The 288,358-nt window shown below is 43.3% G+C and overlaps 2 protein-coding genes across 2 annotated transcripts; one reads left to right on the top strand and one right to left on the bottom strand.

Annotated features, from left to right (window-relative positions):
* The first annotated feature begins 52,297 nt into the window (after positions 1–52,297).
* BMP6 (bone morphogenetic protein 6) lies at positions 52,298–189,186 on the top strand. Its single transcript, XM_045551715.1, has 7 exons — positions 52,298–53,423; positions 160,784–160,976; positions 173,781–173,929; positions 174,642–174,839; positions 186,554–186,630; positions 187,434–187,544; positions 187,638–189,186. Exons 1-7 carry the CDS (start codon positions 52,781–52,783, stop codon positions 187,785–187,787), a joined length of 1,521 nt encoding a protein of 506 aa, XP_045407671.1. The 5' UTR covers positions 52,298–52,780; the 3' UTR covers positions 187,788–189,186.
* Positions 188,988–215,260, bottom strand: TXNDC5 (thioredoxin domain containing 5). Its single transcript, XM_045551716.1, has 10 exons — positions 214,989–215,260; positions 210,298–210,447; positions 206,297–206,402; positions 202,485–202,581; positions 199,729–199,844; positions 197,605–197,691; positions 196,695–196,841; positions 193,397–193,479; positions 191,796–191,925; positions 188,988–190,698 (listed from the first exon to the last, which is right to left on the bottom strand). Exons 1-10 carry the CDS (start codon positions 215,222–215,224, stop codon positions 190,576–190,578), a joined length of 1,275 nt encoding a protein of 424 aa, XP_045407672.1. The 5' UTR covers positions 215,225–215,260; the 3' UTR covers positions 188,988–190,575.
* Positions 215,261–288,358: the final 73,098 nt, after the last annotated feature.

Below are 288,358 nucleotides of genomic sequence, written 5' to 3'. Positions count from 1 at the left end.
TGGTCTGGAGTTTTCGTCTGCTATTATATTAAACAGGATTTTATCTGAACGTATGGAAACTTCATAAAAAAAAAAAAGAATTGGGATGTTTTTGTATTTGTCCATGCTCCAGAACATTTTAAGATTTGGGGGTTATTTAGTCTTTACAGATTTCGGTCTCTGTGAGGCCATCTGAGCTTTTTCAGGGTGTGTATGTGTGAGTGTGTGTTTGTGTGTACGTGCACTGGTGTGGTTGGCTCTTTGACAAATGTCTTAATTTCTTTTGTTATAATTAGTCTGTCACTTTTTTTCTCTTTTCTGGGGTTGGTTTAGCAACTTGCATTTTCTTAGAAAAATCATCTACTTAAGACTGAGCTGGGGACACACCAGACGTGTCGCACCAGCCGCAGGATGCCCTTTCCCTGGGGCTCCGACCGAGCTCGCCTCCTGTGAGAGTTTCACTGATTCAGTTGCTGTCTTGGACTGGGGCGATCTGTGCTTTCCTACCACGTCCTGTACTGGGGTCCCCACTGGCAGCTGGGCAGCAAGTGATCCAGCTCCAAATTCCCATCTCGGCATCAATGTTCTTTGGTTATCAGACTCCTCTCTAAATGAATAGGAGTCAGCACACCTGCAAAATAATACTGCTCGGTGCTCCTCCTCCTCTCCCCCTCGCTTGGCTCCAGGAGAGGAGGCAGGAGCAGAGAATGCGGACTGGCTCTGGTTTACTTGACTGGGCCTGTGTGAGCTGGCACTCGCTCTCCCTGGGTTTGCATTCAGGTGGTGGTGGTGGCCGTAGAGCTGACCCATGTCCACTTTGGACACATGTGGGAAGCGTGTGGGGAGGCAGAAATCCTGTTAAGACCAGAAGTCATGGCCATCCCACTCCCCTTGCAGGTGGCTGGTGCAAGGGAGGACACATACTCCAATTCTGAACAATGGGACTTGAGAAGATGTCCCTGGGGTGACTTTGGTGCAAAGATCAGTAGCTCCTGTCCTGTTTGTGGCATTTGTGCTTGCTGTAGTCATCTTACTGCCAGTCTGAGGATGAAGCCAACACACAAAGCCACGAGAATGAGTTGAAGCCCTAATGGGCCCAGAGCTGCCCTCCTTGGGCACCTCTTATGTGAAAAATTGAGTCCCTTATCATTTGTGTCAACGAGTGATAGGGTTTTCTATCACTTCTGGCTGAAGACATCCTAACAACTGTAGGTGTAATAGGATGTTAAGTGCAACTATTTCTGTTTCACATTCAGCTAAGTCCCCAAGGTAACAGATGCCACCTGCTCTGACACACCAAAGGAAGATTGCTTACACAGGAATGAATAAGAGATCTCTAAAAGTCAGTTTTGCAACCTTTGGCCATGCATTGAAACACATCTATCCAAGAGTTGAGGGAGGTGTCCAGGAAGTTTGAACTCACAGAAGGTGTTTGGAGAGAGTGCTTAGTGCTCCGTGACTTCCACTCCCACCTCGGGGGGAAGGGGTGGCGGTGCTTCCCCTCCTCCCCTCACTTCCAGCCCAAGGAGAGGGGGCTTTAATGAGGTCCCTCAAGGAGCTGGACATTTAATTCCTGGAGCTTAAGGGATGTGGTGGACTGATGTTTGATTCATCCCAAAAAATTCCACAGGGTGTGGGACCACGGTTGTAGAAGGTCTGGACTCCATGGGCGAAGAGTGGCACAGAGCAGGTGTGTACTTCACCTGGCTGTAGCTCCTGCGGGGTTGTCTTAGACATTGCCTCTTATGGGCTGAATTGTGTTCCCCCAAATTCATAAGCTGAAGCCCTAACCCTAGTACTTCAGAGTGTGACTGTTTGGAGATAGGATCTTTAAGATAAAATGGGGTAATTGAGTTTGGAGATAGGATCTTTAAAATAAAATGGGGTAATTACGTTCAAATGAGGTTATTAGGGTGAGCCCTAATCCAATATGACTGATGTCCTTCTAAGAAGAGGAGAGTGGGACACAGAATGTGCACGCACGGAGGAAGACGTGCTAGGATTTGGGAGAAGACGGCTGTCTACAAGCTAAGGTGCGTCAGCCAGCTTGTGCCGCCATAACGGGACACCACTGACTGCATGACTAAACATTTATTTTCTCATAGTTCTGGAGGCTGGAAGTCCAAGGTCAAGGTGCCAGCAGGGTTGGTTTCCGGCAAGGGGTCTCTTCCTGGCCTGTCGACACCAGCTTCTCGCTGTGTCCTCACGTGGCCTTTTCCTCTGCGCTGTGCGGGGAGAGAGAGAGCTCTGGTGTCCTCCTGCTTCTTATAAGGACACCAGTCCTATCGGATTAGGGCCCCACCTGTACGACCTCATTGAACCTTAATTACGTCCCCAAAGGCCCTCTCTCCAAATGCAGTCACGTTAGGGGTTAGAGCTTCCACATGTGAATTTTGAGGGGGCAAAATTCCATCCAGAACATCGGGAGACTTCAGAAGAAACCAACCCTTGATTTCAGGCTTCCAGCGTCCAGAACTGTGAGCAAATACGTCTCTGTTGTTTAAGCCCCTGTCTGCATGGTTCTCTGTTGCAACAGCCCTAGCGGACTCACAGCCTGTGCAAAAAGCCCACCTGGAGGGCTGGGGAGCCCCGGCGGGGAGAAGCTGGGGGCACACCAAGGGCTGAGGAAGGAGGTCTGAGACCAGTTGGAGGAGAACACGCAGTTATCTCAAAGACGGCTTGGGTGGGAATGTTCAGACACAGGACGGGGATGGGGTGCTCTCTGAAGAGCTAAGGAGAGAAGGAAAGAAGGAGTTTTCCACCTGCCTCACCCAGGCCAATCCTATGCCGGCTCTCAACCAGACTCGTGAGTAAGACCATTCCCGCCCTTACATTCTCCCCGCCCCCTGCCCCGTCCAGTCCCGAGAGAGCAGGAGAAGGCAAGAGGACACATGGCAGGGAAACGGTGACGAGCCATCAGGATGTCTGTTCCCAGTGCAAGTGACCAGCTGAGCTGGGGCGGGAAGATCCAGCTTCAGTGAAGTTTGGAGTTTTATATGGTGCAGGACATGGTAATTACCAAAATGAGTCTGTTCTGTGACTTGAAGTGATCAGAGGACATTTTAGTACCTGGGAGTGACAGCAACACTCATGAGGCCTCTCCCAGATTTCATCCAAGGGAGCAGAGAAGAACTAAACTCATAGAATGGTTAGTACCAGACAGAAAAAAAAAAAAAAAAAAGCTGTCTTATGAGTCCTGCTCACTCCACATAATGGTTATACGGGTAGCCCTCATACTTAGGTTAAAATGCAAAATTTTGAGCATGTCTGACCCCATTTCCTGGAATTCTTGCCCCTTACTAGGTTCCATCCACAATGGCCTTTTTCTGCAAGCTCCTGCCCCAGGGCCTTTGCATGTGCTGTTATTGGTCTAGAATGTTCTCCCTCCTTACCTCTTTGTCTCACACTTCTTCATCCTTCAAGTCACATCTCAGATGTTGCCTCCCCAGAGGGGCCTACCCTGACTCCTCCAACCGAAATTAGGTCTTTTTTGTTATTTTCTCATGAAACACTGCTCTTTTCCTTCCTATTTTTACATAGTACACTTTCACATGTTTGAGTGTGGACTGGTCAGTCTCCTACTCTGGGCTCTAAGCTCCATGAAGACAGGAACCACGTCTGGGTTTTGGTTTTTTTCTCATCACTGTGTTTCCAATACCTAGTGTAGTGCCTGGCACATAGTAAATGCTCAATGAATACTTTTTTTGCATGAATAAATGTGCCAGCAGCAGTAAACAGAGAAGGAAACAGCGCTGTAGGATTATGGAAGGCAGGCAAAGGGCACGTTTTTACGTCACTGCTGAGGCAGGGTTTCTCAGACTCAGCGTGATTAACCCTTGCAGCCAGATCACTCTTTGTGGTGGGGGCTGCCCTGTGCACCGTAGGATGTTTAGCAGCTTCCCTGGCTTCCACCCACTGGATGCCAGTGACATGCCCCACCCTGTCCAGTTGTAGCAACCAACAGTGTCTCCAGACAATGCTAAATGTCCCCCGGGGGGGCAAAATAGTCCCTGGTTGAGAGCCTCTGTTTTAGGGAGGTTGAGGCTGGGGAATGGAGACAGGGCTTTACTTTTCACTGCCTACACTTTTGTAGTGTGTAAATATTTCATGGAAAGCAAGTACTTCTTCTGTTAGAAAAATTAGGGAAAAAAGTAAGGGCTAATGACTTTGTCAAATACTGTGAGCATTTACAAGTGGCCCAGAGGTGCTGTTGGTGACCTGTGGGCACATTCAGGGCTGTGGTGGGAAGATGAAGCCGGTGACCAGGACTCCAAAGGGCCTGCCCAGAGAGGAAGTCCGGGCCCATGGAGGCCTAGCATTTGACAAGGAGAAAGGCAAGAAAAATAGAAATATAAAATTGGTGACTGTGGTCCTAAAAGCTTCTCAAATGCTATCACTGTTCCTAATTTTAAAATCCCAAAGAAAAGCTTTTCTCCATTTGCTTAATGTAAGAAAATTTTGAAAATATCTGAAGTGTGGCAGCGATTCCAGAAGAATTTGGCTTTACAAAATCCCAGTAGCTGGTTGTATTAGTTTGCTAGGGCCACAGACCGGGGGCCTTAAACAGCAGGAATTCATTTGCTCACAGTTCTGGAGGCTGGAAGTCTGAGATTAAGGGGTTGCGGGTTGATTTCTCCTGAGGTCTCTCTCTGGCTTATAGATGGCCGTCTTCTCCCTAAGTCTTCACACGGTCCTCCCTCTGTGTGTGTCTGTGTCCTCATCTCCTCTGGGACATTAGTGAGATTGGATTAGGTCCTACCCTACCAGCCTTACCTTAATTCAATCACCTCTTTAAAGGCTCTATCACCAAATACAGTCACACTCTGTATTTAGGGTTAGGATTTCAACATATAAATTTTGGGAGACACAGTTCAGCCCCGTCACACTAGTGACCATCTCCAGGGGGACTGTAGAGCCAGATGGGTCCCTACAATGAATCTGCCATCTCCATTGCCACAGTAGGCCCCTCATCAAGGTGGCTGCCACTGACACTGCCCCGAGCACCCTCCCTCCCATCTCTATCCTTTATGTCATCCCCACAGAGACACACGCATTACACCCCTGGGTCCTACATGTGAACTAACTGCTCCTCACTCATCCTGGGTGTACCCAACATGTTTGAATCATCTCAGGGCCACTCCTATTTCTTTCCTTGCTCATTGGGCACTTGAACTTAAAGAGGTCAAATAAACAGTTCAAAGCCACCGTGCATACAATAAACTTTGGGGTTTGGGACATAGACAGGGAACCTCCCTAAAGTGTTACAATTCTCTTGGTCCTATAGGTGCACTATAGCCCCGGGTTAGAAAATGCAGCCCAGAAGAAGTTGTCCCCTGGGGGAACTATGCCTCTAGAGACACGTCCTGTTTGCTATGAGTCACTTTTGAGAGTGTGACAGCTCGTATTTTTGGTAATTTGCTAATGAAATGGTATCTCTATTAAATACGTCTATAGAAAGGTAAAAATAGGCCGAGTGTTTCCTAAATAGCTCTGGCTCAAGGTGAAGTGGTGAAGGAGTTGTTAGTTCTTTCTGAGGCAGAAGAAAGGTGGTCTTTATCATCCTCAGCCGCCCTTAAACTCCATCCCAGGACAAACAAGAAATCCCCCGATGAAAGAAAATGAAAACGCTGTTGCTGACTGGATTGCTTCAGAAATATGCTTGGATTTGAGAGTTTCAACTTTTCTGGGACTCATTCTTACAGAGTCTAACCCTTGTGGTTTTTTGGTAGGAGGTAATTTCTGAGCTGGTTATGATTTGAAGGAGCTGGCCCACAGCTCAACCTTGCTTAAATTGGAACAAGATGTCACCAGTGGTCCTGCTCCCATAGTAGGTACTTGAAAATAGATTCCTGTCGGATAGATGAATTTTAGGCCATTCCTGGGGACTCTTGTTAGTTTCCATGGCTAGAAATGACACCACCATTCTGTCATTATGCCTTGTACCATGTAGGGAGTGTGAGTTGTTGTGGGTGGTTTTGTTTTTAATTTTTTTTTTATTTCAAGCAATGAAAGCAATGGCAAAGAATTTTTCATAAAAACAAGTGACAAATTTCACTCTAGTTACTGACACATAAAAGGAAAAAATTAGTTTTTGCTTTGAAGCTAACCAGAAACAAATGGGACTGTTTCTCCAAAGGAAAAGTTGGAGTTTAGTTATGATACATCCCCTCCCAGAAATCTAGGAAATTATACATACTGTACCCTCTGTTTATAAGAATATGAATAACATGATTGTGTGCACAGGGTCAATTGCAGTTCAGATGAGAATTTACTGCTGGTGAGCTGCAAAGGCAGAAAGGCAGAGCGAGCTGCTGTTAACCCCTTGTTAACACGGTCCGAATGCTTTCCTTTGAAGAAAGATTGAAAGCTCCCTGAAGCCAGGAAATATGTCTCTAATATCTTTAGATATCCTTCCCCCTACTGCCACCCCGACCCCAGCCCGCAGGGCGGGCCTCGGGCTGGCACACGGTAGTGTTCAAGTGGATGAGTGAATCACGTTTGAGCAAGCAGAGAAGTGTGTTTGTTTTTCACTTTGAGAAACGGGAGTGGTTTTACTGTAGCTGCCTGGTTCGAGTTCCCTCTGCGCTGTGCACCGTAACGGTGCTGTGAGTCCGCCCGGTAGCTCCGGGCAGTGCTCTCTCAGCAGCTGCCACGACACAGTCTCAATGACGGCAGCCATGGCGCACCCGGCTCTGTGCTAAGTGTTTTCGGGCCCTCTGTTTCATTTACCCACCCCAAGCACCCAAGGAGGGGGTGTTGTCTTCGTCTGGGGATGAGCACATGTGCCTAGGAGATGTGCGGCAGCTTGCCCGGGACCTCGCGGTACGTAGCACGACGGGGACTCGCCCCCGTGCTGCTCGGCGCGCAAGGACCACCTCGGCACGCTGCCTTCGTGGCCTGCCCACAGGGATCACGCTCGCGCACAAAGCCAATCAATGTGACAGACCACAGAGCCACAGTGGAAGAGCTCGGGAAGAACAGCAGGCCAGGCTGAGCAGTGTTGGGGGGCTCGGGTCAACCACCGCTTGGGGTCCACTCCCCGACTTTACAGGAGGGCTCGGTTAAAGCGTCGTGGTCCAGGGCAGCCTTCGGCGGTATGACCGCGACCGACTGCCAGGACGCCAGGGTTCGGAAAGGCGTGGGAGGGACGAAGAAGCTAAGGGCAAGGCCGGGGGCAGCCCCAGAGTGTGGCAGGAGCGAGGTGGCCTTTGGGAAAGCCAGCCCTGCCCCACCCGCCCTGCAGACCGACGCTGTGGGGGAGGGTGGGGCACGCAGGGAGGATTGTTTTGAGCACTCCGGCCTTTTCAGAGCACCAGCTGATGGCGCCACCTCCTTGGCTTCCAGTTTAAGGCCCCTCTAAGTCACAGTGCCATTCCAGCCACCTGCAGTCCCCAAAGCGGGGCTGGGGAGGAACGCAGTGCGCAGAGCAAGCTTGAGTTTTGGACGCCAGCTGTGATTTGGACCAGCTGTGGGCAGGTTAGTTAACAGCTGTGTCCTCCTTGGGGGTAATGATGCCCACCGGATACAATCCTTGTGCGACTCAAAATGAATCCAAGCCTGTGAAGTATATAGGATAATGCCTGGCACTTAAGACATATTCAGTGACAGTTTCTATCCCAAACTTGTCCATCCTCAGCCCCAATTAAGGTGGTTTTTCTCCACTGTGACCTTCTTGGGTCAGTTCTAGGTACACTCTAGGGTGCAACAGAGTTCAGACTTGGGCATGAGAGAGGATATGGGCATTTTTCCTGCCCCTTTTCACCTAGGTTTCTAAACAGGCTCCTCCTTTGGGGAGCAGTAGCAGGAAGTCACTGAAGGCCTGCGTGCCAAGGGCTCTGCTCCACGTTTACTAAAGACCTGCTACGTGCCACTGTGCTGGAGGTAGAAAAATGAGTACAACGTGGCCCCTGCCCTCAGGGACCTTACATTGCAGTAACGAGACAGACAGATATAAGCAGTTTAAATATTATATGTTAAATGTTGTGACAACAGCATGCGCAGAATGCTGAGCTCAGAGGAAGGACAGTGAGCATAATTCGGGAGCTGGAGACAACGTCAGGGGAAGGTGTTATCTTAGTTGAGTCTTGAAAGATCCATAGAAGTTAGCCAGGGGGGTGACAGTGGACTTGTCCGCTGAACTAGGCTGGAACTACATTTCCCCGGATTCCCTTCCCTGTATGATTCTGGGCTCAGACTGACACAAGATGGATGGGTGTGAGGTCTGGAAGGTGGAGGAGAAGCAGCAGCGGTGTTGGCGCTCATCGTGTCAAGGTGGGGCCAGACTGTGCTCACGCTTGTCGTTGCAGACCTCTGACTTCCCCTGTGGGCACGTGGCAGCTCCCACTGGACTTCCTCCTCCAGCATCTGGGTTTCCAGGCCAGGTGTGTGTTTAGCTCAGTGAGGAAAGGTGCCAACTTCCCCTGCAGCCTGCCTGGCGTTAGAGGCGTGAGGGACCCACAGGGGCCCCACTTCACCCTTCCAGGCTCCCGGCTCCCAGGCGCGTTCTCCTTCGCCCGGCCCCCTCTCTCCAGGGCCGCCTTCCTTCCCGCCTGCCTGCTGACTTGAGGCCGCTCCGGGCCCACGGACAGCAGGCCCGCGCTGACTGCTTCACCAGGCCCCCCGTCGCAGCGGGTCAGGTCCTGTAGTCAGGCCTTTCCTCGAGGTCCCGTGTAATGGTTCGACTTCTCTGGTCCGACCTCGACAGACCGACCAGGTAAAGACGGCCGGAGAAAAGAGGTCCAGCAGAGCCGCGGGCGGTGCGGTTCACATGGGGAACTGCAGGTGGCTCCACATGTCTCCAAAGTAAGTGAGAGGCAGGGAGAGGAAGCTGAGGCTAGAGAGGGAGGCACTGGCTGGGCCATGGAGGGACCGAACGCCGAGCTAAGGGCTGGCGAATGCAAGGCCCGGCCGAGCGAGGGACGCTTCTGTCCCTGCGGCGACGTTGCTGCGGACAGTTCATGGATCCGCTGTGCTGTTTGCTGTTTTCTGAATCACATCCCACATGACAAATCTTTAGACTACAGTACTCTCTTTAAAACAATTTGTTTCCTATGATCGGATAAGAATTAGGTAATACATTCTATGGGGACAGGATAGGTTATGCTGTCTAATAAATAAACTGGATTTCAGTGGCTTCACTCTACAAAAGGGTTTTCTTCCTCATGACATGCCGGTCAGATGTTTTTCTTTGGTGGCCGTTTATCAAGCAGCGTCTGGGGGATCCAGGGTCCCTTTATCTCATGACGCTGCAATCTTAAATATGTGGTCCTTGAGGTGGCCAAGAAAGGGAGATTTCAGATTGCGGACGATCCTGCCAGTCAGGGCAAGTGGGTTACCTTCTCTATATCTTCTGACAACTCCCCGTGAGGAGCACCGAGTCACCCATCCCTAACTGCTAGGAGACTGGAAATGTGGGCGTGGAAAACGAAATAAAATGGGATTTGGTAAATACATAGCACTGTGTCTGCTGCCCTTATCAGCTTGGAAGGTTTTATTTATGGCTCAATCCCAGTAACAGGTTAACTGTGTTCGTGTATAGTTGGGATGTGTAGACTTCCTTTTCTGTTACAGGATTTAGATCTTCTATTCTTATTTCCATGCTTTTAGATACTCAAAGACAAAGGGTGGGTGCGGTGACTCACGCCTATAATCCTTATACTTTGGGAGGCCGAGGCGAGATGATCATTTGAGCCCAGGAGTTTGACACCAGCCTGGGCCTTAGTGAGACCCTGTCTCTACAAAAAATACAAAAATTATCCAGGCGTGGTGGTGTGCACCTATAGTCTCAGCTATTCTGGAGGCTGAGGAATGTGGATTGCTTGAGCCCAGGAGTTTGAAGTTACAGTGAGCTACGATGATGTCACTGCATTCTGGCCTGGAAAACAGAACAAGACCCTCTCTCTCTCTCTCTCTCTCTCTCTCTCTCTCTCTCTCACACACACACACACACACACACAAAGGTATTCAAAGACAAAAGAATGAACTTTGATTTTCACATCACAACTGATGCTTCTATTCTAACATTTTAAATTTCTCTTCTACTTTTATCTAGATGGGCTGGCCCTGGCTTAATAAACAGCCTTTGTATGGAAACAGGTATAGTTGAAGGTTTTCTCTCTAGAACCCTTTTCCTTTGCACCCTGGGATGAATGCCTAGGTACAAGGATCATTTGGGTTAGAGAGTATCAGCTAATAAAAATGTAGAATGATTGCTTTTGATGATTATGCAAATGTAGAGAGCAAATAAATTACAGGCAACCAGGAGCGTAATCCCTCTTCCCATTTCTGTTCATCTTGAGTCTCTAGTCACAACTAGTTTATGAGGAGGCTGGCACAGGCAGGATATCACTGGTGTTTTGATTTATGGTTTAGAGTGTATTTCCCCATAGACACAGTGTTACAAACAATGATTAGGTGTACCTGAAAGAGAACCACGTGGCTTACACTTTTCAGGAATATAATGGATTAACCAGGTGAAATGGAGCCATTTATTACATTAACTGTCACAATTGTTGTATTACAAATTCCAGGCAAAGGACATAAACTTTTGAAAAGGGGCTTATTTTTTCCAATTTCTAAGAGGTTCCAATTGTATATTTTCATGCCATTATGTTTTAAAGGTCAATGGTCAAAATGATGATTTAAAGTATTTTGAATCTATAAGAGATTACACAAAAAATAATTCTGTTTTAATTTTCTTATAAAGGACCTCAGATTGAGCATATCATATTGTGGTGGTTAATTTTATGTGTCAACTTGGCCAGGCCGAGGTATCCAGGTATTTGGTCAAATACCGCTCCAGATGTTGTGAAGGTAATTTTTAGATGAGATTAACATTTAAATCAGTAGACTTTGAGGAAAGCAGATTACTGTCCATAATGTGGGTGGGCCTTGTCCAATCAATTGAAGGGCTTAAGGGAAAAGACTTAAGTGTGTTGAGGAAAAAGGAATTCTGCCTCCAGATGGCCTTCAGACTCAAGCTGCAACATCAACTCTTTCTGGGTCTCTAACCCTGCTAGCCTGCCCTGCACATTTCAGACTTGCCAGCCCCTATAATCACATGAGCCAATTCCTTAAAATCAATCAATCAATCAATCTACCTGTCTATCTATCTATCCATCCATCCATTCATCCATCTATCCGTTTATCCACCTACCTACCTCCTACTGGTTCTGTTTCTCTGGAGAATCCTGACTAATAGAGACATATTTTCTGGGCAAAAGAAAGCAGACAATATTTATCAATTTGCATCTAAAATATTTAGACTTCTGCACCTACAAAATGTTCTTTGAGAAGCATAGATCCAGTTGGTTAAGGAATCTGTTGTTTCCTATTTATTTATCTTTGGCCATCTTCAGCCTTCTTCTATTTGCTATAAATCCTGTACAACCTCTCCCCACTTCTGCATTCCCGGCCTGAGGGCAGAGCAGCAGAAAACTCTTAGGTGGGAGAACTCACACTCCAGTGATGAGTCCAGGGCTGTTTGCTTTTGAATGTTTGGAGAGAATTGTTCTTACTTCCTGCAAACTCTTATTTTGCCTCTGATAAGGAATGAAATTCATGTTGGAGACACATTAGATACCTTCCCAGAAACAAAGGAAATTGGCACTAACTAATATTAAATAGCATTTAGGATACATGCCAATGGAAGAAATAAAAATCTAAAACATGACTGAGACTATCTCGGACCTACCCCTCTCCACCCAGGCTTGGCTGGAGTTCTAGCACTCTGTGTGATGTCCCATGCTTGGGAGACAGTTGGATATTTAAACAAGAAGGGTTGCACAGAGAATAAAATGTCAGCTTTATGAAGGCGATTTGTATTGCATGAGATATTGCTGCCTAAATAAAGTATGTGCACCAAACTACGTCCTGTTAGGCAGTAATGCTGCTTATGTAGCTGTCCTTGTGGTGCGTCAAAAAACATTCATGTCTGTTGAAGAAGTTAAAATGAAACAAAAGCTAGAAGCAGTGAAGCATTATATATAACAGAGTTTGATTTACAGATGTCTAACCTAGGGTACATTTTAAGCAGTATCCTATTCTTTTCTTTATTGTGTTAGAAGACAGTAAGTTTGAAAAGGTTAAAAAGGAAGGGGGTGGGGAGAAAGGGCCAGAGTGGGAGTTGAAAGCACTTGTATGTACTCCTCTCTTCCTTCTTTTGGAAGCTAGGAAGATAGTGTATGTCTCCTAAATTGAAATGACCCATCATAAACCTCATGATGTCGATATTTGAGTGCTATTTATCATCCACATCAAAGACAGCAGCTATAGAGTGCGCAGCTGTCAGCAGGACCAGTATCAGAGCAGTTTTCAGAAAAGTGAAAGCGGATAGCAATACGGGCATTGAATTAAAACTAAGACTTCTGGCCGGGCGCGGTGGCTCACGCCTGTAATCCTAGCACTCTGGGAGGCCGAGGTGGGTGGATTGCTCGAGGTCAGGAGTTCGAGACCAGCAAGAGCGAGACCCCGTCTCTACTAAAAAAATAGAAAGAAATTATCTGGCCAACTAAAAATATATATAGAAAAAATTAGCCGGGCATGGTGGCGCATGCCTGTAGTCCCAGCCACTTGGGAGGCTGAGGCAGTAGGATCGCTTAAGCCCAGGAGTTTGAGGTTGCTGTGAGCTAGGCTGACGCCACGGCACTCACTCTAGCCTGGGAAACAGAGCGAGACTCTGTCTCAAAAAAAAAAACAAAAACAAAACAAAAACAAAACTAAGACTTCTATTTCAGAAGGCACAGAGGAGAACAAATGGAGGAAGAAAAATGAAATTTGCATGTACAGAGGAAATATGGTTAATTAAAAACACTGAGAAACAATTTGGGACTGAGGATCTACTTGGTCCCATGCAGCCTTTACGTGTGGGATCTTGGGGGAGTGGCAGTCCACCTTCTGCTTTCTAAGGACAATAATAACTATTTGAATTTATATTTGTAAGGCAGGAGATATCCAGGGCTCTCGGTGGTCCCTGTCCGTTGGACATTTAGTATAGTATGTGGGACCAGGTAGCCTTTCCATATATTGCTGAGAAATCAGACAATTCCTCAATAGATATTCTAAAATTAACATATCAGTTTTGTGCCCTAATATGCAATAGGATTGTCAGAATTAAGTCCTAGGGAACTTGTTCTCAGTCTCAAGTTTTTGTTTCTGATTGTGTGTCCTTGGGCAAGTCAATCATCTCCCCAGGCCTCAGTTTCCCCCTCAGTACAATGAAGAGGGTCAGCTAGGCTGTCTTTACATTCTCTCTGGCATAAGCATTCTGTGATTCTATGAGACCAGCTTCAGGGTACCTGAAGCTTAAACCACATAAACCCTACTTTATAATTCAATCTAGTTCAACCATAAGTATTTAAACAAATATTTATTAAGTACCTAGTATTTGCGAGACACTACATTGGCTGCCTGAGGTATGTGAGTATGACAGCTGGTGCCTGCCCTTGTCCTCAGGACGCTGGAAAGTGGGGCATGAAGTAAGTACCAGAAGGTTCCAGAAATCCTGAAGGGAGGCATGGTGTCCTTCATACTGGGACGGTGATGTTCTTAGGACTGGGGAGAGGCTGCCAGCTGAAAGAAGGAAAGCGGAAGGAGGTTCAAAGGGCAGTGAATTCAGACATGGCCAGAGCAGGAGGACAGCTTTACCACGGAGGGAAGGGCGGAGCGTGTTTGGGAAAGAGCAGGTGTTGCTCTCGAGCAGGGTTACCGGGCATGTGTAGAGGAACAGAGAGGAGAAGGTGGACATGGTAAGCGCAGGCAATTTGCAGAGGGCCTTAAATGCAGGACATAGGGACTGTACTTAACTGGCCGTAAACATTTCTGAGGAAGGGCATGGGATGATGGTATGTGACGGATCAGCCAGAGAACAGAGGGCACGCAGAGGCAGAGGGACACACCCATAACATAAGACAGACCTTACTCTTGAGCTGGTTCAGCCATGAGACCGTGCTGCAAAAGTGGCAAATAGTGGTGACTGTGGTGGTGGGAAGTCGCTGGGACCCAGACCCCATGCTTCTGAGGTGTGGGCTTGTTCTGCTGGGGTCTCCCCTGGAAGTAGTTTTCCAAGCTGATAATGATGCTGCCTGTGGAGGGGACTTCAGCTCTCCTCCTGCCTGGTCTCGCACCACGTGTTTCCAGCTGTCCAGCAGCGGTTTGGGACATGTCTGGGTGAATGGCTCTGCAGGGAGTGGCATTGATGATTGTCTTTCCCCCACCAGGGTGTATAAGGCAGTGCTGGAAATGGGGAGCCGGGACTGTCTCTGGCATTCATTGTTGACGTAATTGCTTTTTTTATTTTTGGCTAGCCTAGATTGTGAAGTAAATGGGGTCGAAATATATATTCTTTGCACTTCATCATAACGGTGATGATGAAGTGATCATTGCTTTTAGACCAGGCAGATAATGCTAAAAGGAATTCCATCTCTCTTCTTTTAACTTCTTTTTAGCCTGTCTGCCTAGGGATTTTTTGTTGTTTGCTTGTTTGTTTTAAGCAACTCCTAGCATTTTGTATGGCTCCTTGACGTGGCAGCCCCAGAAATTTCATAGAGCAAGCACATTTCCTACAGGGCCACGGGCCTGGATAAAGGGCCGTGGACTCGCATTGCATCGCACTGAACATTTGTTGGGAAGTGGCTCTGGTAGGAGACCCGGGGAGATCATGGACGGTTCAGTCCTCCTGTTCCGGCCCAGGGCTCCCTGCCGCCTCCTCTGTTGAACTGATCCCTCTTTCCTTCCTGTTTTTATTTCTGGGCAATTGACCCACTGAATGGCCTTCTCCTTTTGCTGCTTTCTTCCTCAGGATTTTTGTTCTCTCCTCTATCTTTGGCGATTCTCTGTGTATAAGTTTGAGTTTTTATTTGAAGCTTTCTTTTTTGTGCCTTTTTTTTTCCATAGTGTATTTTCATTTACATGAACTTGGCCTTTTGCAGATTAAACAATCGATCATTCATACTTCAGTTTTAGATGTTTGAGTATCTTGACACACATGTAAAAACAGATGTTTCTGTGAAAGTATGACTGTCAAAGTTAATTCAGCTTTGTTTGCAACTGCTGTTTTAATGAAATTTGGATTTTTTTTTCAACTCTCATTCTTTCCCACTTGTGGCATTTTACTTATTTGGAAATACAATATTCACTACATAGTAAAATTATGTGTTATCCTCTTGTGGTTGATATCTTTGCCTCTATAGCTGACTTTCTAAGTTTTCAACATGCTTGAATGTGATGCTTCTGCAGTGGGCAGGAAAGCTCAGTTTATGGTAGTTACATTTTTCCGAACAGTTGCCCTAGAAATGACATACCCAAAGTTTTCAGTAAGGTTAACACAGTGCTTTATCTCGTGGGACACACACACCTCCCTCCCCACAATGCAAACCTTATGCTCAAGGAAGAAAAACTTACAGTGCACAAGAAAACAAAAACAAAAAGATAAAAGGCAGAGCAAAAACCTCCTCAAAGTAGGATATTTGTTTCAAGTTGCTAAATTACACATTTTGGACCCTAAAGATGTTTGTGAAAAGTGCTCTGAAATTATCAGACCACAGTACTCCTTTTGAATTTGAAAAATGTTTTGAGATTGGGTGACACAGTGCCTGGGGTCTGGGCTGCAGTCAGGAGACAAGAGGGTGGTGGAGAATTGAAGGCCAGTCCCTGGAGGTTTACACACTGGGCACCGGGGAAGCAAGGGGGGCACAGAGCTGACAAGATGGGCACTAGGGTCAGAGACAGGAGACGCGGAAGCAAGGGGGACACAGAGCTGACAAGATGGGCACTAGGGTCAGAGACAGGAGATGCTGGCCATTTAACACTTCACAGGAATCCCCAGGCTCTGTTTGTGACCCAGGGGGCGCGGGTAGAGAATGAAGCGGAGGGGTAGGTTGCTGGAGCTGGGGTGATCCGGAACCAGTGAGGTGGTCCGGCTTTTAGGTGATCTACATGGACGTAATGTCTCCAGCAAGCCAGCAACTCAGGAGTGAGGGCAGAACTGCGAGCCAGAAGACTGCACCTCTTCCTGGTGCCTTCTGCAACCAAATGTCAGTCCAACATCGTTCAAAACTCATTCAAAGATTCATGTGCATTAAGTGATTAGAACAAGATTTAGTGCTTCACTATATAAGATTACCAGTTCCTAGGACATTTCTTTTCTCTCTCTCATAATTCCTAATCTCTCTTTGCTATATTTAACAGTGTATATTTTGTATGCTTTAAAGACATCTCAAATTTGTGTGTTTTAAGAAACCCTAAATGGTTTGTGGAAGCCAAGGAGGGTCTAAACCAGCACTGTCCGAGGGAGCTCTCTGCATGAGGGAAACGCTCTGGGCACTGTCCTGTATGGCGGCCACTAGCTGCCTGTGGCCTTGAGCATTTGAAATGTGGCTAGTACGACTGATAGACTGAATGCTTAATTTTAATTAGCTTAAATTTAATAGCCACCCGTGGCTGCTAGTAGCTGCCCTCTTGTACAGACCTACCCCATTTATAAATAAATGAATGGTTCTGAACACCTGGAAAGGGTTTCTTCGCAAGTTTAAATGTTCTTCTTTACAGGATGGATTTACATAGAAAAATCTGTTTGTATAACAAGAAATAACTATTGTATTGTATTTGTATGATAAAGAATAATAAGGAAGTTTAAACCATTTATTTATAAAAATGATAGAATTAACCAAGTACTTTATTACTTGCTGGAACTTTGGTAATTCTATTATCAATTTACATCCAAATTTTTCCTAATTGACTGAAAACAGTGTTGCCTAACAATCAGGACTAGATGGTAACTCTTATTTTAAGTAAGAAGTCTTAAAAATAATAAATTTTAGTTCTGTTTCTTGACCTGGGTGGTATTTACCCAGGTGTTCAACTTTATAACTATTTGTTTAAATGTTCTTACATATCTTATGCATGTTTTTCTGTATCTATGCTAATTTTCACAATAAAATATGAAAAATGATGGTTAGTCCATTTCAAATTTAAAAGTATGATGTGATGAAACTGTAAAAACATCTGTCATTGACTGATTAAGGAAAATCATGGAGAATCTAGAACTAAACCAAGAAAAAGGAGAACTTATATAATAAAGGTGGCATTTCAAGTCAGTGAGGGAAATATAAATTACTTAACAATGGATGATGGGAATATTCTTATCTGTTTAGAATAACACTATGCATTTGAATTTACATTTACTGGGATCAAACTATTGCCATTTGAATTTACATTTTTCCCAGATTTTTTTTTTTAAATAAGTGTCCTTAGGATACCATTTATTTAAGATCAAACTATGCCATTTAAATTTCTATTAGTGGGCAGTGGCATGTGCCTATAGTGCCAGCTACTCAGGGGGCTGAGGCAGGAGGATGGTTTGTGCCCAGGAGTTTGAGGTTGCTGTGAGCTATCATGGTGCCAGCCTGGGTGACAGAGCAAGACTCCATCTCAAAATAAATAAATGAACAAGTAAATAAATAAAAATAAAAAATAAATTTACATTTACATTCATATATTTAAGTTAGGAGCAGACATCGATATCACATTTTCCCTACAACATTCAGTATTTTATTTCTCTACTACATTCAGTATTTTAAAATTTACATTCAGTTTTAATTAAAGCTGAAAACAGTAGAAGACCTTAAAAGAGGATAAAGCTGCAGTGTGGCATCAAGTGAACGTGTTTAAGGAAACCTGCATTTAAAATATCACTTTTGGAAAAAAGTTTATTGATCTTAAAGAGTTTTTCCAGCTTTTACCTGCAAATTTTAATTTTTCTTACTTAATTTTAATCTCAGTTGGGTTGAGATCCTTACCTGAATTATGACACCCAATTTAATTTTAGGTAGATCAGTGTTTGCACAGAAGAAAGTGAAGTCATAAGAACAAAAGGAAACATTCGTGAAAACTTTTTTAGAATCTTTGAATAGAAAAGGGTTTTTTATTTTTATTTTTATTTATTTATTTATTTTTAATTTCAGCTCATCATGGGGGTACATAAGTTCAGGTTATATACATTGTCCATGTCCTGCCCATCCCCCCAGTCAGAGCCTCAAGCGTGTCCATTCACCAGACAGTGCGGCTGGCACTCACCATGTAGTCATACCTCCATCCCCTCCCCCCACCCCCCACCTCCCCGAGTCAGCACCCTCAAGCATGACCATTCCCCAGACGGTGCGCAACACACTCATCATGTAGGCATACACCCATCCCCTCCCCCCACCCCCTGTCTCAGTCTGATATCTAATTGGTACCCTTCCCAAATGTGCATTTAAGTGATGATCAGGGAAACCAATTTTCTGGTGAGTACATGTGATGCTTGTTTTTCCATTCTTTGGATACATCACTTAACAGAATGGGTTCCAACTCTCTCCAGGAGAACCAAAGAGATGTCGTATCACCGTTATTTCTTATAGCTGAGTAATACTCCATGGTATACATATACCACAGTTTACTAATCCATTCGTGGATTGATGGGCATTTGGGTTGTTTCCACATCTTTGCAATTGTGAATTGTGCTGCTATAAACATTCGGGTACAGGTGTCTTTGTTGTAGAATGACTTTTGTTCTTATGGGTAGATGCCCAATAATGGGATTGCTGGATCGAATGGTAGGTCTACCTGAATCTGTTTAAGGTATCTCCATATTGCTTTCCACAGGGGTTGCACTAGTCAAAAAGGGTTTTTTAATTATAATAATAAACTCAGGAACCATAAGGAAAATAATAATAAATTTGACTATAAACTTAAAAAATATCTCTTTATGTCAGGAACCTTCATAAAGTGAAAGCACAAAAAATTTTTTTACAACATAATGACAATCAACAGTCTGATACAAAGGGTTCTTTCAAATTAGTTTTTAAAATAATAATAGAGAAATGGACAAAATGTCCAAACAGGTAATTCCCATAGAAAGAAATATAAATGGCCAATGAGTAGAAGACACCGAATATCAATTATTGAAGAAATTCAGATTAAAACTTCATTTTTGAAAGTTAAGTTTGCTGTTTTTAAGGAAGCATAATACTTTCCATCAGGCTGCAGTATTATATTAATGTATATTATCTTTTTCTTAATTATAAACTTATCATGCACACCTTTAGCAGAAACTTGGACAAATTATTTTTGTGGAAATGACCTCTTCAATGATTAGAATGGTTTTAAAAAAGGAGGACATTATTTGCTGTCAAGGATGCGAAGCACCTGGGATCCTTGTCCGTTGCTGGGGAGACGCCAATGGTATATCCACTTTGGAAAGCACAGGCAATATTTTATAAAGTTAAACACACACTTACCATACAATCTGGCAGTTCCACTCCTAGGTATTTACCCAAGAGAACTGGAAACTTAAAAATCGTACATGAATATTTATAGTACATTTTATTCATAATTGCTCCAAACTGGAAACAACCCAAATGTCTTCAGCTGGTGAGTGGATAAACAAACCGTGGCATGTCCAAATAATGGAATACTGTTCAGGAATAAAAGAGAGAAAATTACTGATTCATGTAACAATATATATGAATTTCAAATGTATCATGCTAAGCGAAAGAAGCCAAACTCAAAAGACCACACTTTGTGCAATTCTGTTCATATGACATTCTGGAAAATGCAAAATTATAGCAACAGATCAGTGGTTGCCAGGGGTGGAAAGTGGGTGCCGGGGTGACTACAAAGGGGCAGTGTGAGGAAACTTCTGGGATTGATGGAACTGTTCTGTGTCTTGACAGTGGTGGTCTAACTGCATGTGTTTGTCAGACTCGTAGACGTATACGCTAAAGAAGTTAATTTTACTGTGCATAAATTAGGTGAAAAAAAGGCTAATGTCTTTCGAAATTAAATATTGGATTGGATTGAAAACCACATGGCATCTTATTTCTCTGGCTTTTGACTTAGATTTATCTATGTTTTTTTTTTTTCTGAAATAAACTCCTACTAAGTTGATGTATAGCATACACGTAAAAGTGCGCAAGTCATAAATGTAGAGCTTGATGAACTATCACAGCTATCGTGTGCTTAATTCACTGCCACTCGGATGTAGAGACAGAACATTTCCGGGAGCCCCCTCTCTTGTTTCCTTTCTCCTTCAGAACCAATTATTCTGACTTCCAACGCCACAGGTTAGTTATGTCTGTTTTTGAACTTCACGGAAATAAAACCATACAGTATTGAATGCTGCACTTTTCATAGGTTTAATTATAATTCAAATTGATTTTTTACATAACTAAGCATAGTTAGTGCTGAGGAACGATGAGGAGACCAGGCTGGATCATTACCCTGATTTCTTCTAAGGCTCAAATTTGGAGTCTGAGAGTTGAGAGAATTGTGTCATACTTATTGTTTGACATACATTTTTGGCCAACCAAACTAACCATCTTTTTCTTTTCTTTTTTAAAGCTAATCTAAAGGCATTTGGGAAATGTACGCCCTACTGTTTCTTTACGATCTCCAGAATTCTATTTTTCTCCACTATTATTTTCCCTAGTGTGGGTAGACATTAGTCTTAAAATTGGCCTGATAACACCACTCCTGTCATACAATACCTCCTTGGTACTCTACCAAATGACGATCTATGAACTTTTCCTGCTTTGTTCTTTTGAGATCATGCTTGACTTTTGCTCAGCTATATTTAAAGCTGTGGGAAGAAGAGACTTCTGGAAAGATATGGCACGGGAAAGATATGCTGTAAACTTGAATATTTGAAAACCTCCAGGAAAAGTAAATCCATATGGCAGATCTGGTCCCAGCTTGATTCCTGTGTGATTGAGTCCAAGCTCCTTTATGAATTTGTGTAAGTGTGTGCGCGTGTGTACACAATCTTGTATGTGTTCTTTGTGGTGGAAGTCAGTTATGCTGGTTTTTGTTTTTGTTATTCTTTCCAGTGAGAGAACCTGGAGTATCAGTTCTGAGTTTCAGGGTTGGGGCAGGTTTTATTTGCTTAGCAGTAACAAAGCCACAAAAAGGAAAAAGAAAACAATCTCTGACAATTAAAAAATGTCTTGAAAAATAATATCAATAACAAATACTAACTTTTAAGAGTTCAGTGTGTTCTCTAACTAATTCAAAGCCTAAATTAAATATTTATACCCTTGGATTCTTTTTACAAAGCCTGATGGACCAGAGTCTACCTCAACCACACAGCTCAAGTGAAGGATGTCCCCCAGCAGGGTGTGACCAGCAGGGCCACCAAACCTTGGATCCCTTGGTTATTATAACTCAAAAATGCTCAGAGGACTAGCCTTTGTGAACAGGGCTCAGCCAGAAGATTCTTCAATTGTATTCCCTCATTTCCTCTCTCCACCTTTCTTTGTTAGAACTCCAACTCGGGGTTTCTTGCCTCACAGTGAGAGTTCTAATGCAGCGAAAATGTTTTTGTTTTTGCTGTTATTGTTTTTATATTCTTAGTTGAGAACTTGCCATGATTCACAGAGGTACAAACTACCCCCATGGGATTCAATAGAAGTTGGCACTCAGGGTCTAAAAATAAAATCATAGAATGTTAGTGTTGGAAGTCTCATCCTTCTCATCCTGCAAATGTGTGACTGAGCTCCAGTAAGGTACATGCTTTGCCTAAGGTTCCATAGGTAATTAGTGGCAGGGGAGGACTGGTATCTTGGAAGCCTCCAATTTTCCAGCCAAGCAATCTTTTCCTGTTTTACTTTTCATTCTCCCAGAATATACTGAGGCATGTTGGGATTGTTGCAGTTGGAAGCATGTACATTGGAGTAGTGTCTCAGGGATTTTAGTTAAGATGTTTAGTTAAAGGGATTTATTGGATCCTGTAACTAGAGAGTCTGAGGGAGGGTGGACTCCAGGAATGGTTTGATTTGGCAGCTTAATGATACCTTCCATGACAAAGCATCTTCTTCATCTTTCCATGGTGTCGACTCTGTGGTTGTAATATGCTGTCAACAACCGCCTGGTCTGCGTACTTCCTCATCAGGACCCAGGAGTGAGTGAGGGGTCCTTCTGAAAGCTAACAGAGACCTCAGCAAGCCTCTACTCATGTCTCATTGGCTTCCATGGCTGATGGGATCATTTCTAAGCCTCCAGCTGTGGTCAGGGAATCGGGTTATACTGATTAACTTGAGCCTGAGTCAGACGTGTTGTTCTGAAATCACTTTCCCCTAAAGCATGTGAATGGCACTGAGGAAGTGTGGCTAACAGAATGAAAATCGAGGTTGTTGCTCAATGGCTATTATAATTGCAAAAATATCAGAAATCAAGGGTGGGTATTTATTACACAGATATAGGCATGTCTCATGGAACCTGAGGACAGGGAAGCTGCAGGGCATGGGGCAGGGAGTGGGAGTCAAGAACCAGGGAGCCATCAGGAACCAAGATCATTGCTCCTCCCTCCCCTCCCCTCCTCCCCCACTCCTCCCTCTCCCACTGACCAGCAGTCTCTGATTTCCAATTCCTCATTCCTGGGCGAGTCTGTTTGGCCAGCCTGGGTCAGGCATCCACCCTGGGATGGGCAGAATGCACTGACACAGATAAGGCTGCCGGCCCCACTGTGTGGTGGTGTGGGGTGAGGTGGGGTGCCCTGGTGGTTCCTAGAGAAGCAGACACCCACAAAGTCACCATGAGAAGAGGGATTTTAATCTCTGGGTAATGGTTGTGCTCCAAGGTGCTCCATGGCTCTGTGGTATAGTCGATGGAGGAAATGCCATGAGGGGGACATCTTTTGCCAGCTGCCCCCTGTACCCTCAATAGTCCTCAGGTCTGGAGTGTGGAGAAAAAGGTGTCAGGAGGGGAGAAGCAGGTGGCCAGAGTGGGAAGAGAATTCTTGCTTCTAAATAAGTTCAGTGGGAATTTGACAACATTCTCCTTTGCAGCCATAAACCCAAAAGGACCTCTTTGGTGCATCACTGGCAAACTTTTCTAGTGTTTGAAGCTAAACTTTGGCAATGAACGTTAACGAGAGCCAGTGCACAATGATCTCTTTCAACCCCAAATCTCTGTAGCGATGATCCCCACGGAGCCGGGGAGCCTCCTCCCCAAGATAGCACATTCCCAGGCTCCGAGACTCAGGTGTCCTGCTCTCTGTTGACTTTTGGCGGCCCCACCCTTTCCTCCAGGAGGGTGAGTCACAGCGTTGGGTGGCAACGTCTGAGGTCTGAGAGCCAGGTCAGAGATGACTCTTTTGGGGGCTTGGAACTGTCCATTGCAGCGAGGAGTCATTTCACCCTCACCTTTGAGGATGCATCTATCAGAGCTTTTATTGCTTTACTGTTTTACAACTTCCTCCTAAACCTAGAACAATAGCCTTATACAAGGGCAGGCAATCTCTGTGTGCACACAGCAGGGAAGGGCAGGACCTCTGGGGCTCTCTCACTTAATACAGACTGGGGTGGCCAGCTGGAGAAGTGGGAAATTTCAAGAGGGTCTCTCTCCCCCGAGTGACTTCAGACTCCCCGCAGGAGCAAGATCATTCCGAGAGACTAGCAAAGGGCATATAGGGGAAGGGGCACAGAGTGACCAAAATTTAAGGCTTGAAGAACATGAATAAACCCCAAGGTAGATCTCATTAAGGAATGAAGTTTTATTAAGGAATGTGGTTTTAATGCTAAAACCTAAAGGAGTTTGACAGAAGAGGAGGAAAATGATGGGATCAATGACTGATATTGTTAAACCTAAAAACCATGAATCTGTTGGCCGGATACCAAAAGCAACAGCTGAGCAGTAACTTTTTTATAGCACCTTGGACCCCACAAAGCTCTTTTTTTCACATTCACGGTAACACTTCATCCCCAAAGCCACATTCTGAGGTAGGCCTTGTCCCCATTTTGTCAGTGAGTAAAGTCAGGCTCCTCGATCAGGTAAATACTTTGTGTCAAGGCTCCTCCCTGGGAGGGTTTGGAGCTGGGACACAGATGTCGGTCTCAGGCATCACCCATCTTAATACTCTCCCATGACGTCTCCAGCCTTTGTTATCTCACTCTTTTTTCACAAGGACACAGTAACACAGGTATGTTTGTTTCTATCCAGGCTAAATGATAGTAATAGTTAGCATGTACTGATCCCTTATTACGTGTCAGGTTCTGTGCTAAGTTTTCCATATGTTTGACTCCTACCACAATTCCATGACCCTCCAGAAAACCGAGGCTGGGAGAGGCTAGGAAATTTGCCCAGAGCTGCGCAGCTGTGGAGTGTCACAGCCTGAGTTCTCACACGGGCAGGGCAACTCCAGACCTGTTGTTCTCCATCAGTCTGCCAAGTTAGTGCCCACACGGATGGTTGCTGGGCCTCGAGTCCAGGCTGACCAGTGTTCCCATCACAGCGAGTGTACCTGCATTTACCTTCTCAGTCAAGCCCTACATCCAGCTCATTGCATTGTACTCCTTTATCTATTTTATTTTTTCATTTTTTCTACAAACCGGATATTACTACATTGTCCTGGCCTCAAGCAATCCTCCTGCCTTGGCTTCCCAAAGTACTGGGATTACAGGCATGAGCCACCATGCCTGGCCAAATTATACTCATTTAACAAACATTTATTGAGTTCCTCTTAAGTGCTAGGAGATGAGGAAACCTTGCACAAAAGATGTTTCTGCACTCTGAGAGCTCACGGAGTAATGGGGAAGTGCCGCAGCAATAGTCACACTATGTGACATTGCCACTAAATGCCAGGACCGCAGTGTGTGTGGAGTCCTGAGTGCCCAGGGCCACCAGCACACTGATCACAAGAAACGTTGCTGTGGGTAGGTATGTTTCTGGTATGTTATAGTCAGAGCCTGTTTGGCCACTGGGTGCATGTTACTTTGAGGGGTCCATGAAAGTGTTTTCATATCTTTTAAAATCAGAAGAAAAAAATAAACATTTAGGTTGAAGAATTTGTCTTAATATTTCATATTCATACATTTGTCTTTATGCTAATGCAGATGTGAAGTATAATTTATATATGTATATATTATTTTCTGGTTTTGATGGAGGAAAGGGCCAGGAAGACAAAACTGCGTCAGAGGCCACAGGAGCCCTAACGTGGCCCTCATTGCAGCAATCTGTTATAAGGCAAAGCTCCTGCCCAGGTTCTGGACCTGGTTCCACTGTGTGCTATGTGACATGTGACCTGAGCTATATGCTCCTTCAGTCTAACTTCCAGGTTACTCAGGGGCTGTGCCTGTGGGCAGCCCGGAGGTAGCATGCAGAGAGAGGTATTTTTAACAGCAACAGTTATAATAATGATGGTAGCTCCCATACCAAGTGCTGGGCACTGTGCTAAGAGCGTTCTATCCGCACTCTCCGGAGCCTTGCTCAGTTCCAGCGCTTTTGTAATGTTTCACAGTGGCATTGGGTTCTTCTGCAGGGACGGGCTTTGTGCAAGGGGGTTGAGCTGTAGAGATTTGCATACCCATTGCCATTTAATCCTTCTCATTCTTGAAAACATTTTTTTTTTTTTTGAGACACAGTCTTACTCTGTTGCCATGGGTAGAGTGCAGTGTTGTCATCCATAGCTCACTGCAACCTCAATCTCCTGGGCTCAAGCCACCCTCCTGCCTCAGCCTCCCGAATAGCTGGAACTGCAGGTGTGTGCAACAATGCCAGACTAATTTTTCTATTTTTAGTAGAGATGGGGTCTTGCTCGTGCTCAGGTTGGTCTTGAACTCCTGAGCTCAAGCCATCCTCCTGCCTGCGCCTCCAGAGTGCTAGGATTACAGGCGTGAGCCACCATGCCTGGCTGGGTCTTTGAAACATTTTTTAAAAGTCTTAAAAAGCACCTTTTCCTTGTAAAAACTGTACTTAACAGTTTTTTTTTTCTCTTGGTGGCAAGATGTCTTGTGGGTGTGAGTCTGGGGAGGCTTTAGGTGGTAAAAGGCAAAGTGAAGCCAAATTCCAAGGTGTGGCTAATAATCAGGATAATGGCACCTGCCATAGGGTGATTGTGGAGGTTCCTAAGGAAGTCCACTTGGGAAGAAGAAAACTTAGAGGTCTACCATAGATAGCCTACTCTAACTCTAGAAAGTCTAAAGGCTCTTTCACACAAGACACAAACCAAAACACAAAAGACAAAAAAAACCCAAAACACCAAAATGCCTTTATCTTGATTAGCGTTGCTACTCTGAGCTCCTGGGCTTTGCCCTGGCCTTTGCATTTCCCAGCAGGGGCTCCATGTAGAGCTGCCCAAAGACCAGACAACTTGGGTTCATTGGCCTGTTGAGGGCATTGGGCCCATCTTGCCAGAGCACTTCCCCAGTGTTTTGGAAACAGGTGGTTGGGACTGACTAAGACTTACATGACTAATGGCAAAGGTTACCAGGGTTTGGGTCAACTTTCTCCGATCGTGAAGAGAAGAATCATTGTCTGTCCTTGCTCAGAGACCTGCATGTGCCAAGTTTATCTGTAGTATGTGTTGCTAGGGACATTCCTAGCAATAATTAGTAATTAAGCCAATAATTCGTTTTTGGGTGCCCTGGAGTTTGTTGGATTCTTTTTTCTCTTCTCTTCTCTTCTCTTCTCTTCTCTTCTCTTCTCTTCTCTTCTCTTCTCTTCTCTTCTCTTCTTTTTCCTTTCCTTTCCTTTTCTTTTTTCTCTTCTCTTCTTTTCTTTTCTTTCTTTCCTTTCCTTTTCTTTTCATTGACTCAGCCATTATCTTCTATGACAAATATAAAACTGAAATTTCATTGTCACTCACTACTTAAAACACATTTAATGGCTTTCTGCTTTTCTCAGAAGACTAAAATGTTGATTAGTGACTGCTGGTTCCTACACAGTCTTTGTCCTACCCAGCTCTCCAGCCTTGTCCCCCAACCCCGTTCTTCCTCTGGCCTCTGCCCTGCCCTTGGACTACCCAGACCTCCCTCTAGTTCTGCAAATGCACCACCACCCTCCCATGCAGGGTCCTTGCATCAGAAAAGAACAATCCTTGCCTAGATGGCTCTTCTGTCTTTACTCCCAGGTAACGCTGTCTCACCCCTTAGATCTGTGCTCAAATATTACTTGTTTAAAGATGCTTTTCTGGACCTCCTTGATTAGGTTCAACCCTCTTGACATTATGCTCTATTAAATGTGATGTCCCCCTACCTGTGCAGCTTTTATCTCAGTTATTTTGCCAAACTCATTTTGTGATTCTTTGATTCCTGTCAGTCTTTCCTACTAAATCTCCTGCCACAAGGGCTCCTCACTGCTGTCTCTCAAATGCCTGTAGGAGGATGAGTATGTAATCAATATTTGTCAAATAAACAACAAAATGAATAGATGACAAAAATAAATGAAAGATAGATCAGGGGAAAACAAACCCTTGTTGAGAGATTACAAAACAAAAATTACTTGAATATGGAAGTCATTTCTTTAGAGCATAATAGGTTTATTATTATACTACGGTGCCTCAATTACTCAGGTAACACACAGGGTTTTTCTGAGGGGGCAGAATCCCATCACTAAGCAAGCCTCACATACAAAATGATAGATGGCTATTATGTATTTTTTCCTTCTCTGTATTTTTCTTAATGGAAGCAAATGGAACTTTCCAAATATCACTGTATGATTGGAAAAAGTGAAGCAGTCTGTAGTGCCATTTTGGGGGAAGGAGGGGGTAGAAGGGGAAAAGATTCTGAAAAGGGTTTATGTTTTCTAATGGAAGTCAGATGTAACACTCATTTCATATTGCTTAAGTAACAGGCTTCATTTTCTCCATTAGTGGTCTTGTCAGCGTAGGATGTTTAGAGGAACTTCCTCTAAGATAAGTATGTCCTTTTAATTCTGTATCTTTTGTACCTCAGCTGCTGCTCACTCCAGCTTTCAGCAGAGCAGAAACAACGCTCAGGGCAGACTTAAGACAACTTTGAATAAGAACCTGCTTGAGAAAGATTTCCCTTAAAAGCTAAATGTTACATTTCCACTCAACAGAAAGGTACTGCTGTGTGGCCATAAAAAGCCGGCCAAAACCCTGTAACCTTTGCAGTTAGTCATGTTATTTTTGGTTCATGCCAACACGGATCGCAGCTGTGACTCAACAGAGCCACTGAAGCAAGAATTCAAAGAGTTGAAAGAACAGCAAACTCCGAAATGACTTTTTTTTTCTTATGGTGTCATTATGCAACATTTCTTGTAGTTTACCTTTTCCAATTTACCAACTCCATACAGATGAGTTCAGTTGTTGTTTGGCAGATGAAAATGGGAGTTGCGTCAGTGCGCTGCCCCAAACCCCGCTGCAGGCTGAGCATGATGAAGCTTTCCTTTCTGGGGTGTTTGTTTTACGTAAGTAGTGACTAACTTTTCAGAGGTAAAAAAAATGTGTGTTGATATATTTCTCCCTCAACTAAACCAAAAATAGGATGGGGGTTGATGTAAATATTTGCAATTTCCCACTTGAAGATGACAGAACGCCCGTATCAATTGGTTCTGTTTTTGTTTTTGCTTTCCCCCAATCTATATTAATAACATGAAGACATAAGCTTAGACCTCACCAAGTGGAAAACAGGCACAGCCTTAGCAGGCAATAGGCTAGCATATTTATTAACGCCCTTTATGGACTTTTGCTTTCATTTTATTAATTACTACTTAGACGTAAAGAACACCCCAGGTTTCCCATTTGAGGGAACATAGGAAAGGGAGATGCAAAAGAAAAAAAATGATGACATTTGTCCCTTATCAATGCAGACTATTTTTTAAGCTTTATGGTTGGACTTAAGAATTTTGAGGACTAAAGTATTGTTATTTTTTGTTGTTATTTGCTAGATTAGATCTTTAATCCTTTACAGAACAAAGGAAAAAGGCAACACATCCGATCAGTTTTCTCTTTGGGAAAATAGATGCAGCTTTTGCGTCCTACAGCTGTGCTCAGGGCTCAGGCTCGTGTGTAGAAAATACCACCACCAAGACCAGACTCGGCTCTTCTTTTCAGCACTTAACGGTAAGTTAAAAATGTGGAAACACCATTTTGGAGGCCTAAAAGAAAATATGTTTCTACGGTACCCTTTGGATGTGGCAGGGAGCTACCTCCACGAAGAAAGTGCATACAATTCTTGGGTCTGTCTTCAAACATCTACAGTACAGGGAAAATGGAAGGCGTTCTACTGAACGAGTGTCTCACCTTGGACTGGCCCACGAACCGGTTCAGCACGTGGTGGCAACTACTCCTCTTTAATTTAAACGGATGGAGCTTCTGCTTCCTTTCCGCTAGTTATTTTGTTTCTAATAAGTTCTTACTTGAAAAATTTTTGAACTCAGAGAGACTGCAGACACCGTCTTATTTATAGATGCAGAAAGTAGCATAGAGAGGTTAAGGAAACTGTCTAAAGTTAAACAGCTAATTTGTGATTCAAATCTGGGTTTAGCATGTCCTTTGAACCACACTGTGATCTGCTTTGGAGACACAAATCAGTCCAAAGAACTGACTGTGTCAAAGAATTCAGATTCATACATCTTAAAACAAATTATTTAGATCACAAAATGTCATGAGAGAAAACATTGAGAATAATAAGCAAACATTGAAATCATTAGTACAAGTAGAAGTTGTACCTATTTAAAGAAAATAAAATCTTGCCTATATCTTTATGTATATAATGGTTTTTAGATTATTTTTTAAATTGCTGAAATTTAGTTTGGTAAAGCAATTAACTTTGAAAGGCATGTTAGTAAACTAAAATTTTATTTACTGATTTTCTACAAACAAATGAACATTGAAATGTTATCTATAGAAATGAAGATTCATTTGTTTGTGGCACACACTGGGAGATCAACTAATATTTGTTGAATGATTGAATAAAAATTACAATGCTGGCTAGGTGCGATGGCTCATGCCTGTAATCCTAGCACTCTAGGAGGCTGAGGCAGGAGGATTGCTTGAACTCAGGAGTTTGAGAGCAGCCTGAGCAAGAGTGAGACCCTTTCTCTACTAAAAATATTTAATAGAAAAATTAGCTGGGCATTGTGGCTCATGCCTGTAGTCCCAGCTACTCAGGAGGCTGAGGCAGGAGGATTGCTTAAGCCCAGGATTTTGAGGTTGCAATGAGCTACGATGACACCATTGCACTCTAGCCTGGGGAATAGAGTGAGACTCTGTCTTAAAAAAAAAAAAATTACAGTGCTGTAGAGGTTAGCATTGTACTCTAGACGTATTAGTAAGGTGTATAAAATATAGTGTTGAGCAAAACAAGTCAGACACACATCAGCATACTGTATGGTTCCATTTATATGAAATACAAAAATGGGCAAAACTAATTTACACTGTTAGAAGTCAGGATAGTGGTTATTCTTGGATAGGTTGCTGAAAGTTGCTGGAAGTTGTGGGTCTGAGGGGCTGGTCATGTTTTTTCTTGATCTGGGTGCTGGTTATATACGTGTGTTTGGTTTGCAAAAATTCATCAAATTGTGCATTACTTTGTTGAACATATATGTCAATAAAAAGTTTTAAAAATGTGTATATCATTTCATCTTAGGAACAGAACAGGGTTATAAATGACTAGCTCTTGGAAGAAATGACTATAGCATAAATTTAAAAAAAAGATGTTGGGGTGGGGTTTTTACTTTCCATAATGCTGTAAAGTTTGCAACACTCATACTGTCATGGAATAAACAGAACTTTGACTTAGGTTTCAAAATTTATGCAGCTGCCTCCATAGATTTTTGACAGTTTTATCACATATTTGTCAGTTACAAAGCATGTTCTAGACATCAGGATGATACATGGAGATGTTGGTAGGGCTTATGTACCTTGTAAAACAGAAAAAAAAATTGTTAAAAATAAACCAAATACCATTTTTAGAAGGAATATAATGTTAGGCATGTTAATGTATATAGAATATAGTTTTTCAAACAAACAGCTGATACCCTTTAAAGTTTACATAAGACAAGAAATCACAGTCTGACTTACAAATTCCCTCCTCTTTGGTTGAAGCAGAAATATTCTGAGGTATTTCAGGGAAGGGAGGCAGGGATTGTGAGCAAAAAGGGTGTGGATGATTTCCTCAAGTGAAATTTGCTTGGGTCATCGGTGACTGAACTAAAACATTCACTGATTTAGACTTTTTACCAGTTTCATAACTAAGCTCTTCTCCAAGAGTGGCTGATATATATTTATGTAATTATCTTTCAGGGCTTAAGAAGTTTACAATTTGAAAAGACTCCTGCAAGGAAACAGGTCCTATCTCTCTCCCAAATACACTGCACTTTGGGGCTAGATATCTTCTCAGTCTAGCCATAACAAAGGAATCCTGCTGTTTAAGATCTTTACTCATCCAACTTTTGATGGCTGTGTTTCTAGCTTTTAACAACAAAAGTTAAATTGTAGGTGAATTCACATTCCAACGTGGTGGTCTCAATAAACCAATCCAATTATTGCATTAAAAAATGCTCCTTTTTTAAAAAAAAAAAAATAAAGAACTGATTTGATTTCTCCTCAACAGAATGTACAGACAAATTGAAAAAATTTGATGTGAACTAGAACCAGGTGGCTGCTACATATTTTTTGCAGTAAACAACTAATTGGCCTATTTCTTTTTGAGGAAAACTGATGAGAAAAGCCTTCTCTAAAGAATTAAACCTGGCGTCATCATCATATGAATAACTATGTTTACTGAGCATTTTACAGTTTACAAAGTATGATTCCTATTTATTTTTTTCCTTCTCCAATCCTCACAGTTCTATTAGTACTAGTTAGGTGTGATTGTAACTCCTGTTTCACAAATGAGAAAACTCTGACTCAGAGGCCAGAGCCGGGGCTGTCTGCCTGTGTCAACAGTCAGGTTACATCCTTTCCACAACATCATGCAGTCTTGTGACCCAAAGGGGAAGAATTTTTTTCTAACACTTTTTTTTCCTGGAAAAAAATTTTTTTGCAAATGATATGATAAAATATAATTGATATACTGAGAATATTACTATTTTCAAATTGGACAAAGTTTTTTTCAACATAATTTATTTTATTCAGCAGTTTAATTTTATTTCAAAATAATAATTGTGTCATTCTGCAAATATTTGTTGAGCACCTCCTAGGAGCCACAAATGATTCTGAGTTCCAGGGGGAAAATACACGTGGTGTGAGGGGTATAAAGTTATAAGCTGCCCTCTGAAAGGCAATGGCGTTGTTAGTTAGACATATATTAGACAATCCTACACAAATGGATAGATGCTTAGAACTATGATGCATACTACTGACAAACTCCAGACGGCTCTATGAGAGATTATTACCTGGGAACTTAATGTAGGCTGGGAAGGCCTCTTGGAGGAAGTGACATTTAAGCTCAAAGTAGGATTTAGCTAGGTGAGTGGGATTGGGGAAGGAAAGAACATTCCAAATAGAGGGATCAGAGTGCACCAAGTCCCTGAAGCAGAGATATCGGGACCTCTGGGAGATGCAAGAGCCCAGGTATGACAAGAGATTCGTGAACAATGAAGGAAATAGCATGATTTTGAGGCTGCAGAGGTCTTCAAGATTTCTGGAGGCCACTGAAACATTTTCAGCAGCAATACAGTTTACATTTCAAGACCATCCTGTCTGCTGCCAATCTGCTGCCAGGAGAATAGATTGGAAGGGGAGAAGGGAAGGATTGGAAGAATGGATAGGACAAAGCCAGGAGAGGAGGGTGTTCTAAAGACAAGCATTTTAAAAATGAGGTAAAGTATGTTAATTGCCATGAGAAGTTTCTAGAGCAGCTTTTGGACTTGTCAACATGGAGGCTAGTGACAACCCCACGTGGTAGGGGTGGAAGCCAGACTGGGGTGAGTTCTGGAGGCAGCATGTGTGGACCACACTCTGTAGGAACTTAGTTGTCAAGGGAAGGGAAAGATGAGGAGGGAGAGGGAGTAGGGTATGGCATGGTCTGAATATTTCTGTCCCCCCTGCCAAATTCATATGTTAAATCCTAACCCCCAAGGGGACGGTATTAAGAGGTAGGACCCTTAGGAAGCAAGCAGGTCTTCAGGGGGAGCCTCCCTGAATGGGATTAGAACCCTTATAAAAGAAGCCTGAGGGAACTTGTTTGTTCCTCCCAATATGTGAGGTCGCAGTGAGAAGATATTTAAGAACTAGACACTGAATCTGTTGGTGCCTTGAACTTGGACTTCACAGTCTCCAGAACTGTCAGAAATAAATTTCTGTTGTTTATAAGCCACCTGTCTATGGTATTTTGTTGTATCAACCTCAGAAGACTAAGACAGGGTGTGCATTGGGCAAGGAATTGAAGGCAAGAACTTGAACATACTAAAGCATTTGGGTGCAATAATGAAAGTCCTCTCTCAGTCAGGGAGAGATTGGTGATCATGATGGCAGTGGTGGTGGTGGCGTGTGTGTTTGACAATGTCAGACAGTCACACACTGTCAGCCAATAAAAGAAGTAAAGCCCCTGGGGAGTCACAAGGGGATGTGACCAGAGCACACATGGAACATTTTACACTATTTTACACTGTTCCTGGCATAGGAGGAGAGAAACTACCATTGCCGTGACAAGAGGGGAAGAAGGAGAAGATAGACTTATAGATTTAGTATGGGAGGATGAAGACATTTCCTTCCAATAGGTTGTTTTATTTCCCCCTTTATGAGGCACAAAAGAGGGTCACAGTGAGGGGCAGGAAGAGAGCGGGAGCTAGGGCAGACTGGGGGTGGATAGGTGCATGACACGGCCAACGTGTGGCAGGGGAGAGCAAGCCTACCAGGCAGTGTCCTTCGGAAGCTGGTGAGTATGATTTTCATACCAGTCTATACACTGGGTATTTTTCTCCAGCAGTGTTTAGTTGTGCAGCATTTGGAGTTTATCGGTTTTGGAAGACTGTTGGAAGAGGTGGTGGTTGATTCAGATGATTAATAATTGACAGTTAGGCATGCTTTCCCAGATGCTATGGTTTCTATCAAAATACTAGCTGTGAATATGATGCAGCAAGGAGAATCCAGTGCTACTGCCATAGCACTTACATAGTGTTCCTGGTTTCTGTATTTCTTTTTGGGAGCAAAGGCAGAGATTTAGGCAAGGAATTAGAATTTAGACATTGGAAATTTAGTTTCTGGCTACTAAATTCCACTACAGTGTTACATACTCCACAAGGCTGATACATAAGGTATAGTAAGTCCTGTGATTAGTTTAGTAAGTATACATCTCTGGAATTCATGGTCATCTGAGGTTGCAGAACTGAAGGAAGTTTTTGAAGCCACTCTCAGGTCTCTACTCTACATTGAAGTGGATTCACTGGGCCACCCTCTAGCCAACCCCCCCCCCACCATCCTTCCTTGACCCTGCATCCCCTCCAGTTTCATTGACTCTTTCTTCACAGTAGACCTTCTACTTCTACCTTTCTACTTCTTCCGTTCCCACTAACTCTTCAGTCACCTCACACACCGGCTTCCGCCCCTCTGCAGCCTCACTCGCCAAGGTCGCCTGTGGAAATGGTACTATTCTCTTCTAGTTGCCCAACATCTCAATGACAAATTCTTCTTAGGCTTTTCTTGTGGTTTCCTCTTCCTCCTCCCACTCCTAAAATACCTGGGGTCCCTAGAACTCAGTCCTGAGTCCTCTTATGACTCTATACTTATCCCACCCACTCTCATGGCTTCAACTTCCGAATGGTTGTCTCCAGCCAGGCTGACACTGAGGGATATTCCTGCATGTCTAACTCCATGTGGATGTCCTATGAGGGCCTCAAACTCAATGTGCCCAAAGCTGAACTCATCACCTTCTGCTGAACTCCCTGTCTTTGCAAATGTCATTGCTCTCCACCAGGTTCCTCAAGTCAGAAACCAATGGATTAATGTCAATTTCTCCTCTCCCCGTTCCTTTACATCTAATTAATCACAAAGTCCCGTCTGGTCTGTATCCGAATATCTCTTACCTCTGTTCACTTCCCACACAACAGCTGCCAGGGCTCTTGTTTAGATGCTTCTTCCCTCTTGCCTGAACGTAGCCACAACCTCCTTGCCTTTTCTCGTGTTTCTAAATGCATCTCCAAAATCTACCTGCCACACTGCCAGCACAGTTACCTTTCTAATATGCAAATTAAGACTTTTCATTCCTTTGCAAGAAATTTTTCCATGACTCTATATCACCTATGACATATAAATTTTAGCCTTTAGAAGGGCATGGATGTCTCTTCACAATGGGCCTCCACTTTGGACTCAGGTCTCAGAGCACTTGTTAATCAAGCATATGGATGTACTTATCAGTAACCATGATCTTTCCTGCCTCTTGGTTTTGCATGTGCTGTTCCTTTTCCCTGGAATATCCTCCAATGTTTGTTTGCAACACTAGGTGAAAACATTTACTGTTTTTCTGGCTCAGTACCCGAAAGTCCAAAATGGAGGTTAGAGAAGCAATAAGTATCAGGAATTGTGAACATTAGGGCCAGATGCTTCATTAAAGATTATTAAAGAGACTGCAGAACCTTCCAACAACCCTCAGCTGTGACTATTACCCTTCCCCATGTTCCCTGGGAGAGAAGAGTGAGGGAATCATTGGAGTTGGGGGTCACTGGTCTGGTGGGCAAATACATGGCTTTTCCACTTCCTCACCCTAGGGAGGAGAGGGCTGTTTCCCACAATGCCAAGGGTGTATGGGTAGCATCAAGAGAATCACTCACAGAGATGAGCAAATCACAAGAAGGGAAGGCTGGTGTCTTAATCCTTGGCTGCATGCCCATGAAGCATATTGGCCCACTCTCATGGCACCATGACAGCAGAGAGGAGGCTGGGGAAAGGATTCCTGGGTGATCCTGCCATGTGTTCCTGGAATTTAGGAGCACACATGTACATAGAAACCGGTGCCTCCTCTGCCTGGAACTTCTAAGGTGAGAGGCTTTCTGGAATAGCCCTAGCCAGGAGAGAGTAAGGACCACAGTTTACTATGCTTTGGATGAAGAGGATGGATGTTGGGGAGGTGGTCTCATTGCAGTTTTCTCTGGTCTTCAAGGCACATGAGAAAGGACTTCAGAGGCTTCCATGGCTCAGTCTAAAGGAGCACAGAAGTTAGATGAGAGTCAGGAAAGAGGGTGATCAGGAGGCATCTGGGGCAGAGGAGGTCCAATTTGAAGAGGAGACTGAGTGGCGTCATGAGCCACTGTCAGAACTAGAGACACATAGTTGCACCTTTCTGAAGGAGTCCTCAATGATGGAGAAGGCAGGGGTGAACCTGAACTCAACCCCTCAAACCACACACATGCATATCTGGAAGCTACCTTATCAGCAGAGGGCACTAGCATCCAATTGAACCAGAGTGGACCAAAGACACTTTCTATCATTGCCCACCAGTAGGACATCAGGTGCTCAGGATAACCTTAGCTTTCCTGTTTGTTTCTCCCATTCCTCATCCCTGCTGGAGGTAGACCCAGGAGAGGGAGGAGAAGGGTGTTCCAGAGCCAGAGCACATCCAATTCAAGGTGCTGGCATGGAAGGATGTTGAGCAGAAGAGCTTTAAATTTCTTGCATGCACACACACACAACACAGTTTTAGTAGTCAAGAAAACATATTTGGAAGAAAAAATAAAATAATTCTGGTACTTGAGCATTTCTATAGACCAGGATATCTCATGCTTTCTTAAATATAGAGTACACTGAGATGATGAAATGGACATGACACTAGCAAGGACACATGAGATAGTTTGCAAACTTGGACTAATGTAATGAAATATTGTCTCACTGATTAGTTAATTCCTCCAAGAAATCATTCCAAATGTATTCGTATCTGTCTTAGTTCTTTTGGGCTGCCACAACAGAATACCATAAACTGGGTGGCTTATAAACAACAGAAATTCATTTCTCATAGTTTTGGGGGCTGGGAAGTCCAAGATCGAGGCACTAAGCAGATTCATGTCTAATGAGGCCTTGCTTTCTGGCTCATACATAGTGTCTTCTAGCTGTGTTCTCACTTGGTACAATGAGTGAATGAGCTCCCCTCTGGCCTATTTTGTAAGGGCATTGATCCCATTCATGAGGACTCTGCCCTCATGACCCAGTCACCGTCCAAAAGGCTCCACCTGTTAATACCATTACCTTTGGGGTTAGGATTTCAACATATGAACTTTGGGGGACACAAACATTCAGCCAATAGCAGTGTCCATGTAAACATTAAAGACATAAAAGGAAAAAAGAACAAAATATAAAAGAAGTTGAAATTTTAAACAAGATATCTAAAATAAATCAATGATCATCAAGTCAAGATGTACATTGAGGCAATAATAAATTAAGAAACACTCATACCCATCAGGCAGCAGATTGAAGTCATGAACTCATGCATAAGCCAATTACACTCCCAGGATTTTCTGATCTGACACACCAGTTTTTAAAGGCAGATTATCAAGAATTAAGCAACATGCAACTTTATAATGTACTTAAATATTATTCTTATAGTTGTACTTTAAATGCCTTCTGGAGAAGATATAAATAGCGTAAGCTTTTCATTTTGTTTTGGCAGAATTTTGAAGAATATGCTAAGGAGCTGTAGTGTTCTGTAGGATACCCTTTACAACACATAGTAAGGTTTAGAGCACTGGTTACCCAAGCTGTGGACCAAAGAATGGGTTTGGGTGCTTCTTTGAAATCTTATGTTTTAATGAAAATGTTGGAGGGTTAAATAGTATGAGCTTTTAAACTGAAAATGAGAGGTATACATAAATAAAATCTTAGTGTGTTAAAGGATGGGAAATAGGGATTTGAGAGAGCACAGCAGAATGCATAGATTGGAGAAAAATATAGAATCGTTTACATTTTGACCCTACTGAGTTGAGACTTCTAAATAAACTGGTTATTTAATACTGTTTGCCAATCCTAACCACACTTCTCTTGTTAACTTTATTTCTTGTTGTTTAAGACTTCTGTTCCTTGCTTTCTTCTCTATATTAGTTTTCTATTTCTGTGTAACATATTGCCCCCAAATTGGGCAGCTTAAACAACAGACTTTTATTATCTCACAGTTTCTGTGAGCCAGGAATTTGGAGGCAGCTCCGCCAGGTCCCTCATGAGTTTGCAGTGAAACTGCTAGCTCAGACTGCAGTCTCATCTGAAGACTCATCTGAAGGAGAATCTCTTCCAAGTTCCCTCATGTGGTCGTTGGCAGGATTCTGTTCCTCATGGGCTGTTGGGCTGGGGCCTCTGTTCCATCCTGGCTGTTGGAAAGAGGCCTTGCTCTGTTCCTTGGTGGGTGGACTTCTCCATAGGGCAGCTCACAACATCACAGCTAGCTTCCTTCGGAATGAGCAAGCGAGAGAGAGTGAGCAAGAGAGAGAGTGCCCAAAATGGAAGCCACGTCTTTTTTATAACATAATCTGAAAGAGACCTTCCATTTCTTCTATTATTTTCTATTCATTAGAGGTGAGTTAGTATGCTCAGCCCATGCTCAAGGGGGCAGATGTCACAAGTTCATAAATAGCAGGAGGTGGGGGTCCTTGTGGCCACCCTTGTGACTTCCTATCAAATCATCTCTCCCACCCCCACCCTTCCCTCTTCTCTGCTCTCCAGCCCTCCCAGTCTCACCTGGTGACCTGGCCTCCTGTTCTTTAAGAAAATAGGGCCAGGTGTGGTGGCTCACACCTGTAATCCTGGAACCTCAGCAGAGGCTGAGGCAGGAGGATCACTTGAGCCCAAGAGTTTGAGGCTGCAGTGAGCTATGATGACGCCACTGCACTCTAGCCCGAGGCAACACAGCTAGACCCTGTCTCAAAAAAAATAGATAATAAAATTTCCTTTTATCTTCTTGTGGCTAATTCTCACACCTTCTTCATGTTTTGCCATTTTTCTCCTTTCCTCACTGACAAATCACCCTTCTTCCTGCCCTCCCCTCTCACAAATAAAAATGTCCTTAGGCCTCCTTGTTCTCCTTAAGCTGTCATCTCATTACTCTGGTCTGTTTTACTAAATAACTTTTTGAAGAGGTTACTTTACACCTTCTGTCCACACCTCAATTCCCATTCACTTCTTGACCGTAATTGATCATGCTTCTGTCTCCATCACTCGTTGAAATTATATTTTTCCAGGTCACTAGTGATTTCCATGTTGCTACATCCAAGGAGCATTGCTCTGTCCTTGTCCACATGTGACATGGCTGGCCATTCCCTCCCCCCCTTGGTTTCCATGGTGCCACACATACATGGTCACATATGTTTTCTAATCACTCCAGTTGCTCCTTTCCAGCCTCTTTTGTTGGCTTGTCTTCCATCCCAGCTCTCCATGTTGGTGCTTCCCAAGGCTCAGCCTGCGTCTTCCTTTCCTCCCTCTTTCCGCAAGCGACTTCATTCGTTTCCAAGGAGTTAAGTATCGCTTAGATGTACATGAACCTGAAATTAATTTATTCTAGAACTACAGAATGGGTTCTCTAACTGCTTACCTGATAACTCCATTGGATATCTCAAAAGGACCTCAAACTGAATATATAAAATAGAAATTCAGTTTTCCAACTCCCCTTTCTCTAACTTGTTTCTCTCTAGAATTCCCCACCTCAATAAATGGAGCCACCAGCCACTTTGTTTGCTCACGTAGAAATCTATGATTCTTCCCTCAATCCTCCATTCCAATGTGTCGCTGAATCCTGAAATTTCCCTCCCTTCTAAGTATATGTCCAATCTGCCCACTCCTCTACCTCCACCCTGATCTAAGCCATCTCTGTCACCTGGCTCACTACAGTTATCCCCTGTTGACCTTCCTGCTTTTATATTCTTCAGAGCAGCCAATGAAATGGTTTAAAATAATATGTTGGGTTATATTTATCTTGGTTAGAACTCTTTGGTGACATCCCTCTATCCTTTGAAAACCTCAATTTCTCAAGGTCACGCATGAGACGTCTCTTGTTCCGATCCTCCCATTCACCCTGCACTTACCATGTGCCAGCTGTATTTGCTGTCAGCATTTCTTAAGCACCGCTAATGTCTGTCGTTTCCTAGCTTTTGCACATGCTGATCCTTCAGCTCAAAATGCTTTCCCCTCATTATTTCCCCGGGGCTGGCTCACACATTTATCAAAACAAGTAATTACAGATTTATTCATTTGTTTATTTATTGTCTACCTCATTAGACTGTAAGAGTTCACAGCTGTATACCCCGGACCAAGCACTTAATAAGTACTCAGTAAATATTTGACTAAACAAACAATCTCACAGTTGTGCTCCAAGTCATAACTTAAATTTGCCTCCTTAATAACCTTCCCAGCCCACGAAGCCTTCCCAGATTCCTTCAAGCTGACCAAAGGATTTTCCTCTCCTGTATGCATACTATTTATAAATTTTATATACCTCCTCTGTAGCAGTTGCTGTGGTGTTGAAAGTTCTTTGCACGTGCATGTCTGTGAGAACCCATAAACTCACCGCGGCAGGGACCTTATCTTTTCGTCATGAAAACCCCAAGACTGCTTCACAGCGCCCAGTACACACACAGCAGGTGCTCCCCACGTGTTTGCCTGATGGTGTTCTGAGGGTCCCTGACAACACCCCTCCTCTGGCCCTTGGATGAGAAGCAGGAAACTCTTTTCCTGGCTCAGGCACAAACCCCAGGCCCCTGCCTGCTCTGCCAGCTGCCTCCCCCTGGAACCTGCAGCAACCCGGAGCCAAGTCCGAGCTTCTCTGGGAAGTGTCCCTGTGAGGCCCTGAGATTTTGCTAAGTGAAATATACGAGTAGGAAAGAACACAGAGTCTTAAGAAGAATGTTTCTGGAGTTCTTCTGCTAAAAGGTAAGAGCAAACAACATAGGGCAAAGGTAATTATGGCAAATGCTTAATATGGAACACACACTTTCCTAAACTTGTGAGTGATAGTAACATCACTTTATTAACAGAATGCAAGTAGCATCTTTCTTTCCCATTAGTTCACTTCTAATGACAGGGACAGATCCCATTCTTTCCTTAGCAAAATATGCCTGGTGACAGCAGCCCCATCCCCCTGGCATTGTCTGGAAGAACTTTCTTTTACCGATGCTGGGGAATCTGAATTTGAAGCAGGTGTATGTATGCATTTGAAAGAATCTGTTCCAGATGCCAGAAGATTCAGTTCTGGTGAGGGATGTGAAGGAAAATTATGAGAACAAGTGTCCTATTCACATGCTAGGAAAATAAATGTTTTACTAATCCTTAAATAACATTTTACTCTGAGGTGTATTGGCAAATTTTAGTTTTATTCCTGTATGAAAGTCTCATTTTTAGGAGTGTGATTTATACACATTTAAGTAGTAGAGGTGACTGCTAATATTAGTTTCTGTCCTTCCATGCTAATGTCTGTCTGTATGGGAAGAGAATAATATAATTTTAAAGTCCTAACATTTTTGTTATGTTTAGTGAATAATTTAATATTTATTATCATTGGCTACAATTTAGTTTAACTATTATAAATGTACATACTTTTCTATGTTTTGGAGCCTTCTCATATTAGAGAAAGTATGTGATTAGGAAGGTATCCTATGTGTTCTCTTTCTCCACCCAAGGCCTTAACGAAGAAAATTCCATCATTAAACAAACATTTATTTAGCACCTTACTATGTGCCAGGGACCGTGCTAAGTGCTGGGATACAACAGAGCTTACAGTCTGGACTTTTGGCTAGGTGGAAAATGGGGTGTGGTGGATTCTCACCTGCACAAATCAGACTGGCTATCTGGGGAGTGACTTAAAAGCTAGCTATGTGTTACTTGTCTTCCCAGTTCACTTGTTTTTAGAGTAAACTCATAAGCCTTCATAGGAAATTTGGGGAAATAATACCATAAAAAGGCTCAAACAGCAGTTTCTATTTTTTTCTGAAGTAGACCATATGCGTCTTATCAGAATAGATTTGGTATATTTAATATATTTCATTCAGGTAAAAGGAAAAATCAGCTTAGATTCATCAATGGGGAGAAATAGTGACCATACTCATTATGCAGTCATCAGACAAAACTGTCCTGGAACTAAAATTTTACTGTAGATAAATTTTACTGTAGATAAACAAATATGTAGGTATTTGGAAGTTGACTCCAGGGAAGCCCCCTCATTCCTGCAGGCCTGACTCCCTTTCCCCATCAAGAGACAACTGGGGGCCTGGAGGGGGAAGACCCATTGTGTCCCTTCAGGCAACACCAGCAGGGAACAATGGGAACTCCAACAGTAGCAGAGAAATAAAGCAGACCAACATAACACCACAAAGCCTCTGAAAATTAAATTGCGAATGGAACCATGGCCAACAAAAGTAGGCCAGGACCTGCATGCTGAACCTAAACAAGGTGACTGCCTGATAAAATAAAATGTGCAAATAGGGTTGAGACTCCTAACATAATAGATAAACTAATTATGGATAAAATAATAAATCCACATAAAATAATAAAAAAAATCACCTTTCATACCAAGAACCAAGAAGTTCCCAACTTGAATGAGAAAATACAATCAACTCTCCACATCATAAGTCATCAAGGACACGCAAATTAAAACAACAAAGAAACTCCACTACAAGCCAAAATTCAGACATTGACGACACCAAATGCCAGTGAGGATGTGAAGCAACAGGAACTCCCATTCATTGCTGGTGGGAATGCAAAGTGGTACAGCCACTTTGGAAGGAAGTTTTACAGTTTTTTTACAAAACTAAACATACTCTTACCATACAATCCAGCAATAACACTCCTTGGTATTTACCCAAAGAAGTTGAAAACTTGTGTCCACACAAAAACCTTCACACAGATGTTTATAGCAGCATTACTCACTATTGCCAAAACTTGGAGGCAATCAAGATGCCCTTCACTAGGTGAATGGATAAATAAACAGTGGTACATTCAAACAATAGCATACTATTCAGCACTAAAAAGAAATGAGCTATCAAGCTATGAAAAGGTATAGAGGAGACTTAAATGCATATTACTCAACGAAAGAATCCAATCCCAAAAGACTGTATACTGTATTATTACAACTATATAACATTCTGAAAAAAGACAAAACTCTAAAAATAAAAAGATCAGAGATTGCCAGCTGTTGAGGGGGAGGAAGGGATGAATAGGCAGAGCATAGAGGATTTTTAAACCAGTGAAGCTATGCAATATGAAACTATAATGGTGGATACATGTCATTATACATTTGTCCAAACCCATGGAATGTACAACACCAAGAGTGAACTTTAATGTAAACTATGGACCATAATGATGTGTTAATGTAGGTTCACCAGTTGTAACAAATGTACCATTCTGGTGCGGGATATTGGTAATGGGGGATGGTAAACTTCTGGGTGGAGGAGAGTGCCTATGGGAAATCTCTGTACCTTCCTCTCAATTTTGTTGTAAAGCTAAATGCTCTAAAAAATAAAGTTAAAAAAATCAACTGACACCAACACCAAGGCAAATCAGGTGTAGGAATTATCCCACATCATCTGAATCATCAAGTATTTTAAAGCAGGTGTCAAAAAATGTTTCCACTTTCGATTACCAAAGCTCTTGAAACAAATGAAAAAGTAGAAAATTTCAGCAAAGAAACAGAAGTTATATAAAAAAGAACCAAATGGAAATTATAGAACTTCCAAAATACAATTATAGACATAAAAACTTTCTAGATAGGCTAAATAGTAGAGTGGAGATAGCAGAGGACAGAATCAATGAAATTCAGGACACATCAATAGAATGCAGAGAGAAAGCTGAAAAGCAGAGAGAAAATAGGGGAAAAATCAACAGAACCTTAGCAACCTTTGGGACAATAACAAAAGATGCAATATTTTATTGTCAGAGTCTCAGAAAGAGGGGAGCAAGATAGTCAGACTTGAGTATTTGAACAAATAATGGCCGAAAACTCTCCACATTTTTTTTTGAAAGACACACACCTACATATTCAGGAAGCTGAGCAAATCCCCCCAAAAAATAAACCCAAAGAAATCCATGTGAAGACACATTATAATTAAACTTCTGTAAACTAAAAAGAAAAGAAGTCTTGCAAGCAGCCAGGGTGAAGCAACATATTACTTATAACGGGAAAACAATTAGAGTGACAGCAGATTTCTCATCTGAAACCATGGAGGCCAGAAGGAAGTGGCACCACGTTCAAGTGCTGACAGAACTGTCAGCCTCAAATTCTATATCCAATGAAACTATCCTTCAGGAACGAAGGAAAAATAAAGCAATACTCAGACAAAGGAAAGTGAAAAGAATTTGTTGCCAGCAAACCTACCCTTAAAGAATGACTAAAGGAAGTTCTTCAAACAGAAAGGAAATGATAAAAGAATCTTAGAGCATCAGGAAGGAAGAGGGAATAATAAAAAAGCAGAAATATTGGTACATATAATAGGCTATCCTTTTCTTCATGATTTTTAGAAATCATATTTGATGATTGAAACAAAAATATAATTCCATCTTATACATAAGAAAGTGAGATAATGGTATTTAAAAGTGATAAGGGAAAGGGAACTAAATGGAAGTGAGGTCAGGGAGGATTGGGAGCCAGGAAGCTTGACTTTGGATTAATAAAAAGTAATTTAATTTAGATTAATAAAAAAATACTGAGTAAAAACTTTGTGATACAAGTCAGCCATTAATCGAATTAGAATAAAGGCATGTATTACTTTCTACAGCAAAAGAGGTTGCTGAACTTTAATTATTACACCCTAAGAATTATATTCTAAGATTAAAGCTACAGGAATACTTTTGGCACAGTGTCTCCTTGCTCTCCTCCCCCATCCCCCTCTCTCTCTGATTCTCTCTGTCCTAAAGGGTAAAATAAACTTTTTTACTTAAAAAAATAAAAATTAACTTTCTATTTTACCATCATTTAAAATTTATAGAAAAGTTACAAAGATAGTATAGTGAGTTCCTGTATATCTTGCACTCAGTGTTTCCTATTATTATTATGGGACACTTGTTGGCATGACGTTTTTCCATGCAATTTGCACATTCTCTTGGCATTGAGGTCTGGCTTTGAAACGTGTCCAAAATCCAACTACTTTTCTCTACCTCCACTGTTTCCATCTGATGTCTCCTATGAACCATCATCATCTCCCACCTGAACATTAACAACAGTTTCCTGACTGGCTTCACTGTTTCTGCCCTGGCAACTCTACAGTCTATTCTCAACACAGGGGCCTGGGACATTCTGTTAAAATTTAAGTTGGCTTATGTCACTCTTCTGCTTAAAACCATCTAGTGACCCTCCCATCTCACACTTTGTTGTTGTTGTTCCTTTACTTAATTTTTTTTTTTTGAGACAGTCTCTCTGTTGCTCCAGGTAGAGTGCAGTGGCATCATCATAGCTCACTACAACCAAAAACTCCTGGGCTCAAGCGATCCTCCTGCCTCAGCCTCCCGAGTAGCTGGGATGATGGGTACATGCCACCATATCCGGCTAATTTTTCTATTTTCAGTAAAGATGGGGTCTCACTCTTGCTCAGGCTGATCTTAAACTCCTGAGCTCAAGTGTTCCTCCTTCCTTGGCCTCCCAGAGTGCTAGGATTACAGGCATGAGCCACAGTGCTCAGCCTACTTAATTTTTTCTAATCAAAAATTTCATTACAATATAACACACATATAGAAAACTGTACAGATCAGGCTGGGTGCAGTGGCTCACGCCTCTAAACCCAGCACTTTGGAAGGCTGAGGTGGGAGGATCACTTGAGGCCAGGAGTTTGAGACCAGCTTGGGCAAAATAGCAAGACATTGTCTTTACAAAACATTAAAAAAAAATTAGCCAGGTGTATAGCGTGTGTCTGTAGTCCTAGCTACACGGGATTGCTTGGGCCCAGGAGTTCAAGGTTACCATGAGCTATGATAGTGCCACTGCACTATAGCCTGGGCAACAGAGTGAGACCCTGTCTCTTAAAAAAAAGTACAGATCGTATGTGTACCACTCACTGAATTATTAACATTGACCGCCCCTGTATAACCACACTCTAGTTAAGGAAATAGACCACCTCTTGAGAAACCCTCACTTGGTTTTATTCAATTGTTACTCCCAAGAGAATCATTAACCTGACTTCTAGATTAGTTAAGCCTGTTTTGGAATTTTAGAGAAATGAAATTACAGCAATATGTGATTATAATTGTCTGACTCCTTTCCTCAATATTATGTTTGTGAGATTTTTCCATGTTGTGCCATCTCACGTTTTTTAAAAGCCAAAGTCTTCATCAAGGTGTCCAGGATCCTACATCACCTTGACCCCAATTCCAACCCTCCTTGGCTTTCTGATATAATTTCCTCTGTTATCCCCTCTCATGTCCTCTGTTCTGGCCTTGTTGGCCCTCTTGTTCTTTCTCAAACTCACCAGGTGTGCCCCACCGCAGGGCCTTTGCACTTGCTGTTGCCACTGCCTAGAGAGCTCTTTTCCCAGATATCCTCACGGCTGGTTCTACCTGTCAGGTCTTTACTCAAGTGCTGCCTTCTCTGTGAAGATTTTCCTGACCATCCACACACTCCCTGCTCTGCTTCCCTGTTTGAATTTTCCCCACAGCACTTATTGCCATACTATATATGTATTAGTTTCTCATTATTGCCAAAACAAAATACAACAAATTTAGTGGCTTAACACAACACAAACTTATTGTCTCAGTTCTGTAGGTTGGAAGTGTGGTGGATTTGGTTCCTCTCTTTGTTCTTGGTCCCAGTAGGCTGAAATCAGGATGTCAGCTGCCCTGGGCTCTTATCTGAAGGCTGTGAGTGGGAATCTGCTTCTGTGCTCATCCAGGGTATTGACAGAACTTGGAATTAAGGCCAGAGTTGCTGTTTTCTTGGTGGCTGTTGTCCAGGGTTTGTTCTCAGCTTCCAGAGGCCACCTGCATTCCCTGCTGTGTGGCCTCGTCACCTTCAAAGCCAGCAAGGCAGCTTGACTCTCTTTCAGGCCACCACATTTCTCCAGCCACCCTCTTCTGCTTTTAAGGACTCCTGTGGTCATATTGGGCCCACTCAGATAATCCAGAATAATCTCACTATGTTAAGGTCACCTGTTTAGTAACTTTCATTCCACCTGCAAAGTTGCCTTTGCAATGTAAGGTGAGATATTCACGGGTGTGACACCAGAGGCAAAAATCATGGGGGCTGCTATCGTTTAGATGTTTGTGCCTCCAAAGCATATGTTGGAATGTGATCCCCAGGGTTGGAGGTGAGGCCTAATGGGAGGTGTTTGGGTCATGGGGCAGATCCCTCATGAATAGATTAATGCCCACCCTGGGGGTGAATGAGTTCTCACTCTATTAGTTCCTGAGAGAGCTGGTTGTTAAAAAAGAGCCTGGAGGCTTCCACCTCTCTCACTCTCTTGCTTCCTCTCTTGTCATGTGATCTCTGCACACACCAGCTCCCCTTCACCTTCTGCCACGAGTGCAAGCAGCTTGAGGCTTTCACCAGAAGCAGATGCTGGCTCCATGCTTCTTGTACAGCCCACAGAACTGTGATCCAAATAAACCTCCTTTCTTTCTATAATAAATTACCCCTTTATAGCAACATGGAAGGACCAAGAAAGGGGCTAACATCCTGCCTACCACAATATATTTTCTTAGCTATTTTGTTTCTTGTCTATCTCCTGTGCCTAGAATCTGAGGGAAGAGATTGCTGACTTTTTAGTATCCCCAAACCCATAACAGTGCCTGGCACCTAGTAGGCATTTAAATATTTGTTGAATGAATGAATGAATGAATGAATGGAGACTGAGCAAGTAGTCTTTCTCTTCCCTTTTAAAAGCTGTCTGTGACTTTCATTTTAACCTGATAGTACTGTCAGTGTGGTTTTCCCTAGCCCCACATGCCACTGGTTATGGGTATTGGTAGCATGATAATGTCATTTTTTCATGTAACCTCCTAGTTGACACTGAGACACATCCAGGACACAGGGTACAGAGCCAGGTCACAGAGTGGAGTGAAGCTCTGAGGCCAGCACAGACCAAGAGCCTCATGCACTATCCAATTGAGCTAAGTGTCCAATGATTTCTTGGAATAAAACTCTTCAGGGATAGTAAAACCAGTCATGGAAATGTGTTAAGCATTGTTTTGCTCAGTACAAAAAATTGAAGACATAGTCTGCACATGTTAATTACTCAATGAAAATTTCAAAAATGATTCAATCATCTAGATGTCTCAAAATATTCCATTTCTTAATATTATGTAAACAGCCTAAATCCTAGGACCATAAAGATCTGAGCTCGTGTGAAGAGTTTGAAACACGTACAAGTAACAGATTTGCTATTTGGGTTACAGTGTGGAAAAAATCTCTGGAAACAGATTTATGTATTAGTTTTTCATTTTGCCACCAGATGTCCTTCATGAGTAGGAAAATATGATGACTTGAATGATATTTTGAAGTGTGAATGCCCAGCATTTTTGAATAGACAGTGAAAGCAGAGTGTGAGTGAATATAAATGTGACCACAGACTTTTGGATGAGACACGTTTTTTGAAGGCTGCCTTACAGGTATAGCTTTCAGAAGCAATATTTATTTCACTCTCAAATTTTCTTTTCTCATACTCAGCAAACATTTTCTTAACATACTCCTTTTTGCTCAACTTCAAATTGATATTTTTAAAATTTGAGCAAATTATTACATTTTGAAATTAATATTAAGAAATACTCCAATCCTTATGCTAAGAGTAAAGATGAAAAGTTAGTATTTTGAGTGGAGCTTCCCAGGATTCAAGGAGGCCAGAGGTCAGTCTTTTAAACAAAACAGCCACATAGTTTATAAGATTTTTATATTAAGTTAATTCTAACAGCAGCAACTTACATCTTCAGGAAAAGGCAATTGAAAGGGGCCAATGTATGATTTAATATAAAATCAAAAACTGAAGTTTCAGTTTATTGCTAATAATATAATTTACAGGTAAGTACAGAGTATACAATGTTTATTTAACATATCAAATTAATAAACAGTATTTTTCAAAATAGAAATTATTTGGTCAAATGCCTTATAAATGTATAACAGAAACCCTTATAATATATAAGGGACAAGGAAAACTATTGGTTTAAAGAACTTGTCATGTGAATTACACTGTGCTTTAATAATCACTTGTGTACAGAATTCCCACCCTGTCCCTAGTATCACTGAAGGCATGGGATAAACCTACGTTTTATGGTGAGGGTTCCTCATTTTTTCAGAAAGTGGGGCAGGTTTGGGACGGGCAGCCTATTTCCAGAAAACTGATGGCCATCTGCATTATATGTCAGCCAAGCAACCAGAAGTTTGATAAAGATTGGCTCCCACATCTGGTTTCTTGATCAAATCCCCCCTCTTTCCACCAAGATGTTTTAGAGACCTGCTCAGAGAACTTAAGGAAGCTTCTTCCAGGCACGCAGAGGCAGGGGCGGTAATATCTTGGTGTCCTGCAGGGGGCGAAGTTACCTCTAATTTTCTCAAGGCAGTTCGGTTCATACATTCCAGCAGCCTCCGAAGCCAGATCCCCTTCTTTCCCTTCAACTGCATCTCACCCCCTGCCTGGTCCTCTTGAATCACATGTGGACTTTGTCTAGCTCCCTGTCCTGAGACTTCTGGCAGAGCTCATGGGGAGGGGTAAGAGAAGCAGGAAGTAGGTGAGGAGGTGCTTAGGGGTTCTTTATCCACCCAGAGTTCTGATTGGCTTGGAGAAGCAGTGGTCCCAATTTTGAGGTTACTAAAATCTTAGAACTGTACCTCTTCACCTGTCCCTTTTGTCCCAGTGGATACAAGTGCTTGCCTGCGTGTTTCCCAGCAAACATGACATGCACAGGTTGGGAACAGTAGGAACATAAGAGGAGCACATCCTCTCTTGTGGTCCTCCGTTGAATGTCACTGCCCTTATGATCGCTGTAATATCTCATTTCACATCATTTGGGGCTTCCCCTGGCTCTGAAGGGAGTTGTTTACTCTCAAGTTCATCATTTGGGAGCATCCTCCGCACGACCTTATTCTGGCACTTCTCAACAGGAACTGAGAGTCCATCCTGGTGGGACTCTTGGTTCCTGAATCAGGCTTGCTGCTCAGCTGTTTAACGATAATGAATCACTAAGTACCATTTTAAATTCATGTCACACCAGCCCATATACCTCTAACCCAGTGTCTAAGGAAAGGGGGAGATGGTATATGTGTGTGGATGTGTTCTCCACTACATCCATTCCCATAGATGCATATACAGGTTGGGTATCCTTTATCCAAAATGCTTGGCATCAGAAGAGTTTAGGATTTCAGATTTTTTTGGATTTTGGAACATTTGCATATACACAATGAGACATCTTAGGGATGGGATATAAGCCTAAACACAAATTCATTTATGTTTCATATACACCTTATACACATAGCCTGAAGGTCATTTTATACACTATTTTGAATAATTTTGTGCATGAACAAAGTTTTGACTGCTTGACTGTGACATGAGGTCAGGTGTGGGATTTTTCACTTGTGTCATGTTGGCACTCAGAAATTTTTGGATTTTGGAGCATTTTGGATTTCAGAGTTTTGGATGAGGGATGCTCAATCTGTATGATGGGGGAGGTCACAACGTGATTTTGTGTTTTAAATGGCATAGACCTCCCAAGGTGCCCTTGTCTACATTCAAGTTTTTGTGTTTCCCAGTGCCTTCTCTACTGCTCTCAGAGGTGGGAACTTCTGTTACTCTGTTGTGCCTCACCAGAAGTTTTATGAAGAAGGAGGTGTGACTGGGTTTGAAAAGGGAGAAGGCCCTTGGCAGGAAGCCTACATATGCATGCTGGGATTTCAGATCTGAGCAGAGCAATGCAATGAGTCCATGTTTGTAACATGTTCTAGACAGAAAAAAGAAGTGATGAGGCTCTTGAATTCTAAGGGTCCTGGCATCCAAGTTTATGACGTATTCTCTTTTTAGATGAAAACAATCCTTGTAGATGGTTAAAAACTGGCTTTCAGTGTGGTTAAAATTGTGTGGGCTGAAATTAATGGCTATTGGACATTCGTAGAAATACTGTCCTAAGTGACCACTGTGCCTGGGCCAAAACAGAACTAGAAAGGAGGATCCAGTAAATGGTTGGAGGTAAAGACTCTTACCCATGCAAAACAAATTCTTTGAAATAAGATAGAAATGCTTTTAAGACTTGGACCAGCAAAAAGCCTAAGATATGTTAAGTTCATGAATCCCACAGTTTATATCTATTTGGTTTCACTCCCATATGCCTTGGACCATGTGAACTAAGGCTGCCAACTCAGCAAATTGCAATTTTTATTTTCTAATTCACACAGTTTTCACCAGGCGGAAGAACCTAATGTTTGAAGCGAATTTGCTTCTAGGATCCGTACATGGCTAGGCATTCTTGGGCAGCGTGCAGGCAAATGAATTTGCACCCTTGCTGGCGGTGGTGATGGCATCTTGTCTAAAGTTCACAGCAACCCGTGTTTCAGAGCCTTGCCTATTATCCGGACCATTCAGGATGCATGCCAAGCTCCTGGCCTTGCTGGAAGTGTCTTTACCATCTCTCTTCAAGTTTTATCTTGCACCATGTAAACTACATTGTATTCCAATACATTAAAATGCACCGTTAACAGACAAACTGGAGAAGCAGTGAGACATTTCCAAGAAGGTAGGGGTGGCTTTACTATTACGTTATCTGATTGTACTCTCTTTTGGGTGCTAGCTTAAGAAGCCAAACCAAAGCCCAAATGAGTCAAAATATTTGACCCGAAACCCTCAGGACGCTGGTCTGGCTACACTTGGCCCTCTCTGTGGCCAGACTGTGAACAGCTCCCTCAGAGGGTTTGTCCCAACTTCCAGCAGCTGCCGTTGAAAGCCACGTGTGCGCTAAACGCCCACATCACATCAATAAGAGAAACTAAGGAAGGAATGAGGAAACTATCATTTGTCTTTTCTCCCTCAATTAATTCTGGCAGTATTGATTTAATAGCTGTTTTTACTTGTATTTAGTTAAAATATCACCTTGGGCCCATTTTGGGGTACTGATCACATCGTTCTTACTAGCTGTGACCTCTCTTTGCCTTTGGTACCTCGCGCTCCTCCGGTGCCCCCGAGACTCCTCTGTGCTCGGAACCTACGCGCGGCGGGGCACCGCCCCTCGGGGAGGGAGGGTGAAAGAAGGGGGCGGGCCTATTTAAATAGCCCGCGAGACTCGTCTCTCCATTGGCTGCCAGCCTGTCGGTTACCCGCGGGGGCGGGAGTCCCGGGGCTGGAGTGCGGTACCTGAGCTAGACGCGCCGCAGAAAGCCCACGTTGGCCGCTGCCGAGCGCGGCGCCCAGAGGCGGGAGACTGTGAATTCCGGCGCCGACGCCGCGGCCACTTCTCGGCGCACGAGTCCCCTTCCCCGCCATACCCTCTGCGAGTGGGTTTGCTGGGCATCGGCCGAGCACCGAACGGGAAGCAAGATCCTCGCCGCCTCCTCCTGAGGAGGCGAACCGCGCGGAGAGTCTGAGGGGAGCGGCGGTGCCCGAGGGCGGAGGGGCGCGGAGTTTGTGAGCGAGGAGGAAGTTAAGCCTCGCGGAGGAGACTGGCATTTCGGACGCCTTGTCGCCACAGCCTGGGCCCTACGACGGGGTAAACTGCACGGTGGCCCTGCGAGCCGGAGAGGGGAGTGCGCCGCGATGATGCTCGGCATCCCCCCCAGCTCGTGAGCGGCCCGCGCCCCTGCGCCCCGGCCCCACGCGGCCACCCGGAGAGCGAGGGGCAGCGCACGTGCGCGGGCGGCGAGGCCGGGGAGTGACCGCGCCGTGACCCGCCCAAGGGCGAGGGCGCGGGCGGCGGCGCAGCCCTGACTCGGACGCACCTGGCTCGGGCCGTGCGCCCCTAGAGACCTGCGCGAGACTGTGGGGCTGCCCGTCCTCCCCTCCGAGTGATTCTCCCGGCGATCGCCCCCTCGCCACCCCTCCAGCCTGGGCACCCGGGGGCCCCAGACGACCATGAGAGATAAGGACTGAGGGCCAGGCCGGGGAAGCGAGCCCGCTGAGAGGTGGCGGGGGCTGCTCACGCCAAGGGCCACAGCGGCCGCACTCCGGCCTTGCTCCGCCGCTCCACGCCTCGCGGGGCTCGTGGGGACAGCCCGGCCCGGCTGGGATGCCGGGGCTGGGGCGGAGGGCGCAGTGGCTGTGCTGGTGGTGGGGGCTGCTGTGCAGCTGCTGCGGGCCCCCGCCGCTGTGGCCGCCCCTGCCCGCCGCCGCGGGCGCCGCCGCCGGAGGGCAGCTGCTGGGGGACCGGGGGAGCCCCGGCCACGCGGAGCCGCCGCCGCCGCCGCATTCTTCCTCGGGCTTCCTCTACCGGCGCCTCAAGACGCACGAGAAGCGGGAGATGCAGAAGGAGATCCTCTCGGTGTTGGGGCTCCCGCACCGGCCCCGGCCCCTGCATGGCCTCCAGCAGCCGCAGCCCCAGGCGCTCCCGCAGCAGCAGCAGCTGCCTCGCGGGGAACCCCCTCCGGGGCGGCTGAAGTCCGCGCCCCTCTTCATGCTGGATCTGTACAACGCCCTGTCGGCCGACGACGACGAGGATGGGGCATCGGAGGGGGAGAGGCGGCAGCCCTGGTCCCACGGAGGGGCCAGCCCGTCCCAGCCCCGGCAGCCGCCCCCCGGCGCCGCGCACCCCCTCAACAGCAAGAGTCTCCTGGCCTCCGGACCCGGTGGCGGCGGCGCGTCCCCACTGCCCAGCGCTCAGGACAGCGCCTTCCTCAACGACGCGGACATGGTCATGAGCTTTGTGAACCTGGGTAAGGATCTGGGGTAACGTAACAAGGAGAACATCCCCCTACGTTCCCCTTTCCAGGGCCCGGGGGGTAGTGTGAGGGCGTGGAGCAGCCCCCGGCGCGCAGGTCCGGCCCGGCGCTGTAGGGACGCAGGGACAGCAGACAGCGCGCCAGCCACCTGCGCTGCGGTGGGCAGCACGTGCGCTCCCCCGCGCCGCGGGCGGGCGGGGGCGCTGGGCCCCGGGAATGCTGCCACCCGCAGGCCTGCGTTTGCGGGCGCCCGGAGCACGTCCCGCGCTTTCTCACTCCTTCCCGGCTCGGGCCACGTTAGCTCGACAGCGGCAGAAAGTCCGGCCCGAGTGTAGCTATCCTGGGAAGGAGGAGACGCTTCAACGCTCTTTTCCCTCGGAACTGTCTTCTTTTGTTCCCTAACTCGGAGTGCCAGTTTTCCCACCGCAACTTTTAGGGAATCTGACAACAGTTGAGAACTTTGGAAACTTGACATGAGTATGTTAAGAGGTATCCATGGCACTGGGGGAGGAGAGCTCTGGTTGCGGGGGAAGGTCCCGAAAGCACAGCGGAAGGCGAGCCAGTCTAGGGTAGATGGGGCTCCCTCCCGTTTGGGGAGGAACCCAGCCCAACTAGGCAATCCATCTAATATCCTCGCTCACATGCCCTTGGCCACTGTCCCGCAAAGCCGAACTTTTGATCATCGCTGCCCGAGCTGCACGGGCGGAGAAAGGGTGCGGGGTAGGGGCCGGGGTTGGGCGCTGAGTTGGTCTGAACCGGTTGCCAGGCAACAGAATGGAAATTCAAGGGCGGCTGAATCCGGCTCCGCCACAAAAGTTCTGTGGCAAACCCCGGACGGAATCACACCGCCTTTTTCCTCCTTAAGTTTTCTCATCTGTAAAGGAGAAGGGTGCAAAGAAGACTTTTTCGAGTCAGTGCTTCTAATTTGCGCTGCTCTTAATTCATAAGCCGACTCAGTTCAGCGTAGACAGGGGTAGGGGACGCGTCATCTGCAGACAGACCTGGGGGTGCAGTAGCCACGCCCGGAGTGGGTGCAGCCGCGGTGTGGGTGGGTCTCCGTGGGCTTCCTTTCCCGTGCGAGACGCGTGGCTGTGCCCAGGTCCCAGAGTGGGTTAGCAGAGGCACTTGCCAGAGTAGCACACAGGACTCCCAGCCACGTCAAAAACGCCGTCATTTAAGGGCATTATTTACTGGAATGATTACTGTGTAAAATATCTGGGTCATTTCTTTACAAGTATATCTATGATTCTCAACTCTGCTGAGCTTTGGGGAGAGAAGGTGGAGGTGGGGACAAGGGCCAAGGGCGAAGGGGAGGGTGTGGAGTAGGACGATTGGCATCCAAGTGGTGCAGAAATCCTCCTGGGAAATTCATGAAACAGAATCTCACAGGGAGTAGAGGCTCGGGGCCTGCCAATCTGGCTACTTGCACTGCCAGGGGTTCTGATTGGACAAGAATCTTCACAACTTATTGGAACCAAATCCAAAATTGAGCCACCTCCAGGAGCATTCTTAGGAAATTCTCATGCCAGTCTACAAAATTTAGTAATGGGGGAGGGGTGGCAGAGGACCAGAGCTGTTCCTTATTCTAAATTTTCTGCTTCTTTTGACTTAATAAATTCCACCCCCTGCTCTCTCCCTCCCTCCCCAGCCGCACCACGTTTGCTGACAGTTTTGGAGAAATGTTTTATTGCCTGTTGGGGGTAGTCCTCACCTGGACAAAAGGGAGGAAGACTGGCACTCCTGGCTCTTTGACAGAGAATCAAGTTGCAGACTCAGGGAAAACAATTCCAGTAGCATCACCTGGGGGCATTTGAAGAACTAGGGATGCTAGGGCTGCTCCCCAGACCCAGAGCAATTACATCAGAATCTTTGAAGGTGGGGCTCAGGCAGCCTTTTTTTTTTTTTAAGTGCCTTACGTTTTTCTAATGAGCTACCATAGTCATGAACCACTGACACAGGAGATCTTCATGTGTGAAGGAAATCAATGCGTCATCCAAGTAAAAGATTAAGAGCAAAGCTTCCAAACACTGCTGCACAATAGAGTCACCCAGGACCTTTAAAAATTCAGAAGACCAGGTGGCACTCTATATCAATTAAATCAGAGTGTGTGGGGGTAGATGCCAGGTAGCAGTATTTTCTAAAGATCCCCGGGTGGTTCCAGTGTTTGGGAACCACTGCCTTAGATCAGTGGTGCCCAACTTTTTTGGCACCAGGGACGGGTTTCATGGAAGACAATATTTCCATGGACAGAGGTGGGGGGATGGTTTTGGGATGATTCAAGGGCATTACATTTATTGTATAGTCAAACTTCTCTGCTAATGATGATCTGTATTTGCAGCAGCTCCCCAGCGTTACCATCACCGCCTCACCTCCACCTCACATCGTCAGGCATTAGACTCTCATGAGGAGTGCACAACCTAAATCCCTCACATGCACAGTTTATAGTAGATTTCCTGCTCCTATGAGAATCTAATGCCAGGGCTGATCTGACAGGAGGGGGAGCTCAGGTGGTGATGTGAGTAATGGGGAGTGGCTCTACATACAGATGAAGCTTCGCTGGCCCGCCCATCAGCTGCTCATCACCTCCTGCTGTGCTCCTGGTTCCTAACAGGCCACAGAAGGGACCAGTACTAACTAGTCCATGGCCCAGGGTGGGGGACCGCAGCCTTAGGTGGTATTTGGAAATTTTGAGAGCTGGCTTGAGGCAAGTTTGTAAAGTACACTGATGTTTACTGTGTTTAGTGACCTCCAAATTCCCCTTCTTCCTTGCTTTTCTGACCTTTCATGGTCTATGGGTACACATTGCTTCTGAGTCACACCGCTTGAAGCTGGTTGTCAACTAATCCTGCTGGGGTGATGATTTAATACAGCATCTCCCTAGGGATATTTTATTTTCCATAAAGGATATTTAAAGATTAAAAAAAAAAAAAAAACCTCCCAAAAAATTCCAAGAGAACTCACCCATAGTGCAATTCCAGGCCCCAGGACAAGCTGACATGGAACTGAAAGAGCATTCCAGGTAGGGAACTGTATCCCAAGCCCCTCATAGCCCATCAGTGGGCTCTCTGACTACAAGTTTAGCTATTATAGGTCCAGTTCTGAACTCCATATGGGTATTTAGAGGAGAAAACCTTTTGCAGGTAAGTAGAATCCAAGCTGCAAGCCATGCCACCTTCCAATCAAGCAATTCTATTTCATCTTAATCCATTTAGCAGTAGGAAAGGGGGATGTCAGGATGAGAGGCTAGAAATGTGGTAAAATTTGATTACCATGGCTCTGAACATGGGAAGGACAGTTCATTTGAAGAAGGTAATTGCTTAGCAATGTGGATTCTCGAAAACAAAGGATGTTGTGAGAATTCCACAGATTTCCTAACTGGTGTCAATGTCATGTTAACTGCTGCATTACCTGACTCATCTATTACAGAACCTACAGAAAAATAAATGTTTCGGCACTGTGTTTTAAAGGGCTTTTATACCTACTGAGTTAAGTAAATTATAAACTGGAAGTATAAGGGAAAGTGTTACATAGTTGTAAACATCTGTCTTCCCATGGACCGGAGGAATAATTTACTCATGAAATATTTAAAACACCCCGAGCTTTGTCAGCCAGCGGGACTATCAGGAAGTATGAATCAACAGGATAAATTTCTCTCTCCTAGCCCAAATGCTGGTCATCCGACCAGCTCATTGTTGTTTATGTTGACTGTTCTAAACTCTGTCTGAGTGAATAGGCTGGGATGTGTCACCTTCTAAGTGCTAACCCTCTGCTGCCACCCCTGCTAGTGTGCAGAGTGCCCGAGTGAGCTCGTGAACTTGCATTCAATCAGGGTCATAGATGCCATTTTCTCTTTGTTTTCTAATGCTAAAAATGTCTTGGCAGCCTAATCAGCAAGCCTGCCAATTTGGTGACCTTGAAGAGGTGTCCTAAAATATCCTTCAGGTCTTGGCTTAAACTTCACTTTCTTGGAGAAACCTTCTCTGCTAGCCTATGTAAACCAATGCTGCCCCCACCTTACCCACTTCTTCACCATCACAGCACCCTGTTTATTTCCTTCCTTGCGCTTATCACAAGTTTTCCTTTTTTCTTTTAAAATTTGCTTACTCATTTGTTTGTGTCCCCTTCTAGGATGTCAGCCTCCAAAGGCGGAAACCATACTAATCCACTACCGCAGCCTAAGTGCCTGACATAACACTGAGCACATGGAAGGTGCTTCACAAAGATTGAATTAAGGAAAATATAAACATAGCCCACATTTCAAATTCATATTTCACTAATCTGGAAGATCTGATTATTTAGAAATGGCATACCTGATTTTTATAGAGGAAAACATTTAAAGTGAAGACATTTAGGACACTGAAATTCATGGTATTTGATTTATATCATTAGTGCTTTAATATTATACCTCTTTTATTAGTCACTCGTATGTATATTAATTTATAATATGCATTATATCTGAGAGTAGTAAAACGTTTCTCTAAATCTGCATTTCAGATTTCACTTATTTATTTTGAATTAGTGAGGTATTGATCTTCAGATACTAGGATTAAATGAAATAAAAAATTCAAATTATGTCAGAAAAGGGAATCAGTATATTTTAGTACAAGTAACAAGAAACTTATTACACTAAAAATACTGGCAATCTTCTGAACAAAATTATACTTGGGAAACATAAATTAGAAGAAGAATGGAATACTCCCTACTTGTCTTTGTAACCAGATACACCATACTGTCTTTTTCTCATAAACATAGGATCAGTACTACTATTTTTCATTTAAGCTGCCTGTACTTATAAAGATTTTTGTTAGCAGAAAGTAAATCCATGTCTGCAAGCTACTCACAGCAAAAATAGTTTGGAGAATTTGGTTGCAAGAGTGTGATTCAAAGAAGCGGTAGATGTTCTAAAGAGATAACAGAGTAAATGTGAAATTCAGTGGTATTCCAACAAAAAAGTTGTACAAAGTGTTCTTAAACGGAAGATCAAAGGGCAAGCAGATACCATTGTTTAGATCTCAGATGGTGCTTCCTCTGGTTGTCCATCTAAGAATGGGTATAAATCCTTTTTAGATGTGCTGAATGATGGTTAGTTCCTCTACTTAAGAGCTTACCTCTGATCAGCTTGGAGGAGGGCTTCCCAGGGATAGAAGAGGCCAGGTGAAGTGAAAAAAAGCGATGCTCAGCCCTTTATTCAGCATGTAATAATTATGTTGCATCACTGTGTCTTCAGAGTTTAGCTACTTTATATGTGGGATTTCAAATGAATATTTTACTTGACTGAGAGGTGGCAGTGAATACTGGCTATCCAAGATGGTATATAGTCTAGCAAACTGTAAACAATTATCAGCTCTGTCATCTTTACCTCACCCTTGTCTGTTTATGAAGCTGAGTTAGAAAAGGAAAATGAAGAGGGTACAGTATCTTGGGTAATCAGTTTGCTGATTATCAGAATAATTAATAATTAGTCAGATTTCCACAAATCAATCCCCGATTCTCCCCTTCCTATCTTATGTCAAAAAAATGAATTATTCTAGGGAATGATTATTTTTAACTTAGCATAAAGGCATTACAGTTTTAATCTTTCCACTTTGAACTTTATTCTGTTTTCCCCCCTCCTCGATTCTGAATTTTAGTTATTTTGCCGTCTTTGGCACCTCTGGCAGTGGGAAGAAAAGTAGGCAATATCTGAATCAGATTCTTGTATTTTTGACTAGAAGCTTCCATAAGTTTCTGAGTAAAAGGAGTAGAAATCAATACAGAAACTCCCTAAGATATAAGCAGGTCATTTACCAAGTCCCTGTGCAGGCCTGCCCTGGCCACAGGGTGTCACCCAGGGGCTGGGGGGTGTCTGGTATCTTCTCTTGTGTTCTCCACAAAGAACTAGGGCATTCTGTTGTACTTATTTCTGTTTTCATCATGACTGCCGAGTTAATTTTATCCAAAGACATTTTCTCTTCTGATCATACGCTTACCTGCTCTTCAACACCCTTGCTCCCATCTCTGTTCCAACTCTTGCCGCCTGGAAGCTTGTGAGCCAGAAAATTCTCACCTGGAATATATGAAAGCAGTGACAATTGAATTAAGGAGAAGGAAAGCCATCACCACTTTAGTGAAAATTAGAGTTACTAAAGAACCAGTGCCATCAACCTCTAAAGTTTTGAGAATGCCAGAAATTCTCAGAACCTGCGTTCCATCTGCTCACCTTCCACTATAAGCATCAGAAATCAGTAACACATTGTCACTGAAATTTATTGGATTTTTTTGTTCAGTTACAGTGTTTTGAAGATATTGTTCTCTAAAATTTTTTTTAATGTATAGTATAATATTTCAGCACCCTATGGATAAAGTTAGAGCCTGGAGTCTGTCTGGGAACACAGCGTCTATCCATAACATGGCTTTTCTGGGGAAATGCATGCCCAGCAACAGAAAACCCATTTTGAGTTTATTGGTTAACCCAATTTGAGATTATTAGTGATTATGTTATCCATAGATCATAGAATTTGAAAATCATCTTGCATATCATCTAGTCTCTTATGCTTGCAGTTGAATCTGTTAGATTTATTCACCACCATTTTCTCTTCACTGCTGTTACCTTTTAAGGCTGAGGGACCATCCCTGGAACTGCAAAGAGATCCTAATGCATCAAAGCAATAGGCCTATGGGCCAGGCCTAATGGATAATCAAGGAGAAATTACAATAGCACGCAAGAGAGCACAGCCTGGGGAGAGAGGCAAGGAAGCCCAAATCTGGAACTTTGTGGGTTTTCTCTTGGTCAAGACCGTTTTCTCCTAGTATTACTCTGCTTTTAGAAAAGAAAATGCTGTTATATCTATAAATAGATTCTTGTTTGGTATGCCAAAGGACTGTTGACCCCAAGGAATTGTTTTTTGCTCAACTGAGTTGAAAACCACATCACTCTGACCAGCATTGTTCCACTGATATCCACTGAGTCTCTTCCTGCCCTTCCCATCTCCGTTATTAAAGAGATTGGGTCCATAATAGAGATGATATCTAAATTACATCAGGTCATTCCTTGATGGGTCCCCACGGTCTCGTTATCTCAAACACAGCCCCAGATGACTGCATCGAAGAATCTCCTTCAAACGTTTTTGCAGAATGAAGTTCCAGTTCCAAGTGGGAGAGCCTTCCTGACTTTCAGGTTCATGGGCACACGCCCTTGATTACTGATCCTGCTAGAAAGGTTGGGAGTGTCTGAGGCCTGAAATGTGCTTGCTCCACAGTGCCAACTTTACGTTCAGATTGTTTTCTCATCACCAGAGAGCTCCGTCGGGTCCGGGAGGAGTGGAATGGAGTGGATTCAGAGCAGGCAGAGAACAGTGCCCCTCCGAGGCAGAGCCCGGGAGCCCGCTCGACGCTGACCTCCGATATCCGCCGCGGTCCTTATTATCACTCTCCTGCCACTTGCCCTTTCACCTTGTCCAGAACATCTGCGTTTGTTGATTGTTGTTCCTGTGTTTACAGTCTTGTTGGTTTCCTGTACATGAACATGGGCTGGAAAAAAAATTCTGATTTGTGTCTCCGCAGAGCATGAACTAACCATATCATTGGTGGGAGCTATTTTATGTACTGATTAGGCCAGGAGATTTTTTTATAATTGGACTTACTTATTCCCTGAGACCAGTTATTTTCCTTCCTTCCTTTTAAATCTATGAATTATATTTAAGTAGTCCAAAGACAGTTTTGTAAACTACAAAATTAAGGACTAAAAGTTGTTTACTTGTTTTTTTCCAGATTTTATTTGCATGCTCCCATAGCAGAATAATAGAGAAGCTGTACATTAAAAAAACAAGCAAACAACAACAACAACAACAAAAAAAACAGAGTTAATTTTTTTAGAGCAGTTTTAGATTGCCAGCAAAATTGAGTGTAATTTTTCAGAGCTTTCCCATATTCCTCTTCCCCCATACATGCATAGGCTCTACCACTATCAACATCCCCCGCCAGGGCGGTGCATTTGTTACAACTGATGCACTTACACTGACGTGTCATCATCACCCAGAGTCTATATTAGTGTTCACTTGTGGTGATGGACAGTCTATGAGGTTGGACCAATGTGTAATGACATACAGTATCATACAGAATAGTCTCACCACCCTAAAAATCCTCTGTGGAGAAGCTGTATATCTACTGAGGAAAAACAAATCAATGAAAATGTAAAAATTGAAGATAAGCAGAGTTAGGGGAAACAGTAATGAAATACCTTTGTTGAATAATGTTTTGTTTCTGGGGTTTTACCACAGTGGTGTATAAAAGAAGCCATTTTGATTGTCTATGACAATATGGGCCTTATTTTATAGTGCTTCTGTGTGTTGACAAAAAAATCCAAATCCATCAGAAATCTTTTTCTTTTTTTTTAAGTCTAGGAGTTTAAAAATCTTTTTTCCTCCACATACTTTCATTGAGGTGTCTGTCACCATAGTACCTAGACAATCCCTCAGGCAGAGATATGAGCAATTAAATTTCTCCCTGGCTTGTGCCCTGTTTGATCCATGCCTGGCAGGATTTGGGGGAGTAAAATAAAGAAGCCTGAAGAATGAACAAGAATTATAGGAATTCTGTGCTTGTAGATTATTGAAATTTGAGGGGTTGTTAGGGGAGGAGTTAAATATTTTTCTTCCTTTCTGCAAACTTATATTAAAACTTAGTGTGACTTTAGGATTGAGAAACTCACAAAAATATCCTGTCCTAGAGGCAGGATCAGGGGACTTTAAAAGGCTTCCTGAGGAGAGACTATTTAGATCAGATCAAAACTGAATTAACAGAGACTCCATAAATCCAGAGGTCTTTGTAAGTGAAATATAGAATAGGCTTATCTGCCTTTGAGCTGTTTTCTATGCAAAAGTGCTACACAGTTTAATAGAGAAAAAATAAGAAAACACCATAACAGAAACAAGAAACATGGTAACTCTAAAGACCACTGTTGATCCATTAGCTAGCAGTTCATTTGAGACGTGTTGGGAGTTTGCGAGCATTTCTTTACAAATATTATAAATTCGTGAATTCTCCTCTTCTCTCTTCATGTCCATTACCCATTGTGGTAGGGTATTTTCTTACTGATTTCTAGCTAAATTGTCCACCCATTTTCTCCCATACCCCCTCTGCCTCACCCCCCTGAACAGAGAAACCTCTTAAAAATAGGGAAGAGCTTGGGGTTGTGGCAGTGTCACTGGGCTTGAGAAATTCGGCTTTGTTCTATAGCATCTGGCCTGGATGTGCTGTGGTTTACTACTTCTCTGTGTGGTAGCTTGGACGTTTAATTGAGGGGCAGGGCTAAGGCTTTTGGGAAATAGTGAGAAGGCCATAGCTGGAGGTATGTGGAGAGTTAGATTTCTCTCCAAAGGCTGTGGAGCATTTCTATGGGGTCTATTTAGGGCAGAGTCCTCCAACACCAACTTTGGGAATTCCTCCCACAAACGGCACATTGGTTATTTCATCTGATTGAGGTTGTTTGGTCCTATTGTTATACACACACTTATGTGTCATCATTGTAAGATGTGGAATCCAACGTGGCTGCAGGGATGAAGGCGGTATGTAGTGCATATTAGTTTCTCTTGCCTTCTTTTCCTCTTTCTCTTCCTTTCCTCCTATTAATAAATTTGGCAACCCTACTGCAATATGTATGTTCCTATGTTCTTTCCCATAGTTTTGGAGTGTTTGCCATTGATCCAGCAGAGCAGATTACACATTTCCATGGAGTCTGGTAGTTTTCTACCACAAAAGTGACTCATTGCCCACTATAATGGTTAAATGGCTAGTTTTCTTGATGGTGCTAGAAAGTGCTTATGGCCTATTTATTGCAGAGTAGAGAACACTTGATTAAGATTCAGGAGGCTTGAATTTAGCTGCTAGTCTTAGTATTTCCTTTTTAAACAATAGCTTGGTCAAGTCTCTTAACCAAGTTTCGAGGTCTCTTTCCTCTTCTGTAAACTGTGAGTATTGGGGCTAGATCAGTGTTTTCGGAAGAAAAAGTGTTTCATGGAACACTACTTTTCCAAAATGGTCTTCAAAAAAAGGTCATGGAAGCGCTTTATCTTCTATTCCTCTCTTTGAGTATATGAGTGTATTAACGCTCTGATAAGGCCAGCAGTACAGACCCTTGCTAACTTGGTTTGGTAGAGTTTTGTTTTGAGCTCACTTTTGCTCTGTAACCCCTTTTTGCAGAGGCCCTCTTGTATCAGGCTCGGGCCCTCTGCCCCCATGTTCCCATGTCCCCTCCTTACCCCTGCTGTCCACACAGACCTGGGGAGAGACCTCAGGAGGTTGCATTTCCCGCTGCTGCTGCCCGTCTGTGGCTCCAGCTCTCTCTGGATGGGATGGGCCACCACCTCATTCCATCTTCCACTGGAGACCCCTGGCTCTCTGCCCTCCCTCCCCAGGGGGGAACGTGGCTCCCCATGGGTTGCCTCACCAGGACCTGCTCAGCTCACCTACTTCTGTGTCCCCGGTTCCCTGCATCGAATCCCCTCTGTTGTAAACCCTTACAGGGGGTTCTCTTTCCTTGGTTGGACCCTAATTGCTGTGGCTTCTTAATTCCCTGCAACACAGTTGAGAAAGCCCAGATTAGATCATGCTCAGAACTCAATTCTTGGAGTGTTCCTTTTTGTGTTTCTCTAAGTGATTCTTTAAAGAAAAATTTTTTTTGTTTTTGTAAAACAGCTTAATTGAGGTATAATTGACATACAATGAATTGGTTATTTAAAGTGTACAATTCGATAAACTTTAACATAGGTAGGCACCGCTAATCAAGATAGTGAACATATCCTGAGCTATACTTTTAAACAGTCGCCTGTGCTAGGGACTGAAATAATCAATCCTAGCACACAGGAAGTGCTGCAAGAAGCCCCATCTTTCATCTCCGCCATGGCGATTCAGGCTTTTATCTTACAGGCTTTGAACATCCTTAAGAATGGAATTTGCTGAAGATGTTTGAGAATGGTTTTCTTGGATCGGGGAACCATGGGGTCAAGTCTTCATAGGGTCAAACTTGCTCTTGGTAATTGTGATTTAACTTTGCCCCATATCTCACTTTCTATATTTATTCTTGGAAATAATAATAAAAATAGGCAAATCTGCATTCTAATTTTGAAAGCAAGGACCTGGGGTCTTTATGGGTGACCCTGTTGACATCTTGTTTCTAAAGACTCACGTTTAAAAGATTTGATCCTGCTGGGAAACAGCGGAAAAATGCTTCTCTGTGTTTCTGTTTCAAATTCAGGCAATTTAGGTCAGGCACAAGTCCAAGAACTTTAAGAAAGTAGACACCAATTTACCCCCAACTTTTCCCTGTGCTCATCCTTCTCCACATGTTCTGTAAACTCAAATAGAAATCGCATCTTTTCTTGCATGAAAATATAAGTATTATATTCCTTTATGGCCTTTTGCCTTAAAGAATGGCTGATGTCACTTATTATCCTATTATCTCAGCAAGGCAAACACTTAGACTCACAGCTGCCAATATATAGTAAGCTCTAGTCAATAGTAACATAGGGGAGAATTTGGAGGTTTTTGGAGAAAATTAATATTTAGAGTAGTGTTAACAGAATGTTCCAAATAGCACCCAGTCACGTAATAGAACAATTTTGTGAAATTACTTAACCTCCCCCTACCTGCCGCCATTCAGGGAAACTGCTCTTTCCTTTCCTCTGTGTCCTTCCTCTGCCCTGGAGGTTGACTTTCATCCCCATCCCTCTGCTGGGATTGTGTCATTGAAGGTACCTAATGACTCCGTCCTGAGTCCTCATCTTCCTCCCTGCAGGCTTTGATCGTGTTGGAATTCTTTTTTCCTACTGTACAGCTCTTTGAAAAAGTCCTCTTCTTTATTTCTGCGACACTGCCAGCCACACCCTTGGGTCCTATTCTGTCTCTACGCCTGCTGCTGCATTTTGGGGCATTTTCTGAAATACAGCAACAGATTCAGAAGGGTTAGTCTATGGCATGAGACCTACACTCTGGGCTGAGACAGGACACAGGCTGGGGGGCTGGGGTGGAAAGGAGGTGACACCCAGTTGCAGGAGTGAGGAGATAATATGTGGCCATAGGACAGGATGAAGGACAGGCACCAGGATCTCAGGTGACCCACTACAGAGGCTTGGTGGCCTGGTGGGAGCCACTGTATTCAAAAAGCTGGATGCAGCTGTAGGGAGTTCTCCCAGAACTGAGCACCTACCTCCCCAGGGAACTGTGTCCCTTCTCTTTCACTGACCTGTCTATTCAGAGCAGGGCCCGAGTACGGTCCTGTACCAGAATCTGACAGTGCAGTGCTTCTCAAACTGTGCAAGAACCTCTTTTTAAAAAACGTTTTAATGTCTGTGGATCCATACTTTTATAAACTTCATTAAAAATGAATTACCAGAAAAGTGACATTAAGAAGAACTCCAAATACATACAAAATCAAGCCTCAATTTTTAATTATTAGATTCCATTAATATAAAAATATTAGTCAACTTGCTGCCAAACCGCCTAAATACTGTCCATTTCTGTACTTCTCTCACTGCAAGCCAGTAACAAACAGGCTGTGGATCAGCTTAGATCTATTCACAAGCAGCTTCTTGGGCCCCACCCTGATTTGGGTATGAGGACTTGCATTTTAATAAGCTCACTTGGTGACTAGCGCGGTGACTGAGGTTTGAGATGCATGGTGCCAGCTACTCAGGGTGAACTTCAGTCTCTGCCCTCACTTCTACATCCAATTTCTGGGTGTTCCCGTCTCTCCCCAAGGTCTCTAGATGAGGTTTTGTGATCTTTGGCCCTGACTTTCACGTGGGTCTCCCTGCTGTGAACCGTTTGCTGTATCCCTGCTGGCTCTGTCTTTCTGTAGCATTTCTGTAGCGCAAATGTGATCTGTTGTCCTTCCTCCAGCACCTTCACTGGCTCCTTATGGCCCACTGCATTAAGCCAAATGCCCCTGACTTCCGCCCCCGTCTGCTTTGCTCTCCTCCACTCACCTTTGCAGACGCTATTCTCCCGCCAGCGGACTGTGCTCCACGGTGTGATTTCCGCATTCTCAGTTATATCTGTTCTTTAAACCCCAGCTCAAATGCCACCTCATCAAGGAAGCCTTTCTGAAATTTGCTTACCCACATCCATGATCCATGACTCTTGGGAAGAATATTTGGGGGCAAATGACAGGCACTTTTGCTAGCACAGAGCACCACAGAGCTGTGTTCTTGGTTTCTGATGCCTGTTCGCAGGGGAGCTCCATGTGGCTTAGGGGCAGGAGTTGGGAGCCTCAAATCCAGTGTTGGCTCTGCCACCCCACAGCTGTGTGACTTTGGTGAAATCACCTTCAACACTGACCTCTCTGATTCCCATCTTATGATAGTGTTTTATTACTTTCCTACTATCTGATGTCATGACTTTAATAATTGTGAATAGGAGTCACAAAGAAGTGCTGCCAAGCCTAAATTTAAATTTCCTGGTTGTGCCAGGCAGGAGGCTTTTTTAAAATCATGCATTGCAAAGTAAAGTGGCAGACATCAGTACCTAGCATGTGCCTTTTCTTGGTTGATAACTTGATAATAAATGCATATTGGATGAACACAGGTCAGTTTCTCTAAAATAAAATTGGTGTATGTCATCTTCTTTTCTGTCATCACTAGCAACATCAGACATTTGAATGAGAGAATTGTAAACTGTGAAGGCCTGGGTGCAGGTATGAGAAATGTTTATTAAGTTATATACACAGCAGTGGTTATAAAAAAGAGAAGTTGCCTTCTCCTTGCAGGGTTTGTGTTCTGTGACTTTCTAGATGGTTTGAAAAAAAGGCCTCAGGAAGAAGAAATATTACTTTCCTTCTATCTGATGTCATGACTTTAATAATTATGAATAGGAGTCAGAAAGAAGTGCTGCCGAGTCTAAATTTAAATTTCCTGGTTGTGCCAGGCAGAAGGCTTGCGCGCGAGCAGGCACGACTCCTTCTGCAGGTGCCGATGCAGAATACTTATCTTGTCAGCTTCCACTTCAGGCTCGCTAGCTTGGCGCACATTGTGAAGGTGTTAGACATTCTGTTTATATAAGGGCTGAGGGGTGACATAATGTCTATTGAAGCAAAGTCACTTAGCTCCCCACTAGGCAACAGGGAGCATTTAAAAACTGAAAACAGATCAAAGCCATGGGCAAGGTTGAGATACCTTTACCCAGGGGGCGGGTGGTCTCTTGGTTAGTTGCCCAAAACAGATGTGCATTATTGCCTCACTGTATTTCCAGACCATTGGTGAAATGAATCAGGCAGAATTAAATTCTGAGCAGCCAATCCAGAGAGCCTAAGTGAGCACAAATGCGTCCAAATAGGTTGGAAAAAATGTCAAATCAGAGTAAGCACATACAAGATGTGATGTTTCTCTTTTTATAGACTGTTATAAAAGTTGTTTAAAATTAAATAACTCTTTAGTACTTAAATTATGTATAATGAGACAGGTAGGTCCTGGAACAGAGGCCTTTTTTCCCCTTCTCATTCTACTTAAATTTTGCTCTCCTTACCAGAGTATATAAGACAAAAGCACTTTCATTTCCAGGATATATATTAGCTGTAGGATGGAGAAAAGGGAGAGAGAGAGAGATGGAGTTAACACAGGCCACAGAATAGCAAATCCAGATGTCTTTCACATTTTGTTTGATCCACTTCAAGGATGTAGCCAAAGGAAATATAAACATAATTTCGTATTTCTGTATTTTTTAAGTCCTAGCAAGTGATAATCTTGTGTAGCTTATACTTCTAAAATATATGTAGATTGAGAGCAAAGTATATTATACAGCACATATTCCTTTTATCCCCTGGCCCAAATAAGTAGTTTATTGTTGTTTTGTTCTTTAGTTTTGGGGGCTGTATTTATTTAGGAATAAGTATTAGTGTGTAATGTTGCATTATTGTGGATTTACAAGGTTAATGAGTCTTGGCTATGGAAATATCTGTGCCCTCTTTTTCCATTCGGCTGGCTCTTGTTAGAATCATTTATCTGCAGGGTGCAATCTAACTAGGGCACTTCTATTCTTCTGTTAGTGTTCGGATGACATAAGATGCTCTTTTCTGAAGCACATGGACTGGGCATTCCTTTGACTTCTTTTTGACCTAGAGGACTTGTTTTCATGCCAGGATAAAGGCTTGCCCATTCTCATGCACGCATGCTCTGTCTCTGTCATCGAGCTTCATATTTTTTCGGCCCTCCTGGTGCTTGAAGCCTGGCTCACAGGAAGCTGAACTCAGAATCGAAGCTTCTCCTGAGCTGCCACCTAGCATCCCTAACCACAGAGGCTACCAGGATAGCCCTGTTAGCACTGCACAAATAAAATATGTCACCAGAACATTTTACTGAGATGAGGAATTTATTTCCATGATTCTCTGAGGTCAACTATAGTACATGCTTTTTCCTACTGGGCAGCAAACATGTTTTACCAAACTCTTACCCAAGTGCTTTTTGTTTACAATTCCACAGTGAATTCCTGGCTTCCTTCTTGTTGATTCCTGCAAATATTGTGATTTACTTCCACACCTTTTAGAGGAAGCAAATTCCAAGTTATGATGCATCTTTTTAACTTTTTCCAATATTTTATTGTGAAATTTTCAACGGTACGGAAAAATGAAAAGATTTTACAGCAAATATCTATATGCCCTCCACTTAGATTCTACAATGAACAGTTTACTATACCTGCTTTAGCATATATCTGTTCTATTTACCCATCCCATCATTCATTCAAATCATGCATTGCAAAGTAAAGCGGCAGACATCAGTACACTACTTTCTAAATAATTCTGCCTGCATGTCATTAAAGTTCAATGTTTACAGTTTTCTTTAGGTAAAATTTCTACACAATGAAATCCACATGTCTTAAGCTGTACCATCTGATGAGTTTTGATGAATGCATACACCAGTGCAACCCAACCCCCTGGCAAGATATGGAACATTACTGGCACCCAGAAAGTTCCTTGAGGCTGCTTTTTGTCTGACCTGGGTGTGGGTGGTTCAGGGGAGACTGAGAATTGAGGACTACCCTTCTCTGCGTCTTTCCTTTCTGAGGTCCCCTTCCTTTCTGAGATGTCCCAAATCTGTCCTTTGGTTCTCCCAAGCAGAAAGACTGTGGCTTTCCTGTTGGTGTTCCCGCTGGGCTGCATGGCTGGGCCCTACCTTTAAGCTACAAGTCATGAAACTGCAAATGCATCCCATGCTGTTCCTACTTCCAAGTGTCGGTATCCAGAATATGCCTGCTTTTGGCCAATCTCCAGAGCCTTCAGGTAGCTGGGTGTTTTTTTTTTTTTTTATTTTTTTTAAAATCAGAGTTCATGTTTTCAATCTGTGGAAGGATCAGTCCAATAAGATCTTACTGACCATTACCAGAAATGGAAACTTAATTGTTTTGACAGATTTTGCGTGTGGAATGCAAAAAAGATCCATTTATAAAAGGATTTCAAATAGCCCATGAAGAAAAAAGTATATAGGTCCTATTGCCACATTGTGTCACATTCTGGAAGATATGTTGACAGTGTGTCTCTAACCAAATGGCATCTGAGGACTAGTTAATGCATCCTGAACAAAGGGTTTCTTAAACTCAGAGAGTGTCTTCAGTATTAGATGTGACAGATTTAATTTGGTTGTCCATTGTTTACTGAGCCCTTTCACGGCACCAGGGTAAGCACTGGCTGTAGTAGGGAGGGGGCAAGGTGAGGATGCAGAAGGCAGGGAGATGTAGTTGCTGGCTTGAAAGGAGGAGGCAGACACATGGACAGCTGACCTTGACCCCAAACAGAATATGATGGTGTCTTTGATAGAGGTAAAAACAGAGTATTATGGGACCACCAAGGAAGATGTGATTAATTTATGGGGGCACATGACATGCAGGCTGAGTGTGGAAAGAAAAGTTGGATTTCTGCTAGTAGATACGGAAGGCAAAGGGTGCATGCCTGAGGAACACATCAGGGATCCATGGTACTTTGGGAATGGCAAGAAGTCTGAGGTGCCTGGCGGTGGCACTTGACTCAGTGGGGAAGAGTTTGGAAAGGTAGGCTGAGACCAGATGGTGAGGAATATTGAAGCCAGTCTAAGGAGTTTGGACTTTATTTTGTAGGCAGTGAGGAACTATTTATGACTTTTCAATAAGGCTGTGGAATGACCCATGTGTGCTTTGGGGAGATATTTCTGGCAGCAGTATGGAGGAGGCTGGGCATGGGGAGACCAGCTAGGACATTTTTTTACAATTGTCTAAGTAAAACCTCCATTTAATCTGTATCTGCAGCATTTGAAGGTCTTTTTGAAATTTTAAAATAGTTTGCATTTTTCCTTTCCTGCAATTAAATTTAGAATGTTTAATCAAGAGAGGAAATTAGGTGACAAATTTGTGAATAGCACCCAAGAGATTATAACTTGTGGAAAAAGTACTAGTTCCAGTAACTAAAATCTGAAAGGTTGTGATTTAAATGGACATTTAAATAGACTTAACCTGGTCCTCCTGAAACTCTTTCCCTCATTTTTCCTTAAAATTAAAAACACCCATTTGTGAGCTGGTTGCTTATAATTAGAAGTCTCATCTACACTCAAGATGCAGAGAATATTCCCACCTTTGAAGCTAATTGGCCCACAAGGAGACTTCATCAGTGATCTAGGCCATGTTCACAGGCTGCTTAGCCAAATGAAATGACTAGATGGAAATTTCAGCTTCATTTTTTACCTGATTTGTCTCTACTGTTTTGGCCAACTCACACCTGTTCCAGGTAGCATGAAAGGTGTCATCTACTGGACTGGGAAGTAGCCAGTGCCAATTTAAACAGGTAGCACAATCTTCTCCTTTCTACCTCCTGAATTAATCACAAAAAGACTTACTCCTAAGTAAGTTTTATTTACAGAATATGATTCACAAAACTTCATAATCTGGGTACCCAAAAACAAGGACAGCCATGTGTGTGAGAGGTGGTTTAGAGATGTTTAGACATTCAACGTTGGTATTTGTGGTAGGGTGGATTCCTGCCACATGGTCTTTGCCCCCAAGTGTTATGTCTGTTAATGTGTTACCTTATATGGCAAAAGGGAATTACGGTTGCTAAGCAACTGACCTTAAAATAGGGAGATTATTCTGGATTATTAATCACATGGGTTCTTAAAATCAGAAGAGGAAGACAGAAGAGTCAGAGAGATTTGATGGAAGAGGAGGCAAGAGGAACTCAGAGAATGAGTCTTTGAAGATGGAGGAAGAGGGGTCCTCAGGGCAAGGAATGCAGTGGCCTCCAGAACCTGGCATGGCCCTGAGCTGACAGCCAGCAAAGAAACAGGGAGCACAGTTCTGCAACTGCAAGGACCTAAATTCTGCTAACAAGTTAAATGAGCAAGGAAACAGATTTTCCCCTGTAGCCTCCAGAAAGGAACACAGTCCTGCCAGCACCGTGATATCAGCCCAGTGAGACCCCTGTCGGACTTCTAGCCTACAGGACTGTGAGAGAATAAATTTGTGTTGTTTTAAGCTGCTAAGTTTGTGAAAGCAGCAATAAGAAATGAATACAGCAGGGGTGGGGAACCTTTTCGTGTTGGAAGGCCGCATTAATTTAGCCATAATCAAATAAGACTGCATTCAAGAAACTTCAATTAGCTATACTTAAAAATGTACACTATTTTGTAAAAATCTATCTACTGTGTACTATTTGATAACTTCAAAAAATGAAAACTATTTGTTAAAGTTAGCTAACCTTTTAATGACTTTGCTGTGTCTGCTCTTTGTTGGAAAGCATTTCAATATTTGGTTGCAGCACGGAGGTCTGCAGTTTCAGCTGATCCTCTAGATGGGTGTCTGTCATTTGTGACCTTAAGGGGATCTTGATTGGGGTTAGACAGGAGAATGTAGATTCCAAGCAATAAGTGGTTGAAAAGCAAGAAAGCAGTTTTTGGGCATGTTGCCAAAGGCATGGGTATCCTACTACATTTTTCCATATTTCAACTGGATCTTTCTTAACATCAAACAATGACTTTAAAATGTCATCTACTGAGAGCTCAATCAATTCCATCTGTAGTTCTTTAGGTGCCTTGGTGATATCAACTAGGTGAGGCTGAAATGCTAATTTGAGTGTGATGTCATGATTCTCAAAGGCAGTGAACCTTTCCTTGTATTTGCCAATTAATAGGTCTATAACAGCTGGGCACTCTTCAAGGGATTCCCATATATCATCCTGCTCATCAATTACCTTTGCTAACTGGGGAAAATGTTCAGCCGAAATTTCCTTTTGAAGAAGAAATGTTTTGAAAAAAGGTAGCTTTTATGGAAATGCTTGGATTTTTCTTTTGCCACATATCATATATAGACTTAGTTTAACCTTGCAAAGAAATATTCAAGTAGTTTTGATTTGATGTGATATTACATAGAAATGCTGCATTCCTATAGAAATCTTCTTTCAATAACTCACATTGCTGATTCTGTTTTTCATAAAATTTATTATTAACTATCTGTTCTCGCAGAGATAAAATTTTGGCTAACACCTGTCCCTTTGATAGCCAATGCACTTTAGAATGATTGATTTGGCAGATCCACACTGAATACTGCATCGTTCAACTTTAGCATGTTACAAAACTGCTGCCTTGTTGCATTTGCACAAATATAGTTAACAATACTTATAGCTTGTTGCAAAGTGTCACTTGAAATAGTAGCATTAGCACAGAGATTTTGCTGATGCAAGATACAGTGAAAAGAAATGAGAGCATTTGGATCTGTTAATACTTTTAAACATAAACCCTTCATGTTTTTCTGTTATGGAAGGTGCACTGTCTGTACATACACTCACTAAATTTGCTACATTCAGTCCAACTTTATGACATTTCTCTTGAAAGTTGTTGAAGATAGATCTATTCCCCTTGTGCTGTTGCAAGAGTGCCCAAAGTGAGTAACTCTTCATAAGCAAAGAAAATCTTCTGTTATGACCAGAATGAAGTATGAGCTGAGACAGTAGTATCAGTTGATTCATCCAAAACGATTGAATAATATATATTGAATAATATATATTTTCCTTTTGAAGTATTGCAGGAAGTTGTTCTGTTAAGTTGAAGGCTAATTCATGTTGCCAATCAGTTATGGTTCTCCTTGAAAGAGGCAGTTGTTTGTACTTTGAAAAGTTATCTAAGCATCCTACAACCTCAACAATGCATTCTTTCCCAATTTCTACATCACGGAATGGCTTCCCTTTTTTCCTGAGTATATAAGCTACTGTATAAGTTGCTTCAGTGGCATTATTTCCAGGTCTTATTGGTGTTTGAAAGAATTGTCTTTCCTTTTGCTTTTCATCTTTTAATTTCTGCAGTACAACCTTTCGTGCCTCTCTCCCTAATTTAAAATATTTGTGGTCCTTATGAGTGCTATAATGCTGATGAGCACTGAATTTCTTTAATGTTGATATTGCAGTACCACAAAGTAAGCAAATCATCTTATTGTTAGAAGAAACAAGATAATATTGCAATTTCCAATCCTCATTAAAAAATCTGTTTTCTTCCTTCAGCACTCTCTTGGTCTTCTTTGACATGATGTGCTGTTAAACATACAGAATTAAAAAAAACTGTTGAGCTGTGCAACTATTCACAAATTCCACTTCAAACAGAAACATAGTGCACCACTGTCAAAAGGTGATAACAGACTGGTGTACTCAACCCCCATAAACTCTCACCAGCTAGCCTCGTGCGGTAGTGACACCAGTCAGGAGGGGGAAGTTAGAACTAAATCATGAGCTTAGCAGCCATCAGTTTAGTCCTTATGGTTTACCAATGCTCTAATTGTGCTGGTCAATCTGGGAGGATTATTTGATTGAAATTTATTTTATTCTTTGGTATTTTAAATACATTCATTTTAAAAATAAAATAAAAATATAAAAGATGAACAAAAATGTATTAATAAAAATAAAAGGATTTGTTCTGTAAAATTTGGATGCAGTCAAAAGGCCACACTTGAGGACCTAGAAGGCCACAGGTTCCCCACCCCTGGAATACAGTGTTATTTATACAGGGCTTTGTTCCCTTGGAATTAAATTAGAGTGATCCAAGATGGTGGCATTAGACTTGCAGGTGCTGGAGTCAGACTGTCTGTGTTTGAATATGGGCTTTATCCCTTAGAGGTTGTTTCACTTTAGGTGGGTTATCCTCTCTGTGTTCCAGTTTAGCACCTGAAAAAATGGAAATAATAATTTCATTTAGTGCTCAGAGTGGTCGTGGGGATTAATGGAAGGTACTAGATGTGAAGAGCTTCTTAGAACAGTGCTTGGTACCTCTTAAGTACTCAGTAGTTAAGAGCTATTATTAGGTTTGTTTGCAATAAGGGGCCATTTAAAAAAGTCTTCATGTTCCTTGCCTGCCATCTGCCACCCTATTCAACACATCATCTTCTTATACTGAGGGTAGGAAACAATCAGAACAAAACCGGGAAAACTTCAGGCAGTACCTATTTATTCTTAAGTCCCTCTGGCAAGCACTTACATATTATGTATCCTCTGGAACTTGAGCAGATAGTGTATATGAGAGAAACCTATAAAGCTGAAGCACTATGTCAATGTCAGGTAAAACAAAGGAGCACATTTTGGGGCTACACCAGTTGTGGGGACCACACACACCCTGTGTATAAGTTTAGTTCCTGTAGTCAGCTTCTGACTGAAGAGACATTTGCCATCATTAAGCTTACCCAAGCTGAATGATCAAGAGTCATTGGCAATGTCTAAATAATTGTCATGTACTGAAAAATATTCCAGTTCCATAGTCATACAATTTGGAATTCTATATTACCATAATTTCCACAGTCCTATAATTTTCTTGCATCTCAGAATGTCCCTTCTCTCTAGGACTGTGAGTGTGCTGCTGTGTTGTGATGAAATCCTAATCCTGGAGTCAATAAAGGATGAATTTGTCAAAAAAAATCTGGAAATCACTGTATCATTTAGCCAAATCAGATGCCTTAATGAAAGAGAAGAGATCTCCAGTACCACCCTTCCAATCTCCTGCATGGATGCCGTTGGTATTCTACCCTTCAGGACAAGAGCACAGAACTTTCCTGTGCATACTCATGTCTACCGTGTTTCGTCTATGAAAGGCAGCCGCTGATCAACCACTGCACCTCCACTGGGGAGGGGTGGGATAGGTATTCCATGCTGATATGCTTTGCAGAATATGAAGCTGTGCTTACCTCAGATGGCCAGTATCAGGAAAATTCAGGATTTTTTTCCTAACCAACTTTTGTTTTATCTTATGCATGTTGAGAATCTTCTAAATGATCATGTTTCCACATTCTTTGGTTGCTAGGAAACCCACAGCGACAGCTATTTATCATATGGTATTTATTTTCCTATATTATTAGCCATATCTTGTTTTCTTGCCCCATTTTCTTTTTATTCCTATTTCCACATCTGCTTAATGTTTGTTCTGTAAAATCATATTTCTATAAATTGTCTCAGATCTATTTTCAGAACAAGGCAGGGGCAAAATAAATTGCTGCTCAAAATCAATAATAAATGGCCAAAGAAGCTATTCCCTATTTTCATGGGAGCCAGTAGGTCCCACACCTACCTCTATGGCCATGCCTTTGGGACACTTCTATGAGGATGAGCCTACACCCTGTGTTATGCCACCAGAAAGGCTGGAGTCTTTTGCTAAGGGGTTATGTGTCATACACAGCCCCGAGTGTAGATGGGACAACTTGACATCATGTGGCTGATTCATTGTAAAGGTGTTACTATCAAGTTTGACCTGTCATTAAACTTTGTTACAGTGTGGTTGGTGGATAATGGTGTCTCACAGTGGGTTAGACAGGGAGCCTTAAGAGTGGATGCCATGTGTGTTGAGGGTACTTTCACTCTCTTTCAATGCCATTTGTATACCTACATAAACATTTAAACATTAAACATAAACATTTGAGTGTACCAGCTTAAAAATTGAATATGCTACGTGCCACTTAAACCTCTGAGTGCCTACTCTGTGCTGGCTGCTTTGCCAGGTGCCAAGGATACTAAAATATTCAGGTCCTGTTGTTCAGAAGGGAGCAGCAGATGTCTAGATACACGGAACCTCTGGACTACAGCAGGTACTATGACAGAAATATACTTGGGAGTATATCAGTTAGGAAATGATAAGGACAGGATGAGGAAGCAGAGAAGTTCTGAAACTGAAAGTTGAGCACATATTTTTGTTCTTTTGAGTTTCTGAAATTGCACAGGGCAGTGATTTCGCTTTAGATTCCCACAGTGACTTTTGCAATAACAATCACTTTTTATTTTTATTGGATGGTTTGCTTGTGTTTTACTTGTCTTTTTGCTGCTTAATTAAATGAACTCTATAGTGGCCTTGACTAGGTGTATCTTGAGATTTTTTTGCAGCTGGTTATGGAACTTGAAATTTTTTAAAAAATCACAAGTCTCTTTGACTTTTTATCCCCTATTCTTTAAAAACAAAGTGAACGTTCTTTATTTGAAAGATTTAACATGGCAAGATTTTCATTAAGTTGGCTACTATTTATTTCTTTTTAAGTCTGGTTTCCATGAGATAAAGCATCAGATAACCTCCTCCCTCAACTCCACTTCTGCCCTGATTGTGAGGATGTCTGAGCTGTAGCTCACCTCGCATCTCCTCCTGAACTACATTAGCTATGCTGTTGCATGCATCCATCTCAGGTGCTGCTTAAGTGACTATAATTTAGAGCAAGAGCTAAAATTCTCAACCTCCTTGGACTTGGCTACAACCCAAAGCTTCGAATATTGTTGGATTACTCTCTTTGCAGCCACATTAAGCTCAGCGCCTTTGATGTTGCTCGAAGGCAGTCTTGACCAAGTGGTATTGCCTCCTGCTGATAGTTAGGTGGAAGCCAACACCATAAAAATGAACGTTTTTACTAAGAGTGCTCACTCAACTACCTGCAAACCCAGCCAGTTACACTGCCAAATTGGTCGAAGAAAGAACTGGGTTGAGAATTGCAAAGTGTGTTCCTCTGGCAAAGAAATGGGGCTCAGATGAATCTCACGGGGCCCTCTAATGAAAATGTAGTAGACATGTCAAACACTCTAATTGGAAACTTCCAAAAAAACCCCTACCCCAGACCTTTAGTTTATTATAAAAGCAATTTGGTTAAGAAATGAATAACAATGATGAATCTTTGACAACTTTTTAAGCCTTACTTTATTCCTCCCTTAGCCCACCCACCCACAATTATATAATACAATACTTCCTGTTGTTCTGAAAGATCCTCACAGTGCAGTGGACATTTCAGTGTATAACTGGGTTGTCACATATATTCTCTGCCTCTGCATTCTTTGTAAGATTGCAGAAAGATTTGGCAATCTGGATTACACAGAGACATCATTAAATTTTATTTACAAATCTCTGTGGAGCAGTTGCAGCATGTTAGGACCTATAATGGCCGAAGAATTAGACATGGCTTCGGGCCAGGAGAGTCACTTCAATGGGCCAATTACAAACGAACTGGCCACCAGAATATACGCAGGCCTCCCCTTCTCCAGATGCTTGTTTTCTTTTAGACTTTACTTAGCTATAATGTAAGAGGTTTTACTTTGTTAGTCATGTGAGACTATTTTTCAATAATTCTAATCTAGACCTCTGAGCAATTGATAGCTTCAAATGATGCAGAATCTCAGAAGTGACTTAAGCACTCTTTGAACGAACCATGCATCCCTGTCACCACAGTTCTAAGCTGGTAGTCCTCTAAGAGCTGCTTAAACACTTCCAGGTACAACAACTCACTACTTCACAAAGATGCTTCATTTGAATTTTGTACTGTGATAGTTGATAGCTTTCAGCTTGCTAATTTTCCACCCCCTTAAAACTTCTGGGTCCTTGCATGAGAAATAGCAAAAACAAAAGTAGCATGAATTAACTCAAAAAACAAACAAACAAACAAACAAAAACTTCTGGGTCCTTGGTCATCCTTCTAGAGCAGGGCTTGGGGACTTCTTCTTAAAAGGCCAGATGGTAAATATTTTCATCTTTGTCTCAACTACTCAACTCTGCTGTGATAGTGCAGAAGCAATACTTCAACAAATCGGAGCGGGTGTATTCCAGTGAAACTGTATTTACAAAACTAGGTGGCTGGCTCAGGGTCTGTAGTTTTCTGACTCTCATTCTAGGGCTAAGTAATCTAGGCCCTGAAAATGAATTACTCAAACCTTTAATTCCTAGGCTGCTTCCCTGACATAAACAGGGGCCCTTATCCTCCCCTTATGCTGGATGAATTAATTAGAAAGGTCTATCTAATGTCATTCAACTAATTCTATAAAAGTTTTTAAGTCCTAATAGAAATGAATTTGTAGCTGGAATTATCTGCTGTTCTAAATGTGCATGATATTATTATAGTGTTGAATATATTTTTTTTAAAGGGGGTTGTTTTAATGCTATATAATTTTTTGTGCCAGAAAGCCTTAACTTCAAGGAAAGTGCTTTTAGTGTTCCATCATCGAGCATTCTTGGCTGGGATTTGGCAATTTGGAGAGGAGGAAGATGCAGGTGAACAAAAATCTTTGTCTCCAAGGTGCAGACTATTTTCATGGTACTGAATACAACCGTCCCTTCCGAACTGTGGGTGATAATTTAGATGTCTGTACATGATAGCTACACAAAGTGTAGTTTCCCTCTTTTCCCTTGCCCTTTATATTTTCCTCTCTGATTAGCCTCTTCCATAGGGCTGTGGTAGTGCCAGAATATTATCTGCTGGGCATAATAAACACCTGCACCTAGCTCAGGGGATCAAGAAACTGGGTCAGCCAGGAGTCAGAGTCTATCACGCTGAGAAGCAGGTAATATTAAGCACAGAACCAGCCTCATTTTTAAGATTTCACATTATATATGGTAAGAGCACTGCTGATGTTAAAAAAAATTTACTGGTTTGAGTCCAAAGTAATTTTAGACATTAAAAAAAGGTTTCAGAGAATTTTAAGTAACGGCTATTAAAGCTAGCCCTGACCTCAGTCAAGCACCTGCTACTTAATTGATCAAATAGTCACTGTAAGCCCTGTCTCTTCTGTAGTAGGTGACTTCACCCCAAGCACCCACTGACCTTTTCTCAGCACTTTTTTCAGAGAGGGGAGAACACGCAAGAGGAAGTGAAAAATTAGCTTTGGTGGGAGAAGCTGTTCCTGGCTAAAATGAGGCTTGTGTGTCCCTGATACTCAAAGTGTGGCCTGTGGACCAGCAGCAGCTGCCTCACCAGGGAGTGTTAGAAATGCAGCATCTCAGGCCCCACCCTGCACCTTTTGATTTTGAATCTGCATTTTTACAAGACCCCTATGGGACTCCTGGGTTAGATTGGATTAAGGGCCCACCCTACTCCAGTATCACCTCATCTTAATTAATCATATCTACAAGGACACCATTTCCAAATATTATCACATTCTGAGGTTCTGGGAAGGACATGAATTTGGAGGGGATACTATTCAACCCAGTACATATAGCAAGTGTGAGTCTCAAAGTTCCTTGATCCCTTGATAAGGACATTCTTTATGCTGAAACAAGACTGGTTTCTGATATGCTGCCTGCCTCACTTCCAGGTCACCCTCCCTGCATCTTTGCACCTCACCAGGCAGTCCATCAGAGTTCTTTTATAGTCACACCATGCATCCAAAGCTTCATCTTCACAGATCAGGGATGCCCGTTTCCTTGTGGTTCCCTGTGTGTTCCTGTACTGCAGAGCAGGGAGGAAATCGCATCTGGCATCCCTCTGCATTCCCCTGGTCACCCTCAGTCACAGCTGCTGGTCACCACCCCCCAACCCTGCTAAAATGGCCACTCTCTGAAAGGTCACGTATTTTAGAATCTGGCCTCAGATTATCTTTACAATTTTTTTTCTTTTATTTTGTGATGAATTTCCCTAGAAGTGGCTCCTTTTGTAGATCAGAGTTCTTTAGATGAGAAACAGAATTATGGCAAATTCTTCTTGCTGGTAGGGGAGAATGCCCCTGCATCGGGGAAACACCCGTCAACTATAACATTTTCCACAAACATTTCATGTATTGCCTTATAGAGTTATAGCACAGCTTCTTTCTGATAATAATGACAAAAGACGACAAACCACACAGGTTCTGGCATCCTTGCGAATTCATATTGAGAATGTGAATGCTGGTTGAGTAGCTATGACACTGAGCTAAGCAATATCCCGACTCTCCAGGCAGGGAGCTGGAGAAAAAAACAGATTCTCACTCGAGGTTAGAAATAACTCGGCAGAATCAGGAATAGATTTGGTGAATTACTACTCCACACTCACCACCAGGCATTTTTAAAGACCAAGAAATTCATCTGGGTTTCTATTAGGTCCTTGCAGGACCTGACTAGATTTGTGTTTTGGAAGATTGCCATACCGACAACTATGATTTGCAACCAAGCCTATTTAAAACAAGATCAACAAAACCCCTCTCTTCCCTACAGTACCCTGTGGTATTTGTGTGTTAATTTTGACTTCTTTTGAATAGCTGTGGTGATGGTGGCTAACGGGTGAAGCTTTAAGATGCCTCAGCGGGGTCGGTCACAGCAGGCAGCAGGCCAAACCTGACACATACGAAAAATGCATCCCTTGGGTCAGGCTGTGCCTCCGCAATTTTGGCATCCAGTCTTTTCTTCGACCTAACCACAAACCCCTCACCCTTTCTCCACCCGCCTTCCATGTGCTCACGTGGACATGCGGTGGAGCCACTGTCCCCTTCTCTGTGTGCTCCCTTGTCCACAGATGCATTTGCGGTTTGAGGAGAGTCCGGACAGCCATGGGGGACTAGAGGTGCCCACGTAAGACCAACAGTGGTCTGCTTACAATCATCTGTGCTTCCTACTGGACCAAGAGCTCCTGAGAGCAGGGGCTGACTTCTTCCTGTTGTATCTTCAGTGCCTAGCACAGTGCCTGGCCCAGGAAAGCCACTGAATTATCTTCTGAATGGTTAAATGGTACAAGGAAGGCTTCCCTTAACAAACATGTTTCTCGCTGACGGTTTGGGGACTTGAAGTTTAGTGATTCGGGAGGTGTTCTTTGAAGTTTCATATCCTTTAAGTTCCCCGTTATCATGTAAGTACGTATGCTTGGCACTAGTAATATCATTGCTCTTACCAGGAACCCACTGTTTCCAGGAAGGTCATGTGTGGTCAAAGAATTTTGCCAAATTGTTCCTTGGGCAGCTCCTAGAGGGGACCTGTGGACACATGGGTGAAAAAAAATGCAAGTGATGCTGTAGGCAGTTAGAACTCAGCTTTTTTTCCCACTGAGGTCCTCAGCTACCACCAGCATGCTGAAATCCAGAACACTTTGGTTCTAGTCCTGGTTTTGCCACTAATGATCTGGTGACCTTAACCTTTCTAGCTACCAGTTTTGCCTCATCAACCAAACTCATGTTCTTTAAGGCCCTTCTAACCCTCAACGCTTGCCTCGAACCTGCTGTGAGTTTTAAGTAATGAACACAAATGGGATTAAACAAAGTAGATTTTAAAAGTTTGAATTGCAAGAATTTTTTTCAAAAAAAGAAGTGAATTTGAAGATCTGATTTTAAAAAGAAGTGAATTTTAAAGATCTGCTGATTTCTTTCTTATTTTTAAGAAATCAGGATTTCTTTTTTTTTTTTTTTTTTGAGACAGATTCTTGCTCTGTTCCCTTGGGTAGAATGCAGTGGTGTCATCATAGTTCACAGCAACCTCAAACTTTGCGCTGAAGTGACCCTTCTGTCTCAGCCGCCCAAGTAGCTGGGACTACAGGTGCTTGCCACCGTGCCTGGCTAATTTCAAAATATTTTGTAGAGATGGGGCCTCACTATGTTGCTCAGGCTGGTCTTGAACTCCTGGCCTCAAATGATCCACCCCCCTCAGCCTCCCAGAGTGCTAGTATTATAGGCATGAGCCACTGCACCCGGCCTCAGAAATTTTTTTGAGCTGGTAGGATAGAACAGTGAAATTGAAACAGAAAGTATAGAATTGTAATTTATTTGGCTCTTTTCCAAATAAATTTGCCTATGTCAGTCTGCCTGTGGATTAAAGTAAGTGAATCAGAGTAGAGTGAGGAACATCATTTTTCTACCTTGACATTGTTGGTGGGTGACTTTGGGCAAGTTGCTTAACTCTCTTGGGTAATAGTGTTTTAACATATAAGAAAATGGATGTCTGGTGAATAAAATATAAAAGTCCAAAGTTTTGAATGCATCAAAAAGTTCTTTGTGAGATAAGTGTTGTTATCTTATGGGGCCTCCCAAGAGAGTTTTCTTTGCCTAGTGCTGTAATTAGTGGGTAGAAAGTCACCAGTTAATTTTGTAAAATATAAGCCTATCCATATATTATTCGTCTCCCTGGGTTAACAACTCCAGCAGCCCTCAACAGCAATGGCACATCTTATTTGAATAGTCAGTTTGGCCTTTGCCTTATATTGAACATTAAAGTTACAATGCAAAACAATATCCTCCTTAAGATTCAAACTTTCTTCTCATATTTTATGCTTTTCTGTGTAACATTTCTCAAAGACTATCTTTGGATTACTTATACACACAGCTGTTTTATGAGACTATGTTGGAGCTTATGAGTCAGATTACTGTTACCAAAATGTTTGTGAAATCACTTCTTAAGTCATATATTTGCAGCATGTACAACCTGTTTGACAATCAAAACATTATGCCCTTCAGCACTTGGCTGGTCATGATAGTAAGTTTTCCAGTAGAGTGTTCCAGCATAATATAATTGAGCAGCAGACAGAAGGAGCACAGTATATTATTTTAACATAGAATTCCAAGTGCATTTCTCTTTTTGTAAGATTGAGAAGGACATATGATATTCTGTGATAGACTCAGTGTGATCAATTAATAGCATAGAAAAATTCCAGTGCAGCTGGGGCATAACCAAGGCCGGCCGTGGTTGCTGTTTAGTGGAGCCAACATGGATGGATGGAAGGATGGACTGGTCAGAGCACAATACACAGCTGTGGCCACTGAAGTGGTGAACCAAGAGCACTGCCTGTGTGTCTCTCTCACCATCCCAGGCACCCACTGACACCAGCTCTCCTCTGTTTGCTGTTAGCCGACCTTCAAGGCTCATCTCCAATGTTACCTCCTCTGTTAAGTCATTATTGACATCTTAAGGGTAGGCTCAGAGACTCCCTTTCCTTGAAGTCTTTGTAGCATTTTATTTGCACTTTCTGATTGCTCAGTTGTCATTTGTTAACTTCTCATGTCCCCCACTTGTCTGCAACTTCCTTGAAGACAAGGACTGTGTCTTACTCACCTTGGATTTCTCATGAAGAAGAGGTTCTATCTTGATTAAGATGCAAGTGGTCAAGAGTCAATGTTGTGTGTTATTTTTCAAAGGGCATATCCAGACCCGGCCAATGACTTCCTGGGTTGACACTTGAAGGTTTGTTTGCTTTAACAATGAACTACCTTTCACAATAGTACTGGGCATCTACCATTGATAAGGAGTGATGTGGGGTAATTCAAACTTCTATGCAGTCATTTTTGCCCTCTTGGTGTTGACATCAGGGACGATAAGGAATGTATAACAAAAAGGTACGACATAAACATGTTCTAAATGCTAGCTGGGCAAAAAAGTGAATAAATTCTATAGAAATGTAAACTCAATCCCCAGCTTACTAAATAGTCTTTCCAGCTCTGAACATGATTGCATCTGTAATAATGCTTATATTCTGATTTAATAAAAAGATGCAACTCGGTGTGCATGTCTGAGTATATGTGTTCACATGTTGTAAGTGTTTTTCCAGTGGCCATAATATGTCCTATCAACACATTGATTGTCCATCCATGTTCTCGCATTTCTCCTTCAGGGGATAAGCAGCATGACGATAGAAGGGATCTTGATAGTTGGCTTGATGTTTAAGCCGCCTGGAAACGCAGATGTGCAGCCAGCTGAAGTCCGTTTAGCAATGACGGTATCCTGGGAGTCTGGAGGAGAGATGTTTTAACAACTGTGAGATGTAGCCACAGCCCAAAAAATGTGGCCGAAATGTGGCTATGCAGTACGAGCCCAGTTTTCCACCTGACCTCTAAACTCGTGTGCGTCCTTGCATCCCGACACTCTGCTTTGCAGATACTCATGTGAATTCTGCAAGGATTAGACAAATAGGTTAGCTTTTAGAAACCCGTGTTTTGAAGTACAAAGCATGCATCTCAGATGTGAGTTTAGAACTTGGAGAAAGTTCTCCAATGTTTTTAGCCTCCACTGTCTGCAGCCAACCCCAGGGGAGGAATGATATAAAAGAGAGCTCAAACGAAAGCACAAGACACCTCTTTACTTTGAAACAATAGGACTGTAAGTATTCATTTAAAAAGTAAGGATAAAATTCTGTGTCCTTATAGAGAAGAACGATCCTTTTATTTTATTTTAAAAAGTTGGGGGGAGGGAATAAAGAGACACCAAAAAACAAAACAAGAAGAAAACATATTTTCTTAAGCAGGAAAACTCCAAAGAAAATTCCATTTTCTTTTATGTCCCAGCCTTTTACCTTCATCTTTAAAACACCACTTAAAAAGAAAGAGGCTGGTGGGTTTCATGCAAAAAGCTATTTGCTACAGGCGACAATTTGCCAGATATGGAAGTGTGGTTTGTGGGGGTTGACATCCAAAGTCGCTTTGTCATGTCCAGGTAGAACCTCTGATGGACTCCACAGGGCCATCCCCTGGTATCTGAGAAGTGGGGACACTGTCCCTCCATTGTAAGGAAATGACAGGTTCAGATGGGGAATGCAGGTTTGGCCCTTGGCCCTGCTGAAAGGAAAAAATAAATCGTCTATAGAATCTGGAGTAAATGAGAGGTTCCCCTCCACGGTGACCTTTTCTCTACCCACCCTCTTGGCTCACGTGGATGGCAAGTTATAATTGGACTACAAGGACTAATATATTGTGCAGCCGAGAGGGGGAAGTGCCAAAAGAGAAACTCTGCTGGATCTGGCCTATGTGTCCTGCGTTCATTTCTAGGCCTGTAAACAAACACAGCTGTTGAGTGAAGGATCCGTCTTCAGAAATGGTGAAAAAACAGCGATGCCCTGCCAGTGAGATCGCAGCAGGGGAGAGTTGTTCCAGGGCTTGGAGGCGCAGCGGGGCTGGACCATGTGTCTTCTCTGTACTCCAGGATAAGCTGGGCGTGAGAGGCCGTCCTGTGTTTCCAGCTGAGGCCGTGGAGTATTCAGCATGATTAGTGTGGGAAGGCTTTGAGGGAAAAAGAGTCTGAAATTTCATCTGCTTTCCTCAAATTAAACCTTTGTTTAACATATAAGACCTTGGCTGTCTTTTTCTGGAGGTGATGGAAGGGAACATTTATCTCTTTCTCCACTTGTTTTAAAATAATCTGCAACTTGGAGTAAAAGACTGTAGAAACTTGTGGGCCCAGCAGCTTATATGTATGTCGATTATATAAACATATTATTTACTGCTAAGATTAAATCTTGGGCCATACTCCTGTCTCTTTCCTTTCTCTACCGCTAAGACGTAGGTTTACAGTGTGATGCCCGTAATGTACTGAGAGCATGCTGTCATGACAGGTCCGCCCCCACTTACATGTCAGTTGTTTGTTCTGGTGATGTTGCACGAGGTCGGATTTCTGTGTCACGGAGGACCTCTGGCTTCTGGTTGCCCACCACCTTCTTCCTGCTGGAACCTCAGGCCCTTCAGCAGCAGTTGCAGCAGGAGGCGCAAGGGAGACGAGTAGAGTGAAGCCAAGAAGGGATTTACTTTGTGCATGGAGATCTTGTCACCTTGGCAATTGATGGCTTAAGGGTTCCATTCATGCCTTCATTTATTTCATAGACATTTATTAAATGCTTGCAGGTAATGACTTGACTTCATGGCCGAATCTTCTCCCAGTAGTGAGAGACTTGTGACAGTTTGAATTTGGGTTCATTCCGAGTTGTCTTCCTCCCTGCTCCCACTTGCAGCCGGGCTTTGAATGAGTCGTTGCCCTGGCACAGACCCTTCTTGAGACCTGCAGGCCTCAAGTTTCCCGATGATTGGTTTATGCCTCCCCCACCCCCACCCCCGACTAAGTTAGGTTAGTTGGTTGGCACAGGGATGCTGATGAGCTCGGGGCTATGGGTTTATTCCCCCAAAAGTTTGTTACTTTCCCAGAAGTAGAGGAATCTCAATTCATTTGACCACATTCATTCCTTTATTTGCTTCCTCAGGATTGTCGGAAGGAAAACATAATAATATAATGATTTGCACCAACTCTCACCATTATAGGTTAAGAAAAAAACTCTTCCCCACAAACGAAACGTGGTCATCCTTGCTTGATTCACTTAGGTTAACTTGCTCCATGCACACAGCTGATGTTAGCGAGGCTGTGTAAGTGCATGGAAAGCGCATGTTAACCCCAGTACCTTCTCCACCACGTCAGCAGCAGCATCTCCCAGGGCGAGGTGCAACCTGGATTCCTGTTCCTCCATTGACTTGTCGGCTTGACCTGACTCCCTTTTAGCATGTGCTGTTAGACAGCAAGCATGTTTCCTATGGCTGCTGTAACAAATTACCGCAAACTTAGTGGTTTAAGACAACCCAAATTAATTCTCTTATAGTTCTGTAGAGCAGAGGTCCAACATAAGTCTCACTGGGTTCAGATCAAGGTGCTAACAGGGCTGTAATTCTTCTGGAGGCTCTGGGGGAGAAGCCATGCCCTTGCCTTATCTAGCTCCTGGTGGCCACCTGCATTCCTTAGCTGGTGGCCCCTTCCTCCAAGTTTAAATCTCTCTCTGACTCTCACCCCCACGTCTATCCTCACCTGTCTTTTTCTGACTCTCCTGTCTCCCTTTTGCCCTTACAAGGGCCGTTGTGATTGCTTTGGGCCCAGCTGGATCATCTAGGATTAACTCTCCATCTCAAAATCCTTAACTTGGCCAGGTGCATGAGGCCAGGAGTTCAAGACCAGCATGGCAACATAGCGAGATGCCACCCATCTCTACAAAAAACAAAACAAAACAAAACAAAACAAAACAAATTAGCCAGCTGCAGTGGCGCAGTACCTATAGCCCCAGCTACTTGAGAGGCTAAGGCAGGAGGATTGCTTGAGCCCAGAAGTTCGAGGCTGCAGTGAGCTATGATCGCACCATTGCACTCTAGTCTGGGCAATAGAGTAAGACCCCATCTCTAAAAAAACCCAAAACACAAAAAAACCCCAAGAAATCCTTAACTTCATTGTACCTGTAAAGTTTCTTTGCCACATAAGGGAACATATTCACAGGTTCCAGGGATTAGGATGAGGAAACCCTTTTAGGGGGGAGGTCGAATTATTCTGTCTGCTACGATAAACTTGATATCTTTACAATGACTCACAATTTTTAAGTTCTTTCTGCATTTAGTGTGTGCGTCTAGTTTTTTCTTTTGTTTTTAGCAGATGAAAGGAAGATCCTATGGAGAATTTTGAGTATCGTATCTTGTCAGCAGATTTTCTTAGTGGCTTTGCAATCTGTCTTTAATGATGAGTCTAATAAGTGGATTATTAGAAATCATTAATTAGAAGGTATGTAATTGTGAACGATTTCCTTGTTCCTGAATGTTCCAGACTTGCTGCTTTTAAGAATAACCTACAGAATTAAATAAAATCAGTATATATTTTGAAGGCATATCCTCTACGTCTTCATGGTGTGTATGAAGACATTTTGGATACCATCCCTATCCTACTGGTGAATTTGTTGCTCCATTTGGAAGACTGTTTTTTTAAAAAATCAAATGAAAACAAACAAAAAACAAACAACAAAAAAGAGAAATTAAATACCTTTAAACAATTAGAAATGTCCCAGTGAGGTGAGGTATATACAAAAAAGGTCTGGAATAGCATAATATTTTGCAGATGTTTTTATGCTTATTGTAGAAGACAGCAATAAACTTCTAATTAAGTCATTCATTTCTGTTTGGGGAATTAGAATGCATGTCTCTGGGTTGGTTTCTTTGAGCTTCTTTTGGCACAAAGTAGTTATTCCCAAACTGCCTGGCCATCAGAGCACGTGAGGTGCTGTGTAAAGTGTAGATTTCTGTGTCCTGCCCAGGAGCTTCGGACATAATGTTGGGAGGTTGGGTACTCAGGAAACTCAGTTCTCAGCTGTTTTTCTCCCAGATGCAAAGCTCTAATTATTTGTAGTTGTAATCTTAGGTGAAAATTTAATACCGTTAGCTCATTCAAATCAAAGACAATTCTTGTTCAGGGACCAGTTGTCCAACCTTTTGTACCTGGCAGTTAATCATAGTTATTTTAATTTCCTGATCTGATAATTCCAACATCCCTGCTACATCTAAGTCTGCTTTTGATGCTTTCTCTGTCTCTTCAAACTGTGTTTCCTGCCTTTTAGTATGTCTTGTGATTTGTTGTTGAAAGCCAGACATTCTGATGCACCGGGTAAAAGGAACTGCTTACATAGGTCCGTAGGCCCTGCAGAGAGTGGAGGTGAGGTGTGGGGGAGAGGAAGCCCTCTCTGGTTCTGTGATTAGGCCTGGGTCTTCCAGTGCAGTGATCCCCAGCCTTTTTGGCACCGGGGACCGGTTTCATGGAAAACAAATTTTTCACGGGCCAAAACGGGGGTGGGGATCCTTGCGGGGGGCGGGGTGGTGGTGGTTCAGAGCTCAGGCGGTGATACGCGGCCCATTTCCTAACAGACCTCCAACTGGTACTGGGCCTGGGGCTTGGGGACCACAGGTAGTGAGTCTGTGCCCTGGGCTGTGACCTTCACAAGTGGGACAGGATGCCTGGAGTGGCCTGGAGTTGAGCATTTTCTTTTCCCAGGTGTTTTGGGTTCTGGTTTATCAGTTCTTCCCGAGGGCAGGCCTTATTAAGAAGAAACAGCTTCTTTTTGCCTCCCATTGTCTAAAGCAGGAGGGGATTTTTCCCCCCATGTTCACTGTGAGGACCCAGTCGAGCTCCTGGTTGTAAAAGTGTGCCCCTCCCGTGACGGGTCGCCCTGGAGCTTTCAGCTCTGGGACCCGGCCACGCCGAGCCTTCCCTGCGCGCGTCCCTGGAGGCCTCTGCCCGGGTAGGCCGGCCGTCTCCCCGGTTTCTGGCGCAGCGGTTTGCCCTGTGACCTCGCTCCTCTGAAGGAACTAAGCAGACTGGTTGATTTTTCAGTTTGTTGAGCTTTTTACTTCTTGTTACGGCAGAGTGTCTACGAGCGCCTTCCATGCCGGACTGGAAACCAGAACTGAAATTCCTTACGTCCAGGCAAGCGGTGCCCTGTCCTAGGCAGAGCTGGGTCTCCGGGGCTTTTGCAAGCCACGGTTCTGCTCCCTTTGTGTCTTCTTCCCACGGCTGCCCTCTGGCATTTGCCACCTGCTTCTGCGCATTCGCCTCGAGCCCCAGGGTGGCTTCACATCGGCTTCCTCAGCCTATGTGCTCATTGTTCCTATGCCTTGCCTGTTCTTATTGACCGTGGTGGCTCCTCTGAAAAGTAGTCACCCACCCAGTCTGGCTTCTCCTTGTCATACCTGTCCAGTCTGTGAGGGGACCAGAGGGGTTCTCTTATTTCAGCAGCTGACTAGGAGCTCTTTTATCCTGCACCATCATTTTGAAGGGTAAAGAAATATTTCTCCCTCCCTTATTTGTGCCTTTCTTGTTGCACTCGTCACAGCTCGTTATGATCTGCCATATATTGTAGTCATTTGTGTCCTTTTCTACCACATGGTAAACTATAAAACCAAGAGACCAGAGACTGGGCTTTACTTATTGCTGTTATCCTCCAGTGCTTGAAATAAAGTATTGCATTCAATAAATATCATGCAACAGCTTTACGTTACCGACTATTAATAGATACAACAGTTCCAAAGGAATACACACTTCTTTCCCTTCAGCCAGTATGTAATGTGTTAGTACACTAATGCAGATAGGAAAAACAAAACCCAAAGCAAACAAGGTATGCAAATGTCCCAGATAATTTCTGAATTAGACTGACTCAAGGTAAAGGGAATTGAGCTAGCTGTTGGGAAGGAGTAAGTGGATCTATATGGATCAGCTCTTCATAGCTTAGACTTGCAAAGTGACAAGCAACCTGAGAATTGCTTTAGCCAGTAGGTCCGAAACTTTTTTACCTTAGTATCACCTGGGGAGCATTTAAAAGCCCATTGCTCAGGTTGCACCGTTTCTTAATTCAACTATGATGTCTGGGGCTGAGAGCTGGGCATCAGAATTTTTTAAAGATACCCCAGGTGATTCTAGAGTGCAGCAGAGTTTGTGAGCCACTGTCTTTCTGCATCGTATGTATTGAGTTGGGATCAAGTTCAGCAGGTTTATTTGATCTTCGAGTTCTTACTAACATGATCGCTGCAGGGTTTTTGTTTTTCTGCATTTTCTGGCCTTTGAATTTGAAACCTAAAAGATTTAACTGGTAGGGTCACACAGAAATCAAGCACAGGAAAACACTGAAGGTAGTTGCCATAAGAGTTTTGGAATTTTCAGGGAAGAAAAAAACAAAATTGGAAAAGAATTATTGTTACAATTTGTAAATCATAATTTATAGTTACAATTATTTTTAAAAATCAAACAAGACGGCTGGCTGTGGTGGCTCACACCTGTAATCATAGTACTCTGGGAGGCTGAGGTGGGAGGATCGCTTGAGGCTAGGAGTTTGAGAGCAGCCTGAGCAAGATCGAGATCCTGTCTCTACTAAAAATAGAAAAATTAACTGGGCATAGTAGCCCTGTATGCCTGTAGTCCCAGCTACTCAGGAAGCTGAGGCAGGAGGATCACTTGAGGTTGCAGTGAGCTATGTTGATGCCCCTGCACTCTAGCTGGGGCGACAGAGTGATAGTCTGTCTCAAAAAACGAAATAAGACAAAAACATAATGCAAAGAAGTTGATTTCTTTGAATTTTTTATGCATACAATCATATCTGCAAATAAAGGTAAATTTTTATTTTTCTTTCCAGTTATTCATAACTCTGTCCTTTTCTTGTCTTTCATTGTCTAGGACCCCTGTAAAATATATAATAATGGGTGACAGTGGGCATCCTTGAACGTAGGGACTTAAGTAAACAGATTTTCTAATGTTGAATCACTTTCATCATGAAATAAACCCTTAGTTGTTGTATATAATTATTTTAATAGACTACCGTTTTAGCATCTTTGGATATAGTTAAATGAGATTGCTATACACTTACCCTTTTTTTTCTTTAATGCTCATCCTGTTTTGCTGCCATGGTTATATAGCCACTTAAAGAATGAGCTTGGAAGCTGTCTTTTTTTTTTTTTTTAGATGCCATGGAACTGTTTAATACAGTATAAAACTGATTTAAAATAGGAAAATAAGCCACATCCTGTTTTTAAGTGGTTGAACATACTTTCAATTGATATCTAAATGCTTATTCAGTGATGTGAATACAGCTTACATCATTGTTAAACACTAGGTCCTGCTGGTTTGCTTCAAATAATAGTGAAAAATAAAAATGATCCCTTAAGGAACGACCAAAACCACATGTAACAGTTGGTTCTTCTGTCTCTGGGTCCTGTGGTCTAGTGGGTAAGAACTGAATATTCTCAGAACTGAGAATTTTTTTCATGGTTTGTCAGTTCTCTAAGTCCTGGACATAGGTTGGGATTGGAACAAAGCCCCAGAGGGAGAGGTTCTGGATTGGTGGATGTAAATATGTATACTTAGAGTCATTATCTTCAATTTAACTTTCCTGTGGATTTGACCAGATTATCCACATCCTGAAGGTGCTCCCTGTTTTCTGAACCCTCTTGATGGGGTGCTGGTAAACATGTGGGTTCCTGGGCCCCACTCCAGATTTACTACCTCAGAAGTTCTCGGGAAGGAGCCTGGGGATGCCGTTACCCCCAGGTGGTCTCTGTTATTAGGGAAGTTTGGGAAACCGAGTCCTATGTGGAAATAATTCAAAATTCATTACAGCGGTGATGCTTAACCTTGACCACACATTAGAATCACCTGTGCAGCTTCGAGAATCGCCTTCCTCATTAAGTGGCTCCATTTCGAGAGGGGAGGCTTGGGCATCAGCATTTTTAAATGTGCTGCCGGCGTTGAGAGTCACTGACTTTCTGTGTTCTTGAGAACTGAGTGGTGTCCTTTTGAGATGATCGTCGATGCCTTGGCTCACTGGAAAATCACTACTGGGTATAGTGAGTAAGTCTGTGCCTTTGCCTAACAGGAGTGAGACTGAGACCCTCTTTCTGCTCTGATTTTTATTTTTTACCTGCTCCTCTTGCTTGGATTTAATTCTACTCAAAATCATATAGGTCAGCCAAATTAAACCTCTGCAGAAAAGCAGATGTGTACCTGACACATAGTAAGTGTTCGATGAATGTTCATTACTGTGGGTAGAATCCGGAGGTCAGCTGGGCTCACTCAGCTCAGCTCCAGGCCTGAGCGTCCTGAATCTGCATGCCACGTCCTCCTCAAGCCGCTGCTGCTCTGCTGTCTGTGTGGTTCTGTTGGCCTCTGCCTCGGTGTGCCTACTGCTGTGCTCAGAGGTTTTGTTCTGCGCTGAGTGGACCCAGCTATGAAATCATTCCTCTTTCACACATGAGGAAACCGAGGCAGAGAAGTGACGTAACTTTGAGACCATGCTGTAAGTGTGTGGTGGAGTGGCATGTTGAGCCCGAGTATCCTGACCCTGTGGTTTGCGTGGAGGCTTCTCACGGTCAGGTTCTCTTGAGTCTCAATGGTGGATTGACTGAGGACTCTGGCTGGGGTGGAGAGGGGTATCACACGGGGAGTGCTGGCAGAGCAGGCTGCACAGCAGGTACCTGGAGCTGCACATCAGTCATTCCTTTCCTTAGAAGTCCTTTCAGCTGCCATGCCACCCACGGCTTGTCATTTGGTCTGTGTCCCTGGCAGTGCCAGCCTTAGTGACCTTTCAGGGTCACCGCTGGGAACTCCACATTCCCCTTCCTCTATTTTACAGAGCACTCTGCTCTCAGCTTGCATAACCAAACTCGTGCAGGTCTTAAGCCAAAAGAGCGGCCTCCCGTCAATGGAGACACCCTGTATCTTCTTGTCCTTACAGCAAAGGCAGGTTCCTGTACGTCCCTTGTCTCGCCTTCTCATGTACAGAATTATACCTGTTGGGGGATTCTTTTCCTTGGTCAATTTAAAGCCTGTCCCGTAGTCTTCAAGGCCCACAGCCCAATTTGTCAGTAATGAATTCATTGATTTATGATGAAATTATGACTGAGGAGTCAGACAACTCTAGTCAAACAGCTGGAACACTTCTCTCCCTGCGGGTGGGGGCCGAAGCAAGCCAAATCCCAAACCCAGTGCCGGTTTATTAATTTATAGTGAGATGACAGCTGCCCCCGGGACCAAGCACTGTGTCCTACTGCCAATGTGTCCTCTCCCTGAGGGCCAATGCCACCAATGCCACAGGGGTCAAATTATAACCAGGGGGTGGTTAGGCAAAACCGGAACCAGAATTCAAGAATTAATTAGACTTCCCAAATCAGAATTTCTGCCTGGAATCCCCAAGACTAAGTCTCCCCTTGCTCTGGACACTGCTTGGGCAGAAGCTGTCCTGTGTTTATCTCTGGACCCTTCTATCTAAGGTCTGATGGCTGACAGGTTCCCCCTCCCCCCAGTCATCACATTCTTACACTCCTTCTTTAGCTATTTTGTAGAACATTTCCTATGATTACTCTCATGCCTTGCGGGCCTGGAGCCAATCTATCTCTTTATGGTGGCTTAACTTGTCTTAATTGGATTCATTATGCATTGATTTTAAAATTTAATTTTCTGAGGGCAACTTTCTCTTATTTCCAGATTCTTGGAGGAGATTCCTTACTATAGCCTCTCTATGCTGGCAACACTCAAGAAAAATGATAGAAAAAAAATACTTAGAAAAACTTAGTGATCTCTGTTTTCAAGAAATTCTGCCCAACTAATGCCTGATGCCATTCCTGTAGTTTCCACTTGCTCATGCTCCTGAATGGTGCCTGTAACACCCCCGGTAACCCTACATCTGTCCTTTATCTTCACATACATACTTGTACAAAGCCCAAGAGAACCAGTTTTACTGTTGATTATGGCATTTTAGGCCAAGCCAAATGAGTTCCCATATCCCAGAAGGACTTAGGGAAGGAGGGGAGAGCAGAGAACACCTGGGGACGGTGCTCGTTTACCACAGTGCATTTTCCTAGGGAAGGTGGTGGCGCAGGCTTCTAGGGAGTGACCGGGAAGCGGGGGTCACCGTGGAGAGTGTCCTGCAGACAAGGTTGGGAACAGGGCAAGGGAGGGGTAAGCCAGGCTTGGTGGTGCCACGCAGAAACACGGGCTCAGAACGAATACGCAAATTATTCAAATGACTTCAGAACGTGCCCAGTAGTACAATTTCTATTAACATATATGTGTCTTTGGATGCTGTCAAGAAAAGCATCTTAAAGCCAAAAGTTTCAAAAAGAATAGGGATAAAGAGAAATTTGAACAATGGCTAAACTTAGGCATAGGACTTAAAATTTTAAATTTTAGATAATTCTAAGGTGAGCCTTCTAGTTTAATTGACCCACGTGTGTGTGGCCTTTTTAGAAACAGCCGAGTAGATCGTTTGGAATTTCCATATGTTTGCTGCCCGACTTTGGTCTTTGCATTTAGGGTAGGGTTAGTGGGATAGGTTCTCTCCCTCCATTTCTCTCTCTCCTGGCAGAGACGGATTTGCTGAGGCTATTTGGAATTTTGGGGTAATGGCATATTAACCAGTTGCTAATGACTTCTTGGGAATGTATGAAAGGGCCAGGAGCCCTGAAAGTCTTTGACCATCTCCTCTGTTATTTCCAGAGGGGCCTCTGTAGTTCCAGCCCCACCTGCTGGAGGAGGGGCTAGTCCTGAGCCAAGCTGAGGAGTGGATGGGGGTTGTTGGAATGGGCCTTTCAGACTAGAATAAGCTTCCCCAAGGAAATCATTTTTTCAATGAAGAGACACACGTGGTGCATAATCCATACCAGGGTTTGGTGGCTTCTGGTGTGGGGCAGAGGTAATTCTCAGCTGGCTACCTCTCCTTCCAGCTCTTTGCCTTCCACCCAAGAAAGCACATCAAAATGCAAGCAGGTGAGTGAGAGTGGTACTAACACAGGGACAGCCTTGGATTCATCTAATTTATAAAAAATGTAGATCTTTCACAAACTCCAGTATTTTATTACATTTGGTTATGACTCACTGTAGTTGAAAACCACCAGGCTCAAAAGAGGTACCCAGAAGGCACTGCGAACTGTGCCATTGCTCAGTAGCAGGCGATCAGAGAAGTGGGCAGTTGATATCAGGTGGTCACTGGTCAGCAAGCACGTGATGGCAAGAAAGGCTGGGAGAAAGCCACAGGCAGGGAGCAAACCCCATCAAAGGATGCCCGAATATTTCAGTGCTTGCCGTGAACCTGGCCCACTGGGCACTTCAGGGTGTTTTATCTCCAACTCCTGGTCTCAAGTGATCCCCCTGCCTCGGCTTCCCAAAGTGTTGGGATTACAGGTGTGAGCCACCACACCTGGCCCTATCTTATCTCATTTTATCCTTTAACATCCCTGGGTGGTATTAGAATCATCATTGTACATGTTGAAAACCAAAGCTCAGTATGTTGAAGAGTCTCATTTAGATTCACTGAGCTGTCAGTGGCAGAGACAGGATTTAAGCCATTTCTTTTGACTGAAATTCCAGCATTCTCTCCATCACATCCCAGCTACCTGCTTACTTGGTGGCAGGTAGCAGGAATCCAGCTAAGGTAAACCAGGTTGAGGAAGAATGATGGTTCCCAGGAGTTCTGGAAAGGGAGAGTAGAGCAGGATCTGACTCAAAAGCAGTATCAGAAAGATATCAGTGTTCAGAAGGGCATGGACAGAGGCCGTGCAGAGGGAGTTGCTAGCATGTCACCAGGCTGCCCCTGGGCATCTAGCGTCAGATCCTCAGCCGACTCTAGGGAGGCAGCTGGTGTGCCCTGTTGTTTTTGTGGAGATTTGGGTATCTTGGAAAAGAGGGCGTGGACTTGCCCCAGGATCCTCTAGAGTGGGGACGATTCAGAGTGAGATAGGACCTCCTGCCCCTGCCTGCCGAGGCGTTGCCCTTGTAGACACAACTTTCTCTGGCCAGTGGGTGCAGCCTGTGCGGTAGCCTGGCTGCTGGACCTCTGCTTCATGCTCCCGGGTGCCCTGCTGCACTGCAGAGGACACAAGCTAAAAACACTGTTTCCAGGCCCAGCTCCAGCCAGTCCCAGCTCCTAATGTGATTTGCATTTCTGTAATCAGGAATACTTGTGGAATAATTGAAGTTGGGACCAACTTGAAGGGGAGAGAGGCAGGGGCTTGAAGCATCCATTTGCTGGTTGGTGCCAATCTTGTAAGCCCCCCTGAAGGCCTGGAGCCAGCAGGTCCGGTGGAGGCTTCTTATTTCCCTGACTATGCCTGAGATGGTATGTGGTCCTAGGGCCAGCGTCAGGGACTGGCTTCCAGACGGCACAAGTAGCAGCAGTTCCTTTGGCAGGACAGTTCTGGTGTGGGTCTAGGCATTGTTATTAAAGGACCAGCCTAGACTCTGTGCCTCCAGCCCATCCTGTGATTTTGTACGCACCTAACTGAGATCCCTTCTGCTTCAAGTTGCCAGGTGGGGTTTTGTTATCTGCCACTGAACCCTGACTGATGCAGGTAAGTCACTACCTTGTAATACCCAAATACTCTCCCTGCTTGGATCGCAAAGCAAGCAGGGCATTGGGGCTCGTGTGAATATTTCCCCCTTCCCTCCTCTCCTTCTTCCCTCCCCTTCTCCCTGCCTTCTTCCAGTCTTTATTTTTTATTTCATATTTTTTTTTAACTTTTTACTTTGAAATAAATTTATCCTTTTAGAAAAGCTGAGAAGTCATGATTTGGACTTGTTGGAGGAAAGACTTTATAGCAATGGACATGTTTTGTAACAGCAAAACCTGAAACCCCCAATTTCCTTTCATCTCTGCCATCACCAGAAAAGCACACAGTACTGGGAAAATAAATAGAATGTACGTAAAGAGCCCGGGCTTGGGGTCCTGTGCAGTTTGTGTGCCATGTGACAAGCACAGAGTAGGTGCGTGAGGATGTGTTCTGGTCTTGAGTTCCTGCCTCGAGCCCCTTTGGTGAAACTGCTGTCAGTGACAACAGGTTTCTATAATTTATATGAAGGCAGGGATGGGCTGGGTGCCGATGTGATCATTTGGCAGCGGTGCATAATCACAAAGGGACGTGAAAAATCAGTGGCCTGGGTGTTGGGGCTGGGTGGGCTGCTCTGCTGTTCTCCTCTGGCTACTCTGACAACCTGACAGAATGTAAGCAGATATTGCTGAGAATTTCTTAAAACAGTTTCAAAACATTTCAGTTAAAGCTTTAGTAGCATGTTTAAGGCCTGAGCAAGGCCCAAGCGGGGCGGTGCGTTAGGAAACATACTGGACTTGGACCCAGAAGAGCTCGGTTTAAGTCCCACCTCTGAAATCCTAAACCTTTGGTGAGTTATTTAACAGTTATTGGCCTTGGTTTTCTCATTTGTAGGATGGTGGGGGTTGAATGGATCATCCTAGAGTCCTTTCTGGCTTTGAATGTCTCAATCTGTATATATTACTGCCTCCTGTGGCTGCTACCGTGGTAGGGTTCATTGCCTGATTTATTCCTGGGCAGGCTGGGGGGGCCTTAAGTTCATATGGAAAGTGCCAGTGTTTTGAGTGCAGCTTTGCACTTTTATTTATTTATTGATTCATTCACTTACACATTCTACAGATATTTGCTACGTGTTTTTTATGTGCCAGGGATGCAGGAGAGGCAAAGCTCTTTGCCCCTAGGCCAGAGGACCAGACAGAGGAGAAATACCAGTTGGTGTTTCTCAGGCACATCCTAATGGGGTTTGGGTTGAGGATGAAGCATTCTGGCTCCTACAGTTGAATTGAGTTTCAACTGAAAACCAAGGGCATTTGGACTATATTGAAGTGAGGAGGAAATTCCATCACTGCCTTGGTAACAGTGAGAGACAGGTCCAGGGGTCATTATAAGATCGGAAGTTCACATTGCTTTTCTCAGTGAGAGCTGAGCCACCTGCTTCCCTCTGTGTGGCCACCTGATAAATCGAGACTTAGTTGTTTGGTGTCTGCAACTACTGTTATTCCATTTTCCAAAACATGTACTGAAGAACTATTGTGGTAGTGTTAATGGAGATTATATTATATTTTATTTTTTTAGAGAAATTGATTCCACCAAACAACTGAAAAGATTATTTATTGCAAGACTTAGTCTTCTCAGATTAAGCTGCATTGTGTAGTTCTAAGAAATATTATTGTTTTTCTTTTTTTTTAAGTCATGGATTTTTCTTCTCTCCACACCCGATAACAATAGCTTTAAGTTTATAAAAACCAGAAAAAGGAAGGAACAAAATATGTCCAATAAGTTAGTGGCAATTACTCTTAGAATTTGGGCCAGGAAGAGGGGCAGTGAGAAGCATTTCATGTGTAATTCTAATTATAATATTTTGGAGGTGGTTGAAACTTAGGGCTCTTCTCTAGTCCAAAGAGGTACTAACTGGCCAAGGGACCACAACTGGTTAGTGGCAGGAACTGGAATAGAGCCCAGATCTTCCTACTTCCATTCTAGGCCTCTTTCCACCTGCTTCCATAGGGAACATATCCTTGGAGGGTTCCTAAGGCATAAGGGATCAACAGAACACACTTTCCTAGACCCTGTTTTCCTCAGTCATTGCTCAGACCTTAGGACATTATTTCCTTATCAAAACAGATATGGGTATTGTTTTAGTCCATCTTGTGTTTTTGTGTTGCTATAACAGAATACCGCTGTCTGGGCAATTTATAAAGAAAAGAAAATCATTTGGCTCACAGTTCTGGAGGCTGGGCAGTCTGAGGGCATGGCACTGGCATCTGGTGAGGGCTTTGGTGCTACATGATCTCATGGTGGAAGGGCAAGGGAGCACCTGCAACAGAAAGAGAGGAAAGGGGTCAAACTTGTCCTTTTATCAGGAACCCACTCCCATGATAATTGCATTAATCATCCATAAGGGCAGAGCCCTCATGACCTAATCACCTCTTCAAGATATCACCTCTCAACACAGTTACTTTGGGGATTAAGTTTCCAACCCATGAACTTGGGGGGACACATTGAACCCATAGAAGATATATTGTGGAACATAATGGAAATTCACATGAGTGGTTAAGATAAGGCATGAGATGTTAATGATTGTAGACTTTTGACTAAGCTGGAGATCTCTGGGACATAAAACTCTCCTTTGCTCCAAGGATGACCTTGGTAGGGAATTTCGAAAGTCACAGGGCTGCTGATGTAGCCCCAGTGGCTGTGTAGACCAAACTTGTATTCTGGAAAGGTACGGAGAGCACTTATGGCTTTCACCACAAGCCTAGGATTTTTAAAAAATTTCTCACATTCTCTCAAAGCATCATGCAGATTTTGCTTTTTGTCCATAAGATATCCTGTTTATCTCAATGTAAAAATGTTTTAAATTATCTCTTAATGAGTAAAACAGGAAGAAGTTGTGCTCATTGGCCTATGAGACCACCTGTCTGTTGGCAGGTAGTCAAGAGACCAAGCACGTCCCCCGTTGCAGGAATGCAGCAAGGTCAGCTCTCTGACTCTGTTACCTTCTCCCTTGCTTTTAAGATCAAAGATGACCTTCTCTACTTGGCATACCAGGTCTGGTTTGCTTTTCTTGATTGTTGGAGATAAATTTGCTAATGTTCTTCATCAATTCTAATGACTTAGTTCAGTATTTATAATCTATTATTATTATTAGTTTTTAGACAGAGTCTCGCCCCGTTGCCTGGGCTAGAGTGCAGTGGCATCATCATAGCTCACTGCAACCTCACAATCCTGGTCTCAAGTGATTCTCCCACCTCAGCCTCCTGAGTAGCTGGGACTACAGGCATGATGCCTCACCATGCCTGGCTAATTTTTCTATTTTTTTTCATTTTTTTGTAGAGACGGGGTCACACTCTTGCTCAGGCTGGTCTCAAACTCCTGGCCTCAAGCGATCCTCCTGCCTTGGCCTCCTAGAATGCTAGGATTACAGGTGTGAGCCACCATACCTGGCCTATAATCTGTTTTCTATGATTCCAAAACCAAACATTTGGGGTAGCAAAGAAGATGATCTTCTCTCTTTTAAGAAGAAATTATATTTATTTTTGAGTAACTTACTTTGTACTCATTCTGCTTACATTAGGATGAAATAGCACTTCAAATACCATGTTTTCTATATTTTTCGTTAATTAAAAGTTATTAGAACACTAGACAATGCCCCTAATTTGTTATATAACCAAGAGAGGGAATAGAAGGTAAGTTTTGCAATGCTTGGAAGTTGTCTTATTTTTTAGGGGTGGTTACTCAAGTTGATGAAGCAAAAATTCAGAGGTGAACTAAAGAAGTTAGCCATTGAGATAGTTGCCTAAGTTATACGTGAAGGCATTGAGCTCAGAACTTCCAAAACTGCCTCCCTTCCTCCAGTTTTCTCACTTTGGCCCAAGAGCTTTAACCAGCTGATCCTGGATTGGAACATTTAAAGGAGATTTTATAGGGACTTTGGTATAATAAAAGATGAATTAACAGAGAAAATAACATGATGCTGGGTTGTCTGGCTTACATGAGTAGCTTCCTTCTTGGTCCCCCAGAGCGGGGCCGGTGCGCAAGGAGCCTGTCCTTTTCATTGAGTCAGCAAGTCCTCTGCTGTTTCCAGCCTTCCAGGAGGGAGACCCTCACGGCGTCAGTCAGCTGTCTAGTCACCAGGGCTGCTTCCTCAGAGTTACTTGCTCCCCCAAAATTGTTCTTATATTTCATTACCCAACTTTACTATTGGTGGTTGTCAAATTAAAAGAGTGTTAAGTACAAATACTCTTAGATAATACATTTTATATTAGCATTGTATTGATATGGGAAGCCGCTCAACTCTGCACCCCAGCTTACCTTACAATAATAGGAGTGAAGAAAAGGGGAGATGATATAAAAGAATGTGTATAGTAGTAGGATGAGAATTGGTCCTTAGGAATACTGTATAATCTGGCTACAGCTCGACTATCTAGTCCCAAGCTTTTTATTCAGAGATCAAGCACCCACATTACTACAATATGGGAAGGGCATAGTGAGAAACTGCTTGTGGTGTAGGGCCAAGAATGGCTTCTAAGGCTTCTAAATTTCAGCCTCCCCCGAGGGTTCCAGCAGGGAGGTGGAGTTCTTCGTATGCCATGAACAAGAAAGGATATCTTCCACCTGAGACGGTTGCCCTCAGAATTGGCAGATATCCTCTGGTCCATGCACACGGCAAGGGGAAGGAGGTCAGAGGGGGCGGCCCCGACAGCCAGATCAGCTCTGGGTGCTGGCAGGTGGTCTCGAAAGCACTTCAGTTGTGAGACCATTAACACTTGTACGTGCACCGCACACACACATGCACTCAGGTACATGCTTCAGACAGGCAGCTGTTAGGGGAAGGGAGAGGAGACTAGATATGGTTTTATGCATTGTGGTTTTAAAATGATACAAGTAACACACACGTTCTTTATTAGAGCATCTTGCACGCATTGTAAAGCTTCCTTGGAGTGACTCTGCGTCAAGTGGAATGCCCATCTCTAGCTCCAGCACAGGGACTGGAAAATGGAAGATAACAGAGTAAATGGAACTCCCTTGAGACCAGTTGAGTTAAAAAGGAAATGCCTTGTTTCTTAGAAGACTTTTGGCATTTGCAGGTTTGGAAATGGAGGCGGGAGAGGACCTTAGGCAAATGTTAAAATAAAACAAAACAAACATATAAACCGAATGAAGACCTTTATCTTTCTGGCATCACTAGTTTTTTTAATAAACAAGGGAGAAAAAGCTGAAAGTACAGCGTATAACCCTAGTAAACACATCAGAACTACCAAATTAGTCCTCTGTGCAAACACACCTTTATATTTAGAGCAGGAGCCACTTTGGGAGTGACCTTTCTCCGAGGTTACTTGTTTGGACGGCCGCAGTGACTCCTCCAGGCCACAAACGCTCTTCGTGTCCCCTGCCCTGAAGACACCACCGTATACATTAGTTCATGTTTTGTTTGGCTTAAGGAACGTTAAATAGTGATGGCATTGCCCTTGTTTTTCCTCCTTCCCCAAAATGAGCACTAATAACTTTTATATAAGGAGCATTACCTGTTCTGGTCTAGTTACATGTTCCTAGTCGGAAGTGCAGCTCCCTGGGAAGGGTGAGCGTGCCATTTGGAAATTATTTTAAATAACTGTTTACTGTCGGCGACCATCAGAGCACCTTACGGAACTTCATAGGTAGAGTTGTGTAATAGAAAATGTGAGTTATCTTTTACATATCCTCCGAGCAGTGCGAGTACACAGGATAAACGCATGTTATAGAGAAATAAGTGTGTGTGCTTATGTAACTTTAATACACAAACATTATTAACACTCCCTTCTTCAGATGTGCTTCCGATTGAATTTTCTCAACCCTTGAGGTAGTTGCTATTATTCCCATTTGAGAGATAAGGAGATTGAGGCTTTAAAGAGGTTCAGTGCCTTACTCAGGTCACACAAACAGCAACGACAGAGTCCAGGAATGAGTCCAGGTGTGTCTGACTCCAGATCCCATCCCTTGACTGCAGGAAGACTCTGCCTCTCTTTAAATAAACAGATGTGGAGCTGCTTCCTAGACATTGTTTCTGTGGCTGTAAATGTATAAGTTTCTTAAATCAGGGACAGGAGAGATTTGAAAAAATAGAGAAATTGGAACTGATGTTATAATCATAGAGTTTCAGACCTAGAAAAGAATTTGAGACTATCTTGTCTTAACCTTTCACTGTTTCGCTGGACTCTGCTTCGAGGAAACAGCTTCCCCAAGGTCACTAAATGAGTCAGCGACAGAACCTGACTTGAATCTAGGACGCCAGATTCCTCCTTTGTACCATTTGGCCTTAATCCTTCCCACTTAAGGAGGACACTATCATTTCTACCACCTCTATTAGTCATTTCATGTTTGGTCATCTTCCAACCTTGATTATCTTCTCCTGTATTCATGTTTTATTTCTCCAGTAGGATTATACACTCTCTGAGGACAGGTGCTATCCAACTTTTTTGTTTTTTTCCCAAACTTATAGTCTAATGCCTCAAACAGGTAGGTATTCAAATATTTGTGATTTTAGTGTTGCGTCAGGCATGCCATACAACTGTGCTTCTTGGGAAATAGTGTTTCCTGACTGAGCTCTGGATTCTTTGGTTCTCTCTAAGGAACTGAGCAAGAAGACCTACACTTGCCCTGTGGCCCAGGGTATAGCCTGTCAGGATTTGTGATGGGTGCCCAAGAATCCAGATATGTCACTAAAGTGTGGTTTCCCTTGTGCCAGGTGACCATGGTGCCCTCTGGGGGATGCTCAAGTTATTACCTCTGCTCTTCACCTGGGTGGATTTCATCTCTAATGAGATTTTAATTTGCAAATAGCATACTTATTAAGAATGATAATAAAAATGTTATTACTCTCACATAGAGCTTTATGTTTGCCCAAGTGTTCTCAGGTGCGCTGTTTCACTTCATCTGCACTGTGCTCTCTTGAGGCTATTATCCTCATTTTAGAGATGAGAAAACCAAAAAGGGGAGGGTGGGTACTTAAATAGTGAGGAGATGCCATCTGAGGTCAAGAAGGGATTGATGAGAAACAGCCTTTTACTGGTACCTCTTTGGGCTTGCTGTGTCTTTTTGTGGTGTCTGGGGAGCGTGTTTGGGTGCATATGGTCTTTCTTGCCTGAAACCACAGGCCGCCTTTGGGAAACCAATTTGCAGCTCTGGTTCACCTCATTCTACCTTACTTCATGGGCTGTATGTGGCTGAGTGTGTGTTTGCATTAAGTAGACTTTAGATAGTACACACGCAGTCATTTATTTTTGTGCTGTTTCCACTTAACTGCAGTGCTAATTTGTCATGACTTATTTTAGGGAACCGAGACATTCTTGCACTTGCGTTTCTGTGATCAATTTAGTTTTACCTCTCCTAGTGTGTTGCTGGTTCCAGACTGTTCGCCTACTGTGATGGCATTTCTAATTCTTTTTAAAAAGTAAGGGAGACCCTTCAAACTCCTAGTTTTCCTTGATCCTTGAATTAATCTAAATTCTTTTTTTATACCCCAGACAGTTTCTAAGTTAGTAAGGGATCAATACATACTTGTTAAAGAGTGAGGCAATTCTATTTTAATCTATACCTTGTAGCAACTTTTTGATCCAAACAGAGCAATGCATTATGTTACCGTCTTTTATTTGCCCTGACGTTTGTCATTAAAGCTACTTCCACTGTTGCTTCAAATCCCCTCACTGAATGCTTAGTATTCAGCAGTCAAGAGACGATTTACATTGTTTAATCCTCACCAAACTTCTACAAAATGAGTCATATTGTTATTTTTATTACCACTTTATAGATGAGAAAACTGAGGCACAGAAAGAATAAATAACATGTTAAAGTTCACATGGCCAGTAAGTGTGCAAAGCCCACGCCCCTTCCTGCGTGCCACGCGCTACCTCTGTCGCTTCAAGGCAGGATCCTTGGGGATGTGGCCAAAGACTTAGTGAGCGGGTCCATTTTTACCATATCTGTATGGTAAAAATGGACTCAACTTTACCATGCCCACAGTGAGCACCTGCTGGGAGAGACAGTGTGGTGTAGAGCAAAGGGCATGGCCTTCATCATTTGGTAGGCCTGACTCTGAGCCCTGCTGTCACTCACTGCCTTAGCAAGTTATTAACCGAGTCTCTCATTCATTCATTCGTTCATTCAACAAATGTTCATTGAGTACCTGTCAAGTGTCAGTAACTGTGGAGAGGGTGTGAGGGCAAAGGGTGTGTGTGTGTGTGTGTGGTTGGAGTGGGAGAGAGCCGAGCATGTGTAAATTGTCCCTGGGAAGGGTCCAGGTGAGAGGGAGTGGTTGATTCTCCAGTGGGGAGAATAGATGACTCAGAATATAAAATGGAAATATTTTCCTTATAAGATTATTGTGAAAATTAAATGAGATAACATGTAAAGTATCCAGAACAGTTGGTGTTCCTGTCTTTTATGATGTTGTATGTTTTTACTGGATCATTTCTAAGGTTCTATCTTTCTGGGTCTGAAAAGTCTTAATTATCTTTATTTGATTTCTTTTTAACACCACTTATTTTCTTAACATAGAAACTCTTTTCTTTCCATTTGCATTCTCTCTAATTTTTTTTAAAGTTCATTTTTTATTGTCTAAGTGGATATAAACATTCATTAGCAATTTGGTTAAGTCATTTTGTATTATTATGTATAAATATAAGATGCTTTTATTTCTAGCCTGCTTACTATGTATTTTTCACATAGAAACCTAAAATGGTCTCTCCTTCCTAGTTTCCTTTAGTGATTATTGACATTTTTTTTTGCATTTATGATTTATGTTCTTATACCTCTCCCCTGCTTATTATCTGAATCCATCTTATTTAATTTTAAGGAATATGAAAGTTTCTTTGAAAACAAATTGGCTAAGTAGAGCTTGAAGGGTCTGTGTGTATGCATCTTCCTGTGCATTTGTATCACATGATAGTAAAGTGTTCAGAGTGTTATCATAAGTGTTATTGTGAAATAAAGCTTCTCTGTGCCAGGATGAATTTTTAAAAATTCGTATCTCAATTCAGATATTTTTTCAGGAGTTCCCTTTTTTTCCCCTAAATTAACACATTTGGCAAAAATTTGCTTTTCTTTTTTTGCAGTTTCCTTTGAACTTCAGATGATAGTGTTTTATATGAACATGGGGAAAGATCAAACACAAAAGAGAAGGAAGTGTAGTAAGTTGATCTTGGCTCATACTTTGAAGTCATCTTAATTCTCCGTAGGATGCTAACCCAGAGCATATAGGAACAGCCCAGAGAAGAAGGGACCAGTTATCCCCACAGAGCTTGGCAGCTTCTCCCTTGGGATTGCAAGGCCACTTCCTCTTCCCAGGGCTGCAGAGTGTGCCAAGGAAGGGAAGGAGGGTTTTGTGCCTATTATAGTCTGAGGTGCGCTTTTCCTTCCAGGATGGGGAAGCCCCTAGAACCTTCCCTGCTTAGCAAGCAATAGCCAATACTTGCAAACCAAAAAGAGTAGTCAGAGAGACAAGAAAGTTTAGATGAATTCTGTTGAAAACAGATTCCCCTCCCCTTCCCCAAACGCCTATTTCAGGTAGGTAGAGGCTGATTCTTGAGGCTTACGTGAGTGATAGTACACCAGGTAGCTCTTTGTGGCAATCCTCTCTCAGTATTTATAAAAACAATGAATAGTACTTATTTTCTGCCCACCAATGATACAGGCAGGAAGGAAGATAACTAAGTTGGGCACTCCTCATATAAATGATGTTTAAAAATGCAGGAAATTATTGCAGTAATTAATAAATATATAGAGCTGAGGGGGTGATGGTTAATTTGCTTGTTTCTCTTCATTTCCTTTTATGTGTCACAATTTGCTTGTTATCAGCTTCCTTGGTAAATCAGGAAAGAGTTCTTAGATGTTTGAAATTCGTCAGTATCAGACACTTGGTAAGATTGGTTGTGTTTTATTATGTGATTTTTGCGTCGAGGTTGTTGTTTTGAGTGGGGATGGACTAGGCAAGGCTGCCCTTTCTGACAAAGTAGGAGAAGGCTGCATCTTTTGTTTTTGACTCCAATTCCATCCCAAGCTATTAAGGAATAAGTGGAGGCCATGCACCATGATGATCTTAAACTCTTCCCTTGTCTTCTGCGGGCAGGAGCATGAGGAGCAGCTTAGTATTTGTTGTGTCTTGCAGACTTCTTTTGCCTCAGAAAAGTCTGTTTATGGAGGGGGAGGACGTGGCTGAAAAAACACTTGTACATAAAACAGCTGTTAAGCAAATCTCCACACACTGAGATCAAGAGAACGTGAAGAAATATGTCCTTCCGAGGACCCTTTTGCCAACTTGGAGCCTCTTTCAGAAAATAAATAGAGCCACGCTACAAGTTTCTGGTAACCTAGTTACTGAAAAATAAATTGAGCTACTTAGACCCTTGAACCTTGATTTTAAAAAAAGATCTCTGAATTCTCTTGCAGTGATGCAAACGAAGCCAAAGAAACTATGCAGAATGTTTCTTTGCCCTTTTCTTAACTAATGTACCCCTAAAGAGTCCTGAAAATGCACAAGTCAGGACCCTGGGTTTCCCAGTAGAGGGAGAGCAGGTACACGTGTCTTTGGTTCTCTAGACTCCATCTGCAAGAAGAAAAGATTGCCTGATGGCGAAATTTACTCTGAACTTTTCCCTTTCTCTGTGGCTTGCTGTGGTGGATGACAGTTGTGCTCAGTGGCTTCCAGGAAAGCTAGATATCCCACCACGATGGCACATCTGAGCACACCTCTTCTCTACCCTACTGGGAACACTTGAGAGGATTTATTGCCTGTGGCATATGCTGTGTGCTTGGAGTATTGTCTTTGAAAGATGAGGTCCCTTTAAAACTTCATGCTCACACTTAGAGAATTCTGGTCGTGTGCTACAGATGTTTTACAGTTTATTTCCAAACAGCTGCTTTTCCCTTCTTTTAGTCTGTTCCCCCCCCCCTTTTTTAAAAAAATAAAATCCCTCCGGAAACCTTTCAGCTCACATCCTTGGCAATGCTTCCTTAGTAAAAGTCCTTGCATTCCATGCCATGACATGCTCCTAACCAGCACCTGTTACTATAGGCAGGTTGCTGTTCTGTGAGTTAAAAGTAATTTTGTGTATGTGTATCAGAACTGTAGATTCCATCACCCTAGAACAGACAGCCTCCAGTGACAAGCCCTACCTAGCGTTTTTTGAGACAGCACAGAAAGTAGAAGGAAAAGCAGTGACTTATAATTGACAGTGCTCTCTCGGAGCCCATGCAGGTTACTCTGTACAGTGTCAAAGCGGGGAGAGTTTGCTTGAGTATATACCGATGTGACAGTGTCCCACTGCAGACTTCACCAGCAGCCAGCTGTCAGTAATATTCCTGACCTTTAGCGGTAGGAAGAGCAGGAATAATTAAGATACGCAGATGATCCCAAATCTTGGTAATGGTTTTCACATCCTTTTCATGATCCTCTTCCCCAGAGCTGCCATATGGAGCTAAGTTGACTCATTTCAGCTGAGCCTCCTTTTGTTTCCTTTCCACTAATCCTCTGATAAAGATATTGGGGAGACGTGAAAGTCTCATCAAAGAGGGCAGCATCAGGGATGGAACAGAAAAGTAAAGACTTCAGGAAACCATTCTTTGGATAACTAAGTGTTGATCAGCTCTTGGGAAGAAGAAAATGTGTTGATTTGTCCTCTTGCCAGTTGTGCGCATGCAAATACACCATCTGTGCTGAAAAATGTGTATGAATTTCTCTGGAAGCGCCTGAGTGAGTCAGTGTCTGAAATGGAGTTGCACCTCTAAAGCAGTTATCAAGTATTTAGGGACGAGGTGCTGCAGAGCCAAGAGAGTGAAAACAATCCATAAAGGCGTGTTTGGCCGGCTCTCAAAAATCTTAGACAGTTGCAACACAGTCCTTGGCTCAGATGCTGGATTTTTCCCATTCATGTACTTTTTTTGACAGATGAATTGTTGCAGGCTGCAAAAAAGCTCTAAGAGGAATCTGTTAGGCTCTTCACTCAGAGCAGGGGTCTGTTTGCTGGCAACCCTGTTAACAAGCTAAGGTGCCGTTTGCTTCTTGGGGTGTGCTACTTCTTCTCAGCTGTGGCTGCCGTCTCGGCAAGGGTCAAGGGCTTGTATTTGTGTGTTAGGTTGGAATGAAGACTCTCAATTTAGTAAATACTAGGCTGGGGTATAACTTTCCTGGAATTCGTATTTCTTAACTCCTATGGAATGTTTATTACTTTCATTATAGTAATAACAAGATTTCCAACTCAGAATCCCACAAACACACTTGATCTTGGCATTTCTAGAGCCTTCTTAACTTTTGGCTGATTGGTGGGTTCAGGTTTGTCTTTGGCATGATTTCTCCACCTTCCAGATTGCCAACTATGGTAGATTGACTTTTTTAAAAAAAACAAAAAACAAAAGTCATTTTGATGAAACAGGCACCCCAGCATGACATAATTTTAAGAATAGCTTCACACTACATGTGATAACTGTGACCTGTTAGAGATGCTAGAAACTGATGATTAACCTTTGGTTACAAGAATGGTTCAGCCCCTCAGGTATGGGTGACTTTGATTTTTTAATTTAAATAAATGTGTGAACATGTATCCCCAAATAACCATCTTCTGAATTTAAATTTTAAAATATACAGATAGAAAAGGCAAGGGCCCCGCAGTGAGTTTGTCACCTGGTAGAAATAAGATCCCTCCTCACCCCTTATTACATCATATCTCTATTTGTTTTGAAAAGAAGTGTTCTGTGCTTCGCTCTCCGGGGCTCTTTCTCAGGAATGTGTTCTTAAATTACTGCTTGTATTTGGCACCAAGAGGGGTTTTTTTTCCTACCAGCTTTATTGAGGTATAGTTGGCAATGAATTGTATGTGTTTAAGGTGTACAACCTGATGATTTGGTACATGTATACATTGTGAAATATTCACTATCATAAAGCTAAGTAACATATCCATCACTTTGTAGTTACCATTTTTGCCCTCCCCACTGAGAGCACTAAGGATCTACCCTCTTGGCAAATTTCAAGTGCTTATACAATACAACATTGTTAACTGTGGTCACCAGGCTGCACAGTAGGTCTCCAGAACTCATTCATCTTGCATAGTGGAGACTTTGTACCCCTTACATCTCCCCAGAGTCTTTTCCATGCTGATGAATGCCCTCCAATATTCAGGAGGGGAGAAGAGGAAGGGAAGGAGGAAAAGAGAACCAACAGTTGTAGGCTAATCAGTTTCAGGAAAGAGTTCATATGGAAACTGAGGTTCTGGAAATTTAATCAACTATTAAAAACCAACTATGCCCATGCCCCTTCCAGAAACTCTTTGTAAACCCCCAGAGGGTGGTGCATCCCAGTTGGGAGGTTATTGATTTGTAGTGCATGACTCTTGCCAGGAATAGATGTAGAGGGAAAGGTTAAAAAACAAAAAGCATCTCCAAAGACACTGTGAAAAATAAAATTATATTTTCGTGTGTAACGATAAAAGGTATAGACGGGAAGTTTAAAAATGGGTAGCAAAATGGAAGGAAGAGTAAGACCCCTGAGATGGTAGTTCATGTGGCTCCTTGAATGGAAAATGTGTGGATGGTAGTGACAGGTTGTTGGGTATCCCTGAGTCTCATGGAGAATGGGCCACTTGCTCCTGAGCAGCTAGTTCCAAAGTACCGTGACAACTTCCTTTCTGGAAGTACTCTTGGCTGGGTGGGGAGACTCTCCCTGACTGGCCTTTTGAAAACAAATGCCCCTCCTATGTTTTCAAGATGAAGCAGGCTCTGTAGGGCCTCTGATGGCCCTGCCCAGCGCACGGTGAGCCCCTGGGGCCTGCAGGCGACCTTTTCCACACCCTCTGACTGCCCAGATGCGGGGCTGCTGCTCTGCTCCTGTTGTCCCCTCAGGGTTGCTGGTGCTGCTCGGTGGTGCTGGGTGTCTGTGGAGGTGTAGCTCGGGGCTGTTCCCTTTGTGGACATTCTGAGCAATACCCTGGTGCTCCTTTCCAGGAACTGCTTGTATTTTACCAGTTGCCACAGTCAGGTTTCTGAATCTGGGCCACTTGATGCTGGCTCAGGAGCACACATGAGTGCACACACACACACACAGCTGTTCTTGGGGTGTATGTGTATATTCAAGTTTGTATTCGAGTAGTTTCTTCACATGGTCCCCTTCCTCCTGTCCTTCTACTTGGTGAGAATTTTTCTAACATCAGGCAGAGTGCAAGTTGACGGTGTTGGCAGACTTTATCTGTGTCCATGATGGTCCTTGAGGCCTTTGTAGTACAAACAAAACAGAATGTCACACCAACTGCCAGTTCTCTCACCCCATGGAAGGCATGGCTGCATGGCCCACCATTCTCCCTGTGGTTTGCCCTTGTCACAGGGCCCAGCTCCTTCGCCCAGGCCAATTCTTGCTCCCAGCTCTTCCAGCCTCCACAAAACCACTTGTCTCCCTTCCCATTTAGGTGCTCAATTTCACCCCTTCCGCAGCCTCCCTCCGTGAGCAAGTAAGCATGCTCCAGTCTGCCTGCCTGCCATAGAAACATCCCGTGGCCCCATCCCCCTAAAGCGTGTGCTGTCTCACTTCTCCCCGCTTCAGACAAAATTTTGGAAAATGTCGTCTACATTCACACTTCCCTTGCTCCCCTCGACCACCCCTGCCTCTGGCTTCACCCATGAGAGGGTGGAGGGGGCATGAGTACTCGTGTGAACAGTTGGCAGTTTCCTTTTCTCTCTTCATTAAAATTGTGTGACTTTTACATTATCCCAGCATGAAGAGAATCACGTCTTGTTCCATAACTTACTTTAATTGTTTTCGACTACTCTGGATGACTCAAAAGCATTTCCAGGAGACCTTCTAGTTCCCTCTCTGTGTACATGTTCACTCCTGCAGTTTCAGAGACTCTTACTGCTATATCTCCCTCCTTTGGCAGCTGCATCTTCCCCTAGCTTCCGTGTCGCCAGCTCCCCTGCCGTCACCTCTGCAGTCACTGCTTCTCATCCCTTAAATGTTAGTGATCTTCGACTCTACCGTTGGTCTACTCCACTGCTTCATCTTTGTGGAAACCTCACCTCCTCCCAGCGCTCTAGTGCTCATTGAGTTGATGTCTCTTAATTTAGAACTTACATTCATTCATTCTCTTTCTTTCTCTCTCTCTCTCCTCCCCCTGAGCCTCCTCTCTAATGGCCCTGTGAACATTACTACTTAGAAGTCCCAGAATCCCTCTAATTCAGTGTGTTGAGAACTGATTTCCTTGTGCCCCTCCCACCTGCCACTCTGTCTGTGTTCCCTGTCCAGCGACTGACGTCACTGTATACTCAGCTTCCTAAGCCAGCAAAAGGGGTATTATCTTAGATTGCTGCCTTTCTCTTGCCCTACCCCCCAATTTCAGTGGCCAAATCATATCAATCCTACCTCCTTAATATATTTCACATCTGTCTGCTGATTTTTATCCTTCCCCACCCTTTCTCGCCCATTTAAATGGAAGACTTCCTTGACCTCACAAGAACACATTAGGTTCTTGTGTCAGTCAGAGAAGCAGAACCAATTGCATGTATAGATGGATGGATAGAAATTTATTTTAAGAAATTAATTGTGAGAGTGATGATCCCAAACCTGTAATTGTGGGGGCTGACAATTCCAAGTCTGTAGGACAAGCTGGCAGCCTATAAACTCAGGCAGGAGTTGATGCTACTGTCTGGAGGTAGAGTTTCTTCTTACCTGAGAAACCTCTGTTTTTGCTCGTAAGGCCTTCAACTGGTTCTATAAGGCCTACCCATGTTATCAAGTGCAGTTTCCTTTGCTTAAACCTAGCTGATTTAGGATGTTAACCTCATTTATAAAATATCTTCAAAGCAACACCTAGATTAGTGTTTGATTACAAAACCGAGGACTGTAGCCTAGCCGAGTTGACACATAAAACTGACCCTCAACAGTTCTCCTTCTGTTCCTATAGCACACATCTCTTAACAAGTATTTTAATATATTAAAATGGGCTGTGTGCCCATCTGTGTCCCCTGCTGCACTATAGGCATGGGTTGTGTCTTGTCTACCTAATGCCTACATAAAATAGGAATAGACACACAGACACACAGAGACTCGGACACAGACACGTAGACATGCACACAGATAGGCACACCCGGATGCACGTACATATGTAGAAGTGAATGAATGGCATTCATTTTTCTCAGCCTTTTGTGTTTTCATGGATGGTCTGTAGGAAGCAACGTCCCAATAATGTAGAACCAGTAACAGAGGACATTTGATGGTAGGGGATGGTTGTCAGGAAATGAACGGCATGTCAATGTGCCATACAACCAGCATGTCACAGTTTCCTATCGCCAAGGTCTGGATTCAGTGGTAGCAGAAAGACTGCGGGAGAGAAACAAAGAAGATGCCACTTTGCAGTTAAGTGTTTGCTACTCAAGAGACTAGTAACATTAACTGATAATATTGTCTACCATATATTAATATCAAGTGCTCAAATGTTGTTACATGATTTTTTTCATTATGTAGCAATTGTGCATTTTCAGGTCACAAACTTTGGGTTTGCAAGAAATATAATTTCTTTATTTTTCAATAAATTAGTTTGTTTCACATCCCCCACTTATGCCTGATGGTAGAAACTTAATAGAATTAATGCCAGGAAAACACAATCATTTCAGAGTTTTCTCAGTTAAATCTTAGTAGTCCTATAGGAGAATGAATAAGTAACCTGTGGCACATGCAGGTAGTGGGATATTATCCAGTGCTGAAAAGAAGTGAACTTTCAAGCCATGGAGAGATATAGAGGAAACTCAAATCATCAGAAGAGACCATGAAGGAGGTATTGTTTTCTAAGGTATACCTGACACAGTGTGAAAAGAACCATTTATAGTATTTTTTAACCCTGGAAGGGCCCTCCCTACTCTACAAAGAAAATTTTCTAGATCTCAGGATCCCAATACTGTCTGAGGGAACACAAGAGTCCTTTCATAGGATACATTTATATTTTTTTCAGTATTTATTAAACTGCAAAATAATAGCTGCCCAGTTAAAGAAGCTAAAAAGGCATATCGAACTTCTCCTCTTTGCCAGGCACTGGAGATAAAGCACCTACTATGTGCTGGGTTTTGCAAACCCAGTACGAGTGAAGCATAATCCCTGTGTCTGTAACCTTTCATGGGGAAAAACATAGAGGCAGGCAGTTTTAATGCATACCCAATCTGGGGTTTTGAAGGAGACATACAAAGGGGCAGCCAGAAACCCAAAGAAGGACCCTGCACCCAGTCTGCGATGGTTAGTTTGGGCTTCCAAAGGACAGAGTCGAGTCCTAAGGCAGAAGGAGTTGGCCCAGGAAGATGATCTAGAGGGTGTGAGTAGGGGAATGCTCCAGGCTGGGGGGGGGGGGGGGCAAAGCCATGGAGTCGTACAACAGCCCTGTTAGTTCAGGGATTGCCAACACAGAGGGTTGTGGCTGGCCAGGCAGGCAAGGTCCTGGCCACAAAGGGATAGTGTTTCGTGAAGCTGCTTAGATTCAACACCATGGCTGATGACAGGCCTCTGAAGGAATTTAATCAGGAATGATGTGACCAGACTTGTGTTTCTAGGTACACCACTGGGTACCGCTGAGCACAGAGGGTGGGGTAGACCTTGGAGGTGGGGCCAGTAGAGAGATGAAGGCCCAGGCTAAGGCAGTGACAGTACGGATGGAGAGAAGGGGACAAAGTCAGAAGACCCTGGGGAAGCCAAACGGTGGGACCGAGCACTGAGTGGAAAGGGGAGGGAGGTGTTAGAGATGACTCCCAGGCACCTGTCTTGAGTGTACGGGTGGGTGGTGGTGCTTCCAGATGACAAGGAACAATAGGTTTTGGGGAAAGATGATGAGTTCAGTTTGACATGTGTTGAGGTTGAGGCACTCTTGGGAGACAGCAAGTAGGTAGTTGGAGTCAGGTCTGTCATCTGTAAGAAAGATCAAGACTAGAGGTGTAGATTTGGAGTCTACGGCCTGGCGCGATCATTAACACCACGAGAGCAGATGGGATTGCCCGGGGAGAGGGCCCAGGGTGAAAATGAAATAGTGCCTGGCCTAGACCAAGAAGCAAGGGGTGAAGATGATGCCAGGAAGAAGGCTGGACAGAATCAGAAGTGCTCAGGATCCCAAAGGGAAGGAGGCCAGTGGGACCAATAGTGTCAATTTCGGCAAAGACGTCTTGAAAGACAAAGAAGAGCACCATCTGGATTGCCAGAGGGAGCTCATTGGTGGCCTGAGGGAGGAACCTTTTGGCAGACTTAGTGAGGATGGAGCCAAAGTGCGGCCATCGTGGCCAAGACAGTCTTGATCCTGTTGCGGAAAAGTCCCTTCTGTGCTTGGTGGAAAAATAATACTATTTTCACCCTGTTCCCCACACTGTTGCATTAAAACATATTAAGTAACATTTTCACCTTCCTTATCTATAGGAATATTCGTTTGGGCTTTGTCTTGATGCCAGGATATCTTAGCTAATTTTTCCTAAATTCTTATCAGGTACATAATGTGGACATATTTAGAGAGAAACAAATTATCTATGTGTATTGAATGTCTTAACTCTTAGGGGGCCTAGAATTTGTAGTGAAGAAGTTTCTATTTTGCCAAAAAAGCAATACTTACAAAATAATGTTGCTTTCTCTTTTACTGCTTTGGTTTAATTTCTATACTGCTTAATTATATATTCAATACATAATGGAATTTTAGTTTTGTTTCATACAGTATTTACCCTGGAAGCAAATTAAAGTGACTTTTTTTTTAAAAAAAAACAAAAGAAGGTTGCTGGATTCACAATTGAATCAAATCTTCAAATTTGTAAATTAGTGCAATCAGTGAAATAACTATCTCCTTCATAGCTATCCAAATCTTTCTGGTTAATTGGTTCTGTTTTCCAGATATCAGCACAATCTTAGGGTAATAAACAGATCTCCAAGTAGTTGTTTTTTTTGTGTTTTGGTTGTTGTTTTTTTTTTTTTTGGTCATATGGGTTGGGTTTATTTTTATTATTTGTCCCATTTAAATTATAAAATTCTGGATCTGAGTGTCTCCTTCAGAGGATACCTTATTAAGTGCTACCTATTCATAATATGTTTCGACATAGACTAACCAATGCAATAATGAGAAGTGTTTGGTAAAGCAATAGGAAACTTTGCAGTAACTACAACAAATATACGTCATCATGCTCTTTGTGGAGATGACACACTGGAAATTTCAGGTGGTGCTTATTTTTAAATGTATGCTCTATTTAATGTGTCCCTAAGTTCTCAGTCTCCAAAATAAATCTAGCTCGGGTAGCACCCCCCTCTCCCATCCACCATACAAAACACGGGCTGTTACAAATCCCAAGCAATGAAGTATATAGTCGCTTCAGCTCTCTCTTGGCATCTAAAGCTAAGGAACTAATATTCAAAGAGGTGATGTATTTTAATCCTAATAAGCACCTAAGAATTCACTGAGTGAAAAGTTAAGGTTAGCAATCGACCTTGGCAAACTGATGCTTATAAATTATATCAATGTGAAATTGTGTTTTAGGTGAGAAACAAGAGTGGGTGTTGAGAGGGGGAGTAATAAACCATCAAACTGCAAATGGCGACGTTTCATCACACCACTGTTCTCATTGGACATTATTCACAAGCATACTTTTGATTTATTTTTCTCACTGGGTCTGTAAATCTCTTGCTTGGAGTGCAGATTACATGAGTAGTTAAGTTCCATGTGCCAGGAGATGGCTTGGTTCATCTCTTAGACTTTGCCTTTATTAAGAATAGCAACAAAAAAGTGGAACAAAGCAAGTTTTAGAGGATCTCAAAATGAAAAACAAATTTATTTTAGGTGCTTTTTTGCGTGTTTTATGTGTATTTCTTTTTTTATGGAATGATCTGCTCTGTGGTAATTTGTTCCATTACGATGCTTTGAGAAATGTAGAAACCGGTAATTGAAAAGATCAGACGTCTCTCTTGGTTCATCCTTCTCCTGGAATAGGGTGACTTCTGCTTGCCATCGTGTTGTGGATCTTGTGCTTCTGTCATTCTTTCCCTTGAGCTAAATATGCTTCTGGAACTCTCTAGTAGCCTAACCTTGGTCTGTTAACTAGTTGCCTTGTTTGGTTGGGTGAGGTACCAAGGAAACCAAGTCTTGGATTTAATAATGACAAAAATCATCCTATCTCTCACATATGTACATATTGCTGTAGAGTCCATTAGGCGTCTTATAGTTTAATACCACAGATTATACCTTTAGGCTGAGTCAGCCAAGTCCTTGCCATGGGTCATGAAGGAGAACCAGATGCAAGACCAGAAAGCTGAGGATTCTGGGCCCAGGAGGAACCGCAGGGATGATCTGGGCCACTTTCCTCACCTTAAAGATGACAAACTGAGGCCCATGGAGGTCGAGTCCCTGCATGGTCATGCAGCCTCTTAGAGTTGGTGCTGGATGGCCTCCCTTCCTGTCCAACACTCTTCCTGGTACAGTGTGCATGGGCATATCAGCAAATAGCCCACATCACTGCTGCAAACAAGCAAAACCACACCAATTTAGGGTTCATGTTCTACATGTTTCCAACAGTCTATCTTCCTATTCCCAAAGCCAGTGACATTTTGTCAGTCCCACTCATCTCACGGGTGATGCTCAGATATTCCTTCCATATTCATGCACAGGCATTGCTGTGTGCCACACACCGAGCTAAGGGTGCAGGAACAAAAATGAGATTGTCTACCCATTCATAAAAACTTTTTCAAAATAGTGTTTGGCCACCACACCACCTGTAGCATAAGGAAGATGGTCAATAAAGTAATTCCTTTAGATTCAGATGTCATAATAACCAGCTGAGGAACCAGAGGGACCCATGCTAGGGTTAGAGGTGACCTTACGTCACAAATTCCATGGCTAGATGCCAGAGTGATACAGGGAAACTCAGAACGTGGTCACCAGTGGGCCTTCTGGCGGGCCTAGGGAGATTGGATCATCTCATTACATCATTTTTAATTATTACCTCTTGACCTCACTCACTCACTTTCTCTCACCACATCATGTACTGATTTTAATTGGTCAGTAGCCGAAGTTACAAGCTTACTCGAACTTTCCAACATAGAGCATGAAAACTTTGGCTACTGCAAAGTCCACGGTTTTGGATGGCAAACTCTGGCAAAGACTCCAAAGGAGGGAGAGAGGAGAGAGCAGCTTGTTCAACAGAATAACCTCATTTTTAAGGCCTGAATGCCAAGCTAATTTGTTAAAATTACTACACTCAGTTCTCAATTATCCATTTCAAGGATTATTTATGTTGTGGATTTTCAATGGTCACTGTGTCCTGGCCAATCAAAGCAGGGGGGCAGGGTCCGATGCGAGATCAGTAATTGTGTATAAAGTGGAATTCAGAAAACTAGTAACTTGGATTAATTCAGGGAAGGCCTTTTGAAATTATTAAAGAGATTAAAGTTATAACTTTGTTTTTCTCAAAGAAGGACTATTTGATTCCAACTGAATGTTATTGTGCTAGCTATTTAACTCTTCTGGGCCTCAGGTTTTCCCTGTGAATAACAAGGATAGACCATGAAGAAATTTAAGGTCTCTTCCAGTGCCAACATCCTATAAGCATAGAACTGTTGCTCTAAAATACCTACAGTAACTGGTAATGAGCTAGCCGGGTAATCCCGACCACTCAGCTTACTTTACTAAATAAACAAGCAGTCATGATTTACAGTTGACAAGAGCACCAACCCAAATCTATTCTCCCTGACTTATATTATAGTTGTACTGTTTATTAAAAAAGATAATGTTTACAGTGCTTAAAAGCATATAATCTTAGGGTCTTTAGTTGGCCAGATAATTTCTTTCTATTTTTAGTAGAGACGGGGTCTCACTCTTGCTCAGGCTGGTCTCGAACTCCTGACCTCGAGCGATCCACCCGCCTCGGCCTCCCAGAGCTAGGATTACAGGCGTGAGCCACCGCGCCCGGCCAATCTTAGGGTCTTTAAATCTTGAAAGAATCTTTGATTTTTGTCCCTACCCTTGTTAACAGTTGAGCTTGTTCCCTTACCTAGATGCCATCTCCACTTGCTTAAGGAACTGATCGCTTATGGATAAGTACAAATGCTGAAGGGTCAGGTGTCATCAAAGAAGCACACATTCCAAATTCATGAAGTCCTGAATTGATGAGGTTCGAGTACATGATGCTTTCGAGTTTTTCTGTTGCTTATATTATCAGTATATCTTCTCTTATCCAAAAGAGAGGTGAGTGTTATTACAAAAAAGGAAGCTCTGTGTGTGTGTTGTGTTTTATCTAAAAGAAGCCACCTGGCATATGATTTCTTCCCTCTTCACATACCAACCTCCAAACATGTCAGATTTGCTGTGATCCTTTATCTCAGATGCCGTGACTATAAAATGGGATAATCTTATCTTTCCTACTTCACAATAAGTAGTGGAGACAAATGAGCTAATAAATATGAATATCCTTTGAACTCTTAAGGAGAGAGAGAGAGAGAGAGCTTTTAAATACAGACTTTAAAAAATTATCTTATAGAGTCAGATAACTCCAGTGGAATACTTTGTAAATAATCTATGATGTCCATACTGTTACATATGAGCTCACATTTCCCTACATATTGGCCTTTGTCCCCACGGGCTATATGTATCACAAAATCTCTAATATTTATATCCTGACAAAGCTCTTTTTCTGACTGCTGTCCTGCCCATGGTGTCTGGGAAGCCAGGACCATATCTGGGTGGCAGGACCTCTTTGTTCTTATTAAGTTCAGGGGCTTCAATGGTAGCTCTCCTGTACTATTTAAAGATATTTTCTGTTCCTCTAGGGTTTGGTGGTGGGTTTATATATTTACTTTTAGTTATTCTAGGGTTCCTTTTATTGTTCCATTTTATTTCCACATTCAGGAACATAGAAGTATTTATTGGAGTGACTTTATTTTAAAAACCTACTGATAAATGGTGCTGAATGAGCACCATTTAGTTTTCAAAGAAGGAATCAAATAATCCTTCTTTGGGGGGAAAAAGGTCATAACTTTAATCCCTTAAATAATTTCAAAAGGCCTCCTCCTGAATTAATCCAAGTTACTAGCAGTTTTCTGAATTCTACTTTATACACAATTACTGATCTCCCATAGGACCCTGCCCCTGCTTTGATTGGCCAAGACTTGGTGACCATTGGAAAATAAACTTCATTAATTTAAAGAAGTTATATTCAACCCACATTTTTTAGGATTCTAGGGACAGTGATTTCTTACTTGAACTGGCCAGGGTTAGGTATTCAGGTTGTGGCCATAAAAGAAAGTAGAGCAGAGGGGGCCACACGTCCTTGTCCTCGGCTCTAATCTGTTCAGTCAGCCAACCCCAACCATACACACTTCAGTTTCACGGAAAAGGGTAAGAGCTTGCTGCAGCCATGTGAGCTTTTCAGAGTTGTGGCTGTTTTCATCTGGCCACTTAATTTGGAAGAAGAAATGTATCTCAGTTCTGGACTGTAGCAATGAAGGTAAAAATGAAGAAGCAAAATATTTCTAAATCTGTGATCTCTCCTGTGCACATGAATAGTATTCCTTCATTTTCAGTTGCTCGGCATCAACTTTTTAATAGGGCATTTATTAACTTGAACAATATCCTCTCAAAAACTTTCTTGCACAATTTGCAAACTGCTTTGTTTATTGTTTTCTTGAAGACCGGTCCTCTTGTTTTTGGCATTGCCTGATACCACTGGACTTCGGTCCAGCACTTCATCGCTGAGCAGTGACGCACGGAGAAACCCGATAGAGAAGCACCTGCAGGGAGTGACGCTCGGGTGGACTCTGCCAGGCTGGTTCTGAATAAATCCTTAAGAGAAAACCCAGGTGAACAGGAAATCATTTCCTTCTGGTCAACACTGAGCTCTGAGATCCTCAGTGATCAAATGCTGAGGCCCAGGACAATTGGGTGCTGCCAAGTCATGTCTCATCCACAGGTTTGGCATATCACCTGTGACCTCACGGGCTTTTGTGAAATAGTGCAGGGACTGGGAAACTCTGTCCAGATGATAGAGTAGTGTCAGAGGAAAATCTTCCCATCATGTTTTCCTCCCAGTCTGGGAGATGTGTGCCAAACTGGGGTGGGTGGGAATCTCAAGTGGCTTGTAGAATGCAGCGTGAACACAGGTGCCTTCTGTATCTCCGTGAAGGTTGTGGAGAACTTAGGCATGAGGGTGCCTCTCATGAGTTAGTGGGTTCCTGAGCCACAGTGGACATAGCAGATGTTGTTTTTGTTGGCGGAAGCAACAGCCTGGCTGGTATCAAGCAATATGGGGTGCAGATGGTTCGATACTACAGTTGATGAACAAAGTCCACTTGCTGTAGGTCAGGGGGACATAGGCACTGCCCTCAAATCTGTGGAAGGCCCTTCTGTCAGGGGGATATGGAGTCCCCTTAACCAGACAGATCTAGAAGGTAAATTCCAAATCAGCTTCCTGAACACACAGGACCTGCCAACAGGCCATTTAGGAGGCATTTGGTGGAATGCTTAAGAGATCTGCAGCTTGGATGAGAACCTTATGTGAGCTAGTTAATTTGCTACCTAATTCAGTTCATCTCTTTGTGTCCGTTATTTAAAAAAACTGTTTTTATATATATTTTAGATTTAAGAGAGAAGTGTGATTGATTACATAATTGAGCCCAATGAGAGGAACATCTCATTTGATGTTTTCATTCACTCAGTCGGTAAAGATTGAGTGCCTCTGCGTTCTGAGCACCATCTCTGTGATGTGAATTAAGCAGGTTTGTCCCTGGCCTCCTGCGGCCTGGTGAGTCAAGTGATAGAGCACCATTCAGAGACTGAGGATGGTCCAGAGAGTCATTCTTTCTTGATCTCTGTTTCTCAGAGCTTGTAACATTCACAGATCAGGGGTTTTTCATAGGGCATTCAGAATCAATGGAATAGGCACAGCATTCAGCATGATACTGGATTTGCGGCACGCTTGAGTTGGGACAACACTATTTGATAAGATTGCCTTAGACCCCACCAGGGGATGGGAGGAAGGACAAGAAAGTCACTTTAAAATTTTTTTTTTATTTCAGCATATTATGGGGGTACAAATGTTTAGGTTATGTATCTTGCCTTTGCCCCACCCAAGTCAGAGTGTCCATCCCCCAGACGGTGGACCGCACCCATTAGGTGTGAATATATCCATCTCTTCCACCCCCTCCCATATGCCCAACACCCAGTGAGTGTTATTACTATATGTGCACTTAAGTGTTGGTCAGTTAAAACCAATTTGATGGTGAGTACATGTAGTGCTTATTTTGGAAAGTCACTTGACCAGCAGGGAAGGATGCCACCATCAAAAACAACTTATTCTCCTTCTGAGCAGTTTGCTGAAAGGAGAGGGAGGTGGCAGTATCTTGGATGGACTGAGACTTCTCCTTTGATTGTCACCTGACAATGGGGAGTCTCCATGGTTTCTTCATCCCAGAGAGACATTCTCAGGCAATGCCCTCTTTCCAGATGGTGAGGCTGAGCAGGTCTGGGCCCACCTGGCATTCTGGCTTAGAGCATGTCACGTGTGCTGTAACAGCGTGTGGACCAGTCACCTGTTCGTTCACCAAGTACTCATAGAAAACCTGCTGCATGCAAGACCTGGGATACAGCAGAAGCTAAGAGAGATGTGATTGCTGTACGGATGAACCTTCCATTCAAAGGAGGGAGATAAACTAAAAACAAGTAAACAGAATAAAGAGAAAATTGATTCAAGCTGTGACAGGTGCTAGGAAGGACACCTATAGAGGAGGACAACAGATTTGGGATGAGGTTGGCCAGGGCAGGTTCCTGCCCTGAGGTGTGGAGAGAACCGAAGGATGAAAGGAGCTGCGTGTTCAGGAGCTGTGGAAGAGCAACACAGGCAGTGGGAGCGGCCCGTGCAGACACCCCAGGCAGAGGCCCTGCTGGCTCACACGTCGGGGGGATCAGTCGGGTGAGACAGACAGGGAGGGAGGGAGGTGGTGGCGGATCATCCAGGGCTTTGGCTTTCTTAGAAAAGTGTTTTGATTTGGTCCAACTTGAAGCCATAGAAGGGTTTGAACACAGTTGTGATGTAATTCTAGACAGTACCACCAGATTAACAATCTCTATGGGTTATGATACTACCCAAGAATCTTAGGAACTCCCCACTGCCTTCCCACTGGCATTTAGTGTCCTTCAGTTTGTCTTGTTTTTCATTTCTTCCCTATCCTGAAAACTAAGCTCCAACCTAATGTCAACCTTATTCCCTACACTACAGGCTTTTGTCCATCCATTATGTCCACTTATAGAAAACTCACCGCCTTGCGAGGCTCGGTTCAGTTCATAGGCGACCCTCTCACAATGCCTCTCTTCCTTCCCCAGTTTTCTCAGCCCAGAGGTGATCTCCCTTCTCTACCAGCCCTTTGTAACTTACAAATATCATTATATTTCATTGATTTCATCATGTACATTTTTCCCATTTAACTTTTGAAATCAGTTGGTGCCTAATACAGTTGCTAGTGCATCATTGTTTAATTGGCCATGCTTTAAACTTTCTTAGTCAGTTACATATCATGATACTATCACTGGCATCTAAGATTGCATGAACTGTGTTAACTAATTTCCACCAAGTACTACAGTAATCAATGTAATTGCATTTTCCCCTCCTGAAATGAGAACTCTGAGCTTGGACGTTCTGACATATGAAGTTGGTGCTGTACAACGAATCTAAAATGATACACAAGACAAAAATGTGCAGGAAACAAGAAGGAATTTGCTCCAGCTGGATCTGAGGGACTAAACTGGAGCATTATGCAAGAGAAACATCTAGAGTGGGATGGGTGACCCTGTTAGAAGAGAGCCCAAGTGCCAAGCTAAGGAATTCTGATCTCTTTAGGATTATCTCAGACTACAAATTAGAGACAAAGCCACTGAGGTAGGAAATTAAAGCAGAGGTTAAAGTAACTTTCTTTTGGTTTTAACCCTCACTTAAAACTTCACTTTTGTAAAAATTATCTCCTTTTCCCACTAGCCACCTTGCAATATAAACTGGCTTTCATCACTCCTTTCCTTTTTCCCTTTGCCTTTTTCTTTATTATTCAGTAGAGGTGTTGGTCTTAGACACTGACTGTCAGGTCAGAGTTTTCAGGCAGCTCTGTGACTGTTGAGACCAGTGATCAAAGTCCTTTATCTAAATGACCAATTTCACATTCAGTCTGGACTTCAACGGGAATGAATATTTTAGAACCCGAAGACACGTGGCTGTAATGCTGGAAGTCTTTTTCTATTTCCCTATGAATGGAAAATTCATTTATTCATTCGTTCAGCAAACATCTAGTGTTTTTTACGTGCCAGTCACTGTTCTGGGTTTGGAGAATATGTAGGTAAAGACATGCTCACTCCCTTCACACAGCTTCTATTCCAAACACAGACACAATTTGTCAGTCGGTTATGTGTACAGTGTCAGGAAGAGAAAGAACACACTTAGCACTGTTGTTGAACATGTATAGACTACCTCCTGTACTGGACTGCTTTAAACTAGGTGATTTCTGTGACTGGATGAGATGATATTAAAAAATATTTTCCATCTCTTTCTGTGACTGATTTTTGGTGTACAAAAAATCCCAGCCATTACCCACAAATACTCTCCCTCTTCCCACTAACCTGATGCTTATAAACTTACTCCCAGGTCACATCAGAGTGGGATAAAAATCTTTTCTAGAAAGCAAATTATTATTAACTTCCAAGCACACTTATTGTTATTAACCTTATTTATATAATACTGTTGTCAATCTGATGTTGATTTTCATGGCCCATTTCAGTTTTTCATCCCTATTCTAGAGATTCTATTAGACCCAGTAGACAAAAAGCCGCGTGAAGGATTGTGAATCCCACCTAAGATCTTTTTGATGTAAAAGAGCTTTGTTGGTTGATCATCTGTCATCTTTTCAGTAGAGCCAGAATAATCGCCAAGCTCATTGTCAATACCTTACTCAATGAGGAGTACATAAATGTTATCTTTTGGATTATAAAGCCACACACTGACATACAGGTATGTGAAGTGATCTGTATCCAACACATACATGATTATTATCTTGGTTGCAATCACCTTAAAAAGTAGAATGAAATTTGTGTCATTTTCATTATAGACACTGAGATGCTACTATTCTCGGCAGTTTTCTGTGAGGTTTTTTTAAAGGACCAAGTCTGTCTCACTTTAATGGTTTAGGAAGGATGGAATTTTAATTGTATAGATGTATCAGATACTCTGGAAGGAAACCAGATCTACCCCCATCAGAGTTTTGTAGAGGTTTCAAGTAACAGGAATGAACATGAATCAGTGAGCACATATTTCACTGTGACTGGAGAAAACAAACAGTGTCGATATTTGGGGCAAGAGCTTTTCCGTTTTCGAAGAGCACTTGTAGCACCATGTAAGGCAAAATTAAACCTCACAAAGAGAATTTTGAGGGTCAGTAGAGATCATAAAATATTCTAGCACAGAAGTCAGAAGACCATTAAAATCTTAAATATGCCACAAAGTAAAAAATGTCCCAGTGAGGCGTCCCACACTGAGAAGGTCATCGCGGAAGGCACATTTGAATCTGTTTATGTCTGGTTGGAATGACACATGTGACTACAGTCACATTCAGTCTCATTACTGCTCAAGTGTGAAGTGTCCCCTTGGAAAGAATGCATTCTTTTACACATAAAGCTGTTGCATTCTGAGATATGGGGTCAGCAATGTGCTTGGATGCTTTCTAGCAGACTAAGATCGGATGTATTAAAGCTTGCTCCACATGTCACATTAACCACTTGGTGCCAGAATCCCAGGGGCTCAGGGGACATGCAGCAAATGTTGCTTTCAGGACTTTAAGCACCCTGAGAACATTCCCTCACTCTCACACGTAGGGGATCAGGGTCTTCAAATGATGGTGACAAATACATTGTTATCCACTTCAACTTGACAAAATTGATTTCTGGGAGTAGTGATTGCGTCTTGGTGTGAATAGGCAACCTATAAGTTAAATTTCCTATGTCCTGTATTTAGGCTTGCTAGCCTGATTGCCCTGTATGAAGACATTGACATGGTTTGGATGTTTGGCCCCTGCAAATCTCATGTTGAAATTGATCCCTAGTGTTGAAGGTGGGGCCTCGTGGGTGTTTGGGGTCATTAGGTCGGATCCCTCAGGAATAGTTTGGTGCCCTCCCCACGACAGTGAGTTCTTACTTTATTCACACACAGCTGGTTGTTTCAAAGAGGCTGGCACCACTTTTACTCCTTCTGTTGCCATGTGACACACCTGCTGCCCCTTCATCTTCTGCCTTGATTGGAAGGTCCCTGAAACTCACCCCAGAAGCAGATGCTAGTGTGATGCAGGTGTGTGCAGTCGGTAGAACTGTGGGCCAAATAAACCTCTTTTCTTTATAAAATACCCAGCTGCAGGTATTTCCTTTATAGCAATGCAAAATGGACTAATACAGATGTGTAAATTATAACTTCTTTCCTTTCCCTAACTGAATTTTTTTTTTTTTTTTTGAAACAGAGTCTCACTCTGTTGCGTGCTCTAGAGTGCTGTGGCATCAGCCTAGCTCACAGCAACCTCAAACTCCTGGGCTCAAGCGATCCTTCTGCTTCATCCTCCCAAGTAGCTAGGATTACAGGCATGTGCCACCATGCCCGGCTAATTTTTTCCATATGTTTTTAGTTATCCAGCTAATTTCTTTCTATTTTTAGTAGAGACGGGGTCTTGCTCTTGCCTGGGCTGATCTCGAACTCCTGAGCTCAAGCAATGCTCCCGCCTCGGCCTCCCAGAGTGAGGATTACAGGTGTGAGTCACTGCGCTCAGCCCCTACCTGAATTTTTGGCTTGCAGATGTGTGGTTTTTGTGATTGTATGAACATATTCCCCTGGCTCTTGATGTTTTCTCTGATTCTAAGGGACACATACTTGTGTTGGTTCTGACAACTAGAAAACAACATGATTTAAACAAAAGGAGTATATCAAAGTGGTCTACAGAGACTTTTTATTATGGCCTGTTCTTAGTTATCTTTTTCTTTCCTTGGGTTGGATGACTTTAACTATTTTGTACCCTAATGAAATTAATATTTTCTACTCAAATTTAAAATAGTCCATCTCCTTGAACTGTGATTGGATTGCTAAATAATTTTTAAAAGAAAAATGTAGTTAAGATTAAAGTTTCATGCTTTGTCAAGAAGCTGATTAACCTAGTATAGCAAGGCAGGTTGGAAAGGAAAAACTTCACCTGTCATAGGGTGGGAATGGATTGGTTAACACTCCCTGTCTTCAGTTTAAGTCATACCATAGAGTTGAAAGTTGTCCCGAGTTTTAATAACCTCCTGACAAGAGCATTCCACTGCCTCCCTGTCATCCCATTTCAATATTTAACAACTCTCTAAATATCTAAACACCTCTTGCTTCTGTTTGTCAGTTTTTCCTTTATTCTTAGAAAATAGTGGGTCATCCTCTCTTGTGTAATACTGTTTATGATTGTAGTTGGGAGAGGGAATAGTGCCCCACAGGAAGCTTATATCTTCTGTGCCGTCTCCATCCTCTCAGTACACGCAGGGCAGTGGTTCTCAGAGCGTGGCCCACAAACCAGCAGCATCAGCATCTCCTGGGAACTAACACGTGAATTTTGGGGCCCTATCCGGACCTACTAATTCAGAAACTCTGGGAGTCGGGCCCAGCAATTTGTGTTTTTACTGGCCCACCAGGTGGTTCTGATTCATGCTCAGTTTGAGAACCCTTGCTGTGTTGGAGGTTAGGGAGAATTGTCACGAAGAAAAGTAGGCTGCCTCCACCCTCTACCACACTTCAAGTGTGTATTGAAGACAACTGTGGAATGCAGCCATACTATACCCACATGCCTGTGAATGATCTCAGTTCTTTTTGGGTTACTAACATTAAGTCTTTAAATGTTGAAAGAGAGGAAAATAAATATGCACATAAAGAGATCACATTTAAATTAGCTTGTCTTTTTGGTTGGTAGAAGACAAACTTCTGTGAAATCTGAATATTTACTGATAGGTAGAGGAAGAAGCATTTCTGAATTTCACCTATTAACCACGCATGTTTCATTGACTAGAAACTGCCGAGAGCCTCTTGAGAGGATCATTGCAAAAGCCAAATTGCAGAATCAAAACCAATTGCCTGGAATTTCTGTAACCTTCTGCAGTTACCTTTTCAAGAGTACAAGTTCCGAATTGTCATTTTTAAACTTTGTGCATATTCTTAGGACATAGGAGGTCTAAAGTAGATTTGGATGGTCCCTGAAACTGCTTTCTTATTCCTGACAGGCACCAAGCTTGTCAGATTGTATGTTCCTTAAAAGAGCAAACCAGGCCAATGTTCAACTACTCTAATCAGAGACATCTTCTTCCCATTAACACTTCTGCACCTAGAGACTCATGGGAACTTGTAACCAAAAGGAAAATTGAAGGCTAATTTTTAAAATGTAAGACTTTGGCCAGAGCCCTATTTCTTCTGATGGGTGTATAGTATAGAAACATACCCTTTCCTCACATCTATCTTGATAAATGTTTAAGCTGTGGCTTTTAAATTTTTATCCTTTAAAAACCTTTGGCTTGAGCTTTTTTGAATGGAACTTTCTGGTAGCTTTCTGCAACCTGTAATAAACTCATCGGAATGAGTGGGAAATAGATATCATATGTTTCCTGAGCCTTCTTTGGCTCCATGGCCAGGAAAAAGCTGTTGTTCAAGGGGTTAATGGTGTCCAAACCTTATTTATGTTTGTGTGATTAGGGATGTGCAAAATGCGCCTTTTGCACTCCACCCAGGTTTGTGGAAGATTAGCTGTTCTAAACAGAAATGGAAGAACAGCCCAAAAGAATTGGGAAAAGAATGCGTAGCATGAGCAACAGGATCTTTTTTTTTTCCTGTGTATGGCTATGTCAAGGCGGAAAAGGATGAAATGTGGTTTAAAAATTTAAATGCAGCCTAACTGCTCTCCCCTCTGAAGAATGCCAGAAAACATTTAATCCAGGAGGTTCTCCCGGCCACTGACCACATTCCACCCACCACCATTCAGTAGAAATCTTCAGACTCTGTGAAATAGACTGACGTGGTTATTACTGCAAATGCTGTTTGTTGGGGTTTTTTAAGAGTTGACAGCCCGACGGGTGAACAATGTGTGATTGTGCTCGAAGTCCTACTACGTTCAGCCTGAGCAAGAGACCTGCTATGTACAAAGTATCCTCATTGGTTTGAATGGTTAGGAAGTCTTCCAGGGGAGAAAACATTATCAAAGGCAGCAGAATTAAGGGAAACTAAATCTGATCATTAAAATATATTAACTCTCCAAAACTTCTTGTACAAAGAGACTGCTTATTCAGGCATTTGTTCACTGAACAAAACATTCACTGGTTACCTACTATGTGCAAAGTTAGATTGTTAGCCCAACATTTTCACACTATCTTTTAAAAAAAAATGTGTTTACATATCTTTCTACAAATTCCTAAAGTTGGATCTTTCTTGGTTAATTATATGTATTGATGGGGAAAAATTTTTTAAGTCATTATATTCAAATATATTTATTTGGTTCAGTGAAGAGTAAGACTTAAATATTTTCTCTAGGCGAAGTGGTTCATCTTATCCATAAATAGCAAAATGCTGCCACTCAAGTTGTGTGAGGCCCCAAGTTTAAGGAAACAGCTACATAGAATCATGGAATTCTTCCAGTTCCAAGAGGTAGTAGAGAACATGCAGTTTGGTGTCCCGCATTTGTAGCCCACACTGACGCCTGGTGAGCTTGGCTCGGGACTTCCCCAGCCCCCAGCGGCAGCTCGCGGAGCAGCCGAGCGCAGGAGCTGTGGTCTTTCTTGTCTCACTTCCCTCCGCATCTTCTGCGTGCACTAAACTCTCATCGAGGCACTGACTTGCTTCCAGACACTGTACATTGGAAGGCCCTGTCCTTGAGTAGCTCACAACCTTTATATTTGTCTTGGATCTTTCTTCCTCGGATGTTACAATCTGGAAGCTTGTGAAGTGTGAAAATTAACCAGAGGATCTGTTAGAATCCCTCAGTTTATTTCCTGAGACATTCTTTATACTTAATAATTGCATTCATTATATTTTGCCAAAAGTGTGTTTGTCTATAAAACATTAAAATGCATTTATTCTTGAGAGTAGGGAAATCTCAAAGGAGTTGACAGATGCAATGCTCTTCCGCCTTGCTTCCTGCTACCTAGGCCTGGCACCGATTCTTCACAATTCGCGTCTTAAAGGAGACGTCCTTAAACTGTGCGTTCTGGTGGGGGTGGCAGGAGTGTGGAGTCAGTCTGCTGGGGCCGGAGTTCTAACCCTGCCCAGCCATGCTTTGCAACCCGGGTCTGAAACTAAGCCCCCTTTGAGGGATCTTTCCCCGCTGTTGGGAAACACCATGTGGAGGGCGTGATAAGCGTGCTGTTACCTCAGGACAGCTCCCACTTGGGGATGAAACAGTTCCACCTAGTAAATCACACAGCTCATGCTCAATGGCATCAAAGGCTAGTATGTAAACAGGGCCACTGTCTTCTTGAGAAGGTGACCATCTGTCACTATCACAGGCTACTGACGCCTTCCCAGGTCACGTCCTCAGTGATTGTAGCAGTGATGCCTGAGTGAACAAAGCTACCCGCAGGCCCACTCACTCCTGACCCTGGAAGTCTCGGTCACCTGTCCTAGGTGCAAGGCAGGCCCAGCTCCTCTTGGGGGCGTGGACTGGAGGTCCTGGGGCTTGGGTTCCAGGACTAACAGTCTGTGTATGGAGGCCCATGGGGGTTGGGGCCAAGATTTGGAGCCACCAGGTCGTGGAGTGGGAGAAGCTTGCTTGGAGGATAAAATGGCAGGAGGAAGAGAGCAAAGGTGGAAGAGGAAATGGGAAAGACTATTGGGAAGGAAGGCCTGATTTGGAGAGAGATGCGGTTGGCACGGTAACTAGTTGCTATGTCCACCTTTCCACTGGTTGCCGTGGTGACAAGCCCCTGTTCCGGCAAATGTACGTTCCCGGAGAGAAGCGTTTTCAGTCAGTTGCTGAGCCGCTCTCTAACTGACGCGACTTGATTCAGCAGGCTGCTTGTGAAGCACTCTGCATTCTGGAACAGGGTCTAAGTTCAGGGTAGTAGTCTTTTCTGCTGTTTCATTTGACTGTAACAGGAGGAGTTTTGCACAAGTCACACAGGGTATAATTTGACCTAATTGATTCCAGGCCTCATCATTGTCTAACGTCTTTCCCCCTCTTTATTAATTCACATTGATTCTCATTTCCTTTGGTTAAACTTTTCCAGTTAAGCTCGTGCAGAGATGAGAACACTTTCTGCAGATAACTTCTGTAATGGAAGCACCTGATTTTCTTTTTGGGTAGTAAAGGCCCTTGGTGATAAAAATATTTACGTTCTTTTTTAAAAAATATGAAACAACAAAGATTCTTAACTAAATGAAAAATGTATATTTGAAAATTACTGCTCTGCAAATGGTTACACAGGGTAATGCCTCTGCTGAGAGCTCTGAGTCAACACAGGCAGGTGTTCAAATGGAGAAAACAGCATCGGGGTACCAAACTGAGCACTGAGTTTCCACATTCAACATTTACTTGTTTTCGGTTAGGGTTGAGTTAGATCAAGGCTTGCACATTTTATATACTTTGACAGAATTGTGTACAATCAGATTAAGAAAAAATGGAAAGTCTTTAGGAAGGGGGAGTAATCAGTGAATCCGTCTGCTTGTTCTCAGGACTGATAGTGAATTATTCCCACATATAACTGTCTATTTTAAACTGTCAATCTTAGAAAAAGTTTCCTTTTATTTGCATAAAGAACACTATCCATTCCAATTCTTATGAACATTGGCCTGAACCTCAGGTGCATTTTCAAATTCAGTTGTCTTTAGGCAACAGAGAAATTTACGAAATTAAACTATTACAAACTGGAGGAAAATAAAGGTGATTATTTTACTGGTCTCTAGATGGAGAAATACATTCTAGCTATAAAGTAATAGGAGACTGTCTGATATATGTGTACATATGTATACATATATTCCTTACACATACGGTATATATAAGGAAATATATATTAGACTACATAGAATTTTCAAACTATGTCAAAACATAAACAAAATTAAACAAATACATTAACCTTTTGGTATATATGTTACAAACATGATACACAATAAATATGGCCAAAAGCTGTCCTCCTTATATTAAGAGCCCATATAAATCAAGAAGAAAAATATTAACATTGAATTAAAATGTGAAACACATGAAAAAATTGAGAAAGAAATATAAATGTCTATAGCCTATTTTCAACAACTCTGTGAATTTCATTATAGTATTTATGAAAGTGCTGTGAGGACCTCATTCACAATATTGACATGTATCCCATTTATAAGATTTATACAAGGACTTTCTCCCAAATACGGGCTTTTCCTGGGCTACTTTTCTCTGTGAATTGTGTAACTGGCCATCTATCCTCATTTTTAGTGATTTCTAGGAAAGTGAAAAACCATCCTTAGCAGAGGTAGATGATCTTAATGACAGATAGTTTGTATATCCCTCGTTTCATTTTCTTTCCTCTTCCCTAGTTTTCTCACTCATTAATTTTCATTGTGTATGATTTGATTTTATAAAGTACCTCTAGTACTTTCTGGGATGACATGGGTTTTTAAAAATCACTATATAAAAATATGTTTTAAAACTTCTGCAGATATTCCATAAGCATCTCTCTGTAATTTATTGTGGCAATTCCCTTGATTCTGAGCACCTGAACTGGAAACGATCACATGTATTAATAAATAGCCAGATAGACAGTGACCCTTCTCTCCTACTGCCTGCTTGGTGGTTCCCTTTTCTTTGTTCCTCCTGCCCACCCCCAACCTGGGGCATTCAGAATGAAAGTCTAGCTGTTCTTGGAGGCTTTCACCACCTGGTGTCCAGCTGTGGGGGAATCTAGTTAGTCCAGTTCTTCCAGGTGGTTAGAAGAATTCAGTTCCTTGTGGTTGTAGGACCAAGGTCCCCCTTTTCCTGCCGGCTGTCAGCAGGGCTGTGCTCAGATCCTAGAAGCTGTCCATATTCCTTACCAAGTGGTCCTCCCCATCTTCTGAGCCAGTAACAGCTCATTATGCCTGGGGTCTCTTCACCTCCCTCTTCTGTTACCAGCTAGGGAAAACTGTGCTTTTAACACACTAACTGCCATGTGAGTTGTATTTAACTCATGCTAGTTTTAAGCCTGGGGCCTCCGAAGCAAAACCTGGGTAAAACCCTGCAGCTGGTTCGTGAAAATCTTGTTGATGTTCTTACTGTTACAATTAATAGTGACAATTTAATTCTAAAAATGTGGATTAAATGAATAGAAGCCAATAAATTTCATTTTTCTATTTATGTTTTCCTTTTAATTACATTTAAGCCTGACAAGTCAAGAAAAACACTTTGCCTTTATGAACTGTTTCAAGTTTTCACATTACTTTCTATGTCACTAATTTTCAAGTTTTTATGTTACTTTTTTATTGAAAAAAACACAGAACACAAAAATAACAATTTTTTTCATTAAATTAAAAAGGATAATTTTGTGTTCAAAGTTTTTATTCTATTTTCTTAATAAAACAATGTGGCCCCAAGGAAAAATTTTTTTTCTAGTGTGGCAGTCAAGGTGTTAAAGAGCTCCTGAGATTAGATTAGGCCTGGATGTGTAATCTCTCTTTGACCAGTTAGTAGCCTTAATTACATCTGCAAAATCCCTTTTTGCCACATAACATAATTGAGGTGGGGGTAGGTTGGGCGGGTGTGATATCTCATCCATAGTCACAGTCCTGGGAATTAGGGCAAGAAATCTTAGGACACTGTTTTGGAATTTACCTCACATAGCTAGATGCTAAAAACTTTTAGCTTTTCTTCATCCTTAAGGTTGTATTTTTTTGTATTTCCCATTGCTGTCTTTCTGTCATTTGCAAGCTTCTGCTATTCTTCAGTTTTCTTTTAGGATTTATTTTTTCTTTCACATAAAGCACATATATCCTTTTAAATCTCTCCTTTGTCACCATCTCTGAGCTCTTCACTGGTAATCGTAGGAAGTAACTCTCTCCACCTTTCTCTTCTCACTGTGCCTCACTCCGTCTTCAGGCCACTGGGAGGAGAAATGCAGTGGCCTGGAGTGAGAAGACCTGTCTGCCAGCTCCAGTTCTGTCCCTAAGTTGAGTAGGGAGCTTGTTCTCTTAGCCTCTTGGTTTCCTCAACTGGTAGTAACCAATGTGTCCTTCTGTTTAGCCTGTTTGGAGTATAAAATGAGTTTATTTAAATGTTTTTAAAAATATTCAATTTATGTGAAGCCAATCTCTTCAGTCACCTATTCTAAGATTATTCTTCCCTTGCTGGGGCCCCCTCTGTCTTGATATGCCCGGGAACTCCTGGGACTTAATCAAAGGATCAGTTTTGGTTTCTCTCACCAAGCTATTCAAGCCTTTACTCAAAATACCACCTGGAAGACGTGGACTCCAGACGGCTACCAAGTGCTGTGCTACCTAAACACTGATGAACTTGGAGACATTTTTGGATATGTGGCAACTGCCTCTATGTATGCAGCATAGCAGGGTGTTTAAGAGCACAAACTTTGTAATAAAAACTATCTGGGCTCAAATCCTGGCTCTCCCACTGATAAGCTTTAGGAATTAGGGCAAGTTTCTCATCAGTAAACCAGGATAATAATGGGAGTGGAGAGAAATGAATTAGATGTTTGTAAGCTTATCACTGTGCTTGGCACATAATAAGTGTTTAATAAATGGTAGCTACTGTTGCTTTTGCTGCTAAGAATTAATGGTGGCAATGGCAAAGCCTTAGACTTGGTTAAAATTACATTATACTGAAAACATTTTGAAGGTTAAAGTAATCATAGAAAGATCACACAGTTGAATTATAAATTAATACTAAATTTTAAAAATAAAGAACACACACTATAATAAGACCTCTAAGAAGGGAAGAAAATGACTTAATTCATTCCTGTTATAATTAACAATGAGCATTTAACAGTAAAGATGTGCTTAGTATTAACATTTTCCTTTGTCTCCAGTTGCTGGATTTCCTAATACAAGCCATTTATCCAAAAATAGAACAAGAGGAAATAGAAAATAGTAGCATTGTAGAAATAAATAGTAGTTCTGGCCGGAAACCAAATGGTTGGCAAGGGCATTTTACTAATCACTTGTGTATTGATATGGCTTAAGCTGTGCTTGCTGGCAAAATTGTTACAGTCTGACTTTGTGACACTTCAGGATGGGTTGTGATTTTATTTTAGAATATTTCACGCAGGACCTCAGGAAGTCCCACCTTCTAGGTTGCAAAGCCATCAGTTAGTGGGGTGGAAAATTGCTGGAGAGTCTTGCGTGCACATTCACACCATTATGCAGCATGAATTGAGGATGTAGTTCTGACAAATGTGTTAAGAATGAGGAGGAAATAAGGCCGGGCGCGGTGGCTCACGCCTATAATCCTAGCACTTTGGGAGGCCGAGGCGGGTGGATCACTCGAGGTCAGGAGTTCGAGACCAGCCTGAGCAAGAGTGAGACCCCCGTCTCTACTAAAAATAGAAAGAAATTATCTGGACGACTAAAAATATATAGAAAAAATTCACTGGGCATGGTGGTGCATGCCTATAATCCCAGTGCTTGGGAGGCTGAGGCAGGAGGATCGCTTGAGCCCAGGAGTTTGAGGTTGCTGTGAGCTAGGCTGACGCCACGGCACTCTAGCTCGGGCAACAGAGTGAGACTCTGTCTCCAAAAAAAAAAAAAAAAAAGGAATGAGGAAATAGTGGGAAAATAGAGAAATGCGTGGAAGTGGGTAAAGGGAGTGGAGTTTACATTTGTATAACATGTAGGTTCTTTTACCTTTAATCCCCTCAACAATCCACAGAACAGATGTTCTCCCCATGTTAAAGGTAACTAGCTCAGAGGTCAAATAATTTTTAAAGGTCACACGAATTGATAAGTGGTAGAGCTGGAATTGTAACCCGGGTTGGTGTGACCATAAAACTCCTGCATTTTCCACCGTGTGACTTTGGGTTCTAACCTACAGTAAAATCATAATTAGAAGAGTGTCAGTACGTTTAGCTGTGGTATCTCCAGTGGGCCAGATGAGGGTAAAGTAGAATTTGAGAGAATCTCTCCCAGTGGAAAGGGTCTCAGTTAAAGTCCCATCTGCAATTGTTTTCTGTCCATGTCAACCTTTATTTCAGACTAATGGTCTGTTTATTGACTAACTGTGAGAACTAGCTTAACTTGATTAAAGTACACATCGCAGTATAGTTTGTTTTGGTGGTGGTGGTTTTTGTTTTACATTTTTTCTTTATGTCTGGTTTTCCTGGAGGGGTTATATATTAGGTTATTAAAGAAAAAAAAACACATGACATTAGGGGAAAATGTCGTAGAATGCTACATAAGCAAAAATTATCACTCTGCTATTTTTCATATCAGTTACTAGCTAGTTGGTTTTTTTAATATGGTAATACTTCAATTACTGAGATCAGATCCTTCAGTTAACTGTGATTATCTGTTGTTCTGGACTGGGAGAAGAAAGAGAGAAACAAGGGCAAACAAAGATGTAGGCCTCCATCTCCTCATTGCCATTTTGATTCTGGAGAAACCAGCTTCTAGGGAGTCCTTGGCCAGGCAGATATTCAGTCTAATTTAAAACCAATGCCTTCCTTGCCTTTTAACTTTACAATTTGCAATGTGCTTTTAGGCGTGTTAATGAGCTCATTTGATTCTCCCATTTTGTGTGTGTGTGTGAGAGAGAAAGGGCATTTGCTGTCATCCAGGTCTTCTGGTGTTCACAGCTCTGTCAACGGAACGACCCTGTTGACGTCTCACTTTCCTTTTTCAGCGGATGCTAACGTGGAGGCTCTGGGATACTTAAGCATGATGTGATTTATATGTTTTATTAAGGCAGAAAACTGCCTGATGTTTTAAAGCTGAATTAAAAATGTAGTTTTTAAATCTAAATTTAATCTTTAGCTAACCAGAATATTAGATTATCCAAACACCTCCTGTAATTTTAGAAACGTATTGTTGGGGTGGGCCTTGGGAATCATCTCATATGGCCACCTCGCGTTGCTGAGTGAGGAACTTACTGGAATGGGCAGGCCGTTTGCCCAACACTGGTCAACCCTTGGGTCCCGCCTGTCCTGCATTGTCATGTTGTGGGTCCGACAGGTGGATAAATTTAGATCATGCCACACATTTTTTTAAGCACATTTATAATTGTACTGGGTACTTGAAAACTTTTAAAAAGCATAAAATAGACCAAATCCAGGGCTTAGACTGTTTTGTTCTGCTGATTTTTCTCAGAATTTACAAAATACAAAGAATTCCAGTAGATCAAAACAAGCAAATACACAGGAATTAGTGTGGGGAAGCTTTCCAGATTTCTTAATCTCACTGACCTAGGAGTATAAAAAAGCATCCCTAAACATTTCTTTCTTTTATGTAAGACAGGAGTGGCAACATCGTGTTTATTTTTATACTTTTGGGACATTTTATATTCCACTCTGCTGAAGGAGACTTGGGGGAATAAAATACAAAAGGTTTTGGAATCTTTAGTACTCCCTATAGCATCATGTCATTTCACTTACTACCGCAACTTGTAGAATATTTCAACACTTCTAATTTTGATTTGGAAAGTTTTTTGTTTTTGTTTTTTTTCCAGACTTGCTAGCAGCTGTAGGCAATAACTGACGTCTTTATGTAAGTCGCACATTGTCAACATACACAACTGAAGCAAGTTCTTTATTGTGGTCTGGTGCTTTTAGAAGCTTCCCTTCTAGTAGACAGGGTTTAATCACAAACCAGCCCCCCCATCCCCCAAGGGAAGTGCTTTTAGCTGTGTTGGTCACAAACAGAGCCCCAGAGCATCGGCTCAAACCAAGGGGCCTCGTCCAGGGGCCGGGGTCCCGGAGCCTAGCTCCACTGCCCTTGCTTTCAGAGCAAACGGGGACGCGGCCGCTTATGGACTTCAGGACCACATCTCATACAACTGTCAGGTCACACGCCCGACCCCTGGGTCAGAGGCACATCACTTTTAGATACATTGGTAGCACTGCAAAAAGGAAGAGTCCAGTCAGGATCTGGAGAGAGGAGATCCTTTTTATGAGTTGATGATTGCATTTTATAAACACACGAAATTGGCAAGACATTCTTTCCAGATTTCAGAGAGGGATGTCCCACATCCAGCCAGGGGAAGACACGAGGGGATGAGTAATGAGGGGGAAGAATGTCACACATAATGACAAGGTGGATGTTGAGAATTGGCTGGAGCAGAAAATGAGGGGAAAAAAGACCAGCTGTTAGGTGAATCACAGGCATGTGAGTACACACATGAGTCTGTGACTGTGTGTGCGTGTACATGTGTGACCTCTAATCTGGGTATCTTCTAGAGTGTGTGAGGTTTTATTGAAGCAGATGTTCTATGGCAGTAGGGTGAACAACTTGTCCTAGTCTGCCCGGGATTATCCCAGTTTTAGCAGCTGGAGAAGATGATCCAGATGAAATTCAAACCTGAGTGTACAGGGTATAATTGCACATGTATTTCATTGTCTCATTACTCACAGCTAGCTGGCTGGAGCTCATCCAGGTCAATTTATGTGCTGATGTTTTAGGGATTGCACGTCTGGCAACGGCATTTTTTTTACTATCAGATCCAGAAAACAGTTGAATTTGAATTTGGAAAACTGAAATAAACAGATTAGGGAGAGAAAGAAGTGAAAAAGGGAAAGTAAGGTGAGAGAAGGAAGAAAAGGAGGGGCTGGAGAAGGGGGGGGAAATGTCCCTAAGCCCCATAGGGAAGGGACAGCAGAGTCATTAAAACAACATGAGCCCAACCATGGGAGCAAGAATCTGTTCTGGAAATTCTTTTTAGTTGTATTTAAGTTTTTCTCCCCCCATTACAATTTTCTTCCAAAGCTTGGCGTGTAAATGAAGATGGTCTTTCAATCCCAATGTTGTTTTTCCATCTTCCAGCTGGAGTTGAGGTAATACTGTGATATTCAAATAGAAATAGAAGCTGCATTTTTTGTTTTTTGTAGCAGAGTTACCATAAATTGGACTATGTTAGTAATCTTTTAATCAGATGGAAAGAGGCATTCCAACCATGCTTCTGGTCATCTGAGAGTATTTAACAACTTTTTTGAAAAATAAAGTTGAGTTGGTAAAATTGGGGGCATTGGTGGTCCATTCAAGTGATGTAATTTTATAATAAGCTTTTTATTTTAAATAATGTAAATTTATTTTATAAATAAAATACATTTATTGTGAATAATTTATAAAACAGAGCTAACCAAAACTAAGACAATAGAAATTACCCATACTGTATCATCACAGCTAACTAAAATTTTGTTGTATGTCCTTTCAGTCTTTTAAAAAGTATATTATGTACATTTTAAAACATGTATGCATCCAAATGATATCATCCCATACATATGATTTTGCAAATAGATATTTTTTAAAGTTTCTTTTTTGTTATTAAAATTTTTCTTTTTGGAGACAGGGTCTCACTTTGTTGTCCAGGTTGGAGCGCAGTGGTGTGATCATAGCTCACTGCAGCCTCCAACTCCTGGGCTCAAGTGACCCTCCTGCCTCAGCCTCCCAAGTAGCTGGGAACACAGGCACAAGCCACCATGCCCGACTAATTCAAAAAAGATTTTTTTTGTAGAGATGGTGTCTTGCTGTATTGCCCACGCTGGTCTTGAACTCCTGGCCTCAAGCGATCCTCCCACCTCAGCCTCCCATTTTTTTGTTATTTGAGATTACTTTGGGTATTACAGTGTTTCTAACACAGGACCAAAGCTCTTACCTTGAGATAATAGATTCCAATGCAGGTGGGTTTGTGGTGGGTCAGGAAGGTGTTGGGTGTATTGTGACCAAAATTCCATGGACTTCACAAGTCGAAAGCTCTCAGACAAGCATTTTTCAGGGTCTCAGGACTTGCTGATGATGCACACTGGCTCTCTTTGCTTCACACAGCCCCTCCTCCCTTCCCCTCCCCAAAGAGCTCTATCTAAGAGCGTTTCTAGTGCTCCAGTGCATTGTGGCCTGGAAACCTTGAACATCTTTCTGTCTGCATTCCTGAAGGGTGTTAGGTGGGGCGGTCAAGCAGAGCATGCCCATCCTTCAGCTCATTCCCAGAGGCGGGTAGACGTGTCCTAGGCAGGAGGCTGACGCCCATTTCTCTAGTCGCTGAATTACTCACTCTTCACGTTTCCCTTTTCCCCAGGCACGTGTGTCCTGTGGAATGTTCTGTCTGGTGTGGGCTGTTTCTCCAGTTATTTTTTTCTTCCAGGGCAACCTCAACTTTCTGGAGCTAACTATGACACCAGCATTTTCGGGACATTCTGCCTTACTCTTCCCTCGAAATCTGTCAGTTTGAGTCAAGAACTGAGAGACTTGGGCCCTGGGCTCTGACTTTCCTGTCCCCCCACCCCTAGGGATAGCTTTGCCTCGTCTGAGTGGGAAAACTGCAGTTTGCTTCTCGGGTTCCTGCGTGGTGCGCTTGGAGACCGCTGAGCCTTGGGCCCACTCTTCTGTCATCTCTGCTCTTGGAATTACTCCTGTGGCTACCCGTGGGCACTGTAGTGTGATGATCACTACGTGAGTTTTTGGGTCATGCTCCATTTCTGGTATCGAGCATGTGACCTTGAGAAAGTTACTTCCCTCTTTGAGAGTCAGTTTCCCCAAACATGCCAGGGGTACAGTAATGGTGACTACCACATGTAGTTATTATGAAGATGAAGCAAGACAATCTATGTGTGTCACTCTGCAAGACAATGCATGAACATACAGTCAGGATTCAATATCTTCTCATTTAGGCCAGTCATTACCCACTTTCTAAGACTATTGGATATTGGGCCCATTGAAACGGTATAAATGAAAGGACTTTGGCTATTTGGAATGTAAGGGGGAAAGTTGCTGGGAATGAGATTTAACCTAAAATAGGACTTCAGGTTATGGATTTCAATTATCCATACTCCCTGTGCCCTGGGCAACCAGAGACTAGCTGCACATTGTCATAGCTTCGGGAAGGACTTCTTACGTGGCCCTGGCATTTGAAATAGGAGACGCATTCTTTTCTCTATGGTCTTTGTGCAGTTAACCTTGTGCCCTGGATCAGGTCCCTGAGGTTCTCCTTGTCCGTATTCCCTCCTGATACCTGGAGCCCAGTTCCCAAACACCTTGCACCAGATCGCAGCCTGCAGAGGGCCCTATTTCAATGGGTTTGATTTCCATCATGGAAGTGTGTGTGAAAGACCCTCCTCCTTCCCTCAGGCCCACCCGGTTCCTAAGGTCCCCCCCCTCTTGCTACTGTGCCATTTAAACCCCCATGCTCTCCTCTTCCTCACCACGCTGTAGATTCTCTCTAAATCTAATTGTTCCCACTCCTCTGGGAACAGTGGTACAAAATGAGGCAAAACAGTACAAATGACCCAAAGAGTGGTGTGACTTTCCAAAGCCTCAGTTACAGAAGTTACCCGTGCCAGCATTCAGACTGTTTTTGATTTGATGGAATCTTAAGCCATAGCAACTAGTTCCTCCAGGCCATTCAGTTGTGGAAACTGCAGGCAGACCTCCATGCTATCGTAGGATCAATACAGAGTGTGTTTGTTCCAGCGAATGGGCCTCCTCCTTTATTCTGGCACTGATCTGTTTTAAAGCTTCTGAACATGGAATTGCATATTACAGCAGGCCTGCTCAACCTGCTTTGTGACATTCAGAGCCCTAAGTTTTTCTGTCTTATATTCTCCCAGATTTCTGATTTTCTTTTTCCATGGAAAATGTTCTAAGTCGAGGGATTGAACTTATTACCATAACACATCCCGTTCTATGTTTCCCTGAATAGTTGTCTGTGCCACTCACCTGCAGATGAGGCTGATTGAATCATTGACTCTGCTTTATTTCCAAGGCAGGTGGGCAAAAATAAATTAATCACAACTTGCATTTATAGAATACTTTATACTTCCCCAAGTGCTTCCACGTATATTATCTCATTTGAACATTTGAACAGCTCTGTGTGGCAGATGAGTTGGTATTACCTCCCTTTAGTCAATGAAGAAAATAAAATCAAGATGTTACTCATTCATTTGAAAGAATTATTGGCCATCAGTCATGTGTCATGCACAATCCTAGGCACATGGGATATACAAATGTACCACACATGCTTCTTGCACGTGTGAAACATGCATTCTAGTGGAGGGATGGACAACAAATTAATAAATTCAATATAATGCCGGGTGGTAACAAGTGCTGTGGAGATCAAAAAAGCAGGCATGTGAAGGGGCTGTGTTAGGTGGTCTGGCAGGGCTCCAAGGAGATAACATTTGAACTGAGAGATGTGGTGAGTGAGAGAGTAAACTGCAAAGCCATCTGAGCATCTCCCCTGAGGAAACAGCAAGTGCAATGGTCCTGTGGCAGGAGCCTGGTTCGGGCCTTCCTAGAATTGCCCGACTGAGAAGCTTCTTTAATGGTATGAAGTGAGGTTAGAGAGCATGCCGGGGCCTAAATTTGGTTAGGTTTTGTGCACCACCTAAAGGATTTTGAATAATATTCTGAGAAAGTTTTTGCTCTGAGAGAGGAGGGCATTTGAGGTTTAACTACTGAGAATGTTATCACCTGATTTGTATTTTAAAAGGATCATTTTGACCACTGCATAGAGCAGCGGTCCCTAGTCTTTTTGGCACCAGGGACCGGTTTCATGGAAGACAATTTTTCCATGGACGGGGATGTGGGGGTGGTGGAGTTCTGTGGCCCGGTGGCCCAGTCCCTAATAGGCCACAGACCAACACCTGTCCTCGACCTGGTGTTGGGGACCTCAGGGGTAGAGAACAGGCTGCAGGGGCAAAGTAGAATGAGAAAAGCACACTGGTGGCTATTGCAGTAGCTGGTGCAGGTGACACACAGTGATGGTCTGGTTTGGTAGCTGTGGACACAGTGAGCAGATTGGATTCTGGTAGATTTTGAAGCCAGAGCAGGCAGGATCTGCGGGCGTCGTGCAGGCGGGTGTGTGGGAACGAGAGGAGACGAGGAAGACTCAAAGCTCAGAGGAAGGATTCAAGAATGGTATAATAACGACATTGTGGTTGGCTACAGTCAGGTCCAGACTTCCTGATTGGCCCAGACCTCCCAGTGATCTTTCCAGAACCCTCCGAGCAAGGGCCAGTGAGTTAGCAGGGTCTTCCCTGGCTTGGCACCTGCTCCCAGAGCCCACTGTGAGTCTTCTAAGAAGTGACTTTCCGTTTCCCTCTATCAGACCTGAGTTGGACCACAGACATCGATTGACCCTTTCTGACTGGTAAACAGTAGATGGAAGAAATTGGTGAGTTATTGTTGTGTAATCTTTTAGTTTATCTCAAAGACATTGTGGGGGACGGAGGGGAAATCCTAAGTGAAATATCCGGTTAAATATCGAGGTACCATTCAGTCTACAGGGTGTCCCAAAAGTCACCATACACAGGGAAAATGGGAAATTGTAGTTAAATGTACCTTTATTTGCAAAATATTCATTACAAAATTTTTCCTTTGTATGGAGACTTTTGGAGCACCATGTATTTGTAGTGTTTTCAAAAGCCCATTAAGGACCCCTAAAATTATTTCATGTGCAGGTGTAAACTATGTAGAGGTAACTGATAATCCCAAAAGCTTATTAGCATACCTGCAGATAACAGGTGTTCAGTAAGTATTTGTTGAATTTAGTGATTTCTGGTTGAATATTGAGTACTGGCATTTTCTGGAACCTGTATATTTCAATTTTAATCCTCTTTCCTATTTTGGTGATTAGAGTCACACCTCACCTTTGGGTGGGATGAGTGCCAGTATTTCCAGTGTTTTCCCAGTGAGGAAGCTGAGAGAAGAAGGGGTGAAAAAAGGAGGCATTTAACCAAGGCACTTTATTACCACTGGCTCCTTGATGGAACATGCAGGAGAAGCTTCTGGCTGAATCGAGGCATTCACCATTGGGATTCACTCCCTATATCAGTGAGAACGTGCAGACTTCAATCTTTGGCTGACCTTTATTGACATTGTTATGACACAATAAAATCTGGCCATCTCTGGCAACTTATAAAACCTTAGTGGTTTTAGGAGACAAAGTGTTTCCCAAAGTTGTCACTGAAATACACACTGCGTCTTCCAACCATGTGGGTATCAGAGACTCCACTAGGATCCAGTGGCGGCCTGTCAGAGAGAGCACCCCTGTGCCATCTTATTCTTCCCTATCTGCGTTTTGTTTGAAGCAGAGACACAAAAGAGTAAAGTCATTCCAGACTCTCTTATATGACTGTTCCATAACAGAATAGGGGTCCATGTTTCCTTTTCCCGCTTTTGGCCCGACCTTGTAGCACGCACAGGCAGGACTGGGGAGGAGCCCCAGGGGTGAGTGTCCTGTGAGTTGAGTCCACGGTCCTCCTGGAATGCACAGCGATGCCTGAGGTTGGCTGGCGGCGGCAGGACTGTGTCATGTGTCATTATCTCTGTTTCCACGTCTGGATGGTGGACTTCCTCCTTGGTTCCAAAGGGATCAGCTTCCTTTTCTCTTACTCAACAGGTCACTTCTAATCAAGCCAAATCCTTTCTGTTGTAGGTTTCACATTCACTTTCTCTTGTTCTTACTATCCTGCGTGGCCTACGCCTCTGATGCATTTCTCTCCCAGGTGGCCTCTCCTCATTAGGGGGCAGCAGAGGTCAGAGGGGCAGTGCGATCACAGGCTTGCAGCAGCCGGGTGTGAATGACCTGGGGGCTGGTTACAGCATTCGTGGTTTATGTGGTGCTGGGCTCCTTACTTCCAACTATCGGACATTTGAAGGTTAAGAAAAGAGAGAAAAATTAAAATTCAGATCATTAATTGCACTGATTGCTAATTGCTTTGGTGGAACATTTTGTGGGTAAGGCACTAATGGTCAAAAGTGGTTTGAATAGTTACCTGTGACTTACTCTCATTCCTGCTCCTTTTTTGACTGTTTGTTGCCAATACCAGACAGGATGAGAAAAAGGCAGGGCAAAGCACCTGCTGTGGGAGAGTCAAGATGTAGCCCATAATTGTCTCAAATGCGGGTGGCCGCACACACCTGGGCTGGGAGCACAGTCCTGCATGCTCACCATCCGTGGCTGCACGGTCGAGTCCTTTCTTAATACTACACTTCCTGACTTTTGCAGGGGGGAGGGTGCTCGTTGGCTTCTGCAGACGGACCCTCTCCACTGCCCTCCTCTCTCCTGTCTTCCTTTTGCCCTGTGAACCATGACGTTTTATAATTTCAGTGCCCCAGTGAGGCCGGAATATTGGTCCAACTAAATCGTAGGGCAGCTGTCCTTGAGGGCTTCCTGCCCATCTTTACGTGCTTTCTTCACTTTCCCCCAAACCTGAGGAAAGGCTTGTTTGCTGAGCTCATCAATCTGTGATTTGAGATCCTGAAAGAACTAAGATCTTGTGACTCGGTGGGGGCGAGGGAGCCACCCACCACATAGACCCCCCCCACTGTGCGGACCTGCTGTGCTTCGGGGAAAACAGAATGTTAAGTGAGCAGTTTAGCTTGGACTTAATCCGGAGGCAAAGAGTAACTTTACACTGAGATACTCTCTTCATTGTGTTCTCAGGAAAACCAAGTGAATCACCAGGAGCAAAGAATGTGCTCTCCAGTGCTACACCGATAACAAAGCACAGTGTTTTGAATTAGAGGAGGGAGCGAGGGTAACTGAGAAACCTTTGGCTGGTCACTTTGTTGTTCCTTTTGCCTCTCCCTTCCCTGCCCCCAGATATATGCTTGGATAAGAATTTTCTTCTCCAGCCTGGTTTTTCCCAAACTCAATCCTGCAGTGAAGTGACAAGGCCATGTTAGACATGGAAATTACTGCAGAGCAATGAATCCAAGATTATTATTTCACCGAAGGCCCCAGGAAGTGGAGATGAGGAACTGTGAGAGCGTAAGCCTCCAACTCAACCCAAATATGTTTTTCTTACCCCACTTGTTAATTAGTAAATCGAAACCAAATGAAAAATACAAATAAGTACATACCACAAATCTGTCACACTTGAATATTTCCCAGCTTATTTCTGTCTTTCTAACTTTATACTATCCATCACCATCATCGTCTACGAGTAAAAGCACCCAAAAGCCACCTTGATAGCTTGGAGTGAGTTGGGCTCTTATAAATAAAACTGCCGATGACATTGTTCAGGTAAGGATTATTTGCTTAACTCAGAAGTTACGTGATTTCTTTCTTTCTTTTTTTTTTTTTAAGAACACAAAGATGGGAGTGCTAAGACACTATTTTTCCCACTCTTTGTAAGCCTCTTAAAGGTGTTTTTTTTTTTTTTTTTCAAATCATACATTCAAATGCTCAATCCTGGTGAGTTTTTTGTTTGTTGTCGTTTAGGAAGCGTTGCCTATTCAGATAAATGCTTAGAATTGAATAGGGCTAACCACCAGCACAGCTGTTGCTCAAAAGGGACCAGGAGGCTTTGTTGCCCCAGAAAAGGAAAGCTATTCTCCAAGAACAGTCCTGGGAGAAGCATTTTGTTGTGTTTTTGCAAGGTTGTGGGGGATCCAAGTTTTGTCTATTAAAGGAAAGGAATGGCCCTGTTCTGTTTGTGTGTTCGGAGCACACGGCTGTTGTACGGAGACGTCCGTGCACCCTGCGGTGGTATTTTTCCGTTCTCTTGTTTAGAACCCCCAGGCTAGACACATGTCCCGCACACAGCTTGGCATCTGTGATCACACTGCGGTTTAGAACTGAGGTCTCGGTTCTAAACCAAAGAAAGGTTCAAGCATCTGGCCTCGCTGCTTCTAGCCCAGGCTGGCCAGTGCTTGAGAAGCGCGGCCCCTTGGGCTCCAGGTGGGTCATTCGCTCATTCAATAAATACATACTGGCCCCCTGCTATGTGCAGGTACTGTTTTGGGCACTTGAGCTCCATGAGGAGACAAAACAAAGTGCCTTGCCTTGTGGGGCATACATCAGGTCTGGCCCTCAGCAGGAACAGTGTTGCTGAGGTGAGGGGGGATAGTCATGTGCATGTCCTCGTGCTGGCAGTGGCTGCCCAGGGCTCGGGCCAGCCTGGACCAGGGGTTGGACAGGATCATGAGAAAGGATCTCCCCACAGCCCCGTGTTTGGCACACTCGGTGCTGTGCCACGAACAATAATAGGTCATCTGATGTGGTGTAATTTGATAGGAATATGCACCCCCGGTAACCCTGAGAACTGAAGCAAGGAATTGGCGTGTCAGTTACTTTTAATTTTCAAAACTTGAACATTTCCTTAAGCCAAATGGCTCCATTGTCATGGTCAAAAGCCCACTGTGGAGAAAGGCAGGATTTAGTGTTTATTTAAGCTGCCACCCAATGAGAGAAACTATTGCCCAACATAGTTCAACTCTCAATTATTCAAGGACTGGTTTTCCATCTTGTGGATTTTTCATGCATGAGTGCTCTCTCTCTCTTTCCCTTTCTTCTTCTCTTCCTCCCCTACCTCCAGAAGTTTTGATGAAATCAGTAGAATTAATTGGCCAGGTAAAAGTGCATTTGAAGAAAAAGCTTGATGGTAGGGTCTGCTCACTGCAACCTTGAACTCCTGGACTTAGGCCATCTTCCTGCCTCAGCCTCCTGAGTAGTTGGGACTACAGGTGCATGCCACCATGCCCGGCTAATTTTTCTACTTTTTATAGAGATGGGGTCTCGCTCTTGCTCAGGCTGGTCTCGAACTCCTGTCCTCAGCAATCTTCCTACCTTGGTTCCCAAAGTGCTAGGTTTAAAGGTGTGAGCCACCACACTCGACCTATTTTTATTTTTTATACAGATGGGTCTCGCTATATTGCCCAGGCTTAGTAAGGCTCTTAATGAAAAGAGTGCATCATCTGGTGACTTGCAGCTCTGTTGGGCATCTGCGGAACATTTTAGTACAGGGTCTCCAGGGAGGGTGCTCAGCTAGTCGCCTTGTGTTTGGGACAGGCTATGAATAAACTCTGGATAATCATCAGCCCTTCCAGCATGACCTCTGGAGAATCAGGAGCCAATGAGAATGAATGAGGTGTATACCTCAGCGAATTGAAAGCAAGCACTCGAATGCACACACATGCATGTTCACAGAAGCGCTACTCACAATAGCCAAAAGGTGGAAAGAGTCCAGATGTCCATCAGTGAATGAGTGGATGAACAAAATGGGGTGCATATATACAACGGAGTCTGATTCAACCATAAAAAGGGAAGTGCCGACACACACTACAACATGGATGATCCTTGAAAACACGCTAAAAGAAAGAAGCCCATCACAAAGGATCACATATTGTATGGTTCCATTCACATGAAATATCCAGAATAGGTAAATCCGTAGAGACAGAATGCAGACTGACGGTTGGCAGAGCCTGGGGGAAGGGGCAAATGGGGAGCTATTGCTTAATGGGCTTTCTTGGGGGTGATGAAAATGTTTTGGAACCAGATAGAGGTAGCTGTAGCCCAACGTTATGAATGTACTAAATGCCATTGAACTATCCACTTTAAAATGGTTAATTTTATGTCATGTGAATTTCACTTCCATTTTTAAAAAAAAAAAGATGAAAGACAAAGGAGTGTGTTAGAGGTCTATTTCTCTGAATTAAGGATGTGATTTAGAAATCCGTTCTGTCTTATGCATGGTGACCTTGTGGTGCAGCTTGAGTATAATTGATGTAATTTGAGTGGATTAATTTCTTTCCTTTGCTTTTTCAAATTTAACATGCTTAGAGTTTGCATCCGGAATTATTATAGAATGCAAAGCAATATGTGAGTTAATATTCCGGGCCAATACTGCTCCTATTTAAAAAAAAAAAACCTGGACAGATGTGTCGAGCAGCTGAGCTGTTTGTGTTGTGGAGAACTGCGCCTGAGTCTTGGGGAAAGATTGCTAGGGCTGGGGTCAGAAGCCTGAGTTCCATCTGCCTCCTTGTGCCCGGTGGGGATACTGTGGGGCCCAGGAAAGAACAGGGAGCAGGCCTCGGTGCTGGCTCGGGCATTCATTCAACACAAGTTCTTGAGTGTGCTGAGTGAATGCACTCATTCACAAGCCCTCTAACTGGGGCCATGAAGGTGGACGTGACATGGATCCCTGCCTTTGAGAGGCTCACTGTCCAGCAGGTGAGGTACCACACAGACAACTTGTCATTTTAGTATAAGGTGTAGGGGTCTGATGCTGAAGATTTCCATGGGACATTATGGGAGCCTAGGGCTGAGGGTACCCAAACCACTTGGGTGTGGGTAAGGTAGAAGAAGGCAGTTAAGGAAGGCATCCTGGAATTCAATCTCAAAGATTTAAAATATTGCGGCATTGCTGCGCCAGACTGCGTGTTTGTGCTCCCCTGCCACCCCCAATCATATGTTGAAACCTGAGCCCCAAGGTGATGGTGTCAGGAGGGGAGGCCTTAGGGCGGTCACAGAGTGGAGCCCTCATGAATGGGATTAGCGTCCGTATGGAAGAGGCCCCAGAGAGCTGCCTCACTTCTGCCCTGTGAGGACACAACGAGAAGACGGCTGTCTGTGAGCCAGGAAATGGATCTCACCAGACATCAGATCTGCTGGCACCTCGATCTTGGACTTCTCAGCCTCCAGAACTGTGAGAAATAAATTTGTTTTTTAAGGCACCCAGGCTACGGTATTTTATTATAGCATCATAGGCTGACTAAGACAGTTACCCATTAAGTACTTCAAGGATGTGGTTAGAGTACTAGCAAAGAAAGAATAGTTAAAACTGAGTGAAATCATATTTTAAAGAGAGTTTCAGTTTGTTATTTTTCACCAAAGCATTAATAATTATGGGGGAAATAAGAACATGGATGTATCTACCCTTGTTTTATGGCTTTAATAAATTATTTTTATTTAGAATGACTTAGGGTCACTAAAGCATTTTCAAAAGTCTGTAAAAGCCTTAATCCTGGAGAAGAGGGAAGGGAAAGGTCACTTAAAGGGCAAGGAGATTGGCCAGGTGCGGTGGCTCACACCTGTAATCCTAGCACTCTGGGAGGCTGAGGCAGGAGGATTGCTTGAGGTCAGGAGTTCAAGACCAGCCTGAGGGAGAGTGAGACCCTGTCTCTACAAAAAATACAAAATCAGCTGGGCGTGTTGACACAGGCCTATAGTCTCAGCTCCTTAGGAGGTTGAGGCAGGAGGATCACTTGAGCCCAGGAGTTTAAAGATCTTAGTGAGCTACGAAGACACCACTGCAGTCCAACCTGGGTGACAGAGTGAGACCCTGTATCAAAAAAGGCAAGAAGATTGTATGAGTAAGGCAAAGGCATGAGGTCCTGAGGAGTGTGGGTGGAGAAATGGGGCAACTGAAGGCCCATCAAGGGTAGAGTTTAAGGCAGGGAGAAGGGAGGGACGAGGGTGGGAAGTGGTTGGGGGTATAGACCAAAGGGCACCAAGCAGGCCTGGTGCAAGTCAGATTTGTGGTTGGGGTAATAGCTGCTGTGTGGAAAGCGGGTGGACAAAGGGGCAAAACTAGATGTAGCAGGACTGAGGCTCTGCATAAGGGCAGTGGGAATGGAGGGAGCAGGACCAGGTGGGTTTGAGAAACTTCTAGAACACTGTGGAACTTTCTGCAATGGTGGAAGTGTTCAGTGATGTACTTTCCAATACAGTATCCACCAGCCACACGTGACCCTTGAACACTTTCAATGTGGCTGGTAATAGCGTCACATAGTTGTGGTTACTGCATTGGACCGAGCAGTTCTAGAAGGTAAAATCAACAAGAGTTGGTAGTTCATTGGCTAATATAGGGCAGCCGGGTGGACAGAGGTGGAATTACTGGGGAAGGCTAGTGGGGAGGTGATGAGCTTCACTTTGTGCGTGTCAGCTTCAAGTGCAAAGGCACATGGAGGAAGAAGTGTGCCTGGCAGTAAGATAAACACGTCTCTTAGGGGAGAGCACTGGGCTGGAGGTAGAAATCTGGGAGGTGTCAGCGTAAAGGTAACAGTTGAAAGCATAAAAGTGAGTAGCACAAGGAAGCCACCTAACTGCCGTTAGCTTGAGATTCCTATTGATTTGGTGGTGGTAATAACATTTGCACTGTCTACCTTCTGGGACTATTCTGAGAAACAGAGGAGATAATATGCATGAAAATGCTTTCTAAACTCTTCAGACACTTTGCAGATTTTACAATATCTACAAGAGTTGCGAGGAATGTGTCCCACATGTTATTTTCCAAACATGAAAGATAAAACAAAGACTTCAGATTTTGGATGTATTGCAGAGTAGATCATCAGTGGGGCCTCTTGCTAAAATATGACTAGATCCAGGATAAACAAAAGCAAACCTGTCTAAAGGTGAGTGTCAGGGACTTGGGGACATCTTTGAGGACTCCCCTGAGTGGGTTCCTGTGAGCAAACCCACATAAAAGCTGGGTCTCTGTGAGGGCAAAGACCAACGCTGCTGTTGATCCTGAGACCAGCTCAGGTCTGGGACAAGGTGGGAGCTGTCCCTGAGGTTCCTACATTGAGCTGGGATCCTGAAAGAGAGATAAAATGGTTCCAGATCGGTAATATTTTTCACAAAAACAAATGTATGTCTTTAAAAAAAAAATCAACACCAATGTAAACATTCAGGATGAATTTCAATTAGAAATTACCTAAAAATCTTCAGGCACACAAGTTAATACATCACCAAAATGAATGTCATTGGAGGGATGGGAGAGCAATTTCAGACTAAGTTCCCCAAGAATTTCACATATTAGAAGACAGAAAATGTAAGACAACTATATAGAAATATGGAAAGAATTAATAAATAACAATAAATATATGACAATTGAAAATGGCAGAGCAGACCAAACAACAAAAACAGAGCTATTAGAAATTTAAAAAAAAATCATTAAAGTGAAAAACTAGGCTATGGTGGCACACACCTGTAGTCCCAGCTGCTCAGGAGGCTGAGGCAGGAGGTTTCAGTGAGCTATGATTGCACCACTGCACTCTAGCCTGGACAACAGAGCCAGATCCTATTTCTCAAAAAAAAAAAAAAAAAAAAAAAAAAAAAAAAACACCAAAAAACAAAACCTGAAAAAAAAAAAAACTAAACCCAAAAAGCACTAATAAATGGCTTAAACTATACATTAAACACAGTGGAGGAGAGAATTGGCAAACTTGTAAAATAGAAGAAATTAATTATCTAGTCCAGAGATAAGGAGAAAAATGATATAAAACAGTTAAGAGAGATGGATATTAGAAAATCTAATATGCATCTATGTGTCACTTTTGAAGAAAACTTTAAAAAGATTAGAGGAGAGGCCATAATGATGAGTGACTGGCTAAGAATTTTCCAGAACTGATGGGTGATAGGAATCCACAGATAGGTGAACTACAATGTAATTTGAGCACAATAAATAAAAACAAAAGTAGGCACAAAATATTGTAGTGAAACTGCAACATACAGAAAGACAATGTCATTATCAAAGCAACCAAAGAAGCCAGATCATCTGAGAAGAAATGATCAGTCTGATATAATCAATACATACGGAAATCTCTTCTCTCAGTTGCAGTGAGGACATTCTGCCCATTATTGCTCTGCAGTGGAAATCGGAGGAGTGAGAGAGTCTTTATTTTTCTCTTTAGTCTATCTCTAACTGAAGACAGTTGCACTTTTTCTCAAATGTGAAAAATGCATGTTGCATAGATTGATTTTTTACTAAATGTAGTCTGATTGCTTCTTTATGGCAGTCCTTGTAAGCAGGGAAAAATGTGGTAACTTGACATTAATGGAACTCTCTTGAAACTGTGATTATTCAGTTTAAGTCTCTCTTCCTGATACACGTTTATTGATTTAAGTTCCTGAGTGTGTTTCCTTATGGTGGCCGATGTCTACTACTTATTTGCATAGTACAATGTGTATAGTTGTAGCTACCAAGCATCTTTCCAACTTAAAGGGACATTAATACCTATATTTGGGGTTGTAAAATGATTTTTTAAAAATAACAAATGACTTGGTTAACCCTTACTACCTGATGATATGGAGGTGCTTAATGTTGTAATACATGTACTAGGTCTCGTCTTGTTAGGTACTTAAAATTATAGTTATCATTAAAGTTCTAGGGCTTTTTTCTAGTACATATATTTTGATTGCTTTGAATAAATGTACATCAATAACAAAAAAAAAAAAAAGTAATTTGGAATGAAAAGGTAGCTCCAGAGAGTTTGGTTGTGATGAGAGGAGATTTCTGGATCTGGATTTTGGTGGTTCATTACATGAATCTACACATGTGGTAAAGCATCATAGAATAATACACATATGTACCCCAGAAGAAGTACATGTAAAAAGCTGGTGAAATCAGAGTAAGTGTTGTCTAATGTATTGAGCCAATGTCAATTTCCTGGTTTTGATCTTGTACTTCTGTTATGTAACATGTTACCATGGGGGAAGCTGGGGGTACATGGGACCTCTCTACTATTTTTGCAAGTACTTGTGGCTCTGTAGTTATTTAAAAAGTAAAGTTTAAAACAAAAGTCACTTGGAACATGGCAGCCAGAAAAATAGATTCTTCTTGATATTTATGATTTTCATAGAACATGAATACAAATATTTAGAAATATTTGGTGAACTCTGGAGGGTAAAGTCTTTCATCTCACTGTGGTCAAAAGTGAATGGGGAAGTTCAACTAGGCATCTGTATGACTATTCAAGGTTCTGTGCATCTGGGTGATGAGCACATTTATAACCATGACTCTAGCATAACAAAATTGATACATGTAACCAAAAACATTTGTATCCCCGTAATATTTTGAAATAAAAAAAGGTTATATGCTTGCAACATAAAAGTCAAAAGGCTGCTATTGTTGAAATACTTGGAAGACTAGCCAGAACTTTCCTTGTTGCCTAAAATTAAATAAACTTGTGCTATAGCATGAAAAATTGCATATATTAGTCAACAGAATGGCAGTTCTTTTTTTAAAAAAGTTTCAAGTGTGGTGTGTAACTGCAAGTAGAAACATAAAGCCTTTGGAAAATGTGCAATTTATTGGGAATTAATGTAATTGCCTTAACTAATCTAGACAGAATTAACCAGAGACTGCATCCAGTCAGTGAGAAAATAATGAATATGTGATTACTCTTAAACACATTAGATTGTTCTGTTTTGTTTCCTCTCTCTTGTTTCCCCTTTTTCTTTTCCTTTGTGTTTGCAGTTTGAAATAGGCAGTGTCTTTATTTTTCACTAGACAAATTTAATTAAAATAATTCATATTTAGTGAGATGCTATTCAGAAAACACATATTTTAAAATATCTTTATTATAATCAAATTAGGCAGTAGTGAGGGGAAAGAAATAACCTCCAATAAGACCAAGCAAAAAGAAATGCACAAATAAATATTAGGATGAAAAAGGAGAAATAGCCATAGATAGAGCAGAGATTAAATAACAAGAGAATACCATGAAAAATTTTACAGCAATACATTTGAAAAATTAAACTGAAATTGACAATCCCCTAGAAAATGCACGCTAACTTAAAAAGAAAGATATTGAATAGCTCTACGTTTAAAGGAAAATGAATTTGTAATTAAAAATGTCCCCCACCCCAAAGAAAACACCAAAATCAAATGATTCTACAGATAAGTCTGCCAAACTTTTTTTCATTTCTTGAAAAGGAAGAGAGGAAACATTTCCCGACTTATTCTAAGATAGTCCCTCCTTGTCCACGGAATTGGCTTCCACGGTTTCTGTTACCTGCAGTGGACCATGGTCCGAAAATGAGTGGGTACAGTACAATAAGATGTTTCATGTAAGAAAATGTCCATTTTAAATTTTTAAAATTATGGTAAAATATACATAACAAAATTGATTGCTTTAACACTTTTAAAGTGTACAGTTCAGTGGCATTAAGTATATTCACATTGTTGTGCAACCATCACCACCATTCATCTCCTCAACTTTTTCATCTTTCCAAACTGAAACTCTGTATCCATTAAACACTGACACCCCTTCCCATTCTCCTTCCCCCAGCCCCTGGGGACCACTGTTCTACTTTCTGTCTATAAATTTAACTCCTCTAGGAACCTCATATAAGTGGAATCATACGGTATTTGTTCCTTTGTGTTTGGCTTATTTCACTAGCATAATGTCCTTAAGGTTCATCCATGTTGTACAATGTGTCAGAATTTCCTTCGTTTTTAAAGTTGAATAGTAGTCTATTGTATGTGTGTACATACCACATTTTGTCTATCCATTCATCCATCAATGGACACTTGGGTTGCTTCTAGCTTTTGCCTATTGTGAATAATGCTTCTATGAACATGGGTGTACAAATATCTGCTTGAGGCCCTGCTCTAATTCTTTAGCATATATATCTACAAAGATAATTGCTAGATCTTATGGTCATTTTATGTTTAATTTTTGGAAGCAGTGCCATGCCATTTTCCATAGTGTTGCACCATTTTGCATTTCCACAAACAAAGCACAAGGGTTCCAGTTTCTCTATGTTCTCACCAATGTTTTTTAGAAAATGGCCATATTTTTAACAGATCCATACAAGGTAGGGCTGATGAAGGAAAGGAGTTACTGATCACTCACTGCCTGCAGAGCAGCTATGCCAACCCATAGAACACAAGCTTATTCACCAGGGGACAGGTAGCATGAATCTGTGTAGGCTGCCTTCACGCTTACCTGTAGCCATGCCTGTATTTTCCGTGTGTGCCAGTACAATTTCCCTCATGTCTCTAAAAGGAAAGACTTTAAGGGAAAGAAAGGAAAACTAAACACTGTATGATTTAGTGATACATATGTAGTGGAACTCTTAGTTTTTAAAAGGCAGGGGAATGATAAACACATTCTTCATGCCACGAGCTACCTTTTGGTCAGAGGCAGGAAGAAGGAATCAGGAAGGGGTACAACAGTATTGGTCATGTTCGCAAGTTGGGTGCTGGTTTCTTTGGTGCTTTATTATTATGCTTCATGACATCCATAAATTGCATATATCATTTTGTATGTATAATATTACATAATTTACGTTTTAAATCTTAAATCATTGACTTTCATTCCTTAGGCCTTTTGTTCCTACACGTTGGCCAAAGGTCTAGGACTCGTCTGAAATTTCAACTGATGTAATCTAAGGCAAAAAGAGAGAATAAAGTGAGTTTTATAAAGTCAATTTCATCCAATTTAAGGGATGGTATTATATTATTAAATTATGCCCTCCCTATTTTATATGATGAAAAGACTTTTAGTAATGCAGTTGTAAAGAACACAGTTTGTTTTATTGAAAAATGGCAAACAGAAAAAGTAGGTGACCTTGTATAAGGTCATTACCATTTTAGAAAAAATGTTTTAACTGGTCCTTGAAAAAAAAAATCCTGGGAATTATTGCCTCAAAGAACACTGCACCGTATTCAGTAGCCACCCACCAAGACTGATACTCAGTAAGATTTCACTAACTGCCCTTTACATAGAATGCATTGCTGTAACTGAAAAAGCTGATTTAGAGGAAGAATTCATCATCCCCATCTGTAGATTCATGCGTAAATTTGAATTACTCAGCAAAGGCATAGTCTAAGCTCATAGAAGCTAGATTCTCAAATAACGGCCAATGATGATCATAACTAATAATTATTGAACTCTTACACCATGCCATTGGCTATTTTGTGTAGATTGTGTCACCTAATCTTCAGAAATGTTATTATTCCCATTTAACTGATACTGAAACTTGACTAATATCCTTCCCAGCATCACATAGGTAAGAAAGAGGGGAGCTGGAATTCAAAAGCAGTGTGGCAGTTTGCTGTGTCCTCAACACTCTTAGCTAGGACTTAATTGTGTGGCACCACCATCGACAAGCCAAATACTAGGGTGTACAAAATAGGTACTGAGGCTGAATTCAGGACTCAGCCCTCTCCCTTTTCCTCCCATTCATATTTCTTGAATTATCTGACATTTAAGGAGTCCAGAATCATATAGTTTGAATTGCTGAGCTCATTGGAAACATTACCATTTTACCCTTGTGGTTTTCAAATGCACGAGTAGGTAGTAAATTGTATTTATTTCCTGTATCTCTATGAGACATTAGCAAATGCACTGTGTAAATTCAGCTGTAGGCAAGAGAGTGGGGGAGAAGGAAGGAGCTCCAAGCAAACTTCAGGGATCTGTGGCTGGGGTATCTTGGGGAGAGTGAGGAAGGTGGTCCAGCTTCAACCACAGAGCAGTGAGTTGGGTGTGGGGGCTTGAAAGCATGGGGTAGCAATCAGAGACTCATCAATGGAACTAAGGAGACCATGAATCTCCTCTAAGAAGGATAAAGGAAAAGAAAGTTCAGAGTCTTTCAAGATGATGTCTTGCTAGAGGAGAAAAGGAAAAATGTACATATATGACAATAGGTTCTGCTTTACATTGTAATAAAATGAATGCTTTGAACTGCGTTTTTATTTTCTCATTTTTAGATTCTTTATCTCTTTACATCTTCAAATCTGTGAGCATTTGCCAAGATTCTTCCTTAGTCACCTATGTTGCTTCCCAACATTGCCCAATCCTCATCTTTAAGAATTGCCTGCAATTTCTCCCTGTCCTAGAAATGGTCATACTTCCCTTCTCTCTTCTTCTCCCTCTCTAATCCTCACTTGTCCTCTTTTCTCTTCTTGTTTGTTGCCTCTTACTGCATAACATACCACTCAAAACATAGTGGTTTCAAACGATCAACAGTGCATTGTCATCTCTCACACTTCTGTGAAATAACTGGGTTCAGGTGGTTCTTACTCAAGGTCTCTCATGCAGTTGCAGTCACATGGTGCTTGGGGCTTGGGTGCACTGGGACATCCAAGGTGGCATCTTCATAACATGTCTCATGCCTCAGCTTAGGTGGTTGGAGACCGGTTGGATAGTTGTTTGTCTCTGTCTCTGGTTTGTGCGCACACTCATTTGCTCTCTCTTCTTCCATGTAGGTTTTCTACATGGCTAGCTTGGGCTTCCTCACAACATGGAGGTTTCAGGGTACTCAGACTTCTTACCTGGCAGCTGTCTTTCCCCAGACTAGTGTCCCAAGAAACTTAGGTGGCAGAAAGTTCAAAGCTTTTGACCTACCTTTTGGAAGTCTCTCAGCACCACTGTTGCTAAATTCTGTTTTTCCAAAATAGGTCACAGAGCCAGCCCAGAGCAACCCCAGGGGAGTGGACCATCCAAGGGCATAAATACAGGGTGCTGTGGTTTATTTGGGGGGAGAGGGTGCACCTCTCCAAAGACTGACTGTCACATTTCTCCTTTATTGAAATTTCTGTCCCTTTCTCTTCTCCTTATAACTGAAATATCTTAAAGTTACTGTCTTATATCTTACTTCACATCCCTATTTTTTTCTAATCATTGTTTATACTAAGAGAGTTTATTGCAAAACTTCTTTGAAGAATTCTTACACATGCTCTCAAGTGAATCTTAAAAATTTTATATTTTCATTTAACAATTGTACAACTAAGCATCCAAAAGGCCCTATAGAGAAAAACTGTGTGACTATTTTTTAGAAAGTTTCTTTGGAAAATCAGATTTGATTCACTTTTTAACCAGCAGTGATAACATATCAAACTTAAAAGGCAGATCAGTTTTAGAGAAAAGTGATACACCATCGTGTATGTGTGTGTGTGTGTCCTTGGGTGAACTCCCCAACAGTATTGCTTTTCATGCTTAGCCACTAATTAGAAAACCTGCTTTCTTTTTGGGACTGAACTGTGGTTTACTTTCTGGTTGGACCCCTTTTTACTTATATTCAAGCTCTTATGGAAGCCAAAGCTTGTTCTTTTTTAACCCCTAAAATGAAAAAAAGAACTTGAATCCAAAAGATTTATTGCATAATTACATGGAAATTCTTTATTTAAAACCTTGTACCTATAGATGGCTTAACTTTCCTTAGCTTCTGCAAATGCCATTGAGGACTTAGGTTCTTCTAGAAGGTTATTAGCTGTTTTTTTTCTTTTTTCTATAAGAAGCTAAATCTCCAAAGCTTTCCTTTGGTGATTATGAAAAACAACACAAGGAGAAGAAAGTGGGAAGTTGGATGTGGCAAAGAATTTGATATTTTTTTTTCTGCCCACAAGAACTGGGACAACTCTGCCATAGGATTAGTTTGCTCATGAGATTTCACTGTGGTTGCCATCAAGAAAAAACTCACAGGAATGGCAGGGCAGAAGCATTTCCTAACTCTGGGGAAAAGATCGAGGATTTACAGTGGGAAGCAGAATGCTCTTTTTTTCTTTTACAATGATTATGCGTTAAGCATCTGAGCTTTGATATCATTCTTCTCATATAGGACTTTAGGTAGACGTCTGAGAGCTGACTCTGAAAAATGGCAATCAGTAATTGCAATTTCTCATAATTTGTCTTCATGCAGGAAAAAGATTATGTTAAAAATTTATTTTGTAGCCTTATTGAGATATAACTGATAAATTAAAATTGTATATATTTAAGGTATACAATGCACTTTGATATACGTTGTGAAATGAATCCCACTATCAAGCTAATTAATGTATCCATCACCTCACATAGATACTTTATTTTTTTGTGGTGAGAACATTTAAGATCTACTCTCTTAGCAATATTGAGTATATAATACAGTATTATTAACTATTGTCACCATGCCGGGCCTCCAGAATGTATTCATTATGCCTAACTGAAACTTCAGACCCTTTGACTAACATTTCCCCAATACCATCCCCACCACCACTCCTGGTAACTCCTGTTCTCTTTTCTGCTTCTAGGAGTTTGACCTTTTTAGATGCCACAAACAAGTTGGATCACGTGGTATTGGTCTTTCTGTGCTTGGCTTATTTCACTTAACATAACGTCCTCCAGCTTCCTCCATGTTGTTGCAAATGGCAGGATCTCCTTCTTTTTCAAGACTGAACACTGATCCATTGCATGTGTAGCCCACATTTTCTATATCCACTTACCCATGATGGACAGATAGGTTGATTCCATATTAAAATGCCATAATTAATTTGCATGTAACTATGCAACAAATCTTTTAGGTTCAAGTTATCCCTCTCTCCTTTTTTTTTTATTTTAGAGGTTAAAAAAAACCAATCCTTTTCCAAAATGTTTTTTCCGTGTAAATCCTTAGAAAATAGCAAGTGGCGCTGTTGGCGACTTCCTTCCACGTGGTCATTCTCCGCTCTGGCATCTACAAGCAGATTTAATGGAGGCTCTGGCAGCTTCCCAGGGCAGAGGGTCCCATTCTGCAGTCATTCAGCCCCCAGATTCCACCAGCAGGGGGCAGGCAGTGGACTTTACCCAGAGCGCCATTTTCTATGAAGCTTTTCCCTAAACCCCTTAACAAAAATTTCCACTGAACAGCAGACAAAATTTGAGGACCTTTCAAATTTCAGGCCCAGGCAAAATTCGCTGCCCACTCCCCTCCCCCACCCTCATGTCACCCCCTCCAGAGTTCACCTCAGAGCTACCCTTGTTATGTCAACTAGTGATGGTGACCCATGAACCAACCTGAGGAAGGGGACAAGGCAGCTGGGAGGAAAGGCGGCGGAACGGGGATGGTGGGGCCAGGCTGGGCCAGGGGTGCTTATTTGTTATTTCATGAGCTCTCACACGTTTTCCTGGGAAGTCACCATTCTTCCCATTTTTGCAGCTGAGAAAACCTGAAGCCAAGAGTTTAGCTAACTTGCTCTCATTCAAATTAGTTCAACTAAGTATTCAAACTAAAGTATTTAAACAAAATCTAAGAATTTTATTTAATCCTTGGGTAACGTGAAGGATTTTCACCTCAGTCTGACAGCCTAGCCAGTGTCCCGTCCACCACCCGGGTCCCGACCATGAGCCGTTGGTAACTGGTAATCCACTAACGAGTAGGACGGGGAGACTTTGATGAGGTGAGCCTGTGGCACTTAGTCAAGTAACGACAGCTGTCACTCTCTCTTGTTTAATCTTGTAGTGGAGTACGACAAGGAGTTCTCCCCTCGCCAGCGACACCACAAAGAGTTCAAGTTCAACCTATCCCAGATTCCTGAGGGTGAGGCGGTGACGGCTGCAGAATTCCGCATCTACAAGGACTGTGTTGTGGGGAGTTTTAAAAACCAAACTTTTCTTATCAGCATTTATCAAGTCTTACAGGAGCATCAGCACAGGTATGAAGGTTCAGAAAGCCCCAAAGGTGGGGCCGGTCCCCGTTTCTCACCCTCTGTAGTCACATAACCCCAGGTGTGTCTGTGCAAGGTGATTTGGAGTTCAGGGGCAGCACACAATGAACACAACGAGGGGAGTGTTCTACATGGTAGGGTCTAACTGGTGAGAGTTTTTACTACTAAGTTGATTTTCCAAATAGTTATCTTTTCCTGCATAAGCTAGTGAGTAGTATTTATGAAGCGTCCTTTGTGATCAGACACCTGTACAATTTATTGGAGATTAAATATCTCCGCTATTGTTTAGTCCCCACTTTGAATGATGAATGTGGCTGGCTAAAATAATTTCACACATTAAAAGTATATAATGGTGCTTGTAAGTGATACTAATTCAGGTGAATACAAGGTTATATGTTTGTGTGTATAATATACACATACACATGTATATCTTTGTGTGCAATGTATTTTTTATCATTTGGATAAAAAGGAACAATAGACTTTTTTTACATGTGTCTATATTATTCTAATTTCCTAAAGTGAATTCAGACCATTTTACAAAAGAGCTGCAATGAAGTGTGTTCATGTGCTGTCTAGCAGTAAACCAAAACTTCCATGGAGGGATTCTGTAGTACACAGTAAAGAGGCCAGTGACCTTGAATTTTGCTTAGTATCTAGGCGTCAGTTGAGTAGTTTGATGAGAATGATGTACGTGATGCACAGTAGGTTAGTGTTGCTGCATAGTCCTGAGTGTGTACGGGGTAGAAATTTAGCAGGGGATATGACAGTCTGCCAATTATATGGTACATACGAATTAAAGGAAGAGAACGTATAGTAGGAGGGAACCCCACACGTATAGACTGTATGAGGGATTTGCCAGCTTTGGTTTTATAAACCAAGTCCAGATTCTCACTTTTGGTCTTGGAAGTCTGTTGACTTCCCAAGAATTTCCCAAGGTTTAGGAGTGGCTTTGGTTTCTCCTGAACTTATTGATCTGTGTGGGTCTGTCACAAATATACACACTGAAATCATAAGTAACATGGATTTGCCCTATGAAAGGTTTATTTTAGTTTTGAAAGCACTGCTGGCATCCAGTCCTTGTGCAGGTTTAAGTCCGTAATGGAGGAAATAGAGAAAAGGAATGATAGATGCCAGGCTCTCGGGACATGTCATGGTGTGAACATATGCACTGATAGCTGTAGGTGAATTCTTAGCTGGGACAGTTAAATAATAAGTAAAATATAGCCATTGTGGTACCTTTATAATAGACCAAAATTTTGGAATGAAAGGGAAGTTTCCTGATGTCTATCTGAAATTCACTCCTAAGTGAAAGTGTATTCCGTGGCTTTACCATTTACCATTGAGGGCCTTCTTTGAAAAGTCAATTATTCATTGCTAGATTTTCGTATTTGACACTTTGGGGAGAATTGGTACTCAGTGACTCTTTGGAACTGCTTTAGCCATTGGTTCTCAGTCTGCCTAATTGTTTATTCCATTATATTTCTCTGGTGGAAATAACCTACTAGTACCTTTTTGGCTCAAAAATTTATTGGAAATACATGGTTTTCTCTGTCCAGCAGGAAAAACTTTATAGTAAAAACACTAGGCTTGGAGTTGAGTGACTATGGAATTTTTAAAAATTATTATTTTTTTTTTTTAAAGAGAGAAAGCTAGCAGACCATTTATAAGGTTTATACTGAACTCCAGCCAAAAAAGAACAGCTGCCTTGTGCTCAGGATGGTGGTGTCATACTTCCTCGAGGCCAACAGTGAGTTTGGAAAACAAAATCCCGACTAGTTTCAACCTTTGATGACTCTGTATCAAAGCAAGGAGTTGTAGTTTCTTTGCCTTCTAGGATGGAAGCATTTGGCGACTGCACGTGTTTAGTTTTTGAACATAGGCGAGGGGAAATCTGGGAGAATTGGGAGATTTTCATACTTTTGAAGGGTTCCAGGTTGGCTAGGAGGAGAATTTCTTTTCTTATCTGTGGGCCCAAAGCCCAGGCCTCCTGCGGCCTTGGAACGTTCTTCCAGAGGCCCCCAGGTTTAGCTGCAGGACTCCTTCTGGGGGAAGGTTTCATCTTCCCATCTGTACCATCTTGGGGTGTCTTGGCTGAAAACAATTCTCCAGGCTTGTAAAGAAACATATTTGTCTAATCTGTGTTTAAGTGAAATTTGCAGTATTTGATAGATTAACTTAATTTAACCAGTGTTTGTGTTGTAAAATAGTTGGCCTCCTTGAAAAAGAAAAAGAAAAGGGTCAGGTTTTAAATGCTGACTCATACACTCGGCGAAGGGAGAGGAAGTTGTGTTTTGGGCCTTCTGATACAAAAGGCGGTTAGGAAGCCTGACCCAGGGAGGGTCAGGGAAGATTCTTGGAGGATCGGCCTTTGCTGCAAACTCCACAGAAACATGTTCCTTTGACTGACTAGAAATCATTGCGCCAGGTAAGTTTTAACAAATAATAAAAAGGTGGCTACTTAATAGAGGGTGACTTTAGTAAGAACAAGGAAACACTTGATACTTTACTCACAACTTGAGCATAAGCACTCAGATGCGATCTAAGTCATGAAAAGATGTGACGCAACCTGTAGATGGGAATGCCATCAGCCACCCAGTAGCCTGCACTGTGAAGTCTGAGTAGCACAGGGTGTCCTTTCCACTTTATTTTTTTTTTAAATTTACTCTATGGTGTTTATGGTTTAAGATGAGTTTGGTGTTAACATTTTGTGTTATAAATCAGCGTCCTTATGACGAGGGTGGTAAAAATTTGCGTGTATGTAGGACTCACAGTCTGGAACGGGCCTTCTCTTATATTCTTGAATTAGGACTTTGCCATGACCCCTGTCAGGTAGACAGGGCAGGCATGTTAGCTTTGACAGAATGAAGTGTGCCACGTATGAATCTTCCCATGGCCAAATAATGCCTAAACTGATGTCTGCTGTGCTTCCCAAAAATCAGCCCAATGATGTGGGGACAGTCCTGAGATAAAGGTGAAGTGCCGGGAAGAGGTAAGCAATCTCCTGATGGCACGTCCTCATATCTCGATTTCCTTAGCTGTGACACAGACATCCCAAGGATGCTGCATCCATTTGGGTGGCAAATGAGACAGTTCTGTTGGTGGTAAAGATCTGTGTCTGTTGGAATTCAGACTCTGGTACTGTGGCGGTTGAGGCCTTTCAGCAGAAAACTTCTGCAACCATTGATCCTAGTAGCTTTTCTAGAGGAGGGGAGTGGAGACTGGAATAAATTTACATAGAAGGATTTGTACTTTTTTACAGTATCATACATTTGTTGATTTACCTTTTTACTCTTTTCTTCTGTATTGCATACACGTGAAGCTGTCTTCACACTTGGAACACAGACTGCTGGATAACTTTTGACCTTTCGTAGTTATTCATAGTAGCATGATGGTACCATGTTGCTTTTCATGACATGTACTCATGATCTTTATTTCTATAGCATCTTTAGATTAACAGTGAAATTTTAAGGCCTTTAAAGAATATCATTTTCATCTGCATTTCTTACTTGGTTAAAGGCATACTTTTACTCTTTCTGATTGAAATTTTGTATACCTAGAAGTCAAAGAGCATCTCTTGAAAGCCAACCAGAAATTTTGACTGAGAGACATATTCGTTGTCTAAATTGTGGTCCTGTTTTGTTCATGAATTGGCCACACTTGACTCTGCTAGTTTTGAAATTCCATGTTCTACTTTATGTGTTTTGGCAATTGTATTGCTTGGCAGCAATGGCCTGTCTTCTGTGAGTATGGTAACTTTTCTTCTCCATGTTCTATCTTGGTACGTTCTTTTGGAAGACATTTGAAATGAGAATTAATTACCAAATATAAAATTCATTTCCTTCATATAAACAATAACACAGCTTATTCCTCTGTTTGGAAACAGGCAAGATTTTTTAAAATTTGTTTTTAAAGTTTCATTCATGTTTCATCCCATATTTAGAATCCTTAAGATGCGGAGAAATGCATCTTAGAATCAAGGACATAGGGCAGTGCTGCTGTGGAGCTGGTTTTATCATCTTTATCATTTTTAAGTTTACAGTTTGGTGGTAATAAATAATTTATATATATTTTTCTTCTTCATTTCTCTCACTACCCTAAAACTGAGAAAGATCTCCTTAAGGCCAACCCAGAAGCCTGTTGCTGGAGTTCCTAGGAACAATCCTGGACTGAATTCTTGCTTTAATTTTTGACAAAATTCACAAATTCTGACCTATTTTACAGATAGAACATACTTGGCCCAGGAGAAAAAATAACCATTGAAGGGTAAAAACACATTTTCCAGAATTTTTAGTTTGATATTTCACTCGGAACCATTTCCAGAGATAGAGAACAGGAATAAGTTAGCAAAGGGTAATGAAGATGAGTTTAGGGTTGGACATGTTGGAGCCATGGTGGGGCGCCCAAGAGGCAGTGGGGTATAGAAGTGTTGAACTCAGCAGAATGAGCAAAACTACAGTAGTAGATTTTTGAGACCATAAGTGAGTCACGGAACTAGGTTACATAGCCCAGCTGTGTAAGAATAGAAAAATCCAATGGACCCAATACAATTTGTTGAAAATATTGTCCTTTTCCTATGTACTTCAGAGGTACCTTTATCATAAATTAGGTAACCATATATGTTTAGGTCAATTTCTGGGATTTCTATTTTGTTCCATTGGTTAATTTTTCTCTTCTTGCACCAATACTGTAGGGTCTTAATTCCTTTAGTTTTATAATAGGGCTTGATATCTGGTGTGGTGTAAGTTTCTCAAACTTGTTCTTGAGATTTTGTTGGCCCTCTACATTCACATGTGAATTTTAAAATCAGCTTGTCTATTTCCACAACAAAAAAACCAAAAACAAACTTGCTGGGCTTCTGATTGGAATTGCATTAAATCTAGAGATTAATTTGGAAGAATTTACATCTCCTCAATATTGAGTGTTTCAGTTCAAGAATGGGGCATTTATTTAGGCCTTCTTTAATAACTCTCAGTAATATATAGTTTTTTATGTGTCTTGAACATTTTTATTAGGTTAAGTTTAGATATTGAAGTTTCTGGTGCTGTATTAGTTATTGAAAATTTTAGTGTCTAATTAGTTTTTGCTCACATACACAAATATAGTTGATTTTTTTATATTGTATCTAGCAACCTTAAAAATTTATATATTAATTCTAATAGTTTTCTGTACAACTTTTTGGAATTTCTATGAATATATCTATGAATATATTTATGAACATATCTATTCATATTTATATGACTATTATCTATAAATATCAGTTTTATTTCTTCCTTTCTAATTCTATTTTTGGTTTTTCTTTTTCTTGTTTTATTCTGCTGGCTAGGACGTCCAGTATAATGTTGAAATCCATTCAGATTTCTGTCAGATTTCTAATCTCTTGGATAAAGATTTAGTATTTCACCATTCAGGATGATGATTGCTATAAATGTTTTTGTAGATACTCTTTATCATATTAAAGAAATTATGCTCAATTCCTAGTTTTCTCAGAGTTTTTTAAATTAGGAATTGGTGTGGAATCTTATCAAAAGTTTTTTTTTGAATTTTGGGATGATCATATGATTTTCAAATGTTAAACTAACCTCATATCCCTGGAATAAGTTCAACTTTTGACTTATTGTCCTTTTTATATAAGGCTGGATTCAAAGACCATATCTGATAACTCTGCTATCTGGATCACCTATGTGTCTATTTCCATTATCTATTTGTTCCCTTGATTTTTCCTCATTTGTTTTTATTTCCTAGCATCCCTGGTGATTTTTTATTTATGAAACTCTGGACATTATTTAAGAAAAAAGTTCTAGATGCTGTTATGTCCTTCCAGACTGGAGTTAATGTTCTTCCAGAAGGCAGACAAAACATGGGCAGATCATCTTTTTCTTTTTGTTCCAGTTGATGCTGAGTTTTAGAATTTGTTAAGGCTCATCTGTTTCTGGTTTTCCCTTTCACCAGAGTTCAGTCCTTCAGGAGTTTCAGCTAAAGGTCCAGATGTTTACCAGAGCCCCTCATCCTTCGTGGACTCTGAACTCTAATTTTTTAACTCTCCAGCATTATGAGACTGTCAGAAACTCTGCTTTGCTTTTAAGCCTCTGTATGGCTTCTTTCTGCTTGTTTTCTCACTTTCTCATCCCATGTAAACACAGCTTAATATTTGGCTAATAACTCAAATGGAAATATTAGAGTTTAAGGCAGCCAGGACTTGAAGAGCCAAAGTCCTAGAGGAAAGAGACTACAAAAAAGTGGCCCCCAATTTCTATGAGATCACTTTTATGAGCTCACTTCTACGCAGGACCTTTTTTTCCTAGGACCTTAGCCCTTCACATACTAGCTTCCCTGAACTCTAGTTTATCCCTAGCCAGTGATATTGCTCAATGCTCTAGGCTGCTGCTGTTTTCTGCTTATACTGAAAACATGGCATCTATGCCTCATGCTAGGAATTAGCAAATGCCCTGAAATGAAGAGGCAACAGCAAATACAGGGCTCACCTCAATGCGTTTCCTTTCTCTCTGCGGTCTTGACCCAGCAAGGGTCGCCCGGCTTGGTTGCTCTACAAAGAATTAAAACAGGTTTGTTTTGTTGTTAATGCAGTTTCTTTAGTTGCTCTTGATGGGAATGTTAGTGTGATTCATCAGAGGTACAAGAATAAGTCCCTGAAGTATAGTATTTTTATTATTTTCATTTGGAAATCTTTTTTATGAATCCCCACAAATGTTGATATTTGATTTATTAATCAAATGATGTAGTTTTGGAAACAAGATCTGGACCCAGTAGTTGACCCAGCTTCAGGATGGAGGAGAGTAGCGTCTTTAGAAAAGTGTTGCTTATGGACTGATTGCTCTGTGGATTCTGCTGGGCTTTCAGTGCTGCCTGCTGAAATGAAACATACACATTCAACCTTTTCGGATACCTGAGATGAGTTTCTTTTTTGAAGAGAAGGGCAAATTTGAGAAAGCCAGGATGGGAGAACACTATTATAGTTTAGGTAGACGAAACTCAAAGCCTTTTATCTCTGTGCCCAGCCACACCTTTTTCTCTTTCTGTATCTGGCTTTCAGAGCTGTGACCCTGAGGGACTCCTGAAATCTTACTGCTCACTCGATAATCTCTGGCTCCCTCCGTGTGGGCCTCAGGCACTCAGTGAGCTTTTCAGTATTTGTTCCTTTGCCCTTGAAAAAAGGATAATACAACTGACCCACAGATCCGGTTATGTAACTGGTTGTTTCATCTTCCCGGTCAAGTGCATAGTCTTTATACCTGGAACCATCTACCTGAATGAAAAATAGACAGATAAATGAAGACTCAAGGGGTTACCAAACTTCATTCCTCAGCCTGTCTCGTTCTGTGCTTTGTAAGGCACAGTGTAGAAGAGAATGTTACAGAGAGGAATTGAAGTTACCGTGAAGAATTGTACACACTCAAAAGAATGCAAAAAAATTTTATGATGGGGAGGCGTCAGGGTGTGGTGGGCAGGTGTCACCGTTCTTTGAGAGCTGCTTGTCCACTTGGTAAACATGAAGAGAAAATAAAATAGGTTTTTATTTCTGAAAACCATGCCTTATGCATTTGTCGTTCATTCCTAGAAATGGATTGCTTTGGCTGCATGCATCTCCGTACCAGGTTGTCCAACTTTGTAGGAGGCAGGCCATGCTAGTGGTCAAGATTATTTTGTAAAACATCTTTTCTTAAAATCACAAGTTAACAGCACTTTTACTGTTTACCTCTTATGGTTGTTATGAAGAGCACTTAGAACAGTCAGGTACTAAACACCATATTAAGGTTTGCTATGTTAATATTCTGACAGCAGAGGGATTTACATTGGTTTGTTAAAGATGAAATAGCCATACAGAGTCAAGGTGCCTTCAATATTTGAAACATCTCTTGATACCATTTTAGCCATTGAGGTAAAAATTGGGTAATAATAATATCAAGGAGCATAAAATCAATGAAAGCTTAGCCAGTTACCTATTAATAATAATAATGTTCATTCACCCTTGTTATTCAAATCCATGTGTGTATATGTATGCAGCAGTTTATCCTACTTTGTAATGCTCTACTTTCAAATCTACTATTCTTTTTGTGTCTTTTCTGGTGATAAAAGTTGAAGCATAATCTATGTTATACCTTACATAAGGGAAAAGTACAAAACAAGGGCTTGACTAATTTTCTAAAATGTTTGATATTTTACTTTCATTCTATTTGCAAATGAAATTTTTCTTATTGCATAAAGTCAGTTCATCAGTGTATGAGTGTTGTTTTGTATCTTAATTTATCAATTCCAGACATATAAATGGCAAAAGAATATGTTGTGAAGAAATAAAGAGACAAGACCACAGAGTCCCCTTATCAGGTATTTCATAAGTCTGCTTATTTTGAAAGTATAAATTCCACTTGATCAAGGACATTTTTCTAAAAAAATGGTTTGTAATAAACACAGTTGTACTTTGACCAGGGCAGCGTGACCTTAACAGGTGTGTAGTTTGTCAGGAAGGGTCAAACCTGGGCCCCAGGAGCTCAGGTACCTCCTGCCCTTCTCCCAGAGCAAAGGAGAGAGACCCAGCGTGCTTTGCCCATGATGTTCTCTGCCTCTCGGCCCAAGGTCATATCACCAACCTGGGCAGGTGCCTTGGAGGCTGTGTGACAGGAGGGACCATGCAGGGATAATCTTGCCAGAAACACCAATTCTACAAGTCTTTGTGAATGGCTTGCTAATCAGTCAATGCTAATGCCAGGGTGAATTTTTGAAGTTTCCTAGAAATCTCTTGTTAGGCTTATTAATTTATTAAGAACTTCATTTGCCCAAGATGATCACAATAGGAGAAAAATCATGCCTTAGGGTTGGAATAACACTGAGAAAGAGTAACATTGTTATATACTTGAAGATGGGAAGCCTATTCATCATGCAAAGGTGGAGTCTATGAATTAGTTGAGAACAAAATCGTCAATAAATGCATTCAAGATTATATATTCTCTTGTTTCAAGATTTTCTTGCATGGTTTGATAACTTGAGGGTGTGTCATCTTAGTAGGGAGGTCCAAATAATCCAGTTTTGGTGGTGATTATGGCCAGACTCTAGGATTCTTTATCTGGCAGTGACACATTATTTTAGATGTGAACATCTCATCTTGACTCTGCTGAAGTAAGATTTAGGAGGGAATTAAAAGTTTGTTACATGGCAAAATCCGAGGCATCTTATTTAAGGCTATGCTTTTACAGAGTCAGGAGACTAAGAAGGCCAGACACACAGAGCGTTCTGCTTGGGAAGAGGAGGGCAAGGTCGGGCAGGTTGCTGGGGTTCCATCACCTGCAGCCACCATCAGCCACTCAGGCTGCACACACCTGCCCTGGCTCGGTATTTTCAGCCTGTATCCCATCCATTTCATGACTACCTTTTAGATACATGATGGTTAAGGGCCTGGGTTCTGGTTAAATTCTGGTTGCCCCACTTAACACCCATGGGACCTTGAGACGCTCTCTAGGGCTCCATTTCCTCAGCCGTGGAGGAGACGTCATACTAGGACTTGCCTCTCTGGCTGTCCTGAGGAATAAGGGCCCTCGGTGTGGTGCCCGTGGATTGGAAGCACGCAGTGAGTATTGGTTGTTCCTCTCTCCCGCTCAGTCCAGGTATTTGAAGTCCATGCTTTACCTCACTGTCCTCCTCCCAAAGGCCCCGAGCATCTTAGAGCCACACGTCTAAATTCAGGACTGCCTCGCTGCCACTGGGCCACCAAGAGTGGTCTTTCGAGGCTCAGCTGTTAGACTGCGTTTGTTGATCTCACAGATCTCTTAAGCAGTGAGAGCTGAAGTCATCGCACAGTCAAAAAGCTTGTCACAGAAACAACACGAATTCCTGGGGGCCACACCATGACTCAGCAGCCAAGTCAGGATGGAGACTGTTCCCACCAACGCTGGAGGTTTAGTTGCTTCTGCACAGTGGCTGTTAATCCTTCATATCAGTGTTCTTCCATCCCTGCTCCAAGTGTAGCTTCAGATTCTTGTTCTTCCTCTTAAACTCACACCTTCTTCTTCTGTCTCATTTTCGTTGCTTTCCTTGTCCTTTTTGCATGACGGCCTCTATCTCATCCCCACTTTCTCCTGGAATACGCTCCCATTTCCTTTATCACAAACCCTGCTCTGTCAAAACAAAAGCTCATCCTGGCTCCTTATAGAGAGCTGTGCTCATGCTTTGGACAGTATTTCTCTGCATCCTTATTACAAATCTCTAAGAATTAAGTGCCTGTGGCATCACTGTAAATAGCAACAATGATCCTCAGGGGTAGTTCCATACACTTCTTGTCCTTGCTTTGGGGCAACCTTATACCCTGAAATTCTCACTGGGTCTTTTATTTTTTTAGAGACAGACTCTCACTCTGTCACCTAGGCTGGAGTGCAGAGGCATGATCATAGCTCACTGCAGCCTCCAACTCCTGGGCTCAAGCCATCCTCCCACCTCAGCCTCCTGAGTAGCTGGAACTACAGGCACGCTCCACCATGCCCAGCTAACTTTTTAAATTCTTTGTAGAGATGGGGTCTTTCTGTGTTGCCCAGGCTGGTCTCAAATTCATGGCCTCAAGCGATCCTTCCACCTTGGTCTCCCAAAGTGCCGGGATTACAGGCATGAGCCACTGTGCCTGGTAGTCACTGGGTCTTGATACCAGAGTGCCAGAGCCACATTCTGCCCTGTGACATGAATGTGTCCTATGCTTCCTTTGGGTCCGGGGCTACTTTCCCACAATGCTGTTCACATTGTCTGTGTTATTTCTGGATAAGAGTCTTCTACTGCCTTCCAGAAGAGAATTTATGTCTTTTTACATCTGAACTTCAAAGCGTTGGACTTGCAGTCCCCTCGTGCTGTTTTCCATGAACACCCCCTGTCTCCTGGCTCCCAGTGGTTACCTCAGTAATGGGGGGTGATTTGTCACTGTGGGGGAGCCCTATCCACATCGGAGAGTGCTTTAAATGTGGCAGTCTTGAGTGTGGCCCCCCACGGACTGTGGGAAGCAGCTGAGTAAACGACTGCTAGCCGTACCTACTGTTTATACTTGGAAAAGATGACAATAGAGCTCCCTTCTAACTCCAAGCAGCCATGTAAGCAGGAAAAATGTTTGCTCCTCCTCTGACAAAGCTAAAAATTTTAACTTGGTGTTTCACGGGCCTCATAAATATTTGATTGAATAGAGATGAGTTTCATTCGTCATGGGTCATCTTTGGTAATAATCTCAAAAGGCAGTATGTCATTATGTCATTATGGAAAATTCTTTGAATCCAAAACCAAGTCTTGGTTCTTGCACTTACTAGCTTGAGACCTTGGCCATGTGACTATTAACCTCACGTCCAAGTCTGTTTCCCCAGCTGTGAAATGGGGATAACGATACTTTACCTAGCTTTTAGGATCGTCGTAAGGACCAAGCAAAGTGAAGTAGATGAAAGCACTGTGTAACTTATTTAGGTGTGTGCTGTTATTATCGTGATGCTCCTCTTAAGTTTAGTACTTTTTTTTTTTCTGGAGATAGAGTCTTGCTCTGTCACCCAGGCTAGAGTGCAATGGCGTCGTCATAGCTCACAGCAACCTCAAACTCCTCGGCTCAAGCAATCCTCCTGCCTCAGCCTCCTGCATATCTGGGACTATAGGTGCACACCACCTATAGCCTGGCTAATTTTTGTATTTTTTGTGGAGATAGGGTCTTGCACTTGCTCAGGCTGGTCTCAAACTCCTGCCCTCAAGCAGTCCTTCCACTGTGGCTTCCCGGTGGGAAGGATTATAGGTATGAGCCACCACACCCGGCCAAGTTTAGTACTTTTAATTCTAGTTGTTTTCCTATCCCTGTAAGATATTGCAGCAAAATATTTCCACACTGGGAGATCTGAATCTTTCTGTGGCCAAGATATTCTCCTCCTTGTCACAGGAATCCCAGGCCATTTCACGCAGAAGGCCCTGGGATGTAAACTCAGATTCACATTGTCACTGAAACACATGAAGGTGACAGTCCCCTGACACTACCATGAAATGTGGGTGAACAGAAAGAAACCTTCGCACCACCTTCCCACAACCCCTGGGGTTACATTTGTTGAAAACTGCGAAAAATATAAAAATATTCCCTGTGGAACCCAGTGGAAGGAATGGACTCTGTGACTTTGCCTCAGAGAACCGCAGCCACAGCTCACAGCTGTGCTGGGACGAACTTTAAAATCACTCAGCATCCAGCCCTGCTGACACAGTGCATATGCACAAGGACCTGACGCCCACTGTAGACCTTTAATAGCCTCAACTAAAAGAAAAGAACGGATGATTACTCAGAAATGTGATGTGGCTTCTTGTTTCTCCTTATTTCACAGAAACTAACACGTAGATTTTGAGGTCCTAATTAAAAAAAAAAAAAAAAGCAACGCCCCACCTTGTAAATGCTCACACGAATCCTGATTTTGATATTTCCTTAACCCCGTTACTCACTGCCTCCCGCTTCCCTCCATTCAGAGTTTACTAGCCATAAAGTAAGCTGTTCACTAATAGTATTACAAATACATAAAATAATCCAATAATAAAGTAAGTATTAAAACACAAAATAACATCTATCTGTAACTTATCCTCATTCCAAAATAAGATGTGGCGGAAGCAGCGGGCGCGAGGGCTGCCCCGATTTCCGTGAAGCGCCTTGTCGCGTGTTCCCGTCTCTCCTAACTGTGTCGTGCCCACGTGCTCCGACTGGGCATCGTGTGTCCCGACGCTGACACGCGGCGGAGTGGCACTGGGGGGCCGGGCGGGCGCCACTCACCGCGCTGTCTTCTTTCTTTGTTTCAGAGACTCTGACCTGTTTTTGTTGGACACCCGCATCGTGTGGGCCTCAGAAGAAGGCTGGCTGGAGTTTGACATCACGGCCACTAGCAATCTGTGGGTCGTGACCCCACAGCACAACATGGGGCTCCAGCTGAGCGTGGTGACGCGGGACGGTAAGTGTTGGCGCGCTCGCCGCCCGAGTCCCGCAAGTCGTCGTTTCCGGTTCGTTTCCTTTGCGGCAGTCGCGGCAGAACCGTGGTTCATAGTCAGGTTCTCAGCTCCGGGAGGGCCTCGTTTACGGTCCCCTCGTGACTGCTGTTGAGAGCCAAAGCCTTTCCCTGAGGTATTCTAGAAGGGACTTGGAGCCACATCCCCCCAGAGGGTGGTCAGGGCGCGGAGAGGGACGATGAGAGGACAGCTGTCCCAGGCAAAGGCAGAAGGAGGGACATCGCAGGTGTATCCCTTTAGCTCCCGAGGAGCAGGTTTGCCCAGGGACCCTCCAGTGCCCCGCCGCTCCGGGTCCCCAGTGCTGATCGCGCCCCCCAGGGGCCCTCAGGCTGTGCAGGCTCGGCGCGTGGGGTCGCCTCACTGGTTGAGAAGAAATACGCTAGGAAGAAAGAGTGACTGCAGGCGAATAGACTAGCAGAGACGCGGCAGCCCAGGAGTTCATGCCACTGCTCGGTGGGATTCCCGTGCCTTTGAGGGAAGGCTTTGGCTCTGCCCCTGCGCAGGGCGCTGTCTGGGGTTTGAGAACGCAGGGTTTTCTTCCTCACGCTCATTCTTTACTGTTAGCACTTTGGGGGACCAGGAAGTGTCCCTTAACTGCACAGCTGCGGGGTAAGTTTCCGTGCAATAAAGCGAAGTGCAATTTGGTTTGCGTTCAAGGAGTCCACATCCACCCCCGGGCCGCGGGCCTGGTGGGCAGAGACGGCCCCTATGACAAGCAGCCCTTCATGGTGGCCTTCTTCAAAGTGAGCGAGGTCCACGTGCGCTCCACCAGGTCAGCCTCCGGCCGGCGCCGGCAGCAGAGCCGCAACCGCTCCACCCAGTCCCAGGACGTGTCCCGGGTCTCCAGCGCTTCAGGTAGGTTTGGGGGAGCCGGTCTTCCAGGAGGCCTTGTTGGCCTCAGTGAGAATAAACATCGTGCTCGTGGTCCCAGATGTTGAGCAACTTCTGCACAACAAATGCAAAGTCCTGTCGGGTATCCTAGGGATTATGGGGCCTTATCATGGTCACCGATCATCTGGGGGGGTTCCCAGGGCCCCCAGGGTGGAACACTTGTTACCTGAAGTCTGAGTGTGCAGGCTGCAGGCATCGTGACTACCTGTTTATCAGATAAGCATCCCTCTGGTTGATTGGGTTTCTCTAAGTCTTTTTTCATTCCCATCAAAACCCTGGGACCACCTGGATTTTTTTCTAATTGTGTTATGCCTAGAGTGTTGTGATGTGCAAACAAACTTGGTACATTTGTGTAATAGGGACTTGTATTTGTCAGCACTCTTGGCTGGAAGAGTTGGAAAGTCAGCTCCAACAGCCCTCTAGGGTAGGTTTTATTGGCTCACTTAAGTGAGAAGTTCAGGGGTTCCAGCTTTAGGCATGGCTGGGTCCATGGGCTTGGATGATACCAGGAATCTCTCTTCTCTTTTTCTGTTTTCCTTTGTTGGTGGCATTCTGAGAAAGACTGTCTCTATATGGTGGCCAGGAAGGCAACCAGGGGTTCCAGGATTTTGTTGCTCTTGGCAACCTCAACCTCAGACAGAGAGCCCTTCTTCAGCCGAAAGCCAGGCATGACTCTCGTTGGCTTGGCTTGGGTGGTGTGCCCCACCCTGGAGCTAGGCAATGAGATCAATCCCACCGCCCAGAACAGGCAAGTTCAAAGGGCAAGGGAGAGGAACCAGCCCTGACTGCTGAGTGTCAGTTCAGCGGTCCTTCAGAAGTGTTCCCTCAATGGCCGTGCCTTTTTTGGAGATGGGGTGGAAGTGCACTCATGGATACACGGGACGGGGTAGGGGGTAGATGTTCCCTTCTGCCAGCCAGTCACATAGCTAGTAAGTAGGGAATTGAAACTCAGACATTTCTGACTCTAAAGCCAGTGTGAGTTCTGGGGTTCCTTTGGCTGCTTAAAGAACGTGGGAGTCAAGCATGAAGTCAAGGATTTGCAGTGGGGGGATTTGCAGGCAGAGAACTTGCTACCTTGTGACTCTGGACAAACCTACTCCATTTCAGCTTCAGTTTACTCATCTATAAGGTGAAGATGATGAATACCTTGCAGATTTTCTGAGATTAGATGAAAAGCATCAAAATCTGGCTCATGATAGCCCTCAAAGATCAGTTACATCCAGTTATAGGAAGTAGGTTGTCAGGGCATATGCTGGGACCCCAGGAAAGGAAGGGAGACACTTCTGGAAGACACATTAATTCTTCCAGGTGACTGTATATACGTGTCCTTTTCAGGCCAGAAAGAGTTAATGCCGCCTCTCAAGATACCTAATCTTTCTCTGGGAGGAAGAGACTGCATTTTAGATTCTGACTTAATGAGCTGTCTCTTTTACCAGTACCGTGGAACTTGAGGATCCACCACCCAGTGTGATGTGACATTTTGCTGCTTGTCATCCTGGTGTTTCCTGGAAGCCTTGCACAGCATGGGTGTTCCTGTGTTTACCACCAGAAACAGTCAGGGCTGGAGTTTTTGAAAAAGGAGGAGAAATGCTTGCCTTCCTTGATTGACTTCAGAGGCAGCCTGCTGAACAGAGTTAATAATCTCTGTGTTTTCCTCCGGGGTACGATGCTGAAGTCTGCCAGTGGTAGGCTTCAATTTATTAATGAACTGTGGTCAGTGTTATATGGGGACCTCAGACATGGAGGCATCTCTTGAAATGCTGATTGCTTTTTAAAATTAAAATTTCACTTGATTTATTCAGCATCTCCTTCTCCACAGCCCTGTCCACCCCGGCCCACCCAATATACACACCAGTGTTTTTAAATTGAAAAAACAATTTAAACTGTTGTGCCTAATTCGGGTTTAAGCAATGTCACCCAATTATTATTTTCCAAGCCCCTTTCAAGTATTTTTTTCCAGTTTGATGAGTTTAAATTAAATATGGATATGAAAATTGATCTAATTTATAATAAGATACGACAGTCTCTGTTTTTCTCTCCGTTGGGCTCCCCACATCCCAGCACAGTACTGCCAAGTTTCCTTTGCTCTTTTCAGCAAGAGCTAAGGCAAGAGAGTTCATAGCAAGTCCCTCTGGCCTCACCTATTTAAAAGCCCCCAAGAGAGCCTTACTACGAAGGATTCTTCCTCCTCCTCTCTTCAAAGCTCCTCTCAAGTGATCTGAGAGATTGCTTGTGTCTGGCCCACTGAGGTGCTGCTTTCGATATTTGGCTCCTTCTGTATTTATTCTTCTGTTAATGGGAGTGGGCGAGCAGAGGAAGGGATTTCCGGAAGGATGGTGTGCTACCTGGAGAAGTGGGCTGTCTGGCTTTCTCTCCTTTGTGGGTCCAGATGTTGCTGGGCCTTTGTGAACCAGGTAGATGTTGCAGAGACAGAAGAGTCGTGCTGTCTGGCGTGACCGCAGTCTCTGGCAGACTTCCCCTTGTAAATCTTTAGGGAGGTGGAAGGAAGAGATTGCTTTGCCTCTGCTGCCCCCTTCTTCCACAGTTGCTCCCAAGGAACTGATAGTTCTCCACTGAAACAACCACCACCAGGAGTAGCCCACCGGGATTGTCCTGCATCTGGGTAAAGAAGTTAACATCATTCATCAAATTGCCTGTCATCAGGGTGACATGTGGCGGGGAAATAAGTGGCTATTTTTGGAACTGAGCTGTCTGTCTGTGCCTGAGACAGCAGGGCTAGTCCACAACAGCGGAGAGGCCAAGAGCCCCACCACCCACCGAAATCTACTCTAACGTTTGTACTTGGCTTTCAAGCTGGACTTTGCAAACGCGTGCACTGGACCGTGGGTTTGGATCGAAGTCTCCCTGGATGGTTTGCACTTGCCCTTGCTTCTCTGCAGCTGTCGGCTCCGAGTGAAGGCTACATGTTGGCTGTGTTACACTTCTCCAGGGGGCTTGGATAGTCTGCACAGTATCGTTTATCATTTTTACACATTTTACTAGTTGTGGTGCAAGCTGTCCTGTGCAGCCCACTGGGGATTCTAATGAACCTGGCACTTCCTTTCCAGCCCTCATTTTTCACTAGCCTGCTGCGCCAACAGCACCTGCCCTTGGGTTCTATAGCTCCAGCTTGGTGGTCTCTTTCTACTTGGTGCCATTCACCCCCTTTTATGGTAGCTTCCTCTTGGGGTTCATTGCTTTGTCTTCTGGGGCACTGTGACACCACTTGGCCAATCTACTACAAGGTCCATGAACAAATGGCCTTGAAAGATGATTCCATTTGGTGATTCTAAATTCTGATCTGGCTAATTTTCCAGGATGTTTCCAAGACATCTTTGGGGAGGGTGGGTAGTTCATGCAACTTCAAGTCAGCCAGTGAATCGGAGGTTTTCGGCCACGTCAACTAAGCTGGCTGCTGACACTGTGACTTAGAAGTCTTTGTTTTGGCAGATGACAGTTTAGAAACATCATCTGCCACTTTTAACAATTCATGTAAAATTGGAGTAGCCTCTTTTATTCTTTTTTTTGTTTGTTTTTGAGACAGAGTCTCGCTGTGTTGCCCAGGCTAGAGTGAGTGCCGTGGCGTCAGCCTCGCTCACAGCAACCTCAAACTCCTGGGCTCAAGCGATCCTACTGCCTCAGCCTCCCCAGTAGCTGGGACTACCGGCATGTGACACCATGCCCGGCTAATTTTTTCTATGTATATATTTTAGTTGGCCAGATAATTTCTTTCTGTTTTTAGTAGAGACAGGGTCTCACTCTTGCTCAGGCTGGTCTCGAACTCCTGACCTCGAGCAATCCACCCGCCTTGGCCTCCCAGAGTGCTAGGATTACAGGCGTGAGCCACCGCACCCGGCCTATCTCTTTTATTCTTGATGTTTATGTTGTCACTACCCAGCTCTGACAACTGTCTGTGAACCCAACAACCTCTCAAGACCCTTTGGGATGAGTCCGTCATTGCGCCAGTGCTACCTGTCAGTGTTGCTCATGGTACCTTCTTCCAGCTCTTTCCCACCCATCCAAACACGTATCTTTAAGGACTCCAGGGAAAAAAATGTGGCTCTGGTGTACATTTAGGTATACTGTTGACCTCATTGATAGTTCATAGCTCTATTCCTTCAGCTTCCTAATCAGGACCGTTCAGTATGCTTCCAGCATGAGAAAGGGAACCAGAATTCATCTCTTACAAAACTACTGTGTGAGAACTTTATTGTAACTATGCAGTTTTTTGCTCTAGATTTTAAGGAACTCCAGTGCACAGACTGGGGGTCTTGTTTTTACAGTGTTCCCTCTACCCTGTCCTTGGCGTCCATGGGTTGGGGGTGCCAAAGCTGAGTGGTTGGCCCAGCATGGCCATCCAAAGCTTGGGGAAAATAGACACAGCTCAGAACTGTGAATTAGCAGTTTGCAGTTCTTCCAAAACGTTGAGAATTTTACTTTGTCACTTTGATCCTAAATGAAAATTTTAGGGCCTCCAGCTTGGTCTCCAGATGTCTTCGTTAAGAAGTAGAGGCTTGTTCGGGGCCTCCTAAATGAAATCAAACTATAATTCTCCACAGATGTAAAGGGCAGGCATGGCCTATGGTGACTGAAAGGAGGGAATCATTTCAAACTCCACTTTCAGCACGCTCGACCCTCATTGACCATGAAGCGTCTTCAGGACAGTAGTTATCCAGAAGTGAAGCAGACTGGAAAGTTCCCTTCTAGCTCATTCCGAGGTTAACCAAACGGCAGCTGTGCTAAGAGGCAGTGATAAGGAGGCATAAGCAAGATGCCTAAATAATCCCCCAATCGTTACCAACCCCAACCATTACCAACCGGGTACCGGGGCCTGGAGGCTCAGTCTAGGAGGTGGCAGAGGGTACAGAAGGTGCTCAGAGCTCAGTCTCCTTAAAGACTTTGTGTATTTTCAAGACAAGTAGTTCCATATTCTTTTAGAATCAAGACAAAAGCTGAGAATACACCAAAGTCCTGCCAGGATTAAATGGGGCCTCGTGAGATGTTGAAATCCCGGAGCCTCCTTGTTGCCTCTGGTGCCAACCATCCAGGTTGTGAACAAAGTCTAGTCTTTGCAAGTGAAGCCATCCCCCAAACCCGCTGAGAAATGATTGACACCAGAAATCAGAACCCAGCGTGGTCCCCAGCCTCTACCGTGTCAGTGACACAGGGAACCGGCCCCTCCAGCCTGCTCCTTGATGGCGCTATTGATTCTGCCAGGGCGCGTGGGAGCCAGAGGCTTGTTTGGGATGAGACAGGCCCGATGAGGCCCAGGGATACGCAAAGAGTGGCCAGGCCCATGAAGATAGAGGTGCCACTTGAACAGCCACTATATAGTCCTTGCCCTTGTCATTTTAGGAGAGGTGGGAAATAAAAGCAGTGAACTGTTCCCTCTACAAAACAAGTTTCCTTTGGAAAGAGTTTGTAGCCTGAGCTCAGAAAAGCTGGGAAATGTGGCATGGAGCTTGCTGCTTTGTCCCGAGCTCCTGCCGCGCTGGTATTTTTCTGGCTGTGTGTGACCTGCTGAGCAGGGACAGCCCGGCTGAGCTGGCGGGGCTGCAGGGTCAGCCTGTGGCGGCCAAGTAGCCCCTCTGCAGAAGCCCCTGCCCAGGAGGCAGCTTCCTGCCCACCTCTCTCACTCTCCTTCCCTCCCCCCTGGTTTCTATGGTGACTTTGTCTCTTTTCTGCCTTTGTTTCCCTCCCCGATCTTCCCCTTTGTTTCTCTCTCCCTCTCCTCTACTGAGGTTGGAAAGAACAGTGGGCGGGCTGCCCAGGCCTCTGGAACCAGGCTGGGCTTTGGCTGCTGCAACTCAGGTGCACCTGTCCCACCCCCTGGAGCTCGAGCCGTGTTGGCAGCTGCAGCGTGTGCCGTGGCTGCGTGGCCTCAGCCCAGGGTGCAGCCTCCCTGCCCACTGCCTGCCCTGAAGGTCAGGACACGGCTATGCCCTACCCCCGCTCCCAGGGCTCGTCCCCCTGGGGATCTCATGGCCTTCGGTGCCAGGGCAGCCTGCGTGTCGCTGGCCTCTCATGGTTCCTATCGGTTCCGCTTCAGGAATAAACCGACGGTGGGTGCCAGCTCTCCCATAACGTGGCTCCTCTGCACCTCGCTGTGTGTGCGCTTTTCAGGAGGACCAAATGCAAAGGACGCTGGATGGAATTAACCCAGATGTCCTTCTTAGGGTGGTGGGGTGTGACCCCATATTCAAGGTACAGACAGCATTCAGGGTATAACCAGTGTACCGTGCACGTGGCCGCTGCCTGGGTTGTGGCTCAGCCGTTGGGCATGAATGGGACACTTCTGCCGGCTTCACTGTTGGGAAGGCCTGAATGAGATGCCAACCTCCCTCGGCAAAGTATTGGGAAAATACAGGCTTAAAAACGGACACATTTGGGGTACTCCATCCTGGACCTCTCTGCCCAGCTGTGTTGTGCTTCCACGAGGGACTGTGTCTGTCTCTGCCGGTCACTTTACCTTTCCCACTGCAGAGTGTGGAAGTTCTCGCTGAAGGATCTTCTAGAAGGAAAGCAGGTAGGTCTGTCTTGGATATTTAAAGTTTATCCCCAGTCCCCTAAAGGAGCTTTTGAAACTTCCTGTGTGATGGGCCCCACCTGTCGCACACTATGAGATAAAATCATTTAAATCTCATGTACAAAACCATTTTTTTCATACAAATACTTGGGTTTTTTTGTTTGTTTTGCTTTGCTTTGGGGGGAATTATAAAGGATCACAAAATGTTTTTTGCTTAAGTGGCTTTAGGAAAAATTAAAAGTCAGGTCTGTTGCCACAAAAAAAAAATTAAAAATAAATCTCCATTTAAAATCCATGTTTAAATGTCTATAATGCTCATTTGGAGAAGACAGGAAGGACTTGGGCATTTTAATACCAATCATATCTGAAGGTTTCCCCACAAAAGGCGATGGAAAAGGGAGACCTTTCACTCTGCAAAAGGCAATTCAGATATTATGTATCCGAAGCTCAAACCTGTGGTGAGGGATGTTTCTCTCCTGCTTCGGAGTAGACTCGGGCGTTACCTTCCGGTTAGGGAAGAAGTTCGTCCTGGGGGTTTCTGTGATGGTGAGATTTGGTCACTGGATCACCGAACAGTATTTTTGCCCAAACCCACCCATGGCTCGGCCCTGCTCGTCCAGGCCGCCCCGGGGAGCCGGGCGGAACCCCGGCGGGGCTGCTGGGCGCGTGCCCTGCCCTCCACGTTTGTGTCAGCTGGTCAGAGGACTGGATTTCACCTTCTGTGCTCAACTTTGAAAAAGCTGGTCCCTTGAAAAAAGCTTTTTTCCTTGAAATTTTTTTGAATTTTTTTTTTTTTTTTTTGAATTTCAAAGATTCTTCAGGCTGAGTAGGACCAAGATTGGGCCGTCACTGCAGCTGTGCCCTGCCGATGCCCAGGGCCCCCCCCCCCCCCCCCGGGCTCTGTGTCTGGGGGTGGTAACAGCATCACCCGTGTGTGACCCTCTGTCTGGAGGGCGGCAGCTCTGGGTCCCCTGGCCGCAGGCTCACCCGGACCACGGGACCGTCCTCAATGACTCCGACTCCTGGTCTGGGCTTGGGCTCCGAACTCTGAGCTTCAGAGAAACTCCCTGGTAATTCTGCGATTCGGGTGCCGCCCCCCACAGGTCAGACGCGGAGGACTGCTGTCCCGGACACAGGCCTGCCTTAGATCGGGGGCTGTTTCTCTGGGGTTTTTGGTTTTTGCTTCTCCCCAGCACTCTACCTTCCCGTCTTGGCCCTGCCGTGGACTGGTGAGCCTGTTTGGACAGAGCTATGCGACCTTCCTTCCTCCCACTGAAGCGGGATGTTCCTGGGAAATTATAACTGCATAAATTTTTACTGGCCCTCTTTAGACCATTCATCTAAACAAATACCAAGTACGATGGCAGTGAGGGGAAAGTTTTTCTGCAATCTGTCAATCTGTTAAAAAAAAGCGTGTCAGTGTAATTCCACGTGGAAACCAGGGTACCGGCCCCGCGCGGCAGACGCGAGCATTCCGAGGAGCGTGGACCTTCACAAATATCTACACGTTCTTTGCCAGCACTGAGCATGGAGCTACAAGGAAACTTGGGCATGGCCTGAGAGTATCTGTAGGAAGAAAAACAAGAGAGTAGAATTCCTCCCTTTCCTCTCTCTGGCCCTTAACAAAAATGTCAGTGTCTAGCTCTAAAAGAAATGGCTGTTCTGACAGAGAAAGTTCTCTTTGTTGAGCACTGAGTCAACTCAACAGCAGGTTCACAGAAAACTAGAACTGAAGTTAGGAGCGAGCCCCTTCGACTATGTCATCGTGATTCTGACCAGAAAAAGAAACTGGAAGTCCAGACGGGAAGAGGTTGTCCCTGCCTGTGTTCTGAGGACAGTTCTTCAGCACCAACTGGGCATCCTATGAGTCAGTTCTGACAGTGGCCACCTGGAGTTAGTGCCGACCCCACAAGTCAAAGGGCCAGGTCCCCAGTGAAAGTGTCCTCATTTCAGACACCAGCTCAGCAGCTCAGAGCTTGCCTTCCGGACAACAAATGGACACAGGCAATCCTGATACTCAGGCCACGATGGCGTCACTGCGTTCATGATTTTTCCTGATGACCACAAAGGGAAGTGATGGCGACAGCAATGGCGTTCCCCTGTCATTCCTGCACATAAATGTTACGCTTGCTCCTTTGTCCCTGGCAGCTCCTCCTCATCATGGGACCCACAGTCTCTCTGCTCCTCTTGAATCTGGTGAGGAAGGTGCCTGTGGCTGCCACCGCAGGTCTCTAGTGGCCACTTATTCAAATGCTAATTTCCTCCAGAAACACCTCATAGACATGCAAAAATGCTTTACCAGCTAACTGGGCATCCTCTACCCCAGAGGAGTTGACACATCAGGTTAACCATCACAGCGCTCTTTACTGAACAGTAGCAACAGACTCTAATTAACGTAAAGAGACAAATAAGGGTATCAGGGAACTCATCCAAGAGAACCAGAGAACTTCATGGAATCAAGGCCCAGCTCGGATCTATCTGGTCATGGGGACAACGTGCTTTGGATACCATACCTGGGCCATCACCCTGGACCCTAGCTGCCATGCCACCCATTCTTGATCTCACCTTTGAGTCGCTCCCTCAAGTTATGTAGTACAGGGTGTGTGTGTGGTTAGCTTTGAGGAAGTCATGAGCCTCTACTGCAGCTGCGGACGGGGTAGAGGGGAGTGATCTGTCACGGGAAATGGGGCTGATTCTCACCTGTCTAGAGATCCCCTCAAGTGAGAGGTGTTCCTGAAAGCTACGTGGCCAACTATAAATATCCACAACAGCTGGGTGTGGAATTCTAGGTTGATGGCATCAATTTTATGATATTATTTAATTTTCCAATGTGTATTTTTGTTAACAAGTTTGCTATCGATCTACTTTGCTATCCTTTGTAGGTAATTTTCTTTTTAATCTCTGGGGTGCTTTTTAAGAATTTCTCTATGTATTTGATATATTACAGTTTCATCAGATGTGGCTAGATAGGAATTTATTTGGTCTATTCAGGACTATTGTGCCTTTGCAATTTAAAGGTGTTTGCCTTTCTTCAGTTCTACTGTAGAAAATTCCCAGCCATTGTGTCATCAAATATTACTTCTCCCCCATTACTGTCTTCATAAATTCCTATTTAGAAACACGTTGGACTTTTCATTCTATCTTCCGTGTCTCTTTACAGAGAGATAAACCTATTTTCTGGCCATTTGACTCTGCTATATTTGAAGAGGTTTGTTCAAATATATTGTATAATGCCTTAAACAACCAATGTTCTTTTTCATTATCTACCTGTTCTTTTTTCATGTTTCCCCCCCATAATGTTCTTGTTTTTGGGTTTCTAGTCCTTCTTTTATCCCTTCTATTAATGTAGGTATTCTTCCTTTACAGCCTTGTTCAGAGACTACTCTCACCTGCAGTCTCTGGAGTCTGTGAATCCTCTCCCTCATTCCAGCTCTCCTCTTCAGAGGCTGTTTTGTGTGGCTGTTTTTTTTTTTTGTTGTTGAGGGGTTATTTTCAGCAGGAAGTTTTTGTCTCGTGGTGGTGGTGGTTGGTTGGTTGGTTTTCGTGGAGAGAAGTGTCCTCGGTACCCGGCAGGGTGAAGGTTTCCGTCCAGTGCTGCTGCGGGGCTGGAGCTGGAGCTACAGTTAGGGTGGTCCTGTGAGCTGAGGTGGGCAGGTGGGAAGAATGAACAGATTTAGAATTGGAAAACCATCTCAAAATGCAGTCCCATCTCTCATTCCGGTATAGGTCACTGACTTGGCTTACTGTTTGTCTCTTTCCCTTATAAAAATCATAAAATCTGTATGTTCTCTCCTGCTTCAGGGCCAGGAAGTCCAGGAGTGCAAATAAGAAAATCCAGTTCAAACAGGATTTCACCCATTAGGTGACTTAGTGGCTTATGTCATTGAGGGGGCGGAGGTAGCCTGAAGATGATGTGGGCTCTGATGTCCGCTGACATCCCCGTTAGATGAAGAACCTCTCTCTGAAGTTTCCTCCTTCCCGTCATCTCTCTGCCCTCTCTGGCATGCCAAACACAGCTGCAGGCTGATTAGTCCTTTAGAGTCACAGCTCTAAATATGTCACTCTGTGGCTCAGAAACCTCCAGAGGCTCACTCCGTGCCTCTGGCAGGAAGTCCTCGTCACTGTGGTCAGCACCCTAGGCCACCCATTTCTCCAGCTTTATCCCACCTGCCGCCTCCTCACGTGTCCTGGAATCCATCCTAACGTGGTGGCTCTTCTTCTCTCGCTCCTGCTCACCTGCCCCTCTGTGTGCTCCCGGTGGCATCTACCTGTGGTCCTGGCGCGTAGCATCCATATTCTGACTTGTATTTGAGTTCCTGTGTACATGTCTCACACCATCCCTTGAATCTCTAAGTTCTCGGAGGAGGGAAGCCCTGTCTGACTCATCTTCTGCTTCTCCTGGTGCCAGGCAGAAAGCGTGTCACAGAAGAGCTGCTCCGACTGGCCTCGATGAATCAGTGATTAGGTTAAACCAGGCTAGTGGCTCTTTCCTGTGGCGCGTGGAGTGGGTGTAAACACTTCAACGGTGTCACAGAGAACTGCTGGCTTAGGAGCTGTTGCATTAGTGCAAAAGGGCTCAACCCTGGCAGTGAGGCTGGAGTACGACAGGAGAGCGCATGGCCCTGCACGTGTCCCCTTCTCTCCACCCCGCCCCCGTTTCTGGGCTTCCTACGTAGGCCTTGCCCGTTCCACTTTTTTCAGGATACTGTCCTGGCCCAGTAGCTCCCTTGAAAGCCCCTGTGCAACTTCAGGAGGGTTCCCATTTGAAATACAGCAAGTCCCTCCTGGTACCATCTGATCATGCGAACGTGATGTCTTCCAAGTCTTGCCCCTGAGGGGTGTCCTGGGCCCGTCCTCCACAGGCCTTGCACGCAGCAGGGCTCACAGCATGCCTCTGTTGCTCCAAGGTCTCTGAGCCCACACGTGCCCAGTAGACCCCAGAGTGGACAACACAGAGCACACAAAATGTTCACGCAAATAATCAGGAACCCGATGGAGCTGTCGAGTGACCGAATCTGTGCCTGGCAGGGGCCTCATTCATGGCTCTCCTGAGTCGAGTATGGAGCCTGGCACATGGCAAACCCTCCCCATTAAGTATTCAAATGAAGGAATGAATGAGCTAATGGGCACATCTTTTGATCTCTTCCGACAGATTACAACAGCAGTGAACTGAAAACAGCCTGCAGGAAGCATGAGCTTTATGTGAGCTTCCAGGACCTGGGCTGGCAGGTGAGCTCTCTGGATGAGAGGAACAAAGGTCCTTTCTCGGCAGTTTCTTCTCATCTGAACAGCAGCAGCTGTCACCAAAAACCTAGAGCTGTAGGGCTGAGATGCTTTCTTCCGTGGAAGCACTGAGGAGCCCTCGAGAGCGCTCAGGCTCCTGGGGTGGGGCAGAGGAGGGCCCGGCCCCCTGGGGTGCACCAAGCACCCACAGCCACCTTGCTAGGGCTCCCCGGCTCTATGATCCAGTAGCCACAGTTCCCAGAACTCTTACCTCATTCTCTCAAAGACCACAGGGCATATTTATTTGGGCATTCAAACACATTTTAATTGTGTTTTGAGACAGGGTTGACTTTTCAATGGCTATAAATTGGCTCACTCACCCAGCGTACCCAGAAGAGCAGATGTTTTGATCCGTACCTGAGAGCTACCACCAGTTTGTAAGAAAAGCCGCACATTTAGGTGATGAGCGACAGAAGGTAGTTTCCGTATACAGGTGGCATCACTTCATTGGGAGCAATGTCGGTTCCTGTTCAGGCTCCTCGGGGCCAAGGACACGGAGCCGGCCCAGGCACCTTTCCAGGCCTAACAGCCGGCAGCAGCTGCGGCCGTGTGTGACTGTCGCGGGAGCGAGGTTTCTGCAGTCAGACCCACCAGGTTCATCTCCCAGTTCTGCCACTCGCATGTGAACTTGGACAAACCCCTCAGTCTGCTGCATCTGTCCCCTTGCCTTCTCGCAGCGTTACTGAGAGCACAGATGCTGTGAGAAGCGTGTATTAATCGTTTGTTGCTCCCTTTTGCTTTAAACGAAGGACTGGATCATTGCACCCAAGGGCTATGCCGCCAACTACTGTGACGGAGAATGCTCCTTCCCCCTCAATGCGCACATGAACGCCACCAACCACGCGATCGTGCAGACCCTGGTGAGCTCCGGGACTTTTCATCTTCTACGTAGGGTCACAAGCTGAGACCAAGGGTCATTTCTAATGGTACCTTTTCCCCTTGTTTTGGAACAGGTTCACCTTATGAATCCTGAGTATGTCCCCAAACCATGCTGCGCGCCAACCAAACTGAATGCCATCTCTGTTCTTTACTTTGATGACAACTCTAATGTTATCTTGAAAAAATACAGGAATATGGTTGTAAGAGCTTGTGGATGCCACTAACCTGAAACCAGTTGCTGGGGACACAGATTCTGCCTTGGATTCCTACATCGCATCTGCCTTAAAAAACGTACAGAAACACAGCTGAGTGGGATGACAAGACTTTGAAGCCATCTCATGCTGGTGCCTTACTGCCCAAGGGACATTTTAAAGGATGTTGTTAATAATTTGCTCACTTCGTAAACAACGTGAGTAGCTGTTGATCTATAGGAAGCTGAGTTTGAATGTCTGTAGTGTAAGGTCTGGTAACTGCAGAAACAATCTTAAACACTACTCCCTCCCCGCAAAACCATCAAAATTAGTTTTAATTACAGATCGAGCTATTTGGGGCTCCAGTGAGTGAACGGGGAAAATCTCAAAGGAGTAGAAGTATTTTTGGCTGAGTTATCAGTCAGTTCAGTACTGTCCATCACAGGTAGATTATTCAGATACGAGAAACTGGGGGTGGGGAGAGGATGCCTCTAGTCACAGATTTCATTCCCAGGAAGGCCAATTCCATATGGGATGACATCCCAAGCTGTAACCAGGCCTCTATGGAGGTGCCTTTTGTCTCAATTGTTGCTGTTGTTTGTGGAATTTTGTTGGTGTGAAAATATCCTTATTCCGTCAAACCGTATCATTCCCACACCTCACTCCTCCGTTTGCTGTATTCTCTGCTAGGACCAAACGTAGACCGTGGTACCTTGAGCTGAGGCTGCCAGGGGTGAGAAGCATCAGTAGGCGCCCTCCTTTTAGCCGTGTGATATGTGACAGCAATTCTGCACCCTCTTCTTTACTGGAGCAGCTTTGGCAAGCACACTAACTTCAGGCGCGTAGATTCTAACATCTCACTATTTCAGTAAGACTCTCTTTGCCTTGGCTGACGGCATCCCAGCTCACAGGGGTAGGACCAACGAGGGAAGGAAGGTGAGGAAGGGGCGCCCAGCCGTTAAGAATGGGTTTGGGGAGATGGGTGTGCTGTTTATGAAACGAAATCGCAAGTTTCTCTTGTAGAAAGTTAAGACTCAGATTAAATTTTAGACTATTTTTAAAATGTCTTTTTCACAACCATGTACTGGGAAACCAATTTCATACTAAACTGATTAAATAATACATTTATAATCTATAACTGTTTGCACTTACAGCTTTTTTTTGTAAATATAAACTATAATTTATTGTCTATTTTATATCTGTTTTGCTGTAACATTTAAGGAAAGACCAGACTTTTTAAAAAAGATTTTATTTAGAAAGTATCATCGTGTAAACAAATTGTACCACTTTGACTTTCTCTGAATACAAGACTCATGATGCAAAGCTGAAGCAACACTCCTGACAGCTGTGCTTCTCTAGGAAGTTGGGGTTTTTTTTTTTTAACAGAACATCTGTGAATCACACGTGATTAATAAAGATTTCCTTTAAGGCAGAGGTTGGTCAAGACACTGCTCTGTTATCTTCTGCCTCAGACAGTCTAAGTGGTCTTGTTTCTAAGATTCCTACCACTCATTGCTGTGGGCCAAGTGTCAGTCAACACCCCCCGCCCCCCGGCACAGGGAGTGAAGGATGTTGGACACAGAGAGGTTACCACAAGTGACTCCGTGGTGGAGCAGACAGACACCTGTCCTAAAGCAGTTCAGTCCTACCACTGCCTATTCCCAAGGGTGATGGTAAAAGCATTTAATCATGAGGGTGGCAGAGTTAGCGGACGCCACACCAGTGGCTGACAGGGCCATGCACGCCAGAGCCACAGCTGTCCTGCTGACATCTGTCTTTGGTCTTGACATCAAATGTATCCCACTCTTCACACATCAGAAGGTCGACCTCGGTGAAGGGCGGACAGAGTATAACCTCTAAAAGGACTGCTTTGGCTTGGGGCTGCAGGGTCTCCCTGGTGTCTGGATACTCAGGCCTAGGGAAGCCCATCTGGTCCTGTCACCCCAGGTGGCAAATACAACCAGAATCTTTCTATGAGTTAATGGAATAGTCAGGAGCCTCGTGGACCCTTCCGTGCCTGCACTTTCTATGGAAGACATCAAAGCTTCAAGTTCACACGGACTTTGGCTTCCTGTTAACACGATGCACTAACAAAATCTTTCACCCCGTGAGAAACACAAACAGAAGTATCCCTTGAACAATAACTTTGACAAGTATTAACACACATGTAAAATTATGGCATCAGCATTATCTTACTCAGGCACATGTCAGAAGTACCGTTGCTTGCGTTATGGCTAACCTCTCCCGACGAGAGAAGTGGCAAGAAAACCACAATCCAGTAGTGGAGGTGAAGGTATCTTCCAGATGTGGGTTTTTGTTTTAAATCTGCTCCAAGCTACGGACCTACCACATTATTATTAATAAGTCAGTTGTGACCTTCAGATCAGAGGAATGTCAATACTGCCACAAAGCCACCTTTCCAGAACTCATGGGCAGTTTAAAAACTGTACTTTGAATGATGCTTTTCCCCAAATCACTCAGGAGCCAAAAATAGTCCAGCAATTTGATTTTCCTCAACTCTATTTTAGTCTCAAAGAAAACCATTTAAATTTCATCCAGAGAAGGTTCAAGGGGATGTATCGCCACTGAAAATATTGAGTTTACACAGTGACCATGAGTTACACATTTACTTAGAGAAACTTAGTAAAGAATCCGTAGGGTGTGTTGGCTTAAGAAACACACACACAAAGAAGATACCGCAAGTTTAGTACATTCAGCTTTCTGAATAGCCATCATCTGAGACTCAGCGACGTCTACGTGATTCAACTCCCGCACGCCAGGTGTGGGGGGCCGGGCTGCAGAGGCGACTTCAAGTGGGTTTCTATAGCTCGTCCTTGGCCTGGCCCAAGACAAAGCGGTGTAATGAGTCAAGGTCTCTCCCTCCACTGTGCTCACTGACTTTCTTCCCTCCACGGAAAAGCAACAACGTGGGATAGCCTCGTACCTTAAAAAAAAAAAAAAGAAAAAAAGTACAAAAACCAGCGGTTAGGATCACACACAAATTGCTTTTTAACTCAAACCAGATACTTTTACAGTTCCGGCTGGGAAATTCTGTGGCTAATCTTTCAAGGTGTACAGATCATGAAAAAAGGACCAGCTCCTTTAGAAAGCAAAGCCATAGGGCTGTGTATTCACTTTTTAATCCAAAATGACATTAAAGATCAGTGTCAAAGGAATGACATAAAGGCTGGCCCAGGGATCTGGTGAAAATGCAGACTGGATTCGGCGGGCCTGGGAGTCTGCATTTCTGACACGCTCCCTGGGGATGCCCTGCTGGTCTACAGACCCGCGGTGAGAACAAGACCCACAAGGATACACATCCTTCAGCTGCACCCACCTCTCTTCTCCTTTATGAATGTGAAGGCACAAAAGCCAGTGGCATCTGTTAATGGTAAGTCAACTATGTCTGGGGTTACATCTATTCTCAATCTAATAAGGTCATGAACTTCAGAGGCTCCAAAAATGTTTTAAGAATATAATACAGAAAAACATAAAATCACAAGTCTTCTAGGCCATTAGATTGAGCTCACAGCTTAGAATGAAGGCAAGTTAACCCAAGCACGAGACTGGCCTGCGGGCATGGCCCTTTCAGATGGAAGTTTATGTTTGACTGTTTCTTTTATTCAGCCACTATATATATATTAGAATGCTGGCTTAGGTCTGAAAAAAGAGCCATGCAGGTGTTGATGACAAAGGTGACAAGCCAGTTGTTGGTCAATCACTGAGAGTGGCCATGTAGGCGGTTCCGTGGTCTTGATGCTGGGAGGCTCAGTATGCCCAGACAGCAAGGCCCAGACACCCCCAGTGAAATGTGGGCGCTACTAACGAAAGCAGGCAAAGCAGTAGAATGCCTTTCCTCAGAGTATCTCTTTTGCTTCTCAAAACAAAACAACTCAAAAGGACAAAGAAAACACTTTGTTGAGAGGATGAGGGCAGAGTGAGTTATCCTGGTTGAGTCCGCAAGACCAAATCACAGCTCTGCTTGAGATCTGCTCCCAATACTTGGAGTCCTCATAATTGTTCTCATCCAAGTATACCCACCGAGTACTTGCTGCAAGTATTCCGTTCAGCCGTGCAGTCTACTTCAGCGATCTTGACCTCCGCCAAACCAGGGAATTCCTTTTTAGCAAGTTCCTCCCAGGTAGGAGCCAAATTCTTACAATGACCACACCTAGGAACAGAACAATGGCCGCTTTGTTGAAGTCTTGGGTTGAGATCATTCACCTACACTGTACTGCCAAGACAAGCCCTGTTTCATCTGTATGAGACAGTCAACAATTGCCTAGAAATTAATATAACATCAAATTCTCCATTGGGTGCCCACTAACTCTTCCTCCTCCTCCCATCCCAAACAAGGAATTCAAAATCAACCCAAGGTAGACTTTTGGGTAACCTGATCAAAGCAAGCCAGTCTGAAAACAAGTTGAGATTTTGAGACCATTTCCGCAATATGAAGCATCGAGCTGATTATGGTCGCACCATGCACAGGAGTGGACGGGAAACAGGACAGACTCCACACAGTGTCTAAAGAATCACTTGAATGCCAAAAACATTTTAGATTTCATTGTTTATGGTCTCAAATTTCAAAACAACCTCAAGCTTTCTTGAAGCTTCAGCAATTTGATGTGAACGTTGAGGCCACAACTAAGTTTGGTTCAAACCCTCCCTTCCAGCCCTGACTTTAGTCCCTTTCCTTTTCTGTCCCTCCCCCACTATATGAAAAGTTCCCCTTCAGGGAAAGGGGATCCTCTTTCCTTACACTTGATCTATGTCATGTTAAGTTTTTAAAAAAGCGTTATTTACTAACATTTCTATTTTGTAAGAATAAAAGCTGCACAGCTTATTTGAGTCGTGTGCTCATTCACTTTTTACCCCTGCTGTTACGGTTTCCCAGGAAAACCGTGGGAGTGTGACAAACTGAAGAGCAAAAGTGACATGTTTACCATGTTTAGATAAAGAATCTAGCACTGTCCTAAACACTCTGCCTTTCCAAATGGATTATTTGTGAAGACAAAGTGTTATTCCTATTTTACGGTTGAGGAAACTGAGGTTCAAAGGAATCAAAGACACCCGAGGTTAGAGTAGTTCACGGGAAGGTCTTGGGACCGGTCATCTTCCCACCCATCAAGCTGCCTTGGTCTCAAACTATCTGCAACCCATTTATGCTCTGGTCTCCCAGACCACGGGGCACAAAGGTTGAATGGCTCTACCAGAAAACTGAGCTCTACTGGATTTCTCTATAACATCATCTTAAAAAAACTGAGGAAAGTTACACCACGATGTTCATTGTTTATGTATTAATAGCTGATAAAGCAATCTATTTGGAAAAATACACAGATGTCACAAAACTTAAGTTTTGTAAGGCCATCATACTTTGCCTCCATTTTTATGTTTTCTCCAAAGTAGCCTGCACTTTAAAATAGCCTCCTTCTCTATAAATAATTGTGGAGGCCACTTAACTCTAACATACTGGAATATAGCAGCAGGATAATATTTTCTCATTTCCTACAGCATGATCGATGTGTAAATGTAGTATTAACATGTTCCCAGCATTGAATATGGAGGGTTAGTAAATGAGCTGAAAAACATGATGTGACTTAGTACACTAGGACAAAGTAGTTTCTAATTAAACAGCCACTTACCACGGAGCATAAAACTTGACAAAGGTTATTCCTTCTGCAATAGTGTCATCGAAGTTATTTTCAGTGAGCGCCAACACAGTGCCCTTTAGGGGAAGAAAAAGACACCGTTGAAACATATCCCTCAAAGCAGGGCCAAGCTTTGGCACAGCAGAGATATGAATCAGTAATTTTTATTTTTTTTAAGAAACAGGATCTCACTCTGTTGCCCAAGCTAGAGGGTAGTGGCCCAATCACAGCTCACTGCAACCTTGAACTCCTGAGCTCAAGCGCTGCTCCTGCCTCATCCTCCCAAGTAGCTGGGAGGTGCTACCACGATGCTTAGCTAGTTTTTTATTTTTTTATATTTTTTGTAGAGATAGTCTTGCTATGTTGCCCAGGGCTGGTTTCAAACTCTTGGCCTCAAGCGATCCTCACATCTTGGCCTCCCAAAGTGTTACAGGCGTGAGCCACCGCACCCAGCCAGTAAGGTTTTTTAAATGCTGTTATGCATGCTCCAAAGTCACATAAAAATATCTGTACGACTTGCATTTCACAAGCTACACACAAGGGCAGGCTAGCAGCAGCCTCTGAAAGGCAGAGGGGTCCCACAGCCTGAGCCTGGGAGACGCTGTGGAAAGGTGGCAGGACACTGCGCAGGTGGGCGCTGTCTCATGGGAGATGAGGCAGATTGAAAACTCTAGAAGAAAATCCCAGGCCACCGTGCTGCCCCCACAGTGTCAGGTGCGGCCACCACCCTCCAGGGCTCTGCGGTGCAGACCAGTCACCGCAGGTGCCCCAGGCTTGAGTCTGCACTTCCCCAGCTCGGAACCCCCGAGACACCCACTGCTCGGTCTGCCTTGGTGTCTGGTCCTAAGCTGCTCTGCCCACCGGCCGCACCTCTCTGCTACCACGCACATCCGTGACATGATCCTCTCTATGTAACAGAAGCAATCTGGTTACACAAGCACAGGCAATGACATGCGTTTTACATAGAACACAGTCCCTTCCATTTTTATGTTCAAAATCAACGTGAAAAATGTTGATAGAAGCTCTGGCTGTTGAATTTAAGGGAAAAGTGCTACATGGCCGTCTGCTTTAAAGCGATTCTCTTGGACAGTCCTTTACAAAATTCTATGTGTTTCTCCGAAACTGGATCTGCAACGCTCTCCTGAGAGCAGGAACAGGGACGATTTATCACGTGGCTCTGTGCACCAGGGCTGCTCACTCTCGTCTGGCATAGAGTAACCTCTGTCAGTGACTCTGGGGCGAATCACGGCCCGGTGGGGCCACTGCGGAACACTGCCACCTTTCTTTATGTCCAGAAACATGACGCCCTGCTCACTGAAAGACCCACTTACTGGTGGAAAACTGTATTATAAATAGAAGCAGTTCTGTGACGGAAACATCCATAGTATATAATTATACTCAATTTGGGATGACCTTTACAACCACCATGACACATACGCTCCTCTGACATATGTGGTCGTAACAACTACAAAATCATCTGTTTACTGCTGAAACCAAAGCTTCAACTGACACCCAGGCTGTCCCCGACCTAGAGTCCGACTAAGGACCTGGCAGGGGGCGGGGAGGCCCCTGACTGCTCCTACGCTGGGACGAGGGGCGGTGGCTCCACCGCTTTTCCCAAATTCAAACAGCTGGGGCTTGGGGGCAATGGCCTCAGCGAGTCCTGTTCTCTAAACGTTGAGGGTTCAAAGTTCCCAAGGAGCACGGGCACGTTGCCCCCACCGTGCCCCCAGTGTCGCAGGTAAGAACCCGGCACGCTCCGAGGCATGCTTACGGGAAGTGAAGGAGCAACGTGAGGATCCGGCTTTGGAAATCTGTTGACAGACAGGCCTGTGGTTATTAGCCGGGAAATCCAGGCACTGCTTTCCTGGGAAAACACATTATCACTACCCCTGAATCGTCCCCATGGTGTCGGCTTCTATCTAAAGGAGATGACACAAACCTGCTCAGCAACGGTCCCTCCAGCCGAGCTCTACACTCCTGTATGTAACTGTCCACTGCACTCTGCCTAAATATCCAACGGACCTGAAAATCAGCACCTTGAAAACCAAGCTCACTGCCTTCCTCCCGATCTGGTCCTGCCCCCGTGCTCGGACCATCCTCCCCAGACACGCCAGAAACCAGAGACTCCCCTCAGGCCTCCCCACCCCGCTCCCGGCCTCAGGACTGCGCCCGTAGACTGGACTCCTCACACGGCTTTCTCCTTCTCTCCACCCCGCGGTCACAGCCTTAGCTCGGGGCTCGTGTCTTTCATGGCCTAACATGACAGTTTTCCACCTCCTCCGTACACGCTGCCGCCAGCCACCGCCGTCCAGCTCTGATCTGCTCAGAACCCTCCAGGCGACATGGGATGAAGTTCCTAATCCTTGGCTGGCCGCCCACGTCCTGTATACTCCAGCACCCTCCTCTCTGGCCCTCAGGGACCCTGCACCACACCCCGATCTTCTCACTGCCGGCCCCGGCCCCGGCCCTGCCCACAACACACCGGCTGGGTGGGGCAGCCCAGCCGTGCCTCCCTCCGCTGCCCGCCCTGCCCGCCCCGCCCGTTCAGCAAACTCCGATTCCGCCTTCAGCTCTGCAGGGACACTTCTTACCCATCTGCCCCCGTCTATCCCCAGCAACCATGACCGGTCCTGCACATACCTGTCACGGCCCCTGTGACACCTGCTTGTGCGTGTCCTCACTGTCTGCCCCACAGACCCCGTGAGCTTCACAGGCAGGAAATGGGTCTTATTTGTTTTTGTTTCCTGGTGGCCTAGTTCAGGGCCTGCCACCTAACAAGGGCTTGATAAATGTGGAATGAATGAACCTTACGCTATCTGAGCGAGTGGAGATAATTATCCCTCTGTACATCAGAGACGCCTAACCAAGGTAAATGTCCCCCAGGGACTGGCCTCTCGGTCCCACTGCAGATGCCTTCTCTGCTCCCCATCTTGCCACGGGGGGAAGTAAAATGAGTGGAGCAAGTTATACAAACGAGCAGAAACGGGGCCCCGGGGGCAGCAGCCCCGACTTCACAGCCAGCACCACTGTGTACGGTCAGCCTCCGAGGTGATCGCATCAGAAAGCAGGAATTCTCTAGGATCTCTGACACCAAATATCATCTCGGGATTTACGTCTATTTCAGGTTTTTAAAAGGAGGCTTCTGTGTTTACCCCTCAAAGCATGTAAAGGACGATGAAGAAATGTTTCCTGTGGAAAAGGCAACCGTGGCGGCCAACCCTCAGAATGACTCTGTGCTGTGTCCAAACTGTGGGCGCTTCCAGCGACCCCGACCGTCGCGGGCACCCACCTTGTCGGGCTCGGGCTCGGCGGCCGGCTCCGGGGCCTCCTCCGTGGGCGCTGCCGTCTCAGGAGCCCCCGGCTCCGTTCTCTGCAGCTGCGACTCCACGTACTCCCTCAGCGACTCCAAGTCCCGCTTTCCTTTGTACTGATCGACCTGTCCGAGACACGGGCCGCACAGAAATGCCGCGCGCGGCGCGAGCCCCAGGCGCCGGCTGCCCCGGCTGCGCCCGCGAGGACGCCGCAAGCCGGGTGTGCGGGCTTGGCCGAGAGCCTGCAGCTCCTCTTCCCTCTCGGGGTCACCGGTCGCGAAGTCCCGGCTGAAGGCCGACTGGTGAGCCGAGGCGACCGGGGACGGGGGGCGGCAGGGCCGCACCACCCGCGGGCGCCAACCCGCTCAAAGGCCCGGGAGGCTTGTGCTCCTGACCACAGCCCGGTCACCCTGTGGCTGCTGAACAACTAGTCATCCCAGCAACCACCCGAGCCACTGAAACATCTCAACGTAGTACAACAAATGGCAGTTTTTCTCAACTACCCGAATCTTATCAATGAAGAGAAACACATTTGTTCCACCGTACATATTCCCCCAAAGCAGGGCCCAAATAATCAGTACTGGCAATTCACTGTACCCACTAAACCTGCGTCCCCAACCCCCGGGGCCTCAGCCTGGTCCTGGCCCGTGGCCTGTTAGGAAAAGGGCCGCGTGTCACCACCTGAGCTCTGTACCCCCCCCACCCCCCCCACCCCCTGGCCACCACCCCACCCCTGCGGTCTGTGGGAACACTGTCTTCCATGAAACTGGTCCCTGGTGCCAAAAAGGCTGGGGACCACTGCACTAAACCACTCAAGACTCAAGAGCCCAGCCCACGGGGGTTAGGAGATGAAACATCCTGTCTCAGTACTAAGAACTGAAGACGCACCTTCTTCCCGTCGCGGAACCAGAGGAGCGTGGGGTAGCCGCGGACCTGGTTTCCCGAGCAGAGCTCGTAGTGCTGCGTGCAGTCAACCTGCGAGCAGAGCACAGTCAACTGCGCCGTTGGTTTCCTCACCAGCCTTCCTGCCAAAGGGACTATCGAACACTTTGTGCTTTAAAAAATATATATCTATTTCTTAAGCAATCCAGAATCTGTAGCCATTTCTGCCAGCAAGGTGCAGTATTTAATTACACTTTTCCTAAAAGCTACCCTCAAATACACAGAGCTACAGGGAGCAGGGTGAGATTTGCTCTAGAGACAAGATTTGTTTTAGCTCAGTTAAAAATGCCAACTTTTAGGAAGCAACATTTTAACTTGAGCAAGTTAGGAGCTAGAGTCGGGGGCCTGGCCTGATATTTGGGGCGGGGGTTTAGGCTGGCTGTCAGCAACTGGGACCCCATGTCACAATGCCAGCTTAGAAACACTCTCATGTTCAAACTTACAGAGCTTTAAAATCAAGGGGGAGCAAGTAATCAGTTTTAAATAGGAGTATTTGGCATACAATGAAGGTAAAAACTGAAAAGATGTCAAGATTGTAATCTGCCCTAATTCTGTAAAGCTAATTTACCAACTATCACAGCTCTTCCAGTTTTTAATTTCATTTAACTCTTACAAAGACTGTGCCTGCCCAACATTTAAGACCACCTCTTATTCTAAGTCGCTTCTTTCTTTTTGACTTTCTATCAGCATTAAAATCAGTGAGGCAGGACCTAAGTTGTTTTGCACTATGCCAGCAAAGGAGAGTACAAATATTTCTTCAACACATTCGACTGCAGACAGAGCAACTCAAGTGCTGCACTGAAGTGCAGGGTGCCTCAGCCCGAGGTCTGCGGAGGGGACGAGCATCTCTGAGGGGCAAGTCTAACCCAGACGCCTGTGCCCAGGGTAAAGGGCCTCAGTGTGGCCACCCAGGCTTGTGTCTGCTCACGCCTGGGTCTGCTGGGATAGGGTCCTCTAAGGACACAAACCGAAATAAATGATCTCCCAAAAAGTTCATTAAATATTAAGGATACCAGGAACAGAGTGAGATACAAGACAAGAAGATTATTTTATAATTACTTCCATGAAATGCTCAATCAATATGAATACATAACCATGACACATTAGAATACATTCTTGAAAGTGTTTAACGGGCGACAGTGGAAAATCCATTTAACTAACAACAACAACAGTGATTATAACTTACTAAGCATCTGCCCCGCACTGAGCATCATACTAAGCAGTGTACTTTCATCTTCCCAACAGCCGCATGGTAGATCTCGGCTCAGTTTTGCAAAGAGGGAGACTGAGGCATAGAGAGGTTTTGCCCAAGGTCAGCCAGCCAGGCCTAGCCAACCCCCAAGTTTATGCTTTTGACCATCTTGCTGCCCCAGGCAGATCATCCTGTCAACTATCCTTCCTAGACGTGCAGATTACTTCTGTATACCAATCAGCCCTGTGGCAAAGTAGAAAAATGAGATTTTTAGGAAAGGAAATCCACATGGGCTATCTGGTGGGTGCTGGAAGATGGATGAAAGTAAAAGTGTCTGATGGCCCAGGAGCTGCTCTGGAGCCTGTTCTGTATATTTCCAGAAAATCCAACTTCTGTAAGTTGTCAGACGTCACTTCTGGCTTCTCGCTCTAAGGCGGGAAGTGCTGGAAGCACCCAGGCCGCTCACCACGGAGGAGGGGCCCGAGTGCCTGCAGGAGCACAGGGCCACGGTCCTTTAGGAAAGAGCTCTTGGGTGAGATCAAACGTGGACCGTGTCCAATACGCCCAGTGAACATTCTACAAGGCTCTGCCCTGTATCTTTGCAGACCGGGCCCCAGGGCTGCCAATTCAGAATTGGCCATCTCTTCAAAATAAACAAAGCGGCCAAGGCCATAATTTATCTCTAGACTGTGGAAAAGCCAGCAAAACTCAAAACCAGGCTGCCATCTGTGAAGGTGAAATGAATTATCAAGTGGCACACTAAATGGAATTAATAAATCAAGTTTGCGACTTTGCACACAGAATGAATAATGGGCTACTCTGCTAATTAATCCAGCCCAAAGCAGTCCATTTCCAGTTTAATAAGGGCTTTCACTTACCTTGCCAATCTTGACAGTTTCGGAATGTTCAAGGCCCAGAGCCAGCTGCTCCCAGGTCGGAGCCAGAGCTTTGCAGTGACCACACCATGGAGCGAAGAACTTGATAAAGTGGTCGCCTTCAGTGGAGAGCCAAGGCGGGGAGGGGGGAAAAAGGCGCTGTGATTTACGTCATACCCAACTAGAGATTTAATTGAATAATCAGATCTTTGTCCTCCTGCTAAGCAAATCTCAGTTCAGTATGAACCCTTTTATTGGTACAAAGGGACTCCCCACCAAATATGTCTCTATGAGTTCGTAATGATACTCCAAACAAAACCCAATTTGTCTTCTTTGATGGACACTCAGGAACCAACTCATTATGTGGAAAACTGGAAACAAAGGGAGAGAGTCAGGCACTTATCCTGCCTGTCCTACGGGAACTATACCACTGAATAACCCAGCGATAAACATGGGCAAATTTCTCTTGCTAAAAAAGTGCAGGGCTGCTCGAATTAGAGAATCAGCAGCGGCAACCTGCAGGACTGCATGGACCCAGGCACTGTCACAGCTGCCGGATCCCAAAGAGACACATTCGGGCATTCTGTGCTGCCACCACCAGCCATGAGGTCTTCCCTTGCCCCGAGGAAACTGATTATGTCCCCAGACCCAACGACCAATTCACAGGAAATAGAGAAATCAAAGAAACATGTAAACCACACCATAGGGACACAATCAGCAAAGTACAGATTGTGGGAAGCTCTGTGGGTCCAACCACCTGTGTCCCCGGAGAGGAAGAGGAGAATGTGCGGATGAAAACGGCCTTCACAGACACACAGACCCCATGATGGGGCTCGGGAGGCCGGCGGTTTCCTTCCTTGAGCTGGATGACGGTTACAGGGTGACTGCTTTACAACGTTCACTGAGCCCTACATTTGTTTCCTTTATCTGTGTTACATTTTACCATAGAATAGAAGGTTTAAAAAACTAAATATCACCAATATCACCCCCTTAGCTGTGTAGGGGGGAAAATCAAATCACCAGAGCATCATCATTTGGACGTTGAAGATTTTTATCTGGACCATTCTACTCTGGCGTCAGGCTGATACCAAACCCAAATCAGGCAGCGGCCAGGGAGAGAACTGCCCGGCGGGCTGTGAGCCGTGGCCCAGCCTCCGAGCCAGAGCCCACCACGCCAACGCTCCCGGGGCTGCACGTCACGGCAATGAGGCATGTGAGGCTGAAACCACGTCTGTCCGGACAGGTGCGCCGCCAGCCTCGTGCTGTGAGGTGGGGACGGCGCCGCCAGGAACCCAGCTGGACACCAGGGGGGAGGCAGCAAGGGCAGGGGGCCACGGCTGCCTTCTGAGGACAGACCCTCACGCAGCAGCACAGTGTGGCATCTACGCGACACTGCCCTGCGGCGGTGCCCGGCTCAGGGAGGGGCCTGGGGCTTGCGGGAGCCAGGCTAGGGCAAAGCGACTGGGGACCACATCCCGCACAGAGCGCAAGCCCGTCTCAACGCAGTGAGTCCCCTGTAAGGGAAAACACGCTGAGGTTGCACTGTCAGAGCACTAGCACAGGCGAAAACACAACTTTAATAAAAACGAGAAAGGGCTGAAGGCATCACAGAAAGTCATTGTAGACAGTGTGGCCGGGGGAGGGGCCCCCGCTGCCAGCAGGCACAAGTTACCAGGCCAGATGCAGTTCTTAGCCCTTCTCACGACGTCTGCAACCCAGCCTTCAGGGGCCTGAAATCTAGGGGTTTTCTCTCCAGGGCAGCATTTGATAACGGGAGCTGGCACGGACTCTGAATGTGCCTTCAAGTCACCAGGTATTGGGCCCAGTTTTCTGAAACGATCTACGTGTGAATAAAGGGGGACGTACGCACTATTCACAGTAGAGAATGTACACGGAGCATTGTGATATTTAGGAGACCGCTTTCAAAAAATGGGATGTGGTATAGAAAGGTATTTCAAGTATACAGAATATCTAATTTCATTCATATGTTATAATGGTCCTATTAAATTCTGTTTAAACAGGTAGGAGAAGCTATTGTTTCTGCCTGAGGTCAATACGTGTATGATTAACGCTCATATACAGACGTAACTCAGCAACATTGAAGGTTTGGTTCTAGACCATTGGAATATAGAGAATATCACAATCAAGTGAGTCATACAAATTTTTGGTTTCCCAGAGCAAATCAAAGGCATGTTTACACCATGCTCTAGTCTATTAAGTATGCAATAGCATTGGATCTTAAAAAACAATGTACATAGCTTAATTAAAAAATACTTTATTGATAAAAAATGCTGACAGACACGGAGTGAGCACATGCTACTGGAAAAATGGCTAGACTAGCTTGACTCAGGGTTGCCACAAACCTTCAATCTGTAAACAATGCAGTGTCGGCAAAGTGCAATAAAACAGTATGTGAATAAACACTTTCTTATCCAAGGATGCGCTGTCTAGCTAGTGTGCAAATCGAGTGTGCCCATTCATGATTTGTGAGCTACAGATTTCCACACCTAAGGCTTTACCTTAGCATTAGACCTGGCATTTCTATAAGGGCAGAGACAAAAGGAGAAATAATGTTTAAGAAGAGCATTAAACAATGATCCTAAATGGTCCTGGAGAGACAGACTCTTTATCAGGCCTACTGATGCAGTTACCTAAGAGCCCCCGAGTAGCAGGAAGGCCCAGCAACCCAGGGAGTAACCGTCAGCGGTTCTGTGAGGCGGGCACCCACCCCCGATGCCCACGAGACTCACCCACCTTACCTTGTGCGACATGCGGCTCAAAGTTGCTCGCTGAGAGCTCGTACAGCCCCTGCTTGAGCTCAGGGGCTCTGGGCGGTTCTGCTGCTGGCTCTGGTGTCTGACGGGAAGAAACAGAACAACGGTCACTGGGTTTGTCCATGCAGGCAAGGTGAAACCCATCAGGGCAGTGACCTGTTTCTGTCTAGAACCTCCTGCAGACGGCCCTCCTCCCCCGACCACCTGGAACCTCTGTGCAGTGCTGCTGTGTTAAGCAGGACAGGAGGCTTCGGCAAAAAGCCCCTGGCAAGCCTCACCCTCGGCAAAAGCTCTAGGACCGGGGTTCCAAGACTACTGGGTGACAGCCATCCCCACCCCGAAACCCAGCGAAACAAAGCAGACAAAGTGAAGGACAGCCCCTTCCCTGTCCCCTGCTTTGAAATGTATCCTGGGATTTCACATAGAATGCAAAATACAACTCCTGATGGACTCAGTCTGAAGGATTAGTACCTGAAGAAACACAGGTAGCCAAGTGGACGAAACTGAGAGTGAGAAAGCATCAGGTAGCAGGAGGGCCTGGTTATCCTGAATTCACACAAATGGTAGGAAAAACCGTGACAGACTGGGAAAAGCAGATGCCGAGAAGGAAAACTCAGGTGAACAGAAGGCAACAGAGAAAACCACGCACTGAACACAAGCTGCACTTTTAAGAAAGAATATGACTGACATGACTAAGTGTGGGACAGAAACACACCAAGAGGGGGCAAGTGACTTTTTAAAAGACGCTTTGCCAGTCCCCAAGCGACACCGATGTATACCACTACACAGACCACAGTACTACACAATTCTGCATTTCTCAATTTTTGAGCCCTGGTACAGTGGTGGCTTCCAACCCAAGTCACCATAAGTGAAGAAAGGATAACTGAATCACTGCTTTGCTGCAGACACACGGGTATGTATTACTCAATTTTTATTTGTTCTAATTCCTATTAAAAGGAATATCCGAATTAAGTCATTAAAGGCTTTAAAATAGCTGACAGCTCAAAGCTTTGCAGAGTTGTAATCTAATCATAAATCGCTGTGAAGTTTTCCTTTCTGCTGCTGGCTTGTCAAAACTTTCAAAGTGCTAAGTACCCACACAAAAGAATGCCCGAGAGAATGGCGGCTAAGTGAACAGTCAGTGAGTTTGAATAAAGTGACATAAAACACCATGTGTTGTCCTTCATAAGGCAGTCGAAGGGCTTTCAGTACTAAAATGGTCATTTGTGGCACCCACGGGCACCGTCACTTCCTGTGCTCCTGGGCAGACACCAGAGCAGTCCCCACCGTCTCGGAACACCACGGTGTATCACAGAAACGGGCATGGTCTCACCCTGCTGGTGACGGTGCCAGCTGATAGGAGTCTTAAGAAAGCCACCTGGCAATGTTCATCTAGAGCCACAAAAATGATCTTGCAATTTTTCTTGGCCTTGTGATTTTATGTCTGGGAATCTATATTCTAATAATATCACCCAAAAGGGGGGAAAGTCCTTTACAAAGATATGTTCCTTGCAGCATTACTGATGACAGAAAAATTATTAATAACCTAAATATCGACTGACAGAAGAGTCTAATTGTGGCAAATCCACATGATAAAATAATACAAAATATGACCAAAATAAAGACCATATAACTATATAAAAATCATTAATGAACATGTTTATGTGATTATAACTGTTCAAGAAAAAAAACACAGAAGCAAACATGGAAATATAAAAATTGGGATAGAATGTAAAAAATTGCAGATTTTCTTTTCTTCAAGTTTCTTTAATATTTCCATAACACTGAGGAGAAAATAATCTACATTTATCCTGTGTGAGTATTTAAAAAAGTAATGTATTAAGTTATTTAGGTAGAAATACAGATGAAGAAGTTTTTAAAACGTTTTTGCTTAAAAAGCTAAGCTCAAATTGAAAAGAAGTTTTGCTTTGCTGTATAAAGTCTGCATGTTTGACCTTTTCCACATTAAGGCACACTGTCATTGTTTGTGGCAATTATCTGAGACCTCCTGTTCCTGGGAGACACTTAAAATACAGCAAATAGGTAACTGTGGTTCTAGGGCAGAGAGGGTGGACTGCAGGCGGCCACCCCCCCGCCCCGCCACGCTGGGGAGATGGGCTCCGTCCCTCGGGAGGTCCACGCAGAGCCTGGACGTGGCCCCCAGTCCTTGCTTTCCTGCATACGCAGCTGCCGCGTCCCTTCAAGTGAGGTTGGCCCATGAGATGAAGCCCTTCTGCCGTCCCCTGGCTGCTGGTCTCCTGAATCAAGCCATCACAGACAACTGGCATTTTTGGTGAAAAGTTTATTTTAAAGGGTTATCTGAGGCTATTAGCTCCTCTCTGAAATTGGTTTCCACCCACCTAATACCTACCGCCCCACTCCCTGCCCCCCAGAACACTTTCACAAAGGAAATAACGTGAAGCTTAAATCTATATGAAAGTTACACCTGCCCATCCAGCTTTCTTGCTGTGACGAAGATGCAAATTTACTCTCTGAGAGGTCTGTGGTTTTCCCTGTCACCTAAAATTAGATAACTCTCTGGTTCAACACCATACTCCCTGCCCAGCATTCCTCCCCCCCGACCGTTAGAGAGTTTTAATACGTGAGGTGTGGCAGCACTGAAGCAGCAGCCACGCTTCTGATTAGCTGTGACATTCACAGAGAACACGGGACCGAAACGAGAACCACACGCACACCCTGGGAAATGACACCAACAGGCTCAGAGCTCCAAGACTGCCCAGATGGCAAACGACCCCCCACCCCTTCCAACCAGTGGACGCCAAGCTGATACAGCAAAGCAGTCTTAGTGAACTGTTGAAATTGAAATTACACTCAAGGACTTCAGATGCTCCTCCGAGTTCATCAGAAACGTGGAGTGCGGGAACACGGGCCACCCCTCCCGTTCCCTTCCTACCAGCGGCACAGGCCACCAGAGTGCACCCCGGCCTCTGGGGGCCTGAGCACACCGCGTTAATCCAAAAGCACCACTCACAAACGGACACTTGACCAATGATTTATGATCACAATGATTTACAACAAAATGAAGACTCAACATCAACTGGGAGAGGGAAAATTGTAAATTTTTCCTAGTGACACTCTTACAGCGTCCGCAATCTCCTGAAACTACTCTTAGTACAGGAAAGTGCATTGAGACCCTGAGAGTATTAACGGCGTTCAATGACGTTATCAGCAACGCCAGTTAGGCCTTCAGCACGGAGGACTAAGGGGAAAGGAAAGATCCAGGCTATGGCAAGGCTAGCGAGGGTCGGGCAGAGCCAGGAAGCTGCGGGTGGAGGAGGACAAAGGTCCAGAAGATGGGAGGATGTGCCAGAGTGGCCTGGACTGGGTAGTCTGGCTTGGGCCTGACCCCAGGGGGTCAAGAAGTCAATCTTGGACGCTGGGGAGCTGTCACCCGTGTCACCCGTGAGGGGGGCACCTGGTGATGTTGAAAGTAGCAAGTGTCATCTGAGCCTCGCACGGAAACATTTGCAAATGGCGCTCACTGAGGCCTGACTATAGCCAAAAATGCGCAGGAGGCAGCGGGGACAAAGTGGACAAAATGGTGGTAACTCTTGAAGCTGGGAGTTCATCAGACTCCTCTCTCCTTTCGTGCATGTTTGACTACTTTCATAAGAAAAAATTTTTTTAAAAAGTTAGTCTTTACTTACAATATCAACAACCTCTAAAAAAGTAAAGAGCTGCTTTAAAATGGCAGTCTTAATAGTTCACCTCACTGGCCTCTGCCCAGTTGCACATGACCCCAAAAATGAGGCAAGGAAGGCGGGGGAGGTGCTCACCGTGGGCTCCTCATTCAGCGTCTGCAGCATCCAGTTTTCCAGCGTCTGGAAGTCCCGAGGACCCTGGTACTTCACAGCTTCTTGGCCAGGCTTGAAAAACTTTAAGCTGCAAGAAAAACAAAACAGTAGACAGAGCAAAAAGCCCTTCCAACTGCTCCGAGTTGGGAGCACTGTCTTATCAGGGAGCAAAGTCATTTAGCGAAACAATCAGAAAATGAGCTGTCAAGGAGCTGCAGCCAGGCACATATCTGCCACTCGCTGATAAAACCTGAAAAGGAAACAAAAATAATACTCTAGGAGATAATAAATTCACTTAATCCTAAACTTTTAGACGGTTCTTATTTTATTCAAGGAAAATAAATCTGAGGTGAAAACTTCCAGCCTCCCACTGTGACCTAAACTCCAAGTTGCATGTGTTCAGTGCTCGTTTATAGAACCCTCGGGCTTTTCCCTACTGTGTGTGTGTGTTTAAAAAAAGACTGTGGCAAATACAGCATTGTTTTGCAACAAATGTATCCTTCGAGGCTATGTTGGCAGGTATCTGACGCTTACAAAGCATGAATATCCTTACTGTGAGAATTCAACTATAAACATCCTTGACATTGGTTGATGTAGCCCTTCACTTCCCCACAGAGAAAGACTCTTCTTTTTGCTCTGCATGTCAGCCTCTGAAGGACTCTGCAGAGAGGATACACGAGCAATTCCTTTAATAGCGGGCAAAAGGCATGCTCAGAAGATGAAACTAACACTCCTAGTTCTTGGGTCACCCACTGGTCATGGGAAAACATGTTCTAGATAAAAACTTAATAAAAAGTGTCAAGGATAGGGAAAAACATGGCTATTGACAGAAGAAAAAAGCAATACAGACTGGTATTTGTTGGCAAGCCTATTCATCTAAAACACCCCTAACACCTCTACAGCATGGATGTGGATTTTGGGAGTAGATGCCCAATATACAGTATCAGAATTGTAAGCAGCCAAGATATGTAGAAATTACATTTGAAGGTTTGAACAGTGTCTTAGTTCAACAACTTTAACAGAATACCACAGGCTGGCGGCTTATGAGCAGAAATTTACTTCTCATAGTTTTGGAGACTGGGAAGTCCAAGTTCAAGATGCCAGCAGAGTCAGTGTCTGGTGAGGGCTCCCTGGTTCATGGATGATGCCTTCTCGCTGAGTCCTTGCACGGCAGAAGGGGCCAGAGAGCTCTCTAGGGTCTCTTTTATAAGGTGCCTAATCCCACTCATGAGGGTCCCACCTCCTGATACCATCACCTGAGAGATTAGGATTTTAACAAATGAATTTTGGGGGATACAAATATTCAGTCCATAAACAACAGCCAACTCTCCTTAAAATGGGGTCTCATAGCTATATGAGAAATCCAGTACCTTGGCTGGATTAGGCATTTAAATTAAAATGGGTGCATTAGCTTTAGCCAGAACCTGCTCAAGTCTGAGATTCTGCCTTAATAAATTCACAGAGCCCAGGGACAGAACTGGAGCTTCTGCTACAAACCTTCCAGTCGGTCTGGGCCATCTGACTTCTCACTGCCACTGGAGGTGATGGAGATGGGGCCACAGCGTACAAGCCCAAAATGCAGCCCCAGACTTTTCCACTATTACCAAACCTCCACAGGGGCATGTGTATCTCCTGGAGATTCGTTTCTCTTTCAAGGAGACTGCAGCGGGAAAAAGTCCTCACTTAGGTGTCACTTTGGAAAACAGCAAAATGAACGTTCTACTACTACAGACAACGTCACGGGTTAAATTGTGTTCCCCAGAACAGATCTGTGTGGTCCTAACCCCCAACCTCGGAGTGTGACCTTATTTAGAAATAGGGTCTTTACAGAAGTAATCAAGTTAAAATGTGGTCCATTAGGGCAGGCCCTAATCCAGCGTGGCTGGTGTCCTTAGAAGAATGGGAAATTTGGACAGAGAGACACGTGTGCAGGGAGAAGGCCACGTGAAGACGAGGACTACAGTGATGCATCTGTTAGCCAAGGGACGCCAAAGGCTGCCCGCACACCCTCTGGAGCCAGGAAAAGGCAGAGGATTCCCCTACGGGTTGCGGGGGGAGCACGGCCCTGCCGACTCCTTGATTTCAGACTTCCAGCCTCCAGGTCTGTGGGACGACACATTTCTGCTGTTCTCAGCCCTCAGGTGTGTGGTGCTCGGTCACAGCAGCCCTAATAAAATACAGGGTTTCCCTCCTTCAGTCCTGCCTGCTCACGGCTTCCCAGACGTAACGATTCTTTGCTGGCTCAACAGCAAGACCTCCAAACATTTTCCTGAGCACAGCCGGCCATCTCTAGAGGCTACCAGAGCTCACACCCCCTCCCTCGCCAATCCTTTGCTCCAATTAAACTTGCGGGCAAAACCCTGTGATGGTTAAAAAAAAAGAAGAAAAGAAAAAATAAACTTGCGGGCAAGAATGACAGAAAAGGTGATATACGGGTACACACCCCGGCTCAGGCATTGATCCATACTTTAAAGGCATCGCTGTGACGCATACATAGGACAGTGAATGCCTGCATATAAGTACACGTAAAATAGTAGGAAATTTTATCCCCATTGAACTGATTTGATGAGGACCTGAATTATGGCACTTACATTAGCAAGCAGCCACCAAAGACCAAGAGTTCCAGGATCCTTTACGGAAATGCCAAATTTCCAAATGGTAGGGGAAACCCTAATATTTATTGGATGTGCCCAGATTGGTGTTTGCACACATGCTTTTCCATGTAACTCCCACGACAATGTTACGAGGGGCTGGTGGGTATCACCCCTCTACTTAGACTCAGTAGGCGAAGGACGCAGCCAGAGCCGCACGGTAAGGAAATGGGGGAGCTGGGATTCAACCGTGGCTTCCAGCTTCCAGCCCCGGGTTCCCCCCACTTTTCCACAACGCGCCTCAGGTCTGAACATAAGCTCTGATTTTATGCTTAACTGATGGCCCCCTATATTACCCAATTAATAATGAATTCTATGGAACTGACCGCATTCCTCAATTGATAAATATTTAGTGAGTTGCAGTGGCCAACACCACCCCCCAGGTCCCCAGGCCCCCACTGAAAATAACAGTTTCCCTTTTTCAGGGAACTGCTTTTCCCTCCAACACTTGCCTCGGGGTCTGAATGGGGACGCGTCTTCCTTCAAGCTCCTGCCTCCCGGTCACAATGACCATTCCCAGAATGGACACTTTGTCCAAGCAGGGCCCTGCTCACGGTCTCCCAGATGCAACGATTCTTTACTGGCTCAACGGGAAGACCTCAAAACGTGTCCCTGAGCACAGCCGGCTGTCTCCAGAGGCTACAGGAGGAGCCCACACTCCCTCCTCCGAGTCCTTCCCGGGGACAGAGATGCACAGCTACACAGTCAGGTCACCTCCGGGCAGGCGCAGCAGAAACACACCCCCAAACCCCGGATCTGAGACTCAAAGCTTCCTCCACGGCCTTTTAATTAATCCCCTTTTGTTTAATATGCCAGTTTCAATTTCTGTTTCTTATAACCAAAAAATCTCTTAACCATCAAGGGAGTAAGTGGCATGGCTTGTCAGACCCGCTGAACTCTGGTTGGTTACCTTCCTTTCCAACGGAGACAGCCCTTGTCGCATGGGAAATAACTCTAGGAAGGGTGTTTGGGAATAAGAGTCACCAAAAAAATCAAATCAAAGTTGATGACGACGTCTGTGCACATGCTGGTGAACAGCAAATGTGGTGGGATCTCACGCAGACCACGATTTTCGCCTCACAAACACTTTTTTTTATAAATAGGAAAACCCAACACTGATTAATTAAAGGCTTTTTCCAAACACAATACGAAAGGCATCTACAATAGCCACAGCATTAAACATAATCTTTTCCCAAGAAATGCCTGCTTAAATTTAGCATCTCCTCACTCCTCAGAACTACAAAGGAGGTTACCAAAAGTTTAACTTGGACTTTCTGTGGCAGCACGTAGCCGGGAACAACCTGGGAGCGCGCACCCTTCCTTCCGACTTACGTGGGGTATCCTCGCACCCCCTGGGCGGAGCACACGTCCGAGTTGGCCGTGCAGTCCACCTTCGCCACGTAGACCTTGGCGTCTTCCATGCTGTTATACTTGTCTCCCAGGTCATTCCAAGTCGGCTGCAGCCGCTGGCAGTGGCCACACCTGTGAGAAGGGAAGAGGAACAAGCACACTGAGTAATGAGTGCACCAGGTCATGGGGTGTCCAGCCCCCAGTTTCAGCCCCGTCCACAGGCCAACGGGGCTCTTGACCCTTTTTACACCAAAGCAGATGGCAGCTCGCACCTACCCCGGGACCTCACTCCCCTGCTTAAACCCGGTCACAGTCGCCATGTTGTTCTCAGTATCAGAACAATGTCCTAGACCCGCCTCAGTCACCCCTGCTGACCTCCCACTTGACCTCTATACCAGAACTCACCCTCCTTCCCTGGTGGCCTACTCCTGAGCCCAACTGCAGTATCTGCAGTTTTCTGGAAGGACTTGGGCCTGGCTTGGTCCTGGGACTCAGACACACTCAGATACTTCCTCCCTAAACCCCACCTGGCTAATTCCTATCTGCCCAGGTTCAGTTTGGGTGTCACTCCCCCCAGCACGTCTGCCCTGACTCCCCAGGCTGTTTGGTGCCAATTCTCTTCTCCTCCCCTTCTGGAAAGCTCTCCATCCTGGACCACAGCTTAGTACTCCTACGGTAATTGCTTCTTGATAAGTCAGGTCTCCTCTACTATACAACCAAATATCCACAAATGCAAGGCAACCTCAAAATTAAATCAACTCTGCCTTTTCCCCAATGAGAAGCTAAAAAAAAAAGTCTGTGACCACTCGAACTTTTAGGGTTTATATAATCAAACATCTATTTATAATATTAATTATATGAATTTAGTTATATGTGCATATTTTGAAATCATCTATCATTTAAAATATGTTAATTAGGATTATTGCTTCTTGTCATTCTTCAAATTTCATGATAGCATCAGCATCTGTCCCAGCACTAGATCTGCTCCTGGAGCTGCACAGCTGACCACCTTCCTGCGTTGTCTCAGCCATCTGCAGTGCTGTACTTGAATTTTACATGAGACAACACTGGAAACTTTACCCAAGTTTCAAGTACAACTCCATAGCATTGTGGCACATGGGTTTGTTGGTTTTTTCATTTATCTGGTAAGTGCACATTGATGTCTACAATGTAACCACCTGTTGTAATTTTTTTAAGGTTCTTTGCAAAAAAAAAAAAAAAACACTTACTTTCAAAAACACCCAACATTTATAATTGTGAGTGCTCCCTCAAAATAATTTCTCAATAAAATCTCTGTGGAAGCTCTTTCTTTTCTTTTCTGACAGATGACCTCAAAAATAAGCATTTACAGGCAGCACTACAAAGGTTAGCTTCAAGCCAGTGTGTCTTCCCTAAGCAGCACTTCTTTGGCCAGCTAACAGAAACACTGCTCTGTAAGACACTCACATACAATATGATTCCCTCTTTTCTGGAAGATAATTGGGAGGGAAAACTCAGCGTCGTATTTAAGAACACACGGTGTAAGTGCCAAGGAGGCAAGCACTTCTTGTCCTCTCTGCTGCTGTGCTGTCTCATGCACGTGCCTGGCACACACTAAGTGCCTGGCAATTCTTAGGTGAATGAATGACAAAAAACACGGTGAAGCTGCATGTGTGGATTTAACTTCCATAGATTCAACAAAGTGAGCTTGGCAAAAGGGGGAAAAAGAACATAACAGGAATTTTAAAAAAGCCAAGTCCCACAGAACCCTGAGGTGTGCACAGGATGGGAGATGGGAATTTCTGTTCCTTGGCTGGCCTCAGTTCCACCATGCTCCTTCTCAAGGCATGGGCATCTTACCACATCAAGTGTGGCCCTATGTCTAAAGACACAGATCTGAGAACTAGTCCACTTGATGCATAACCAAAGAGGCCACGAAAGCCAGAGGAAATGGTGGCTGTGAGGACTGACTGTGGGGTGGTCTCCAACAAAGCACCTTCCTAAGGCATTTTCAAGGGCAGTTCTGATCCTAGGGGAATTTGGTCAGATATGCTCATTCTAAAACTTTAAAACTCCTCTGTAATCCTTGACAAATTTTCTTGTGAAACCACGAGACTAGATTAAGAATGAGAATAAAGAATATCCGTTATGCATTAAATCAAACCTGACCATCCAGGACCGTCACCAAGCTGGGCGTGCCAGTCCCCTCACCCCTCACTGCGATGGATCCACAGGTGCCATCTAGTCGGCCCCTCTCAGCTGGGGCCCTTACAGCTACAGCGTGCACCTCTGAGATGCCCAGCTGCACTCTGAAGGTAGCCTGTGGCCAAGCAACAGAGCAAAGCCACCTGGGCCAAATCTTGACCTCGCTGTCCCCAGGTTCAGGATGAACCACAAACTGGCCATAGAGCAGCTGTGACCTGATGTTGGCACAAAATCTGCAGCAGCAGGACAACCCTATTGCTGCCAAGTTCAGAGCAAAAACACACAGATCGATGTTACATGGTGCCTCAGTCCCGAAATCACATGTGAGCTTCGAGCACTGCACAGCAGCTGCCGCTGAGCTCCACCTGCTCGGGGACCTCCCTCCCTGCTCGGACCTCTCCACAGTCGCCACCTTGTTCTCAGCACTGAACTTAGCAAGGCCTTGTTCCAGAGCCTCCTGGGTTGAGCCCTGCTGCCCTCCCATTTGACCTCTGGGCCAGAACTCACCCTGCTTCCCCGGTGGCCTCTCCTGAGCCCTACAGCTGTATCTGCAGTTTTCTGAAAGGGCCCCCTTAAAATCGAACTGTAAATGCCATCACAGAAACCCACACAACTCTGTTTAAATATTCGTAGTAGAATATTAAGAAGCAAACAAATAAAAACTTAAAACAGGTACGTTTTCTGGGAGCATCCACCTAAGTGTCTAGAAGCCACATATTTAATATAACGGAAAAGGAACGTACTGAATACCATGTGCTCAGACTTGCCAGCCTTTCCTCTCACTCAGCGCAGGACGAGCTGAGATTTGCCATAGACGCTCCAAAATTTAAACCCCATGGGCACTGCAGGCACTTACTACACCTACATGTCAATGTTTCTTTAAAAAAATAAAGAAAGAAGAAAGAAAACCCAAAGACAGATTTATTCCACTGAAATGGGCTTCCACCAAGTAGTATATTTAACTGGAATAGTTATTCTGAGACTACTTTTGCACAGAGTAACTATTAATATTGACTGATTGTTTTGCGCTACAAAGTATTTTGATACCATTAGTAGTACTAAAAATTCAAGTTTGGGAACTTCCTCACATACATTGTTAATAAATGATGGCTATGACCCAGACTGGCCCAAAAAAGGTGACTTAAGTCCAAATGAGCTGAAACACAGCAAGAGCCTGAATACGAGGCAAAGAAAAACATTTCTCTTACTTTGAAAGGCACATTTCTGAATGGGCCACTTTTCTTAGGTACCTTTTCTCTATTCCTTCTCACTATACATCCTTTTCCCAAATGAGCCTCTCCCAAGCCCTGGGGAAGAATACCAAATTCTGCACTAGGCACATCCAGGCCATTCCCACATCTCAAAGTGTTTTGTGCCCTAAAATTATGGTTTTCTGTTCTGGCCTACGAGAACTTCCCTTCCTCAGGGCACCCAGGCCCTGGCAAGAAAGCACTGCGTGTGCCTGCGTGAGGGCAGGAAGCCCTTCCCATGGAATAATTCTTAGGGTAGGGGTCTCTAGGGTTGGCAGCGAGGCCCACACCAAAGCCCCACCCAGAGAACCAAAGCAGGAGGTTACCATCTGTTTAATGGGGTGACTTTTCCCATCCCACATTTTACAAATGACCCGGCCCCAAGGGAGCGGAGGGGAGGGGTGACAGATTACAGCCCTGAGCTGAGAGCAGTGGGCTCCGCGGCCAGAGCAGAGCTCACATCCACTCCAAGCTGCGGAGGGGTCGCCAGGACCCGCACCAGTCTCGGCCTCCCGGGGCAGCACAGGAACCCTGCTCCCCGGGCCATTCCTTCCTACTCCCCAAAACACGCACAAAGCGGGAAGGCACGCCTTCCAGAGTTCCTACTTTTTCAATTAAACCCTCACGAAGGGGATGCGCGTCCACAGCCGACCCTGTCGCTGGCGGCCGGCAGGAAGGGCCCTCCGCGAGCGCACGTGGCCCACCGCTCCCGGCCGGCACAGGAAGTTTGGGGCGTGGGGCCGGGGACCGCCGGGGTGACGTCTGGGGTCCCAGCTGCCAGAAAGGGCGACCACCCCTCCTTCCCTCCCCTCCCTCGGTTCCCAAGGGGGAGCGGGGAGAGCTCGGGAGCGCGGGGCAGGGGCGGCCTTTTCCCGGCTCTCTCCTCGGGGACCGCCCCTCCTCCTGCACCGCCCCGGCCGCCCAGCGCCACGTCAGCCCGAGCGCCCGGCCCGCGGCACCCACGCCCCCGGCCCCGACCCCGCGCCCGCAGTGTCTACGCGCCCCCGGCCCCGATCCCGCGCCCGCAGTGTCTACGCGCCCCCGGCCCCGACCCGGGGCCCGCAGTGTCTACGCGCCCCGGCCCCGACCCGGAGCCCGCAGTGTCTACGCGCCCCGGCCCCGACCCGGAGCCCGCAGTGTCTACGCGCCCCGGCCCTGACCCGGAGCCCGCAGTGTCTACGCGCCCAGGCTCCCGCCGCGCAGAGTGCGGGGCCGGGCCCGGCCTGCGCCGGCCGTTACCAGGGCGCGAAGAACATGACGAAGTGCGCGGCGCTCTGGATCCCGTGCGTGAACATGTCGGCCGTGTACAGGTGCTTGGCGTGCGGGTCCTGCGCGTCCGCCGCCGCCTCCCCGGCCTCCCCGGCCCCGGCGCCCCAGCGCCCGCCGCCGCGGCCCAGCAGCAGCAGCAGCAGCAGCGCGGCCAGGGCCCGCGGCCGGGCCCACGGCGGGAGGAGGCGTCCTGGGCGCGCGGGCATCGCGGCGGGGCTGGGCGCGCTCTCGCCGCGGCCGCGGGTCCCCTCCGCGCCGCCGCCTCCCACTGCCCGCCCCGCGCCCGCCCCGCGCCCGCCCCGCCCCGGAGAGGCCGCGCCCCTTCCTCTCCCGCCCGCGCCGGCGCGCGCCCGCCCCCCGCGTCCGGCTCCCCGGCCCGGCCCGAGTCCGCGCGCCGGCCGGGGAGGGAGCGAGCGAGGGGGCCGAGCTTCTAGATCCTTCAGCGCGCGGCCTCCAGCACTTCCCGGCACCGGGCGGTTCGCCTAAGTCCCGCAGGGGCCCGTGCACCTCCCCAGCCCCGGCCCCTGGCCGGCCTTTCTCTCAGCCCGACCGGGAGCACCCAGGAAGGAACGGAGAGGCCGGGCAGGGAAGCCACAGAGGGGACTGTCGGCTTCGGTTAATCTCAGCATACACACACCCCCTGAGATTTCAGGCCAAAGGAAGAAAAGAGCTGCTGTCAGCAGAATTTAGGAAATTGGGCAACAGCGGCTGGGGTTTACACCTGAGTGAGTCAGATTCTTGGCCAGACCTCAACTGCGATGGGGCCTGGGCTCAGAGGGGTGATGAAACCAGCTTCCCAGGTGAACTCTGCTGCCCCTGCCCTGCCGTAACTCGAAGAGGAAGAGGAAAGGTCAAAGCAGCCTCTAGCAGATGAGAAGGGCTCTTTGCAGCACTGGGTGGTGTCCTGGGCCCTAACTCATCCCAGTTACAAAATGAATGACAAGGCGCCTGCTCAGGCTGAACTCAGCCTTGGTGGAATGGCCAAAGGGCATGCCCTGCGCTGGGGCCTCATAACTCACACCTGCACACACGTCACACCTGCACACACGCCTATGGCAGATGGTAGTCGAAATCCCAGCCCCGCCCTGGGATCTGAAGCTGAAGGAGGGTGAATCACCAGGTTGCTTCTTGGGCTCCTGCTTGGTCTGTGATTATCCTCCATCCAGGAGGCCCCAGGCCGTAACTCCTGGTGTAGCAACAGGGTAAGTGCCTGTCGACTCACCTGTCATTATTCTGCTCCAGCCCCAGTTTCAGCCACTTGTGAGCCTTTAACCATGTTTTGCCAAACACCGAAACCATCAATTTCCCTTGAAAACCTACTCTCCCAGCCACTTAAGCCGAATGGTGGGAGGCATCTCCCAAGACTCCGTCCTTTCCCTGTGTCCCTTGTGTCTCAAGATTCAAAACAACCACGTTTCTTGCAACCGTCATTTTCGTGTTCATATCCTGAAGGGACCCTAAACCTGGCCTGTTGCTGTAGCTTTCTAAGTGTCTCCTTCGTTCACATGGCTAGAAAGTTAATTTTCCTAAAGCCTGCGTTTGATCAAGACAGTTTGCAGCTTAAACTGGTACCAGCACACCACCACTGTCCCCATGGCCTTGGCCCACGGGGTAAAACACAAATTCCTTGGGCTGCCATTCAAGTCCTTCTGTGATGCGGTTCTGTCATGCCTCATGGCCCTGTGAAACTTGCCACTAGAAATCCAGGGATTCTCTCCAATAATCTGTTATTGCCAGACGCAAATCCCTATGCTCCCCAACACCTCATACCTTCCAGAGCCTTCCACCGTGCCATCAGGAAATTCCAACAAAGGATTACCATACACAATTCGTGTAGCATCGTCTTTCCTTATCTTAATAGAAACATAGCTCCAGAGCCCTCTCAAGGGTTGGCTGCTTGTTCTTCCACACCTGGAGTCCCTCAGAGCCAGAAAGTGAGGCAGGCACCTTCCCTGTTCCCCACTGCTCCTTCCAAATCGTGTCTCCCCCTTCCTCCTACAAACCCTCGGCTCTCCTCAAATTGATACCAGTGGCCGTGACACCCTCCGTGCTTCCAGTTCCTGTGTTCTCCCACATCACTCCCCCTCATTCACTGCCGACTTTGGTTCCTGGCTCATAGGGTTCCTGGTCACTGCTTTCCTGTCTTCATTCCTGGTATTTTCAGCATCTGGGTGGATGACCCATCTGTCTGTCCCTCTGTAACTCTCTCCCAAAGCACTTGTCATCACCAGCAGCTGCACTGTCTCCAAAAATCTGAAGTGAAGACATCCCACCCTGCGTGGCACCTCCTAGACTTGCAGTCCACATGCTCAAGAACCTACTTCTGCGGTGCTTCTCCCTCACCATGACCTCTGAGCTACCAATCCCACCATCTCGTAATCCCTTCCCAGTCCTCCAGACAGCCTCCAGGAGCTTCCCTGCCTCCTGACCAGTCAGATCCCACGGATCCTCATCCTGCCTGTCATGCCTCGCCAGAGACACCGCTGAGCCTTGTCTCTGCTTTCCCTGTGCCTTTAACCGTGTAGCCAAACTGCTGGACAAAACTCACACAATCAAGCGGCACTTTCCCTTCACATTCATGAAAACAAGCCTTACATCCCTACTCAGCCCTGCCCGGAAACTGATGGCATTTCTCCAGGCTGTCCTACTCTTTGACCTGCTGCTGCCGTACTGTCACCGACACCACCCCCAGACCCCCATCAGCACCATCTCTCAGTTGTCAGCTGGACCTCGTACTTCTCCCAGAAAAGTGAAGCCAAAAGCACGAGCTCCTTCATCTTTCCACTGTCAAACCTACGTGCCCCTGCGCAGGCGCTTTCCCCATCTTCCCTGTGCTTACACCAGGGGACTGGGGAGTCCCTGCCTAGCTAAGTCTTCCAGAATAGCGCCTCCCCCACAGAAATCCAGGTCCTGATTCCTGGAACCTCTGATGGTTACTTTGTATGGCAGAAGAGACTTTCCAGGTGCAGTTAAATTACGGATCTTGAGCTGGGGATTACCAGGGCTAGGTGGGCCCTAAATATTATCACACGTGTCCTTATAAGAGAGAGGCAGAGGGAAGTTTGGCTACAGAGGAGATGATGTCACAAAAGCAGGGAGAGATTTGAAGGTACTACACTGCTGGCTTGGAAGAGGGAGGAGGGTGCCCTGAGCTGGGGAATGTAGTGCTAGATGCTGGAAAAGGCGAGGAAACTAAACCATCCCCCCTAGAGCCTCCCAAGGGCCCTGCGCGGCCTTACAGACAATGTGACTTTAGTCCGTAAAACCGATTTGGGACTTCTGACCTCCAGAACTGTTAGAGAGTCAATGCGTGTTGTCTTAAGCCACCAGGTTGGTGGTAACTTGTTTCGGCAGGCGCGGAGGACTCGGGCAGCCTCCCTGCTCACCTGCTCGAGGGCTGTGCTCTTTCAGCCATCGCGGTTTCCTCTCCTGCACAGACTCTCAATCGCTCCCTCCTACTGGATCATCTCCACCAATGCGCAGACGTGCTTTCGCATCTCCCAAATTAAAAATAAAGAAACTCCCTGACCTCAAGTGCCCCTCGTTACTGCTATCCCAACTCATAGTTTTCCTTCACCGCAAACCTCTTTCAAAAATTCCCTGCACTTCGCTTTCCACATGTCGTCCAGCCCAGGCCACACTGGCCCCCAGACCCACCACACACCAAATCTACTCTTCTCAAAGTCACTGAGGATTCATGCTGACGAGTCAAAGGAACATTTTGCTCATGTCGCTGGCCCTCTCAGGGCCATCGACACTGGCGCCACCTGAATGTGCTGTCCCTTCAGCTTCTCTGATTGGCCTCCACCCAGCCTCGGACATTTGGTTCTCAGAGCTCAGCCTCCAGCCCACTTTTCTCTCTCTGCGCTCACTCCCGAGGTGACCCCGTTTGCTGCCATGGCCCTAAATACCATCTCTGTGCTGGTGACACCAGCATCCACACAGCACCGAGGCTGCTCCCCGAGCCCTCACTGCCTCCTGATTCCTCCTCTGGTTTGCCTTGCGTGCTCACCAAAACCGAACCTGTGGCCCCATGGCAACCTGCTTGTCCCCTGGCCTCTCCATCTCAATAAACCGTGCTTCCTTACTATTTGCTCAAACCAGACACCTGGGTTGCAGACTTCCTTCCCCTTTTCCTCACTGCAGCACCTTGACCGCCACCCCATGCCCCATCTGCCCACCAGCACGTCCAGTCCTTTCCAGTTCTGAGCTGCACTTCCCACTGACTTACCCCTGTCAGACCCGCAACATCTTCTCATCCACCCCCTACAGCAGACTCCCAAGTCCCTCCCATCTGTCCTATGTACGGCAGTGAGGACCGAATCTTATCACTCCTTCACTTAACTTCCTTCAGCAGCACCCTTTTCACGTAGAATAAAATGCCAGCGCTTTGCCTTGGCTTTCAGGAGATTCAGGGAAGATGCGTTCTCATCCCAGACCACTGTGCTCTCTGTTCCCCTAGATTCTAGCCATTTGGGATGCTTCCAAACACCTTCCTCGAGTGCCGCAGGCCTCTCCAGCACCGTGCGGTTTAGTTTCTGTGCGGCCCTTTTCATGATATGACGGCATTTTGCTGCAGATTCCTGTGTGTAGTTGGTTAACGGGCCCTCCTCCCCATCAGTAAGGCCCACGAAGACTGGAGGGTATCTCACTCTCACTACTTTCTCCCTAGACCCCAGATGCCTACCCGTAGTAGATGTTCAACAAGTGCTGGATGAAGGAATCCGTCTAACCAGGTCCCACGAGGACATGATGACTCACTGTGCCTCGCACCGGCCCTCACGTGCTGCCTTCCCCACATGACTGGTGCAGCCCCTACGCCCCCCCTCGGCTGGCTGTGCTCCCCTCCCTCTGAACCCCCAGCCCTCCTGAGAGATTGACATACTGCTTCACATGGTAGCAGCGCAAGTGGCCCTGCCTGGATCAGCCTGGCTTCCAGCTCAGAGGAGCCTAAAAATGGAGACACAATTGCATTTTTATGGAATGAAGCAAACATAAGTTTCTCAGGAAAGACTTCCCTGACTGCCAGCAGGGGTTAGGCTCCCCCTGCGCTATGCTCTCCTAATATGTTGTCCTTTCTCTCCATGTCCCTTAGCAGAACAGTAATTATTTGCTTGTGTAATTTTTTGTTTTGTGTCAGCCTTTCCCCCTAGACTGTAAGCCCTGTGGGATGAGGGGTGTGAATGTGAGGTGCACAGCAGGCATTTATTTAATAGCTGTTTGTTGAATGAATGAGTGAAGGAATGAATGAGAAGTCACATTTGTCTGCCCTCAGAGGATGGCTTCCTTGAGAGAGACCCCCTCAAAATCACAGCCTTGTCCCAAACAGATAAGGCAACAGGTATGGGGGCCGGTGTTGTCACTGCTGATGGAGCAGTATTGCGACACTACCTTCTTACTGCAAATCTGTGGCCTTCGAGGAGCTGCACCTGCTTCCAACAGCAGCCCGGGTGGCCCATGGCAAAGCCTTTTGTTGGTGGCTCTCCTTATCCCTGTGAGCACTATGAGAAACGAAGCAGGAGGAATTGCTACTGACTGGGAAAGGCCATAGCTTTTGTTTTCCACTTCTGAGGGTAACACGACCCCTAGTGTGTTGTCAATTTGGGAAGAGGACCCCACAGAACATTCAGAAACCAAAATGCCAACATTTGAACCACTTTAACAGGTGCATCCTGAGTTATTATTGGGCTAAAAGTGCTACTTTTAGGCAGGTACTGAAAGCGTTTACATCCTGTTCTAACTTGGTCAGAACATCCTGAAAGTTGCCTCTAAAAAAGAAGAGAAACTGCTTTTCTTGATGAGCACTTGTGACTGTTCAAATGTGATTGTTGAGAAGGGGATCAAAGCTAGTGGAAGGCTCTCATCAGAGAAAAGCTAAGAAAAAGATCAAAGCAGTTTCCCAGTCTGGAGTCACCCAAGGAAGTAGAGCTATTTGCAGTGTAGTAAAATGGTAATGGAAAGTTGATGTTTACTCACTACCCACATACGCTCCTTGGGCAACACAGCCTAGTAAACAATTAATAGGTGTACACACACACACACACACACACACATTATATCGTAATAGACTCAGGTGTTTGGGAGATAAAAGCTTTCCAAATCCATGTGGGATCTCGGGGGAGGGGTGTCCCTCTGTTGGGCACATCATGACTACTGTGCTGAAAGGTCTGTGCTGTTTCTCAGAATCCACGAAGCACTTGTCCCGCTGTCCCCGGCTCACTCAGGGCTTGACATGCTGGCTGTCCTGCCATGCTCACAGCTCTGTCTGCCAATGCTACTGTAGGAGCTCTTCTGTCTCTCTCCAGAGTCCCCAGGCGCAGGGCCAGTCAGTGCCTGGGCTTGAGAACAGGGGGAAGACTTCCCACTGAGGGTGCAGGCTGCTCACTGTGCCCTTCCACTCTTGGCAGTGCTAGCTGGCATGGATGGCCTTGGCCCTGCATCTGTGGTGTTCCACACAGGCCCGGGAACACATCTTTCTCATGGCGCTTAGGGCCCAGTTTCTCATGGCTGCCTGAGATACAAACTCTGCCCGTCCCATCTCTGGTACAGGACACTAGATGTGACCCCTGCAACCTCTGCCCAGCTACTCCGCCCTTGCAGGATGGAGTTTGCACGGCCTCTGAAAGAATGTCGACTGTTTATGCATCGAGTCTCAAAGGATACTTAGACACTGGCCAGATAAAATGGAGATGAGGGAAGAAAGAAAAAGAAACAAGTTTATTTCCCAAAGGACTTCTCAGAGATTTTCATGTGTCAGTATGCCCTCTGAATCTCTGAAAGTACCCTATGGAGTGTTTCCCACACTCATTTGACCACACACTCATTTTTATCTGTGTGTCTCTCGTGGCATTAACACTCTGTGAAGCGCTCAGCGGAGGCTGGGTCGTATTTCACACAACAGGATCAATGTCTGGTCTCCTTTGCTCCCTGTAGCTGCAACAGCTCCTCCCTTTGGTGCACTTAATTGCAAGGTAATTCACTCAGCAAATATTTATGGGGTTGAGTTTGTGTGAGGCATTTTTCTAGGTGCAGAGGATCAGCAACGACTGAGCAAGACAAAAACCCTGGCCCTAATGGCACCTCAGTGCTCCCTGGGCACACAGCCGATGATGAGATAAAGGCCATACATACTTCAGTAGCGGGTGGGAAATGCCAAGGAGAAACCACAAGGCAGGGGAGGGGATATGAAGTGTCAGGGTTCAGACGGATGTCGGGGTTTGAACAAGGTCCTTGGGGACGTGGCTTTTAAGTAAAGATGTGAGAGAATAACACACGTGACTGTCTGCAGGAAGAGTGTTCTAGCCAAGGGAACAGCAGCTGCAAAGGGCATAGAGCAAATGAGGAGGAGGCGAGTCTGAGGGGGCAGTGGGAAGGGGTACATGCAGAACTCTCTTGGGGGCAGAGGCGAGAGTCGCTCAATATTGAACATATTCAACTGGGGGTGTCTGCAGACATGCGGAGTTGTTCAGACGGTCACTCGAGTCCAGGGGACAGATGTGGGCCTGCTATAAACTCCAGAGTCATTGGTCACTAGGATGGAACTTAAGGCAGGAGGAGACGCCTGTGGAAGTGAGTATGGGGGAGAGAAGAGGTTCGAGGCTGAGCCCTGGGGCATCTCACTGTTTTGAAGAACAACAGATGAGGCAAAGGAGATGAACATGAAGTAGCCAGGAGGGTAGGAGGAAAACCTGATAACTGTTGTCCTTAAAGGTCAATGTCATTCTTAAATGCGTCCCAGTTTGGACAATACACTGACTGTGCGGGTGCGGTCAGCTCTAAGCGCTTGCCTCTGGACTGGGCAGTGTGGACGTCACTGGCGTCCTTGGTCATAGCAGTTTCGGTGGGGAGGCGGCAGCAGGAATCTGATTGGAGTTGGGGGAGGGAGGAACTGGAGACCATGCACTGCCTATACACAGCTCTTTCAAGAACTTCTCTTATAAAGCAAAAGAAAGGAACACAACAGTAACTGGAGGGGAGGGAGGGGCCAAGAGGATTCTGTTTTTGTGTTTTTTTCTTTAACATGAAAGAAAAGTCAACATACTTGATTTTTTGATGGTCCAGAAAAGAAGGACACATCGATGCTGCAGAAGGCAGGAGGGAGAATTTCTGGAGCAATGCCCCTGAGTGAGTGTAGGAGGATGTCACCAGGTGAGCAGGAGGCCAGGTTGGCTTCCCCAGGAGCAGGGGCAGTTGCCGGTGGCGAGAGGAGAGCAGGCACGGCGGGGGACACCCACAGAGGTGGGCAGACGTGGGTGCTGGCACTTGCACCCGTCCTCTTCCGAGGGCTTCCATTTTTTCACTGTAACGGGAAGCAGTATCATGAGTTGAGACTGGCAATGGGGGAGTACTGGAGGTCTGGGGAGGGCGGAGGTCTAGAAAAGATCGGGAGAGTGAAGAGACCATGCACTTTGGTATTATTGCCTGGTGGCCTCAGGCTCCACTCGAAGTCAACGTGACACACCTGGATTTTCTCCCGCACGTTCGGAACTCTCTCTAGGTACGTTCTGCTGTGTGGTTCAGCCACAGAGTGAACAGGAAGTCGGATGTATCCGGGCTTGTGATTTAGTTAAGTATGTAACAAAGGCAGAGAGAGGCAACAGAGTAAGAATGTATGTGGGGTAGGAATGACAATACTTGACTATGGAATTCAAGATGGGTAGACTAATAAAACAATTATCTTAAGAAATTGCAATACTCAACCATGTATACATACAATTCACAAGTTCATTACCTCTTTGACATGTTAATGATTTCCAGTGGGTCACGGGTCAATCAGTTTATTGAGAAGTCCTAGTCCACACCTTCCTCTCTAACACCACTGCTGACTATGACTCCTGGTTCCTTGTGCTCCCATACAAACAATATGCAATAATTCTGACCAGGGTCATCTTGACACAACAGGTCTATCGGGTCACTGCTCTGTCCCAAAAGAAAGAATAGCTCTGTATTTCCAATTAAATCACATCTCAGATACTCTGCCTGGTCTTTGTAGCTGCCTCTACTTTTGCAAACTTGTCCCTTACACTGGGTAACTCTGCTCCAGACAAGCTGCTTTCCTTACTGTCCCTGCCAGATGTTGTGTCATTTCCAGCTTTCTTCCTTTGCTCATGCTGTGTTTTCTGCTTGAAATGCTCTCTCTCTGCTTTCAGAATTATACCCGCTATACATACTAAATGGCAATAGTTGGTACAGAGACAGGAGTGGAATTGGAGTGGGCCATGGGTAAAGAAACACGCAGACATATATGTGCACATATCCATACACACTAACACTTGCATTTGAATTTTTTGCAATAAGCATGTCTTCATATCACTTCTGTAATTTTGTAATTAAAAAAACTTTAAATTTAATTTTAAAGATCACTTCCTCATTGCTATTTGGCAATAGGTATTTTAAATTTAAATAAGTACACCTTTTGATAAAACAATAAGCCTAGGACCTTATCTTTAGTAGGTAACTTCAAAATTTCATTGCAGCATTGTTTATGTTAGCAAACCATTGAAAGCAAACCAATACCCCTTAGGAAAGTATTGAGGAAATTAAAAATGGCACATTCAGACCAGGCGCAATATGCATGATGATATATTTTAATGCTTCATGATGCAGCCTCTGCCATCAGATGAACTGGGTTTGAGTTTCAGCTCTATCGCTTCTGGCTACACGACTTTAGGTAATTAAAATTTTTTTGTGCTTAACTTTCTTCACATGGACACCTTAGGGATTTATTGTAAGGAAGAGATGGATGACTATTACATATGAAGCATTTAAAACCATGCCTGGTTCCACCTAGGATGTAGAACGCAGGAATAAAATATTCCTCTACCCTAATAACAGAAAAATAAACTATATTCAAAACAAAACAAAATGAAAGCCAGACAAACTACAACATTATAATTTTGCATGAACTCACCAGAGAGCTGAGGCCACAGGGCAACCAAGTATCCTCAAATTCAAAAATAATCAGGCACCTCCAGGGAAAGATGGAACACACTCACTGCGTCCCCTGCGGCAGACACAGGAGCAAGAGATGCTGGGACTGTAAAAGCAGGTAAGAAGAATTCAGCTAAAACTTCTAATAAATTGCAAAAGTCCAAGCATGGGCTGGCATGAGAGTGTGAACCATGAGAGCTGCAGACACGAAGGGAGTTTGCACTCACACACAGGATCTTCTACATGGGCCTCCACAGCGTGCGCACCAGAGACTGGGAGCAGAGCAAGGAGACCAAGAGAACCTCACTGGTGGTGCAGACCTGGAAAATGGGACTGGCCGCTCTTGTAGGAAAGGCACAAAACTGAATGCTCCTCCCTAAAAAAAAAAAGTTTAGGTACTGGGGCGCTGCTGAAACTGGGGATGCTGGGGGAAGGGTGAAAGAAAAAGTAACGTCCTCCACCCCTGGAGAAGAGCAAGAAATGGTTCTGGGTCCAGGACAATATGCCGATACGAATAGAGGTCTCCTATATCAGGGGGAGGGGCAGGGAACTGTCCCATATAAGACCTATAACAGATATAAGGCAGTTTGGCTGTCACTGGGAGGAAAAGCAGGATTACTGAGAAAGCCCCACCCCTGAGATAATAGAGAACCTCCCTTCCCTCTTCCACCAGCTGGGTAGCAAGCACCAAGTAACCAGAAAGAAGAGTCTACTTCTGGGGAGGGGGCAAGAACAGGGAGAGAAGCCTCCCCTTCTTTGGCACAGGCACACAGGGAAGACTGACAGTTGAGGGTAGAGTGGGAACACTAAGAAAAAAGCTCTGGAGCCCCAGCCCCATCCTAAGCACAAGGTAATGTTAAAAGAATTGAAGCCAGTGATGTACCGAAGGTCACCACAGCAACAGCAAAACTCAAACCCACCTCAATTCCTGAGTAGGTTTATTCAGGAGAATGCAATATTTCAGCATATGGCATTCCCAACACTAATGGCCTAGCATAGGAGGTGTGCCCATTTACAGAAATAAATACTGTTTACCTCAGTGTTGATTATTCTACACATGATGTCCAACATTCACTCAAAAATTATAAGACAGACATACAAAAGAAGATAAAACAGAGTCCAAGCATGGGCTGGACAAAGCAATCAACACAACCAACCAGACTCAACTAGAGCAGTCCTTCTCAAACTTTAATGTGCATATAAATCACATGGAGATCTTGCTAGATTGGTATTCTGATTCAGTTGGCCTGGGTGGGGCCTGGGATTCTGATTTCTAATAAGCTCCCAGGTGATATGATGCTGTCGAACTGTGGTCCACACTTTGAGTAGCAAGAGGCTACTTCTCTGAGTGTTCTTCCCTCCGTGAAGAATTGTGTATTTATGAGCCCTTGAATCACTGACAATTTTTCTCTGTTCTTGACAGATAAAAGTCAGCTTGGCTATATAAAGAATTTGGGATCACAGCATTTCTCCCTCAAAACTCTATAGATATTAGTTGCTTCTTGATTTTAGTATCTATTAATACATTATAGAAAATATAGCATCTATTTGATAATTCTGAAACCAGTTTGCATTTCCTTTTTTCTACTTTTTTTGTTATGTAACCTTCTTTCAGGATGTTAACAGAGTTCTTTATACATAAATTTCCAAACTTTCACCAGGGCATGTTCAGTATTTGAATCTCCTCATTTTGCCTCATACCTAGTGGGCTCTTTTAATTGGGAGGTTTAGGTTTCTAGGAAGTTTTACATGTCTTTAAATATTGCTTTCTTTCATTTGTTCTGGTGTCTTCTTCAGACATACCAATTACTCACATGTTGGATCTTCATTGTATGACCATGAAATCCCCCATATTCTTTTCTCCTGTTTTTTTTTGCATTGTTTATTGCATTATGGTATACATATTTTTTCTAGGCTATTTTCTGTATTACTAAATAATTTTTGGCAGGGTTTAATTTTGCTCTTTACCACTCCTAATGCATCTTGAAATGCCAATATTATCTGCTCAATTCTAAAACATTTTTTCAACAGCTCATTTATTTCCCTTTATGGCTCTGCTTACTTCTCAACTTAATCCTCGGTTGTCATGTCATCTTACCGTTCATCGTATTTTATGAAGACTACATTTATTGAATGCTGTTGAGAGTAAAATGCTGATGCTGTATGAAATTCATCACTTTTGGCAAAAATATTTTTTAAAAGTATACTCTTTCTCTGACTCTTACTGGTGGAATTTATAATAAAGAATCTCTTCGTAGACACCGTATTAGTTTTATTCTTGCTTACTGATTGTTGCTAATCCAGTTGTCCATTTGGAGGATAGCAGCAAGCATTTGAGCCACAGGCTATACTGAGCAGGGAACTTTGCCTCTGTGAAATTTCTCTTCTGTTCAGAGTGAAGCCATTCTGCCTGGCACCAGGCTGGTTGCGGCCAGGCCTCCAATATGGCACATAGAGATCTGCCTCTTCAGCCCAGTTTTTCAACATAGCTGTTACCATGTCAACAAAGACTGGCCTTTTAGTGAGCCCACTATCCAAGGATGCTACTCCCACCATGACCAGCAGTGTCTTGTTCGGTGGGGTGGCCAGCCTCCAGCCCAATTTTACCAGACTGCTCACCACCCCAACTGTGATTACATTCACACTTTGGGGAAAAGGTAAGTTCCTCTCCTGAGCTAAAGAACCACCGTCCTCCATTAATTACAGTAGTCTGGACCTCTGAGTCCTGTATCGACCCCATAAACAGGGATCCCAGCAACGGACACAACTAGACAGACTTCACCTGGAACTTTCCAGGTGTCTTAGTGTGTTTGGTCTGCTATATCAATATATCATAGACTTACACACAACAGAAAGTTATTGCTCATAGTTTTGGAGGCTGGGAAGTCCAAGGTCAAGGTGCTGGTAGATTCAGTGTCTGGTGAGGGTTGCTTTCTGGTTCTCAGGTGGTGCCTTCTCACTGTGTCCTCACAAGGTAGAAGTGGGAAGGCTCTCTGGCCTCTTTTATAAAGGCACTATTCTCATCCCTGAGGGCTCAATGTTCCCACCTTCATGACAGTCACCTCCCAAAGCCCCACCTCCTAATACCAGCACATTGGTGATTAGGTTTCGACATATGAATTTTGAGGGGGACACAAACATTCAAACCATAGCACTAGGTTAGTCTTACAGCCCACCCTTCTCTCCAGAGCTCAGCCCTTCCAGCCAGGAGATCCACAGAGGCCAGAACTTTGTCCATTACTTCCCAGAAGGTCATGCCATTCCTCAGTGAGGGGTGAATCTCTGACATGCTGATGATTTACTTCCTTAGCTTTCTGTATAAATGGATGCTCTTCCTAATTTTACATTTCTTAGATTATTTATTTAGGAATTGGTAGGGAATGAGTATTTAGAAATCCCAAATCAAACATCTCTACCTGAAAGTCCCAGAACATTTTTCCAAATGACAGCACAATTATCTCAGCTGTAGAGATTGTAGCAGCATTTTTTCCTTCCTTTGTTCTTAAGCAACATGGCCCTTTCAAATCGCACATTCTAAACTTGAAAAACTAGAACTTTCATTCTCTTTTTGCATTGCAGATTAAATGGATCATAAATTTGACGTTGCCTTCACAATTAAAGAGACTCTATTTGTCAATTTGTTTGCTTTAAATTAAGAAGTTCAAGCAAAAGTTAATACTCACTATTCAATGAAAGATTCCCCAACCTCTATTGCATTTTATTTTATAAACAGCTTATTTAGAAATACTGTATCACTTACTAAATGTACACTAATTCAGAATAAATTAGCATCCATCTCTGAAAAAAAAATTCTTGGTGCTATACATTCAAATGTCTAAAGAAGGATCAGTTTATTCCTCTTAACTTCCAAAGAATAATGTATCATTCAGCATATCTATTTCATTTAATGAGCATATCCAGACTTCTTTTGTTTGAGTCAAAATTTCTGGAACCAAAGGCCATGAAATTAACTTTAAAGTTTTTTATAAACAGAGTCCCTTATGAAAAACTTTGAGAAATGTTAAAAAAAAATCTTATACAGGTATGTTTTCTCTTTTTCTCCCTTTTACTACTTTAGTAAAATTATATCTCCGTAGAAATAAAAAAATCTCCTTTTAAAGAATTTTAGCCCATATTTAGGCTGGGCGCGGTGGCTCACGCCTGTAATCCTAGCACTCTGGGAGGCCGAGGCGGGTGGATTGCTCGAGGTCAGGAGTTCAAGACCAGCCTCAGCAAGAGCGAGACCCCGTCTCTACTAAAAATAGAAAGAAATGATCTGGTCAACTAAAAATATATATAAAAAAAATTAGCCAGGCATGGTAGCACATGCCTGTAGTCCCAGCTACTCGGGAGGCTCAGGCAGGAGGATCGCTTAAGCCCAGGAGTTTGAGGTTGCTGTGAGCTAGGCTGACGCCACGACACTCACTCTAGCCTGGGCAACACAGTGAGACTCTGTCTCAAAAAAAAAAAAAAAAAAGAATTTTAGCCCATATTTAATCTCCTCTGGATATGTCATTATCTTCTTTTTTATCCTCTTTTTAATCCATTTGAGTAAAGATCAAAGGTTTAGACACTTCAAGAGTTATTTGTTCAAGGGCCACGTGGGCATGGAAAAACAAAACCAAAACAAACAAACAAAAAGAACCGATTGCATTAGGGTAACAAAATCAACTTAAAGTCTTCAATCTTCACAATGGGAGAACGGTAAAGCCACATAATTTTTGGCTGACATTAAAAATTAGGTCTTCGTTGTGCCTCCTTGCTCAGTGTTTAGCCAAACATGGAAGAATCTACAGCCTTACACGCGTAGGTCAGACATAATATAAAATATACCAAATGCATTTAATGATGGACAAACCCCAATGATGTAACTATAATTTTGCTGCTCCATTAAAATATCTCCCTGCATTTTTCCTAAACACAGTGATGCGATTCCTGTGGTTCCAGCCAAATCCCCACACCCACAGCAGCGTCCTCCCTCTCCTGTCACGGGCAGCGCGGTGGCGCTCTGAGGTGTGTCGTGCGGTGATGTGCAGGCAGCCAGCCTCTGGGGCCGCCACCAGGACCTGCTGCGCGTCTGCAGCGGTAGCTACTCACATCTGTGTCACTGAGGCTTGCGGAGCCTGGAATTTCTGAGTTACAGGGTTGTCTCTGCCAAGGACTTGCTGGCAAGGTTTTTGTCTGCAAAATAGACACAATAATGAGGACCTCATATGGACTTTAAGAAGTGCCCTACACCCTGGAAACTTCTGTTGGCAGAAGTGAAGGAAGAAATTCACTCTTACCCCAGAAAAAAATGTTTCTATGGCAGTTCTAAAGGTCGTCCCTGCTGTAAGACAACACATTTATTTTAAATGCAAATAAGGCTAGTGATAGAATTTGACACTAGAGTGCGAAGCCAAATCCCAAGGTACCCTCCTTCTGGTGCCTGAGCGGTTCTTGGCCACAACACGGCTGCCCCGTCCACGCGGGTCGAAATTGGGGCTGCGTGCAGCTGGTGGGAAACACGACACTGAAGGTGAGCTCTGTTGTGGGCTGAATGGGACCCTGCGCCGAGTGCATGTGTTGAAGCCCTCACTCCCAGGACCTCAGAAAGGGACTGTATGTGGAGACAGGGCCTTTAAAGAGGTAATTAAGTTAAAGTGAGGCCATCAGGGTGGGCCCTAATCCACTGTGACTGGTGTCCTTATAAGAAGAGGAGATGAGGACGCAGACACACACAGAGGGAAGACCACGGGAGGACACAGGGGGAAGATGGCCATCGACCAGCCATGGGAAGAGGCCTTAGGAGAAACCAACCCTTCCCGTACCTTGATCTCCGGCTTTTGGAACTGTGGGGAATGAAGTTCTGGTGTTAGGGCCACCCAGTCTCCGGTGCTGTATCATGGCAGCCCTGGCAAAGTAAAACACTAGCCAAATCTTCCCTCATTTGGTGCTACTGAGCCTTGGAACATCTTCGTATTTTGGAAGGAACCGCGGGTCCCAGGAGTGAACGATGCTGACAGGTGGCTTCTGCCTGTGGATTCACAGTTCTTTGAAGGAGGCACCTTTTTTCTACTATCACAGTCAGCTTCCATTTTTAATTTTCCTCTCTGTACTTTTAAAAATACAACAAAAGACAACGAGACTAAAGAACAAGAGCGAAAGTGAAGGTGGTAAGAGAGCTGCAGCACCGTCCTGGCTGTCTGAGAACGGGGCACCCTGAAGCCCCCACTGCTCAGAACCCTCTGCCTGTGACTATTCAGGTGTGGGGCCTGGGGGTCCCAGCAGACACATTTTTTATGGAAATTATGGCAAAGTCATTTCCGATACCCACAAAGTAGGCATTTTTTGGTGAGTTAGACAGTTTTTGGCATTTGTATTAATAGAACAAAGGAAGTGAACCTTCCTTGGGTTCATGTTTCAATTCATAGTCAGTCATTTCGATCTTTTCCTATTCATCTAGGAAACATCTGGTCAGCTGACGCTCATTCCAATTCCAGGAAGCTTTTTCACTTTGCACTGCTAAGTGACTATATATATATATATATTTTGAGACAGAGTCTTGTCTGTTGCCCCAGGCTAGAGTGCCGTGGCGTCAGCCTAGCTCACAGCAACCTCAAACTCCTGGGCTCAAGTGATCCTCCTGCCTCAGCCTCCCGAGTAACTGGGACTATAGGCATGCACCACCATGCTCGGCTAATTTTTTCTATTTTTAGTTACCTGGCTGATTTCTTTTCTATTTTTAATAGAGACAGGGGTCTTGCTCATGCTCAGGTTGGTCTCGAACTCCTGAGCTCAAGCAATCCTCCCACCTTGGCCTCCCAGAGTGCTAGGATTATAGGCGTGAGCCACCATGCCCGGCCCAAGTGACAGTATTTGACCATTGTACCTCTGTTACATTTACTCATCAGGATGTGTCCCTGGATTTGGTATCACTAGCTGTAAAAGGTACTCAAGCTTTCAGATCTTTATAGCAGTTATAGTAAATATTGTCTGGAGATTATGAAATAACCACTCAATCCCCCTGTTGGCAATGTAAGTGCTCCCACTCTTGTGGACGAAGGGTGCATTAGCATGGTGGATGGGTGCTTTCTCCCTGGGCTGCTTGGGAGCACAGTGGGGTTCCACACAGGAGCGAGACTTACAACAGTAGCTGCATTGGCCAAGCCCCACCACTGCACCAACAACTGAGCCCCCAGTGCCCCCTGAGCTCCTGAACTTCTTCCTGACTCACATCTTACATTATATTTTTGATACTACTTTTAAAAAGGCAAACCAATTAGTATGTGCCTTGAGAATTTACTAAGCTCACAGCAAAACATGTTTTGTTTTCACAGCTGTGCTCACACACTTAAATGATGCCATTTCAAGGGAGATAGCGTGATGTAACGTTGGTGACCGCACAATTGTCATCCTGCTAAAGAGAAAAGTATTGTGATCTCAATGGAAAAGAAAAGTGAGGCTTTCATCTGTAAGCTTAGATCCCATTTAGGGCAATCATCTCCAACTCTGAGCAGGGCTCGGAGTGGAAATTACTACAAACTGCTGAACGTAGATGACATCATCTTGCCACTCACACATGTTATGGGTTTGACAGCCCAGAAGATGGCATGACCTAGAAGGCCTACAACTCCAACTAAGTTGACAAGTTTTGTATGTTTGAGAAGAAATATTTTCTTTTTTTTTTTTTTTTTTGAGACAGAGTCTCGCTCTGTTGCCCGGGCTAGAGTGAGTGCCGTGGCGTCATCCTAGCTCACAGCAACCTCAAACTCCTGGGCTCAAGCGATCCTACTGCCTCAGCCTCCCGAGTAGCTGGGACTACAGGCATGCGCCACCATGCCCGGCTAATTTTTTTTTCTATATATATTTTTAGTTGGCCAGATAATTTGTTTCTATTTTTAGTAGAGACGGGGTCTCGCTCTTGCTGAGGCTGGTTTCGAACTCCTGAGCTCAAACGATCCACCCGCCTCGGCCTCCCAAGTGCTAGGATTACAAGCGTGAGCCACCGCGCCCGGCCGAGAAGAAATATTTTCATAAAAGTTATTCTCTTCTCCACTTTCTCTCTTGGTTTGGCAAGTGCCACCACAATGAAATTATGGCCATGACAATGAGCCATTAGCTTTCCTCCAGCCGTGAGCAACAGCTCCTGCTGCATGGAATTATGTGAGTTTTAGAGCCTTCCCTATCAGAGCTTTCACAACTTGGGGCTCTGGCGGCTGAGATTTAAATAAGTACCTATGCTATCGTGCTGTTAGTCCTCACGCAGTTTCCCTGCTACACTGCTAGTCACCAGGGCCTTCCAGTTAGGCTGCCAGAGCCCGTACACACCACCTGTATACTGAAGTTGTCGTGGGTCATAAAGACAGAGTTTCCCGCCTGCTAATTCTGCAACTGCTCTCCTGTGTCTGACGGAATGCTGGACATAGTGTCTGTGCTCAACTTCTCTTCCATTGAGGGACACACACCTTTACATCACCTGCAGCTGCTTCAACCTGCAGCTCCGGAGTCACATTCTGGATATGCTATTATATCTATATTCTGGAATTGTATTCATGAGTAATCATAAACATGGAAATAAAAGGAAAAGATGCAATTATGGAAGCACAATGGCACCAAAACCATAAAGCACCCTGGACACAAATGAGGCTCTGGGAGAAAGAAAAAAATGCTATGTGCTCTCATTTACTTACAGTGCTTGGTCTTACTCCTCAGTTTCTTCCTTCACCATCCACAGCTCTTCCACAGCTTTACAACCAATGTCTTTCAGCATCAACCACCAGAAAAGTGGGGCTTTACCATTACCCTTTTAGGGACCACTGACATTTCTGAACCTCTGATCTGGGCGAATGGTCCCTCTGCCATGGTGCCAGCTCTGTTTGGGAGGGCTCCTGACTACTGCCCGCTGTGATCGGGAACAACTGGGCTGCCATCCCCCACTCGGTACACCCTCAGCCTGTCTCATTACCCTGGGGAACGTTTTGTTTTGGGAATGCAGATTCCACAGGTCCCCTTAGTGCTCACAGAAAGGGTATCAACACAGTGTTTTACTTAGAAAGAAAAAGGAATGAAAATATCAGACCTTTAAAGAGCCTTCTCTCTCCCGGAGCCATTAGCTTTCCCCAGAGCCACGAGCAACAGCTCCCTCTGCATGGAATTATGTGCGTTTGCAAGCAGTCTGCATGCCTCCTTCCTGGCCCAGGCCTGCGCTCTCACCTGTCTTTGCTGTCTGATTATCGTCCTGTGACAGCACTGAGCGCAATGTAGTCTGTAATAAATTCCAATGGAAGCGCGGTCCCTGCTATGGCATGAATTCCTCGGGGACAGCAATCATCACTTGCTATTCTTTATAATCCCCTACATAATACCCACCAGTCCATTTCCTGTTGCTTGTAACCGAATACCTGAAACTGGGCAGTTTATAAAGAAAAGGAATTTATTTCTTACAGTTATGGAGGCTAAGAAGTCTAAAGTCAAGGGGCCACATCTGATAGAGGGACTTCTTGCTGGTGGGGACTCTCTACAGAGCCCTGAGGTGGCCCAGGGTGTCACATGGTGAGGGGGCTGAGCTGCTAGCTGCTGGTCTCTCTTCTTCTTATAAAGTATCAGTCCCACTGCTGTGATAACCCATTAATCCATGAATGGATTCAACCATTTATCAGGGCAGAGCCCTCATGACCCAATCACTTCTTAAAGGGCCCCCTCTCAGTGCTGCCACATTAGGGATCAAGCTTCATTGTGAGTTTGAGAGGGGACAAACATTTAAACCATGGCAGAACCTATTGGGTAAATGTTTGTTGTATTGAATTATGCCCTCAAAAAAGTTATCAGATCCTCTATAGAAACAGCCAGTAGAGTATTTGTTTTATTCATGAACTTAATATGCATATCCAGGTACATCATTCCTTATACGAAACCTCCAGGGTCAAGATACGTCAGAATGTTTCAGATTTTCAAAAGTTAATATAGTTCCTGTGTAATGTACTATGAAGCATGTTATCAGCAGGTACATTTACAAAAAGTGTAAGTAAAGGAATAAAGACAAGCCTCACATTAGTTCAGGTTATGTTTTACCATTAAATAAGTTTGCTGAAAACTTATGAAAAAGCTCTCTGTTTTCAAAGCTTCTTGGATTTCAGAATAATGAAGGACTGTGGAAGTATGGCCAAAGAGAAAAACAAATGAGTTTACTTCTTTTACATTAATTTTCTAAAGCTGATATAACATTTCTTTTTTAAAAATACCAGTCTTATTTCTATACTCTTTCATTTTTAAAAAATTTACAAGTAATCAATTAATACGTGCTCAATACTTCAAATTCTCACAGTGGAGATACAGCGAAAGTCCTAGATGACCCCTTCTCACCCTGGCTTTCCTTTCGCGGAAGCTCCACGGGTGCACACGGAAGCACAGACCACACCTCGTCTGTATAACGTCTCCTCGCAGACACCCTCACCTCTCTCTTCCCCCCACCCTCCCTTACCACATCCTTGGAGGTGTATAAGGAAAACTCTATTATCCCCCAGGTTTAGAGAAGAGAAAAATCAGAGTTAAGAACATCAAGAGCCTTGCTTTGTGTGATAGAGCCAACAAGTGCAAAAGGAGGGACTAGAACCCAAATGTTCTGACTCTCAACATCCTTTATGTTTTCTGCCACCACAACCCAAATTCCACCATCATGTGGATTTCTAATACCATGTCTAGAGCCAGGGGTCACTGGTGCACAAACGAGCATTCATCTAAAAGGAGGTCACTTCGGGTCAAGGTAGGCCAAGTCTCCCAGAAGTGCTGGGGATGCCCCCTGCTCTTCCCGTCCCCTCACTCCCCTGGTGTAGCCTAGGAGCTTCACAGATTCCTGGGAATTCTCATGCACTTCACCAACAGATATTGCCAGATTTCAGTACCATCCCATCTGAGCCCCGTGGTAGCTCCTTGCCTGGCCACTTCATTAGCTTGTACTCTCACAAATGTTTGCAATTTGCTCATTTCTTTCCTTCTCTCCTGTTTTTTAGACTCTGGGTCTTGCTCTGTTGCCCAGGCTGCAGTGCAGTGGTGCCATCATAGCTCACACCAACCTTAAACTCCTGGGCTCAAGCGATCCTCCTGCCTCAGCCTCCCAAGTAGCTGACACTATAGGTGTGCGCCACCACACCTGGCTAATTTTGGTTCTCTAAAATCACCTTTCCCATGATCATATGTGTATCATAACTTTCAACAAAGAGTGAAACTACCTTCACATATTGTCTATTTGTTTGTCCTTAAACTGAATTCTAAGAGGAAGATACAGATAAGCTATGGAGGCTTCCATGGCTGATAGTCTGTGCCTTCCCATTCTAGAAACACATCTGTTCCGCAATATGGAAAGCCTTTTCCATGCAGGAAAGAAGTTCTCTGAACATATTCTGAAGCATAAAAATCTTCAAACATAACATCCCTGAGGCAGATGGAGAAAGTTCTCAGGAACAAAGGGTTATCAAGAGGGATGAGAGCTTATTTTACTAATCCGGCATCCAATGCAGTCTGTGAAAAAGAGATTAGTGCTTATTAACTGAATCTAGTGTCAGGGGCTGCCCTAAATAGAACACAGTATTTGGCAAGAGCTCTTAAGGAACTTGTCCTACCTACACAAAAACAACGGAAGAGTAGTATTAGCCATAGTGGTCTCAGGAAACTGTTTCTCATTTGAATCATCTATATTTTAGGGCAAATGAAATGGTGTGGAGTATTTGAATTAGATATTTGCCATAATCAAGAGTAATCCCTTACAATCATTTTGCTTTTACAGAATGTATGATCACTTTCCTATTCAATAGGGGTGACTTAAAAAAATCTTTTGTTCCTCATTGAAATATTTTAGCTTTTTCTTGAGGGAAAAGGGGACAGAAAAGGACAGGTAGCTGCTTTGTTGGCAAGTTTATAAGAACTATTTATAGTTCTTATAAAAGTATTTATATGTCAGTGCATTTTAGAAAAAGTTTTTATAATTCTGCTATTAGACCATCTCTTATTGAACTGAAACAGGCAGATTAAGTTGTTATTAAAAAAAGAAACTCCCCAAACATCATTAGTTCTTTGCTTAAATCACATCTTTAAAGAACTGAAATTAGCCAGGTCCAATCATTCTTGGCACCAGTCAGTGCTGACAAGGATTGAAGTGGCAGATGGAAGGAAGGGGGGAGGTGTGAAGAGGTGACGGAGCTGAAGGAAAGGCGAAACACCAAAATACTAGAAAAGCATATGATAAGAGGGCATCACTGAGCATTTGGAAAACCTATATATATTAAGCCTTTCCATGTATCTTGAAAACTGTTAGTAAAAATGTCTTTCAAACTGGAAGCATCATAGATAACTAAAGCAGCTGCAGGTGCCATTTCAAAGTTGCCAACAATTAATTACCACCGAGAAGGGCACAGTGAAGACTTTTTTTACATTTCAGCTTATCATGGGGGTACAAAAGTTCAGGTTATATATATTGCCCATCCCCCCAAGTCAGAACTTCAAGCGTGTCCATTCCCCAGACAGTGCGCATTGCACTCATCATGTAGTTATACCCCCATCCCCTCCCTCCACCCCCCATCCCCCCGAGTCAGAACATTCAAGCATGACCATTCCCCAGACGGTGTGCAACGCACTCATCATGTAGGTATACACCCATCCCCTCTCCCCACCCCCCACCTCTGTCGGATACCCAATTGGTATCATTCCCAAATGTGCACTTAGGTGATGATCAGGGAAACCAATTTGCTGGTGAGTACATGTGGTGCCTGTTTTTCCATTCTTGGGATACTTCACTTAATAGAATGGGTTCCAACTCTCTCCAGGAGAACAAAAGGGACTCCATATCACTGTTATTTCTTATAGCTGAGTAATACTCCATGGTATACATATACCACAATTTACTGATCCACTCATGAATTGATGGGCATTTGGGTTGTTTCCACATCTTTGCAATTGTGAATTGTGCTGCTATAAACATTAGGGTGCAGGTGTCTTTTTTATAAAATGACTTTTGTTCCTTTGGGTAGATGCCCAATAATGAGATTGCTGGATCGAATGGTAGGTCTACTTGAATCTGTTTAAGGTATCTCCATATTGTTTTCCATAGGGGTTGCACTAGTTTACAGTCCCACCAGCAGTGTATGAGAGTTCCTGTTTCTCCGCATCCACACCAACATGTGTTGTTTTGGGATTTTTTGATAAAGGCCATTCTCACTGGAGTTAAGTGATATCTCATTGTGGTTTTGATTTGCATTTCCCTGATGATTAGGGATGTTGAGCATTTTTTCATATGTTTATTAGCCAGGCACAATGAAGACTTTTTGCAGTTACTACCATCCCTTAACAGAAAATAAAATTTTTTTTGGTAAGGACTTGGCATATATTAAGTGTTTGATATATGATTAATAAATGTTCCTTTTGAATATGTAACCATATACTGTTTCCAATTTTAAAAAGATATATATGTGCTACAAACAACAGTGATCAGTTTGACTAGGAACTATTGTTAAATATTAAAAATAATTACTTAATCTGCATTACATTTTCACACTTCCCACCAGCCACGTCATACCTCAGGGGAATAGTGAGCTTTTTTGAAAGTTCCCACAAAAATAAGTTTACGTTTATTTTATCATAATTGACTTTCTTTATAAAATTATAGACATATTACAACATGTGATACCATTAGGGCAATAAAAATCATAGTAAAGGGGTAGGAAAATTTGAAAAAGGTCACACTTTTAATGGAAAACCTGTTCAAAAAGCAACATCAATATTTATAACTCAATGTATAATAATGAGACTTAAAATTTATGATACCAGGTATCATATTCCCTTGGGTCTGGCTAAATCCACAGAAGCTGGAAAAGTGTCCTACTTTAAATTACACTCATGATATTATTGCTATCTCAAGGCAAAAAATTCATTTTTAAACCACAAGCTTTTAAACCACAACCAAAGGATCTTTGTTGAATGCCATATATTGATGGTACAAGCTTTTTTTAGCCTTAAAAATACTGTTATCTAAGAAAATATTCCTGACTGACTCTAATTGCTTCTTTAAAATATGTAGGTAGAGTGTGAATTCAGGAAGCCCATTATGGATGACTCGTGAGCACTACAATGTAGAACAAAACAGGACTCTCCACCAGCACCCACAGCAGACCAAAGTCAATGTGAAGCTACTTCCCACCTCTGCTAACACAGGAAATGTGATTGAATATTTCGACTTAGATTCACCTACTATTGTGCAGGTGACATTTAACAATTTTACTATAGCTTGATTCTGAAAAGAAGATGGAACTACTATTACCAGTTATTTGCCAGTTAATTCCTGGTCTGAAGAACCCATAAGTGAGCCTAATTGTTTATTTAAGGTGGGGAAGGGGCACTCAGATAATTAGAATTAGGGGGTTTTTGTTTTGTTTTGTTTTAACCCATGTGCCTGGTATTTTTGTGAGAAAATATATTTTTAAAGTTTCCAATTACACTACGTCATTTTCTCAAAGAGAGAAAACAAAGTCATGAACATGGTACCAAATGATTCCAGAGAAAAAGTTTCAGAATAAAATCCAAACCATGATGGAACTGGAAACCGTGAGTCAGGGCGGGGTTTGAGGTCAAATTTGCCTTGACCATTATTCTTCCTTTTGTCTCCCTAGATGGAATTTCTACGGTTCTCCAATATTTACCCAAGACTGGCATCTTCTTTGCTTTCACTAGAGGAAGAGAATTTCCTTTTGCCTTAAGGGTGTGTTAGAGTTGACTTCTTCAATGTCCTGGCTATTTGACATGAACACTGCATGTGATCTTGGTATTTTCTCCATTGTTGCAGGACACGGGCAAGGACACACAGAGGATCTAAGCGATCTCTTTGATGCCCATGTTGAGAGCATCCAGAACTTTCTGGGGACTTCCAGGGGTGGTGGTGAATGCTATATGTCTCAACATGCCCACAGCCCGCAAGGGCAGGAGATCCCAAGAAGCGATCTCCACGTGCACCTGCCCTCACACTGCTGGGCTACACTGATTTCTCCTTCTGATCTTTCTTGATGATTCCTCAGCCACATGTCTCGGAACTTGGTTCTTATGGTGAAGGAGGGGCCCTATGGGGAAAAAACTTGCAGTCTGGGTTTCTATGTATAAAACCTTCATTAAGCATTTAAACTTATAAATACTTATTCGAATTATTTCTTTGCTCCCAGTGTTTTAAGTATGTATTGTGAACCCAATAAAGCGTCCATGATCTTGACACTCAGACAAGTTCCCAGCAACTCAAAATCTGCAGCTGCAGAAGGGACAACCCAAGAGGACTAACATAATTCCTTCTGCGTCCTAAATTTACTGATTTGTTTACATTATGAAAAAAATATCAGATAATCATTAGATCCATTTTGTTCTGGAAATATAAACATTGAATGCAAACAGAATATTCTCTTGGCGATCTCTATTGAAAGGCTTAAAACTGTCCAAGCCCTGGTATTTAGAACTATTTCTAAGAATTTATCCTAAGGAAATAATCTTGGAGGTTACAAAATGTTTTCTTGCTAGTTGGCTTTTGTTTTGTTTTGTTTGTTATTACAAACAACACATGTTCATCGTTATCATTTGTTATAACAGCAAAAAAAGTTTAAAAAATAAATAATTTGATTAAATAAATGTGTTTATCTATTTAATCTATCAAATAGATTAAATACTATGCAGCTACTTAAAAAGATATTGTAGTAGAATATTTAGTGAAAAGAAAAGTGTCACACAATATATTAATTTAAAAGCTGCTAGGAAACATCAGAGCCTGAGGCCATTTAATAAATTAGATATTGGATGTGAGAGGTTTATCATCATGCTGAGATGTTGATTATTAATATACATGAATGTTAATTATTATATATACTACATAATAAAAGACTGGAAGGTATATACTAAAACATGACAGTGGTTGTGTCTGAGTGATAGGATTATGGATAATTTTATTTTCTTCTTTTTGGTTTGTGTACTCTAAATTTTCTACAATGAATATGAAAAAATGAAACACAAATGAAAATGACTACTCCTCATATCTATATTCTTATACAAGGTACCCAATGTAGATTCCTTTTTTAAAAAGTACCTGAAACTAATTTTTATATATTATTATATACACATATATATTATATTTATTAGAAATAAAGTTTCAGGATAAATTTTTACTTTTGCAACACAAAGAGAAGTAAGTTTGATATTTTAAATAAGAAGAAAAAAAATAAAAGCTTAACTTTAGAACTATGTGAGAATATTTGAATTTCACGTGATCATAGATCACTGTTTTCCTCTCAAAACAGTCTGCTTTCTTCCAGACAAGCTAAACTACACTTTAATTACATTGTAAGTTTTTTGAGGGCAGGAATTGTTTCTTATTGGCTTTTGTATTCTTAGAACCTGGTCCCAAACAAATAATATATGTTGGTCAAATGAATAGGTTAACAAAGGTTTAAATATGTTTTATACAATCTAATTCTCCCACTATATAGCTATTAAATATCTTCATCTACGTTAAGAAACATTTCTCTCTCTCTAAAAAAAAATTGGAACTTACACAAACCAAGAGGATAGTATTTACAATGGAATATTACCCAGCCTTAAAAAGAAGGAAATCCCACCGGTTACAACAACGTGGATAAACTTGGAGGACTAAACTAAGTGAAATAAGCCAGACATGGAAGGACAAACCTTGTATGATTTCACTTTGATGTGGAATCTAAAAAAAGTTGAACTTAGAGAAACAGAGTAGGATGGTGCTTACTAGGGGCCAGGGGGTGAAGGAAGTGGGAATATGTTGGTCAAAGGGGACAGACTTGCAGTTATAAGATGAATAAGTTCTAGAGATCTAATGTACAGCATGGTAACCACAGTTAATAATACTATATTGTATACTTGAAATTTAGGATAGATCTTAAGTGTTCTCATCACACACATACAAAAAGAAAAATTATGTCAGGTGATGGATATGTTAATTAGTTTCTTTATGGGAGTCATTACATAAGACATACTTATATCAGAAACACCATGTCATACACCTTAATTTTTTATTTTTTAATCATATATAAATAAAGCTGGAAAAAAAGGACAGTATTGGCCGGGCATAGTGGCTCACACCTGTAATCCTAGCACCCTGGGGGGCCAAGGCGGGAGGATCACTTGAGGTCAGGAGTTCGAGACCAGCCTCAGCAAGAGTGAGGCCCTGTCTTTACTAAAAATAGAAAAAATTAGCTGGGCGTAGTGGTGCACACCTGTAATCCCAGCTACTTGGGAGGCTGAGGCAGGAGGATCACTTGAGCCCAGGAGTTTGAGGTTGCAGTGAGCTATGATGATGCCACTGCACTCTAGCCCAGGAAACAGAGTGAGACTCTGTCTCAAAACAAAAAAAAAAAAAAGAAGAAGACAGTGTTTAGACATTGACTTCTATAGGCTGTTTACCTTTATCTCCTTCTATGAAACTGAGAATATAATTATGTTACAGACTTTAAAATGGTTTGGATTTCGGTGAATTGCCCTAGGGTAATGCCTGTGGCCATGGGTTAGACTGTTTTCCTCCGAACCAAGCACACTGACCTGAAAGCAATCAGACAGGGCATCCCTGGGCACTGACCACTGACCCAAACAGGTGAGTTTGCCAGTGCCTCTCCGCCAGGCTCATGACTAGTGTGTGCCCAGTCAATGGAAGGACAGGGCCACCTTTTGCTCTTCTTTTCAAATGATAAAGGTTTTGGGGGCCAAATGTTCCATGAATGAAACGTTTCTTATAACCAGCCATCACCGTTCACTGCCACGTGGCTCCGGGTCTCAGCATTCTCCCCGTGTACAGACCACTCGCTGCCGTCGGGAGTGCACACCTGAATGGAATCCACCCAGGTACAATCCTGGCAAAGCTCAAAAGCTCCTCTCAGAGCAGGAAATTATTAACTGCTTAATTCCCCGGGCTAATGTTACAGACTAACCATAAAAAGGAAACTGCTGGCGTTGACGGTGGCCATGTTGCTTTCCCATTGACAACCCAAGCGTCTAAAGTAACCCCAAACACAAAGTAATGAAGAAAGGGTTAGTTTAAAACAAATTCAGATAATTCAGAAGTTTAACTCTTGCTTCTAGGAGTTAATCACTCAATGACATATTTCCTTTCCTAAATAAACATTGACTTTTTGACAGCTGGTGTTGGATCTCTCACATACGTGGCCACGGCTCAGTTCCTGGAGAGAGGGGAGTTGGTCACACAGGCTGAGTCATCAGGCCACACCTCAGCACACTCACCAGGACACTAAAAAGGACGCTCAATAATGTCACAGATTGCATCTTTGCAAGTAGTGCCATGAGAGGAAAAATGTTTCTTAAACATGAGAATGACAGGGGAAAGTTGGAAAGTTTTCTTATATTAAATACAGGTTTGGTGTGGTTACTCTGTGAGAGTTATTTAGCACTAAGTGTATGAAGTGATAACGGGAAGAATAGATTTGTGTGCTGAAGAGCCCACCTGACAGCCCAAACTGCCACAGGTTCCTACGTTCTATGGCTCATTATAGACAGTTCTTATGGTCTCCCACCTTAGGGACTGAAATCCTTCAGAATTTCCTGTGATTATTTTTTTCTAGCGTTAGGGGAAGGGAAATGATCTCTGGGGTTAGATAACACATAAAGTTGAATTCCGAAATGAACAGAGGTCTTGAAATACGAGGCTGGGAATGAAAAGGATTAAGAATGTACCTTGGGCATAATTAATGTAGCCTCTAGCTTCACAAAATAATTATAAAAATTGTCTTTAAAGAGAAAGTTTATTAGCTTCATTTTAATAGTCACAATACATATTTGAGACATTTTAGGGGAGAAAGACCACAAAGGTCTAATCTTTAAGAACCAGGATGGGTCCGGTCTCTTTTAGTTGTTTATAGGCTGTGAACTTAGCTTTCAATTCATTAAACAAGAAGTACCTACTATGCACCAACAAATGTCCTAAGCAGTGGGGATATGGCAGAGAAGAAGACAGACAGGGCCCTTGTTCCCACGGGATTTACAATCTAGGGAGGGAGACAGCTAACATACAATAAAGAAATATTATAAGTACAAGATCTTTGTACAAGATTACAAGATTAGACAGTGCTAAATGCTATAGATAAAATAAACCAGGTGTCATAACTTTATTTAGTATAGTTGTTGGCTTGGCATCTACTTTTTGGCCTAACATATTTGCAACCCAGTCATACCCCGTCCACTTTGGCCTAGTTAAAATTTTCCCTCCCTGTGTGGTTGTTTGTAATATGGCCTCCTGTTCCTCATCCCACAGACCCAAAACCCAACAGATCCTGTCTCTCTCTTTCTCTCCCCCCTCGCCTACCTCCCGGTTGAGTCCCTGCTGCTTCACCCAGACTCCCCTGTCTCCTGCTGGCACCCCTCACCTCTCCAGGAATCTGTAAGTAATAAACTTCTTCTGTTTCATGCATTTTGGTTTCATCTCCTCATTGTGTCTTGCCCCACTGACACACCCACACCTGACTCCCCCACCCGCCCTGGTCCTGGCTCGCCTAGAGAGTGGCTATCTGGGTGTGTGGCCACTCTCAAGAGAGAGACCTCGAGACCAATAGAAAAAACAACAACAATGGAAATCACAACGCAGGGTAACGAGAGGGAGGGACGTGGGGAAGGCATTACCGCTCTGAGGCATGCCGATGAGCTGAGAGGTGAAAGACCAAAAGGACCCAGCCTGGTGGAAAGAAGGACAGGGTGGTTGGGTAGTGAGGGGAGCAAGAGGATGCGTGCCGAGGGGGGAGGGGTAGCAGGGGCAAAGTCATAGCGTCCCATGAGGGACTGGGGCTTTAACTGTACAGAGAAGCATCTGGAGAATTTCCAGGAGGTTTTGATATAATCTGACTAGAGCTGTAGAAGGACTGATGTGGGTAGGGAGAGTGGAGTGAAAACCTCTGGAAAGCTTCTCCTCCAAAAAAGCAGTGAGAATATTGGCAAAAGGTGTCCAGATAAGCATTTTCAGAACTCTGAAAATTAACTAAAGGCTTGCGACAATCTGGGGAACATTTACTCAAGAAAAATTTCAGTTAAAATAGTAAACTTTGAGATGTTCTAACTTGCTGTGTGCCCATCCTACTCTATGCTCCTCTATGGTCACCTTGAAAACCAAGAGTCCCACAGGGAAACCAGCAGCCCACAGTCACTGGAGGAGAACCTGTCTGGCTGTTCCCTGGAAAACTCACTCAGAGAATTTTTCCTTATTTGATCTTACTCAGAGCTCACCAAGTGTGAACAGCCTTTTCCCTGAGGGCATTTGTCAAAAATAATCAGCAGCTATTGTAATGATAACAGTTGAGGCAAACAACAGGTTGACCAAAGAACTTAAAACGGAAAAGCTGGGAAGTGAGATGTCCATGGGGGGTGGGGGGGGGCAGGGAAGAAAAGAAAGAAAGGAAGAAAGGAGGAAAGGAAGAAAGAAAGCAAGGAAGGAGGGAAGAGAAAAGAAAAAAGAAAGAAAGAGAGAGAGAGAAAAGAAAGAGAGAAAGAAAGAAAGAAAAAAGGAAAGAAAGAAAAGAAAGAAGGAAAGGAAAGAAAAGAAAAAGAAAGGAAAGGAGGAAGGAAGGAAGGAAGAAAGAGAAAGAAAGAAAGAAGGAAAGGAAAGAAAGGAAAGAAAGAAGGAAAGGAAAGAAAGGAAAGAAAGAAGGAAAGGAAAGAAAAGGAAAAGAAAGGAAAGGAGGAAGGAAGGAAGAAAGGAAAGAAAGAAAGAAAGAAAGAGAAACAAAGAAAGAGAGAAAGAGAGAAAGAAAGAAGAAAGAAAGATGCTGGGACTCTAGAAACATGTGCACATGCTTAGGAAAACCTGAGAAAGCCCTAACTGCTCACCTCTGACTAACCTTGCAGCTGTGCACAAGCAGGAAGTGAAGGCTAAGAAATAATTGTCAACTGCCTGGCTGAGTGTTGAAGGCACGCCACACCTGTACATAGGGACTTCTGGCAAAAATTGAGAGACTTATTGGTTCCAAGTAAATTTCTGTCCAAGCCTTAGCGGACCACTAAACTAACTGGCAGGGACTTCAGTGGCCACACACAACAAAGAATATAGGCTTCATGGAATAAGTACAGAAAAGTCACTAAACAAACAACAAAAATGACAAACATCACAAACAAAAAATCCCTAGGGAGCAGGGTGTCTCTGATTTCCAGAATTATCACATTATATTATTCAAAATGTCCCATTTTCAATACCTGCACTGCCATGTTTATTGCAGCACTATTCATAATAGCAAAGATACAATCAGTCTAAGTGTCCATCAATAGACAAATGGATAAAGAAAGTGTGATATATATGGAATACTATTGGGCCATAAAAAACAATGGAATCATGTCATTTTCAGCAACATAGATGGAAATGGAGGTCATGTTAAGTGAAATAAGTAAGGCACAGAAAGACAAAAATCACATGTTCTTACTCATATGTGGGAGCTAAAAAGTTGCTTTCATGGAGGTAGGGAGTAGAATGATAGATTCCAGAGGCTTGGAAGGATATGTGGGTGGGAGGAGGGATGAAGATTGGTTAATGGGTACAAACATACAGTTAGATGAAGGAATAAGTACCAATGTTTGATGGCAGAGTAGGGTGACTATAGTTAACATCAATGTATTATATATTTCAAAATAACTAGAAGAGAGAAATTGAAATGTTCCCAGCCCACAGAAATGATAAATACTTGAGGTAATGGACACCCTAAATACCCTAACTTGATCATCACACATTCTATGCATGTAACAAGAAATCACAAGAGCCCCATAATTATGTACAAATATTATATATCAATTAAAAAAATAAAATATCCCATTTTCAACAAAAAATTATGAGATGTGCAAAGAAACAAGGAAGCATGACTCATACACAGGGATACAAGTAATAAATTAAACAAGGGAATGATGTGTCACCAACTAGAGAATATCAATAAAGAGATAGAAATTATTTTTTTTAAAAAAGAACCAAATAGAAATTCTGAAGTTGAAAAGTACATTAAGTAAAATTTAAAAATCTTTAGTTCAACAGCAGATTTGAGCAGGTAGAAAAAAGAATTGGTGAACTTGAAGATAGATCCATTGAGATTATCCAGCCTAAGGAACAGAAGAGAAATGAATGAAGGAAAATGAACAGAGCCTCAGAAACCCTTCAGAGACCAATGAGTGTATTCACATATGTATAATGGGAGTCCCAGAAGGAAAAGAGAGAGATAAAGTGGCAAAAGAATAAATGAAGAAATAATGGCTGAAAATTCCCCAATTGGTGAAAAACACTAATATACATATTCAAGAAGCTCAAGAAATACCAATTAGGATAAACTCAAAGATATCTACATCTAGACACATCACAATCAAACCGTTGAAGTCAAAGCCAAAGCCAAAATCTTGAAAGTACCAAGAAAGAAGTGACTCATCGTGTACAAGTGATCTTCAATTATATTAAGTGCTGATTTTTCATCAGAAATTATAGAGGTCAGAGGGCAGTGGGATGTCATATTCAAAGTGCTGAAAGAAAAAGAATATCAAAACAAGAATTCTATATCCAGGCAAAATAATCATTTAGAAGTGAAGGAAAAATTGAGACACTCCCAGATAAACAGAACATTAAAGAATTGTCAATAGTAGACCTGCTTTACAAGAAATACTTTAGAAATTGAGAGTCCTTCAGGCTGAAATGAAAGGATAGTAAGCAGTAACTCAAATACAATAAAATAAAGAAATAAAGAGTAGCAGTAAAGGTAACTACACAGGTAAATATAAAAGACTATAAAAGACAGCATAAATATATTTTTATAGCATTTTTTCCTCCTATTTGATTTAAAGCAACTGCTAAAGCAATAATTATATACTTGTGTTGAGGTGCATATGATGAATAATGATGTCATTTATATGAAAACAATAACACAAAGGAGGAAAGAGAGAATGCAGTTGTGTAGGAACAAAGTTTTTGTATAATATTGAAGTGAAATTGGAATTATTATACTTTGAACAAGATTATCATAAATTAAGATGTTAATTATAATCCCCAGGGCAACTACTAAAAAAATAACCAAAATATATAAAAACATTTTTAAAAGATTGAAAATGGTACAATAGAAAATACGTATTTAAGATAAAAAAGGCAGGAATGGAGAAATAGTAGAACTAAAAAGACATAAGACATATACATATACATAATATCTATAGAATATGGTACACCAGAATCTTAACATAAATGACATTAAATATAAATGGATTAAATATTTCAATCAAAATGCAGAGATTGATAGAAAGGAAAAACAAAAACATGACCCAACTATATGTTGTCTGTAAGAGATAACGTTTAGATTCAAAGACACAAATAGGTTGAAAGTTAAAGTATGGGAAAAGATATATCATGCAAATGGTAAATGAAAGAGAGCTGGAGTGGCTATATTATTTTAAGACAAAATTAGACTTAAAGACAAAAATTATTACTAGAGGCAAAGGAAGATATGTAATAAAAATAAAAGGGCTAAGGTATCAAAAAGATATAACTATTATAAACACATATGTGCCTGTTAATAACAGAGACCCAAAATAGATGAAGCAAATACTGACAGAACTGAAAAAAGAAATAGACATTCCAACAATAATAGCTGGAGACTTCAATAATAAATAAAACAGCTAGATAGAAGATCAATGAGGAAATAGAGGACTTGAACACCATATGATAATAACACTCAAAAAAGTAGAAATAGATGGGAACTTCTAAAATATGACAAAAAGCCCTTGCAAAAATCTTTCACTTTCACCATTAAGCATGGTGAAAGACTGAAAACTTTCCCCTAAGATCAGGATCAAAATAAGGGTGTCTGCTCTTACCACTTCTATTTAAAATTGAACTGGAGGTCCTAGCCAGGGCAATTAGGTAAGAAAAACAAATAAAAAGCATCATATTGGAAAGGAAGAAGTAAAACAAACTCGTAGATGGCAAGATTTTGTATATAGAAAAATCCTGAGAAATTTACAAAACAAACAAGCAAATAAAGACTATTAGCGTTAATTAGCAAGTTCAGCAAAGTACAGAATACCAGGCCAATATACAAAAATCAATTACATTTCTACACTCTAGCAATGAACAATCCAAAAATAAACTTAAAAAAGCATTCCATTTACTACAGCATCAAAAAGAATAAAATACACAAATAAATTTAACAAAAGAAGAGTAAGACTTATACATTGAAAACTACAAAACATTGCTGAAAGCAACTTAAAAAGGCCTAAATCCATGGAAAGATATCTGCATTTGTGGATTGGAAGACTCAAAATTGCGAAGATGGCAATACTGCCTACATAATCTATAGACTGAATGCAATCCCTATAAAAACAGCAGCTAGCTTTTCTGCAGAAATAGACAAGCTGATCCTAAAATTCATATATTAATAGAATTGCAAGGGACTCCAAATAGCCAGAACAATCTTGAAAAAGAACAAAGTTGGAGGACTATCATATCCTGATTTCAAAAATCAAGACTGTGTGGTACTGGCACACAGTACCACAGTAAGGTTACACACATAGATCAATGGAACAGAATTGGGAGCCCAGAAACAATCCCTTACATTTATGGTCAATTAATTTTTGACAAGGGCTCCAAGACAACTTAATGGGAAAAGAAAACCCTTTTCAACAAATAGTATTGGAACAAATAGATTTTGATATGCAGCAGAATGAAGTTGGACCCTCACCTTATACCACTTATGAAAATCAACTCAAAGTGGATCAAAGATTTAAACATAAGAGTTAAAATTATATAACCCTTAGAAGAAAGCAAAGGCATAAATCTTCATGATTTGGATTAGATGACAGTTTCTTAGATATAACTTCAAAAAGACAAGTAATAAGATAAAAAATAGATAAATTTGTATTTATCAAAATGAGAGACTTCAAAAGAAACTATCAAGAAACTGGAAAGGTGATAGATAGAATGGGAGAAAATATTTGGAAGTCACATATCTCACAAGGGACTAGTATGCAGAATATATAAATAACACAACTTAACAAAAAAGGCAAATAACCCAGTTATAAAACTGGCCAAGTATCTGATTACACAGTTCTCTAAAGAAGATATACAGATGGTTAATAAGCACATGAAAAAATGCTCAACATCATTACCTATTAGGGAAATGTAAATCAAAACCACAATGAGATACTACTTCACATCCACTAGGATGCTATAATAAAAACGATAGTTAATAATGAGTGACAGAAAGGATGAAGAGAAATTGGAATTCTCATACATTGCTGGTAAGAACGTAAAATGGTGTGGCAATGTGCAACAATTTTGTAAAACAGTTTGGCAGTTCTTCAAAAAGCTAAATAAAGAGTTAACATATGATCTTGCAATTTCACTCCTTGGCATATGCTCAAGAGAAGTGAAGACATAAATCCACACATAATCTTGTAAATAAATGTTCACAGAAGCATTATTCCTAATACCCAAGTAGTGGAAACAACTCAAATGTCCATCAAGTAATGAATAGATTAAAAGTATAATATTTCCATACAATGGAGTATTTATTCAGTCATAAAGAGAAATGAAGTATTGATACATGCAAAAACATAACAACATGGATGAACCTTGAAAATATTACGTTCAGGGAAAGAAGCAAATCACCAAAGACCACATATTTAATGACTTCACTTACATGAAAAGTCCAAAAAAGGCAAATCCATAATGACAGAAAATAAACTAATGGGTATGGAGTTTCTTTTGGAGCTGAATAAAATGTTTTGGAATTAGATAGTTGTGATGGTTGTACAGCATTGTGAATGTACTGGATGCCAGTGAAATAACATTTTAAAATGGTTAAAATGGTAAATTTTACGTTACATATATCTTACCATAATAAAAATAAATAAAATAATGGAAAATGATTATTTTTTAAACAGACTGAAAACAAAAAAAGCAGGAACAATAATATTACTTCGACATCATACAGAATTCATAATGCATCAAAGAGAATAAAAATGCCATGGACAAAATATATAATATACAAAGAAAATATAACCACTATTTTGATATATGCCTTTTACACAAATTATTCTTTTTGATTCCTGCAATAAATAACACAGCAAAGTAAATCTTACCGTCTTGGGTTATAAAAGAGGCAACTTAGTGCTATTCAATGGGTATAAAGTTTCAGTTATGTAAGATGATTAAGTTCTAGAGATCTTAAATCAAAAGGTAATTATAAGACAGAAAAGAATATCTGAATAAAGGACAATATTTCAGTTGTCCAACAAAAATAGATAAATGGGACCTGATCAAATTAAAAAGCTTCTGCACAGCCAAGGAAACTATCCTGAGAGCAAACTGACGACCTACAGAATCGGAGAAAATATTCGTGTGTTACACATCCGATAAAGGGCTGATAACTAGAATCTATAGAGTAACTCAGGAAAATCAGCAAGAAAAAAATCAAACAACCCTATCAAAAAGTGGGCAAAGGACATGAACACAAACTTTTTAAAAGAAGATAGACTAATGGCTAACAAACGTATGAAAAAATGCTCAACATCTCTAATCATCAGGGAAATTCAAATCAAAACCACAATGAGATATCACTTATCCCCAGTGAGAATGGCCTTTATAAAAAAGTCCCAAAACAATAAATGTTAGCATGGATGCCGAAAGATAGGAACACTCATTCATTGCTGATGGGACTGAAAACTAGTACAACCTCTGTGGAAAGCAATATGAAGATACCTCAAAGAGATACAAGTAGATCTACTATTTGATCCAGCAATCCCATCACTGGACATCTACCCAAAGGAACAAAAGACATTCTATAAAAAAGACATCTGCACTAGAATGTTTATAGCAGCACAATTCACAATTGCAAAGATGTGGAAACAACCCAAGTGTCCATCAATACATGAGTGGATTAATAAAATGTGGTATATGTATACCATGGAGTTCTACTCAGCCACAAAAACAATGGTAATCTAGCACCTCTTTTATTATCCTGGATAGAGCTAGAGCCCATTCTACTAAGTGAAGCAGCCCAAGAATGGAAAAACAAGCACCACATATACTCACCATCAAATTGGTATTAACTGATCAACACTTAAGTGCACATATAGCAGTAACATTCATCAGGTGTTGGGCAGATGGGAGGGGGAGGAAGGGATGGGTATATACACACCTAATGGGTGTGGAGTACACCATCTGGGGGATGGACATGCTTGAAGCTTGACTCGGGTGGGGCAAAGGCAATATATGTAACCTAAACATTTGTACCCCCGTAATATGCTGAAATGAAAAAAAATTTTTAAAGTATCAGTTATCTATGTCAGAAACCACTCCCAAAACTTAGTGACTTAGCAATGACTTATTATTTCTCACAATGCTGTGTGGCTGTCATGGGTTGTTTTGCCTGGTTTTTCCGCCTCACCTGGGCTCATTCACACAGCGCATTCAGCTGGCTGGTTGGCTGGTCTTTCAACTCAGGCTTCTTAGCATGGTGGTCTCAGGGAAGTTTTCCAAGAAGGCAAAGGCAGAAACCACAAGACGTCTTCAAGGCCAGGCTCTGGAATTTACACACTGTCACTTCCACCATAGTGCCACCATCAGTCCAGATTCTTTTTTTTTTTTTTCATTTTTCATTTTTATTTTTGTAGAGACAGAGTCTCACTATGTTGCTCAGGCTGGTCTTGAACTCCTGGCCTCAAGTGATGCTCCCACCTCAGCCTCCTGAGTAACTGGGATTATAGCCATGAGCCATCATGACCAGCTTCCAGATTCTCGATGGAAGAGCTGCAAAGAATTTGTGGCCATATTTAATTTACCACAGCCCATTCTCCGACTATAAGTACCTACATTCCTTTCTGCGTAATAAAGGATTTAACTTTGCCCCCAAAAAGGTCTGGCCCTTGCCCTCTGCTTCTGGGAAGTTTTCTCTAAGCCCTTTGTTTGCCTGGGGGCTTCAATTTCATCAGATACTATTAATAACAATGTGATTTAGAGTGAGGGGCTGGCCACACGAGAAAGTTCAGCAAGGTGAAATAGGGTCGGGACTTGGGTCACCTCCTGAGGGGACAGAGCCTGGAGAATGAAATCAACTACATGGAAATCTATCATGGCTATCAAGTGGATCCCCAGTAAAAACTCTGAACATGGAGGCTTGAGTGAATTTCGCCAGTTGTCAATATTCCATGCATATTGTCACACATCAGAGCTGGGAAGGTCACACATCCTGATTCCGTGGGGAAGGAGGCAACGGAAGCTCCATGTTTACTACTTCCCTGGACTCTTCCTTTGGCTGATGTTAATCTCTTTCTCCTATAATAAACCATAACCATGAATATAGCAAAATAAATAAATAAAATAAAAGAGGGAACTGAGGCTCAGAGAATTTAAACAACTTGGCATGGTCACTTAGGTAGAAAACAATGGAAGAAACTTTTTAAACATGAACAACCCAGCATTAAAACATACATAGGAAAATTTGTTTAAAAAAATAGGAAATCTGCCAATCATTGTAAGATACTTTACCATGACTGCATTAGTCTTGACAGCTCAATTCATAAAAAAATACAGATCAAGTATTTAAGAAATATATATATATAAATGAATCATATAATTAAAAGTATGTATTATTTGATCATAGCATAACAAATTAAAAACTAATAGAAATTTTGGTTAAAATAGAACTATATAGAAATTTTAAAAATTATTTGAAAAAACAAATGGTTAAAAGCAAAAAATAAACACCATAATTATAAAAATTTAGGAAAAAATTAGAGAAAACAGAAATATTAAGAGTCACCAAATTTTGGCAGCAACTTTCAATTAGTCTGAAATCTGCTTCAGCTTTGTCCTTAAGTATTTGAAAGGCCAAATAGCTGATCTGTGTCTCATTTTGGCTTTCCATAAATTAAGTGTGATCAGTGACCACGTGACCAAAATTTCTGATTAACATAAGTTTACGATAAAGCATATCAGTCCAATTTATTGTTAATGTCTGAATACTCAATAAGATTTAGACGAAACTTTTTATATGTTTTATAGGTTGAAATTCTATTAGTCAGTTAAAATATAAATGTGTATTTGCTAGTAAAATGCAGTAATTAGTGCTCTTTGTGAAAACCATTTATATACATGGACAATAGAAATTCAAATAGTTAAATAAGTAGAGAACAAAGTTAACAGTTGATACAATTGTAAAAGAGGATGCATTTGGTAGGTAACTTTGGAAAAACATTAATTCTTCTTTAGCCAACCCATTTTATAAAATTTTCTTTCTTTCTTTTTTTTTTTTTTTTTTGAGACAGAGTCTCACTCTGTTGCCTGGTCTAGAGTGCCGTGGCATCAGCCTACCTCACAGCAACCTCAAACTCCTGGGCTCAACCCATCCTCCTGCCTCAGCCTCCCGAGTAGCTGGGACTACAGGCATGCGCCACCATGCCCGGCTAATTTTTTCTATATATTTTTAGTTGTCCAGCTAATTTCTTTCTATTTTTAGTAGAGACGGGGTCTCACTCTTCCTCAGGCTGGTCTTGAACTCCTGAACTCAAACGATCCATCCGCCTCGGCCTCCCAGAGTGCTAGGATTACAGGCATGAGCCACCATGCCCAGCCTAAAATTTTCAATAATAACACAGAGCAGAATAATGGAGCCTAGATCATGACCCTATTCTTTGTAGAAGTGTTTGTTGTAGTAGTATTTAATTAATAGGAAACAAAATATATGATGGAATATTGAATCATTTGTCCCAAAGAAGAGTAAGTAAGAATGTCCACCTTCACCATTTCTTTCCAATACTGTATGGGAGGACCTAGCCAGTAGAATAAGCCAAAAAATAGAAATAAAGAGAATATAGATCAGAAAGGAAGAAGAAAAACTATCTGTATTTGCAAATGGTGTGATCATCTCGTTGAAAAAAAAATGTAACAAATCAGAAAAAAAATTTACTAGAATTAATAAGTAAATTTAGCAAGACCACAGGATACAAGGTCAATATGCAAAAATCAACTATCTTTCTATACACTAGCAACAAATAGTGAATTTTTAAACATACTATTTAAAATAGCACCAAATCTGGGCACAGTGTCTCATGCCTGTCATCCCAGCTACCCGGGAGGCTGAGGCCAGAGGACTGCTTGAGCCTAAGAGTTTGAGGCTGGCCTGGGCAACACAGCAAGATCCCATCTCTAAAATTTTTTTTTAAATTAACTGGGTGTGGTGCCACATGCCTGTAGCCTCAGCTACTCAAGAGCATTGTTTAAGCCCAGGAGTTCAAGGTTGCAATGAGCAATGATGGCACCATTGCACTTCAGCCTAAGAGACAGAGAGAGACCTCGTCTCTAAATAAATATTAATAAATAAATAAATAAAATAGTACCAAAACCATAAAACAATTAGGAATAAATTTAACAAAAGATATGCAATACTTCTCTACTGAAACCCACAAAGCATTAAGAGAGCTAAAAGATTTAAATAAATAAATGAAAAGAGTTATCCCATGACTATGGACTATTAAGATATCAATTCTCCCCAGTTGATCTATAGAGTTAACAGAAGCCCAAACAAAATCCCAGAAAACTTATATTTTTGAGAAATCGATGAGCTAATTCTTAAATTTATGTGGAAATGAAAAAAACTAGAAGAGCTAAAATAATTTTTGAAAAAGTTGGAGGCTTTACACTACCTGATTTCAACATTTACTATAAAGCTACAGTAATTAACACAGTGTGGTATCATTGTAAGGATAAACATACAGATCAATGGACTAGAATAGAGAGCCCAGAAATAGATCCACATATATGTGGTCAATTTTTGACAAAGTCACAAAAGTAGTTCAATGGGGGAAAAGGTACTGTTTTCAACAGATGGTGTTTGAACTGTATATTTGTACAGAAAAAAAATTAGCCTGCTTTCCTCTTTATTTATAAAAATTAATGATTCTTTGGCCTAAATGTACAGTCTAAAAATGTAACATTTTTAGAAGAAAACTTAGAGACAAATTTTGATCTCTTAAGCAAAGATTTTCACAGATTTCCTAACAATAACATTAAAATCAATTACCATGAAAGAAAAATTTGATAGATTGGACTTCACCAAATTAAAAACTTTTGGTCTTCAAAACAAACTGTTCTTTTGGGGGCTGATAGAAATGTTCTTATCTTGATTGTGATGATGGTTTCAATGGTGTACATATGTCAAAACTCATCAAATTTTACACTCTAAACATAAACAGTTTATTGTGGTCAATTACACATCAATAAAGTTGCAATGAAGAAGAATCAGAAACAAGGGTACCACAGTAACTAAATACAACTTTTACAACAATGAACTAATTATTGAGAAAATAAAATGACAAGCCATAAACCAGGAGAAAATATTTGTAATAAGTGAATCCGACAAAGCACTTATATCTAGAATATATAAAGAACTATTCAATGATGAGATAAACAATGCATAACAACATGGCTTAAAACTAGAAGAACAGACAATTTCCCCCCATATTTACAAATGATCACAAATAACATGAAAAGATACTTACTATCTTTAGGTATCAGAGAACTGCAACTTAAAACCACAAAGAGATACCACTATGCCTACCTTAGAAAAGCTAAAAATAAAAAGACTACCAATAATCTGACTTATACGTGGAATCTAAAAAAGTCAACTCATAGAAACAGAGAGTAGAAGGTGGTTGCAGGGGTGAAGGGGTAGGGGAAATGGGACCATGTTGGTCAAAGGTACAAACTTGCCATCATGAGTAAGTTCTGGAGACCTAATGTACCCCATGGTGACTACATTCACGACAATGTGATAACATAGGTACCTAGTTAATAACAATGTATTGTATACTTGAAATTTGCTAAAAGAGTAGATCTGAGGTATTTTCAACACACACACAGGCACAGGTAACTATCTGAGGAGACTGCTATGTTCTTTAGCTTGTGGTAATCATTTCACAATGATTGTGAAACATGCATACATCTATGAATGCATATATGTATACATCTAGTATACATATATTAAAAATCACATACAACTTGAATTTATTTAATTTTTTGTCAATTATACTTTAATACAGCTGAAAAAACAACTAGGTCAGAGGTATAAAATGCAGACATGTATAAGGATGTAAATACGACTATAAAGATAAGCAGTTGATGCAGGAAGAAGACATGCACACATACATGCACATATACACACGTATGTGCACATATACACACATACATGCACATATACACATCCTGTTGAAAACAGGACACCACACTCCTCTGTGTCGTCGAAGCAGTGCTTGGTTAAAAACATCCCATACACCATCAAAAGGCAATTTAGAAAAACGATGAATACTCTGTATTTGTGGTGAGAAGGCAATGTACACTGTCTGCCCCAATAATTTCTCTGCTATCTACTTTTTCATACTTACAGCCACTCCTATTTCTCTTTCTAAAACATTCTCAGAATTAATTCTATCCAAGCTCTAGCCTTAATGTCACTTTTACTTCTCAAATCAACAGCTTTTCCTACCACCATCAAAAAAGTCCAAATAACCGACCAAGCAATGGAAGAACCTTTTTGAGTGACTGAGGAGGGGAAGAAATGAGATGGGCCATGTCAGAACTCTCTGCAGAGGGAAGGTAAACGGGAAGAGTCATTAACACTTTGTCATCTGTATATATTTAAGATTATTTGTTGGAAACTGAGACTCCTTCCAGGTGAAGCATACATTTGTAAATGTTTAAATGTATTTTTTTTTTTAAGTTCACTGTAGCTATAGAAGATTGCTCCATTACCTGGAAGCCCCTGCCAAGTTTCCAGCTTCTAATTTCCTATGATGTAGAATTGTATTATATTATTGTGATTAAATGATTTGATTCCATTCCTTCTATATTAATGTTTACGTACCTTTCATTGCATACTTTATGCTCTTTTTTTAAAAAGAAGACTACCCCTACCAAGTGTTGGCAAAGATGGGGGCAACGGAAACTCTCAAACACTGTTTTGGGGACCATAAAATGAAATAAACACTTTGGAAAACAGTTTGGCAGTTTCTTACAAAGTTAAGCCTACCCTCAACATATCACCTGCAAATCTGCTCCTAGGTTTTTACAAAAGAGAAATGAAAACATATCCACAAAAGACTTGCCCATGAACATTCATAGCAGCTTTATTCATAATAGCCAAAAAATGGAAACAACTCAAATGAATATCAATATCAATATCAACGAATGAAGGAATAAACAAATTGTGATGTGTTCATGTGATAATAAAATGCTTCTCAACAGTAAAAAGAAATGAACTACTGATACAAAGAACAACATAGATGAATCTCAAAAAACATTAAGGGTGTGAAAGAAGCCAAATATAAAAGATTCCACTTATGGATGTATGATTCTACTGAGAGCAACTTTCTGGATTGATGGAAATGTTCTATACCTCAGTTGGGGGGCGTTACATGGATTTATACATTTGTCAACACTCATCAAACTGTTCAATGTACACATTTCATTGTATATAAATTATACCTCAATAAAGTTTATTAAAAAAAACATGAAAAGCAGCCATTCTGTTACAGTTCATTGAGTAGGAAAGACATTCACACAGTTTTGATGTGCTTATGATAATTATGGTGTGAACATTGTCAAGGGCACAGGCATGAAGAAAATAAGCACATGCCTTAATATAGGAAAATTCTTAGATTTTTATCTGGTGAATTGACTTAAAAACGTTTTGAGTGTTTGCTTAAAACTATTCAGATGAACACTCAAAATAAGTAAAATCGGAAGACAGTTTAGATACTGAATATTTTAGTTATTAGTAAATCAACGAGTAACTTATATTAGACACCTGCTATGATCTGAATGTTTGTGTCCCCCTAACATTCGTATGTTGAAACCTAATCCCCAGTGTGGTAGTAGTAAGGTGATTAGGTCATGAGGGGGATTAGTTCCCTCATAAACGGGATTAGTGCCCTTACAAAAGAGGGAGCTTGTTTGTCCCCTCTGTCCTGTGAGGGCACAGAGTGAAGGTACCACCTATAAACCAGGGAGCAGCCCTCACCAGACACCAAATCTACTAGTGCCTTGACCTTGGACTTCCAGCTTCCAGAACTGTGAGAAATAGATTTCTGTTGTTTATAAATGACCCAGTTTATGATATTTCGTTATGGCAGTCCAGATCGACTAAAACAGCGCCAGCAAAGCCAGTATCAGGAAGTCGCCGTGGTGGCGAAGGTGGGTTCTCATCTCCTCCACCACACCGGCTGCAGAGACCTGGGCAGGCTGTGTGCGCTTTCTGAGCCTTCCTTCCTCTCTACTTTTAAGTTTGTGAGGGTTAAATTAAATGAGAAAATCCACATAATGCTTTTAGAACAGTGGCTATGTTCAAATAAAGCCTCAGTACAAATGTGTGATGCTAACGCGTCATCACAGGGTATCTGGATGACCCTCCGAGGGCACCCCGGCCTATTCCCGCCCTCCTGCATTTGCAGCACAGAGAGAAATACACATGCATTACCAACCATGTCAAAACTGCATCCGAATTCTCACACACACCGTCAAGGTCTTCAAGAACACGTAGAAGCAGCAGAGCCACAGAAGTTAACGTCCAAGGCGGGGGAGCCCCTGGCGGGCACCACCCCAGCATCCTCACCAGGGGAGAAGGGCTCGCGGGGACTGCGATGCAAGGGACGAGGGAGATTGGGAGCGAGAGAGAGGGCACCGAAAGCAGGGCTTTAGGGCACAACGATATGAGAGACAGAGACAAAATAGGGAGAATTCAGGAGAAAAGGCAGTTTGGTGGGGGAACTTGAAAAAACTTCATATGAAAATCATTCGCTTGAATCAGTGCGTTTCACCCAGGGGTGTGACAAGGAAAGGTTCTGTATGCCTCCTATTCTCTATGCCCCCACCAGACATAGAGCTCTTTCCAGTGGGTAGAGAGCAATTTCAGCCCAGTAAAAGAAGGAACTGTCTAATAGTCAGAGCTGTCCAATATGGGCACCGCGAGCTTCAGGAGCTAACGAATCCCAGAGCCTTAAGACCCTGTTGACACAGAGGTCTTGGGAACTGCTGGCTCCTTTATTTCTCCTCCTACCGCTGACACTGCTTGTTCTCCAGAGTGTGATACGCTTTCTACGGGCAACTGTTCGTTACCCACCATAGGCTGTTCCCGATAAGCATTTAATGAAATCTGCACAAAACAGGCTGCGGCTGGAGTCGTGCTCTAGCTTTAGAGGCAATTCCCGGTTGCCTTTCTGACTTCCTATGTGAATTCGTTCTGGGAATAGCCCTGACTTTAACAGGGGCTACAGGGAGAAACACCCGAAAAGAACCCCAGTTTACCCTCAGCAAACACCACTGCGAAAGCTCCGCTAATTTCTGTTTTTTCCCCCCGCTTCCATTTCTCGGGTAAACAGTGCGATGGGGGGGGGGGGGGGGGAGCGCGGCCAGGCCCCGGGAGGGGACACGTATTTTATAATCTATTAAATTAATCTGGATTAAACATATTAGTCTGATGTATCAAAGCGGAGGACTGGAAATTGAGGTACTCGTGTTTCAGATGAGTTACAATTAAGAACCACAACAAAAGTCTATCTTTAAGTTACACTTGAGACTTTAAAAATAGTTACCTTATAAAATATTCTGCGAAAGGTGACTTTGCTGCTGAATGTACCCATCTTTGGTCTCAGTCCAAAGTGTTTTTTTCCCCTGAGTGACTTAATAATAAGGCGTCCAGTCGTCCACGGGCTGCCTGCAGTGAACACGCAGCTGCGCCTGCGCACAGCTCCTCACCCCCAGCCTTCCTCCCCTTTCACGGTCGCTGCAGAGCTCTTGGGGTGAATCCCCAGGGGTGTGTCCCCCACCAAGATGCCTGAAGGCAGAATGCCTCCCAGAGGGCCTTAGGCTGGCTGTGACCTTGTGTGCCATAAACAGAGAGACTCACTCACCACCCTACTAAACAGAGGGAAGGTTTATTTATGGAGAGAGAGGAGATGGGGGAGGGGAAGGGGGAGGGGGAGAGGAGGAGATGGGGGAGGGGAAGGGGGAGGGGGAGAGGAGGAGATGGGGGAGGGGAAGGGGGAGGGGGAGAGGAGGAGATGGGGGAGGGGAAGGGGGAGGGGGAGAGGAGGAGATGGGGGAGGGGAAGGGGGAGGGGGAGAGGAGGAGATGGGGGAGGGGAAGGGGGAGGAGGAGAGGGAGAGGAAGGGGAAGGGGAGGGGGAGAGGAGAGACGGGGAGGGGAAGGGGGAAGGGGAGAGGAGGAGATGGGGGAGGGGAAGGGGGAGGGGGAGAGGAGGAGATGGGGGAGGGGAAGGGGGAGGAGGAGAGAGGGAGAGGAAGGGGAAGGGGGAGGGGGAGAGGAGGAGATGGGGGAGGGGGAGGGGGTCAGCAGAGAGGGATTGATCCGTGGGCTGTAAAGGAGCAGAATCAGAGAGGTTCAATCCTGAGCCCTCACTTTAGGAGGGAATCTATGTGGCCCCCTGCAGGCTCTTTTGGTGACACCAAGGGGAGCATTGTAGAAGGACTCAGTAACTTGCTCATGTGGCTTTATCACACTGGACTTCCAGGAAAGGACGTCAGGGGGCTCTCAGAGCATAGGGCTTCCCTGATGTAAACTAATAGCAAACTTGAGATGAACAAACTTTGGCCAAATTTCTCTAATTTCAGAACTTGACATTAAGATCAAATGTTGCCTCCTCAGAAAGGCCTTGTCTCTCCTTGTCTCTCTAAGCTATACACCCCCTCCCATCACACTCTGCCTCCTTCGCCTATTTTAATATTGTTTTTGCAGCATTCATCACAATCTGAAGTTACCTGGCATATCTGTTCACTTACCTGTTGCCTTGGCCATGAGACTGGGAGTTCCCAGGGGGTAGAGACTGTGCTTTGTTAAAGGCTGCTCTGTCCCAGTGCTAAGTAGGACAATGCCTGGCCTGGAGGAGGCGCTAAATAGATACTGGGTGAATAAATGAAGGATCAAATGAACAAATGTATGCACTAAAGAAGTAGGTCAGAAAATTTTGCTTCAAGAGCTGTAGAGAATAGATGAACAAAATAAAGAAAAGGAAAGAGGGGATCAGCTTGTTTGCAACTGCAATCTCCCGCTGTCTGCCAAGCCTCCCTGCCACTCCCGTTCTACCCAGCCATTCCCCAGGTTTAAATCCAAAAAGCTGCTTTGCAAGGTATCTTGTGGCAGTTTGTTGAGGACCCAGGGAGCAGGCTACCCCAAAACATTACTGATGATTCAGAAGGACTGAAGATGACTGAAGTTGTATTTGCAATTCAACTATAATCTAGTCCAGAAATTCTTGACCCAAGGAAACATACTGGAATCTCCGGGGGAAGGACAAGCGAAGAAGTGTGTGGAGCTTAACATGACCCATATTTTAACTGCTTTGCTTTTGGTTTTTTAAACACCTGTTACTGGGGGCCTTGGTTCAAAAAGCCTGTAAAGTGATCTAAATAATGCAGCCAGACAAGATTTAAATGAAATATTAATAAAAACAGAAAGAGTCAGCCGGGCATGTTGGTTCATGCCTGTAATCCTAGCACTCTGGGAGGCCGAGGAGGGCGGATTGTTTGAGCTCAGGAGTTCGAGACCAGCCTGAGCAAGAGCGAGACCCCGTCTCTACTAAAAACAGAAAGAAATTATCTGGACAACTAAAAATATATACAGAAAAAATTAGCCGGGCATGGTGGCGCATGCCTGTAGTCCCAGCTACTCGGGAGGCTGAAGCAGAAGGATCGCTTGAGCCCAGGTGTTTGAGGTTACTGTGAGCTAGGCTGACGCCATGGCACTCTAGCCTGAGCAACAGAGTGAGACTCGGTCTCAAAAAAAACAAGAAAAAAAAAGAGAAAGAGTGAAGGGTGAACCTAAAATTTGGAGCTCTACTGTTCAGGAGAACAGTGGTTACTGTTAACCATTATGGGGAATTCAGGAAGCTAATTTGGGGGGTGAAGCTAAGCATAAGTGCAAACCTGCCGATGTTCAGATGACAACAAGAGACCCTGCAGATGCCGAGGCAGCCTATGGGTAAGTCGGTAGTAGGATAAGAGTTAGGGAAACAAATGAGAAAATTAAAAAATACTTAAATTTCTACATTAACTAAATTTTGGAAAAAAATTTTTTATAAACCACATCTTCATACATTATATACTGAGAAACCAGCTTTTTCCCCATATACACACATAAATGGCAGGCCTTCTATGGAGCAAGCAGGCTTTATTCCCCCACCGGGCTGTTTTGCTATGTGGAGAAAATGACTGAGAACAAGACACTGTCATCAGGGTGACACGGTATTGGCTTAACGGACATGACAATAGGGAACACAAAGGGAACACTGTCAAAGGTTCTAAATATCCAGAGAGAGCCTTCCATGGTGGCAGGGGAGCAAAGGCACACCGAGCCCTCCCAGGGCAGCAGGTTCGTGCAGCAGGGATGGACACTGGGTCCCCTTGCCAGCAGCCACCTGCCACCCTGGGGCTTCTGGATGACTACATCATTTCCCACCTGTCCTCCAGATGGCTGGCCCAAAGGAGGCAGTATCTATAAAATTCATGATTGTATTTTTAGGGCTCTGTGAATGAAAGTTCCAGTGAACTGCCCAGTGCAAGAAAGTGGCCAGTATTGCATTATGGCTGATCATAATCTTGATTAGACTGAGAGACTATTGACAAAAATGCTACAACCAAAGCATGTGATCCTTACCTGAGCCTAAGCAACCTAGCTAAGCCTCACCTTCACTTGCCAAAAACTTGCTGCAAATATGTCGTATGATAGCCAGTAAACGTGGCTTTGATTGAGGTAAGACACTCTCATGAGGTCCCTCTCTTCAGGGGATTTAAGTGACCAACATATAAAAACAAACCTATCCACATGTTACGAAGGAGTGTTGTGAAATCTGAGGGTTAAGAACATTCTGTCTTTCTTTAGATGACCTAGCACAATACCATGATAGATGTCTGATAAATACTTCCAGGGATGATGCTGATTATTTTATAGTAACTGTCTGAACATGAGTAGGTATCAGGTGAGGAGAAAGAATATATATAGTCATCCCTTGAAGGGAATTGGTTCCAGGACCTCCCATGGATGCTCAAGTCTCTGATATAAAATGGCGTAGCATTTGCATATAACCTATGCATGTCCTCTGGTGTAATTCAAATCATCTCTGGATTACTTATAATATTAATACCTAATACAATGTAAATGCTATGCAAGTAGTTGTTATAGTGTATTGATTTTTATTTGTATTATTTTCATTGTTGTATTTTTTTCCTGAATATTTTTGACCCTCTGTTGTTTGAATTTTTAGATGAGGAACTGGCCAATTGTGTCATGTTCATACACAGTGTAATCAAGTTACATAGCATCAGCGTGGAAGCACTTGTGTCACATACAGTATATGTAAATACTAATTATGTATCAAAATTCCAATACCCCAGTAGGCTATGACATTTACTTTGAGTCACTGTTGAAGAACAAGCTCTGTGACTTTGAGTAATAATGAAGCAGAACTCAGATTCCTTACTGTCCACTGTCCTTGAAGTAATAATGGTTAATAGCACTGACATTATTGTACAGGACTTATACGGCACTTTGGAGTTTAAGTGATTTATAGTACAGTATTAAACTTGTTACTAAAACAGTCATTCCTTTATCACTGTTTTAGTTATTTTAAAAATTTCTATGAGACCATGAAGGACATTTTCATCACGAGTTTACAACAGACTCTATCAAAGGCAATGCCTACTTGTGCATCTAGTGACTCTAGTAAAAAAAAAACCTGCAGGGCCATGAGCAATATACATAACCTAAACTTTTGTACCCCCATAATATGCTGAAATAAAAAAAAAACCCCTGCAGAGCGTTGTATACCATCTCTACATCTAAAGGCAGGTTTAGTGAGTGGAATAGTTACCACTAGTTTCAGATGCTCTTTTAGGCTGCTCAGAGCAAGCAGGTCTAACCCCTAGGCTGCTTCTCTAGGTTATCAAACCCACCCTTCAAAAGTCAAGGATGTGTCAACCATTGAGAGGAGGATTTATATGACAACCAACCAAATCCTCACCTTGTCACATAATCCTGTGGTTTTTTTCTAAGAGCAATGGAAAATGAATAAATTCTCCCTTCAAGAGGAGTTGCTTGCATTAATTTTTTTTAAAGTTAAGTATCCTTCACACGACCCAGGAATAAATGAAACCCTCTGGTTAACTTAAGAGCACGGATTGTGTGGATAGTGCGGACGGGGCACCAGGAAACCATGCGCTAATTGGCTGCTTCATCCCTTTTTCCTTTGCTGTGTCTGCCAGGTGGGGCCCTGAGTCCCGGAGCGCGTCTGGCTCTCTGCGGCATCCTGCCTGTTATCTCCGCCTGGCAAGCAACCACGCCACGCTTCCAGAACTTCAGAGCCTTCCAGGGCACAGATGATAAGTCATGCTCAGCCCACTGTGCCAAAGGGTTTTTTGGCCGAGGGACTGAGGAAGACCATTGTTGTCTCTGGCTGTTATCTCTCGCGCCAATTCCCCTTGGCAGAGGCGCAAGTCCATCTCTCTGGTGTGGAAACAAGGCGCTGGGCTCTGGATGAGTCAACACACTCATAAACAAGAGTCATGGAGGAAATAGCAGCCAGTCTTGAAAACAAAAAAAAAAAAAAGAGAGAGAAGCATTTTGAAGTTTATTGGATGCCGAGATGTTTGTCCTCCATAGCGCAATCCTACTTTATCTCAGTGCACAGCCTTCCTATCAAAGACATGGGGAAGTTAGCAGTTTATCAAATGTGAATCAGCCGTAATCTTTGTGTATTACTTACATAGCATGGAAAGTATGTTTTGGTGCTGGGGGTACTGTTTTCTTTCATTGCAAATTTATATCTTTGTCACTTATCTCTCTTTTTGTCGGACTCCATATTTTAGGAAGTCTTCAGTCTACAAAGACATTTATTGTCTCCTGAACTTGTTGCCACGCCATCAGGGAAACCACCCTGAGCGTGGCCTCAGCAGTGTTTGCAGGGAGATGAAAATGGCCAGCTCTCCCCTAAGGTCCACAGAGAAGCAGGGTGGAGACCTCGCTCTGGGGAAGGTTCTGCCTCTGGTGCAGAAGCACGGGGCAGAGTGAGAGCATGTCGTGCCACACGTGTGTTCCCTGCAAACACAGCATGGGGCTGTTGACTAAACATTGGCCATGGGAACCAAGCACTGGCGACAGCCCTACCTCTCGGCACTGCATGTGTCACTGTGACGCTCACACTAGGCAGACTAGCGCAGGCTTTGCAGATTTAGCTGGAACCCAGAGGACCCACATGAGATGTGAGCTCAACTATTGAAAACACAGCGTGTTACTATTAGGATTCTTGGAAAATGTTGGAGGATGAAGCCGACTCCAGTCCCAGGGCCACTTTTCCTTCCAGAGGTCCTTCCTTAGAATGCACAAGAGTGCTGCTCCCTAAGATCACTCTGGATTGGGATTGCAGGAGAGATGGGCCTTCCGAGGGTGCCTTACAGACATTTTGTAATAATCCTATGGTGACAGAGTCATAAGAGGGTAACCACATCTCTCAGTTTCCTCCAGAAAACCCTGGCTTTACCCTGGCACATGTATTCGTGACACCCTGTTTCACACTCTAAAGTGTCTTTGTTTGGATGACAAATGCCTCCCCCACTCTTGCCAGTACACATCCTAGTGGAGCTAAAGATAAGCTTTACTGCTGCCATCGGTGCACTCTTAGGGCCGCTTACCACCTGTGCTTTTATTTAATTTGGTTTCAACAAATACGTGCTAAGCACATGTGGGGTGGGGCGCTGGCCACAGTGTTCAGCAAAGGGGACAACATGAATGATGGTCCTCACCACAGGCCTCAGCTTAGTCAGAGACAGATGACTACATGGCACTATGTTCAATTCGACAGCAGAGACACGCACAAATAGGGCTTCAGTGCCTCCTCCCAATGTCAGGTTAGTGAAGGAACTGCCTGCTCACTGGGAGAATTATCTAGCAGACATCCCAGCTTGCAAGCGGGAATGGTAACATCGGCTGTGTGAGCAGACAGAAACCCATAAAACCACAGGTAGGTGGGCTTCTTGCTGTGCTTCCAAAAGCACTATCAGATTCTGGAGAGCAGAATGTAAATGGAGACACAGAAGTGTTCGCTTTTTTCCCCTTAAGATATTTGCAGTTTTTAAATTTAAATATTTATTTCTATTAGTGCTTGGCTACTACTAAACATCTGAAATAAATCCATTCTCAAGAAGCTAAGATCCAGGCATCTTAGTCCATTTAAGCTGCTGTAGAATACTATAAACTGAGTGTTTTATAAACAATAGAAGTTTATTTCTCACAGTTCTGGAGGCTGGGAAGTCCAAGATCAAGGCACCAGCAGATCTGGTGTTTGGTGAGGGCCACTTTCTGGTCCATAGATGGTGCCTTCTTGCGGTGACCACACATGGTAGAAGCAGGGGGGCAGCTCACAAGGGCTCCCCCTCATGACCTATCACCTCCCAAAGGCCCCACCTCCTACAGCATCACCTCAGGGGTTAGGATTTCAACATGTGACCAAGAGGCTAATGACAAACAAAAATGTTACAATCAAAGTGTGTGCTCCTTACCCAAGTCTAAGCAATGTGGCTAAACCTCACCTTACCTTGCCAAAAACTTATTGAAAGTATGTTGTATGATAGCCAGTAAACATGGCTTTGAGCAAGGTCAGACTCACACGCTGATGAAATCTTTCTCTTCAGGGGATTTAAATGACCCACAGATAAAAACAAAACTATCTGCATATTACGAAAAAGGGGACACAGATATTCAGACCATAGCACCAGGTATGGAGTTTAGGATTTAAAAAAGACTGCTCCCAGTTCTATTTTTACTCCTGCCTACTGGTGGCAGACCATCCCCCAAGCAGTCTAGTACTGATGCAAAATTTATAAAGTATTGGGGTTGCTCATTATCTTTTTAGTGGCTGGGTAGATGGGTCTGCACTTTCAAACTTTGTTCATGTTTTGTGCACTTTCTACCTAGAACATTCCTCACTCTCTCTCCATTTGTTGAAAGGTGTCAACCTAAAGAACAAACAGAGAGGGAGACTCTGTAAAGGAAAATGATGTTTACTTGGGAATAGGGCACTGCAGTGGGAATATGCATGCCATAGCAAACCGTGCGCACATTCAGGGAGGTAAAGGAAGACAAAGGTTTTCAAAGAAAAAATGAGGAGGACTACGTAATTGTTTTGAGATAATTATCTTTGGCTGCAAGGATCAACATCAAGGGTGATGCCAGTCTGAGGTTGGACGGGCAGTTGCTGGGTAGATGTCCTCAAGGTATTTGTGTGTGTGTGTGTGTGTAAGGTTGCAGTGGCCTTTGTGCAAAGTTGTGGTTTTTGCAGTCTTTTGTGATTGGTCTTGGTATCACGCATTCATGCACGAGAACCCTTCCTTCATGGCCTTTCCCAGCCTCATTTGTCAGGGTTGTTAAAACAAGTGACTCCCTTTTGATTCTGACAACTTCCACAAAGGCCAGTCATACTTTAAGACCCAGTTCACAAGTAAACTCCGTAAGAGAAACCAGTTCTGATCCAATGAGGCAGGACTGGTCCTAACCTTACTCTGTATCTTAATCCTGGATGACACTTAGTAATATGTCACAGAAATTTGTCTGTAAGTCATTGTCCACAGTTAGACTCTGAATTCCTGGAAGCCAAGCACTGTCTCTGATTCATCTTTCCAATTCTAGCATTTAGCACAGAACTCAGTTAATGTGAAATACTAGTGTGAATAAGCATAATCATAGTTTTTTAATCTTTTAAAAAAATGTACAACTTCATGAATTATCCAGAGAGAATAGACCTGTATAATCTTCACCCAGGTCAAGAATTAGAAAATTACCAGCACCCAGGAGCCCCACCCTGAGACCTTTTCCAGTCACTGCACTCTTCCATCTCCCAGAGGTAACCACTATTTTGACTTCTATCACCACCAGATATTACTTTTATTGTTTTAAACATTAAATAAATGAAACCAGATGGCATATTTTATATTTAACTTCTTTCACTTAATATTCTGTTTGTGAAAATCATCTGTATCATCGTGGGTAGCTGAGTTAGTTCATTTTGGGATGCTGTGTAGTGTTCCCAGACCACATTTATCTATGCTGCTGCCGATGGATATTTGGGTTATGCCCAATTTGGAGCTCTTACAAATTATGCTCTTATAAATAGTCTTGTATGTATCTTATGGTGTACATGGGCATGCATCTCTGTTGGGAATGGACTTGCTAGGTCTTTGTGTAGACCTATGTTTAGCTTTAGTAGATAATGCCAAGCTTTTTCCAAAATGTGTGCCAGTTTATACTCCCACCTGAGCTATATGTTTCCATTGTTGCATCTTGAACAACACTTGATATTGTCAATCATTGTAATTATAGCAATTCTGGCACATGTGTGTAATAGTATTGCATTGTGGTTTTGACCTGATTTCCCTGTGATTAATAAGATCGAGCATGTTTGCATATGTTTATTGGCCATTTGGATACTCTCTTTCATGAGTTTCCTGTGCAAATTTGTGTTGCCCATATTTTCTACTGGACTTTCTGACATTTTATTTGATTTTCAAATGTTAAAGCAATCTTGAATCCCTAAGATAAACCAGATTTACTTGTGATCTATTAATCTCTTTATATATTACTACATTCAATTTGTTAATACTTTGTTCAGTTTTTGCTTCTATATTCATTGCCTGTGATTTTTCTTTCTGGTAATATCATCTTCAGAATTTGGTGCCAACCTTATGCTTGTCCCATAAAACAAGTTGAGATGTGTTTCTTCTTTTATTACTCTCTGGAAGAATTTGTGTAAGATTACTATGGTAGGGATCCTCAAAGACCCTCCTAGCCTGTTATTCACACCCTTGCACACTACCCTCCTGTTTAGTGTGGCCCAGATTGAGTGACTTACTCCTAAGAATAGAATACAGGAGGGGGGATGGGATGTCACCTCCAAGATTAGGTTACAAAAAGACTGCGGCTTCGTATTAGGTGTTCACTCTCACTGGCTCATGCTGAGGAAGCCTGTGTCATGTTGTGAACTGCCCTCTGGAGAGGCCCACATGGTAAGGAACTGAGTGAGGTCTCTGGCCAACAGCAAAGGATCCAGTAAGGCCCTCAGTCAAGAGCCTGTGAAGAACTGAAGCCTGTCAACAAGCATATGAGTGAGCTTGGAAGTGCACACTCCACCAATCAAACCTTCAGATGAGACTGCAGCCCCAGCCAAGAGCTTGCCTGTCCCGTGGAAAGACCACAAACCAGAGGCACCTGGGTAAGCCACACCTAGATTCCTGACCCACAAAAACTACAAGGTAATAACATTGCCTAAAGTTACTAAGTTTTGGAATACTACGTTTTGCAGCAACAGATAGCCAATACAATCCCTTAAATGTTTGAAAGAATTCACTGGTAAGAACATTTAACTCTGGAGTTTTCTTTATGGATGACTTTTAATTAGAGATTCAATTTAATAGTTATAGTACTATTTAGATTTTCTATTTTCTTCTGGAGTCAGTTTTCAGTTGTATTTTTCTAGGAATTTGTCCATTTCTCTACATTCTCACATTGACTGGCATACAGTTGTACATAAAATACTACTATCATAAAGACAGGATTAACATCTTCAGATCTGTACGATCTGAAGTATGTTTCCTTCCACATTCTTGGTGTTGGTTATTTGTGTCATCACTTTTTTCTTGACCAGTTTCACCAGGAGTTTATCAATTTCATCAGTTTTATTAATCTTGTTAAAGAAACAATTTTTGGCTATGTAAATCCTGTTTTTATTAATTCCTTGAATCTATTTATTCCTTCCTTCTACTGTCTTTTCGTTTAATTTGCTTTTTTTCCTCTAACACATTTCCTTTCCAAATTTATATATTTTAAAATTTTAACATTTTTATAAATTTAAATTTATTGTTAAAATAATTTTTAAATTTATTTAAAACTACAACTTTTCCTTTAAGTATAGCTTTAGTTGCATCCTCAAAGTTTCAAAGTCATACTGTAATCCTCTTTCACTTTCTAATACTTTCTAACCTCCACTGTGATTGCTCCCTTGGCCCGCACTTAGGTAGAGGCGAAGTTATTTCTAGTAATATTTTTGCTATTCATGTCTAGCTTAGTTCCACTATAGTCAGAACACAGTCTGTATAATCTTAGAAGTTTGAAATTAGTTGAGACTTCCTTTATGGCCCAGCATGTGACCACTTTTTATAACTATTCCTGTGTATGTAAGAATTGTGTTATGCACATTGCATAGTAATTGGTACATTGCTCTATACATGCTAATTTGATCAAGCTTGTTGTCTTGTTCAAATCTTCTATATTTTTACATACTGATCCTTATGAAGTTTTTCTGTTTCTGGGAATGCCTTTTGCCTCAGTGTCCTTTCTCCAATATTAATCTTAATGGTGTGATTAAGTTATTTTACACCAGTTTTCTTTTGGTGTTTGCACAATATATCTTTTCCATTCATTTACTTTTAATCTTTTGTATTCTCATAATATAAACATGTCTCTTCCAATGCATAAAGTTGTTTTTAAAATAAATCCAGCTATCAATATTTATATTTTAATGAAAGCATTTAGTTGTTATACATTTAATGTATGTCTTGATATATTTGGGTTTAAGTCCACATCCTCCTATTAGCTTCATGAATGTCTTGCCTGTTCTAGATCCTTTCCCCCAGCCCCTTCTTTTGAATTGACTCAATGTCTTAAAATAATTTTCTGCCATTAATTTGGCAGTTTCCAATCTTTTACTGTTTTTTAGTAACAGAGATTACACCATGCATGTTCAAGTATCATAATTTCATTTATAATCCCGATTGTTGACATTCTTTAAAAATTTATGTTTTTAAATCCCAAAATATAGCATTATCATCTGATGAAAAACATTCATTTGGATTTACTCATTTATTTACCCCATTTCTTTGCTCTCCTCTCCATTTCCTCCACCATCTCTAAACAACTGGAATCATCTTCTCTGGCCTGAGAATGCTCATTGATGTTTCCTTTATTTCAGGACTGCTTGTAAGGAACTCTCTCAGTTGTTGTTTACCTGAAAATGTCTTTATTTCCTTATAATTTTTTACCTTTTTTTGCTAGGGATAGAATTTTGAATTAAAAATCCTATCCATTGTGTTCTTTATTGTTATTATAATTTTTAGGTGTAGAATTTCCATTTTGTTCTATAAACAATTTCTGCTTAAATTTCCAATCTTGTCTTTTGTTTTATTAAATATATTAATCATTGTTATTGTAAAATCTGTGTAAGATAATGCCATTATTAGGATGCCCTGTGAATCCATTTCTCTTGTCTATAGTTTGTCTTAGTATCAATGACACAGTCTTAACTCCTCATATGCATGACCATCATTGCCTGAGTTCTGGACAACGTACCTGAAAAACTGAGAAGTAATTTAAGGCCTAGGAGAATGTTATATTCCTCTGAGAAGGAATATAAGTTTGTTATCAATAGGCACCCAGGGACTCTAGCAATCTCAGTGATCCTAATACAGCCGGGGATTGAGGTGCTTCACAGCTGAACAGCAGTGTCTGTGAGAGATGGTCTACCTCTGTCCACACTTAGTCCCATGGTGTAGCCTTTCAGGGTTCCAAGCCAAAGTTTTGGAGGTTTACCAGACTCTTGCTGTGTCAGACGCCTAACTCAATTTTTTGTTCCTAGTCTACTGAGTTTGTCAAACACTCTGCCCATCTTATCAGCTACCTCTCATGGAACAGGCAGAGGTCCCCAAGGCAGAAGCGGGTCCAAATGCTCACCTTTCTGTACTTCTTTCTTTTCCCAGATCTTGGCGCTATAGCTATTCACTAACTTCTTAGCACTCCAATGTATTCCACCAAGTTAAAAAAAATTTATTCTCTGGGGAGGATTGGTTTGAATTGACTAGTCTGCCATTAACAGAAGCAAATTCCAACTATAAATATTTTGTTGTCAACACATATTAAATACTTATCCATTCATGGTAGTATGCTGAAAGCATAGCAGCACATATAATAGATTTCAAATAAAGTGTACAATTATTTTTGTCTCATAGAACATATTTACAGCATTATTTGATAGTTGGAAAGCATATTATTATCATGGGTTTTAATAGAATGGTAGGGAATATACACTATTCCTTAATGTCATCAATTCTAGAGTATGGAGGAATCATTTGAATTCACCTACCTCTCTCCCCATTGCACAGAGGCAGTTACTGCGCCCCAGGGATGTTGAGTAACTTGTCCAAGATCATACAACCAGCTATGGCACAAGGAGATTTTGTATCTTTTCACACTTAGAGCTCAGTTCTTTCTTCCATGACACACTGGTTTTGTTGTTTGAAAAAAACTTCTATACATGAATTGAGACTTCAAGTATGTTTTTGACATTAAGAAGGAAGTGAGGCCAGAGCACCTGAGAAGACAGGGCGTTCAAGTCATTAGGTGCAAATTGGAAAAAAAAAGGGGTTGGGCAGGAATAAGTTGATCAGGTAAAAAAAAAAAACTGATGGATCATTTTGAAGAGAAGGAGGAGGAGAGCAGAGAGGGACTAGGAAAAGTTGAGGTTATCCTGTCAAAGTCTCTTAAAACAGAAAGTGAGGCTCTCAGTTTGTAATTTAATACACCTGACCATAATCATGGTAAAACTAGGCAGGAGCCAGGGAAGGGAGGCAGCTGTCTCTGCCACATGTCTGTCAGTGTAAGGTAAATGTAGGGCAAGGTGAAAGGCATGGCCAGGAAGAGATGACATTCACTGTCATAAATAAATGCAGATAGAAGTAAAAATTTTGTGGAAAATAGAATTTTTTTTTCCTGAACCCAGATACTTTATAAATGCAGAGTACCATGTATTCTGCAGAGTACTCAAACTAGTCATGGGTGAGTTTTCAGTGTTTTTATTTTAGTTATTCCGTAAGTTTAAAACATTATTTCTTATATTGTGTGCTTCCATAACATACCTGCTAATAAAGATAGCTACTAGGGTGCTAGGAGCTGTAATGAGAGACTTCTTCAGTGTTGTTACTAGCATCACTTCTGAGACACATTTATTCATCCATTCACATACTAATTCTCTCATTTGAGAAGCACTTATTAAAATTTATGCTAGAACTAAGGAAATAGATAAAAGACATAATCCCTGTTGCCAAGAAGTTGCTTGGCTTACTGATGGAATTTCCTAGTACCCCATGTTATTCTTGGCTGTGCAAAAATTAGATTTTAACATTTTTATTATTATATAAAAATTATGGGTTATACTATTTAGAGAAAAAACTCTCACTACTGTTGCAGACTGAGGTTGCCATTGGGGAACTAGGTATGAACAGTCGGTGACACAGGCCCCATGACAGATCTGAGTAACAACTGTAGCCTTTGCATAGTGACAAGCCTGTGTCACTTTTCCTAAAATAGTGTGAAAACAGCAAAATGATATCTTATTATTGCTTGTAAAGATCTTAATGACAATAAAGGGAGCCAATGCTCTGTCCAGGAAGGCAGAAAATGGTTATGTCACTTCTGAATGTTTGCTAGGATGCTAAAGTCAAACAAGGCTGAGGATGTAAGGAATGCTAAAGTTCAGATGGCATTGTTGTTTACAATTAAAATCAAATCACACTGAACATTCAGTTCCTCGGTCACACTAGCGACATTCCAAGTGCTCAACAGTCACGTGTGGCTAGTAGCTGCCACCTTGGAAAGCACAGACTTTCTCCACCACTGCAGAAAGTCCTGTTGGACAATGCTGGCAGAGAAATGGGTCCCCTAAAAAAGCTTGAAAGTTACGATCGTATGTGGTGCCAGTGGGTTTGAACAGCGAAAAAGAGGAAATATTAAAAATTATAATTAAATATAAAGAGATATTTTTAAAAATTCAGTTGGAACTTTTCAACATGTCATTTAGCTAAACAAAAATTATGCAAACAAATATTATCCTGGCACTTGGGGTGTTAGGGTGCTTGACTGTTTTGAATCTTGTTTGTGGGCATGTAGGGGGCTATGCCCCTGTGTGTAGCCACCAGATGATCACTCACTGTGTTGTCTCAGTGTCATCCAGCTGGTGGCTGACAGAAAAGGGCCTACAAAGTGCAACACTGGAAAAGGGAAGGGCATTCACTCTGCACAAGTATACATGCACATAAACATGCCCTGTCTGTCTGCTACTGGGAAAGGTCCTTTAAAAAAAGAAGGTCCTCTTAATCATGTGATTGGACACTTAAAAAGTGTTGCCTTCAGCCAGGCATGGTGGCATGCACCTGTAGTCCCAGCAACTCAGGAGGCTGAGGCAGGAGGATGGCTTGAGCCCAGGAGTTTGAGGCTGCTATGATTAGGCCACTGCACTCCAGCCTGGGTGACAAAGTGAGACTCTAACTCAAAGAAAAAGAAGTGTTGCCCTTGACCTAGTCACATGGGAGGAATAGGATGGAGCCACTCGGCAGTGGATTTCAGTTAGTGCAGCTTGTCTTGCTCATGTTGTCATAGTATGCTATTCTACACTCCATTTACTTGCTCAAATCCCAGTCAATTTGACACATCCTACTCTTGATCTTAAAACATAAGACAGAAGCACATGCGTGCAGTATTTCTTGGGTCATGTGAATGAACGAGACCTATAACAATGTAAAACCAGTTACTGGGGCCCAAATGAGATTGGTAAATCCTGGTTTCTTTTATGTCTTCTGTCTACCCCCTGGTGGAGGGATTCATTACTATTCAGAGCCAAAGAAGGAAAGAGAAAGAGAAAAAAAGCATGAATTATTTCCTGAATATCTATTCACTCCCTCAATAATCTAGGGTTTGTTGTTTACATGACAGTGCCAGCTCACCAGGAGAAGAACTGAAATCCATTATTTCCCTTTGAACATGGAAGGGCAGGAGCAGCACAGCGGCAGGAGGGCTGTCCTGCCAAAATGCTGAACTTGGAACTGAAGGGGCCATTGCTCTCTGGGTGCAAAAAAAAGAATTATGGGCTTTGCTGCTCTGGCTGGTCTGGAATCCTCCCCTTGGACGTGGATAATACCTAATGACTCAGAGGAAGTACCGTCAACTCTTCAAAGCAGACCTAGCTAATTGTGTAATGTTATTCTGAGGCACTGGGAGAAGCCAAAAAAGAAGGGAAGTTGGGGAGAAATTCCTTCCTTTGCAATAATCAGCTTCCATCCTGCACCATCAGATTTGATTATCCTTATCATTTCTTGCATAACTACAAATGTTTTGACTGGTCATAGTGACCAGACTGCCAAAAAAAAAAAATCCAGCCACAGTATGTGACTCTATGACTGCCTGTGGTGGTAAATTCCTTAGACTAGATACATGCACGTACAATAAGCTATTTCCTTTGATTTATGCATTTACCAGTTCTTAACTCCATCAGGTGCCCCCTTGTTCTCAACATTACAGAATGAGGCAAAAAAAAAAAAAAAAGAAAGAAAAAAAGGAAAAAAAAATTCTGTTCCTTTTGCTTCATCCCCTTTCAGTTAGACAATTTCACATAAATATCCTCTAACCTCTTTTTCTCATATTGCACAGTAACTTTAAAAATTAACTTTTTTAACTAGTTATTTTTTTAAAATATTGTTCATTCTATCTAACTATCTAATTATATTTTTGTACCCATTAATATCCCCACCTTATCCCCATTCCTCTCCACCCCCCACTACCCTTCCCAGTCTCTGGTAACCATCATTCTACTCTCTGTCTCCACGAGATCAATTATTTTTAATATTTAGCTCTCACATATGACTGAAAACATACCAGCTCTTTTTAAATTGAATAAGTAATGCAAGGACCTGATTAAAAATATTTAGGCACTACAATAAATAGAAAAAGGAAAAGTAAGCATCTCTCCCATCGCAGACCTGGAAACCCTTGGTTCTCTAGCCCCCACTGGGGCAGTCATCGGTATCGGCTGCCAGTGTACACGCCAGAGATGTCCAAACTGCGTATGTGTGTATTTCCTCCTTTCACACTGCATCTTGCTTTTTCACATAACAACATATCTTGGAGATCATTCCATATTACCATGTTTATCATATTATCACCTCAACCTTTTTCATGGCTGAAGAGTATTCCGGTTTGAATGTACCACAATTGATTTAGCCAGTTCTATATTGATGGGTATTTGTGTTGTTTCTAGTATTTTGCTCATATGAAAAGGTCCAACCATGATCTTTGCACACACCTTAACACACAAATGCACATATGTGCATCTCAAATGCTGATCGATATTTCCAGAATGCTCTCCAAACAGGTCACATTAATTTAAACTCTCACCAGCAGTATGTAGGAGTCCTTGCTCCCAACTCCCGTCTTAATACAGTATCATCTAATAATATTTTACAATCTTCTATCGTATGCCTGTTCTGCCTAAAAAACCACACAAGGTACAGCGACCTCTAAATAAACATTGGGTCCTGACACTGAGCCTTCTACTTCATCTCTTGTAACACCAGTCTCATCTGTATCAGCCCTAAAACCTAATAGGCAAAATAAGCAAGATGAAAAAAATCCAACAAAACAGGTTACAAAACAAACCAACTAGAGCCACCTACAGGTCCCCAGCCTTCACTACCACCAAATTTGTGAACTGCATTTGTAACCAGGATGTGTTTTGGAGGGTTGAGGTGGGTAGAGAAATCTACAGTTTCCATCAGATTGCCAGAATGGTCTGTGACTGCTGCCAAAAGAAAAAAGAAAAAAAGATAAGAACCAGTGATCTATACGAAAAAGAATTAAAAATTGGATAAAAATTCAAATGATTTTATGGTTTCATGGCTCAGTGCATATAAATCAAATAACACTGTATACTTAATCTATTAATATGTAAAATAATGAAATCATTCTAGAGCAGTGATTCTCAAATTCCGGACTAGAAAAATTTCTAACACAAAATCTGTGATCCAATGTGGCTGTGCCAAAGTTCTATTATACCAAGTAGAGACATTAAGAAAAAAATAGCTAACATGTTCTGTCATCATTGCATAAGATTATTTTGACACCAAAAAGTAGGAAAGCTATAACCTGAGAGTAAAAGGCAGTTCTTTAGGGTGGATAAATTTAACTTTATCTAAAACTCACTACATTGCCCCTCATTTTACCATCCAGCCCAAGTATCTGAGTGACACAGACAGGAAAACTCTGTCATGTTGGATCACGGTCCATGGACTGGCACTGGAAAGCTACTGCTATCAGAAACCTTCTCCTAAATGTATAAAAGTCAGTCCTTGTCACCATCTTGTTTTTGATATGTGCAGTTTAGAAATTTAGAGGAAAGAGCACCAGATTTTGAGTCTTGGATTTGCTGCTAATTAACTTTAGTTGAGTTACTGAACCCTTCTATGAACTTCAGTTCTTACCTTCATATAAAAATAACACCACTTTCCCCAGCACTTCACGGGACTGACAGGTTCAAAGAAAATAAATATGTGAGCAAGTTTTTTTGTAAACCATAGTGTATAATACAATGATGAAGTATTAACACTTACCAAACATATGTAAAGTGCCAGATACTGTTCTAAATGCTTCACAAATATTATCTCATCTAGCCCTTTTGGAAACTAAATGAGGAAACTGAAGCTTAGAGAGGGTAACGAGTATGCTGAGTTTATACAGCGAGGGCAGAGTAAGGTCAGGACTGGACCACCTGACTGTCAGTTTCCAATTCCATATTTTAATCATCATGATACACTCTTTCCTAACTAATGATAAAATTACTACTATTACTATTGCAATTCTTGAATGCTTCAACTTGAGCTACTAGCCAAACATACAACAATAATTAACAATTTGTCAGACTCAAGCTCTTGTGATAAGTTAGCAAGACCTACAGGTGACAGCTTCTAGTTTAATACCCAAAGGATCATTTAGCTAATAGATTCCAGCTGGTGTCTCATGTTCAGCTAACAGATACCACTTGGCTTTTTATGTTCAGATATTAAGCTTTGTAGATAATTATATGAGCTAGCAGGTAGAGCACGCTAGTCTATATTGCTACGAAAAAAAAACCTGGGAATTTTTGCATTCAAATTAGAAAGATATCACTGGGTAAAGATGTAAAAAGTGGGGATGGGGGAAATGGAATATAAAATCAGTAATGTCAAGCCTTTTGACATGTGTAGCAAATTTGCTGTATCTTTAGTAAATTACATGCATGCACCAAAACAGTATGTGAGACTTGCTGAGGCTGGAAACTTATACCTTAAGAGACTCTATGGTATGCTCTATTTTTCTCATCCATTTTATTTTATGACTTATACTATATTTTTCTCATTCATTTTATTTTGTGACTTATTTAGGATACCTTTTCTTTTAATCAAGGCAGAATCATTTCTAGTTAAAGTTGATTTCAGCTCTAGTGTGTTTACAGTCTGTAGCAGAGAAACTATGGCGGTATGACATTAGTAATGGGGCAGGGTCTCTTAGCAGGGGGGGCAGCATCCGGGGACCAGCAGCTGTGTGGGGTGGCATGGTCAGAGCCAGCATCCTCCCACGTGTGTCCTTTCTCTTGACTTCCTGTTCTTTCCCCCCCAGCACAGGACCACATTACCTAACACTCTACTTGGCAGCCTCCCAAGCAAATTTCCAGCACCCCCAGCCTCACGCCATGTACCACCTAGAGCAATGCTTTTATCACGCCACTCTCCGTCTGTGAACTAACTGCCTTTCCTGGTCTCTGTGGCATCTGGTCTGAAGTCCTTGCTTCAAGGTCCTACATAATTAGCTTCCATCTGCTTTATCCAATCACCTTTTCATTACTTGGCCAATTCAAGCCTACTTCAGGCATGGAGGAGACTTCACCTTTCTTTAGCAGACAAAATGCTTGTTCTTATTCTCTTGAATTTTCTACCTGCTCCCTCTGCAGGGTGACATAATACAAAGACTGCAAACTCTGGAGTCAGGCAAGATGTAGCTGCGACTCTCAAATGCTTTTTATCTGTTTGTCTATATGTTGTTAAACATTTCTTGAGTGGTTACAGTATGTCAGAAACTATGCTAAGTTCTTTAACTCATTAAATAGTTTATTCATCACACTATACCTGTGAGGTAATAGCATTATTATGTTCCCCATTTTACAGATGAAAAAAATTGAAACACAAAGACGTGAAACACAGCCAGTCAGTAGAGGATTCAAGTCCAAAACTGCCAGGAATTCAGAGCCAATCATCTGAACCATTACTTAAGAGCAACTCACTAGTTGTATAAACTTGAGCAAGCTACTTAACCTCTCCAATCCTTCATATTCTCACATATAAACAGGGATATAAATGTCTACTCAGCAGGATTAATGAGATTATACATATCAAAGAGTTTGGCACTCAAAAGAGGCTCCATAAATGTTTCTGTCACTTTTCTGCCCAGTTACATTCCACTCATCTTTTATATCCTGCCTCTTCCATGAAACCTCTTTGGAAGATGGATTGACCTATTTCAGCTGATAGTGATTTCCTCCTGTAAAATCCAAGAGTTCTAAAATGTAGTTTTAAGTTGCTTTCCAACTATTTCATTTAAGTTAGCCTTAGCTTTCTCACCTAAAGTTTTTTACAGGGCAGTAATCACATATTATAATTCATTTATATCCCCTGCACTTAGCCAAGTCCATGGTAAGAACTAGATAAATGTTGACTGGCTTAGCAAAGCAGCCCCCTGGATACAGTCTAAGACAGATCTTGCTTTAGGAAAATTTCATTGCATATTTTAAAATGCTTACAAAAAGGTACATGGTAAATACAGATTTATAATCTACCATTTACCCAGCATAGGTAACAATGAATTAAAAATTCAAACAAACTCTAACTTTCCTACCTGTGTAAGCTGATGATATACCTGGTTGTTGAAGGCTAACAGACTCTTGACATTTGCTTAAAAAGCTATACTGTATCTTACCAAACTTCTATATTACCAAGAAATAATGTCTACACTAGAAAACATTTAACAGCAACCACCCTTAAATACATACGGCAGACCATTAGGACTTCCCAGGCCAGTTGATTATTCATGGCTGGTGATTTCCCTCTGAAGCAGTTATAAAGGCTTGTGAGGTTACTGAAATTTAAAGAGCTGGCTAACTATTGTGTGAAGCCAATCCTGGGAATGAGCCAAGATAAGAAAGCCAAAAGTGATTCCACTGATATAAACTAAAGCCAAATAAGGATGACAACTGATTTAAGACTCCAAACACAGTTCATTCTCAAGTTCTTAAACTAGGCCTAGACCACTGAAACCTGGCCCCAGCACATTCCACAGAATGAACGAAGTGCCAAGACCTGTGCCTGGCCCTCGTCCACTCAGACCACTTTCATCAGACCCCAGACTGCACGAGTCCCACTTTCTACCCATTAGTGCATGGTAGCACACACCCTACTTTTGCTTTTAGCGTTTGTCACTGACTCTTCAGAAGTTCTTAATTTAACCTATCACCTTTTTAATAAAACAAATTGACCCATTTCTATCTACATTTTCTCAATTTGAGTCTTTCGGCTTGAAAAGAGCCAGTGGGAGTCAAAAGGTGACAACGTCAAGGCTCAAGGACTTCTTCAACGTGGACGTGCAGCCACGCACACTGGTCAGCCGGCGAGGGCCAGGCGACATGGAAAGATTATCATCTTCAAGGAAGAAAAATCTCAATTTAGCTATTTCCATAATTTACAAGGAATTGGCCAATTTTTGAAACAATCAGAAATAAGCAATTTAAATGATAATTTCACACTACACTTCTAAAAGTTACATATTTCATTTGAGAAAATGAAACAAGTTGATTTTGATGCAGAATGAAAAGACACTGCATGGATATCTAAGCTTCCAGACGGAGAGAGGATTTATGACTACCCGAACAGGCCAGACTGAGCATAGTCTTTCAGTGAAAAACTTCTGGAGGCAGCCTACACCAGCAGTTCCCAATCTTTTGGCACCAGGGACCAGTTTCATGGAAGACAATTTTTCCACGGATGGGGCAGAGCTCAGGCAGTGATGCAAGCGATGGGGAGCAGCTGTTAATACAGATGAAGCTTTGCTTGATCACCCGCTGCTCACCTTCTCCTATGTGGCCCAATTCCTAACAGGCCACAGACTGGTACTGGTCTGAGGCCCAGGGGTTGGGAACCTTAGGCCTATACAACCTCCCTAAGTAATGTTGCAGTATCTCAACTTTCTCTTCATTCTGTCATTGTTCCCTGTGACACTTACACACAATATATTATATCTTTTATTCAGGTGGGAGGATATGTCAACACAAAGTCAAATTCAAACATTCAGATAAAATTTGAAACAGGCCATTGTGGAAGTTTCCAAATAGCTTTATGGTTAGCATTGTACAGGCTCAATGTCTAGGTGACTGTTCCTAATTTTTCCACAGCATATCAAGAGAAAAACCTGTGTGTGTATCCCTGATGAAATACGGATACCAGTTTCCCTTCAGATGAGAATTCCAGAAAGCAATGTCTAAATATTAGCAATCTTGTTATTTTTTGCTATGGGTACCCTAAGTCTACATTAGTTAAGGATTACATTGTTAAGGATCACGAAGACAGCTCTTAATAGGAATATCTACCAATCCACATTAGGAGCCACGGGGTTCAAAAACCCTGAAAATACTATAGAACAGGTTTTGCTAAAATGCATATTCATTCTTTCCAGAAAGTTTATGTTTCTACATTTCTTATCTGGAAAGTGTGAAACAGAATTCTCAAATTCTCTTTAGGAGTAAAAGGAAAGCAATGTCACAAAATAAGTATAGTTCAAAAACTGCACGGAACCTCTGGGTGGTCCCAAAAGTGGACAGAAAAGGAACAGAGAGCTATCATCTCACAAGAGCCTGTAAGGCAGTACATTTGTTCATAAACCAAAGACAAACAACTCACCACCACCAGAACCCTTCTCAGTAACTCCAAGTGGTTATTTATTACCTCTGGTCACTGAATTCCAGTGAAGGAAACTGGAATGTCATACCTTCATTCACAACACTGTCTCATGGAATTATTTTTTCCGGATTCCTTGGGAAGTTAAAGTATTTGAGAAGAATATCAGGAACTGTTGTTTCAGCCTGTTTTGTGAGTAGATAATTGCCTTCCAACTCTAGCATTTCAGGAAATGATGTGTGTGGCATTGTTCCTAGATGAGGCAGCACTGTGTTTTAGCAAGACCCACACATGAACATGAAAACAAAACAGAACAAAAGCATGCAGTCTAAATCACTTCGCTGCACTCAGACTTTTTGAATCTGGTCTCTAGATAAGAGGCTGGCCCCAGACAACCTACTCACATACCAGTAACATTCTTTTGAAAGGGTGTAAGCAAAATTTGTTTTGAGAAATGAAAGCTTCACCAAAATTACTAAATGTGGTAATAAATAATTTGGGTAAATTAAGCGCTATTGAAACGGGTTCAGCAGAGACCTATTTGAGAGGCTAAACCTTTCTACCATTTGGGTCTGAATCAAAGACCAGCATGGGAACTAGAAGTAAAACACATTTCATCCTGAGAAATACCTTTGATTCCATGGAATATATTAGCTGATCTTCCTGAACTGTGACATCATTTGTGGTACCAGCTGTATGGGTGTGCCATCTAAGGATTTACAAAACTGGTATTTCTTTGGCTTTAATATGTATTTTAAGACCACAGAAAGAAGTCTAATCCAACTAAGTGCTCCAGGGGGAACTGTCACGGACTTCACTTTAAGAAGCTTAAAACTTCTTATGATCATGACCTATCAACCTTTTTATGGATGGACTACACAGAGTAAATTCCCAAATGGACAACTAGAATCAATGGTGATGATAACAGTGATAATAATATTTTTATAAAGCAAATATTAAATATAGCCCTCACATGTGAGGCTCCATTTAAAATATATTACTTATATAATTCATTTAATCCTCAAAACAATCTTATGAGGTAAGTATTGGTCCTTTTATCATCCCTATTTTACAGATGAGGAAACTGAGGCACAGAGAGGTTAAATAACTTGCCCATGGTCACCCAGCTAATACATAGCAGAACTGGAATTTGAATTCATAATGAACACTCTTGTCCTCTCTGCTATATCATCTCTTATGGTTCTTAGAAACTTTTGTCTGACTCAGTTATGATATTATACAATGATCCTATCTTCTCTTAACAGAGGGTATTACTTGGATGTTTTGTCAATGAAATGAGAAGTACTGAAAGTTTTCTAATTAGAGTCCAAATAATTTTAATAGAAACTACAGTTCTATCATGATTCAACATTAGTTTCCAATAGCTACTGTAAAGAGGCTTTATTTTTCTCTTGAACCGTATGCTATGGTGCCATATGAAATGCTACTTCAATAAAAGGGAAACTTTCTATGGAATATCTATGCCTAGCACTGTTATGCAACAGTTGGAGCATGTATTTTAAAATGCATTACCAAATGTACAGTCAGGCTATTGAGAAATGCTTCAGTTCTTTCAAGTTACATTTAAAAAAAAAATCAGCTATGAAGACACCGAGGTGAAAAGAGTACTAGACTACAACACATCTATCCATCTATCCATCCATCCATCTGTCCAATCAATAAGTTCTATATGCCAGGCACTGAGAATACAGAATGGATAAGATAAACAAAGTACCTGACCTCATAGAGCTTAAATTCTAGTGGGGGAAACATTAAATAACAATGGGACCACACTATTTCAGACTTAGTGGTCAAGGAAGGCCTCTGTGAGGAGGTGATGTTTGAACAGAAAGCTAACGGAAGTGAGAAAGGGAGTCCTGATAGGCTCTAGGGGGAGAGCATGCCAGGCAGAGGATCCCAAATGGAAATGAACTTTGGGATGTTTGAAGATCAGCAAAGGGAATGCAAACTAGTGCAACCCCTATGGAAAGCAATATGGAGATACCTTAAACAGATTCAAGTATACCTACCATTTGATCCAGCAAGCCCATTATTGGGCATATACCCAGAAGAACAAAAGTCATTCTTTAACAAAGACACCTGTACCCGAATGTTTATGGCAGCACAATTCACAATTGCAAAGATGTGGAAACAACCCAAGTGCCCATCAATCCATGAATGGATTAGTAAACTGTGGTATATGTATACCATGGAGTACTACTCAGCTATAAGAAATAACGATGATACGACATCTCTCTCTGGTTCTCCTGGAGAGAGCTGGAACCCATTATATTAAGTGAAGTATCCAAAGAATGGAAAAACAAGCATCACATGTACTCACCAGAAAACTGGTTTCCCTGACCATCACCTAAATGCACATCAGGGAAGGATACCAATTGGATATCAGAATGGGATGGGGGGTGGGGGGAGGGGATGGGTGTATGCCTACATGATGAGTGCGTTGCACACCCTCTGGGGAATGGTCATGCTTGAAGGTGCAGACCCGGGGAGGTGGGGGGGGAGGGGATGGAGGTATGATTACATGATGAGTGCCAGGCGCACTGTCTGGAGAATGAGAATGGACACGCTTGGGACTCTGACTCGGGGGGATGGGCGGGACATGGACAATGTATATGACCTGAACTTATGTACCCCCATGATGAGCTGAAATAAAAAAAAAAAAAAGATCAGCAAGAAAGCCAGCGTGGCTAGATGAAGCTAAGCAAGGTGCATGGGGTGCAGGTGAAAAATGAGATACACAGGTCCTCAGAGGCCATGGCAAGGAGTTTAGATTTTATTACAAGTGAGAGGAAGTCATTAGAGGGTTTTAAGAAGGCGAATGACACGATCTGGTTCATGCTTTCTAGAAGATACATGGCTGCTGTGTGGAAAATGGATGGTGGGGATGGGGGCAGCGAGAGCGAAAGGAAGGACTGGTTAAGAGGTACTAGTCTACGTAAAAGATGATAGTGGCTTAGACAAAATTGTAGCAGTGGGGCTGGGATATATTTGGGATACATTATGAAGGTAGAGCCAACCTGGCTAACTGATAGATTAGATGAGGAAGAATCAACCATGATGCTGAGGTATTGATCTGAGCAACTGAGCAGGCATAGGTGCTGTGTACTGAGATGGGGGAGAGTGGGGAACGGCAGGTTGGGAGGAAGGGGCACCGAGAGTTGTGTTTAGATAGTGAAGTTTGAGGTGCCTGTTAGATGTCTAAATGGAGATGTTAGTCAGGTAGTCAAATATACGAGGGATAAAGTCAGGGATGGAGATATACACTGGGGAGTGGATAAAGGTCCAGGACTGGCTATAGGGCAGTACCTCTAGGGAAGAGAATATTTGGAGGTCTGACCTTGAGCCATATCAATAGCCAGAGGGTAGAGAGGTAGAAGGCAAGCCAGGAATAGCTGGCAGTCAGAAAGCCAAGTGAAGAAAGTGCTTCTGGAAGGAGGGAGTAATCAATTGTGTCAACCACCAAGGTAGAAAACACGAAAACTCAGGACCAGTCATTGGATTTGCTTTGGTGGAAGTTGCTGGTGACCTTGACAAGAGTGGTTTCAGAGTGGTACTGAAAGTTGGGCTGGAAAGGGTTCAAGGGAGAACAGGGTGAGGTAGGTGGAGATGGCAGCTAATGTCGGCCGCTCCTTCCAGGCATCCTGCTATAAACGTGAGCAGATAAATGAAGCAGTAGCCGAAGGGCAAACATGCAGCTTAGGGAAGGCCTCTTGGGCTTAGGTAGCAGTTAAAACACATCTGTAATATGTTAATGATTTTTGCATAATCTCCAAATTTTTATCTCTTCATCTTCTGAAAAAGTGAAAATAGAAAATAAAATTAGGCCGGGCGCAGTGGCTCACGCCTGTAATCCTAGCCCTCTGGGAGGCCGAGGTGGGTGGATCGCTTGAGGTCAGGAGTTCGAGACCAGCCTGAGCGAGATCCCGTCTCTACTAAAAAATAGAAATAAATTATCTGGACAACTAAAAGTATATATAGAAAAAATGAGCCAGGCATGGTGGCGCATGCCTGTAGTCCCAGCTACTCAGGAGGCTGAGGCAGGAGGATCGCTTAAGCCCAGGAGTTTGAGGTTGCTGTGAGCTAGGCTGACGCCACGGCACTCACTCTAGCCCAGGCAACAAAGTGACACTCTGTCTCAAAAAAAAAAAAAAAAAAAAAAAGAAAAGAAAATTAGTTTGACTATAACAAATGTTTAAAACATGCATTCTGTACACATTTAATCTGTGTTTTTTGTTTTGTTTTTAAGATGCGAGGTAGCAGGCAAATGGTTGTTGGCTCAACCAGTCAGTTGGCCACAGCAACTATGAGTGTTAGGACTTCTTAGTTGCTACAGCCTGGAATTTTCCTTTCTCTAACACTTAAAAAGGGAACTTTCCCTTTTCTTTATTAAAATGCAATCTAGATGCTCCTAGGTGGGACATGGAGATACATCTCCGCATGGAGAGCGGTAACTAGACCTCATAGGTATGATATCCACCTTCTCCTTAAGAGATCGCTTCCTGTCACTACCACACAGCATATTTGATGCTGAGGGACAGTGCCTTTCTTAATTCCTTTAACACAGCTGAGATAATGTTGGAACATTTAAACGAAGTTTCCCTGAGGAGTTAGGGGTTACAAAATGGAAATAGCCACAACATAAAATGTCAGAGAATCTGGTTTACAAAGCATAACTCATGCGCCTTTGGTCCAGGCCCTGCCACAAAGATGGCTCCCCAACTTACAGTCTCTCTCCATGCGGCAGAGACTATCTGTGATTCCACCCACTGTGGAGGGAGAGGGAGAAGAGAATGGCCGGGGAGGCGAGAGCTGGGGCAGTCTCACACCCACCTGGGTCTTCTCTAAGACTTCACCACCTTCTCAGGTGATTAACATTAGTAATGTCTACTTATTTCAGGACTCAAGGATGGTCTTACTCTTTGGCCTTAAGATACCTAAGTGAGATTTTAAGATAATAAATCCAATGATGACACAAGAGACACATACATGTATCAGATACAGAACAGAGGAGGGTGTTTTGCTATACTCTCATGACTGCAGATGCCACTGGGACCTGGGATCTCCAAGTGGGATCCCAACTCACTTCAAAGAAACCCAGGTCTCTGATAGCAGGACTAGTTGGGGCAAGAAAGAAAGGAAGAAATGAAAATAAATCCTGAGGCTGCTCTCCACTCTCACCTGTCACTTCTCCAGCCTAGTGTGAGCCTGTAGGCAGCAACCTCACGGCCAACTTAATCAGCTCACGGAATACCCCATGCTAAGAGAACCAAGGACAAATGTTATGGAAACTCACTGAATCTTCATGGACATACCTTTATCCAGTGATGGGTTTAAAGAACCATCAGTGTCACCTAAGTACACTTAAAAATGTGTGTGTGGGGGCAGTGGTAGGGAGGGGTGCTTCTCTTCTCATCTGCTTCTCCTTATTGTCAACAAATCCTACCTAAAATCTCTTCTGCACCACGTAAGAGGGAAACTGTGAGACTTTTTCTGAAACTGAGATG

Source organism: Lemur catta, chromosome 5, assembly GCF_020740605.2.
Source record: "Lemur catta isolate mLemCat1 chromosome 5, mLemCat1.pri, whole genome shotgun sequence".
NCBI classification, from domain to species: Eukaryota; Metazoa; Chordata; class Mammalia; order Primates; family Lemuridae; genus Lemur; species Lemur catta.
The sequence above is the reverse complement of the archived record's forward strand: the minus strand, read 5'-3'. Positions and strand labels throughout refer to the sequence as shown.

Coding starts and splice junctions, on each gene's coding strand:
- TXNDC5 (XM_045551716.1), bottom strand. CDS start 215,224: ATGCCCGCGCGCCCAGGACGCCTCCTCCCGCCGTGGGCCCGGCCGCGG. Junction 210,448..214,988: donor GTCATGTTCTTCGCGCCCTG/GTAACGGCCGGC, acceptor CCCTTCTCACAG/GTGTGGCCACTGCCAGCGGC. Junction 193,480..196,694: donor CCGAGCCCGAGCCCGACAAG/GTGGGTGCCCGC, acceptor CTTCCCCTAAAG/GGCACTGTGTTGGCGCTCAC.
- BMP6 (XM_045551715.1), top strand. CDS start 52,781: ATGCCGGGGCTGGGGCGGAGGGCGCAGTGGCTGTGCTGGTGGTGGGGG. Junction 160,977..173,780: donor TTACAGGAGCATCAGCACAG/GTATGAAGGTTC, acceptor TCTTTGTTTCAG/AGACTCTGACCTGTTTTTGT. Junction 187,545..187,637: donor ACGCGATCGTGCAGACCCTG/GTGAGCTCCGGG, acceptor GTTTTGGAACAG/GTTCACCTTATGAATCCTGA.